The sequence below is a fragment of the Elgaria multicarinata genome, chromosome 17, assembly GCF_023053635.1.
Source record: "Elgaria multicarinata webbii isolate HBS135686 ecotype San Diego chromosome 17, rElgMul1.1.pri, whole genome shotgun sequence".
Classification (NCBI taxonomy): domain Eukaryota; kingdom Metazoa; phylum Chordata; class Lepidosauria; order Squamata; family Anguidae; genus Elgaria; species Elgaria multicarinata.
In genome coordinates this window covers 29,565,582-29,849,988 of record NC_086187.1, presented here as the reverse complement: position 1 = coordinate 29,849,988, position 284,407 = coordinate 29,565,582, and the positions used below count along the sequence as shown (strand labels likewise).

Below are 284,407 nucleotides of genomic sequence, written 5' to 3'. Positions count from 1 at the left end.
ACCCTAACCCTAACCCTAACCCTAACCCTAACCCTAACCCTAACCCTAACCCTAACCCTAACCCTAACCCTAACCCTAACCCTAACCCTAACCCTAACCCTAACCCTAACCCTAACCCTAACCCTAACCCTAACCCTAACCCTAACCCTAACCCTAACCCTAACCCTAACCCTAACCCTAACCCTAACCCTAACCCTAACCCTAACCCTAACCCTAACCCTAACCCTAACCCTAACCCTAACCCTAACCCTAACCCTAACCCTAACCCTAACCCTAACCCTAACCCTAACCCTAACCCTAACCCTAACCCTAACCCTAACCCTAACCCTAACCCTAACCCTAACCCTAACCCTAACCCTAACCCTAACCCTAACCCTAACCCTAACCCTAACCCTAACCCTAACCCTAACCCTAACCCTAACCCTAACCCTAACCCTAACCCTAACCCTAACCCTAACCCTAACCCTAACCCTAACCCTAACCCTAACCCTAACCCTAACCCTAACCCTAACCCTAACCCTAACCCTAACCCTAACCCTAACCCTAACCCTAACCCTAACCCTAACCCTAACCCTAACCCTAACCCTAACCCTAACCCTAACCCTAACCCTAACCCTAACCCTAACCCTAACCCTAACCCTAACCCTAACCCTAACCCTAACCCTAACCCTAACCCTAACCCTAACCCTAACCCTAACCCTAACCCTAACCCTAACCCTAACCCTAACCCTAACCCTAACCCTAACCCTAACCCTAACCCTAACCCTAACCCTAACCCTAACCCTAACCCTAACCCTAACCCTAACCCTAACCCTAACCCTAACCCTAACCCTAACCCTAACCCTAACCCTAACCCTAACCCTAACCCTAACCCTAACCCTAACCCTAACCCTAACCCTAACCCTAACCCTAACCCTAACCCTAACCCTAACCCTAACCCTAACCCTAACCCTAACCCTAACCCTAACCCTAACCCTAACCCTAACCCTAACCCTAACCCTAACCCTAACCCTAACCCTAACCCTAACCCTAACCCTAACCCTAACCCTAACCCTAACCCTAACCCTAACCCTAACCCTAACCCTAACCCTAACCCTAACCCTAACCCTAACCCTAACCCTAACCCTAACCCTAACCCTAACCCTAACCCTAACCCTAACCCTAACCCTAACCCTAACCCTAACCCTAACCCTAACCCTAACCCTAACCCTAACCCTAACCCTAACCCTAACCCTAACCCTAACCCTAACCCTAACCCTAACCCTAACCCTAACCCTAACCCTAACCCTAACCCTAACCCTAACCCTAACCCTAACCCTAACCCTAACCCTAACCCTAACCCTAACCCTAACCCTAACCCTAACCCTAACCCTAACCCTAACCCTAACCCTAACCCTAACCCTAACCCTAACCCTAACCCTAACCCTAACCCTAACCCTAACCCTAACCCTAACCCTAACCCTAACCCTAACCCTAACCCTAACCCTAACCCTAACCCTAACCCTAACCCTAACCCTAACCCTAACCCTAACCCTAACCCTAACCCTAACCCTAACCCTAACCCTAACCCTAACCCTAACCCTAACCCTAACCCTAACCCTAACCCTAACCCTAACCCTAACCCTAACCCTAACCCTAACCCTAACCCTAACCCTAACCCTAACCCTAACCCTAACCCTAACCCTAACCCTAACCCTAACCCTAACCCTAACCCTAACCCTAACCCTAACCCTAACCCTAACCCTAACCCTAACCCTAACCCTAACCCTAACCCTAACCCTAACCCTAACCCTAACCCTAACCCTAACCCTAACCCTAACCCTAACCCTAACCCTAACCCTAACCCTAACCCTAACCCTAACCCTAACCCTAACCCTAACCCTAACCCTAACCCTAACCCTAACCCTAACCCTAACCCTAACCCTAACCCTAACCCTAACCCTAACCCTAACCCTAACCCTAACCCTAACCCTAACCCTAACCCTAACCCTAACCCTAACCCTAACCCTAACCCTAACCCTAACCCTAACCCTAACCCTAACCCTAACCCTAACCCTAACCCTAACCCTAACCCTAACCCTAACCCTAACCCTAACCCTAACCCTAACCCTAACCCTAACCCTAACCCTAACCCTAACCCTAACCCTAACCCTAACCCTAACCCTAACCCTAACCCTAACCCTAACCCTAACCCTAACCCTAACCCTAACCCTAACCCTAACCCTAACCCTAACCCTAACCCTAACCCTAACCCTAACCCTAACCCTAACCCTAACCCTAACCCTAACCCTAACCCTAACCCTAACCCTAACCCTAACCCTAACCCTAACCCTAACCCTAACCCTAACCCTAACCCTAACCCTAACCCTAACCCTAACCCTAACCCTAACCCTAACCCTAACCCTAACCCTAACCCTAACCCTAACCCTAACCCTAACCCTAACCCTAACCCTAACCCTAACCCTAACCCTAACCCTAACCCTAACCCTAACCCTAACCCTAACCCTAACCCTAACCCTAACCCTAACCCTAACCCTAACCCTAACCCTAACCCTAACCCTAACCCTAACCCTAACCCTAACCCTAACCCTAACCCTAACCCTAACCCTAACCCTAACCCTAACCCTAACCCTAACCCTAACCCTAACCCTAACCCTAACCCTAACCCTAACCCTAACCCTAACCCTAACCCTAACCCTAACCCTAACCCTAACCCTAACCCTAACCCTAACCCTAACCCTAACCCTAACCCTAACCCTAACCCTAACCCTAACCCTAACCCTAACCCTAACCCTAACCCTAACCCTAACCCTAACCCTAACCCTAACCCTAACCCTAACCCTAACCCTAACCCTAACCCTAACCCTAACCCTAACCCTAACCCTAACCCTAACCCTAACCCTAACCCTAACCCTAACCCTAACCCTAACCCTAACCCTAACCCTAACCCTAACCCTAACCCTAACCCTAACCCTAACCCTAACCCTAACCCTAACCCTAACCCTAACCCTAACCCTAACCCTAACCCTAACCCTAACCCTAACCCTAACCCTAACCCTAACCCTAACCCTAACCCTAACCCTAACCCTAACCCTAACCCTAACCCTAACCCTAACCCTAACCCTAACCCTAACCCTAACCCTAACCCTAACCCTAACCCTAACCCTAACCCTAACCCTAACCCTAACCCTAACCCTAACCCTAACCCTAACCCTAACCCTAACCCTAACCCTAACCCTAACCCTAACCCTAACCCTAACCCTAACCCTAACCCTAACCCTAACCCTAACCCTAACCCTAACCCTAACCCTAACCCTAACCCTAACCCTAACCCTAACCCTAACCCTAACCCTAACCCTAACCCTAACCCTAACCCTAACCCTAACCCTAACCCTAACCCTAACCCTAACCCTAACCCTAACCCTAACCCTAACCCTAACCCTAACCCTAACCCTAACCCTAACCCTAACCCTAACCCTAACCCTAACCCTAACCCTAACCCTAACCCTAACCCTAACCCTAACCCTAACCCTAACCCTAACCCTAACCCTAACCCTAACCCTAACCCTAACCCTAACCCTAACCCTAACCCTAACCCTAACCCTAACCCTAACCCTAACCCTAACCCTAACCCTAACCCTAACCCTAACCCTAACCCTAACCCTAACCCTAACCCTAACCCTAACCCTAACCCTAACCCTAACCCTAACCCTAACCCTAACCCTAACCCTAACCCTAACCCTAACCCTAACCCTAACCCTAACCCTAACCCTAACCCTAACCCTAACCCTAACCCTAACCCTAACCCTAACCCTAACCCTAACCCTAACCCTAACCCTAACCCTAACCCTAACCCTAACCCTAACCCTAACCCTAACCCTAACCCTAACCCTAACCCTAACCCTAACCCTAACCCTAACCCTAACCCTAACCCTAACCCTAACCCTAACCCTAACCCTAACCCTAACCCTAACCCTAACCCTAACCCTAACCCTAACCCTAACCCTAACCCTAACCCTAACCCTAACCCTAACCCTAACCCTAACCCTAACCCTAACCCTAACCCTAACCCTAACCCTAACCCTAACCCTAACCCTAACCCTAACCCTAACCCTAACCCTAACCCTAACCCTAACCCTAACCCTAACCCTAACCCTAACCCTAACCCTAACCCTAACCCTAACCCTAACCCTAACCCTAACCCTAACCCTAACCCTAACCCTAACCCTAACCCTAACCCTAACCCTAACCCTAACCCTAACCCTAACCCTAACCCTAACCCTAACCCTAACCCTAACCCTAACCCTAACCCTAACCCTAACCCTAACCCTAACCCTAACCCTAACCCTAACCCTAACCCTAACCCTAACCCTAACCCTAACCCTAACCCTAACCCTAACCCTAACCCTAACCCTAACCCTAACCCTAACCCTAACCCTAACCCTAACCCTAACCCTAACCCTAACCCTAACCCTAACCCTAACCCTAACCCTAACCCTAACCCTAACCCTAACCCTAACCCTAACCCTAACCCTAACCCTAACCCTAACCCTAACCCTAACCCTAACCCTAACCCTAACCCTAACCCTAACCCTAACCCTAACCCTAACCCTAACCCTAACCCTAACCCTAACCCTAACCCTAACCCTAACCCTAACCCTAACCCTAACCCTAACCCTAACCCTAACCCTAACCCTAACCCTAACCCTAACCCTAACCCTAACCCTAACCCTAACCCTAACCCTAACCCTAACCCTAACCCTAACCCTAACCCTAACCCTAACCCTAACCCTAACCCTAACCCTAACCCTAACCCTAACCCTAACCCTAACCCTAACCCTAACCCTAACCCTAACCCTAACCCTAACCCTAACCCTAACCCTAACCCTAACCCTAACCCTAACCCTAACCCTAACCCTAACCCTAACCCTAACCCTAACCCTAACCCTAACCCTAACCCTAACCCTAACCCTAACCCTAACCCTAACCCTAACCCTAACCCTAACCCTAACCCTAACCCTAACCCTAACCCTAACCCTAACCCTAACCCTAACCCTAACCCTAACCCTAACCCTAACCCTAACCCTAACCCTAACCCTAACCCTAACCCTAACCCTAACCCTAACCCTAACCCTAACCCTAACCCTAACCCTAACCCTAACCCTAACCCTAACCCTAACCCTAACCCTAACCCTAACCCTAACCCTAACCCTAACCCTAACCCTAACCCTAACCCTAACCCTAACCCTAACCCTAACCCTAACCCTAACCCTAACCCTAACCCTAACCCTAACCCTAACCCTAACCCTAACCCTAACCCTAACCCTAACCCTAACCCTAACCCTAACCCTAACCCTAACCCTAACCCTAACCCTAACCCTAACCCTAACCCTAACCCTAACCCTAACCCTAACCCTAACCCTAACCCTAACCCTAACCCTAACCCTAACCCTAACCCTAACCCTAACCCTAACCCTAACCCTAACCCTAACCCTAACCCTAACCCTAACCCTAACCCTAACCCTAACCCTAACCCTAACCCTAACCCTAACCCTAACCCTAACCCTAACCCTAACCCTAACCCTAACCCTAACCCTAACCCTAACCCTAACCCTAACCCTAACCCTAACCCTAACCCTAACCCTAACCCTAACCCTAACCCTAACCCTAACCCTAACCCTAACCCTAACCCTAACCCTAACCCTAACCCTAACCCTAACCCTAACCCTAACCCTAACCCTAACCCTAACCCTAACCCTAACCCTAACCCTAACCCTAACCCTAACCCTAACCCTAACCCTAACCCTAACCCTAACCCTAACCCTAACCCTAACCCTAACCCTAACCCTAACCCTAACCCTAACCCTAACCCTAACCCTAACCCTAACCCTAACCCTAACCCTAACCCTAACCCTAACCCTAACCCTAACCCTAACCCTAACCCTAACCCTAACCCTAACCCTAACCCTAACCCTAACCCTAACCCTAACCCTAACCCTAACCCTAACCCTAACCCTAACCCTAACCCTAACCCTAACCCTAACCCTAACCCTAACCCTAACCCTAACCCTAACCCTAACCCTAACCCTAACCCTAACCCTAACCCTAACCCTAACCCTAACCCTAACCCTAACCCTAACCCTAACCCTAACCCTAACCCTAACCCTAACCCTAACCCTAACCCTAACCCTAACCCTAACCCTAACCCTAACCCTAACCCTAACCCTAACCCTAACCCTAACCCTAACCCTAACCCTAACCCTAACCCTAACCCTAACCCTAACCCTAACCCTAACCCTAACCCTAACCCTAACCCTAACCCTAACCCTAACCCTAACCCTAACCCTAACCCTAACCCTAACCCTAACCCTAACCCTAACCCTAACCCTAACCCTAACCCTAACCCTAACCCTAACCCTAACCCTAACCCTAACCCTAACCCTAACCCTAACCCTAACCCTAACCCTAACCCTAACCCTAACCCTAACCCTAACCCTAACCCTAACCCTAACCCTAACCCTAACCCTAACCCTAACCCTAACCCTAACCCTAACCCTAACCCTAACCCTAACCCTAACCCTAACCCTAACCCTAACCCTAACCCTAACCCTAACCCTAACCCTAACCCTAACCCTAACCCTAACCCTAACCCTAACCCTAACCCTAACCCTAACCCTAACCCTAACCCTAACCCTAACCCTAACCCTAACCCTAACCCTAACCCTAACCCTAACCCTAACCCTAACCCTAACCCTAACCCTAACCCTAACCCTAACCCTAACCCTAACCCTAACCCTAACCCTAACCCTAACCCTAACCCTAACCCTAACCCTAACCCTAACCCTAACCCTAACCCTAACCCTAACCCTAACCCTAACCCTAACCCTAACCCTAACCCTAACCCTAACCCTAACCCTAACCCTAACCCTAACCCTAACCCTAACCCTAACCCTAACCCTAACCCTAACCCTAACCCTAACCCTAACCCTAACCCTAACCCTAACCCTAACCCTAACCCTAACCCTAACCCTAACCCTAACCCTAACCCTAACCCTAACCCTAACCCTAACCCTAACCCTAACCCTAACCCTAACCCTAACCCTAACCCTAACCCTAACCCTAACCCTAACCCTAACCCTAACCCTAACCCTAACCCTAACCCTAACCCTAACCCTAACCCTAACCCTAACCCTAACCCTAACCCTAACCCTAACCCTAACCCTAACCCTAACCCTAACCCTAACCCTAACCCTAACCCTAACCCTAACCCTAACCCTAACCCTAACCCTAACCCTAACCCTAACCCTAACCCTAACCCTAACCCTAACCCTAACCCTAACCCTAACCCTAACCCTAACCCTAACCCTAACCCTAACCCTAACCCTAACCCTAACCCTAACCCTAACCCTAACCCTAACCCTAACCCTAACCCTAACCCTAACCCTAACCCTAACCCTAACCCTAACCCTAACCCTAACCCTAACCCTAACCCTAACCCTAACCCTAACCCTAACCCTAACCCTAACCCTAACCCTAACCCTAACCCTAACCCTAACCCTAACCCTAACCCTAACCCTAACCCTAACCCTAACCCTAACCCTAACCCTAACCCTAACCCTAACCCTAACCCTAACCCTAACCCTAACCCTAACCCTAACCCTAACCCTAACCCTAACCCTAACCCTAACCCTAACCCTAACCCTAACCCTAACCCTAACCCTAACCCTAACCCTAACCCTAACCCTAACCCTAACCCTAACCCTAACCCTAACCCTAACCCTAACCCTAACCCTAACCCTAACCCTAACCCTAACCCTAACCCTAACCCTAACCCTAACCCTAACCCTAACCCTAACCCTAACCCTAACCCTAACCCTAACCCTAACCCTAACCCTAACCCTAACCCTAACCCTAACCCTAACCCTAACCCTAACCCTAACCCTAACCCTAACCCTAACCCTAACCCTAACCCTAACCCTAACCCTAACCCTAACCCTAACCCTAACCCTAACCCTAACCCTAACCCTAACCCTAACCCTAACCCTAACCCTAACCCTAACCCTAACCCTAACCCTAACCCTAACCCTAACCCTAACCCTAACCCTAACCCTAACCCTAACCCTAACCCTAACCCTAACCCTAACCCTAACCCTAACCCTAACCCTAACCCTAACCCTAACCCTAACCCTAACCCTAACCCTAACCCTAACCCTAACCCTAACCCTAACCCTAACCCTAACCCTAACCCTAACCCTAACCCTAACCCTAACCCTAACCCTAACCCTAACCCTAACCCTAACCCTAACCCTAACCCTAACCCTAACCCTAACCCTAACCCTAACCCTAACCCTAACCCTAACCCTAACCCTAACCCTAACCCTAACCCTAACCCTAACCCTAACCCTAACCCTAACCCTAACCCTAACCCTAACCCTAACCCTAACCCTAACCCTAACCCTAACCCTAACCCTAACCCTAACCCTAACCCTAACCCTAACCCTAACCCTAACCCTAACCCTAACCCTAACCCTAACCCTAACCCTAACCCTAACCCTAACCCTAACCCTAACCCTAACCCTAACCCTAACCCTAACCCTAACCCTAACCCTAACCCTAACCCTAACCCTAACCCTAACCCTAACCCTAACCCTAACCCTAACCCTAACCCTAACCCTAACCCTAACCCTAACCCTAACCCTAACCCTAACCCTAACCCTAACCCTAACCCTAACCCTAACCCTAACCCTAACCCTAACCCTAACCCTAACCCTAACCCTAACCCTAACCCTAACCCTAACCCTAACCCTAACCCTAACCCTAACCCTAACCCTAACCCTAACCCTAACCCTAACCCTAACCCTAACCCTAACCCTAACCCTAACCCTAACCCTAACCCTAACCCTAACCCTAACCCTAACCCTAACCCTAACCCTAACCCTAACCCTAACCCTAACCCTAACCCTAACCCTAACCCTAACCCTAACCCTAACCCTAACCCTAACCCTAACCCTAACCCTAACCCTAACCCTAACCCTAACCCTAACCCTAACCCTAACCCTAACCCTAACCCTAACCCTAACCCTAACCCTAACCCTAACCCTAACCCTAACCCTAACCCTAACCCTAACCCTAACCCTAACCCTAACCCTAACCCTAACCCTAACCCTAACCCTAACCCTAACCCTAACCCTAACCCTAACCCTAACCCTAACCCTAACCCTAACCCTAACCCTAACCCTAACCCTAACCCTAACCCTAACCCTAACCCTAACCCTAACCCTAACCCTAACCCTAACCCTAACCCTAACCCTAACCCTAACCCTAACCCTAACCCTAACCCTAACCCTAACCCTAACCCTAACCCTAACCCTAACCCTAACCCTAACCCTAACCCTAACCCTAACCCTAACCCTAACCCTAACCCTAACCCTAACCCTAACCCTAACCCTAACCCTAACCCTAACCCTAACCCTAACCCTAACCCTAACCCTAACCCTAACCCTAACCCTAACCCTAACCCTAACCCTAACCCTAACCCTAACCCTAACCCTAACCCTAACCCTAACCCTAACCCTAACCCTAACCCTAACCCTAACCCTAACCCTAACCCTAACCCTAACCCTAACCCTAACCCTAACCCTAACCCTAACCCTAACCCTAACCCTAACCCTAACCCTAACCCTAACCCTAACCCTAACCCTAACCCTAACCCTAACCCTAACCCTAACCCTAACCCTAACCCTAACCCTAACCCTAACCCTAACCCTAACCCTAACCCTAACCCTAACCCTAACCCTAACCCTAACCCTAACCCTAACCCTAACCCTAACCCTAACCCTAACCCTAACCCTAACCCTAACCCTAACCCTAACCCTAACCCTAACCCTAACCCTAACCCTAACCCTAACCCTAACCCTAACCCTAACCCTAACCCTAACCCTAACCCTAACCCTAACCCTAACCCTAACCCTAACCCTAACCCTAACCCTAACCCTAACCCTAACCCTAACCCTAACCCTAACCCTAACCCTAACCCTAACCCTAACCCTAACCCTAACCCTAACCCTAACCCTAACCCTAACCCTAACCCTAACCCTAACCCTAACCCTAACCCTAACCCTAACCCTAACCCTAACCCTAACCCTAACCCTAACCCTAACCCTAACCCTAACCCTAACCCTAACCCTAACCCTAACCCTAACCCTAACCCTAACCCTAACCCTAACCCTAACCCTAACCCTAACCCTAACCCTAACCCTAACCCTAACCCTAACCCTAACCCTAACCCTAACCCTAACCCTAACCCTAACCCTAACCCTAACCCTAACCCTAACCCTAACCCTAACCCTAACCCTAACCCTAACCCTAACCCTAACCCTAACCCTAACCCTAACCCTAACCCTAACCCTAACCCTAACCCTAACCCTAACCCTAACCCTAACCCTAACCCTAACCCTAACCCTAACCCTAACCCTAACCCTAACCCTAACCCTAACCCTAACCCTAACCCTAACCCTAACCCTAACCCTAACCCTAACCCTAACCCTAACCCTAACCCTAACCCTAACCCTAACCCTAACCCTAACCCTAACCCTAACCCTAACCCTAACCCTAACCCTAACCCTAACCCTAACCCTAACCCTAACCCTAACCCTAACCCTAACCCTAACCCTAACCCTAACCCTAACCCTAACCCTAACCCTAACCCTAACCCTAACCCTAACCCTAACCCTAACCCTAACCCTAACCCTAACCCTAACCCTAACCCTAACCCTAACCCTAACCCTAACCCTAACCCTAACCCTAACCCTAACCCTAACCCTAACCCTAACCCTAACCCTAACCCTAACCCTAACCCTAACCCTAACCCTAACCCTAACCCTAACCCTAACCCTAACCCTAACCCTAACCCTAACCCTAACCCTAACCCTAACCCTAACCCTAACCCTAACCCTAACCCTAACCCTAACCCTAACCCTAACCCTAACCCTAACCCTAACCCTAACCCTAACCCTAACCCTAACCCTAACCCTAACCCTAACCCTAACCCTAACCCTAACCCTAACCCTAACCCTAACCCTAACCCTAACCCTAACCCTAAACGTTCAAAGAGCAAACGCTAAAGACTGAAAGATTTCAAAGTGCTAAACGTTCAAAGAGCAAACGCTAAAGACTGAAAGATTTCAAAGTGCTAAACGCTGAAAATAACCTGAAGTCATGGGGCTAAACGTTCAAAGAGCAAACGCTAAAGTCTAAACGTTCAAAGAGCAAACGCTAAAGACTGAAAGATTTCAAAGTGCTAAACGTTCAAAGAGCAAACGCTAAAGTCTAAAAGATTTCAAAGTGCTAAACGTTCAAAGAGCAAACGCTAAAGTCTAAAAGATTTCAAAGTGCTAAACGTTCAAAGGGCAAACGCTAAAGACTGAAAGATTTCAAAGTGCTAAACGTTCAGAGAGCAAACGCTAAAGACTGAAAGATTTCAAAGTGCTAAACGTTCAAAGAGCAAACGCTAAAGACTGAAAGATTTCAAAGTGCTAAACGTTCAGAGAGCAAACGCTAAAGACTGAAAGATTTCAAAGTGCTAAACGTTCAAAGAGCAAACGCTAAAGACTGAAAGATTTCAAAGTGCTAAACGTTCAGAGAGCAAACGCTAAAGACTGAAAGATTTCAAAGTGCTAAACGTTCAAAGAGCAAACGCTAAAGACTGAAAGATTTCAAAGTGCTAAACGTTCAAAGAGCAAACGCTAAAGACTGAAAGATTTCAAAGTGCTCAACGCTGAAAATAACCTGAAGTCAAGGGGCTAAACGTTCAGAGAGCAAACGCTAAAGACTGAAAGATTTCAAAGTGCTAAACGCTGAAAATAACCTGAAGTCATGGGGCTAAACGTTCAAAGAGCAAACGCTAAAGTCTAAAAGTTTTCAAAGTGCTAAACGTTCAGAGAGCAAACGCTAAAGACTGAAAGATTTCAAAGTGCTAAACGTTCAGAGAGCAAACGCTAAAGACTGAAAGATTTCAAAGTGCTAAACGTTCAGAGAGCAAACGCTAAAGACTGAAAGATTTCAAAGTGCTAAACGTTCAAAGAGCAAACGCTAAAGACTGAAAGATTTCAAAGTGCTAAACGTTCAAAGAGCAAACGCTAAAGACTGAAAGATTTCAAAGTGCTCAACGCTGAAAATAACCTGAAGTCAAGGGGCTAAACGTTCAGAGAGCAAACGCTAAAGACTGAAAGATTTCAAAGTGCTAAACGCTGAAAATAACCTGAAGTCATGGGGCTAAACGTTCAAAGAGCAAACGCTAAAGTCTAAAAGTTTTCAAAGTGCTAAACGTTCAGAGAGCAAACGCTAAAGACTGAAAGATTTCAAAGTGCTAAACGTTCAGAGAGCAAACGCTAAAGACTGAAAGATTTCAAAGTGCTAAACGTTCAAAGAGCAAATGCTAAAGACTGAAAGATTTCAAAGTGCTAAACGTTCAAAGAGCAAACGCTAAAGACTGAAAGATTTCAAAGTGCTAAACGTTCAGAGAGCAAACGCTAAAGACTGAAAGATTTCAAAGTGCTAAACGTTCAAAGAGCAAATGCTAAAGACTGAAAGATTTCAAAGTGCTAAACGTTCAAAGAGCAAACGCTAAAGACTGAAAGATTTCAAAGTGCTAAACGCTGAAAATAACCTGAAGTCATGGGGCTAAACGTTCAGAGAGCAAACGCTAAAGACTGAAAGATTTCAAAAGTGCAAAACGTTCAAAGAGCAAACGCTAAAGACTGAAAGATTTCAAAGTGCTCAACGCTGAAAATAACCTGAAGTCATGGGGCTAAACGTTCAAAGAGCAAACGCTAAAGACTGAAAGATTTCAAAGTGCTAAACGTTCAAAGAGCAAACGCTAAAGACTGAAAGATTTCAAAGTGCTAAACGTTCAAAGAGCAAACGCTAAAGTCTAAAAGATTTCAAAGTGCTAAACGTTCAAAGAGCAAACGCTAAAGTCTAAAAGATTTCAAAGTGCTAAACGTTCAAAGGGCAAACGCTAAAGACTGAAAGATTTCAAAGTGCTAAACGTTCAAAGAGCAAACGCTAAAGACTGAAAGATTTCAAAGTGCTAAACGTTCAAAGAGCAAACGCTAAAGTCTAAAAGTTTTCAAAGTGCTAAACGTTCAGAGAGCAAACGCTAAAGACTGAAAGATTTCAAAGTGCTAAACGCTGAAAATAACCTGAAGTCATGGGGCTAAACGTTCAGAGAGCAAACGCTAAAGACTGAAAGATTTCAAAAGTGCAAAACGTTCAAAGAGCAAACGCTAAAGACTGAAAGATTTCAAAGTGCTAAACGTTCAAAGAGCAAACGCTAAAGACTGAAAGATTTCAAAGTGCTCAACGCTGAAAATAACCTGAAGTCAAGGGGCTAAACGTTCAGAGAGCAAACGCTAAAGACTGAAAGATTTCAAAGTGCTAAACGCTGAAAATAACCTGAAGTCATGGGGCTAAACGTTCAAAGAGCAAACGCTTTAAAACTGAAAGATTTCAAAGTGCTAAACGCTGAAAATAACCTGAAGTCATGGGGCTAAACGTTCAAAGAGCAAACGCTAAAGACTGAAAGATTTCAAAAGTGCAAAACGTTCAAAGAGCAAACGCTAAAGACTGAAAGATTTCAAAGTGCTAAACGTTCAAAGAGCAAACGCTAAAGACTGAAAGATTTCAAAGTGCTAAACGTTCAGAGAGCAAACGCTAAAGTCTAAAAGTTTTCAAAGTGCTAAACGTTCAGAGAGCAAACGCTAAAGACTGAAAGATTTCAAAGTGCTAAACGTTCAAAGAGCAAACGCTAAAGACTGAAAGATTTCAAAGTGCTAAACGTTCAAAGAGCAAACGCTAAAGACTGAAAGATTTCAAAGTGCTAAACGTTCAAAGAGCAAACGCTAAAGTCTAAAAGATTTCAAAGTGCTAAACGTTCAAAGAGCAAACGCTAAAGTCTAAAAGATTTCAAAGTGCTAAACGTTCAAAGGGCAAACGCTAAAGACTGAAAGATTTCAAAGTGCTAAACGTTCAAAGAGCAAACGCTAAAGACTGAAAGATTTCAAAGTGCTAAACGTTCAAAGAGCAAACGCTAAAGTCTAAAAGATTTCAAAGTGCTCAACGCTGAAAATAACCTGAAGTCAAGGGGCTAAACGTTCAGAGAGCAAACGCTAAAGACTGAAAGATTTCAAAAGTGCAAAACGTTCAAAGAGCAAACGCTAAAGACTGAAAGATTTCAAAGTGCTAAACGTTCAAAGAGCAAACGCTAAAGACTGAAAGATTTCAAAGTGCTAAACGTTCAAAGAGCAAACGCTAAAGACTGAAAGATTTCAAAGTGCTCAACGCTGAAAATAACCTGAAGTCAAGGGGCTAAACGTTCAGAGAGCAAACGCTAAAGACTGAAAGATTTCAAAAGTGCAAAACGTTCAAAGAGCAAACGCTAAAGACTGAAAGATTTCAAAGTGCTAAACGTTCAAAGAGCAAACGCTAAAGACTGAAAGATTTCAAAGTGCTAAACGTTCAAAGAGCAAACGCTAAAGACTGAAAGATTTCAAAGTGCTCAACGCTGAAAATAACCTGAAGTCATGGGGCTAAACGTTCAAAGAGCAAACGCTAAAGACTGAAAGATTTCAAAGTGCTAAACGTTCAGAGAGCAAACGCTAAAGTCTAAAAGTTTTCAAAGTGCTAAACGTTCAGAGAGCAAACGCTAAAGACTGAAAGATTTCAAAGTGCTAAACGTTCAAAGAGCAAATGCTAAAGACTGAAAGATTTCAAAGTGCTAAACGCTGAAAATAACCTGAAGTCAAGGGGCTAAACGTTCAAAGAGCAAACGCTAAAGACTGAAAGATTTCAAAGTGCTAAACGTTCAAAGAGCAAACGCTAAAGACTGAAAGATTTCAAAGTGCTAAACGTTCAAAGAGCAAACGCTAAAGACTGAAAGATTTCAAAGTGCTAAACGTTCAGAGAGCAAACGCTAAAGTCTAAAAGTTTTCAAAGTGCTAAACGTTCAGAGAGCAAACGCTAAAGACTGAAAGATTTCAAAGTGCTAAACGTTCAAAGAGCAAACGCTAAAGACTGAAAGATTTCAAAGTGCTCAACGCTGAAAATAACCTGAAGTCAAGGGGCTAAACGTTCAAAGAGCAAACGCTAAAGACTGAAAGATTTCAAAGTGCTAAACGTTCAAAGAGCAAACGCTAAAGTCTAAAAGATTTCAAAGTGCTAAACGCTGAAAATAACCTGAAGTCATGGGGCTAAATGTTCAAAGAGCAAACGCTAAAGACTGAAAGATTTCAAAGTGCTAAACGTTCAAAGAGCAAACGCTAAAGACTGAAAGATTTCAAAGTGCTAAACGTTCAGAGAGCAAACGCTAAAGTCTAAAAGTTTTCAAAGTGCTAAACGTTCAGAGAGCAAACGCTAAAGACTGAAAGATTTCAAAGTGCTAAACGTTCAAAGAGCAAATGCTAAAGACTGAAAGATTTCAAAGTGCTAAACGCTGAAAATAACCTGAAGTCAAGGGGCTAAACGTTCAAAGAGCAAACGCTAAAGACTGAAAGATTTCAAAGTGCTAAACGTTCAAAGAGCAAACGCTAAAGACTGAAAGATTTCAAAGTGCTAAACGCTGAAAATAACCTGAAGTCATGGGGCTAAACGTTCAAAGAGCAAACGCTAAAGTCTAAAAGATTTCAAAGTGCTAAACGTTCAAAGAGCAAACGCTAAAGACTGAAAGATTTCAAAGTGCTAAACGTTCAAAGAGCAAACGCTAAAGTCTAAAAGATTTCAAAGTGCTAAACGTTCAAAGGGCAAACGCTAAAGACTGAAAGATTTCAAAGTGCTAAACGTTCAGAGAGCAAACGCTAAAGACTGAAAGATTTCAAAGTGCTAAACGTTCAAAGAGCAAACGCTAAAGACTGAAAGATTTCAAAGTGCTAAACGTTCAGAGAGCAAACGCTAAAGACTGAAAGATTTCAAAGTGCTAAACGTTCAAAGAGCAAACGCTAAAGACTGAAAGATTTCAAAGTGCTAAACGTTCAAAGAGCAAACGCTAAAGACTGAAAGATTTCAAAGTGCTCAACGCTGAAAATAACCTGAAGTCAAGGGGCTAAACGTTCAGAGAGCAAACGCTAAAGACTGAAAGATTTCAAAGTGCTAAACGCTGAAAATAACCTGAAGTCATGGGGCTAAACGTTCAAAGAGCAAACGCTTTAAAACTGAAAGATTTCAAAGTGCTAAACGTTCAAAGAGCAAACGCTAAAGACTGAAAGATTTCAAAGTGCTAAACGCTGAAAATAACCTGAAGTCATGGGGCTAAACGTTCAAAGAGCAAACTCTAAAGACTGAAAGATTTCAAAGTGCTAAACGTTCAGAGAGCAAACGCTAAAGACTGAAAGATTTCAAAGTGCTAAACGTTCAAAGAGCAAACGCTAAAGACTGAAAGATTTCAAAGTGCTAAACGTTCAAAGAGCAAACGCTAAAGTCTAAAAGATTTCAAAGTGCTCAACGCTGAAAATAACCTGAAGTCAAGGGGCTAAACGTTCAGAGAGCAAACGCTAAAGACTGAAAGATTTCAAAAGTGCAAAACGTTCAAAGAGCAAACGCTAAAGACTGAAAGATTTCAAAGTGCTAAACGTTCAAAGAGCAAACGCTAAAGACTGAAAGATTTCAAAGTGCTCAACGCTGAAAATAACCTGAAGTCAAGGGGCTAAACGTTCAAAGAGCAAACGCTAAAGACTGAAAGATTTCAAAGTGCTAAACGTTCAAAGAGCAAACGCTAAAGTCTAAAAGATTTCAACGTGCTAAACGCTGAAAATAACCTGAAGTCAAGGGGCTAAACGTTCAAAGAGCAAACGCTAAAGACTGAAAGATTTCAAAGTGCTAAACGTTCAGAGAGCAAATGCTAAAGACTGAAAGATTTCAAAGTGCTAAACGTTCAAAGAGCAAACGCTAAAGACTGAAAGATTTCAAAGTGCTAAACGTTCAAAGAGCAAACGCTAAAGTCTAAAAGATTTCAAAGTGCTCAACGCTGAAAATAACCTGAAGTCAAGGGGCTAAACGTTCAGAGAGCAAACGCTAAAGACTGAAAGATTTCAAAGTGCTAAACGTTCAAAGAGCAAACGCTAAAGTCTAAAAGATTTCAAAGTGCTCAACGCTGAAAATAACCTGAAGTCAAGGGGCTAAACGTTCAGAGAGCAAACGCTAAAGACTGAAAGATTTCAAAAGTGCAAAACGTTCAAAGAGCAAACGCTAAAGACTGAAAGATTTCAAAGTGCTAAACGTTCAAAGAGCAAACGCTAAAGACTGAAAGATTTCAAAGTGCTCAACGCTGAAAATAACCTGAAGTCAAGGGGCTAAACGTTCAAAGAGCAAACGCTAAAGACTGAAAGATTTCAAAGTGCTAAACGTTCAAAGAGCAAACGCTAAAGTCTAAAAGATTTCAACGTGCTAAACGCTGAAAATAACCTGAAGTCAAGGGGCTAAACGTTCAAAGAGCAAACGCTAAAGACTGAAAGATTTCAAAGTGCTAAACGTTCAGAGAGCAAACGCTAAAGACTGAAAGATTTCAAAGTGCTAAACGCTGAAAATAACCTGAAGTCATGGGGCTAAACGTTCAAAGAGCAAACGCTTTAAAACTGAAAGATTTCAAAGTGCTAAACGCTGAAAATAACCTGAAGTCATGGGGCTAAACGTTCAAAGAGCAAACGCTTTAAAACTGAAAGATTTCAAAGTGCTAAACGTTCAAAGAGCAAACGCTAAAGACTGAAAGATTTCAAAGTGCTAAACGCTGAAAATAACCTGAAGTCATGGGGCTAAACGTTCAAAGAGCAAACGCTAAAGACTGAAAGATTTCAAAAGTGCAAAACGTTCAAAGAGCAAACGCTAAAGACTGAAAGATTTCAAAGTGCTAAACGTTCAAAGAGCAAACGCTAAAGACTGAAAGATTTCAAAGTGCTAAACGTTCAAAGAGCAAACGCTAAAGACTGAAAGATTTCAAAGTGCTAAACGTTCAAAGAGCAAACGCTAAAGTCTAAAAGTTTTCAAAGTGCTAAACGTTCAGAGAGCAAACGCTAAAGACTGAAAGATTTCAAAGTGCTAAACGCTGAAAATAACCTGAAGTCATGGGGCTAAACGTTCAAAGAGCAAACGCTAAAGACTGAAAGATTTCAAAGTGCTAAACGTTCAAAGAGCAAACGCTAAAGACTGAAAGATTTCAAAGTGCTAAACGTTCAGAGAGCAAACGCTAAAGACTGAAAGATTTCAAAGTGCTAAACGTTCAAAGAGCAAATGCTAAAGACTGAAAGATTTCAAAGTGCTAAACGTTCAAAGAGCAAACGCTAAAGACTGAAAGATTTCAAAGTGCTAAACGCTGAAAATAACCTGAAGTCATGGGGCTAAACGTTCAGAGAGCAAACGCTAAAGACTGAAAGATTTCAAAGTGCTAAACGTTCAAAGAGCAAACGCTAAAGACTGAAAGATTTCAAAGTGCTAAACGTTCAGAGAGCAAACGCTAAAGACTGAAAGATTTCAAAAGTGCAAAACGTTCAAAGAGCAAACGCTAAAGACTGAAAGATTTCAAAGTGCTAAACGTTCAAAGAGCAAACGCTAAAGACTGAAAGATTTCAAAGTGCTAAACGTTCAAAGAGCAAACGCTAAAGACTGAAAGATTTCAAAGTGCTAAACGTTCAAAGAGCAAACGCTAAAGACTGAAAGATTTCAAAGTGCTAAACGCTGAAAATAACCTGAAGTCATGGGGCTAAACGTTCAGAGAGCAAACGCTAAAGACTGAAAGATTTCAAAAGTGCAAAACGTTCAAAGAGCAAACGCTAAAGACTGAAAGATTTCAAAGTGCTCAACGCTGAAAATAACCTGAAGTCATGGGGCTAAACGTTCAAAGAGCAAACGCTAAAGACTGAAAGATTTCAAAGTGCTAAACGTTCAAAGAGCAAACGCTAAAGACTGAAAGATTTCAAAGTGCTAAACGTTCAGAGAGCAAACGCTAAAGACTGAAAGATTTCAAAAGTGCAAAACGTTCAAAGAGCAAACGCTAAAGACTGAAAGATTTCAAAGTGCTAAACGTTCAAAGAGCAAACGCTAAAGACTGAAAGATTTCAAAGTGCTAAACGTTCAAAGAGCAAACGCTAAAGACTGAAAGATTTCAAAAGTGCAAAACGTTCAAAGAGCAAACGCTAAAGACTGAAAGATTTCAAAGTGCTCAACGCTGAAAATAACCTGAAGTCATGGGGCTAAACGTTCAAAGAGCAAACGCTAAAGACTGAAAGATTTCAAAGTGCTAAACGTTCAGAGAGCAAACGCTAAAGACTGAAAGATTTCAAAGTGCTAAACGTTCAAAGAGCAAACGCTAAAGACTGAAAGATTTCAAAGTGCTAAACGTTCAGAGAGCAAACGCTAAAGACTGAAAGATTTCAAAAGTGCAAAACGTTCAAAGAGCAAACGCTAAAGACTGAAAGATTTCAAAGTGCTAAACGTTCAAAGAGCAAACGCTAAAGACTGAAAGATTTCAAAGTGCTAAACGTTCAAAGAGCAAACGCTAAAGACTGAAAGATTTCAAAGTGCTAAACGTTCAAAGAGCAAACGCTAAAGACTGAAAGATTTCAAAGTGCTAAACGCTGAAAATAACCTGAAGTCATGGGGCTAAACGTTCAGAGAGCAAACGCTAAAGACTGAAAGATTTCAAAAGTGCAAAACGTTCAAAGAGCAAACGCTAAAGACTGAAAGATTTCAAAGTGCTCAACGCTGAAAATAACCTGAAGTCATGGGGCTAAACGTTCAAAGAGCAAACGCTAAAGACTGAAAGATTTCAAAGTGCTAAACGTTCAAAGAGCAAACGCTAAAGACTGAAAGATTTCAAAGTGCTAAACGTTCAGAGAGCAAACGCTAAAGACTGAAAGATTTCAAAGTGCTCAACGCTGAAAATAACCTGAAGTCATGGGGCTAAACGTTCAAAGAGCAAACGCTAAAGACTGAAAGATTTCAAAGTGCTAAACGTTCAGAGAGCAAACGCTAAAGACTGAAAGATTTCAAAGTGCTAAACGTTCAAAGAGCAAACGCTAAAGACTGAAAGATTTCAAAGTGCTAAACGTTCAGAGAGCAAACGCTAAAGACTGAAAGATTTCAAAAGTGCAAAACGTTCAAAGAGCAAACGCTAAAGACTGAAAGATTTCAAAGTGCTAAACGTTCAAAGAGCAAACGCTAAAGACTGAAAGATTTCAAAGTGCTAAACGTTCAAAGAGCAAACGCTAAAGACTGAAAGATTTCAAAGTGCTAAACGTTCAAAGAGCAAACGCTAAAGACTGAAAGATTTCAAAGTGCTAAACGCTGAAAATAACCTGAAGTCATGGGGCTAAACGTTCAGAGAGCAAACGCTAAAGACTGAAAGATTTCAAAAGTGCAAAACGTTCAAAGAGCAAACGCTAAAGACTGAAAGATTTCAAAGTGCTCAACGCTGAAAATAACCTGAAGTCATGGGGCTAAACGTTCAAAGAGCAAACGCTAAAGACTGAAAGATTTCAAAGTGCTAAACGTTCAAAGAGCAAACGCTAAAGACTGAAAGATTTCAAAGTGCTAAACGTTCAGAGAGCAAACGCTAAAGACTGAAAGATTTCAAAAGTGCAAAACGTTCAAAGAGCAAACGCTAAAGACTGAAAGATTTCAAAGTGCTAAACGTTCAAAGAGCAAACGCTAAAGACTGAAAGATTTCAAAGTGCTAAACGTTCAAAGAGCAAACGCTAAAGACTGAAAGATTTCAAAAGTGCAAAACGTTCAAAGAGCAAACGCTAAAGACTGAAAGATTTCAAAGTGCTCAACGCTGAAAATAACCTGAAGTCATGGGGCTAAACGTTCAAAGAGCAAACGCTAAAGACTGAAAGATTTCAAAGTGCTAAACGTTCAAAGAGCAAACGCTAAAGACTGAAAGATTTCAAAGTGCTAAACGTTCAGAGAGCAAACGCTAAAGTCTAAAAGTTTTCAAAGTGCTAAACGTTCAGAGAGCAAACGCTAAAGTCTAAAAGATTTCAAAGTGCTAAACGTTCAAAGGGCAAACGCTAAAGACTGAAAGATTTCAAAGTGCTAAACGTTCAAAGAGCAAACGCTAAAGACTGAAAGATTTCAAAGTGCTAAACGTTCAAAGAGCAAACGCTAAAGTCTAAAAGTTTTCAAAGTGCTAAACGTTCAGAGAGCAAACGCTAAAGACTGAAAGATTTCAAAGTGCTAAACGTTCAAAGAGCAAACGCTAAAGACTGAAAGATTTCAAAGTGCTAAACGTTCAAAGAGCAAACGCTAAAGACTGAAAGATTTCAAAGTGCTAAACGTTCAAAGAGCAAACGCTAAAGACTGAAAGTTTTCAAAGTGCTAAACGTTCAAAGAGCAAACGCTAAAGACTGAAAGATTTCAAAGTGCTAAACGCTGAAAATAACCTGAAGTCATGGGGCTAAACGTTCAAAGAGCAAACGCTAAAGACTGAAAGATTTCAAAGTGCTAAACGTTCAAAGAGCAAACGCTAAAGACTGAAAGTTTTCAAAGTGCTAAACGTTCAAAGAGCAAACGCTAAAGACTGAAAGATTTCAAAGTGCTAAACGCTGAAAATAACCTGAAGTCATGGGGCTAAACGTTCAAAGAGCAAACGCTAAAGACTGAAAGATTTCATAGTGCTAAACGCTGAAAATAACCTGAAGTCAAGGGGCTAAACGTTCAAAGAGCAAACGCTAAAGACTGAAAGATTTCAAAGTGCTAAACGTTCAAAGAGCAAACGCTAAAGACTGAAAGATTTCAAAGTGCTAAACGTTCAGAGAGCAAACGCTAAAGTCTAAAAGTTTTCAAAGTGCTAAACGTTCAGAGAGCAAACGCTAAAGACTGAAAGATTTCAAAGTGCTAAACGTTCAAAGAGCAAACGCTAAAGACTGAAAGATTTCAAAGTGCTAAACGTTCAAAGAGCAAACGCTAAAGACTGAAAGATTTCAAAGTGCTAAACGTTCAGAGAGCAAACGCTAAAGACTGAAAGATTTCAAAGTGCTAAACGTTCAAAGAGCAAACGCTAAAGTCTAAAAGATTTCAAAGTGCTCAACGCTGAAAATAACCTGAAGTCAAGGGGCTAAACGTTCAGAGAGCAAACGCTAAAGACTGAAAGATTTCAAAGTGCTAAACGCTGAAAATAACCTGAAGTCATGGGGCTAAACGTTCAAAGAGCAAACGCTAAAGACTGAAAGATTTCAAAGTGCTAAACGTTCAAAGAGCAAACGCTAAAGACTGAAAGTTTTCAAAGTGCTAAACGTTCAAAGAGCAAACGCTAAAGACTGAAAGATTTCAAAGTGCTAAACGCTGAAAATAACCTGAAGTCATGGGGCTAAACGTTCAAAGAGCAAACGCTAAAGACTGAAAGATTTCATAGTGCTAAACGCTGAAAATAACCTGAAGTCAAGGGGCTAAACGTTCAAAGAGCAAACGCTAAAGACTGAAAGATTTCATAGTGCTAAACGCTGAAAATAACCTGAAGTCAAGGGGCTAAACGTTCAAAGAGCAAACGCTAAAGACTGAAAGATTTCAAAGTGCTAAACGTTCAAAGAGCAAACGCTAAAGACTGAAAGATTTCAAAGTGCTAAACGTTCAAAGAGCAAACGCTAAAGACTGAAAGATTTCAAAGTGCTAAACGTTCAAAGAGCAAACGCTAAAGACTGAAAGATTTCAAAGTGCTAAACGTTCAGAGAGCAAACGCTAAAGTCTAAAAGTTTTCAAAGTGCTAAACGTTCAGAGAGCAAACGCTAAAGACTGAAAGATTTCAAAGTGCTAAACGTTCAAAGAGCAAACGCTAAAGACTGAAAGATTTCAAAGTGCTAAACGTTCAAAGAGCAAACGCTAAAGACTGAAAGATTTCAAAGTGCTAAACGTTCAGAGAGCAAACGCTAAAGACTGAAAGATTTCAAAGTGCTAAACGTTCAAAGAGCAAACGCTAAAGTCTAAAAGATTTCAAAGTGCTCAACGCTGAAAATAACCTGAAGTCAAGGGGCTAAACGTTCAGAGAGCAAACGCTAAAGACTGAAAGATTTCAAAGTGCTAAACGCTGAAAATAACCTGAAGTCATGGGGCTAAACGTTCAAAGAGCAAACGCTAAAGACTGAAAGATTTCAAAGTGCTCAACGTTCAGAGAGCAAACGCTAAAGACTGAAAGATTTCAAAGTGCTAAACGTTCAAAGAGCAAACGCTAAAGACTGAAAGATTTCAAAGTGCTCAACGCTGAAAATAACCTGAAGTCAAGGGGCTAAACGTTCAGAGAGCAAACGCTAAAGACTGAAAGATTTCAAAGTGCTAAACGCTGAAAATAACCTGAAGTCATGGGGCTAAACGTTCAAAGAGCAAACGCTTTAAAACTGAAAGATTTCAAAGTGCTAAACGCTGAAAATAACCTGAAGTCATGGGGCTAAACGTTCAAAGAGCAAACGCTTTAAAACTGAAAGATTTCAAAGTGCTAAACGTTCAAAGAGCAAACGCTAAAGACTGAAAGATTTCAAAGTGCTAAACGCTGAAAATAACCTGAAGTCAAGGGGCTAAACGTTCAAAGAGCAAACGCTAAAGACTGAAAGATTTCAAAGTGCTAAACGTTCAAAGAGCAAACGCTAAAGACTGAAAGATTTCAAAGTGCTCAACGCTGAAAATAACCTGAAGTCAAGGGGCTAAACGTTCAGAGAGCAAACGCTAAAGTCTAAAAGTTTTCAAAGTGCTAAACGTTCAGAGAGCAAACGCTAAAGACTGAAAGATTTCAAAGTGCTAAACGCTGAAAATAACCTGAAGTCATGGGGCTAAACGTTCAAAGAGCAAACGCTTTAAAACTGAAAGATTTCAAAGTGCTAAACGCTGAAAATAACCTGAAGTCATGGGGCTAAACGTTCAAAGAGCAAACGCTTTAAAACTGAAAGATTTCAAAGTGCTAAACGTTCAAAGAGCAAACGCTAAAGACTGAAAGATTTCAAAGTGCTAAACGCTGAAAATAACCTGAAGTCAAGGGGCTAAACGTTCAAAGAGCAAACGCTAAAGACTGAAAGATTTCAAAGTGCTAAACGTTCAAAGAGCAAACGCTAAAGACTGAAAGATTTCAAAGTGCTCAACGCTGAAAATAACCTGAAGTCAAGGGGCTAAACGTTCAGAGAGCAAACGCTAAAGTCTAAAAGTTTTCAAAGTGCTAAACGTTCAGAGAGCAAACGCTAAAGACTGAAAGATTTCAAAGTGCTAAACGTTCAAAGAGCAAACGCTAAAGACTGAAAGATTTCAAAGTGCTAAACGTTCAAAGAGCAAACGCTAAAGACTGAAAGATTTCAAAGTGCTAAACGTTCAAAGAGCAAACGCTAAAGACTGAAAGTTTTCAAAGTGCTAAACGTTCAAAGAGCAAACGCTAAAGACTGAAAGATTTCAAAGTGCTAAACGCTGAAAATAACCTGAAGTCATGGGGCTAAACGTTCAAAGAGCAAACGCTAAAGACTGAAAGATTTCAAAGTGCTAAACGTTCAAAGAGCAAACGCTAAAGACTGAAAGTTTTCAAAGTGCTAAACGTTCAAAGAGCAAACGCTAAAGACTGAAAGATTTCAAAGTGCTAAACGCTGAAAATAACCTGAAGTCATGGGGCTAAACGTTCAAAGAGCAAACGCTAAAGACTGAAAGATTTCATAGTGCTAAACGCTGAAAATAACCTGAAGTCAAGGGGCTAAACGTTCAAAGAGCAAACGCTAAAGACTGAAAGATTTCAAAGTGCTAAACGTTCAAAGAGCAAACGCTAAAGACTGAAAGATTTCAAAGTGCTAAACGTTCAAAGAGCAAACGCTAAAGACTGAAAGTTTTCAAAGTGCTAAACGTTCAAAGAGCAAACGCTAAAGACTGAAAGATTTCAAAGTGCTAAACGCTGAAAATAACCTGAAGTCATGGGGCTAAACGTTCAAAGAGCAAACGCTAAAGACTGAAAGATTTCAAAGTGCTAAACGTTCAAAGAGCAAACGCTAAAGACTGAAAGTTTTCAAAGTGCTAAACGTTCAAAGAGCAAACGCTAAAGACTGAAAGATTTCAAAGTGCTAAACGCTGAAAATAACCTGAAGTCATGGGGCTAAACGTTCAAAGAGCAAACGCTAAAGACTGAAAGATTTCATAGTGCTAAACGCTGAAAATAACCTGAAGTCAAGGGGCTAAACGTTCAAAGAGCAAACGCTAAAGACTGAAAGATTTCAAAGTGCTAAACGTTCAAAGAGCAAACGCTAAAGACTGAAAGATTTCAAAGTGCTAAACGTTCAAAGAGCAAACGCTAAAGACTGAAAGATTTCAAAGTGCTAAACGTTCAAAGAGCAAACGCTAAAGACTGAAAGATTTCAAAGTGCTCAACGTTCAGAGAGCAAACGCTAAAGTCTAAAAGTTTTCAAAGTGCTAAACGTTCAAAGAGCAAACGCTAAAGACTGAAAGATTTCAAAGTGCTCAACGCTGAAAATAACCTGAAGTCATGGGGCTAAACGTTCAAAGAGCAAACGCTAAAGACTGAAAGATTTCAAAGTGCTAAACGTTCAAAGAGCAAACGCTAAAGACTGAAAGATTTCAAAGTGCTAAACGTTCAGAGAGCAAACGCTAAAGTCTAAAAGTTTTCAAAGTGCTAAACGTTCAGAGAGCAAACGCTAAAGTCTAAAAGATTTCAAAGTGCTAAACGTTCAAAGGGCAAACGCTAAAGACTGAAAGATTTCAAAGTGCTAAACGTTCAAAGAGCAAACGCTAAAGACTGAAAGATTTCAAAGTGCTAAACGTTCAAAGAGCAAACGCTAAAGACTGAAAGATTTCAAAGTGCTAAACGTTCAAAGAGCAAACGCTAAAGACTGAAAGATTTCAAAGTGCTAAACGTTCAAAGAGCAAACGCTAAAGACTGAAAGATTTCAAAGTGCTAAACGCTGAAAATAACCTGAAGTCATGGGGCTAAACGTTCAAAGAGCAAACGCTAAAGACTGAAAGATTTCAAAGTGCTAAACGCTGAAAATAACCTGAAGTCATGGGGCTAAACGTTCAAAGAGCAAACGCTAAAGACTGAAAGATTTCATAGTGCTAAACGCTGAAAATAACCTGAAGTCAAGGGGCTAAACGTTCAAAGAGCAAACGCTAAAGACTGAAAGATTTCAAAGTGCTAAACGTTCAAAGAGCAAACGCTAAAGACTGAAAGATTTCAAAGTGCTAAACGTTCAAAGAGCAAACGCTAAAGACTGAAAGATTTCAAAGTGCTAAACGTTCAAAGAGCAAACGCTAAAGACTGAAAGATTTCAAAGTGCTAAACGCTGAAAATAACCTGAAGTCATGGGGCTAAACGTTCAAAGAGCAAACGCTAAAGACTGAAAGATTTCAAAGTGCTAAACGTTCAAAGAGCAAACGCTAAAGACTGAAAGTTTTCAAAGTGCTAAACGTTCAAAGAGCAAACGCTAAAGACTGAAAGATTTCAAAGTGCTAAACGCTGAAAATAACCTGAAGTCATGGGGCTAAACGTTCAAAGAGCAAACGCTAAAGACTGAAAGATTTCATAGTGCTAAACGCTGAAAATAACCTGAAGTCAAGGGGCTAAACGTTCAAAGAGCAAACGCTAAAGACTGAAAGATTTCAAAGTGCTAAACGTTCAAAGAGCAAACGCTAAAGACTGAAAGATTTCAAAGTGCTAAACGTTCAAAGAGCAAACGCTAAAGACTGAAAGATTTCAAAGTGCTAAACGTTCAAAGAGCAAACGCTAAAGACTGAAAGATTTCAAAGTGCTAAACGTTCAGAGAGCAAACGCTAAAGACTGAAAGTTTTCAAAGTGCTAAACGTTCAAAGAGCAAACGCTAAAGACTGAAAGATTTCAAAGTGCTAAACGCTGAAAATAACCTGAAGTCATGGGGCTAAACGTTCAAAGAGCAAACGCTAAAGACTGAAAGATTTCATAGTGCTAAACGCTGAAAATAACCTGAAGTCAAGGGGCTAAACGTTCAAAGAGCAAACGCTAAAGACTGAAAGATTTCAAAGTGCTAAACGTTCAAAGAGCAAACGCTAAAGACTGAAAGATTTCAAAGTGCTAAACGTTCAAAGAGCAAACGCTAAAGACTGAAAGATTTCAAAGTGCTAAACGTTCAAAGAGCAAACGCTAAAGACTGAAAGATTTCAAAGTGCTAAACGTTCAGAGAGCAAACGCTAAAGTCTAAAAGTTTTCAAAGTGCTAAACGTTCAGAGAGCAAACGCTAAAGACTGAAAGATTTCAAAGTGCTAAACGTTCAAAGAGCAAACGCTAAAGACTGAAAGATTTCAAAGTGCTAAACGTTCAAAGAGCAAACGCTAAAGACTGAAAGATTTCAAAGTGCTAAACGTTCAGAGAGCAAACGCTAAAGACTGAAAGATTTCAAAGTGCTAAACGTTCAAAGAGCAAACGCTAAAGTCTAAAAGATTTCAAAGTGCTCAACGCTGAAAATAACCTGAAGTCAAGGGGCTAAACGTTCAGAGAGCAAACGCTAAAGACTGAAAGATTTCAAAGTGCTAAACGCTGAAAATAACCTGAAGTCATGGGGCTAAACGTTCAAAGAGCAAACGCTAAAGACTGAAAGATTTCAAAGTGCTAAACGTTCAAAGAGCAAACGCTAAAGACTGAAAGTTTTCAAAGTGCTAAACGTTCAAAGAGCAAACGCTAAAGACTGAAAGATTTCAAAGTGCTAAACGCTGAAAATAACCTGAAGTCATGGGGCTAAACGTTCAAAGAGCAAACGCTAAAGACTGAAAGATTTCAAAGTGCTAAACGTTCAAAGAGCAAACGCTAAAGACTGAAAGATTTCAAAGTGCTAAACGTTCAGAGAGCAAACGCTAAAGTCTAAAAGTTTTCAAAGTGCTAAACGTTCAGAGAGCAAACGCTAAAGACTGAAAGATTTCAAAGTGCTAAACGTTCAAAGAGCAAACGCTAAAGACTGAAAGATTTCAAAGTGCTAAACGTTCAAAGAGCAAACGCTAAAGACTGAAAGATTTCAAAGTGCTAAACGTTCAGAGAGCAAACGCTAAAGACTGAAAGATTTCAAAGTGCTAAACGTTCAAAGAGCAAACGCTAAAGTCTAAAAGATTTCAAAGTGCTCAACGCTGAAAATAACCTGAAGTCAAGGGGCTAAACGTTCAGAGAGCAAACGCTAAAGACTGAAAGATTTCAAAGTGCTCAACGCTGAAAATAACCTGAAGTCAAGGGGCTAAACGTTCAGAGAGCAAACGCTAAAGACTGAAAGATTTCAAAGTGCTAAACGCTGAAAATAACCTGAAGTCATGGGGCTAAACGTTCAAAGAGCAAACGCTAAAGACTGAAAGATTTCAAAGTGCTAAACGTTCAAAGAGCAAACGCTAAAGACTGAAAGTTTTCAAAGTGCTAAACGTTCAAAGAGCAAACGCTAAAGACTGAAAGATTTCAAAGTGCTAAACGCTGAAAATAACCTGAAGTCATGGGGCTAAACGTTCAAAGAGCAAACGCTAAAGACTGAAAGATTTCAAAGTGCTAAACGTTCAAAGAGCAAACGCTAAAGACTGAAAGATTTCAAAGTGCTAAACGTTCAAAGAGCAAACGCTAAAGACTGAAAGATTTCAAAGTGCTAAACGTTCAAAGAGCAAACGCTAAAGACTGAAAGATTTCAAAGTGCTAAACGTTCAAAGAGCAAACGCTAAAGACTGAAAGTTTTCAAAGTGCTAAACGTTCAAAGAGCAAACGCTAAAGACTGAAAGATTTCAAAGTGCTAAACGCTGAAAATAACCTGAAGTCATGGGGCTAAACGTTCAAAGAGCAAACGCTAAAGACTGAAAGATTTCATAGTGCTAAACGCTGAAAATAACCTGAAGTCAAGGGGCTAAACGTTCAAAGAGCAAACGCTAAAGACTGAAAGATTTCAAAGTGCTAAACGTTCAAAGAGCAAACGCTAAAGACTGAAAGATTTCAAAGTGCTAAACGTTCAGAGAGCAAACGCTAAAGTCTAAAAGTTTTCAAAGTGCTAAACGTTCAGAGAGCAAACGCTAAAGACTGAAAGATTTCAAAGTGCTAAACGTTCAAAGAGCAAACGCTAAAGACTGAAAGATTTCAAAGTGCTAAACGTTCAAAGAGCAAACGCTAAAGACTGAAAGATTTCAAAGTGCTAAACGTTCAGAGAGCAAACGCTAAAGACTGAAAGATTTCAAAGTGCTAAACGTTCAAAGAGCAAACGCTAAAGTCTAAAAGATTTCAAAGTGCTCAACGCTGAAAATAACCTGAAGTCAAGGGGCTAAACGTTCAGAGAGCAAACGCTAAAGACTGAAAGATTTCAAAGTGCTCAACGCTGAAAATAACCTGAAGTCAAGGGGCTAAACGTTCAGAGAGCAAACGCTAAAGACTGAAAGATTTCAAAGTGCTAAACGCTGAAAATAACCTGAAGTCATGGGGCTAAACGTTCAAAGAGCAAACGCTAAAGACTGAAAGATTTCAAAGTGCTAAACGTTCAAAGAGCAAACGCTAAAGACTGAAAGTTTTCAAAGTGCTAAACGTTCAAAGAGCAAACGCTAAAGACTGAAAGATTTCAAAGTGCTAAACGTTCAAAGAGCAAACGCTAAAGACTGAAAGATTTCAAAGTGCTAAACGCTGAAAATAACCTGAAGTCATGGGGCTAAACGTTCAAAGAGCAAACGCTAAAGACTGAAAGATTTCAAAGTGCTAAACGTTCAAAGAGCAAACGCTAAAGACTGAAAGTTTTCAAAGTGCTAAACGTTCAAAGAGCAAACGCTAAAGACTGAAAGATTTCAAAGTGCTAAACGCTGAAAATAACCTGAAGTCATGGGGCTAAACGTTCAAAGAGCAAACGCTAAAGACTGAAAGATTTCATAGTGCTAAACGCTGAAAATAACCTGAAGTCAAGGGGCTAAACGTTCAAAGAGCAAACGCTAAAGACTGAAAGATTTCAAAGTGCTAAACGTTCAAAGAGCAAACGCTAAAGACTGAAAGATTTCAAAGTGCTAAACGTTCAAAGAGCAAACGCTAAAGACTGAAAGATTTCAAAGTGCTAAACGTTCAAAGAGCAAACGCTAAAGACTGAAAGATTTCAAAGTGCTAAACGTTCAAAGAGCAAACGCTAAAGACTGAAAGATTTCAAAGTGCTAAACGTTCAGAGAGCAAACGCTAAAGTCTAAAAGTTTTCAAAGTGCTAAACGTTCAGAGAGCAAACGCTAAAGACTGAAAGATTTCAAAGTGCTAAACGTTCAAAGAGCAAACGCTAAACACTGAAAGATTTCAAAGTGCTAAACGTTCAAAGAGCAAACGCTAAAGACTGAAAGATTTCAAAGTGCTAAACGTTCAGAGAGCAAACGCTAAAGACTGAAAGATTTCAAAGTGCTAAACGTTCAAAGAGCAAACGCTAAAGTCTAAAAGATTTCAAAGTGCTCAACGCTGAAAATAACCTGAAGTCAAGGGGCTAAACGTTCAGAGAGCAAACGCTAAAGACTGAAAGATTTCAAAGTGCTAAACGCTGAAAATAACCTGAAGTCATGGGGCTAAACGTTCAAAGAGCAAACGCTAAAGACTGAAAGATTTCAAAGTGCTAAACGTTCAAAGAGCAAACGCTAAAGACTGAAAGTTTTCAAAGTGCTAAACGTTCAAAGAGCAAACGCTAAAGACTGAAAGATTTCAAAGTGCTAAACGCTGAAAATAACCTGAAGTCATGGGGCTAAACGTTCAAAGAGCAAACGCTAAAGACTGAAAGATTTCATAGTGCTAAACGCTGAAAATAACCTGAAGTCAAGGGGCTAAACGTTCAAAGAGCAAACGCTAAAGACTGAAAGATTTCAAAGTGCTAAACGTTCAAAGAGCAAACGCTAAAGACTGAAAGATTTCAAAGTGCTAAACGTTCAGAGAGCAAACGCTAAAGTCTAAAAGTTTTCAAAGTGCTAAACGTTCAGAGAGCAAACGCTAAAGACTGAAAGATTTCAAAGTGCTAAACGTTCAAAGAGCAAACGCTAAAGACTGAAAGATTTCAAAGTGCTAAACGTTCAAAGAGCAAACGCTAAAGACTGAAAGATTTCAAAGTGCTAAACGTTCAAAGAGCAAACGCTAAAGACTGAAAGATTTCAAAGTGCTAAACGTTCAAAGAGCAAACGCTAAAGACTGAAAGATTTCAAAGTGCTAAACGTTCAAAGAGCAAACGCTAAAGTCTAAAAGATTTCAAAGTGCTCAACGCTGAAAATAACCTGAAGTCAAGGGGCTAAACGTTCAGAGAGCAAACGCTAAAGACTGAAAGATTTCAAAGTGCTCAACGCTGAAAATAACCTGAAGTCAAGGGGCTAAACGTTCAGAGAGCAAACGCTAAAGACTGAAAGATTTCAAAGTGCTAAACGCTGAAAATAACCTGAAGTCATGGGGCTAAACGTTCAAAGAGCAAACGCTAAAGACTGAAAGATTTCAAAGTGCTAAACGTTCAAAGAGCAAACGCTAAAGACTGAAAGTTTTCAAAGTGCTAAACGTTCAAAGAGCAAACGCTAAAGACTGAAAGATTTCAAAGTGCTAAACGCTGAAAATAACCTGAAGTCATGGGGCTAAACGTTCAAAGAGCAAACGCTAAAGACTGAAAGATTTCATAGTGCTAAACGCTGAAAATAACCTGAAGTCAAGGGGCTAAACGTTCAAAGAGCAAACGCTAAAGACTGAAAGATTTCAAAGTGCTAAACGTTCAAAGAGCAAACGCTAAAGACTGAAAGATTTCAAAGTGCTAAACGTTCAAAGAGCAAACGCTAAAGACTGAAAGTTTTCAAAGTGCTAAACGTTCAAAGAGCAAACGCTAAAGACTGAAAGATTTCAAAGTGCTAAACGCTGAAAATAACCTGAAGTCATGGGGCTAAACGTTCAAAGAGCAAACGCTAAAGACTGAAAGATTTCATAGTGCTAAACGCTGAAAATAACCTGAAGTCAAGGGGCTAAACGTTCAAAGAGCAAACGCTAAAGACTGAAAGATTTCAAAGTGCTAAACGTTCAAAGAGCAAACGCTAAAGACTGAAAGATTTCAAAGTGCTAAACGTTCAGAGAGCAAACGCTAAAGTCTAAAAGTTTTCAAAGTGCTAAACGTTCAGAGAGCAAACGCTAAAGACTGAAAGATTTCAAAGTGCTAAACGTTCAAAGAGCAAACGCTAAAGACTGAAAGATTTCAAAGTGCTAAACGTTCAAAGAGCAAACGCTAAAGACTGAAAGATTTCAAAGTGCTAAACGTTCAGAGAGCAAACGCTAAAGACTGAAAGATTTCAAAGTGCTAAACGTTCAAAGAGCAAACGCTAAAGTCTAAAAGATTTCAAAGTGCTCAACGCTGAAAATAACCTGAAGTCAAGGGGCTAAACGTTCAGAGAGCAAACGCTAAAGACTGAAAGATTTCAAAGTGCTCAACGCTGAAAATAACCTGAAGTCAAGGGGCTAAACGTTCAGAGAGCAAACGCTAAAGACTGAAAGATTTCAAAGTGCTAAACGTTCAAAGAGCAAACGCTAAAGACTGAAAGTTTTCAAAGTGCTAAACGTTCAAAGAGCAAACGCTAAAGACTGAAAGATTTCAAAGTGCTAAACGCTGAAAATAACCTGAAGTCATGGGGCTAAACGTTCAAAGAGCAAACGCTAAAGACTGAAAGATTTCATAGTGCTAAACGCTGAAAATAACCTGAAGTCAAGGGGCTAAACGTTCAAAGAGCAAACGCTAAAGACTGAAAGATTTCAAAGTGCTAAACGTTCAAAGAGCAAACGCTAAAGACTGAAAGATTTCAAAGTGCTAAACGTTCAAAGAGCAAACGCTAAAGACTGAAAGATTTCAAAGTGCTAAACGTTCAAAGAGCAAACGCTAAAGACTGAAAGATTTCAAAGTGCTAAACGTTCAAAGAGCAAACGCTAAAGACTGAAAGATTTCAAAGTGCTAAACGTTCAGAGAGCAAACGCTAAAGTCTAAAAGTTTTCAAAGTGCTAAACGTTCAGAGAGCAAACGCTAAAGACTGAAAGATTTCAAAGTGCTAAACGTTCAAAGAGCAAACGCTAAAGACTGAAAGATTTCAAAGTGCTAAACGTTCAAAGAGCAAACGCTAAAGACTGAAAGATTTCAAAGTGCTAAACGTTCAGAGAGCAAACGCTAAAGACTGAAAGATTTCAAAGTGCTAAACGTTCAAAGAGCAAACGCTAAAGACTGAAAGTTTTCAAAGTGCTAAACGCTGAAAATAACCTGAAGTCAAGGGGCTAAACGTTCAAAGAGCAAACGCTAAAGACTGAAAGATTTCAAAGTGCTCAACGTTCAAAGAGCAAACGCTAAAGACTGAAAGATTTCAAAGTGCTCAACGTTCAGAGAGCAAACGCTAAAGACTGAAAGATTTCAAAGTGCTAAACGTTCAAAGAGCAAACGCTAAAGACTGAAAGATTTCAAAGTGCTCAACGCTGAAAATAACCTGAAGTCAAGGGGCTAAACGTTCAGAGAGCAAACGCTAAAGACTGAAAGATTTCAAAGTGCTAAACGCTGAAAATAACCTGAAGTCATGGGGCTAAACGTTCAAAGAGCAAACGCTTTAAAACTGAAAGATTTCAAAGTGCTAAACGCTGAAAATAACCTGAAGTCATGGGGCTAAACGTTCAAAGAGCAAACGCTTTAAAACTGAAAGATTTCAAAGTGCTAAACGTTCAAAGAGCAAACGCTAAAGACTGAAAGATTTCAAAGTGCTAAACGCTGAAAATAACCTGAAGTCAAGGGGCTAAACGTTCAAAGAGCAAACGCTAAAGACTGAAAGATTTCAAAGTGCTCAACGCTGAAAATAACCTGAAGTCAAGGGGCTAAACGTTCAGAGAGCAAACGCTAAAGACTGAAAGATTTCAAAGTGCTAAACGCTGAAAATAACCTGAAGTCATGGGGCTAAACGTTCAAAGAGCAAACGCTTTAAAACTGAAAGATTTCAAAGTGCTAAACGCTGAAAATAACCTGAAGTCATGGGGCTAAACGTTCAAAGAGCAAACGCTAAAGACTGAAAGATTTCAAAGTGCTCAACGTTCAAAGAGCAAACGCTAAAGACTGAAAGATTTCAAAGTGCTCAACGTTCAGAGAGCAAACGCTAAAGACTGAAAGATTTCAAAGTGCTAAACGTTCAAAGAGCAAACGCTAAAGACTGAAAGATTTCAAAGTGCTCAACGCTGAAAATAACCTGAAGTCAAGGGGCTAAACGTTCAGAGAGCAAACGCTAAAGACTGAAAGATTTCAAAGTGCTAAACGCTGAAAATAACCTGAAGTCATGGGGCTAAACGTTCAAAGAGCAAACGCTTTAAAACTGAAAGATTTCAAAGTGCTAAACGTTCAAAGAGCAAACGCTAAAGACTGAAAGATTTCAAAGTGCTAAACGCTGAAAATAACCTGAAGTCATGGGGCTAAACGTTCAAAGAGCAAACGCTAAAGACTGAAAGATTTCAAAGTGCTAAACGTTCAAAGAGCAAACGCTAAAGTCTAAAAGTTTTCAAAGTGCTAAACGTTCAGAGAGCAAACGCTAAAGACTGAAAGATTTCAAAGTGCTAAACGCTGAAAATAACCTGAAGTCATGGGGCTAAACGTTCAAAGAGCAAACGCTTTAAAACTGAAAGATTTCAAAGTGCTAAACGTTCAAAGAGCAAACGCTAAAGTCTAAAAGATTTCAAAGTGCTAAACGTTCAAAGAGCAAACGCTAAAGTCTAAAAGATTTCAAAGTGCTAAACGTTCAAAGAGCAAACGCTAAAGTCTAAAAGATTTCAAAGTGCTAAACGTTCAAAGGGCAAACGCTAAAGACTGAAAGATTTCAAAGTGCTAAACGCTGAAAATAACCTGAAGTCAAGGGGCTAAACGTTCAAAGAGCAAACGCTAAAGACTGAAAGATTTCAAAGTGCTAAACGCTGAAAATAACCTGAAGTCAAGGGGCTAAACGTTCAAAGAGCAAACGCTAAAGACTGAAAGATTTCAAAGTGCTAAACGTTCAAAGAGCAAACGCTAAAGACTGAAAGATTTCAAAGTGCTAAACGTTCAGAGAGCAAACGCTAAAGTCTAAAAGTTTTCAAAGTGCTAAACGTTCAGAGAGCAAACGCTAAAGACTGAAAGATTTCAAAGTGCTAAACGTTCAAAGAGCAAACGCTAAAGACTGAAAGATTTCAAAGTGCTCAACGCTGAAAATAACCTGAAGTCAAGGGGCTAAACGTTCAAAGAGCAAACGCTAAAGTCTAAAAGATTTCAAAGTGCTAAACGCTGAAAATAACCTGAAGTCATGGGGCTAAACGTTCAAAGAGCAAACGCTAAAGACTGAAAGATTTCAAAGTGCTAAACGTTCAAAGAGCAAACGCTAAAGACTGAAAGATTTCAAAGTGCTAAACGTTCAGAGAGCAAACGCTAAAGTCTAAAAGTTTTCAAAGTGCTAAACGTTCAGAGAGCAAACGCTAAAGACTGAAAGATTTCAAAGTGCTAAACGTTCAGAGAGCAAACGCTAAAGACTGAAAGATTTCAAAGTGCTAAACGTTCAAAGAGCAAACGCTAAAGACTGAAAGATTTCAAAGTGCTAAACGTTCAAAGAGCAAACGCTAAAGACTGAAAGATTTCAAAGTGCTCAACGCTGAAAATAACCTGAAGTCAAGGGGCTAAACGTTCAGAGAGCAAACGCTAAAGACTGAAAGATTTCAAAGTGCTAAACGCTGAAAATAACCTGAAGTCATGGGGCTAAACGTTCAAAGAGCAAACGCTTTAAAACTGAAAGATTTCAAAGTGCTAAACGCTGAAAATAACCTGAAGTCATGGGGCTAAACGTTCAAAGAGCAAACGCTTTAAAACTGAAAGATTTCAAAGTGCTAAACGTTCAAAGAGCAAACGCTAAAGACTGAAAGATTTCAAAGTGCTAAACGCTGAAAATAACCTGAAGTCATGGGGCTAAACGTTCAAAGAGCAAACGCTAAAGACTGAAAGATTTCAAAAGTGCAAAACGTTCAAAGAGCAAACGCTAAAGACTGAAAGATTTCAAAGTGCTAAACGTTCAAAGAGCAAACGCTAAAGTCTAAAAGATTTCAACGTGCTAAACGCTGAAAATAACCTGAAGTCAAGGGGCTAAACGTTCAAAGAGCAAACTCTAAAGACTGAAAGATTTCAAAGTGCTAAACGTTCAGAGAGCAAACGCTAAAGACTGAAAGATTTCAAAGTGCTAAACGTTCAAAGAGCAAACGCTAAAGACTGAAAGATTTCAAAGTGCTAAACGTTCAAAGAGCAAACGCTAAAGTCTAAAAGATTTCAAAGTGCTCAACGCTGAAAATAACCTGAAGTCAAGGGGCTAAACGTTCAGAGAGCAAACGCTAAAGACTGAAAGATTTCAAAAGTGCAAAACGTTCAAAGAGCAAACGCTAAAGACTGAAAGATTTCAAAGTGCTAAACGTTCAAAGAGCAAACGCTAAAGACTGAAAGATTTCAAAGTGCTCAACGCTGAAAATAACCTGAAGTCAAGGGGCTAAACGTTCAAAGAGCAAACGCTAAAGACTGAAAGATTTCAAAGTGCTAAACGTTCAAAGAGCAAACGCTAAAGTCTAAAAGATTTCAACGTGCTAAACGCTGAAAATAACCTGAAGTCAAGGGGCTAAACGTTCAAAGAGCAAACGCTAAAGACTGAAAGATTTCAAAGTGCTAAACGTTCAGAGAGCAAACGCTAAAGACTGAAAGATTTCAAAGTGCTAAACGTTCAAAGAGCAAACGCTAAAGACTGAAAGATTTCAAAGTGCTAAACGTTCAAAGAGCAAACGCTAAAGTCTAAAAGATTTCAAAGTGCTCAACGCTGAAAATAACCTGAAGTCAAGGGGCTAAACGTTCAGAGAGCAAACGCTAAAGACTGAAAGATTTCAAAGTGCTAAACGCTGAAAATAACCTGAAGTCATGGGGCTAAACGTTCAAAGAGCAAACGCTTTAAAACTGAAAGATTTCAAAGTGCTAAACGCTGAAAATAACCTGAAGTCATGGGGCTAAACGTTCAAAGAGCAAACGCTTTAAAACTGAAAGATTTCAAAGTGCTAAACGTTCAAAGAGCAAACGCTAAAGACTGAAAGATTTCAAAGTGCTAAACGCTGAAAATAACCTGAAGTCATGGGGCTAAACGTTCAAAGAGCAAACGCTAAAGTCTAAACGTTCAAAGAGCAAACGCTAAAGACTGAAAGATTTCAAAGTGCTAAACGTTCAAAGAGCAAACGCTAAAGTCTAAAAGATTTCAAAGTGCTAAACGTTCAAAGGGCAAACGCTAAAGACTGAAAGATTTCAAAGTGCTAAACGTTCAGAGAGCAAACGCTAAAGACTGAAAGATTTCAAAGTGCTAAACGTTCAAAGAGCAAACGCTAAAGACTGAAAGATTTCAAAGTGCTAAACGTTCAGAGAGCAAACGCTAAAGACTGAAAGATTTCAAAGTGCTAAACGTTCAAAGAGCAAACGCTAAAGACTGAAAGATTTCAAAGTGCTAAACGTTCAAAGAGCAAACGCTAAAGACTGAAAGATTTCAAAGTGCTAAACGTTCAAAGAGCAAACGCTAAAGACTGAAAGATTTCAAAGTGCTAAACGTTCAAAGAGCAAACGCTAAAGACTGAAAGATTTCAAAGTGCTCAACGCTGAAAATAACCTGAAGTCAAGGGGCTAAACGTTCAGAGAGCAAACGCTAAAGACTGAAAGATTTCAAAGTGCTAAACGTTCAAAGAGCAAACGCTAAAGACTGAAAGATTTCAAAGTGCTAAACGTTCAAAGAGCAAACGCTAAAGACTGAAAGATTTCAAAGTGCTAAACGTTCAAAGAGCAAACGCTAAAGACTGAAAGATTTCAAAGTGCTCAACGCTGAAAATAACCTGAAGTCAAGGGGCTAAACGTTCAGAGAGCAAACGCTAAAGACTGAAAGATTTCAAAGTGCTAAACGCTGAAAATAACCTGAAGTCATGGGGCTAAACGTTCAAAGAGCAAACGCTTTAAAACTGAAAGATTTCAAAGTGCTAAACGCTGAAAATAACCTGAAGTCATGGGGCTAAACGTTCAAAGAGCAAACGCTAAAGTCTAAAAGATTTCAAAGTGCTAAACGTTCAAAGAGCAAACGCTAAAGTCTAAAAGATTTCAAAGTGCTAAACGTTCAAAGAGCAAACGCTAAAGACTGAAAGATTTCAAAGTGCTCAACGCTGAAAATAACCTGAAGTCAAAGTGCTAAACGTTCAAAGAGCAAACGCTAAAGACTGAAAGATTTCAAAGTGCTAAACGTTCAGAGAGCAAACGCTAAAGACTGAAAGATTTCAAAGTGCTCAACGCTGAAAATAACCTGAAGTCAAAGTGCTAAACGTTCAAAGAGCAAACGCTAAAGACTGAAAGATTTCAAAGTGCTAAACGTTCAGAGAGCAAACGCTAAAGACTGAAAGATTTCAAAGTGCTAAACGTTCAAAGAGCAAACGCTAAAGACTGAAAGATTTCAAAGTGCTAAACGTTCAGAGAGCAAACGCTAAAGACTGAAAGATTTCAAAGTGCTAAACGTTCAAAGAGCAAACGCTTTAAAACTGAAAGATTTCAAAGTGCTAAACGCTGAAAATAACCTGAAGTCATGGGGCTAAACGTTCAAAGAGCAAACGCTTTAAAACTGAAAGATTTCAAAGTGCTAAACGCTGAAAATAACCTGAAGTCATGGGGCTAAACGTTCAAAGAGCAAACGCTAAAGTCTAAAAGATTTCAAAGTGCTAAACGTTCAAAGAGCAAACGCTAAAGTCTAAAAGATTTCAAAGTGCTAAACGTTCAAAGAGCAAACGCTAAAGACTGAAAGATTTCAAAGTGCTCAACGCTGAAAATAACCTGAAGTCAAAGTGCTAAACGTTCAAAGAGCAAACGCTAAAGACTGAAAGATTTCAAAGTGCTAAACGTTCAGAGAGCAAACGCTAAAGACTGAAAGATTTCAAAGTGCTCAACGCTGAAAATAACCTGAAGTCAAAGTGCTAAACGTTCAAAGAGCAAACGCTAAAGACTGAAAGATTTCAAAGTGCTAAACGTTCAGAGAGCAAACGCTAAAGACTGAAAGATTTCAAAGTGCTAAACGTTCAAAGAGCAAACGCTAAAGACTGAAAGATTTCAAAGTGCTAAACGTTCAGAGAGCAAACGCTAAAGACTGAAAGATTTCAAAGTGCTAAACGTTCAAAGAGCAAACGCTTTAAAACTGAAAGATTTCAAAGTGCTAAACGCTGAAAATAACCTGAAGTCATGGGGCTAAACGTTCAAAGAGCAAACGCTTTAAAACTGAAAGATTTCAAAGTGCTAAACGTTCAAAGAGCAAACGCTAAAGACTGAAAGATTTCAAAGTGCTAAACGCTGAAAATAACCTGAAGTCATGGGGCTAAACGTTCAAAGAGCAAACGCTAAAGACTGAAAGATTTCAAAAGTGCAAAACGTTCAAAGAGCAAACGCTAAAGACTGAAAGATTTCAAAGTGCTAAACGTTCAAAGAGCAAACGCTAAAGTCTAAAAGATTTCAACGTGCTAAACGCTGAAAATAACCTGAAGTCAAGGGGCTAAACGTTCAAAGAGCAAACTCTAAAGACTGAAAGATTTCAAAGTGCTAAACGTTCAGAGAGCAAACGCTAAAGACTGAAAGATTTCAAAGTGCTAAACGTTCAAAGAGCAAACGCTAAAGACTGAAAGATTTCAAAGTGCTAAACGTTCAAAGAGCAAACGCTAAAGTCTAAAAGATTTCAAAGTGCTCAACGCTGAAAATAACCTGAAGTCAAGGGGCTAAACGTTCAGAGAGCAAACGCTAAAGACTGAAAGATTTCAAAAGTGCAAAACGTTCAAAGAGCAAACGCTAAAGACTGAAAGATTTCAAAGTGCTAAACGTTCAAAGAGCAAACGCTAAAGACTGAAAGATTTCAAAGTGCTCAACGCTGAAAATAACCTGAAGTCAAGGGGCTAAACGTTCAAAGAGCAAACGCTAAAGACTGAAAGATTTCAAAGTGCTAAACGTTCAAAGAGCAAACGCTAAAGTCTAAAAGATTTCAACGTGCTAAACGCTGAAAATAACCTGAAGTCAAGGGGCTAAACGTTCAAAGAGCAAACGCTAAAGACTGAAAGATTTCAAAGTGCTAAACGTTCAGAGAGCAAACGCTAAAGACTGAAAGATTTCAAAGTGCTAAACGTTCAAAGAGCAAACGCTAAAGACTGAAAGATTTCAAAGTGCTAAACGTTCAAAGAGCAAACGCTAAAGTCTAAAAGATTTCAAAGTGCTCAACGCTGAAAATAACCTGAAGTCAAGGGGCTAAACGTTCAGAGAGCAAACGCTAAAGACTGAAAGATTTCAAAGTGCTAAACGCTGAAAATAACCTGAAGTCATGGGGCTAAACGTTCAAAGAGCAAACGCTTTAAAACTGAAAGATTTCAAAGTGCTAAACGCTGAAAATAACCTGAAGTCATGGGGCTAAACGTTCAAAGAGCAAACGCTTTAAAACTGAAAGATTTCAAAGTGCTAAACGTTCAAAGAGCAAACGCTAAAGACTGAAAGATTTCAAAGTGCTAAACGCTGAAAATAACCTGAAGTCATGGGGCTAAACGTTCAAAGAGCAAACGCTAAAGTCTAAACGTTCAAAGAGCAAACGCTAAAGACTGAAAGATTTCAAAGTGCTAAACGTTCAAAGAGCAAACGCTAAAGTCTAAAAGATTTCAAAGTGCTAAACGTTCAAAGGGCAAACGCTAAAGACTGAAAGATTTCAAAGTGCTAAACGTTCAGAGAGCAAACGCTAAAGACTGAAAGATTTCAAAGTGCTAAACGTTCAAAGAGCAAACGCTAAAGACTGAAAGATTTCAAAGTGCTAAACGTTCAGAGAGCAAACGCTAAAGACTGAAAGATTTCAAAGTGCTAAACGTTCAAAGAGCAAACGCTAAAGACTGAAAGATTTCAAAGTGCTAAACGTTCAAAGAGCAAACGCTAAAGACTGAAAGATTTCAAAGTGCTAAACGTTCAAAGAGCAAACGCTAAAGACTGAAAGATTTCAAAGTGCTAAACGTTCAAAGAGCAAACGCTAAAGACTGAAAGATTTCAAAGTGCTCAACGCTGAAAATAACCTGAAGTCAAGGGGCTAAACGTTCAGAGAGCAAACGCTAAAGACTGAAAGATTTCAAAGTGCTAAACGTTCAAAGAGCAAACGCTAAAGACTGAAAGATTTCAAAGTGCTAAACGTTCAAAGAGCAAACGCTAAAGACTGAAAGATTTCAAAGTGCTAAACGTTCAAAGAGCAAACGCTAAAGACTGAAAGATTTCAAAGTGCTCAACGCTGAAAATAACCTGAAGTCAAGGGGCTAAACGTTCAGAGAGCAAACGCTAAAGACTGAAAGATTTCAAAGTGCTAAACGCTGAAAATAACCTGAAGTCATGGGGCTAAACGTTCAAAGAGCAAACGCTTTAAAACTGAAAGATTTCAAAGTGCTAAACGCTGAAAATAACCTGAAGTCATGGGGCTAAACGTTCAAAGAGCAAACGCTAAAGTCTAAAAGATTTCAAAGTGCTAAACGTTCAAAGAGCAAACGCTAAAGTCTAAAAGATTTCAAAGTGCTAAACGTTCAAAGAGCAAACGCTAAAGACTGAAAGATTTCAAAGTGCTCAACGCTGAAAATAACCTGAAGTCAAAGTGCTAAACGTTCAAAGAGCAAACGCTAAAGACTGAAAGATTTCAAAGTGCTAAACGCTGAAAATAACCTGAAGTCATGGGGCTAAACGTTCAGAGAGCAAACGCTAAAGACTGAAAGATTTCAAAAGTGCAAAACGTTCAAAGAGCAAACGCTAAAGACTGAAAGATTTCAAAGTGCTAAACGTTCAAAGAGCAAACGCTAAAGTCTAAAAGATTTCAAAGTGCTAAACGTTCAGAGAGCAAACGCTAAAGACTGAAAGATTTCAAAGTGCTAAACGTTCAAAGAGCAAACGCTAAAGACTGAAAGATTTCAAAGTGCTAAACGTTCAGAGAGCAAACGCTAAAGACTGAAAGATTTCAAAGTGCTAAACGTTCAAAGAGCAAACGCTAAAGACTGAAAGATTTCAAAGTGCTAAACGTTCAGAGAGCAAACGCTAAAGACTGAAAGATTTCAAAGTGCTAAACGTTCAAAGAGCAAACGCTAAAGACTGAAAGATTTCAAAGTGCTAAACGTTCAAAGAGCAAACGCTAAAGACTGAAAGATTTCAAAGTGCTCAACGCTGAAAATAACCTGAAGTCAAGGGGCTAAACGTTCAGAGAGCAAACGCTAAAGACTGAAAGATTTCAAAGTGCTAAACGCTGAAAATAACCTGAAGTCATGGGGCTAAACGTTCAAAGAGCAAACGCTTTAAAACTGAAAGATTTCAAAGTGCTAAACGCTGAAAATAACCTGAAGTCATGGGGCTAAACGTTCAAAGAGCAAACGCTTTAAAACTGAAAGATTTCAAAGTGCTAAACGTTCAAAGAGCAAACGCTAAAGACTGAAAGATTTCAAAGTGCTAAACGCTGAAAATAACCTGAAGTCATGGGGCTAAACGTTCAAAGAGCAAACGCTAAAGACTGAAAGATTTCAAAAGTGCAAAACGTTCAAAGAGCAAACGCTAAAGACTGAAAGATTTCAAAGTGCTAAACGTTCAAAGAGCAAACGCTAAAGTCTAAAAGATTTCAACGTGCTAAACGCTGAAAATAACCTGAAGTCAAGGGGCTAAACGTTCAAAGAGCAAACTCTAAAGACTGAAAGATTTCAAAGTGCTAAACGTTCAGAGAGCAAACGCTAAAGACTGAAAGATTTCAAAGTGCTAAACGTTCAAAGAGCAAACGCTAAAGACTGAAAGATTTCAAAGTGCTAAACGTTCAAAGAGCAAACGCTAAAGACTGAAAGATTTCAAAGTGCTCAACGCTGAAAATAACCTGAAGTCAAGGGGCTAAACGTTCAAAGAGCAAACGCTAAAGACTGAAAGATTTCAAAGTGCTAAACGTTCAAAGAGCAAACGCTAAAGTCTAAAAGATTTCAACGTGCTAAACGCTGAAAATAACCTGAAGTCAAGGGGCTAAACGTTCAAAGAGCAAACGCTAAAGACTGAAAGATTTCAAAGTGCTAAACGTTCAGAGAGCAAACGCTAAAGACTGAAAGATTTCAAAGTGCTAAACGTTCAAAGAGCAAACGCTAAAGACTGAAAGATTTCAAAGTGCTAAACGTTCAAAGAGCAAACGCTAAAGTCTAAAAGATTTCAAAGTGCTCAACGCTGAAAATAACCTGAAGTCAAGGGGCTAAACGTTCAGAGAGCAAACGCTAAAGACTGAAAGATTTCAAAGTGCTAAACGCTGAAAATAACCTGAAGTCATGGGGCTAAACGTTCAAAGAGCAAACGCTTTAAAACTGAAAGATTTCAAAGTGCTAAACGCTGAAAATAACCTGAAGTCATGGGGCTAAACGTTCAAAGAGCAAACGCTTTAAAACTGAAAGATTTCAAAGTGCTAAACGTTCAAAGAGCAAACGCTAAAGACTGAAAGATTTCAAAGTGCTAAACGCTGAAAATAACCTGAAGTCATGGGGCTAAACGTTCAAAGAGCAAACGCTAAAGTCTAAACGTTCAAAGAGCAAACGCTAAAGACTGAAAGATTTCAAAGTGCTAAACGTTCAAAGAGCAAACGCTAAAGTCTAAAAGATTTCAAAGTGCTAAACGTTCAAAGGGCAAACGCTAAAGACTGAAAGATTTCAAAGTGCTAAACGTTCAGAGAGCAAACGCTAAAGACTGAAAGATTTCAAAGTGCTAAACGTTCAAAGAGCAAACGCTAAAGACTGAAAGATTTCAAAGTGCTAAACGTTCAGAGAGCAAACGCTAAAGACTGAAAGATTTCAAAGTGCTAAACGTTCAAAGAGCAAACGCTAAAGACTGAAAGATTTCAAAGTGCTAAACGTTCAAAGAGCAAACGCTAAAGACTGAAAGATTTCAAAGTGCTAAACGTTCAAAGAGCAAACGCTAAAGACTGAAAGATTTCAAAGTGCTAAACGTTCAAAGAGCAAACGCTAAAGACTGAAAGATTTCAAAGTGCTCAACGCTGAAAATAACCTGAAGTCAAGGGGCTAAACGTTCAGAGAGCAAACGCTAAAGACTGAAAGATTTCAAAGTGCTAAACGTTCAAAGAGCAAACGCTAAAGACTGAAAGATTTCAAAGTGCTAAACGTTCAAAGAGCAAACGCTAAAGACTGAAAGATTTCAAAGTGCTAAACGTTCAAAGAGCAAACGCTAAAGACTGAAAGATTTCAAAGTGCTCAACGCTGAAAATAACCTGAAGTCAAGGGGCTAAACGTTCAGAGAGCAAACGCTAAAGACTGAAAGATTTCAAAGTGCTAAACGCTGAAAATAACCTGAAGTCATGGGGCTAAACGTTCAAAGAGCAAACGCTAAAGTCTAAAAGATTTCAAAGTGCTAAACGTTCAAAGAGCAAACGCTAAAGTCTAAAAGATTTCAAAGTGCTAAACGTTCAAAGAGCAAACGCTAAAGACTGAAAGATTTCAAAGTGCTCAACGCTGAAAATAACCTGAAGTCAAAGTGCTAAACGTTCAAAGAGCAAACGCTAAAGACTGAAAGATTTCAAAGTGCTAAACGCTGAAAATAACCTGAAGTCATGGGGCTAAACGTTCAGAGAGCAAACGCTAAAGACTGAAAGATTTCAAAAGTGCAAAACGTTCAAAGAGCAAACGCTAAAGACTGAAAGATTTCAAAGTGCTAAACGTTCAAAGAGCAAACGCTAAAGTCTAAAAGATTTCAAAGTGCTAAACGTTCAGAGAGCAAACGCTAAAGACTGAAAGATTTCAAAGTGCTAAACGTTCAAAGAGCAAACGCTAAAGACTGAAAGATTTCAAAGTGCTAAACGTTCAGAGAGCAAACGCTAAAGACTGAAAGATTTCAAAGTGCTAAACGTTCAAAGGGCAAACGCTAAAGACTGAAAGATTTCAAAGTGCTAAACGCTGAAAATAACCTGAAGTCATGGGGCTAAACGTTCAAAGAGCAAACGCTAAAGACTGAAAGATTTCAAAGTGCTAAACGTTCAAAGAGCAAACGCTAAAGTCTAAAAGATTTCAAAGTGCTAAACGTTCAAAGAGCAAACGCTAAAGTCTAAAAGATTTCAAAGTGCTAAACGTTCAAAGAGCAAACGCTAAAGTCTAAAAGATTTCAAAGTGCTAAACGTTCAAAGGGCAAACGCTAAAGACTGAAAGATTTCAAAGTGCTAAACGTTCAAAGAGCAAACGCTAAAGACTGAAAGATTTCAAAGTGCTAAACGCTGAAAATAACCTGAAGTCATGGGGCTAAACGTTCAAAGAGCAAACGCTAAAGACTGAAAGATTTCAAAGTGCTAAACGTTCAAAGAGCAAACGCTAAAGACTGAAAGATTTCAAAGTGCTAAACGCTGAAAATAACCTGAAGTCATGGGGCTAAACGTTCAAAGAGCAAACGCTAAAGACTGAAAGATTTCAAAAGTGCAAAACGTTCAAAGAGCAAACGCTAAAGACTGAAAGATTTCAAAGTGCTAAACGTTCAAAGAGCAAACGCTAAAGACTGAAAGATTACAAAGTGCTCAACGCTGAAAATAACCTGAAGTCAAGGGGCTAAACGTTCAGAGAGCAAACGCTAAAGACTGAAAGATTTCAAAGTGCTAAACGCTGAAAATAACCTGAAGTCATGGGGCTAAACGTTCAAAGAGCAAACGCTTTAAAACTGAAAGATTTCAAAGTGCTAAACGCTGAAAATAACCTGAAGTCATGGGGCTAAACGTTCAAAGAGCAAACGCTTTAAAACTGAAAGATTTAAAAGTGCTAAACGCTGAAAATAACCTGAAGTCATGGGGCTAAACGTTCAAAGAGCAAACGCTAAAGACTGAAAGATTTCAAAGTGCTAAACGTTCAAAGAGCAAACGCTAAAGTCTAAAAGATTTCAAAGTGCTAAACGTTCAGAGAGCAAACGCTAAAGACTGAAAGATTTCAAAGTGCTAAACGTTCAAAGAGCAAACGCTAAAGACTGAAAGATTTCAAAGTGCTAAACGTTCAAAGAGCAAACGCTAAAGACTGAAAGATTTCAAAGTGCTAAACGCTGAAAATAACCTGAAGTCATGGGGCTAAACGTTCAGAGAGCAAACGCTAAAGACTGAAAGATTTCAAAAGTGCAAAACGTTCAAAGAGCAAACGCTAAAGACTGAAAGATTTCAAAGTGCTCAACGTTCAAAGAGCAAACGCTAAAGACTGAAAGATTTCAAAGTGCTAAACGTTCAAAGAGCAAACGCTAAAGACTGAAAGATTTCAAAGTGCTAAACGTTCAAAGAGCAAACGCTAAAGACTGAAAGATTTCAAAGTGCTCAACGCTGAAAATAACCTGAAGTCAAGGGGCTAAACGTTCAGAGAGCAAACGCTAAAGACTGAAAGATTTCAAAGTGCTAAACGCTGAAAATAACCTGAAGTCATGGGGCTAAACGTTCAAAGAGCAAACGCTTTAAAACTGAAAGATTTCAAAGTGCTAAACGTTCAAAGAGCAAACGCTAAAGACTGAAAGATTTCAAAGTGCTAAACGCTGAAAATAACCTGAAGTCATGGGGCTAAACGTTCAAAGAGCAAACGCTAAAGTCTAAAAGATTTCAAAGTGCTAAACGTTCAAAGAGCAAACGCTAAAGACTGAAAGATTTCAAAGTGCTAAACGTTCAAAGAGCAAACGCTAAAGTCTAAAAGATTTCAAAGTGCTAAACGTTCAAAGGGCAAACGCTAAAGACTGAAAGATTTCAAAGTGCTAAACGTTCAGAGAGCAAACGCTAAAGACTGAAAGATTTCAAAGTGCTAAACGTTCAAAGAGCAAACGCTAAAGACTGAAAGATTTCAAAGTGCTAAACGTTCAGAGAGCAAACGCTAAAGACTGAAAGATTTCAAAGTGCTAAACGTTCAAAGAGCAAACGCTAAAGACTGAAAGATTTCAAAGTGCTAAACGTTCAAAGAGCAAACGCTAAAGACTGAAAGATTTCAAAGTGCTCAACGCTGAAAATAACCTGAAGTCAAGGGGCTAAACGTTCAAAGAGCAAACGCTTTAAAACTGAAAGATTTCAAAGTGCTAAACGCTGAAAATAACCTGAAGTCATGGGGCTAAACGTTCAAAGAGCAAACGCTAAAGTCTAAAAGATTTCAAAGTGCTAAACGTTCAAAGAGCAAACGCTAAAGTCTAAAAGATTTCAAAGTGCTAAACGTTCAAAGAGCAAACGCTAAAGACTGAAAGATTTCAAAGTGCTCAACGCTGAAAATAACCTGAAGTCAAGGGGCTAAACGTTCAGAGAGCAAACGCTAAAGACTGAAAGATTTCAAAGTGCTAAACGCTGAAAATAACCTGAAGTCATGGGGCTAAACGTTCAAAGAGCAAACGCTAAAGACTGAAAGATTTCAAAGTGCTAAACGTTCAAAGAGCAAACGCTAAAGTCTAAAAGATTTCAAAGTGCTAAACGTTCAAAGAGCAAACGCTAAAGTCTAAAAGATTTCAAAGTGCTAAACGTTCAAAGAGCAAACGCTAAAGTCTAAAAGATTTCAAAGTGCTAAACGTTCAAAGGGCAAACGCTAAAGACTGAAAGATTTCAAAGTGCTAAACGTTCAGAGAGCAAACGCTAAAGACTGAAAGATTTCAAAGTGCTAAACGCTGAAAATAACCTGAAGTCATGGGGCTAAACGTTCAAAGAGCAAACGCTAAAGACTGAAAGATTTCAAAGTGCTAAACGTTCAAAGAGCAAACGCTAAAGTCTAAAAGATTTCAAAGTGCTAAACGTTCAAAGAGCAAACGCTAAAGTCTAAAAGATTTCAAAGTGCTAAACGTTCAAAGAGCAAACGCTAAAGTCTAAAAGATTTCAAAGTGCTAAACGTTCAAAGGGCAAACGCTAAAGACTGAAAGATTTCAAAGTGCTAAACGTTCAAAGAGCAAACGCTAAAGACTGAAAGATTTCAAAGTGCTAAACGCTGAAAATAACCTGAAGTCATGGGGCTAAACGTTCAAAGAGCAAACGCTAAAGACTGAAAGATTTCAAAGTGCTAAACGTTCAAAGAGCAAACGCTAAAGACTGAAAGATTTCAAAGTGCTAAACGCTGAAAATAACCTGAAGTCATGGGGCTAAACGTTCAAAGAGCAAACGCTAAAGACTGAAAGATTTCAAAAGTGCAAAACGTTCAAAGAGCAAACGCTAAAGACTGAAAGATTTCAAAGTGCTAAACGTTCAAAGAGCAAACGCTAAAGACTGAAAGATTACAAAGTGCTCAACGCTGAAAATAACCTGAAGTCAAGGGGCTAAACGTTCAGAGAGCAAACGCTAAAGACTGAAAGATTTCAAAGTGCTAAACGCTGAAAATAACCTGAAGTCATGGGGCTAAACGTTCAAAGAGCAAACGCTTTAAAACTGAAAGATTTCAAAGTGCTAAACGCTGAAAATAACCTGAAGTCATGGGGCTAAACGTTCAAAGAGCAAACGCTTTAAAACTGAAAGATTTAAAAGTGCTAAACGCTGAAAATAACCTGAAGTCATGGGGCTAAACGTTCAAAGAGCAAACGCTAAAGACTGAAAGATTTCAAAGTGCTAAACGTTCAAAGAGCAAACGCTAAAGTCTAAAAGATTTCAAAGTGCTAAACGTTCAGAGAGCAAACGCTAAAGACTGAAAGATTTCAAAGTGCTAAACGTTCAAAGAGCAAACGCTAAAGACTGAAAGATTTCAAAGTGCTAAACGTTCAAAGAGCAAACGCTAAAGACTGAAAGATTTCAAAGTGCTAAACGCTGAAAATAACCTGAAGTCATGGGGCTAAACGTTCAGAGAGCAAACGCTAAAGACTGAAAGATTTCAAAAGTGCAAAACGTTCAAAGAGCAAACGCTAAAGACTGAAAGATTTCAAAGTGCTCAACGCTGAAAATAACCTGAAGTCATGGGGCTAAACGTTCAAAGAGCAAACGCTAAAGACTGAAAGATTTCAAAGTGCTAAACGTTCAAAGAGCAAACGCTAAAGACTGAAAGATTTCAAAGTGCTAAACGTTCAGAGAGCAAACGCTAAAGACTGAAAGATTTCAAAAGTGCAAAACGTTCAAAGAGCAAACGCTAAAGACTGAAAGATTTCAAAGTGCTAAACGTTCAGAGAGCAAACGCTAAAGACTGAAAGATTTCAAAGTGCTCAACGCTGAAAATAACCTGAAGTCATGGGGCTAAACGTTCAAAGAGCAAACGCTAAAGACTGAAAGATTTCAAAGTGCTAAACGTTCAAAGAGCAAACGCTAAAGACTGAAAGATTTCAAAGTGCTAAACGTTCAGAGAGCAAACGCTAAAGACTGAAAGATTTCAAAGTGCTAAACGTTCAAAGAGCAAATGCTAAAGACTGAAAGATTTCAAAGTGCTAAACGTTCAAAGAGCAAACGCTAAAGACTGAAAGATTTCAAAGTGCTAAACGCTGAAAATAACCTGAAGTCATGGGGCTAAACGTTCAGAGAGCAAACGCTAAAGACTGAAAGATTTCAAAAGTGCAAAACGTTCAAAGAGCAAACGCTAAAGACTGAAAGATTTCAAAGTGCTCAACGCTGAAAATAACCTGAAGTCATGGGGCTAAACGTTCAAAGAGCAAACGCTAAAGACTGAAAGATTTCAAAGTGCTAAACGTTCAAAGAGCAAACGCTAAAGACTGAAAGATTTCAAAGTGCTAAACGTTCAAAGAGCAAACGCTAAAGTCTAAAAGATTTCAAAGTGCTAAACGTTCAAAGAGCAAACGCTAAAGTCTAAAAGATTTCAAAGTGCTAAACGTTCAAAGAGCAAACGCTAAAGACTGAAAGATTTCAAAGTGCTAAACGTTCAAAGAGCAAACGCTAAAGTCTAAAAGTTTTCAAAGTGCTAAACGTTCAGAGAGCAAACGCTAAAGACTGAAAGATTTCAAAGTGCTAAACGCTGAAAATAACCTGAAGTCATGGGGCTAAACGTTCAAAGAGCAAACGCTAAAGACTGAAAGATTTCAAAGTGCTAAACGTTCAGAGAGCAAACGCTAAAGACTGAAAGATTTCAAAGTGCTAAACGTTCAAAGAGCAAATGCTAAAGACTGAAAGATTTCAAAGTGCTAAACGTTCAAAGAGCAAACGCTAAAGACTGAAAGATTTCAAAGTGCTAAACGCTGAAAATAACCTGAAGTCATGGGGCTAAACGTTCAGAGAGCAAACGCTAAAGACTGAAAGATTTCAAAAGTGCAAAACGTTCAAAGAGCAAACGCTAAAGACTGAAAGATTTCAAAGTGCTCAACGCTGAAAATAACCTGAAGTCATGGGGCTAAACGTTCAAAGAGCAAACGCTAAAGACTGAAAGATTTCAAAGTGCTAAACGTTCAAAGAGCAAACGCTAAAGACTGAAAGATTTCAAAGTGCTAAACGTTCAAAGAGCAAATGCTAAAGACTGAAAGATTTCAAAGTGCTAAACGTTCAAAGAGCAAACGCTAAAGACTGAAAGATTTCAAAGTGCTAAACGCTGAAAATAACCTGAAGTCATGGGGCTAAACGTTCAAAGAGCAAACGCTAAAGACTGAAAGATTTCAAAAGTGCAAAACGTTCAAAGAGCAAACGCTAAAGACTGAAAGATTTCAAAGTGCTAAACGTTCAAAGAGCAAACGCTAAAGACTGAAAGATTTCAAAGTGCTAAACGTTCAAAGAGCAAACGCTAAAGACTGAAAGATTTCAAAGTGCTAAACGTTCAAAGAGCAAACGCTAAAGTCTAAAAGTTTTCAAAGTGCTAAACGTTCAGAGAGCAAACGCTAAAGACTGAAAGATTTCAAAGTGCTAAACGCTGAAAATAACCTGAAGTCATGGGGCTAAACGTTCAAAGAGCAAACGCTAAAGACTGAAAGATTTCAAAGTGCTAAACGTTCAAAGAGCAAACGCTAAAGACTGAAAGATTTCAAAGTGCTAAACGCTGAAAATAACCTGAAGTCATGGGGCTAAACGTTCAGAGAGCAAACGCTAAAGACTGAAAGATTTCAAAAGTGCAAAACGTTCAAAGAGCAAACGCTAAAGACTGAAAGATTTCAAAGTGCTCAACGCTGAAAATAACCTGAAGTCATGGGGCTAAACGTTCAAAGAGCAAACGCTAAAGACTGAAAGATTTCAAAGTGCTAAACGTTCAAAGAGCAAACGCTAAAGACTGAAAGATTTCAAAGTGCTAAACGTTCAGAGAGCAAACGCTAAAGACTGAAAGATTTCAAAAGTGCAAAACGTTCAAAGAGCAAACGCTAAAGACTGAAAGATTTCAAAGTGCTAAACGTTCAAAGAGCAAACGCTAAAGACTGAAAGATTTCAAAGTGCTAAACGTTCAAAGAGCAAACGCTAAAGACTGAAAGATTTCAAAGTGCTAAACGTTCAAAGAGCAAACGCTAAAGACTGAAAGATTTCAAAGTGCTAAACGTTCAAAGAGCAAACGCTAAAGACTGAAAGATTTCAAAGTGCTAAACGTTCAAAGAGCAAACGCTAAAGACTGAAAGATTTCAAAGTGCTAAACGTTCAAAGAGCAAACGCTAAAGACTGAAAGATTTCAAAGTGCTAAACGCTGAAAATAACCTGAAGTCATGGGGCTAAACGTTCAGAGAGCAAACGCTAAAGACTGAAAGATTTCAAAAGTGCAAAACGTTCAAAGAGCAAACGCTAAAGACTGAAAGATTTCAAAGTGCTCAACGCTGAAAATAACCTGAAGTCATGGGGCTAAACGTTCAAAGAGCAAACGCTAAAGACTGAAAGATTTCAAAGTGCTAAACGTTCAAAGAGCAAACGCTAAAGACTGAAAGATTTCAAAGTGCTAAACGTTCAGAGAGCAAACGCTAAAGACTGAAAGATTTCAAAAGTGCAAAACGTTCAAAGAGCAAACGCTAAAGACTGAAAGATTTCAAAGTGCTAAACGTTCAAAGAGCAAACGCTAAAGACTGAAAGATTTCAAAGTGCTAAACGTTCAAAGAGCAAACGCTAAAGACTGAAAGATTTCAAAAGTGCAAAACGTTCAAAGAGCAAACGCTAAAGACTGAAAGATTTCAAAGTGCTCAACGCTGAAAATAACCTGAAGTCATGGGGCTAAACGTTCAAAGAGCAAACGCTAAAGACTGAAAGATTTCAAAGTGCTAAACGTTCAAAGAGCAAACGCTAAAGACTGAAAGATTTCAAAGTGCTAAACGTTCAAAGAGCAAACGCTAAAGACTGAAAGATTTCAAAGTGCTAAACGTTCAGAGAGCAAACGCTAAAGTCTAAAAGTTTTCAAAGTGCTAAACGTTCAGAGAGCAAACGCTAAAGACTGAAAGATTTCAAAGTGCTAAACGTTCAAAGAGCAAACGCTAAAGACTGAAAGATTTCAAAGTGCTAAACGTTCAAAGAGCAAACGCTAAAGACTGAAAGATTTCAAAGTGCTAAACGTTCAGAGAGCAAACGCTAAAGACTGAAAGATTTCAAAGTGCTAAACGTTCAAAGAGCAAACGCTAAAGTCTAAAAGATTTCAAAGTGCTCAACGCTGAAAATAACCTGAAGTCAAGGGGCTAAACGTTCAGAGAGCAAACGCTAAAGACTGAAAGATTTCAAAGTGCTAAACGCTGAAAATAACCTGAAGTCATGGGGCTAAACGTTCAAAGAGCAAACGCTAAAGACTGAAAGATTTCAAAGTGCTAAACGTTCAGAGAGCAAACGCTAAAGACTGAAAGATTTCAAAGTGCTAAACGTTCAAAGAGCAAACGCTAAAGTCTAAAAGATTTCAAAGTGCTCAACGCTGAAAATAACCTGAAGTCAAGGGGCTAAACGTTCAGAGAGCAAACGCTAAAGACTGAAAGATTTCAAAGTGCTAAACGCTGAAAATAACCTGAAGTCATGGGGCTAAACGTTCAAAGAGCAAACGCTAAAGACTGAAAGATTTCAAAGTGCTCAACGTTCAAAGAGCAAACGCTAAAGACTGAAAGATTTCAAAGTGCTCAACGTTCAGAGAGCAAACGCTAAAGACTGAAAGATTTCAAAGTGCTAAACGTTCAAAGAGCAAACGCTAAAGACTGAAAGATTTCAAAGTGCTCAACGCTGAAAATAACCTGAAGTCAAGGGGCTAAACGTTCAGAGAGCAAACGCTAAAGACTGAAAGATTTCAAAGTGCTAAACGCTGAAAATAACCTGAAGTCATGGGGCTAAACGTTCAAAGAGCAAACGCTTTAAAACTGAAAGATTTCAAAGTGCTAAACGCTGAAAATAACCTGAAGTCATGGGGCTAAACGTTCAAAGAGCAAACGCTTTAAAACTGAAAGATTTCAAAGTGCTAAACGTTCAAAGAGCAAACGCTAAAGACTGAAAGATTTCAAAGTGCTAAACGCTGAAAATAACCTGAAGTCAAGGGGCTAAACGTTCAAAGAGCAAACGCTAAAGACTGAAAGATTTCAAAGTGCTAAACGTTCAAAGAGCAAACGCTAAAGACTGAAAGATTTCAAAGTGCTCAACGCTGAAAATAACCTGAAGTCAAGGGGCTAAACGTTCAGAGAGCAAACGCTAAAGTCTAAAAGTTTTCAAAGTGCTAAACGTTCAGAGAGCAAACGCTAAAGACTGAAAGATTTCAAAGTGCTAAACGTTCAAAGAGCAAACGCTAAAGACTGAAAGATTTCAAAGTGCTAAACGTTCAAAGAGCAAACGCTAAAGACTGAAAGATTTCAAAGTGCTAAACGTTCAAAGAGCAAACGCTAAAGACTGAAAGTTTTCAAAGTGCTAAACGTTCAAAGAGCAAACGCTAAAGACTGAAAGATTTCAAAGTGCTAAACGCTGAAAATAACCTGAAGTCATGGGGCTAAACGTTCAAAGAGCAAACGCTAAAGACTGAAAGATTTCAAAGTGCTAAACGTTCAAAGAGCAAACGCTAAAGACTGAAAGTTTTCAAAGTGCTAAACGTTCAAAGAGCAAACGCTAAAGACTGAAAGATTTCAAAGTGCTAAACGCTGAAAATAACCTGAAGTCATGGGGCTAAACGTTCAAAGAGCAAACGCTAAAGACTGAAAGATTTCATAGTGCTAAACGCTGAAAATAACCTGAAGTCAAGGGGCTAAACGTTCAAAGAGCAAACGCTAAAGACTGAAAGATTTCAAAGTGCTAAACGTTCAAAGAGCAAACGCTAAAGACTGAAAGATTTCAAAGTGCTAAACGTTCAAAGAGCAAACGCTAAAGACTGAAAGTTTTCAAAGTGCTAAACGTTCAAAGAGCAAACGCTAAAGACTGAAAGATTTCAAAGTGCTAAACGCTGAAAATAACCTGAAGTCATGGGGCTAAACGTTCAAAGAGCAAACGCTAAAGACTGAAAGATTTCAAAGTGCTAAACGTTCAAAGAGCAAACGCTAAAGACTGAAAGTTTTCAAAGTGCTAAACGTTCAAAGAGCAAACGCTAAAGACTGAAAGATTTCAAAGTGCTAAACGCTGAAAATAACCTGAAGTCATGGGGCTAAACGTTCAAAGAGCAAACGCTAAAGACTGAAAGATTTCATAGTGCTAAACGCTGAAAATAACCTGAAGTCAAGGGGCTAAACGTTCAAAGAGCAAACGCTAAAGACTGAAAGATTTCAAAGTGCTAAACGTTCAAAGAGCAAACGCTAAAGACTGAAAGATTTCAAAGTGCTAAACGTTCAAAGAGCAAACGCTAAAGACTGAAAGATTTCAAAGTGCTAAACGTTCAAAGAGCAAACGCTAAAGACTGAAAGATTTCAAAGTGCTAAACGTTCAGAGAGCAAACGCTAAAGTCTAAAAGTTTTCAAAGTGCTAAACGTTCAGAGAGCAAACGCTAAAGACTGAAAGATTTCAAAGTGCTAAACGTTCAAAGAGCAAACGCTAAAGACTGAAAGATTTCAAAGTGCTAAACGTTCAAAGAGCAAACGCTAAAGACTGAAAGATTTCAAAGTGCTAAACGTTCAGAGAGCAAACGCTAAAGACTGAAAGATTTCAAAGTGCTAAACGTTCAAAGAGCAAACGCTAAAGTCTAAAAGATTTCAAAGTGCTCAACGCTGAAAATAACCTGAAGTCAAGGGGCTAAACGTTCAGAGAGCAAACGCTAAAGACTGAAAGATTTCAAAGTGCTAAACGCTGAAAATAACCTGAAGTCATGGGGCTAAACGTTCAAAGAGCAAACGCTAAAGACTGAAAGATTTCAAAGTGCTCAACGTTCAGAGAGCAAACGCTAAAGACTGAAAGATTTCAAAGTGCTAAACGTTCAAAGAGCAAACGCTAAAGACTGAAAGATTTCAAAGTGCTAAACGTTCAAAGAGCAAACACTAAAGACTGAAAGATTTCAAAAGTGCAAAACGTTCAAAGAGCAAACGCTAAAGACTGAAAGATTTCAAAGTGCTCAACGCTGAAAATAACCTGAAGTCATGGGGCTAAACGTTCAAAGAGCAAACGCTAAAGACTGAAAGATTTCAAAGTGCTAAACGTTCAAAGAGCAAACGCTAAAGACTGAAAGATTTCAAAGTGCTAAACGTTCAGAGAGCAAACGCTAAAGTCTAAAAGTTTTCAAAGTGCTAAACGTTCAGAGAGCAAACGCTAAAGTCTAAAAGATTTCAAAGTGCTAAACGTTCAAAGGGCAAACGCTAAAGACTGAAAGATTTCAAAGTGCTAAACGTTCAAAGAGCAAACGCTAAAGACTGAAAGATTTCAAAGTGCTAAACGTTCAAAGAGCAAACGCTAAAGTCTAAAAGTTTTCAAAGTGCTAAACGTTCAGAGAGCAAACGCTAAAGACTGAAAGATTTCAAAGTGCTAAACGTTCAAAGAGCAAACGCTAAAGACTGAAAGATTTCAAAGTGCTAAACGTTCAAAGAGCAAACGCTAAAGACTGAAAGATTTCAAAGTGCTAAACGTTCAAAGAGCAAACGCTAAAGACTGAAAGTTTTCAAAGTGCTAAACGTTCAGAGAGCAAACGCTAAAGACTGAAAGATTTCAAAGTGCTAAACGCTGAAAATAACCTGAAGTCATGGGGCTAAACGTTCAAAGAGCAAACGCTAAAGACTGAAAGATTTCAAAGTGCTAAACGTTCAAAGAGCAAACGCTAAAGACTGAAAGTTTTCAAAGTGCTAAACGTTCAAAGAGCAAACGCTAAAGACTGAAAGATTTCAAAGTGCTAAACGCTGAAAATAACCTGAAGTCATGGGGCTAAACGTTCAAAGAGCAAACGCTAAAGACTGAAAGATTTCATAGTGCTAAACGCTGAAAATAACCTGAAGTCAAGGGGCTAAACGTTCAAAGAGCAAACGCTAAAGACTGAAAGATTTCAAAGTGCTAAACGTTCAAAGAGCAAACGCTAAAGACTGAAAGATTTCAAAGTGCTAAACGTTCAAAGAGCAAACGCTAAAGACTGAAAGATTTCAAAGTGCTAAACGTTCAAAGAGCAAACGCTAAAGACTGAAAGATTTCAAAGTGCTAAACGTTCAGAGAGCAAACGCTAAAGTCTAAAAGTTTTCAAAGTGCTAAACGTTCAGAGAGCAAACGCTAAAGACTGAAAGATTTCAAAGTGCTAAACGTTCAAAGAGCAAACGCTAAAGACTGAAAGATTTCAAAGTGCTAAACGTTCAAAGAGCAAACGCTAAAGACTGAAAGATTTCAAAGTGCTAAACGTTCAGAGAGCAAACGCTAAAGACTGAAAGATTTCAAAGTGCTAAACGTTCAAAGAGCAAACGCTAAAGTCTAAAAGATTTCAAAGTGCTCAACGCTGAAAATAACCTGAAGTCAAGGGGCTAAACGTTCAGAGAGCAAACGCTAAAGACTGAAAGATTTCAAAGTGCTAAACGCTGAAAATAACCTGAAGTCATGGGGCTAAACGTTCAAAGAGCAAACGCTAAAGACTGAAAGATTTCAAAGTGCTCAACGTTCAAAGAGCAAACGCTAAAGACTGAAAGATTTCAAAGTGCTCAACGTTAAGAGAGCAAACGCTAAAGACTGAAAGATTTCAAAGTGCTAAACGTTCAAAGAGCAAACGCTAAAGACTGAAAGATTTCAAAGTGCTCAACGCTGAAAATAACCTGAAGTCAAGGGGCTAAACGTTCAGAGAGCAAACGCTTTAAAACTGAAAGATTTCAAAGTGCTAAACGCTGAAAATAACCTGAAGTCATGGGGCTAAACGTTCAAAGAGCAAACGCTTTAAAACTGAAAGATTTCAAAGTGCTAAACGTTCAAAGAGCAAACGCTAAAGACTGAAAGATTTCAAAGTGCTAAACGCTGAAAATAACCTGAAGTCAAGGGGCTAAACGTTCAAAGAGCAAACGCTAAAGACTGAAAGATTTCAAAGTGCTAAACGTTCAAAGAGCAAACGCTAAAGACTGAAAGATTTCAAAGTGCTCAACGCTGAAAATAACCTGAAGTCAAGGGGCTAAACGTTCAGAGAGCAAACGCTAAAGTCTAAAAGTTTTCAAAGTGCTAAACGTTCAGAGAGCAAACGCTAAAGACTGAAAGATTTCAAAGTGCTAAACGTTCAAAGAGCAAACGCTAAAGACTGAAAGATTTCAAAGTGCTAAACGTTCAAAGAGCAAACGCTAAAGACTGAAAGATTTCAAAGTGCTAAACGTTCAAAGAGCAAACGCTAAAGACTGAAAGTTTTCAAAGTGCTAAACGTTCAAAGAGCAAACGCTAAAGACTGAAAGATTTCAAAGTGCTAAACGCTGAAAATAACCTGAAGTCATGGGGCTAAACGTTCAAAGAGCAAACGCTAAAGACTGAAAGATTTCAAAGTGCTAAACGTTCAAAGAGCAAACGCTAAAGACTGAAAGTTTTCAAAGTGCTAAACGTTCAAAGAGCAAACGCTAAAGACTGAAAGATTTCAAAGTGCTAAACGCTGAAAATAACCTGAAGTCATGGGGCTAAACGTTCAAAGAGCAAACGCTAAAGACTGAAAGATTTCATAGTGCTAAACGCTGAAAATAACCTGAAGTCAAGGGGCTAAACGTTCAAAGAGCAAACGCTAAAGACTGAAAGATTTCAAAGTGCTAAACGTTCAAAGAGCAAACGCTAAAGACTGAAAGATTTCAAAGTGCTAAACGTTCAAAGAGCAAACGCTAAAGACTGAAAGTTTTCAAAGTGCTAAACGTTCAAAGAGCAAACGCTAAAGACTGAAAGATTTCAAAGTGCTAAACGCTGAAAATAACCTGAAGTCATGGGGCTAAACGTTCAAAGAGCAAACGCTAAAGACTGAAAGATTTCAAAGTGCTAAACGTTCAAAGAGCAAACGCTAAAGACTGAAAGTTTTCAAAGTGCTAAACGTTCAAAGAGCAAACGCTAAAGACTGAAAGATTTCAAAGTGCTAAACGCTGAAAATAACCTGAAGTCATGGGGCTAAACGTTCAAAGAGCAAACGCTAAAGACTGAAAGATTTCATAGTGCTAAACGCTGAAAATAACCTGAAGTCAAGGGGCTAAACGTTCAAAGAGCAAACGCTAAAGACTGAAAGATTTCAAAGTGCTAAACGTTCAAAGAGCAAACGCTAAAGACTGAAAGATTTCAAAGTGCTAAACGTTCAAAGAGCAAACGCTAAAGACTGAAAGATTTCAAAGTGCTAAACGTTCAAAGAGCAAACGCTAAAGACTGAAAGATTTCAAAGTGCTAAACGTTCAGAGAGCAAACGCTAAAGTCTAAAAGTTTTCAAAGTGCTAAACGTTCAGAGAGCAAACGCTAAAGACTGAAAGATTTCAAAGTGCTAAACGTTCAAAGAGCAAACGCTAAAGACTGAAAGATTTCAAAGTGCTAAACGTTCAAAGAGCAAACGCTAAAGACTGAAAGATTTCAAAGTGCTAAACGTTCAGAGAGCAAACGCTAAAGACTGAAAGATTTCAAAGTGCTAAACGTTCAAAGAGCAAACGCTAAAGTCTAAAAGATTTCAAAGTGCTCAACGCTGAAAATAACCTGAAGTCAAGGGGCTAAACGTTCAGAGAGCAAACGCTAAAGACTGAAAGATTTCAAAGTGCTAAACGCTGAAAATAACCTGAAGTCAAGGGGCTAAACGTTCAAAGAGCAAACGCTAAAGACTGAAAGATTTCAAAGTGCTAAACGTTCAAAGAGCAAACGCTAAAGACTGAAAGATTTCAAAGTGCTAAACGTTCAAAGAGCAAACGCTAAAGACTGAAAGATTTCAAAGTGCTAAACGTTCAAAGAGCAAACGCTAAAGACTGAAAGATTTCAAAGTGCTAAACGTTCAGAGAGCAAACGCTAAAGTCTAAAAGTTTTCAAAGTGCTAAACGTTCAGAGAGCAAACGCTAAAGACTGAAAGATTTCAAAGTGCTAAACGTTCAAAGAGCAAACGCTAAAGACTGAAAGATTTCAAAGTGCTAAACGTTCAAAGAGCAAACGCTAAAGACTGAAAGATTTCAAAGTGCTAAACGTTCAGAGAGCAAACGCTAAAGACTGAAAGATTTCAAAGTGCTAAACGTTCAAAGAGCAAACGCTAAAGTCTAAAAGATTTCAAAGTGCTCAACGCTGAAAATAACCTGAAGTCAAGGGGCTAAACGTTCAGAGAGCAAACGCTAAAGACTGAAAGATTTCAAAGTGCTAAACGCTGAAAATAACCTGAAGTCATGGGGCTAAACGTTCAAAGAGCAAACGCTAAAGACTGAAAGATTTCAAAGTGCTCAACGTTCAAAGAGCAAACGCTAAAGACTGAAAGATTTCAAAGTGCTCAACGTTCAGAGAGCAAACGCTAAAGACTGAAAGATTTCAAAGTGCTAAACGTTCAAAGAGCAAACGCTAAAGACTGAAAGATTTCAAAGTGCTCAACGCTGAAAATAACCTGAAGTCAAGGGGCTAAACGTTCAGAGAGCAAACGCTAAAGACTGAAAGATTTCAAAGTGCTAAACGCTGAAAATAACCTGAAGTCATGGGGCTAAACGTTCAAAGAGCAAACGCTTTAAAACTGAAAGATTTCAAAGTGCTAAACGCTGAAAATAACCTGAAGTCATGGGGCTAAACGTTCAAAGAGCAAACGCTTTAAAACTGAAAGATTTCAAAGTGCTAAACGTTCAAAGAGCAAACGCTAAAGACTGAAAGATTTCAAAGTGCTAAACGCTGAAAATAACCTGAAGTCAAGGGGCTAAACGTTCAAAGAGCAAACGCTAAAGACTGAAAGATTTCAAAGTGCTCAACGCTGAAAATAACCTGAAGTCAAGGGGCTAAACGTTCAGAGAGCAAACGCTAAAGACTGAAAGATTTCAAAGTGCTAAACGCTGAAAATAACCTGAAGTCATGGGGCTAAACGTTCAAAGAGCAAACGCTTTAAAACTGAAAGATTTCAAAGTGCTAAACGCTGAAAATAACCTGAAGTCATGGGGCTAAACGTTCAAAGAGCAAACGCTTTAAAACTGAAAGATTTCAAAGTGCTAAACGTTCAAAGAGCAAACGCTAAAGACTGAAAGATTTCAAAGTGCTAAACGCTGAAAATAACCTGAAGTCATGGGGCTAAACGTTCAAAGAGCAAACGCTAAAGACTGAAAGATTTCAAAAGTGCAAAACGTTCAAAGAGCAAACGCTAAAGACTGAAAGATTTCAAAGTGCTAAACGTTCAAAGAGCAAACGCTAAAGACTGAAAGATTTCAAAGTGCTCAACGCTGAAAATAACCTGAAGTCAAGGGGCTAAACGTTCAGAGAGCAAACGCTAAAGACTGAAAGATTTCAAAGTGCTAAACGCTGAAAATAACCTGAAGTCATGGGGCTAAACGTTCAAAGAGCAAACGCTTTAAAACTGAAAGATTTCAAAGTGCTAAACGCTGAAAATAACCTGAAGTCATGGGGCTAAACGTTCAAAGAGCAAACGCTAAAGACTGAAAGATTTCAAAGTGCTAAACGTTCAAAGAGCAAACGCTAAAGTCTAAAAGATTTCAAAGTGCTAAACGTTCAAAGAGCAAACGCTAAAGTCTAAAAGATTTCAAAGTGCTAAACGTTCAAAGAGCAAACGCTAAAGTCTAAAAGATTTCAAAGTGCTCAACGTTCAAAGGGCAAACGCTAAAGACTGAAAGATTTCAAAGTGCTAAACGTTCAAAGAGCAAACGCTAAAGACTGAAAGATTTCAAAGTGCTCAACGCTGAAAATAACCTGAAGTCAAGGGGCTAAACGTTCAGAGAGCAAACGCTAAAGACTGAAAGATTTCAAAGTGCTAAACGCTGAAAATAACCTGAAGTCATGGGGCTAAACGTTCAAAGAGCAAACGCTTTAAAACTGAAAGATTTCAAAGTGCTAAACGCTGAAAATAACCTGAAGTCATGGGGCTAAACGTTCAAAGAGCAAACGCTAAAGACTGAAAGATTTCAAAGTGCTAAACGTTCAAAGAGCAAACGCTAAAGTCTAAAAGATTTCAAAGTGCTAAACGTTCAAAGAGCAAACGCTAAAGTCTAAAAGATTTCAAAGTGCTAAACGTTCAAAGAGCAAACGCTAAAGTCTAAAAGATTTCAAAGTGCTAAACGTTCAAAGGGCAAACGCTAAAGACTGAAAGATTTCAAAGTGCTAAACGTTCAAAGAGCAAACGCTAAAGACTGAAAGATTTCAAAGTGCTAAACGTTCAAAGAGCAAACGCTAAAGTCTAAAAGTTTTCAAAGTGCTAAACGTTCAGAGAGCAAACGCTAAAGTCTAAAAGATTTCAAAGTGCTAAACGTTCAAAGAGCAAACGCTAAAGTCTAAAAGATTTCAAAGTGCTAAACGTTCAAAGAGCAAACGCTAAAGTCTAAAAGATTTCAAAGTGCTAAACGTTCAAAGGGCAAACGCTAAAGACTGAAAGATTTCAAAGTGCTAAACGTTCAAAGAGCAAACGCTAAAGACTGAAAGATTTCAAAGTGCTAAACGTTCAAAGAGCAAACGCTAAAGTCTAAAAGTTTTCAAAGTGCTAAACGTTCAGAGAGCAAACGCTAAAGACTGAAAGATTTCAAAGTGCTAAACGCTGAAAATAACCTGAAGTCATGGGGCTAAACGTTCAAAGAGCAAACGCTAAAGACTGAAAGATTTCAAAGTGCTAAACGTTCAAAGAGCAAACGCTAAAGACTGAAAGATTTCAAAGTGCTAAACGTTCAGAGAGCAAACGCTAAAGACTGAAAGATTTCAAAGTGCTCAACGTTAAGAGAGCAAACGCTAAAGACTGAAAGATTTCAAAGTGCTAAACGTTCAAAGAGCAAACGCTAAAGACTGAAAGATTTCAAAGTGCTCAACGCTGAAAATAACCTGAAGTCAAGGGGCTAAACGTTCAGAGAGCAAACGCTTTAAAACTGAAAGATTTCAAAGTGCTAAACGCTGAAAATAACCTGAAGTCATGGGGCTAAACGTTCAAAGAGCAAACGCTTTAAAACTGAAAGATTTCAAAGTGCTAAACGTTCAAAGAGCAAACGCTAAAGACTGAAAGATTTCAAAGTGCTAAACGCTGAAAATAACCTGAAGTCAAGGGGCTAAACGTTCAAAGAGCAAACGCTAAAGACTGAAAGATTTCAAAGTGCTAAACGTTCAAAGAGCAAACGCTAAAGACTGAAAGATTTCAAAGTGCTCAACGCTGAAAATAACCTGAAGTCAAGGGGCTAAACGTTCAGAGAGCAAACGCTAAAGTCTAAAAGTTTTCAAAGTGCTAAACGTTCAGAGAGCAAACGCTAAAGACTGAAAGATTTCAAAGTGCTAAACGTTCAAAGAGCAAACGCTAAAGACTGAAAGATTTCAAAGTGCTAAACGTTCAAAGAGCAAACGCTAAAGACTGAAAGATTTCAAAGTGCTAAACGTTCAAAGAGCAAACGCTAAAGACTGAAAGTTTTCAAAGTGCTAAACGTTCAAAGAGCAAACGCTAAAGACTGAAAGATTTCAAAGTGCTAAACGCTGAAAATAACCTGAAGTCATGGGGCTAAACGTTCAAAGAGCAAACGCTAAAGACTGAAAGATTTCAAAGTGCTAAACGTTCAAAGAGCAAACGCTAAAGACTGAAAGTTTTCAAAGTGCTAAACGTTCAAAGAGCAAACGCTAAAGACTGAAAGATTTCAAAGTGCTAAACGCTGAAAATAACCTGAAGTCATGGGGCTAAACGTTCAAAGAGCAAACGCTAAAGACTGAAAGATTTCATAGTGCTAAACGCTGAAAATAACCTGAAGTCAAGGGGCTAAACGTTCAAAGAGCAAACGCTAAAGACTGAAAGATTTCAAAGTGCTAAACGTTCAAAGAGCAAACGCTAAAGACTGAAAGATTTCAAAGTGCTAAACGTTCAAAGAGCAAACGCTAAAGACTGAAAGTTTTCAAAGTGCTAAACGTTCAAAGAGCAAACGCTAAAGACTGAAAGATTTCAAAGTGCTAAACGCTGAAAATAACCTGAAGTCATGGGGCTAAACGTTCAAAGAGCAAACGCTAAAGACTGAAAGATTTCAAAGTGCTAAACGTTCAAAGAGCAAACGCTAAAGACTGAAAGTTTTCAAAGTGCTAAACGTTCAAAGAGCAAACGCTAAAGACTGAAAGATTTCAAAGTGCTAAACGCTGAAAATAACCTGAAGTCATGGGGCTAAACGTTCAAAGAGCAAACGCTAAAGACTGAAAGATTTCATAGTGCTAAACGCTGAAAATAACCTGAAGTCAAGGGGCTAAACGTTCAAAGAGCAAACGCTAAAGACTGAAAGATTTCAAAGTGCTAAACGTTCAAAGAGCAAACGCTAAAGACTGAAAGATTTCAAAGTGCTAAACGTTCAAAGAGCAAACGCTAAAGACTGAAAGATTTCAAAGTGCTAAACGTTCAAAGAGCAAACGCTAAAGACTGAAAGATTTCAAAGTGCTAAACGTTCAGAGAGCAAACGCTAAAGTCTAAAAGTTTTCAAAGTGCTAAACGTTCAGAGAGCAAACGCTAAAGACTGAAAGATTTCAAAGTGCTAAACGTTCAAAGAGCAAACGCTAAAGACTGAAAGATTTCAAAGTGCTAAACGTTCAAAGAGCAAACGCTAAAGACTGAAAGATTTCAAAGTGCTAAACGTTCAGAGAGCAAACGCTAAAGACTGAAAGATTTCAAAGTGCTAAACGTTCAAAGAGCAAACGCTAAAGTCTAAAAGATTTCAAAGTGCTCAACGCTGAAAATAACCTGAAGTCAAGGGGCTAAACGTTCAGAGAGCAAACGCTAAAGACTGAAAGATTTCAAAGTGCTAAACGCTGAAAATAACCTGAAGTCAAGGGGCTAAACGTTCAAAGAGCAAACGCTAAAGACTGAAAGATTTCAAAGTGCTAAACGTTCAAAGAGCAAACGCTAAAGACTGAAAGATTTCAAAGTGCTAAACGTTCAAAGAGCAAACGCTAAAGACTGAAAGATTTCAAAGTGCTAAACGTTCAGAGAGCAAACGCTAAAGTCTAAAAGTTTTCAAAGTGCTAAACGTTCAGAGAGCAAACGCTAAAGACTGAAAGATTTCAAAGTGCTAAACGTTCAAAGAGCAAACGCTAAAGACTGAAAGATTTCAAAGTGCTAAACGTTCAAAGAGCAAACGCTAAAGACTGAAAGATTTCAAAGTGCTAAACGTTCAGAGAGCAAACGCTAAAGACTGAAAGATTTCAAAGTGCTAAACGTTCAAAGAGCAAACGCTAAAGTCTAAAAGATTTCAAAGTGCTCAACGCTGAAAATAACCTGAAGTCAAGGGGCTAAACGTTCAGAGAGCAAACGCTAAAGACTGAAAGATTTCAAAGTGCTAAACGCTGAAAATAACCTGAAGTCATGGGGCTAAACGTTCAAAGAGCAAACGCTAAAGACTGAAAGATTTCAAAGTGCTCAACGTTCAAAGAGCAAACGCTAAAGACTGAAAGATTTCAAAGTGCTCAACGTTCAGAGAGCAAACGCTAAAGACTGAAAGATTTCAAAGTGCTAAACGTTCAAAGAGCAAACGCTAAAGACTGAAAGATTTCAAAGTGCTCAACGCTGAAAATAACCTGAAGTCAAGGGGCTAAACGTTCAGAGAGCAAACGCTAAAGACTGAAAGATTTCAAAGTGCTAAACGCTGAAAATAACCTGAAGTCATGGGGCTAAACGTTCAAAGAGCAAACGCTTTAAAACTGAAAGATTTCAAAGTGCTAAACGCTGAAAATAACCTGAAGTCATGGGGCTAAACGTTCAAAGAGCAAACGCTTTAAAACTGAAAGATTTCAAAGTGCTAAACGTTCAAAGAGCAAACGCTAAAGACTGAAAGATTTCAAAGTGCTAAACGCTGAAAATAACCTGAAGTCAAGGGGCTAAACGTTCAAAGAGCAAACGCTAAAGACTGAAAGATTTCAAAGTGCTCAACGCTGAAAATAACCTGAAGTCAAGGGGCTAAACGTTCAGAGAGCAAACGCTAAAGACTGAAAGATTTCAAAGTGCTAAACGCTGAAAATAACCTGAAGTCATGGGGCTAAACGTTCAAAGAGCAAACGCTTTAAAACTGAAAGATTTCAAAGTGCTAAACGCTGAAAATAACCTGAAGTCATGGGGCTAAACGTTCAAAGAGCAAACGCTTTAAAACTGAAAGATTTCAAAGTGCTAAACGTTCAAAGAGCAAACGCTAAAGACTGAAAGATTTCAAAGTGCTAAACGCTGAAAATAACCTGAAGTCATGGGGCTAAACGTTCAAAGAGCAAACGCTAAAGACTGAAAGATTTCAAAAGTGCAAAACGTTCAAAGAGCAAACGCTAAAGACTGAAAGATTTCAAAGTGCTAAACGTTCAAAGAGCAAACGCTAAAGACTGAAAGATTTCAAAGTGCTCAACGCTGAAAATAACCTGAAGTCAAGGGGCTAAACGTTCAGAGAGCAAACGCTAAAGACTGAAAGATTTCAAAGTGCTAAACGCTGAAAATAACCTGAAGTCATGGGGCTAAACGTTCAAAGAGCAAACGCTTTAAAACTGAAAGATTTCAAAGTGCTAAACGCTGAAAATAACCTGAAGTCATGGGGCTAAACGTTCAAAGAGCAAACGCTAAAGACTGAAAGATTTCAAAGTGCTAAACGTTCAAAGAGCAAACGCTAAAGTCTAAAAGATTTCAAAGTGCTAAACGTTCAAAGAGCAAACGCTAAAGTCTAAAAGATTTCAAAGTGCTAAACGTTCAAAGAGCAAACGCTAAAGTCTAAAAGATTTCAAAGTGCTCAACGTTCAAAGGGCAAACGCTAAAGACTGAAAGATTTCAAAGTGCTAAACGTTCAAAGAGCAAACGCTAAAGACTGAAAGATTTCAAAGTGCTCAACGCTGAAAATAACCTGAAGTCAAGGGGCTAAACGTTCAGAGAGCAAACGCTAAAGACTGAAAGATTTCAAAGTGCTAAACGCTGAAAATAACCTGAAGTCATGGGGCTAAACGTTCAAAGAGCAAACGCTTTAAAACTGAAAGATTTCAAAGTGCTAAACGCTGAAAATAACCTGAAGTCATGGGGCTAAACGTTCAAAGAGCAAACGCTAAAGACTGAAAGATTTCAAAGTGCTAAACGTTCAAAGAGCAAACGCTAAAGTCTAAAAGATTTCAAAGTGCTAAACGTTCAAAGAGCAAACGCTAAAGTCTAAAAGATTTCAAAGTGCTAAACGTTCAAAGAGCAAACGCTAAAGTCTAAAAGATTTCAAAGTGCTAAACGTTCAAAGGGCAAACGCTAAAGACTGAAAGATTTCAAAGTGCTAAACGTTCAAAGAGCAAACGCTAAAGACTGAAAGATTTCAAAGTGCTAAACGTTCAAAGAGCAAACGCTAAAGTCTAAAAGTTTTCAAAGTGCTAAACGTTCAGAGAGCAAACGCTAAAGTCTAAAAGATTTCAAAGTGCTAAACGTTCAAAGAGCAAACGCTAAAGTCTAAAAGATTTCAAAGTGCTAAACGTTCAAAGAGCAAACGCTAAAGTCTAAAAGATTTCAAAGTGCTAAACGTTCAAAGGGCAAACGCTAAAGACTGAAAGATTTCAAAGTGCTAAACGTTCAAAGAGCAAACGCTAAAGACTGAAAGATTTCAAAGTGCTAAACGTTCAAAGAGCAAACGCTAAAGTCTAAAAGTTTTCAAAGTGCTAAACGTTCAGAGAGCAAACGCTAAAGACTGAAAGATTTCAAAGTGCTAAACGCTGAAAATAACCTGAAGTCATGGGGCTAAACGTTCAAAGAGCAAACGCTAAAGACTGAAAGATTTCAAAGTGCTAAACGTTCAAAGAGCAAACGCTAAAGACTGAAAGATTTCAAAGTGCTAAACGTTCAGAGAGCAAACGCTAAAGACTGAAAGATTTCAAAGTGCTAAACGTTCAAAGAGCAAATGCTAAAGACTGAAAGATTTCAAAGTGCTAAACGTTCAAAGAGCAAACGCTAAAGACTGAAAGATTTCAAAGTGCTAAACGCTGAAAATAACCTGAAGTCATGGGGCTAAACGTTCAGAGAGCAAACGCTAAAGACTGAAAGATTTCAAAGTGCTAAACGTTCAAAGAGCAAACGCTAAAGACTGAAAGATTTCAAAGTGCTAAACGTTCAGAGAGCAAACGCTAAAGACTGAAAGATTTCAAAGTGCTAAACGTTCAAAGAGCAAATGCTAAAGACTGAAAGATTTCAAAGTGCTAAACGTTCAAAGAGCAAACGCTAAAGACTGAAAGATTTCAAAGTGCTAAACGCTGAAAATAACCTGAAGTCATGGGGCTAAACGTTCAGAGAGCAAACGCTAAAGACTGAAAGATTTCAAAAGTGCAAAACGTTCAAAGAGCAAACGCTAAAGACTGAAAGATTTCAAAGTGCTCAACGCTGAAAATAACCTGAAGTCATGGGGCTAAACGTTCAAAGAGCAAACGCTAAAGACTGAAAGATTTCAAAGTGCTAAACGTTCAAAGAGCAAACGCTAAAGTCTAAAAGTTTTCAAAGTGCTAAACGTTCAGAGAGCAAACGCTAAAGTCTAAAAGTTTTCAAAGTGCTAAACGTTCAGAGAGCAAACGCTAAAGACTGAAAGATTTCAAAGTGCTAAACGTTCAAAGAGCAAACGCTAAAGTCTAAAAGATTTCAAAGTGCTAAACGCTGAAAATAACCTGAAGTCATGGGGCTAAACGTTCAGAGAGCAAACGCTAAAGACTGAAAGATTTCAAAAGTGCAAAACGTTCAAAGAGCAAACGCTAAAGACTGAAAGATTTCAAAGTGCTAAACGTTCAAAGAGCAAACGCTAAAGACTGAAAGATTTCAAAGTGCTAAACGCTGAAAATAACCTGAAGTCATGGGGCTAAACGTTCAAAGAGCAAACGCTAAAGACTGAAAGATTTCAAAGTGCTAAACGCTGAAAATAACCTGAAGTCATGGGGCTAAACGTTCAAAGAGCAAACGCTTTAAAACTGAAAGATTTCAAAGTGCTAAACGCTGAAAATAACCTGAAGTCATGGGGCTAAACGTTCAAAGAGCAAACGCTTTAAAACTGAAAGATTTCAAAGTGCTAAACGTTCAAAGAGCAAACGCTAAAGACTGAAAGATTTCAAAGTGCTAAACGCTGAAAATAACCTGAAGTCATGGGGCTAAACGTTCAAAGAGCAAACGCTAAAGTCTAAAAGATTTCAAAGTGCTAAACGTTCAAAGAGCAAACGCTAAAGACTGAAAGATTTCAAAGTGCTAAACGTTCAAAGAGCAAACGCTAAAGTCTAAAAGATTTCAAAGTGCTAAACGTTCAAAGAGCAAACGCTAAAGTCTAAAAGATTTCAAAGTGCTAAACGTTCAAAGGGCAAACGCTAAAGACTGAAAGATTTCAAAGTGCTAAACGTTCAGAGAGCAAACGCTAAAGACTGAAAGATTTCAAAGTGCTAAACGTTCAAAGAGCAAACGCTAAAGACTGAAAGATTTCAAAGTGCTAAACGTTCAGAGAGCAAACGCTAAAGACTGAAAGATTTCAAAGTGCTAAACGTTCAAAGAGCAAACGCTAAAGACTGAAAGATTTCAAAGTGCTAAACGTTCAAAGAGCAAACGCTAAAGACTGAAAGATTTCAAAGTGCTCAACGCTGAAAATAACCTGAAGTCAAGGGGCTAAACGTTCAGAGAGCAAACGCTAAAGACTGAAAGATTTCAAAGTGCTAAACGCTGAAAATAACCTGAAGTCATGGGGCTAAACGTTCAAAGAGCAAACGCTTTAAAACTGAAAGATTTCAAAGTGCTAAACGCTGAAAATAACCTGAAGTCATGGGGCTAAACGTTCAAAGAGCAAACGCTTTAAAACTGAAAGATTTAAAAGTGCTAAACGCTGAAAATAACCTGAAGTCATGGGGCTAAACGTTCAAAGAGCAAACGCTAAAGACTGAAAGATTTCAAAGTGCTAAACGTTCAAAGAGCAAACGCTAAAGTCTAAAAGATTTCAAAGTGCTAAACGTTCAAAGAGCAAACGCTAAAGTCTAAAAGATTTCAAAGTGCTAAACGTTCAAAGAGCAAACGCTAAAGTCTAAAAGATTTCAAAGTGCTAAACGTTCAAAGGGCAAACGCTAAAGACTGAAAGATTTCAAAGTGCTAAACGTTCAAAGAGCAAACGCTAAAGTCTAAAAGATTTCAAAGTGCTAAACGTTCAAAGGGCAAACGCTAAAGACTGAAAGATTTCAAAGTGCTAAACGTTCAGAGAGCAAACGCTAAAGACTGAAAGATTTCAAAGTGCTAAACGTTCAAAGAGCAAACGCTAAAGACTGAAAGATTTCAAAGTGCTAAACGTTCAGAGAGCAAACGCTAAAGACTGAAAGATTTCAAAGTGCTAAACGTTCAAAGAGCAAACGCTAAAGACTGAAAGATTTCAAAGTGCTAAACGTTCAAAGAGCAAACGCTAAAGACTGAAAGATTTCAAAGTGCTCAACGCTGAAAATAACCTGAAGTCAAGGGGCTAAACGTTCAGAGAGCAAACGCTAAAGACTGAAAGATTTCAAAGTGCTAAACGCTGAAAATAACCTGAAGTCATGGGGCTAAACGTTCAAAGAGCAAACGCTTTAAAACTGAAAGATTTCAAAGTGCTAAACGCTGAAAATAACCTGAAGTCATGGGGCTAAACGTTCAAAGAGCAAACGCTTTAAAACTGAAAGATTTAAAAGTGCTAAACGCTGAAAATAACCTGAAGTCATGGGGCTAAACGTTCAAAGAGCAAACGCTAAAGACTGAAAGATTTCAAAGTGCTAAACGTTCAAAGAGCAAACGCTAAAGTCTAAAAGATTTCAAAGTGCTAAACGTTCAAAGAGCAAACGCTAAAGTCTAAAAGATTTCAAAGTGCTAAACGTTCAAAGAGCAAACGCTAAAGTCTAAAAGATTTCAAAGTGCTAAACGTTCAAAGGGCAAACGCTAAAGACTGAAAGATTTCAAAGTGCTAAACGTTCAAAGAGCAAACGCTAAAGACTGAAAGATTTCAAAGTGCTAAACGTTCAAAGAGCAAACGCTAAAGTCTAAAAGTTTTCAAAGTGCTAAACGTTCAGAGAGCAAACGCTAAAGACTGAAAGATTTCAAAGTGCTAAACGCTGAAAATAACCTGAAGTCATGGGGCTAAACGTTCAAAGAGCAAACGCTAAAGACTGAAAGATTTCAAAGTGCTAAACGTTCAAAGAGCAAACGCTAAAGACTGAAAGATTTCAAAGTGCTAAACGTTCAGAGAGCAAACGCTAAAGACTGAAAGATTTCAAAGTGCTAAACGTTCAAAGAGCAAATGCTAAAGACTGAAAGATTTCAAAGTGCTAAACGTTCAAAGAGCAAACGCTAAAGACTGAAAGATTTCAAAGTGCTAAACGCTGAAAATAACCTGAAGTCATGGGGCTAAACGTTCAGAGAGCAAACGCTAAAGACTGAAAGATTTCAAAAGTGCAAAACGTTCAAAGAGCAAACGCTAAAGACTGAAAGATTTCAAAGTGCTAAACGTTCAAAGAGCAAACGCTAAAGACTGAAAGATTTCAAAGTGCTCAACGCTGAAAATAACCTGAAGTCAAGGGGCTAAACGTTCAGAGAGCAAACGCTAAAGACTGAAAGATTTCAAAGTGCTAAACGCTGAAAATAACCTGAAGTCATGGGGCTAAACGTTCAAAGAGCAAACGCTTTAAAACTGAAAGATTTCAAAGTGCTAAACGCTGAAAATAACCTGAAGTCATGGGGCTAAACGTTCAAAGAGCAAACGCTTTAAAACTGAAAGATTTCAAAGTGCTAAACGTTCAAAGAGCAAACGCTAAAGACTGAAAGATTTCAAAGTGCTAAACGCTGAAAATAACCTGAAGTCATGGGGCTAAACGTTCAAAGAGCAAACGCTAAAGACTGAAAGATTTCAAAAGTGCAAAACGTTCAAAGAGCAAACGCTAAAGACTGAAAGATTTCAAAGTGCTAAACGTTCAAAGAGCAAACGCTAAAGACTGAAAGATTTCAAAGTGCTAAACGTTCAAAGAGCAAACGCTAAAGACTGAAAGATTTCAAAGTGCTAAACGTTCAAAGAGCAAACGCTAAAGTCTAAAAGTTTTCAAAGTGCTAAACGTTCAGAGAGCAAACGCTAAAGACTGAAAGATTTCAAAGTGCTAAACGCTGAAAATAACCTGAAGTCATGGGGCTAAACGTTCAAAGAGCAAACGCTAAAGACTGAAAGATTTCAAAGTGCTAAACGTTCAAAGAGCAAACGCTAAAGACTGAAAGATTTCAAAGTGCTAAACGTTCAGAGAGCAAACGCTAAAGACTGAAAGATTTCAAAGTGCTAAACGTTCAAAGAGCAAATGCTAAAGACTGAAAGATTTCAAAGTGCTAAACGTTCAAAGAGCAAACGCTAAAGACTGAAAGATTTCAAAGTGCTAAACGCTGAAAATAACCTGAAGTCATGGGGCTAAACGTTCAGAGAGCAAACGCTAAAGACTGAAAGATTTCAAAAGTGCAAAACGTTCAAAGAGCAAACGCTAAAGACTGAAAGATTTCAAAGTGCTCAACGCTGAAAATAACCTGAAGTCATGGGGCTAAACGTTCAAAGAGCAAACGCTAAAGACTGAAAGATTTCAAAGTGCTAAACGTTCAAAGAGCAAACGCTAAAGACTGAAAGATTTCAAAGTGCTAAACGCTGAAAATAACCTGAAGTCATGGGGCTAAACGTTCAAAGAGCAAACGCTTTAAAACTGAAAGATTTCAAAGTGCTAAACGTTCAAAGAGCAAACGCTAAAGACTGAAAGATTTCAAAGTGCTAAACGCTGAAAATAACCTGAAGTCATGGGGCTAAACGTTCAAAGAGCAAACGCTAAAGTCTAAAAGATTTCAAAGTGCTAAACGTTCAAAGAGCAAACGCTAAAGACTGAAAGATTTCAAAGTGCTAAACGTTCAAAGAGCCAACGCTAAAGTCTAAAAGATTTCAAAGTGCTAAACGTTCAAAGAGCAAACGCTAAAGTCTAAAAGATTTCAAAGTGCTAAACGTTCAAAGGGCAAACGCTAAAGACTGAAAGATTTCAAAGTGCTAAACGTTCAAAGAGCAAACGCTAAAGACTGAAAGATTTCAAAGTGCTAAACGTTCAAAGAGCAAACGCTAAAGACTGAAAGATTTCAAAGTGCTAAACGTTCAAAGAGCAAACGCTAAAGACTGAAAGATTTCAAAGTGCTAAACGTTCAAAGAGCAAACGCTAAAGACTGAAAGTTTTCAAAGTGCTAAACGTTCAAAGAGCAAACGCTAAAGACTGAAAGATTTCAAAGTGCTAAACGCTGAAAATAACCTGAAGTCATGGGGCTAAACGTTCAAAGAGCAAACGCTAAAGACTGAAAGATTTCATAGTGCTAAACGCTGAAAATAACCTGAAGTCAAGGGGCTAAACGTTCAAAGAGCAAACGCTAAAGACTGAAAGATTTCAAAGTGCTAAACGTTCAAAGAGCAAACGCTAAAGACTGAAAGATTTCAAAGTGCTAAACGTTCAAAGAGCAAACGCTAAAGACTGAAAGATTTCAAAGTGCTAAACGTTCAAAGAGCAAACGCTAAAGACTGAAAGATTTCAAAGTGCTAAACGTTCAAAGAGCAAACGCTAAAGACTGAAAGATTTCAAAGTGCTAAACGTTCAGAGAGCAAACGCTAAAGTCTAAAAGTTTTCAAAGTGCTAAACGTTCAGAGAGCAAACGCTAAAGACTGAAAGATTTCAAAGTGCTAAACGTTCAAAGAGCAAACGCTAAAGACTGAAAGATTTCATAGTGCTAAACGCTGAAAATAACCTGAAGTCATGGGGCTAAACGTTCAAAGAGCAAACGCTAAAGACTGAAAGATTTCAAAGTGCTAAACGTTCAAAGAGCAAACGCTAAAGACTGAAAGATTTCAAAGTGCTAAACGCTGAAAATAACCTGAAGTCATGGGGCTAAACGTTCAGAGAGCAAACGCTAAAGACTGAAAGATTTCAAAAGTGCAAAACGTTCAAAGAGCAAACGCTAAAGACTGAAAGATTTCAAAGTGCTAAACGTTCAAAGAGCAAACGCTAAAGACTGAAAGATTTCAAAGTGCTAAACGTTCAAAGAGCAAACGCTAAAGACTGAAAGATTTCAAAGTGCTAAACGTTCAAAGAGCAAACGCTAAAGACTGAAAGATTTCAAAGTGCTAAACGTTCAGAGAGCAAACGCTAAAGTCTAAAAGTTTTCAAAGTGCTAAACGTTCAGAGAGCAAACGCTAAAGACTGAAAGATTTCATAGTGCTAAACGCTGAAAATAACCTGAAGTCAAGGGGCTAAACGTTCAAAGAGCAAACGCTAAAGACTGAAAGATTTCAAAGTGCTAAACGTTCAAAGAGCAAACGCTAAAGACTGAAAGATTTCAAAGTGCTAAACGCTGAAAATAACCTGAAGTCATGGGGCTAAACGTTCAGAGAGCAAACGCTAAAGACTGAAAGATTTCAAAAGTGCAAAACGTTCAAAGAGCAAACGCTAAAGACTGAAAGATTTCAAAGTGCTAAACGTTCAAAGAGCAAACGCTAAAGACTGAAAGATTTCAAAGTGCTAAACGTTCAAAGAGCAAACGCTAAAGACTGAAAGATTTCAAAGTGCTAAACGTTCAAAGAGCAAACGCTAAAGACTGAAAGATTTCAAAGTGCTAAACGCTGAAAATAACCTGAAGTCAAGGGGCTAAACGTTCAAAGAGCAAACGCTAAAGACTGAAAGATTTCAAAGTGCTAAACGTTCAGAGAGCAAACGCTAAAGACTGAAAGATTTCAAAAGTGCAAAACGTTCAAAGAGCAAACGCTAAAGACTGAAAGATTTCAAAGTGCTAAACGTTCAAAGAGCAAACGCTAAAGACTGAAAGATTTCAAAGTGCTCAACGCTGAAAATAACCTGAAGTCAAGGGGCTAAACGTTCAAAGAGCAAACGCTAAAGACTGAAAGATTTCAAAGTGCTAAACGCTGAAAATAACCTGAAGTCATGGGGCTAAACGTTCAAAGAGCAAACGCTTTAAAACTGAAAGATTTCAAAGTGCTAAACGCTGAAAATAACCTGAAGTCATGGGGCTAAACGTTCAAAGAGCAAACGCTTTAAAACTGAAAGATTTCAAAGTGCTAAACGCTGAAAATAACCTGAAGTCATGGGGCTAAACGTTCAAAGAGCAAACGCTTTAAAACTGAAAGATTTCAAAGTGCTAAACGCTGAAAATAACCTGAAGTCATGGGGCTAAACGTTCAGAGAGCAAACGCTAAAGACTGAAAGATTTCAAAGTGCTAAACGCTGAAAATAACCTGAAGTCATGGGGCTAAACGTTCAAAGAGCAAACGCTAAAGACTGAAAGATTTCAAAGTGCTAAACGTTCAAAGAGCAAACGCTAAAGTCTAAAAGATTTCAACGTGCTAAACGCTGAAAATAACCTGAAGTCAAGGGGCTAAACGTTCAAAGAGCAAACGCTAAAGACTGAAAGATTTCAAAGTGCTAAACGTTCAGAGAGCAAACGCTAAAGACTGAAAGATTTCAAAGTGCTAAACGTTCAAAGAGCAAACGCTAAAGACTGAAAGATTTCAAAGTGCTAAACGTTCAAAGAGCAAACGCTAAAGTCTAAAAGATTTCAAAGTGCTCAACGCTGAAAATAACCTGAAGTCAAGGGGCTAAACGTTCAGAGAGCAAACGCTAAAGACTGAAAGATTTCAAAGTGCTAAACGTTCAAAGAGCAAACGCTAAAGACTGAAAGATTTCAAAGTGCTAAACGTTCAAAGAGCAAACGCTAAAGACTGAAAGATTTCATAGTGCTAAACGCTGAAAATAACCTGAAGTCATGGGGCTAAACGTTCAAAGAGCAAACGCTAAAGACTGAAAGATTTCATAGTGCTAAACGCTGAAAATAACCTGAAGTCAAGGGGCTAAACGTTCAAAGAGCAAACGCTAAAGACTGAAAGATTTCAAAGTGCTAAACGTTCAAAGAGCAAACGCTAAAGACTGAAAGATTTCAAAGTGCTAAACGTTCAAAGAGCAAACGCTAAAGACTGAAAGATTTCAAAGTGCTAAACGTTCAAAGAGCAAACGCTAAAGACTGAAAGATTTCAAAGTGCTAAACGTTCAAAGAGCAAACGCTAAAGACTGAAAGATTTCAAAGTGCTAAACGTTCAGAGAGCAAACGCTAAAGTCTAAAAGTTTTCAAAGTGCTAAACGTTCAGAGAGCAAACGCTAAAGACTGAAAGATTTCAAAGTGCTAAACGTTCAAAGAGCAAACGCTAAAGACTGAAAGATTTCATAGTGCTAAACGCTGAAAATAACCTGAAGTCATGGGGCTAAACGTTCAAAGAGCAAACGCTAAAGACTGAAAGATTTCAAAGTGCTAAACGTTCAAAGAGCAAACGCTAAAGACTGAAAGATTTCAAAGTGCTAAACGCTGAAAATAACCTGAAGTCATGGGGCTAAACGTTCAGAGAGCAAACGCTAAAGACTGAAAGATTTCAAAAGTGCAAAACGTTCAAAGAGCAAACGCTAAAGACTGAAAGATTTCAAAGTGCTAAACGTTCAAAGAGCAAACGCTAAAGACTGAAAGATTTCAAAGTGCTAAACGTTCAAAGAGCAAACGCTAAAGACTGAAAGATTTCAAAGTGCTAAACGTTCAAAGAGCAAACGCTAAAGACTGAAAGATTTCAAAGTGCTAAACGTTCAGAGAGCAAACGCTAAAGTCTAAAAGTTTTCAAAGTGCTAAACGTTCAGAGAGCAAACGCTAAAGACTGAAAGATTTCATAGTGCTAAACGCTGAAAATAACCTGAAGTCAAGGGGCTAAACGTTCAAAGAGCAAACGCTAAAGACTGAAAGATTTCAAAGTGCTAAACGTTCAAAGAGCAAACGCTAAAGACTGAAAGATTTCAAAGTGCTAAACGCTGAAAATAACCTGAAGTCATGGGGCTAAACGTTCAGAGAGCAAACGCTAAAGACTGAAAGATTTCAAAAGTGCAAAACGTTCAAAGAGCAAACGCTAAAGACTGAAAGATTTCAAAGTGCTAAACGTTCAAAGAGCAAACGCTAAAGACTGAAAGATTTCAAAGTGCTAAACGTTCAAAGAGCAAACGCTAAAGACTGAAAGATTTCAAAGTGCTAAACGTTCAAAGAGCAAACGCTAAAGACTGAAAGATTTCAAAGTGCTAAACGCTGAAAATAACCTGAAGTCAAGGGGCTAAACGTTCAAAGAGCAAACGCTAAAGACTGAAAGATTTCAAAGTGCTAAACGTTCAGAGAGCAAACGCTAAAGACTGAAAGATTTCAAAAGTGCAAAACGTTCAAAGAGCAAACGCTAAAGACTGAAAGATTTCAAAGTGCTAAACGTTCAAAGAGCAAACGCTAAAGACTGAAAGATTTCAAAGTGCTCAACGCTGAAAATAACCTGAAGTCAAGGGGCTAAACGTTCAGAGAGCAAACGCTAAAGACTGAAAGATTTCAAAGTGCTAAACGCTGAAAATAACCTGAAGTCATGGGGCTAAACGTTCAAAGAGCAAACGCTTTAAAACTGAAAGATTTCAAAGTGCTAAACGCTGAAAATAACCTGAAGTCATGGGGCTAAACGTTCAAAGAGCAAACGCTTTAAAACTGAAAGATTTCAAAGTGCTAAACGCTGAAAATAACCTGAAGTCATGGGGCTAAACGTTCAAAGAGCAAACGCTTTAAAACTGAAAGATTTCAAAGTGCTAAACGCTGAAAATAACCTGAAGTCATGGGGCTAAACGTTCAGAGAGCAAACGCTAAAGACTGAAAGATTTCAAAGTGCTAAACGCTGAAAATAACCTGAAGTCATGGGGCTAAACGTTCAAAGAGCAAACGCTAAAGACTGAAAGATTTCAAAGTGCTAAACGTTCAAAGAGCAAACGCTAAAGTCTAAAAGATTTCAACGTGCTAAACGCTGAAAATAACCTGAAGTCAAGGGGCTAAACGTTCAAAGAGCAAACGCTAAAGACTGAAAGATTTCAAAGTGCTAAACGTTCAGAGAGCAAACGCTAAAGACTGAAAGATTTCAAAGTGCTAAACGTTCAAAGAGCAAACGCTAAAGACTGAAAGATTTCAAAGTGCTAAACGTTCAAAGAGCAAACGCTAAAGTCTAAAAGATTTCAAAGTGCTCAACGCTGAAAATAACCTGAAGTCAAGGGGCTAAACGTTCAGAGAGCAAACGCTAAAGACTGAAAGATTTCAAAGTGCTAAACGTTCAGAGAGCAAACGCTAAAGACTGAAAGATTTCAAAGTGCTAAACGTTCAAAGAGCAAACGCTAAAGACTGAAAGATTTCAAAGTGCTAAACGTTCAAAGAGCAAACGCTAAAGTCTAAAAGATTTCAAAGTGCTAAACGCTGAAAATAACCTGAAGTCATGGGGCTAAACGTTCAAAGAGCAAACGCTAAAGACTGAAAGATTTCAAAGTGCTAAACGCTGAAAATAACCTGAAGTCAAGGGGCTAAACGTTCAAAGAGCAAACGCTAAAGTCTAAAAGATTTCAAAGTGCTAAACGTTCAAAGAGCAAACGCTAAAGACTGAAAGATTTCAAAGTGCTAAACGTTCAAAGAGCAAACGCTAAAGTCTAAAAGATTTCAAAGTGCTAAACGTTCAGAGAGCAAACGCTAAAGACTGAAAGATTTCAAAGTGCTAAACGTTCAAAGAGCAAACGCTAAAGACTGAAAGATTTCAAAGTGCTAAACGCTGAAAATAACCTGAAGTCAAGGGGCTAAACGTTCAAACAGCAAACGCTAAAGACTGAAAGATTTCAAAGTGCAAAACGTTCAAAGAGCAAACGCTAAAGACTGAAAGATTTCAAACTGCTAAACGTTCAAAGAGCAAACGCTAAAGACTCAAAGATTTCAAAGTGCTAAACGCTGAAAATAACCTGAAGTCATGGGGCTAAACGTTCAAAGAGCAAACGCTAAAGACTGAAAGATTTCAAAGTGCAAAACGTTCAAAGAGCAAACGCTAAAGACTGAAAGATTTCAAAGTGCTAAACGTTCAAAGAGCAAACTCTAAAGACTGAAAGATTTCAAAGTGCTCAACGCTGAAAATAACCTGAAGTCAAGGGGCTAAACGTTCAGAGAGCAAACGCTAAAGACTGAAAGATTTCAAAGTGCTAAACGCTGAAAATAACCTGAAGTCATGGGGCTAAACGTTCAAAGAGCAAACGCTTTAAAACTGAAAGATTTCAAAGTGCTAAACGTTCAAAGAGCAAACGCTAAAGTCTAAAAGATTTCAAAGTGCTAAACGTTCAAAGAGCAAACGCTAAAGACTGAAAGATTTCAAAGTGCTAAACGTTCAAAGAGCAAACGCTAAAGTCTAAAAGATTTCAAAGTGCTAAACGTTCAAAGAGCAAACGCTAAAGATTGAAAGATTTCAAAGTGCTAAACGCTGAAAATAACCTGAAGTCATGGGGCTAAACGTTCAAAGAGCAAACGCTAAAGTCTAAAAGATTTCAAAGTGCTAAACGCTGAAAATAACCTGAAGTCAAGGGGCTAAACGTTCAAAGAGCAAACGCTAAAGTCTAAAAGATTTCAAAGTGCTAAACGCTGAAAATAACCTGAAGTCAAGGGGCTAAACGTTCAAAGAGCAAACGCTAAAGTCTAAAAGATTTCAAAGTGCTAAACGTTCAAAGAGCAAACGCTAAAGACTGAAAGATTTCAAAGTGCTAAACGTTCAAAGAGCAAACGCTAAAGACTGAAAGATTTCAAAGTGCTAAACGTTCAGAGAGCAAACGCTAAAGACTGAAAGATTTCAAAGTGCTAAACGCTGAAAATAACCTGAAGTCAAGGGGCTAAACGTTCAAAGAGCAAACGCTAAAGACTGAAAGATTTCAAAGTGCTAAACGTTCAAAGAGCAAACGCGAAAGACTGAAAGATTTCAAAGTGCTAAACGTTCAAAGAGCAAACGCTAAAGTCTAAAAGATTTCAAAGTGCTAAACGTTCAAAGAGCAAACGCTAAAGACTGAAAGATTTCAAAGTGCTAAATGTTCAAAGAGCAAACGCTAAAGTCTAAAAGATTTCAAAGTGCTAAACGCTGAAAATAACCTGAAGTCATGGGGCTAAACGTTCAAAGAGCAAACGCTAAAGACTGAAAGATTTCAAAGTGCTAAACGCTGAAAATAACCTGAAGTCATGGGGCTAAACGTTCAAAGAGCAAACGCTAAAGACTGAAAGATTTCAAAGTGCTAAACGTTCAAAGAGCAAACGCTAAAGTCTAAAAGATTTCAAAGTGCTAAACGTTCAAAGAGCAAACGCTAAAGACTGAAAGATTTCAAAGTGCTCAACGTTCAAAGAGCAAACGCTAAAGACTGAAAGATTTCAAAGTGCTCAACGTTCAGAGAGCAAACGCTAAAGACTGAAAGATTTCAAAGTGCTAAACGCTGAAAATAACCTGAAGTCATGGGGCTAAACGTTCAAAGAGCAAACGCTAAAGACTGAAAGATTTCAAAGTGCTAAACGTTCAAAGAGCAAACGCTAAAGACTGAGAGATTTCAAAGTGCTAAACGTTCAAAGAGCAAACGCTAAAGTCTAAAAGATTTCAAAGTGCTAAACGTTCAAAGAGCAAACGCTAAAGACTGAAAGATTTCAAAGTGCTAAACGTTCAAAGAGCAAACGCTAAAGACTGAAAGATTTCAAAGTGCTAAACGCTGAAAATAACCTGAAGTCATGGGGCTAAACGTTCAAAGAGCAAACGCTAAAGACTGAAAGATTTCAAAGTGCTAAACGCTGAAAATAACCTGAAGTCATGGGGCTAAACGTTCAAAGAGCAAACGCTAAAGACTGAAAGATTTCAAAGTGCTAAACGCTGAAAATAACCTGAAGTCAAGGGGCTAAACGTTCAAAGAGCAAACGCTAAAGACTGAAAGATTTCAAAGTGCTAAACGTTCAAAGAGCAAACGCTAAAGTCTAAAAGATTTCAAAGTGCTAAACGTTCAAAGAGCAAACGCTAAAGACTGAAAGATTTCAAAGTGCTCAACGTTCAAAGAGCAAACGCTAAAGACTGAAAGATTTCAAAGTGCTCAACGTTCAAAGAGCAAACGCTAAAGACTGAAAGATTTCAAAGTGCTCAACGTTCAAAGAGCAAACGCTAAAGACTGAAAGATTTCAAAGTGCTCAACGTTCAGAGAGCAAACGCTAAAGACTGAAAGATTTCAAAGTGCTAAACGCTGAAAATAACCTGAAGTCATGGGGCTAAACGTTCAAAGAGCAAACGCTAAAGACTGAAAGATTTCAAAGTGCTAAACGTTCAAAGAGCAAACGCTAAAGAATGAAAGATTTCAAAGTGCTAAACGCTGAAAATAACCTGAAGTCATGGGGCTAAACGTTCAAAGAGCAAACGCTAAAGACTGAAAGATTTCAAAGTGCTAAACGTTCAAAGAGCAAACGCTAAAGACTGAAAGATTTCAAAGTGCTAAACGTTCAAAGAGCAAACGCTAAAGTCTAAAAGATTTCAAAGTGCTAAACGTTCAAAGAGCAAACGCTAAAGACTGAAAGATTTCAAAGTGCTAAACGTTCAAAGAGCAAACACTAAAGACTGAAAGATTTCAAAGTGCTCAACGTTCAGAGAGCAAACGCTAAAGACTGAAAGATTTCAAAGTGCTCAACGTTCAGAGAGCAAACGCTAAAGACTGAAAGATTTCAAAGTGCTAAACGTTCAAAGAGCAAACGCTAAAGACTGAAAGATTTCAAAGTGCTAAACGTTCAGAGAGCAAACGCTAAAGACTGAAAGATTTCAAAGTGCTAAACGTTCAAAGAGCAAACGCTAAAGACTGAAAGATTTCAAAGTGCTAAACGCTGAAAATAACCTGAAGTCAAGGGGCTCAACGTTCAGAGAGCAAACGCTAAAGACTGAAAGATTTCAAAGTGCTCAACGTTCAAAGAGCAAACGCTAAAGACTGAAAGATTTCAGAGTGCTCAACGTTCAGAGAGCAAACGCTAAAGACTGAAAGATTTCAAAGTGCTAAACGTTCAAAGAGCAAACGCTAAAGACTGAAAGATTTCAAAGTGCTAAACGTTCAAAGAGCAAACGCTAAAGACTGAAAGATTTCAAAGTGCTAAACGTTCAGAGAGCAAACGCTAAAGACTGAAAGATTTCAAAGTGCTAAACGCTGAAAATAACCTGAAGTCATGGGGCTAAACGTTCAAAGAGCAAACGCTTTAAAACTGAAAGATTTCAAAGTGCTAAACGCTGAAAATAACCTGAAGTCATGGGGCTAAACGTTCAAAGAGCAAACGCTAAAGACTGATCAAAGAGCAAACGCTAAAGACTGAAAGATTTCAAAGTGCTCAACGTTCAGAGAGCAAACGCTAAAGACTGAAAGATTTCAAAGTGCTCAACGTTCAGAGAGCAAACGCTAAAGACTGAAAGATTTCAAAGTGCTAAACGTTCAAAGAGCAAACGCTAAAGACTGAAAGATTTCAAAGTGCTAAACGCTGAAAATAACCTGAAGTCATGGGGCTAAACGTTCAAAGAGCAAACGCTAAAGACTGAAAGATTTCAAAGTGCTAAACGTTCAAAGAGCAAACGCTAAAGATTGAAAGATTTCAAAGTGCTAAACGCTGAAAATAACCTGAAGTCAAGGGGCTAAACGTTCAAAGACCAAACGCTAAAGACTGAAAGATTTCAAAGTGCTAAACGCTGAAAATAACCTGAAGTCATGGGGCTAAACGTTCAAAGAGCAAACGCTAAAGACTGAAAGATTTCAAAGTGCTAAACGTTCAAAGAGCAAACGCTAAAGACTGAAAGATTTCAAAGTGCTAAACGTTCAAAGAGCAAACGCTAAAGACTGAAAGATTTCAAAGTGCTAAACGTTCAAAGAGCAAACGCTAAAGACTGAAAGATTTCAAAGTGCTAAACGCTGAAAATAACCTGAAGTCATGGGGCTAAACGTTCAAAGAGCAAACGCTTTAAAACTGAAAGATTTCAAAGTGCTAAACGCTGAAAATAACCTGAAGTCAAGGGGCTAAACGTTCAAAGAGCAAACGCTAAAGACTGAAAGATTTCAAAGTGCTAAACGTTCAAAGAGCAAACGCTAAAGACTGAAAGATTTCAAAGTGCTAAACATTCAAAGAGCAAACGCTAAAGTCTAAAAGATTTCAAAGTGCTAAACGCTGAAAATAACCTGAAGTCATGGGGCTAAACGTTCAAAGAGCAAACGCTAAAGACTGAAAGATTTCAAAGTGCTAAACGTTCAAAGAGCAAACGCTAAAGACTGAAAGATTTCAAAGTGCTAAACGTTCAGAGAGCAAACGCTAAAGACTGAAAGATTTCAAAGTGCTAAACGTTCAAAGAGCAAACGCTAAAGACTGAAAGATTTCAAAGTGCTAAACGTTCAAAGAGCAAACGCTAAAGACTGAAAGATTTCAAAGTGCTAAACGCTGAAAATAACCTGAAGTCAAGGGGCTAAACGTTCAAAGAGCAAACGCTAAAGACTGAAAGATTTCAAAGTGCTAAACGTTCAGAGAGCAAACGCTAAAGACTGAAAGATTTCAAAGTGCTAAACGTTCAAAGAGCAAACGCTAAAGACTGAAAGATTTCAAAGTGCTAAACGCTGAAAATAACCTGAAGTCAAGGGGCTAAACGTTCAAAGAGCAAACGCTAAAGACTGAAAGATTTCAAAGTGCTCAACGTTCAAAGAGCAAACGCTAAAGACTGAAAGATTTCAAAGTGCTCAACGTTCAAAGAGCAAACGCTAAAGACTGAAAGATTTCAAAGTGCTAAACGTTCAGAGAGCAAACGCTGAAGACTGAAAGATTTCAAAGTGCTAAACGTTCAAAGAGCAAACGCTAAAGACTGAAAGATTTCAAAGTGCTAAACGTTCAAAGAGCAAACGCGAAAGACTGAAAGATTTCAAAGTGCTAAACGTTCAGAGAGCAAACGCTAAAGACTGAAAGATTTCAAAGTGCTAAACGTTCAAAGAGCAAACGCTAAAGTCTAAAAGATTTCAAAGTGCTAAACGCTGAAAATAACCTGAAGTCATGGGGCTAAACGTTCAAAGAGCAAACGCTTTAAAACTGAAAGATTTCAAAGTGCTAAACGCTGAAAATAACCTGAAGTCATGGGGCTAAACGTTCAAAGAGCAAACGCTAAAGACTGAAAGATTTCAAAGTGCTAAACGTTCAAAGAGCAAACGCGAAAGACTGAAAGATTTCAAAGTGCTCAACGTTCAGAGAGCAAACGCTAAAGACTGAAAGATTTCAAAGTGCTCAACGTTCAGAGAGCAAACGCTAAAGACTGAAAGATTTCAAAGTGCTAAACGCTGAAAATAACCTGAAGTCAAGGGGCTAAACGTTCAAAGAGCAAACGCTAAAGACTGAAAGATTTCAAAGTGCTCAACGTTCAGAGAGCAAACGCTAAAGACTGAAAGATTTCAAAGTGCTAAACGTTCAAAGAGCAAACGCTAAAGACTGAAAGATTTCAAAGTGCTAAACGCTGAAAATAACCTGAAGTCATGGGGCTAAACGTTCAAAGAGCAAACGCTAAAGACTGAAAGATTTCAAAGTGCTAAACGTTCAAATAGCAAACGCTAAAGACTGAAAGATTTCAAAGTGCTAAACGTTCAAAGAGCAAACGCTAAAGTCTAAAAGATTTCAAAGTGCTAAACGTTCAAAGAGCAAACGCTAAAGACTGAAAGATTTCAAAGTGCTAAACGTTCAAAGAGCAAACGCTAAAGACTGAAAGATTTCAAAGTGCTAAACGTTCAAAGAGCAAACGCTAAAGACTGAAAGATTTCAAAGTGCTCAACGTTCAGAGAGCAAACGCTAAAGACTGAAAGATTTCAAAGTGCTAAACGTTCAAAGAGCAAACGCGAAAGACTGAAAGATTTCAAAGTGCTAAACGTTCAGAGAGCAAACGCTAAAGACTGAAAGATTTCAAAGTGCTAAACGTTCAAAGAGCAAACGCTAAAGTCTAAAAGATTTCAAAGTGCTAAACGCTGAAAATAACCTGAAGTCATGGGGCTAAACGTTCAAAGAGCAAACGCTAAAGACTGAAAGATTTCAAAGTGCTAAACGTTCAAAGAGCAAACGCTAAAGTCTAAAAGATTTCAAAGTGCTAAACGCTGAAAATAACCTGAAGTCAAGGGGCTAAACGTTCAAAGAGCAAACGCTAAAGTCTAAAAGATTTCAAAGTGCTAAACGTTCAAAGAGCAAACGCTAAAGTCTAAAAGATTTCAAAGTGCTAAACGCTGAAAATAACCTGAAGTCAAGGGGCTAAACGTTCAAAGGGCTAACGCTAAAGACTAAAAGATTTCAAAGTGCTAAACGTTCAAAGAGCAAACGCTAAAGTCTAAAAGATTTCAAAGTGCTAAACGCTGAAAATAACCTGAAGTCAAGGGGCTAAACGTTCAAAGGGCTAACGCTAAAGACTAAAAGATTTCAAAGTGCTAAACGTTCAAAGAGCAAACGCTAAAGTCTAAAAGATTTCAAAGTGCTAAACGCTGAAAATAACCTGAAGTCAAGGGGCTAAACGTTCAAAGGGCTAACGCTAAAGACTGAAAGATTTCAAAGTGCTCAACGTTCAGAGAGCAAACGCTAAAGACTGAAAGATTTCAAAGTGCTAAACGCTGAAAATAACCTGAAGTCAAGGGGCTAAACGTTCAAAGAGCAAACGCTAAAGACTGAAAGATTTCAAAGTGCTCAACGTTCAGAGAGCAAACGCTAAAGACTGAAAGATTTCAAAGTGCTAAACGTTCAAAGAGCAAACGCTAAAGACTGAAAGATTTCAAAGTGCTAAACGCTGAAAATAACCTGAAGTCATGGGGCTAAACGTTCAAAGAGCAAACGCTAAAGACTGAAAGATTTCAAAGTGCTAAACGTTCAAATAGCAAACGCTAAAGACTGAAAGATTTCAAAGTGCTAAACGTTCAAAGAGCAAACGCTAAAGTCTAAAAGATTTCAAAGTGCTAAACGTTCAAAGAGCAAACGCTAAAGACTGAAAGATTTCAAAGTGCTAAACGTTCAAAGAGCAAACGCTAAAGACTGAAAGATTTCAAAGTGCTAAACGTTCAAAGAGCAAACGCTAAAGACTGAAAGATTTCAAAGTGCTAAACGTTCAGAGAGCAAACGCTAAAGACTGAAAGATTTCAAAGTGCTAAACGTTCAAAGAGCAAACGCTAAAGTCTAAAAGATTTCAAAGTGCTAAACGTTCAAAGAGCAAACGCTAAAGACTGAAAGATTTCAAAGTGCTAAACGTTCAAAGAGCAAACGCTAAAGACTGAAAGATTTCAAAGTGCTAAACGTTCAAAGAGCAAACGCTAAAGACTGAAAGATTTCAAAGTGCTAAACGTTCAGAGAGCAAACGCTAAAGACTGAAAGATTTCAAAGTGCTAAACGTTCAAAGAGCAAACGCTAAAGTCTAAAAGATTTCAAAGTGCTAAACGCTGAAAATAACCTGAAGTCATGGGGCTAAACGTTCAAAGAGCAAACGCTAAAGACTGAAAGATTTCAAAGTGCTAAACGTTCAAAGAGCAAACGCTAAAGTCTAAAAGATTTCAAAGTGCTAAACGCTGAAAATAACCTGAAGTCAAGGGGCTAAACGTTCAAAGAGCAAACGCTAAAGTCTAAAAGATTTCAAAGTGCTAAACGTTCAAAGAGCAAACGCTAAAGTCTAAAAGATTTCAAAGTGCTAAACGCTGAAAATAACCTGAAGTCAAGGGGCTAAACGTTCAAAGGGCTAACGCTAAAGACTAAAAGATTTCAAAGTGCTAAACGTTCAAAGAGCAAACGCTAAAGTCTAAAAGATTTCAAAGTGCTAAACGCTGAAAATAACCTGAAGTCAAGGGGCTAAACGTTCAAAGGGCTAACGCTAAAGACTAAAAGATTTCAAAGTGCTAAACGTTCAAAGAGCAAACGCTAAAGTCTAAAAGATTTCAAAGTGCTAAACGCTGAAAATAACCTGAAGTCAAGGGGCTAAACGTTCAAAGAGCAAACGCTATAAACTTTGAGAAGTCAGAGAGCTAACGTTAAAAATTTCTACTTTTTCAACTATTTTATCGTTTTCTACAAAGAACAAAGCACAGAAAAAGAGAGGAAAACCAAAGAAAAGAGAATATTACAAAACATCACATACTTAATAGTAGTATACACTACATCTAATAAAAACACATATACAAAATATATGTGGCCATTTTCCATTTGAGGCAATCTTCATGTCGGACGTATCGGCTGTCAATTACTTCCCTTTACCCAGCCCACCGGTTATAAACACCACAAAGAGATACGTCATTCTTTTGCAACTCTTATATATACTCTATCAGGTTTCCAGTCCAGTACAAATGAGGTTGTTGATTTTTTCTTACTAACGCCGTAAGTTTCGCCATCTCCGCCAACTCCAAAACCTTGAGCAGGCATTCCTCCGTTGATATTTGTGTATTTTTCCAGTATTGCGCGTATAGTAGTCTGGCAGCTGTTATATACAGAAACTAAAGTCCTCCTTTTTCAAAAAATTGATCATCCATAAGTCCCAGCAGAAATGCTTCTGGTTTCATTTGTGTATTTATCTTTTTTTTAAATTGAATTTTTAAGTGCATCAGAGTCCAGAAGGATTTTGCCTTTTTACATGACCACTTCTGGTAAAAGGTTCATTCTTCTTCTTCACATTTCCGACAGTCTCCCAGACAGCCCCTGTACATTTTTGCTATTTTTGAGCGAGACATATACCGTCTATACATCATCTTATAAAAATTCTCCTTAAGTCTAGTACTTAACATATATTTTAAACCTTTTAGCCACATATTTTTCCAAAGTTTTGATCCCACTTTATCATACATTCCCTTGTTTGTTCATTCGCTGTCTGAAGCTTCAACAATAGCTTATATACCATGGAGGTAACACATTCATCATTAGTACTTAGTGCTTCCTCAAACATTGATTTTGTATCCTCAAATCCACGTTTTTATGTCTTTCTCAAACTGCTCCATAATCTGTGGGTAAGAAAACCACTGACCTATCTGGCCCTCCTTTAACAGCTGTTCTCTTCCTTTTATTTTTAATTCCCCTTTAGACATCTCCAATATGTTGCTATACTTTAGCCATTTGTGCCCACTAGATAGTTCTCTTCTATGAACGGCCTCCTGAACTGATACCCACATTGGTGTGTTCTGACAAATTCTCAACGTTTATTCCATACTCTTAAAATTGAACGCCTGACAAAGTGATTATTGAAATCCACGTTGACCTTATCTTTCTCATACCACAGGTACCCATGCCACCCAAACCTTTATTCATGGCCTTCAAACTCCAATAGCCGTCTATTCTCCAACAGAACCCACTCTTTCATCCAAACCAAGCAACAAGCAAAGAAATACAATTTCAGATCCGGTAATCTCAGATCTCCTCTTTCTTTGGCATCCTGCAGTATTTTAAGTTTAACCCTAGGCTTTTCCCCTTGCTGTATGAATCTAGATATCTCTCTCTGCCATTGCTTGAACGGTACATCCCTATTACAATAGGTACTGTCTGAAATAAAAATAACCTTCTTGGCAGTACATTCACTTTTATTTTTTATTTATTTTTTTATTTTTTTTATTTTAAAACACACAAAATAAACATCTTACAGAAAAGAAACAACACAACATACTACATACATTTTGAATAAATGTTGAATACATATAAAAGATAAATATTAACCATAACCTATCCTATCATTACATATATAATCATACTAAACATACTCACCAATGATCTTCTTACTGCCAAGTCTAAAGGCCATTATTCCGTTCTTATTCTCCTTGATTTAACTGCAGCCTTTGACACGGTTGATCACGATCTTCTCTTAGATTCCCTCCATGACCTTGGACTCTGTGGCTCTGTCTATAACTGGTTCGCCTCCTATCTAGAGGGTCGCTCTTTCAGCGCGTCGGCTAACGGCACCTCGTCCTCCTCTTTTCCCCTTTCAGTAGGGGTTCCGCAAGGCTCGGTGCTTGGCCCGTTGTTGTTTTCTTTATACATGCTGCCCTTGGGTAAGGTTATTCAATCTCATGGCCTCCAATATCACCTGTATGCCGATGATACACAATTATATCTCTCATCTCCGGAACTTTCTCCTGATGTTCACGATCGTATCTCGGCATGTCTTTCAGATATCTCAGCCTGGCTGCTTCACCGTCGTTTGCAACTTAATATGGGAAAAACTGAACTGCTTGTTTTTCCTCCTAAACCTTCTCCTCACCTCTCATTCTCTCTTACTGTCAACGATGTCACGCTTACTCCGGTCAAGGAAGCTCGTAGTCTTGGCTTTATATTTGATTCCTCGCTCTCCTTTATTCCTCATATCGAGGCAGTAGCGAAATCCTGTCGTTTCTTCCTGTATAATATTGCCAGGATTCGACCATTTTTGTCTGTCTCTTCTGCCAAGACTCTCGTTCACGCACTGGTTATCTATCGGTTGGACTACCGCAACCTTCTTCTCTCTGGCCTTCCTTCGCCTCACATCAGTCCGCTGGTCTCTGTCCACCACTCTGCCGCTAAGATCATCTTCTTGGCCTGCCGCTCTGACCATGTCACTCCACTTCTGAAATCTCTTCATTGGCTTCCAATTCACTCCAGAATCCAATATAAACTTCTCCTGTTGACCTTCAAAGCTTTTCACGGTCTAGCTCCTGCCTATCTCTCCTCTCTCATCTCACACTATTGCCCCGCTCATGCTCTCCGCTCCTCTGATGCCATGCTTCTCGCCTGCCCAAGAACCTCTACTTGCCTTACTCGGCTTCGTCCTTTTTCTTCTTCTGCCCCTTACGCCTGGAATGCTCTTCCAAAACACTTGAGAACTACAAACTCAATCACAGCTTTTAAAACTCAGCTAAAAACTTTTCTGTTCCCTATAGCTTTTAAATATTGAGTTTGTTCTGACTCTATACTGTTTAGCTTCACCAGTGCCTGTTTACACTTCCCTGTGCCTGTTTGCATTCTCTTTCCCTCCTTATTGTTTACTACAACTTTATTAGATTGTAAGCCTATGCGGCAGGGTCTTGCTATTTACTGTGTAATCTGTACAGCACCATGTATATTGATGGTGCTATATAAATTAATAATAATAATAATAATAATAATAATAATAATAATAATAATAATAATAATATAAGTGCACCCTCCACCTCGGGATCTATTCCTGCTTCCAAAATCTCATACTTTCTTCCGCTGGCAGTTTCCCACTTCCCTTAGTAAACACAAATATTAGGAACTGTTTCCAGATTCCTTCAAACTCATTTATTTTAGTTATGCCTTTCCTCCACTTAATATTACAAGTCAATTTATCATTAATAGCTATATCCCAAACTTCTCTATACCACTCTTCAATAGAATATTCCCCCTGAATCTTCCAGTTCCTAGCTATCATCAATCGTGCTGCAGTCAGCAAACTCGATATCAATTCTTTAATTTCTTTTCCACATTTTAAATCTTCAAATAGTGACAGTAATGCAATCTTTGGTGTTTGTTCTATTTTCATTCCCACTATTTCTTCAATTTCCAAAAACACCATCTTCCATAATCTTTGTACATATTTGCATTCCCATCACATATGTAAATACGTTCCTTTTTCCCCACAACCTCTCCAACAATTTGCTGAATGCTGCTCATTTATCTTATTCAATCTAATCGGGGTTAGGTGCCACCTCCACAAAATTTTGAAGTAATTCTCTTTTATTCTCACTGACATACTTCTCAACACTCTGTGTTTCCACAGTCCCTCCCAGCTCTGTCGCCCTATTTGTATCTTCAAATCTGTCTCCCATACCATTTTCCCTGAGCTATCCCTTAACTCCTTTTCTAACAGTATTTTATATATTTCGCTCATTAACCCTTTTAAGACTATACTTCCTCCTTTTCCTTTTTCCTTATTTACTATTAACTCTTCAAACCGTCATTTCTCTACAAACTCTATTATCTTTAATCCACTTTTTATTCCATTGTTCTAATTGCCCATACTCTAACCAAGATAATTTTTTCTCCTTTAACAAATCTTCCATATCTTCTCTTGTATTTATATCTCTTAACCAATCCTTTAATTTCAATTTATTTTTCTCTTTTAATATTTTGCTTAATCTACCCTTCAGTTCCTCTGGGAAATTTTTAAACATTATTACCGGTGATAAGGGAGAGTTGCTCGGGAGCAACTTCCCTTTAAATTTACTCCAAATTTTCCATTGAGACCTCAGGAGTGGATTATCTCTACTTTCAACCCACTTTCTCCCTCCTTCCTTAAAAAAGACATTTTCCAAACTCATCTCTACATTACTTGTAGTTTTATCCTCCATCCAATCTAAATCTCCTACTCCTATAATTGCTTCTACAATATGTCTTAATCTATTTGCTACATAGTATAATTTTATATTTGGGAGACCCAATCCTCCTTTTTTTTTGGCTTAAATACCATTTATTCTTATTTACTCTTGCTTTCTTTTCTCCGTTACAATATTTATTAATAATATTTTGCCAACTTTTTATCTCAATTTCTGAAATTTTTATAGGTAACATCCTAAACACAAAATTAATTTTAGCTAAGATCTTCATTTTTATTAATGCTATTCTTCCAAACCAAGATAGATTTAATCTTTTATATTTTTCCAATTTTTCTAATACCACTTTCTTTAACCTCATTAAGTTCTCCTTTTCTAAATTATCTAGGTTTTTCGTAATTTTAATTCCCAAATATTTAATCTCCTCCTTAACTCTCATTTCTATTCCCTTATACTCCCATTCCTTTTCTTCCTTCTTAGTATAATTAAACAAAATCATCTCTGATTTGGACCAATTTATTCTTAACCCTGTAGCTTCTTCAAATTCTCTCAATTGAGATTTAATTCTATCCATTTTTCTTATTGGGTTCTTAATGCTCAATAGGGTATCATCCGCAAACATATTCAATTTTATTCCCCTTACCTCTCCAATTCCTTCTATCTCTCCATCATCTCTTAATGCATTCGCCAATACTTCCATAACCATTACAAACAGGACCTGCGAGAGCGGACATCCTTCTCTTGTACCTCTGGCTAGTCGTATCTTTTCAGTGAGTCCATCGTTTACCACCACTACAGCTGTATTTTGGGAATATAACTGTTCTATTATAGTTTTAAATTTATTTCCAAATCCCATTTTATCTACAATATTCTTTAATGCCTGCCAGCTCACACAATCAAAAGCCTTAAAAATATCCAATGCCAAAATTCCTGCCTTGATATTTGATTTTTTTCATTGCATGTATTGCGTTTAAAACTCTTCCCACTAAACTATGCATCTGCCTTCCTGCCACAAATCCACATTGATCTTCTCCTATATATTCTGATATAAATTTATTTAACCGTTTAGCCAAAATAGATGAAAAAATTTTAGCATCCTGATTTATTAATGAAATAGGTCTATATGAATCAGGGATAGTCAAGTCTTTATCTGGTTTGGGAATTAATATTATCAATGAATGTTCCCATGATTCTGGTATCTTCTCTCCTATTAATATAGCGTTCTAAAGTTTCACTAATTTCGGAACTAAAAACTCCTTAAAAACTTTATAATATTCTGATCCTAGACCATCTGCTCCCAGTGATTTACCCACTTTCAAATTATCAATTACATCTTCAACTTCTCTTTGAGTTATTACCTTCTCCATTTGCTCTTTATGTATTATTTTTATTCCCTTCTTTATATACCTTCCAATATATTCCTCCAACTTTTCTTTTTGAGTTTCTTTACCCTCATATAATTCCTGATAAAATTTCTGAAAATTTTTTATTTTATCCTTCATTGTATAACAATAATTCCCTTGATTATCCTTCAATGCTTCTATCCCGTTTCTCCCTTTTTCCTTTTGTGTGAGTCTGGCAAGCAATCTAGAATTCCTATTGCTATTTTCAAAATACTCCCTTTTCATATATATTAAATTTTTTTGGACCTCCTCTAAATTTAAATTTTCGAATTGTTTCTTCTTAGCTTGTATTTCTACTAATTTATATTTATTTTTGGCCGTGCCAATGTTCTTCCTCCAAACTTCTAATTTCTGTCTCAAACTTCTCCTGCTCTGCATGTTGTCTTTTTAAACTGCACATTTCCCCAAACAAATTCCTCTTACTACAGCCTTCATGGTGTCCCAAACGACTGACCCAGCTGTTCCTCCCTTTTCATTAATTTCCCATGACTCTGACAATTCCTTCTGAATTTTTTCTACCACTTTATTATATTTCAATATTTTTGTGTTCAATTTCCATCTATATGCCTCTGTATAATTCTTCTCAATTGCAAATTCTAAACTTAACAATGCGTGATCAGTTACCTTTATTACCCCCATTTCCATTTTACAAATCTTAGTTGCAAAATCTTTTGAGACAAATATATGATCTATCCTGGAGTATGTATGATGAACTGGGGAATAATATGAAAACCCAGGCTTAACCCCATTAAGTAAACGCCAAGAATCCACATAATCATTCTCTTTTACTAATTTATTCAATATAGTGATATCATTTCTCTTTTCAACATTAGTGGGGTTTGACCTGTCCCATCTATTATCCATAACCATATTAAAATCCCCAGCTAAGATAACATACCCCTCCTTAAATTCTTCTATTTCTTTAAATAATTTTATAAAAAACTCTCTATGTCTCTCATTTGGGGCATAAACATTAATCAATGTTATACCTTTCCTTCAATTTTACCTTTTATCATAAGATATCTACCACTATCATCCTTTTTTGTAGCTTCTAATATAAAACCACTTTTTTAAAAATCAAAGTGGCCACTCCATTTTTTTTGAAGTCCCCAATGACTTTTCATAATAAACTAGCCACTTTAATTTAATCATATTTGCGTTCTCGAACCCTTGATGTATTTCTTGCATCATTATTATGTCAGATCCTTCTTTATTAAACATTTGTTCTATTCTCCTCCTTTTCACGACTGCCCCCAAACCTTTAACATTGAGTGTTGATACTTTTATTTTTTTATCCATATTCACCCTTTTGGAGTCTCTTCCGATCCCTTGTGCTCTGAAACTCAAATTCACATACATAAAAACACAAACACCATAACATAACCCTCAATCCCCTTACTCTAACCCCTACCATCCCCCCTTCCCCCTCCCCTCCCCCCACCTCTTCCCCCCCCAAATCCCCGTAAGTCTAATATTCCAGCCATCTACTTTAGGGGGGAGGGGGGGAGGCAGTGCTGCGCCTGGCCGGCAAGGTCTCTATGCTTAACCTTTCTATCTACAATTATCTCATAGTACAGTTAACAATTCTATTACGCCCCAGCCTCATCTCCCCCCCCACCTGTTCCAATCACGCTTGCTTCCTCATACAGACCCAAGCTCTTCAATAACTCCTTACCCTGATCCAGAGAGGTTACTCTGTGCTCCCCCTTTCCATATGTAAATCTTAGAAAAACAGGATAACCCCACGAATATGTGATTTTTTTCTTCACTAATATTTCAGTTATTGGCTCAACACTGCGCCTCCAATTCAATGTATGTTGACAAAGATCATTATAAATTTGCACTGATTTGCCTTTATACTGTAACTGGGCCATAGATCTCAGTTTCTTCATGATTTGCTCTTTTTTATAATAATTACCAAATTTCACCAAGATATCTCTAGTAGCCCCTTTGTAGTTTTGCCCCCCCCCTCTATGGACTCGATCAATTTCAGATTCTTCAATTTGCAGATCAGGCATCAACTCTTTAAACCAATTCAAAATTATTTCTCTCAAGTTTTCTCCTTGTGTTTGAATTAAATGTTTTATGTGAAGTGATGAACGACGATTTTGATCTTCTAAGGCTATCAGCCGTAATTTGTGGGCTTGGAACTGCACATTAGTCGATTTTTCAAAAGCCTCTTGTTTCTTCTGGGTCAGGTCTGCTCCCGCCTCCAAATCCTTTATAGCTTTATCGTTCTGCGAAATTTTATCAGCTAACACATGCATCTGTTGTTTAAAGTTTTCCGTTTGCTGATCCATTTTTTTTTTAAATGATTGTGTTGTTTTCTGCAATAACAGTTTTGATTTCAGCTAAGGTGGCTGGCTGACTGCCAGCTGCTTTTCCACCTTCAGCCATTTTTCCTCAGTTGCTGAGTCTGTGCTTCCCTGTTCTTCTTCGGAAACTAACTCTTCCAGATGGGGGAGGTTATGGTTACTGGGTCATTTTTTTGACCACTTAACTTTTGCAATTTCTTTTTTAATCCTTCTTTTTATATTCGACAGAGGTCATAAATCTCCTCCTTAACTCCCGGCTTCCCTTCTTAGCAGTTTATTATATCTTCTGTGTGTTTTCCACTACTTAATCACTCTTTCTTCTCTGGGGGGGAGGCATTACACCACATGTCAAAACAGCATTCACTGGGGGAGACCGAAACAAGCCATAAACACAGTCCCGAAAGTCCCGGCAACACCAAACTTCGTCTCCCCACCGAACGCTGCAATCGCTCCCCTCCCCCCCTTAATCACAATTTAGCACACCATCCATCGATCAAACTGCGCCTGAGTTGCTTTTCTCTTTATAGAGCCAGTTTTTACAGCTCTTCTCCGCTTTCAATAAAAAGTGAGATGTGCCATAAATCAAGTCCTCGTCTCTAACAAAAACAAACCATTAACTGCTATAACTAGCAGTCGGTTTCGATTTCCACAGAGACGCTCCACAGAAACGTTCCAACAATCTCACTTAAAATCCTTTCAACTTTACTCCATTATCAGCAACTTAAACACTTAATATTTATAGTCCTTTTCCATCATGTTGCTTTGAGATTTATGCCCTTTTAAAAAGAGATAATTGATTTTCCCGGCAAGGCCGGTTGGAGAATTAAAAAATCCTTACCAGCTTCATGGCTGCCAAGCTCCGCCCCCAGTACATTCACTTTTATCGTGGCAATTCTTCCCAAAAGCGACAGTCGAACCTTATCCCATTTTGCCAGGTCATTTTTAACATCATTCCAAACTTTAACATAATTATTGTGGAATAACATAGTTCATATTTGTCAAAACAACTCCCAAATATTTTACCTTCTCCATTTTGAAACCTGTCTTCTCTGTCAATTTTCTTTGTTCTTGTGTTTCCATGTCAAAGCCCTAATGCTTAAAACTTCTAGAAATCAAACACTGTGACACCACAGTGCACGTGCGTAAAGAGAGGTCAGTGTTCACGCCAGACCCATCTCAACAATCACTCCTTTTACTTTGCCCTCTCTTTTTTTTTTTAAGGTGGATACATTGTAACTATTCCAGCAGTGGGAGGAACACGGCATTTATGACTTGACAGATTTGTTCATCCGAAAACACTTGAAACCTCAATTACCAAATTAAAAAATACAAAATTTAATTGCTAATGTACCAATTGCAAAACCAAACGTAAGTACATCCTAATATGCAATTTTAAAACTTTATACAACACAATCGAATTGACACAGAAGGTTTTACTTCAGCCGTATATAGATTATTAATGTACATACAATTTTGTACAATGGAGAGAATTCTTCAGATATGGCAAAAAGGCGCAGAAACCACAATTGACTAAGGGAAAGGGGCGAAATTGCACCTAGGAGCCCCCAATGAAATGCAGCTCTGTAGAGAGTAAGGAAAATGCAATTAAGGTGCTTCATAGGTGGTATCTTGCTCCAAGGAAACTGTTCTGATTTTCTAAAATTTCTGCAGGAAGTGTAACCAATAGGCCCTTTTTTCCACACGTGATGTTTGTGTGTGACAATCGAATTTGGCATAAGGTGTTCAAGAAGGCTGCTTTAATCACGGATCACATGATCCCTCTCTCCCCGATGGGGGGCTTACAACTGTGACAATGGAATCTTAAACACACAACGGGCACACAAAGATGTACAAAAAGGAGGCAATTGCAGAACCGCTCAGTGGGCTTATCGCATATCACGGTGAATCAACCACCACAGTCACATCGTCTTTTATGGAAAGGTTTATTGGGTTAACAGAGTCTAAACTGATAAAGAGATCTGACAACCAACACAAACGTATGTAAGGAGGATCAAGGTGCACAGATGTTCTTACTCTTTTCACACATTGCTAAGTTAGTGAAAGTATCCTTAAACTTGAAAAGCTAAAAAAAATATTTATTTCAAAACTAAAACCAGAGAAAGCAACAAAAAGAATAAGCAAACTCTTGAAATTGACCAAATGCAGCCTTCCCTAATCTTCAGTGCAATTCTTATGAAATTGGAAATAAGTGAACAAAGCTACTTGCTTGGACACACGCACACACCCCAACAAAGGAAGGCTTCAGCAAGATTCCCAGCAATTCAGATAAACACTGTCCATAACAACAAATCCTAAGCTAATGAGCAAAACCTTTCTGGAGTTCTGTGATAAGGAGACCTGTTGGAATGCGGAGAACCAGTGCAATAGGGTCATCTCTAGAAATAAACCCTATAGGAAGGTCAGGGGAGGGGTGTACCGGGGGGTGGGCGTTGTTGTTCTGTACATCACAATGTCAGACGCGCCATGCTGGATCAGACCAAGGGTCCAGCTGATCCAGTTAATCATGGGGTAATTTGTAGTCACCCATTATTGTAACACTCCCTCATTTGGAGGCCTCTCTGATTTTGTTTTCCATCTCAAGGTCACTCTGAGCCTTCTGGTCTGGGAGATGACAGCATCTTCCAACCACTAGCTTGGATTGGAGACTGATATTGTCACCCACCACACTTCTGGGGAAGAATCTGCCAGTTTTAAGTGTTGTAATCTGCTTGACGCTACGCCCTCTTTGATGCCGAGGAGAGCAAAATGCCAACCCAATATGAGACTGCTGTAAAATAGCAAAATCCATTTTAAGCATTATTAGGGGAGGAATCAAAAATAAGAATGCCAGTGTCATACTGTGCTTATACAAATCTATGGTGCAATCACACTTAGAATACTGTGTACAGTTGTCGTCACCACACCTAAAGAGTAAATATTGTAGAGCTGAAAAAAAATACAGAAACGACAACTAAAATGATCAAATTGCTGAAGCATCTCTCCTATGAGGGAAGGATGCAACAGCTGGGATTCTTCAACTTAGGAAAAAAGAAGAAAGGTGAGAGGAGACAAGCTACCTACCCGGCTTTCTTCAGCACAGGCATTGGGAGAGCTTTCCAAAAATTCATAGTGTCCAATTACATACAGTAGATATTGGAAACAGTTGCCACGACACAGGCTCTGAACACCAGACCCGGCCGAGGCTACTCCCTGCTCAAGCCAAGCACCACCACTTGGTACGTCTGAGGCAAGGGAGAAAGCCCACCTTCCTCCAAACTATGTGGAGAAAGGGGTTTAAAATGGAGAATGGATTTAATATATATAATATAATGCGCTGTGAGTTATATCTGCTTAGGTGAATGATTGTCAGAGTGGGTATTAAATGTGTAAACTTAAGATGATAAACGCCAAACAGACACGTGGGATTTTTGTGGTAGTTTTAAAACAAACAATCAAAATTTATTTTTAAAATTCATAAGCTTTGTTTCAAATAACAACATTTAAAAAACTTTTTGGAACCTTCCATACAAGCCTGTCACTCTCACATTCGCGCTTTCCTTTTTCTCACACAATCACTCTTGAACTTTCTTTATTATCAATATTGATTAATATACTTCCACTACGTGCACACCACACTCTAAAGACACCACTCACGACACTGACCCTCAAATTTCCCAGAATTTAAGTACCATAAACACAGAGAGCAGTAAAGACTCTAAGAGTACCTAATAAGTCTCCCTGGAAAGGTTTCCTGAAAAGAACAAGAACAAGAACAAGAACTCTCCATCCCCTCCGTCCTTCCCTTATATATCGCTCCTCCCCCCTCCCAAGACATTCTAACTCCGCCCACTCAGGCCAACATTCTACAAACCACAGACTTACAAACTGCAGACATACATTTGGAATTGACTTGTGGGGTGTAACGCCACAACAGTGCTCTTTCGAATACCTTCACCCAAGCCACTCAAGCTTTACAAGATTCAAATCAGCACTTTGAATTGACCCCATCCATCCACCAGCAGCCAGCTTCAGTGTGATCGCATTGGCCGGGGCTACTTACTGACCTAGCTGCCCTGTTGAGACCAGATAAACTTCTCTCTCCTGTGGAAATGCAACCCTGGGTTTAGTCACCCAAAGGGTCTCCCTGTGCCAGGTGAAGGATGGGTTCGTGTGACCCTGTGGACTCTCTTGGACCTCTGATGCTATCCTTCTGGGAAGGCTGTCTTGAAGTTGCATATTGCAACGGTTCCACTCCTGCCTAGAATGCTTCTTAGACAAAGTCACAGCATGGGTCACAGCACGGAGACTGCCCTTGCCGCAGTCTTTGACGATCTTCTTTTAGCAATGGACAAAGGTCATCTGTCCATCCTGCTGTTATTGGACCTTTCAGCGGCTTTCGACACAGCGGATCATGAATTGTTGATTAGACGGTTGAACATCCAGGTGGGACTGGAGGGCCTGCCTCTTGCCTGGTTCCAGTCCTACTTGGATGGAAGGGCTCAGGTGGTTACCGTGGGCACCTGTACATCTACCCCCACAGCCCTCCCCTGTGGAGTTCCACAGGGTTCCATCCTCTCACCTTTCATGTATAATGTATATGTGAGGCCGCTGGCGCCCATGGGCTGAGGTACCATATGGATGCTGATGATACACCCAGCTTTACATCTCGGTGGGGTCTGACCTCGGCGAGGCAGCTGCTACTCTGTCTTGGTGCCTGGCTGACATCTGTAACTGGATGTCTAGGAGTAAACTAAAGCTTAACCCAGAGAAGACTGAGTTGATGGTGATTGGCCGAGGTCAGCGGCTGGCAGATTTGAGGCAGGAGCTCGTAGATCTGCCTATTTCAGGAATCCGACCAAGGATTGTGACTGAGGCGTGGGACCTGCGTGTTATTCTTGACCAATTCCGAACTATGTCTTCCCAGATGGGGGCCGTGGTTTGGACTTGATTTTATCATCTACATGTGCTCCGCCAAGTTTGCCCCTTTCTGTCAGGGGCTGATCTTACCACCGCAGTCCAGGCCCTGGTTCTTTCCAGACTGGACTATTGCAACCCGTTGTATACAGCAAATCCAACACCTACAAAATGCAGCAGCCAAGTTGGTCAAGGGGCTCCCAAAGTGGTCTTCTATCACTTTGGTGCTTCAAGAGCTCCATTGGCTGCCGGTGGCTGCTAGGGTGCGGTACAAGGTCTAGTTGACCATGTATAAAGCCCTACATTGCTTGGGTCCTGGATGCCTGAGCCTCGTCTTTCTCCTGTGTCTCACCATTGGCAGACTCGCTCTCAGGAGCAGGGTGTCCTGACGGTCCCCCGCTACAAATTGGAATGTGCGGGGGCCAGGGCTTTTTCAGTGGCTGGCCCCCAGTTATGGAATAATGTGCCACTGGAGATTAGACAGGCTCCCACTCTCAATTGCTTCAAATGCCTTTGTAAGGCGTTTTTATTTTCACAAGAGCTTGGGGAGGGGGTGGTTTAAATTGGTGTTGAGGGCTTTTAATGGTTTGAGGGTGAGGGTTTTAATGGAATTGTTGTATATGTTATTGTAAAGTGCCTCGATGCCAGAAATGGTGAGGCGGCACTATAAAAATGCTTTGAAATAAATACGAAGTGGGCGTAGGGGAGAATGGATCTCTCCTAGGGCACTATTTGACCCCCGCTTTTCAACAGCTACATGAAACCTCCGGGGGACATACTCCAGAGGAGCAGGCTGAGGCAGCAAGCAGGACACCTCGCTTCGCCTCTCCTTCTCAGCTCAAAGAGCTGAGGCCGTGGAAGCTCTGAGCCAGCGCCTGGGCAGGAGAGTGGGCTGGATGAGGGCCCAGAAACCAAGAGTCAAGCCAGACGAGACACAAGTGCTATTTGTGGGTGGTTCATGGATCCAGTTAAGTGACAGTCACCCTGTTCTAGAAGTGGGGTGACAGGCTTCCTTAAGGGTGAAGTCTGCCATGTGGAGATGACGGCGGATCCGTTCTCGTCTGCAGAGGCACAGGCTCCCTTGGGGGCTGAGAGCACCACCTGATCAAGGAATCCTTTTTACTTGGTAGTTATTTTAATTATTATTAGACACTTAGTGATTTTCTCTCCTGCAGCTTTTAGTTTAGTATGTTTAGTTCAAATGCTTGAATCTTGGCTGGTTTTATTCTGCCTTACTTTTATTCTGTTTTAATGTCTATTTAAAATGTTTTGTACAGCACCTGAAGAACTTTGGGATGGGGGATTAAAAGTGCCATAAAAAGAAAGGAAAAAAACTAAAAATGAAATGCAAAGGGAAATCAAAGAAACTGTGACCCCCGTTGAAACCCACATGATGAAAAGCTACTCTGAGCCACTGAGGGAGCCTCTGCCTCTATAGACGACTGTGGAACCGTGACCATCCCCACCACAGACGTCACCCTGTAGGAAGTCTGTAACTCCCCCCTTTCCAGAACAGGGTGAATGTCACTAAGCCCGAATGATGACCCACCTGCAAACAGTACGTCTGTTCTGTCTGGATTGAATCTGAGTTCCTTGGCCCTCATCCAGTCCATTCTCCTGCCCGTGTGCCGGTTCAGAACTTCCACTGCCTCAACCCTATGAGCTGAGAAGGAGAGGCACTGGTGAGGCCTCAGCCCATGGCCCCGGTTAACGTCTCCTAGCGGTTTGATGTAGATGTTAGGAAGAATTGGGTTCAAATACAGCCCTAAGGCACCCTGTAGAAAGACCGCCATAGGTCAGAGACATCATCCCCTAACAACAACACCTTCAGTATTCTAGGCAAGAGCAGAAGCCTCGCAACACACGACTTCCCACCCCAACTCAAGAGAGCCTTCCTAGACTGATAGCATAAGAGGACCAAGAGAGTCCACGGGGTTGCAGGTCCCCTATCCTTGAGACAGGGACACCAGCAGGGTTGCACGCCCCCCATCCCTCTCTTGGCACAGATCAACCCAAGAATGACCCCCCCTTCTCTAAAACAGGAACAGATGTCTCATGCCTATAACCCCCATGGAGCTGGCTCCCATAAAGCTGGAAAGATTAAGGCATTTCTAATTCTCAATCGTTTTCTACAATTACACATGTTCGTACAGGCAATAATCCCATATGACGAGCTGTCTGCTTCCTGCAGTTTCCGCCGGAAAGAGAGACCGTCGTCTTACTGGTGGTGAAACGGTGCCATCCATGAGAAAGGCGAGTTGTTGCAGCTTCTCGTAGATCTGGGGTGGAGGACATCAGGCCTGCAGGATCTGCTTTTCTTCCTAGAAGAACACTGAGAACCACCAACCAGGACAAGTTGTTCAAACTCCTAATGCTTAAAACTTCTCAAAGTCAAAGTCCTAACCCTGAGGCCCCTGCACCTTGCTCAGACCAAGCATTAAAGATTATAAAGCCGTTCCAAATTCTCAGGCTTTTTCTACAATCACATGCACACACTAATCCATTCAGAAATTCAGTAAAAGGTTGAACTAACCTATCGACCAATAGTAGACTCACACGGAGGGGTGGCGTTGAGACAACATTCCTCTTCACAATCCGGAACGTTAACGCCACGACAGTCCTCAGCGACGCAAAGTGTCCTGGGCCAGCCATGATCCTTCTGGACTTTGCCTTCCAACAAAATGAGGGAAGGTATTGAACGGCACTTCATAGAATCATAGAATCATAGAATTGTAGAGTTGGAAGGGGCCTATGAGGCCATCGAGTCCAACCCCCTGCTCAATGCAGGAATCCACCCTAAAACATCCCTGACAGATGGTTGTCTATCTTGAAGGTATCTAGGTTGGAAGAGCCCACCACCTCCCTAGGTCATGGGTTCCACTGTCGTACTGCTCTAACAGTCAGGAAGTTTTTCCTGATGTCCAGCCGGAATCTGGCTTCCTTTAACTTGAGCCCGTTATTCCGTGTCCTGCACTCTGGGAGGATCGAGAAGAGATCCTGGCCCTCCTCTGTGTGACAGCCTTTCAAGGACATGAAGAGTGCTTCATCATCATCATCATCTGTGACAATTACATTAAAGCGTCAATGAGTGTAGTGTCCCTTCATGAGAGAAGCGCTTGGTGATAGCACAACTGTGTGAGCATTTCTAGGTTAATTAACATCTGCAGTGGGATTTTTATAATGCCTACACACACACACACACACACACCATTATCCCTATTTAAGCCAAAGTTGATATAAACAAACTTCCTGATCGGTTGTAACTCAGTTTCACTCCGAAGTCTCCATTTGAAGTTCTTTTGTCCAAGAACGGCCATTTGCAGGTGAACAACGGAGTGTCCTCAGATCATGAAAACGTTCTCTCACTGATTTGTGAATATTTGTTTTCCATTATTCTGCAACTGCATACTGCCTTTGCCTTTGCTTTTCTCTGGAACTCCCTGTGCCTGGGTTTTGGCTTGCCTGTGCCTAACCTCGAGTTTGTTTTTCTCTGGGTCTGGACTTTGGATTAGACCCTTTCCTTTGGAACTGACCCTGGCTAAAATCTCTAGAGCTCTCTCAAGACACACAAGGATAGTATTTAGTCATTTCCATTCTGAAACGAATGCATGCCAGACACTATCTGACTTCTGAAACCATCCACTCCACTGGACTCTCTAAGATGGAACCTTCTGACCACCACGGCATGCCCTCAAAGTTAGCGGAGCTTGTGGAAGAGTAGAAGCAATCCCAGTCACCGATGGCGAAGGGCAAGAGAGCACAGGAGGTGAAAGAACAGAGGCCAAAGAGTGTGGAAGTGCAGGAGAAGCTAGAGCAACTTTAAGGGCATGTCATTGACATGGCAGGCTACCGAAAGGGGGACATGTGCGAACTCCTGGGGGGTGTCGATGCTTGAATTCATGGGAGCTGGATTATCAACACTTGTTACTTTTTCTGCATGGCTCTTGGTAACCTGAAATCGCTCCACACACACACACTGCCGGATGTTCTAGAACACCTCCCCCAAAAGTCATGACTTAGCTTTTGCAGGCGCTCTGAGAAGCCCTCGTCTTCCTGCAATCCTGGCCGAAAAGGGAGACAATGTCATCCATGAGAAAGACAAGGTGCTGCAGCATCTCGTAGATCTGGGGTGGAGGATATCAGGCTCGCAGGATCTGCTTTCCTTTCTAGAACAAACCTGTGAAACACCACCCAGGACAAGTTGCAAAACAGAAGTGCAGGAAATTCACACTAACCCTAAAAACTTCTAGAAGTCAAAGTGCTAGTTGTTTAAACTCCTAAAGCTTAAAGTCTTGAAGTCGAAGTCCAAATGCTTAACTTCCAGAAGTCCAAGAACTAACGTTAAAAACTTCCAGAAGTAAAAGTGCTAAATGTCCAAAGAGCTAACGCTAAAACTTCGAGAACTCAAAGAGCTAACGCTTAAAACTTCTAAAAGTCAAACTGCTAAATGTTCAAAGCCATAACGCTAAAACTTCTAGTAGTCAAAGTCCTAACCCTGTGGCCCCTGCACCTTGCACAGACCAAGCATCAAATATTATGAAGGCATTTCAATTCCTTGGGCTTTTAATACAATCACATGCATACACTAATCCATTCACAAATTCAGTAAAAAGTTTAACAAACCTATTGGCCAAATTTAGACTCAGTATCTGACTTCTGAAACCATCCAGTCCACTGGCCTCTCTACGACGGAACCCTCTGTCCCCCACGGCATGCCCTCAAAGTTAGCGGAGCTTGTGGAAGCGTGGCACCAATCTCAGTCACCGATAGCAAAGAGGAAGAAACCCCCATGGGTGCAAGAACAGAACGCAAGGAGTGTGGAAGTGCAGGAGAAGCGAAAGCAACTTTACGGGCATGTCATTGACACGGCAGGCTATGGAAAGGGGGACATGAGTGAGTTCACTCATTACATTTCATGCATGTCCTTCAGTAGACCAAAAGGCCTACACACACACAGCCAGATGTTCTAGAGCACCTCCCTAAAATGTCATCACTTAGCTTTTATAGTTCTTCTGAGGAGCTGCCCACCTCCTGCAGCCTCGGCCAGGAAAAGAGGCCTTAGATTTATCCCTGGTTGAAAAGCACCGCCCAGAAGAAAGAGGAGTTGTTGAAACATCTCGTAGATCTCGGGTCGGTGGACTTCATGACAGCAGAAACAGCTTCTTTTCCTGGAAGAAACCTGGGACCCCCCACTCAGAGGCAGGAGCAAAGTACACGTACACTAAGGAAAGGGGAGCAGGGCTTCCCCGAGCACATCCTCTGCCCAGGAACCAGTTGAGATCGACATCACAACTGAGCCCATACATCCACCAGCAGCCAGCTTCATTGGCCAATGGCTGGCAGAGTGTGATGGCATCGGCCAGGGCTACTTACTGACCTAGCTTCCCTGTTGAGGGCAGCTTCTCTATCATGTGGAAACACAGCCGTGGGTTTACTCACCCGATGGGTCGCCCTGTGCCAGAAGAAGGATGGGTTTGTGTGACCCTGTGGACTCTCTTGGCAGTTTTCAAGCTATCCTTCTGGGAAGACTGTCTAAAGTTGGGATGTGAAGTGGCATTTTGCAAAGCTTCCACTCCTGCCTAGAATGCCCCTTAGACCAAGAGGGGGTAGGGGAGAAGGGATCTGCCTTACAGCGGTATTTGACCCCCCTTGCTATTCAACATCTACATGAAACCACCAGGAGAGGATCTGCAGAGGCACGGGATGAGGCATCACCCATGACACCTAGCTTCACCTCTCCTCCTCAGCTCATAGAGGTGAGCCAGTAGAAGAGTGGGCTGGATGAGGGCCAATAACCCAGGAATCAAGCCAGAGGAGATGCAAGTGTTGTTTGTGGGTGGTTCATGGATCCGGTTAAGTGACACTTGCCCTGTTCTGGAAGGGGGGATGACAGGCTTCCTAAAGCATGAGGTCTGCCGTTTGGGGATGAGGATGGATCCATCCTCATCTGCAGAGGCACAGGCTCCCTCGGGGGCTGAGAGCACCACCTGTTCAAGGAATCCTTTTTACTTCTTAGAAGTAGTAAGTTTAACTCTTATTAAACACTTTGCGATTTTCTCTCCTGCTGCTTTTAGTTTAGTATATTTAGTTCAAGTGTTTGAATCTTGGCCAGCTTTATTCTGCCTTACTTTTATTCTGTTTTAATGTCTATTTAAAATGTTTGGTACACCATCTGGGGGGATCAGAAGTGCCGTAAAACAAAAGAAAAAGAAAAAACAGAACCAAAACAAATACAACTAAAATCCAAAGGGAAATAAAAAAACCTGTGACCCCCGTTGAAACCCACATGATGAAAAGCCACTCTGAGCCACTGAGGGAGCCTGTGCCTCTACGGACGACGGTGGAACCGTGACCATCCCCACCACAGACGTCACCCTTTAGGAAGTGTGTAAACCCGCCCCCACCAGAACAGGGTGAACGTCACTAAGCCGGAATGATGACCCACCAGGAAACACTACCTCTATTCTGTCTGATTTGAACCTGAGTTTATTGGCCCTCGGTTAACGTCTCCTGGCGGTTTGATGTAGATGTTGAGAAGAATGGGAGTCAAATACAATGCTGCAGCACCCTGCAGCAAGACTTCCGTAGGACAGAGCCATCATCCCCTAACACCTCAGTATTCTAGGCGAGAGCAGAAGCCTCGCAACACACGACTTCCCACCCCCACTCAAGACAGCCTTCCCAGATGGAGAGCATAAGAGGACCAAGGGAGTCCACGGGGTTGCAGGTCCCCTATCCTTCTGCCGGCAAAGAGAGGGGACGCCACCCCCCAACCTTCTCTTCATGCCGGTTGACCCAGGAGTGACCCCCTCATGCTTATGACCCCCGTGGAGCTGGATCAGGTAACGCTTCAAAGATTATTAGGGCATTTCTAATTCTCAGTTTGTTCACTACAATTACAGGGGTCCATACAGGCAATAATCCATTCACACATACAGTTTAAGGTGAACCAATCTTCTGGCCAAAAGTAGACTCATACGGACAGATGACATTGAAATGACGTTTGCCGTCATGATCTAGAACACGAACACCAGGACCGTCCCCAGCAACATGTAGGGGTGTGGCCAGTCGTTCTCCTTCTAGAACGTCCCCCTGGGGGCGGAAAAGGCAGGAACTTATTTAACGATCCATCACAGCGAGACACGCAAGAATAACTTTTTGTCTGTTACATATCCAAACAAAACACCTGACAACAGTACTTGCCTGACTAAAGACATCCCCCCCTTCCCCCGTGCCTGCCTTAACCAGCTTCTCAGAGATAAAATCCTCCCCACCCCATGGCATGCCTTTAAAGTTAGCGGAGGTAGCGGCAGCAATCCCAGTCACCGGTGGCAAAAGGGAAGAGAGCCGAAGGGGTGCAAGAACAGAACCCAAGGAGTGTGGAAGTGCAGGAGAAGCTAGAACAACTTTACGGGCATGTCATTGACACGGCAGCCTACCCAAAGAGAGGCTGTGTGAATTCACAGGCGTACCATGTGCAAATTCATGAATGTGTGTAACCTACCCTCCTTAACTGTTTTGCCTAGCCCTCTGCTGCCTAAAAATCCCTGCACCCAAGCTTATCTTGACCTTGCATGGCACCACAAACCATAAAAATAACTTAGCTTTTTACTCGATCTGACGACCTGTCCGCCTCCTGCTGTGTCAGCTAGAAAGGCAGACCGTAGCCTTACTGCTGGTTAAACACTGCCGTCCATGAGAAAGGTGAGTTGTTGCAGCTTCTCATAGATCTGGGTTGGAGAACATCAGGCCTGCAGGATCCGCTTTCCTTCCGAGAAGAATCCTGAAAACCACCACCCAGGACAAGTTGCAAAACAGAAGTGCAGGAAATTCACACTAACCCTAAAAAGTTCTAGACACCAAAGCCCTAACACTTAAAACTTCTAGAAGTCAAGATGCTAAAGGTTCAAAGTCCTAATGCTAAAAACTTCTAGAAGTCAAGGTGCTAAAGGTTAAAAGCGCCAACACTTAAAAGTTCTAGAAGTGAAAGTGCTTAATGTCCAAAGTCCTAAAGCTTAAAACTTCTGGAAGAGAATGGGATAAATGTTCAACATCATAATGCTTAAAACTTCTCAAAGTCAAAGTCCTAACCCTGAGGACCCTGCACCTTGCTCAGACCAAGCATTGAAGATCATGAAGCCGTTCCTAATTCTCAGGATTTTTCTACAATCACATGCACACACTAATCCATTCACAAATTCAGTAAAACGTTTAACTAACCTATCGACCAATAGTAGACTCACACGGAGGGGTAGCGTTGAGACATCATTACTCTTCACAATCCGGAATGTTAATGCCAGGACAGTCCTCAGCGACGCAAAGTGCCCTGGGCCAGCCATGATCCTTCTGGACTTTGCCTTCCAACAAAATGAGGGAACGTATTGAATGGCACTGCAAGACACACAAGGATAACCCCCACGGGTGCAAGAACAGAACCCAAGAAGTGTGGAAGGGCAGGAGAAGCTAAAGCAACTTTAAGGGCATGTCATTGACACGGCAGGCTATGGAAAGGGGGACATGAGTGAATTCACTCATTACCTTTCATGCATGTCCCTCAGTAGTCCAAAAGCCCTACACACTCAGCACCTGATGTTCTACAGCACCTCCCCAAAATGTCATGACTTAGCTCTTGTAGTCGTTCTGAGAAGCTGCCCGCCTCCTGCACCTTGTCCGGGAAGGGAGGCCTTAGATTTATCCCTGGTTGAAAAGCACCGCCCAGAAGAAAGAGGAGTTGTTGAAACATCTCGTAGATCTCGGGTCGGTGGACTTCATGACAGCAGAAACAGCTTCTTTTCCTGGAAGAAACCTGGGACACTCAGAGCAAGGGGCAAACTAGACATACACTAAGGAAAGGGGAGCAGGGCTTCCCCGAGCACATCCTCTGCCCAGGAACCAGTTGAGATCGACATCACAACTGAGCCCATCCATCCACCAGCAGCCAGCTTCATTGGCCAATGGCTGGCAGAGTGTGATGGCATCAGCCAGGGCTACTTACTGACCTAGCTGCCCTGTTGAGGGCAGCTTCTCTATCATGTGGAAACGCAGCCGTGGGTTTACTCACCCGATGGGTCGCCCTGTGCCAGAAGAAGGATGGGTTTGTGTGACCCTGTGGACTCTCTTGGCCCTCTTGGCAGTTTTCAAGCTATCCTTCTGGGAAGGCTGTCTGAAGTTGGGATGTGAAGTGGCATTTTGCAACGCTTCCACTCCTGCCTAGAATGCCCCTTAGACCAAGAGGGGGTAGGGGAGAAGGGATCTGCCTTACAGCGGTATTTGACCCCCCTTGCTATTCAACATCTACATGAAACCACCAGGAGAGGATCTGCAGAGGCACGGGATGAGGCATCACCCATGACACCTAGCTTCACCTCTCCTCCTCAGCTCATAGAGGTGAGCCAGTAGAAGAGTGGGCTGGATGAGGGCCAATAACCCAGGAATCAAGCCAGACGAGATGCAAGTGTTGTTTGTGGGTGGTTCATGGGTCCGGTTAAGTGACACTTGCCCTGTTCTGGAAGGGGGGATGACAGGCTTCCTAAAGGATGAGGTCTGCCGTTTGGGGATGAGGATGGATCCATCCTCATCTGCAGAGGCACAGGCTCCCTCGGGGGCTGAGAGCACCACCTGTTCAAGGAATCCTTTTTACTTCTTAGAAGTAGTAAGTTTAACTCTTATTAAACACTTTGCGATTTTCTCTCCTGCTGCTTTTAGTTTAGTATATTTAGTTCAAGTGTTTGAATCTTGGCCAGCTTTATTCTGCCTTACTTTTATTCTGTTTTAATGTCTATTTAAAATGTTTGGTACACCATCTGGGGGGATCAGAAGTGCCGTAAAACAAAAGAAAAAGAAAAAACAGAACCAAAACAAATACAACTAAAATCCAAAGGGAAATAAAAAAACCTGTGACCCCCGTTGAAACCCACATGATGAAAAGCCACTCTGAGCCACTGAGGGAGCCTGTGCCTCTACGGACAACGGTGGAACCGTGACCATCCCCACCACAGACGTCACCCTTTAGGAAGTGTGTAAACCCACCCCCACCAGAACAGGGTGAATGTCAGTAAGCCGGAATGATGACCCACCAGGAAACACTGCCTCTATTCTGTCTGATTTGAATCTGAGTTTATTGGCCCTCATCCAGTCCATTCTCCTCCCCCTGTGCTGGTTCAGAGCTCCGACTGCCTCACCTCTATGAGTTGAAAAGGAGAGGCATTTGTGAGGGCTCAGCCCGCGCCCCCAGTTAACGTCTCCTGGCGGTTTCATGTAGATGTTAAGAAGAATGGGAGTCAAATACAATGCTGCAGCACCCTGTAGCAAGACTTCCCTAGGACAGAGCCATCATCCCCTAACACCTCAGTATTCTAGGCGAGAGCAGAAGCCTCGCAACACACGACTTCCCACCCCCACTCAAGACAGCCTTCCCAGATGGAGAGCATAAGAGGACCAAGGGAGTCCACGGGGTTGCAGGTCCCCTATCCTTCTGCCGGCAAAGAGAGGGGACGCCACCCCCCAACCTTCTCTTCATGCCGGTTGACCCAGGAGTGACCCCCTCCTCTAAAACAGAAACAGATGTCTCATGCTTATGACCCCCGTGGAGCTGGATCAGATAACGCTTCAAAGATTATTAGGGCATTTCTAATTCTCAGTTGTTCACTACAATTACAGGGGCCCGTACAGGCAATAATCCATTCACACATACAGTTTAAGGTGAACCAATCTTCTGGCCCAAAGTAGACTCATACGGACAGATGACATTGAAATGACGTTTGCCGTCATGATCTAGAACACGAACACCAGGACCGTCCCCAGCAACATGTAGGGGCGTGGCCAGTCGTGTTCCTTCTAGAACGTCCCCCTGGGGGCGGAAAAGGCAGGAACTTATTTAACGATCCATCACAGCGAGACACGCAAGAATAACTTTTTGTCTGTTACATATCCAAACAAAACACCTGACAAACAGTACTTGCCTGACTAAAGACATCCCACCCTTCCCCCGTGCCTGCCTTAACCAGCTTCTCAGAGATAAAATCCTCCTCACCCCATGGCATGCCTTTAAAGTTAGCGGAGGTAGTGGCAGCAATCCCAGGCACCGGTGGCGAAGGGGAAGAGAACAGAAGGGGTGCAAGAACAGAACCCAAGGAGTGTGGAAGTGCAGGAGAAGCTAGAGCAACTTTACAGGCATGTCATTGACATGGCAGCCTACCAAAAGAGAGGCTGTGTGAATTCACAGGCGTATCGTGTGCAAATTCATGAGTGTATGTAATCTACCCTCCTTAACTTTTTTGCCTAACCCTTGGTGGTTTCAAAATCCCTCCGCCCACACTGAGCTCGACCTTGTATGGCACCGCACTCCGGAAAAAACGACTTAGCTGATTTAATAGATTGATGACCTGTCCGCCTCCTGCAGTCCCAGCAGGAAAGGGAGACCGTCGTCTTACTGCTGGTGAAACGCTGCCGTCCATGAGAAAGACAAGGTGTTGCAGCTACTCGTAGATCTAGGGTGGAGGACATCAGGCCTGCAGGATCCGCTTTCCTTCCGAGAAGAACCCTGTGAACCACCACCCAGGACAAGTTGCAAAATAGACATGCAGGAAAGTCACACTACGAATGTGACGTCCCTGCAGCTGGCTCAGACCAAGCATCAGAGGTTATGAAGGCGTTTCTATTTCTCAGGCTTTTTCTACAATCACATGCATGCAATAATCCATTCACGAATTCAGTAAAACAAACCTTTTCACCAAAAATGGACTCGCATGGATGGGTGGTGTGGAGACGGCATTCCTCATCATGATCTGGAACATAAACGCCAGGACAATTCTCAGCAACGCAGACCTGGGCCAGCCGTGATCTTTCTGGACTTTGCCTTCCAACAAAACAAGAGGAAGGTATTGAATGGCACTGCAAACCACACAAGGATACTATTTTGTTATTTCCATGCTCAAACGAATGCATGCCAAACAGTATTTCACTTCTGAAACCATCCACCCATCTCGCAGTCCACTGGCCTAAGGTGGAACCCTCTGCCCCCCACGGCACGCCCTTAAAGTTAGTGGAGCTGGTGGAATCATGGCAGCAATCCCAGTCACCGGTGGCTAATGGGAAGAGAGCCCAAGGGGTGCAAGAACAGAACACAAGGAGTGTGGAAGTGCAGAAGATAGAGGCACTTTAAGGGCATGTCGTTGACACAGCAGGCTACCGAAAGGGGGACCTGAGTGAATTCACAGGGATATGATACTTGCATTCATGAGTTTGATATCTACACTCATTACCCATGGTAACCTGAAATCCCTCTACACACACACACGCACACACTGCCAGACGTTCTAGAGCACCTCCCCCAAAAGTCATGACTTAGCTTTTGTAGGCGCTCTGAGAAGCCCTCTGCTTCCTGCAATCCTGGCCGAAAAGGGAGACAATGTCGTCCATGAGAAAGACAAGGTGTGCAGCATCTCGTAGATCTCAGCCCCTGGAGTTCAGCTTCTCCAGGATTGGCTTTGAATCCTACAAAAACCCTGTGACCCACCACTCAGAGCCCAGGGCTAAATACGAATCATAGAATAGCAGAGTTGGAAGGGGCCTACAAGGCCATTGAGTCCAACCCCCTGCTCAATGCAGGAATCCACCCTAAAGCATCCACTAGCCCCCTGAAGCCAGCTCAGATCAAGCATCGAAGCTCATGAATGCAAGTTAATTACTCAGCCTTTGGCTACAACTAGAGGTGTCACCCAATACAGTAACTGACAAATCCAATATGTGTTTTAAAAAAACCTTTTGGCTGGAACCAAACTCACAGGGATGAGTGGTGTTGAAAAGTCATTGCCTTCCGTGATCACGAACGCAAACACCTCTACGGTCCTCAGCAAGGCATTGGGGCGTGGGCCAGTCGGGATCCTTCTGGAACTTCCCCTCCAAAAGAAGTGGGAAGAAGTTGCTGAACGACACATCACAGCAAGCATTCAAAGCTTGTGATGTACCTGAACCCAGGCCGGAGAGTATTGCCCTTCGTAAAGCCAACCAACCACCCCTTACTGAACCAGCCTCATTCTCCCCGCCCCACGGCTGGCCTTTGAAATTAGTGGAGCTTGTGGAAGAGATTCCAGTCACCAGCGGAGAAGGGTAAAAGAGCCCAAGGGGTGCAAGAAAACAATCCATGGAGTGCGGGAGAAGCGAGAGCCACTTTCAGGGCCTGCCATTGACACAGCAGGCTACTGAAAAAGGTGCCGTGTGAATTTGATCTTCCAGTTCATGAGCTAACAAGATCAATGCCCAGTACATTTTCATGCATAGCCTACGGTTGCCTAACATCCCTGCTCACCCATCAACTGATGTGGTCTAGCACCCACACACAAAAAAACACAGAACTTAGCTGTTGCTGTCACTCTGAGAGGCTGCCCACCTCCTGCAGCCTCGGCTGGAAAGGGAGGCCTTAGATTTATCGCTGATCGAACAGGGCCATCCAGGAGAAAGGGGAGTTGTTGAAACATCATGTAGATCTTGGGTCAGTGGACTTCAGGATGGCAGAATTGGCTTCCTTTCCTGGAAGAAACCTGGGACACTCAGAGCAAGGGGCAAACTAGACATACACTAAGGAAAGGGGAGCAGGGCTTCCCCGAGCACATCCTCAGCCCAGGAACCAGTTGAGATCGACATCACAACTGAGCCCATACATCCACCAGCAGCCAGCTTCATTGGCCAATGGCTGGCAGAGTGTGATGGCATCGGCCAGGGCTACTTACTGACCTAGCTGCCCTGTTGAGGGCAGCTTCTCTATCATGTGGAAACGCAGCCGTGGGTTTACTCACCCGATGGGTCGCCCTGTGCCAGAAGAAGGATGGGTTTGTGTGACCCTGTGGACTCTCTTGGCAGTTTTCAAGCTACCCTTCTGGGAAGGCTGTCTGAAGTTGGGATGTGAAGTGGCATTTTGCAACGCTTCCACTCCTGCCTAGAATGCCCCTTAGCCCAAGAGGGGGTAGGGGAGAAGGGATCTGCCTTACAGCGGTATTTGACCCCCCTTGCTATTCAACATCTACATGAAACCACCAGGAGAGGATCTGCAGAGGCACGGGATGAGGCATCACCCATGACACCTAGCTTCACCTCTCCTCCTCAGCTCATAGAGATGAGCCAGTAGAAGAGTGGGCTGGATGAGGGCCAATAACCCAGGAATCAAGCCAGACGAGATGCAAGTGTTGTTTGTGGGTGGTTCATGGATCCGGTTAAGTGACACTTGCCCTGTTCTGGAAGGGGGGATGACAGGCTTCCTAAAGGATGAGGTCTGCCGTTTGGGGATGAGGATGGATCCATCCTCATCTGCAGAGGCACAGGCTCCCTCAGGGGCTGAGAGCACCACCTGTTCAAGGAATCCTTTTTACTTCTTAGAAGTAGTAAGTTTAACTCTTATTAAACACTTTGCGATTTTCTCTCCTGCTGCTTTTAGTTTAGTATATTTAGTTCAAGTGTTTGAATCTTGGCCAGCTTTATTCTGCCTTACTTTTATTCTGTTTTAATGTCTATTTAAAATGTTTGGTACACCATCTGGGGGGATCAGAAGTGCCGTAAAACAAAAGAAAGAAAAAACAGAACCAAAACAAATACAACTAAAATACAAAGGGAAATAAAAAAAAACTGTGACCCCCGTTGAAACCCACATGATGAAAAGCCACTCTGAGCCACTGAGGGAGCCTGTGCCTCTACGGACAACGGTGGAACCGTGACCATCCCCACCACAGACGTCACCCTTTAGGAAGTGTGTAAACCCACCCCCACCAGAACAGGGTGAACGTCACTAAGCCGGAATGATGACCCACCAGCAAACACTGCCTCTATTCTGTCTGATTTGAATCAGAGTTTATTGGCCCTCATCCAGTCCATTCTCCTCCCCCTGTGCTGGTTCAGAGCTCTGACTGCCTCACCTCTATGAGCAGAAAAGGAGAGGCATTTGTGAGGGCTCAGCCCGCGCCACCAGTTAACGTCTCCTGGCGGTTTCATGTAGATGTTGAGAAGAATGGGAGTCAAATACAATGCTGCAGCACCCTGTAGCAAGACTTCCGTAGGACAGAGCCATCATCCCCTAACACCTCAGTATTCTAGGCAAGAGCAGAAGCCTCGCAACACACGACTTCCCACCCCCACTCAAGACAGCCTTCCCAGATGGAGAGCATAAGAGGACCAAGGGAGTCCACGGGGTTGTAGGTCCCCTATCCTTCTACCGGCAAAGAGACGGGGACAGCAGCAGGGTTGCACGCCACCCCCCAACCTTCTCTTCGCACCGGTCGACCCAAGAATGACCCCCCTCCTCTAAAACAGAAACAGATGTCTCATGCTTATGACCCCCGTGGAGCTGGATCAGATAACGCTTCAAAGATTATTAGGGCATTTCTAATTCTCAGTTGTTCACTACAATTACAGGGGCCCATACAGGCAATAATCCATTCACACATACAGTTTAAGGTGAACCAATCTTCTGGCCCAAAGTAGACTCATACGGACAGATGACATTGAAATGACGTTTGCCGTCATGATCTAGAACACGAACACCAGGACCGTCCCCAGCAACATGTAGGGGCGTGGCCAGTCGTTCTCCTTCTAGAACGTCCCCCCTGGGGGCGGAAAAGGCAGGAACTTATTTAACGATCCATCACAGCGAGACACGCAAGAATAACTTTTTGTCTGTTACATATCAAACAAGACACCTGACAAACAGTACTTGCCTGACTAAAGACATCCCCCCCTTCCCCCGTGCCTGCCTGAACCAGCTTCTCAGAAATAATATCCTCCTCACCCCATGGCATGCCTTTAAAGTTAGCGGAGGTAGCGGCAGCAATCCCAGGCACCGGTGGCAAAAGGGAAGAGAGCCGAAGGGGTGCAAGAACAGAACCCAAGGAGTGTGGAAGTGCAGGAGAAGCTAGAGCAACTTTACGGGCATGTCATTGACACGGCAGCCTACCAAAAGAGAGGCTGTGTGAATTCACAGGCGTACCATGTGCAAATTCATGAATGTGTGTAACCTACCCTCCTTAACTGTTTTGCCTAGCCCTCTGCTGCCTAAAAATCCCTGCACCCAAGCTTATCTTGACCTTGCATGGCACCACAAACCATAAAAATAACTTAGCTTTTTACTCGATCTGACGACCTGTCCGCCTCCTGCTGTGTCAGCTAGAAAGGCAGACCGTAGCCTTACTGCTGGTTAAACACTGCCGTCCATGAGAAAGGTGAGTTGTTGCAGCTACTCGTAGATCTGGGGTGGAGGACATCAGGCCTGCAGGATCCGCTTTCCTTCCGAGAAGAATCCTGAAAACCACCACCCAGGACAAGTTGCAAAACAGAAGTGCAGGAAATTCACACTAACCCTAAAAAGTTCTAGACACCAAAGCCCTAACACTTAAAACTTCTAGAAGTCAAGATGCTAAAGGTTCAAAGTCCTAATGCTAAAAACTTCTAGAAGTCAAGGTGCTAAAGGTTAAAAGCGCCAACACTTAAAAGTTCTAGAAGTGAAAGTGCTTAATGTCCAAAGTCCTAAAGCTTAAAACTTCTGGAAGAGAATGGGATAAATGTTCAACATCATAATGCTTAAAACTTCTCAAAGTCAAAGTCCTAACCCTGAGGCCCCTGCACCTTGCTCAGACCAAGCATTGAAGATCATAAAGCCGTTCCTAATTCTCGGGATTTTTCTACAATCACATGCACACACTAATCCATTCACAAATTCAGTAAAACGTTTAACTAACCTATCGACCAATAGTAGACTCACACGGAGGGGTGGCGTTGAGACAACATTCCTCTTCACAATCCGGAACGTTAACGCCAGGACAGTCCTCAGCGACGCAAAGTGCCCTGGGCCAGCCATGATCGTTCTGGACTTCCAACAAAATGAGGGAAGGTATTGAATGGCACTGCAAGACACACAAGGATACTATTTTGTCATTTCCATTCTGAAACAAATGCATGCCAGACAGTATCTGACTTCTGAAACCATCCACTCCACTGGACTCTCTAAGATGGAACCTTCCGACCACCACGGCATGCCCTCAAAGTTAGCGGAGCTTGTGGAAGAGCGGAAGCAATCCCAGTCACCGTTGCGAAGGGCAAGAGAGCACAGGAGGTGAAAGAACAGAACCCAAAGAGTGTGGAAGTGCAGGAGCAACTTTAAGGGCATGTCATTGACATGGCAGGCTACCGAAAGGAGGACATGTGCGAGTTCTTGGGGGGTTTGACACTTGAATTCAAGAGAGCTGGATTATCAACACTCATTACTTTTTCTGCATGGCTCTTGGTAACCTGAAATCGCTCCACACACACACTGCTGGATGTTCTAGAGCACCTCCCCCCAAAGTCATGACTTAGCTTTTGCAGGCGCTCTGAGAAGCCCTTGGCTTCCTGCCATCCTGGCCGAAAAGGGAGACCGTAGTCTTACTGCTGGTGAAACAATGCCATTCATGCGAAAGACGAGGTGTTGCGGCTTCTCGTAGATCTCGGGTGGAGGATATCAGGCTTGTAGGATCTGCTTTCCTTTCTAGAACAAACCTGGAAACACCACCCAGGACGAGTTGCAAAACAGAAGTGCAGGAAATTCACACTAACCCTAAAAACTTCTAGAAGTCAAAGCCCTACGTTTAAAACTTCTAGATGTCAAAGTGCTAAATGTTTGACGACCTAATGCTTAAAACTTCTAGAAGTCAAAGGGCTCAATATTCAAAGCCCTAACACTTAAAACTTCTAGAAGTCAAGGTGCTTAAGGTTCGAAGTCCTGACGTTTAAAACTTCTTGAAGTCAAAGTGCTAAATGTTGAAAGCCCCAACACTTAAAAGTTCTAGAAGTGAAAGTGCTAAATGTTAAAAGCCCCAACACTTAAAACTTCTGGAAGTCAAAGCCATAACACTTAAACCTCTGGAAGAGAATGGGATAAATGTTCAAACTCCTAATGCTTAAAACTTCTCGAAGTCAAAGTCCTAACCCTGAGGCCCCTGCAACTTGCTCAGACCAAGCATTAAAGATTATAAAGCCGTTCCTAATTCTCGGGATTTTTCTACAATCACATGCACACACTACTCCATTCACAAATTCAGTAAAACATTTAACTAACCTATCGACCAATAGTAGACTCACACGGATGGGTAGCGTTGAGACAACATTCCTCTTCACAATCCTGAACGTTAACGCCACAACAGTCCTCAGCGACTCAAAGTGTCCTGGGCCAGCCATGATCCTTCTGGACTTTGCCTTCCAACAAAATGAGGGAAGGTATTGAATTGCACTTCAGGACACACAAGGATAGTATTTTGTTATTTCCATTCTGAAACGAATGCATGCCAGACAGTATCTGACTTCTGAAACCATCCACTCCACTGGACTCTCTAAGATGGAACCCTCTGTCCCCCACGGCATGCCCTCAAAGTTAGCGGAGCTTGTGGAAGTGTGGCACCAATCCCAGTCACAGATAGCAAAGGGGAGGAAACCCCCACGGGTGCAAGAACAGAACCCAAGGAGTGTGGAAAGGCAGGAGAAGCTAAAGCAACTTTATGGGCATGTCATTGACACGGCAGGCTATGGAAAGGGGGACATGAGTGAATTCACTCATTACCTTTCATGCATGTCCCTCAGTAGTCCAAAAGCCCTACACACACAGCACCTGATGTTCTACAGCACCTCCCCAAAATGTCATGACTTAGCTCTTGTAGTCGTTCTGAGAAGCTGCCCGCCTCCTGCACCTTGTCCGGGAAGGGAGGCCTTAGATTTATCCCTGGTTGAAAAGCACCGCCCAGAAGAAAGAGGAGTTGTTGAAACATCTCGTAGATCTCGGGTCTGTGGACTTCATGACAGCAGAAACAGCTTCTTTTCCTGGAAGAAACCTGGGACCCCCCACTCAGAGGCAGGAGCAAAGTACACGTACACTAAGGAAAGGGGAGCAGGGCTTCCCCGAGCACATCCTCTGCCCAGGAACCAGTTGAGATCGACATCACAACTGAGCCCATCCATCCACCAGCAGCCAGCTTCATTGGCCAATGGCTGGCAGAGTGTGATGGCATCGGCCAGGGCTACTTACTGACCTAGCTGCCCTGTTGAGGGCAGCTTCTCTATCATGTGGAAACGCAGCCGTGGGTTTACTCACCCGATGGGTCGCCCTGTGCCAGAAGAAGGATGGGTTTGTGTGACCCTGTGGACTCTTTTGGCAGTTTTCAAGCTATCCTTCTGGGAAGACTGTCTAAAGTTGGGATGTGAAGTGGCATTTTGCAACGCTTCCACTCCTGCCTAGAATGCCCCTTAGACCAAGAGGGGGTAGGGGAGAAGGGATCTGCCTTACAGCGGTATTTGACCCCCCTTGCTATTCAACATCTACATGAAACCACCAGGAGAGGATCTGCAGAGGCACGGGATGAGGCATCACCCATGACACCTAGCTTCACCTCTCCTCCTCAGCTCATAGAGGTGAGCCAGTAGAAGAGTGGGCTGGATGAGGGCCAATAACCCAGGAATCAAGCCAGACGAGATGCAAGTGTTGTTTGTGGGTGGTTCATGGATCCGGTTAAGTGACACTTGCCCTGTTCTGGAAGGGGGGATGACAGGCTTCCTAAAGGATGAGGTCTGCCGTTTGGGGATGAGGATGGATCCATCCTCATCTGCAGAGGCACAGGCTCCCTCGGGGGCTGAGAGCACCACCTGTTCAAGGAATCCTTTTTACTTCTTAGAAGTAGTAAGTTTAACTCTTATTAAACACTTTGCGATTTTCTCTCTTGCTGCTTTTAGTTTAGTATATTTAGTTCAAGTGTTTGAATCTTGGCCAGCTTTATTCTGCCTTACTTTTATTCTGTTTTAAAGTCTATTTAAAATGTTTGGTACACCATCTGGGGGGATCAGAAGTGCCGTAAAACAAAAGAAAAAGAAAAAACAGAACCAAAAAAAAATACAACTAAAATACAAAGGGAAATAAAAAAACCTGTGACCCCCGTTGAAACCCACATGATGAAAAGCCACTCTGAGCCACTGAGGGAGCCTGTGCCTCTACGGACAACGGTGGAACCGTGACCATCCCCACCACAGACGTCACCCTTTAGGAAGTGTGTAAACCCACCCCCACCAGAACAGGGTGAACGTCACTAAGCCGGAATGATGACCCACCAGGAAACACTGCCTCTATTCTGTCTGATTTGAACCTGAGTTTATTGGCCCTCGGTTAACGTCTCCTGGCGGTTTGATGTAGATGTTAAGAAGAATGGGAGTCAAATACAATGCTGCAGCACCCTGTAGCAAGACTTCCCTAGGACAGAGCCATCATCCCCTAACACCTCAATATTCTAGGCGAGAGCAGAAGCCTCGCAACACACGACTTCCCACCCCCACTCAAGACAGCCTTCCCAGATGGAGAGCATAAGAGGACCAAGGGAGTCCACGGGGTTGCAGGTCCCCTATCCTTCTGCCGGCAAAGAGAGGGGACGCCACCCCCCAACCTTCTCTTCATGCCGGTTGACCCAGGAGTGACCCCCTCCTCTAAAACAGAAACAGATGTCTCATGCTTATGACCCCCGTGGAGCTGGATCAGATAACGCTTCAAAGATTATTAGGGCATTTCTAATTCTCAGTTGTTCACTACAATTACAGGGGCCCGTACAGGCAATAATCCATTCACACATACAGTTTAAGGTGAACCAATCTTCTGGCCAAAAGTAGACTCATACGGACAGATGACATTGAAATGACGTTTGCCGTCATGATCTAGAACACGAACACCAGGACCGTCCCCAGCAACATGTAGGGGCGTGGCCAGTCGTGTTCCTTCTAGAACGTCCCCCTGGGGGCGGAAAAGGCAGGAACTTATTTAACGATCCATCACAGCGAGACACGCAAGAATAACTTTTTGTCTGTTACATATCCAAACAAAACACCTGACAAACAGTACTTGCCTGACTAAAGACATCCCACCCTTCCCCCGTGCCTGCCTTAACCAGCTTCTCAGAGATAAAATCCTCCTCACCCCATGGCATGCCTTTAAAGTTAGCGGAGGTAGCGGCAGCAATCCCAGTCACCGGTGGCAAAAGGGAAGAGAGCCGAAGGGGTGCAAGAACAGAACCCAAGAAGTGTGGAAGTGCAGGAGAAGCTAGAGCAACTTTACGGGCATGTCATTGACACGGCAGCCTACCCAAAGAGAGGCTGTGTGAATTCACAGGCGTACCATGTGCAAATTCATGAATGTGTGTAACCTACCCTCCTTAACTGTTTTGCCTAGCCCTCTTTTTTTTTTTTTTTTTTTTAATTTTTATTCATTTTCAACACTATATAAACATAGATAAACATTTCCAAAATATAACTGAAACTAACACAATAAGAAAAAAAAATACATCAAATATCTGCTGCATACATATTGAATAATTGTTGAGTACAAATATCAAAAACTATTACATATGCCTTATCACACTACAACATCTTCATTCTTAACATAAATGTGCACCCCCCACCTCGGGATCATTCTTGAGTCCAAAATCTAATCATTTCTTCTGCTGGTGGTTTCCCACTTCCCTTAGTAAACACGAACACTAGGCACTGTTTCCAGATTCCTTCGAACTCATTTATTTTAGTTACGCCTTTTCTCCACTTAATATTACATGTCAGTTTATCATTAATGGCTATGTCCCATACTACTTTATACCATTCCTCAATAGAATATTCCCCTTGGATCTTCCAGTTCCTAGCTATCATCAATCGTGCTGCAACCAACAAACTCGATATCAGCTCTATAGTTCCTTTTCCACACTTTATATCTTCAAATAGTGACAGCAATGCTATTTTTGGTGTTTGTTCTATTTTCATTCCCACTATTTCTTCAATTTCTGAAAACACCATCTTCCATAATCTTTGTACATATTTGCATTGCCACCACATATGTAAATACGTTCCTTTTTCCCCACATCCTCTCCAACAATTTGCTGAATGTTGATCACTTATCTTATTCAATCTAACCGGGGTTAGGTACCACCTCCATAAAATTTTAAAATAATTCTCCTTTATTCTTACTGATAAACTTCTCAACACTCTTTGTTTCCATAGTCCCTCCCAGCTCTGTCGCCCTATTTGTATCTTCAAATCTGATTCCCAAACCATTTTCTCTGTATTCTCTCTAAACTCCTTCTCTAACAATATTTTATATATTTCACTCATTAATCCTTTTGAAACTATACTCCCTCCTTTCCCTTCCTCCTTACTTACTACTAATTCTTCAAACCTCGTCATCTTTCTGCACATTCTATTATCTTTAATCCACTTTTTATTCCATTGCTCTAATTGACCATATTCTAACCAAGATAGCTTCTTCTCCTTTGACAAATTTTCCATATCCTCTCTTGTTTTAATATCTCTTACCCAATCCTTTAATCTTATTTTATTTTTCTCTTTTAATATTTTACATAATCTACCCTTTAGATCCTCTGGGAAATTCTTTAACATTATTATCGGTGCTAAGGGAGAGTTGCTCGGAAGCAGCTTCCCTTTAAATTTACTCCAAATTTCCCATTGAGTCCTCAGGAGTGGATTATCTATACTTCCAACCCACTTTCTTCCTCCGTCTTTAAAAAAAACATTCTCCAAATTCATCTCTACCTTATTTATGGTTTTTTCTTCCATCCAATATAAATCTCCTACTCCCATAATTGCTTCTACAACATGTCTTAATCTATTTGCTACGTAGTATAATTTTATGTTTGGGAGACCCATTCCCCCCTTTTTTTGGCTTAGGTACCAATTATTTTTATTCACTCTTGCTCTCTTTTCTCCATTACAATATTTATTAATAATATTTTGCCAACTTTTTATCTCGGTTTCTGATATTTTTATAGGTAACATTCTAAATACAAAATTAATTTTAGCTAATATCTTCATTTTTATTAAGGCTATTCTTCCGAACCAAGATAAATTTAATCTTTTATATTTCTCCAATTTCTCTAATACCTCTTTCTTTAACCTCGTTAAATTTTCCTTTTCAAGATTCTCTAAATTTTTTGTAATTTTAATTCCCAAATATTTAATCTCATTCTTAACTTTCAATTCCATTCCCTTAAATTCCCAATCCTTTTCTTCCTTCTTGGTATAGTTAAACAACATCATCTCTGATTTAGACCAATTTATTTTTAACCCTGTAATTTCCTCAAATTCCCTCAACTGATATTTAATTCTTTCTAACTTTCTTAATGGATTCTTAATGGTCAATAAAGTGTCATCCGCAAACATGTTTAACTTTATTTCCCTTACCTCTCCAATTCCTTCTAACTCTTCATCCTCCCTTAGTGCCTTCGCCAAAACTTCCATAACCATTACAAACAGGACCGGCGAGAGCGGACATCCTTGTCTTGTTCCTCTGGCTAGTCGTATCTTTCAGTAAGTCCGTCATTTACCACCACTACCGCCGTATTTTGGGAATATAGCTGTTCTATTACATTTTTAAATTTATTTCCAAATCCCAATTTATCTATAATACTCTTTAGTGCCTGCCAGCTCACACAATCAAAAGCTTTAAAAATATCTAATGCCATAATACCTGCCTTAATATTTGCTTTTTTTATTACATTTATTACATTTAAAACTCTACCCACCCAAGCTTATCTTGACCTTGTATGGCACCACAAACCAGAAAAAGTAACTTAGCTTTTTACTCGATCTGACGACCTGTCCGCCTCCTGCTGTGTCAGCTAGAAAGACAGACCGTAGCCTTACTGCTGGTGAAACGCTGCCATCCATGAGAAAGACAAGGTGTTGCAGCTACTCGTAGATCTGGGGTGGAGGACATCAGGCCTGCAGGATCCGCTTTCCTTCCGAGAAGAACCCTGTGAACCACCACCCAGGACAAGTTGCAAAATAGACATGCAGGAAAGTCACACTACGAATGTGACGTCCCTGCAGCTGGCTCAGACCAAGCATCAGAGATTATGAAGGCGTTTCTATTTCTCAGGCTTTTTCTACAATCACATGCATGCAATAATCCATTCACGAATTCAGTAAAACAAACCTTTTCACCAAAAATGGACTCGCATGGATGGGTGGTGTGGAGACGGCATTCCTCATCATGATCTGGAACATAAACGCCAGGACAATTCTCAGCGACGCAGACAGACCTGGGCCAGCCGTGATCTTTCTGGACTTTGCCTTCCAACAAAACAAGAGGAAGGTATTGAATGGCACTGCAAACCACACAAGGATACTATTTTGTTATTTCCATGCTCAAACAAATGCATGCCAAACAGTATTTCACTTCTGAAACCATCCACCCATCTCGCAGTCCACTGGCCTAAGGTGGAACCCTCTGCCCCCCACGGCACGCCCTTAAAGTTAGTGGAGCTGGTGGAATCATGGCAGCAATCCCAGTCACCGGTGGCTAATGGGAAGAGAGCCCAAGGGGTGCAAGAACAGAACACAAGGAGTGTGGAAGTGCAGAAGATAGAGGCACTTTAAGGGCATGTCGTTGACACAGCAGGCTACCGAAAGGGGGACCTGAGTGAATTCACAGGGGTATGATACTTGAATTCATGAGTTTGATATCTACACTCGTTACCCTTGGTAACCTGAAATCCCTCTACACACACGCACACACTGCCAGACGTTCTAGAGCACCTCCCCCAAAAGTCATGACTTAGCTTTTGTAGGCGCTCTGAGAAGCCCTCTGCTTCCTGCTATCCTGGCCGAAAAGGGAGACAATGTCGTCCATGAGAAAGACAAGGTGTGCAGCATCTCGTAGATCTCAGCCCCTGGAGTTCAGCTTCTCCAGGATTGGCTTTGAATCCTACAAAAACCCTGTGACCCACCACTCAGAGCCCAGGGCTAAATACGAATCATAGAATAGCAGAGTTGGAAGGGGCCTACAAGGCCATCGAGTCCAACCCCCTGCTCAATGCAGGAATCCACCCTAAAGCATCCACTAGCCCCCTGAAGCCAGCTCAGATCAAGCATCGAAGCTCATGAATGCAAGTTAATTACTCAGCCTTTGGCTACAACTAGAGGTGTCACCCAATACAGTAACTGACAAATCCAATATGTGTTTTAAAAAAACCTTTTGGCTGGAACCAAACTCACAGGGATGAGTGGTGTTGAAAAGTCATTGCCTTCCGTGATCACGAACGCAAACACCTCTACGGTCCTCAGCAAGGCATTGGGGCGTGGGCCAGTCGGGATCCTTCTGGAACTTCCCCTCCAAAAGAAGTGGGAAGAAGTTGCTGAACGACACATCACAGCAAGCATTCAAAGCTTGTGATGTACCTGAACCCAGGCCGGAGAGTATTGCCCTTCGTAAAGCCAACCAACCACCCCTTACTGAACCAGCCTCATTCTCCCCGCCCCACGGCAGGCCTTTGAAATTAGCGGAGCTTGTGGAAGAGATTCCAGTCACCAGCGGAGAAGGGTAAAAGAGCCCAAGGGGTGCAAGAAAACAATCCATGGAGTGCGGGAGAAGCGAGAGCCACTTTCAGGGCCTGCCATTGACACAGCAGGCTACTGAAAAAGGTGCCGTGTGAATTTGATCTTCCAGTTCATGAGCTAACAAGATCAATGTCCAGTACATTTTCATGCATAGCCTACGGTTGCCTAACATCCCTGCTCACCCATCAACTGATGTGGTCTAGCACCCACACACACAAAAACACAGAACTTAGCTGTTGCTGTCACTCTGAGAGGCTACCCACCTCCTGCAGCCTCGGCTGGAAAGGGAGGCCTTAGATTTATCGCTGATCGAACAGGGCCATCCAGGAGAAAGGGGAGTTGTTGAAACATCATGTAGATCTTGGGTCAGTGGACTTCAGGATGGCAGAATTGGCTTCCTTTCCTGGAAGAAACCTGGGACACTCAGAGCAAGGGGCAAACTAGACATACACTAAGGAAAGGGGAGCAGGGCTTCCACGAGCACATCCTCAGCCCAGGAACCAGTTGAGATCCACATCACAACCGAGCCCATCCATCCACCAGCAGCCAGCTTCATTGGCCAACAGCTGGCAGAGTGTGATGGCATTGGCCAGGGCTACTTGCTGACCTGTTGAAACCAGATAGACTTCTCTATCACATGGAAATGCAGCCGTGGGTTTACTCACCCGATGTGCCCGGAGAAGGATGGGTTTGTGTGACCCTGTGGACTCTCTTGGACCTCTTGGCAGCTTTCAAGCTATCCTTCTGGGAAGGCTGTCTTCAGTTGGGCTGTGAAGTTGCGTGTTGCAACACTTCCACTCCTGCCTAGAATGCCTCTTAGAGAAAGTGGGGGTGGGAGAGAAGAGATCTGTCCTACAGCGGTATTTAACACACAACCCCTGTGCTTTTCAACATCTACATGAAACCACCGGGAGAGCGTCTTCAGGGGCGTGGGCTGAGGCATCACCCATGACACCTCGCTTCACCTCTCCTTCTCAGCTCATAGAGAAGAGCCAGTGGAAGCTCTGAACCAGCGCTGGATGAGGGCCCATAAACCGAGATTCAATCCACACAGCGTAGAAATACTGTTTGTGGGCAGTTCACGGTTAAGTGGCAGTCGCCCTGATCTGGAAGGGGGGTTACAGGCTTCCTAAAGGGTGAGGTCAGCCGTGTGGGGATGATGATGGATCCGTCCTCGTCTGCAGAGGCACAGGCTCCCTTGGGGGCTGAGAGCACCACCTGTTAAAGGAATCCTTTTTACTTATTAGTAGTTATTTTAATTATTATTTAACACTTAATTATTTTACTGTTTTTCTCTACCGCTGCTTTTAGTTTAGTATATTTAGTTCAATTGTTTGAATCTTGGCCTGTTTTGTTCTGTTTTAATATCTTCTTATTGTTTAAAGTATTTTGTACACTACCTGAAGACCATTCGGATGGGGGGGTGATTAAAAGTGCAGTAAAACAAAAAAGAAAAGACAAAACTAAAACAAAATACAATTAAAACACAAACGAAAACAAAAGAACTGTGACCTCTGTTGAAACGCACGTGATAAAAACCCACTCTGGGCCGCTGAGGGAGCCTGTGCCTCTATGGACGATGATGAAACCATGACCATCCCCACTATAGATGTCACCTTTTAGGAAGTTTGTAGGCCGCCACCCCACCAGAACACGGTGAATGTCACTAAGGCGGAATGATGAACCACCCGCAAACAGTATGTCTGCTTTGTCTGGATTGAATCTGAGTTTACTGGCCCTCATCCAGTCCATTCTCCTGCCCGTGTGCTGGTTCAGTGGTTCAACTGCCTCACCTCTGCAAGCTGAGAAGGAGAGGCATTGGTGAGGGCTCAGCCCCTTGCCTCTGGTTAACATCTCCCAGCAGTTTGATGTCGATGTTGAGAAAAATGGGGTCAAATACATCCCTGAGGGCCCCTGCAGCAAGACCGGCGTAGGACAGAGCCATCATCCCTAAACACCACCACCTGCAGAATTCTAGTCAGGAGCAGAAGCCTCGCAACGCACAACTTCACACCCCAACTCAAGGCAGCCTTCCCAGTCGGACAGCGTAACTGCCACCAGCGTAAGCTCCCAAGTGGTCCAAGAGAGGCCACAGCATTGCCGGTCCTGCCTCCTTCTCCAGGCAAAGAAACAGGGACAAAAGGAGGGTTGTGAGCCCCCATCCCTCGCCTGCCACAGGCCGACCCAACAGCAACCCACCCTTCACTCAAACAGGAATTTTCAAATGCATGAACTCCTTATTAGATGCACGTGTCTTGGCTAGGGATGTGCATTGCCAGGAAATCTGGTCCTTTTAAGGCTCACGGGACTTCTGAGTTGCACCCAACTCAGCTTGCTTCCATAAATCGAGCCGTGTGGTTTTATCAGGTTCAAGGGGCAGAGGGTTGGTCTTGGTCATAATTTGACCAAGTTGGAAGTTGCACACATTACACCTGCAATTTGCACATACTTGCATAATTACAGCCTTGATTCATGAAAATTGCAGAAATTACAGCTGAAATGGACATGATTTCCAGATTACAGCCATCGCACTCGCAGATTCAGAAAAACTGGAAATCTGCTCGCTGGCCCTACTTGCTGAAGGCCACGTTAGTCTAGTTCGCCTAAGGAGGAGTGGAGTCTGGGGGAGGGGTGGGGAAGGCAATGAACGTTTGTCAAACTCCACCCCCCTACATGCAAGTGACCGGTTGCCTATAACCAAGCACTGAATCTACATCTCCAGCACAGCTGCACCAGGTGGAGTTCCCAACACCTTCACTGCTTATTTAGTTATTTATTACATTTCTATACTGCCCAATAGCCGGAGCTCTCTGGGCGGTTCACAAAAATTAAAAACATTCAAAGTATAGAACAACAGTATAAAACCATAGTACAAAATACAATATAAAAGCTCAACCAGATAAAAACAGCAGCAATGCAAAATTACAAATTTAAAACACCAAGTTAAAAATTATTTATAGACTGTTAAAATGCTGGGAGAATAGAAAGGGTTATTGCTGGAGTTGAGCCCACTCACGCAGCTGTGGCAGATGAAAACCACTTTGCTTTCAAAGGGTCTTGCACACATTCCCCAGAGCACCCGTAAAGTCACAACTCACCCTCTAGCTGGGATCAATTGCAACAGGCTCTTCGCCACCCAGGAAAGCTCCAGCAGCCGGCACAGGGGAGGAGCAAAGGAAAAGGTGTCCCTCTTTGCCACTCTCTGCCCCAGTGGACAGACTCTAACCCTCCTCCGGACTGGTGCCAAACACGAAACCCTGGTCTCACGGACTGCTGTTTGGAGAGACGGAAGCCCTCTACTGAACAGCAGGCGGGGAGACTCTCAGCCTCAAAAGGACCCGGAAGGCACCCGGTGGGACACCCCTGCTCTAAACCGTGTCAGCCCTCAGTTACAGACCAGGCTGGAGCATACCTGACTCAGTGTCCCCAAAATGTAAGCTTGCTCCATCTACATACGTGAGAAATTAGATTTGGAAAGGGAGCAGGAATGACACCGGCTGAAGATGAAGCCAGAGAGGGAGCCCTCGCTGGGCAGCGCTGAAGGCACAAAGCAGCAAAGCTGCCCCAGGAAGGCTCCGCTGCCGCTTAGGGCAGGGCAGAGGCTTCTTGGCGCCTCCGAAACATTCTCCGCCTACAAGCCTCCTTTATATCCCAGCCTGCCACTGTACCCAGAAGCACAGAGCTGAAGGCGAATAAAAAGTGACACCCCCACCCTAAACTTAAGAGAAGGCACAAAGAAACACTGAAAAAGAGCAGGCTGGCAAACGCACAGCACCCGCCTTTCCCTTGGAAGCAGCTGCAGGGAGAACGCCGCAGCAGCCCCCACCCTACCCCAAGAGAAGCCCCAGCCTTCCCATCCCCCCTCCAGTACTGATGCTTTTGGGCTCCCCCCAACCACATGATAGGGAAGAGGCTACTAAGGGGGTCACTTTGAAAAGGAGGGAATAAAAAACAGCAGAACGAGACCTCCAGAGGGGAGGAGAGTGTTCCAACTAAGCCCCATTACAAGCTCTGAAAGACAGCGAGCTGCTGCAGCCCTCGTGACTCACCTCCCGAGGCAGCTCACCTTCAGCATCTCCTGGGACCAGCAACCACCTGCCAGCCCTAATTCCCTTTTTAAAGCCCTGAGCCAGCCAATCACAGAACCCTGCACACACACAGAGCGGGACCCGAGTCCCTACACACAGCACTCCGTTTGCAAAAGGGAGCTGACCGCAGCCTGCCTTTATATCTCTCCGCTGCCCTGTGATTTGGGGTGGACACACCCTCTCATCACCACCTGTTATTGCCACTCCCTAATTATTCAATGAAACTTTGGCCACGCCTCCAATTCACGGCTGGAGATGGAAGGGTTGGCATTAGCTGCCCTTCATTTTCAGCTGGGAATTGGAGGCGTGGCTTAAGTTTCATTGAATGATTGGGGGAGGAGTAACAGGTGGAGATGGGAGGGCGAGGCCAACCCAAGGAACCTATAAAGAGCAGATTCGCCTGCAGCGATAGTTTTGCTGGGTGTTTTGTGCGTGAAGTAGAATGCGAAAGCAGAGCCTGGCTGCCTCCGTGCCTGTCATGCATGCAAACAACAGTGAGTAGCTTCGTAGCCCCCTTAGCAGGATGGTTGTGTGGGTGGTGTCAGTGTTGTGCTTTTCTGGGCGTTAGTAGAATGAAATGCATGGGCTGTTCCTTCTTGCTTTGACAGCATTTTTGTTACAGGGTTGCTCATGCTGTAAGATTGCTTGAGAGTAAGTAACCCTGATTGCAGTTACCTTATTTCAGGATAATACACTGAAAGGCATTTATCATAGACATTCCTACCCAGGATTAATTCCCTCGATGTAAAATCTAGAGTGTCCATTTCCCCGGACAAGCAGACACACATTAACACTCGGGTGTCCGCACACTTGGGTCCGGTTCTTGCACCCCTTGGGCTCTCTTCCCTTTGCCAGCGGTGACTGGGATTGCTGCCACTAGCTCCGGTAACTTTAAAGGCATGCCGTGAGGCGTGGAGAATTTTGCCTCTGAGGAGCCGGTTCAGGCAGGGACGTGGAGGGGGGTTGGGGATATCTTTAGGGAGGCAACTACTGTTTGTCAGGTGTTTTGTTTGGATATGAAACTGACAAAAGGGTATTCTTGCGTGTCTCGCTGTGATGGACCGTTAAATAAGTTCCTGCCTTCCCCCCCCCCCCCCAACAGAGAAATTCTAGGAGGAACACGACTGGCTCGCGCCCCTACGTGTTGCTGAGGATGGTCCTGGCCTTTCTGTTCTAGATGATGATGAGGAACGTCATTTCAACGCCACCCGTCCGCAACCATCCGTGTGAGTCTACTTTTGCCAGAAGATTGGTAAACCTTGAACTGCATGTGTGAATGGATTATTGCCTGCATGCACATCTGGACCGCCCAGACAGCTTCGGCTAGTGGGTGGTATAACAATTTAAAAAATAAATAAATAAAATCTGTAACTGCAGAGAACAACTGAGAAGTAGAAATGCCTTAATAATCTTTGAAGCTTTATGGGAGGCAGCTCCAAGGGGGTCACAGGCATGAGTCATCTGCTCCTGCTTTAGAGAAGGGGGGGTCGCTCTTGGGTCGACCTGTGCCAAGAGAGGGATGGGGGGGGGCGTGCACCCTGCTGCTGTCCCCGTCTCTTTGCCGGCAGAAGGATAGGGGACCTGCAACCCCGTGGACTCCCTTGGTCCTCTTATGCTCTCCATCTGGGAAGGCTGTCTTGGGTGGGGGTGGGAAGTCGTGTGTTGCGAGGCTTCTGCTCTTGCCTAGAATTCTGAAGGTGGTGGTGTTGGGAGATGATGGCTCTGTCCTACGCCAGTCTTGCTACAGGGGACCTCAGGGCTCTTTTTGACCCCCATTCTTCCCAACATCTACATCAAACCGCCAGGAGACGTTAACCGGGGCCGCGGCCTGAGGCCTCACCAGTGCCTCTCCTTCTCAGCTCATAGGGTTGAGGCAGTGGAAGGTCTGAACAGGCACACGGGCAGGAGAAGGGACTGGATGAGGGCCAAGAAACTCAGATTCAATCCAGACAGAACAGACGTACTGTTTGCAGGTGGGTCATCGTTCAGGCTTAGTGACGTTCACCCTGTTCTGGAGGGGGAGGGAGTTGCACACTTCCTCAAGGGTGACGTCTGTGGTGGGGATGGTCACGGTTCCGCCGTTGTCCGTAGAGGCACAGGCTCCCTCCGTGGCTCAGAGTGGCTTTTCATCATGTGGGTTTCAACGGGGGTCACAGTTTTTTTTTATTTCCCTTTGTATTTTAGTTGTAGCTTATTTTAATTTAGTTCTAATTTTTCTTTTTATTTACTGCACTTTAACTCCCCACAAAGCCCAAAGTTGGTGTACAAAATATTTAAAAGAATAAGAAATTAAAAGAGAATACAGCTAATACAGAATAAAACCGGCCAAGAGAATGGAAATAAATTCACTAAACTAAAAGCAACAGGAGAGAAAATCACTAAGAGTCCACTAATAATTAAAATAACTACTAATCAGAAGTAAAAAGGATTCCTTGAACAGGTGGTGCTCTGAGCCCCCGAGGGAGCCTGTGCCTCTGCAGACGAGGACGGAGCCACCGTCATCTCCGCACGGCAGACCTCACTCTTTAGAAGGCCTGTAACCCGCCTTCCAGAGCAGGGCGACTGTCCCTTAACCGGATCGATGAACCGCCCACAAATAGCACTTGCGTCTCGTCTGGCTTGACTCTCGGTTCACGGGCCCTCATCCAGCCCACTCTCCTGCCCAGGCGCTGGTTCAGAGCTTCCACGGCCTCAGCTCTCTGAGCTGAGAAGGAGAGGCGAAGCGAGGTGTCCTGGTTGCTGCCTCAGCCCGCTCCCCTGGAGAACCTCTCCCGACGGTTTCATGTAGCTGTCGAAAAGCATGGGGTGAAATGGTGCCCTAGGAGAGATCCATTCTCCCCTACGCCCACTTTGTCTAAGAGGCATTCTAGGCAGGAGTGGAACCGTTGCAATACGCAACTTCAAGGCAGCCTTCCCAGAAGGACAGCATCAGAGGTCCAAGAGAGTCCACGGGGTGGCACGCCCCCCCCCCCATCCTTCTGCTGGCCCTGGTCGACCCATCGGGTGACGAAACCCAGGGCTGCGTTTCCACATGATACAGAAGTTTATCTGGTCTCAACGGGGCAGCTAGATCAGTAAGTAGCCCTGGCCAATGCCATCGCACTCTGCCAGCCGTTGGCCAATGAAGCTGATGGGCTCGGTTGTGATAGGCATCTCCACCGGTCCCGGGCCCGAGGAGGTGCTCGGGGACGCCCTGCTCCCATTTTCTTAGGGTATGTCTAGTTTGCACCTGGCTCTGAGTGTTGGGTCCCAGGTTTCTTCCAGGAAAGAAAGCCGATTCTGCAAGCCCAAAGTCCGCCGACCCGACACATGCGAGATGTTACAACAGCTCCGCTTCCTCCTGGATGGCACTGCTCCACCAGAGATAAATCCGTGGTCTCCCTTTCCGGCCCAGGCTGCAGGAGGCCGGCAGCTCCTCCGATGGACTACAAAAGCTAAGTCATGACTTCTGGGGGAGGTGCTCTAGAACATCTGGCTCCGTGTGTGCGGGGGGGGGGGCTTTTGGACTACCAAGGGCCACGCATGAAAGGCAACGAGTGTAGATACCAAAAAAGTATCATACCCCTCGTGAATTCGCTCAGGTCCCTTTCGGCAGCCTGCCGTGTCAAGGACACGCCCTCAAAGTTGCTCTAGCTTCTCCTGCACCTCCACACTCCTTGGGTTCTGTCCTTGCACCCGTGGGGGCTTCTTCCCCTTCGCCCCCGGTGACTGGGATTGCCGCCACGCTTCCACAAGCTCCGCTAACTTTGGGGGCGTGCCGCGGGGGACGGAGGGTTCCATCTTAGAGAAGCCAGTGGAGTGGATGGTTTCAGGAAACAAATACTGTGTGGCGTGCATTCGTTTGAGCATGGAAATAGTATCCTTGTGTGTCTTGCAGTGCCGTTCAAAACCTTCCCCTCGTTTTGTTGGAAGGCGAAGTCCAGAAGGATCACGGCTGGCCCAGGTCTCTCTGCGTCGCTGAGGATGGTCCTGGCGTTAATGTTCCGGATCTTGATGAGGAATGCCGTCTGCACACCACCCGTCCGTGGAAGTCTACTTTCGGCCAATCGGTTTGTTAAACATTGTACTGGATTTGTGAACGGATTATTGCACGCATGCGATTGTAGAAAAAGCCCGAGAAATAGAAACGCCTTCATAACCTTTGATGCTTGGTCTGAGCCAGCTGCAGAGGCCTCATATTCTTAGTTTCCTGCACTCCTATTTTGCAACTCGTCCTGGGTGGTGGTTCGCAGGGTTCTTCTCAGAAGGAAAGCGGATCCTGCAGGCCTGATGTTCTCCATCCCAGATCTACGAGAAGCTGCAACAATTCGGCTTTCTCACGGACGGCACCCTTTCACCAGCAGTAAGACGACGGTTTCCCTTTCCAGCTGACACAACAGGAGGCGGACAGGTCATCAGATCGAGTAAAACAGCTAAGTTACTTTTTCTGGTGTGTGGTGCCATACAAGGTCAAGCTAAGCGTGGGTGGAGGGATTTTTAGGCAGCCGAGGGGGCAGGAAAGTTAAGAGCCTAGGTTACATACGCTCTTGAATTCGCACATGGTACGCCTGTGAATTCGCACAGGTTCCTTTCGGTAGCCTACCGTATCGACGGCACGCCCTTAAAGTTGCTCTGGCTTCTCCTGCACTTCCTCACTCCTTGGGTTCCTCACTCCTTGGGTCTTGCACCACTTCGGCTCTCTTCCCCTTTGCCAGCGGTGACTGGGATTGTTGCCACGCTGCCACTAGCTCAGCTAACTTTAAAGGCATGCCGTGAGGTGGGCAGAATTTTATTTCTGAGAAGTTGGTTCAGGCAGCCACGGGGAGATATGTTTAGGGAGGCAACTACCGTTTATCAGGTGTTTTGTTTGGATATGTAACAGACAAAAAGATATTCTTGCGTGTTTCACTGTGATGGACCGTTAAATAAGTTCCTGCCTTTTTTCCCCCCACGGAGACGTTCCAGGAGGAACACGACTGCTCGCGCCCCTACGTGTTGCTGAGGATGGTCCTGGCCTTTCTGTTCTAGATGATGATGAGGAACGTCATTTCAACGCCACCCGTCCGCAACCATCCGTGTGAGTCTACGTTTGCCAGAAGATTGGTAAACCTTGAACTGCATGTGTGAATGGATTATTGCCTGCATGCACATCTGGACCGCCCAGACAGCTTCGGCTAGTGGGTGGTATAACAATTTAAAAAATAAATAAATAAAATCTGTAACTGCAGAGAACAACTGAGAAGTAGAAATGCCTTAATAATCTTTGAAGCTTTATGGGAGGCAGCTCCAAGGGGGTCACAGGCATGAGTCATCTGCTCCTGCTTTAGAGAAGGGGGGGTCGCTCTTGGGTCGACCTGTGCCAAGAGAGGGATGGGGGGGGGCGTGCACCCTGCTGCTGTCCCCGTCTCTTTGCCGGCAGAAGGATAGGGGACCTGCAACCCCGTGGACTCCCTTGGTCCTCTTATGCTCTCCATCTGGGAAGGCTGTCTTGGGTGGGGGTGGGAAGTCGTGTGTTGCGAGGCTTCTGCTCTTGCCTAGAATTCTGAAGGTGGTGGTGTTGGGAGATGATGGCTCTGTCCTACGCCAGTCTTGCTACAGGGGACCTCAGGGCTCTTTTTGACCCCCATTCTTCCCAACATCTACATCAAACCGCCAGGAGACGTTAACCGGGGCCGCGGCCTGAGGCCTCACCAGTGCCTCTCCTTCTCAGCTCATAGGGTTGAGGCAGTGGAAGGTCTGAACAGGCACACGGGCAGGAGAAGGGACTGGATGAGGGCCAAGAAACTCAGATTCAATCCAGACAGAACAGACGTACTGTTTGCAGGTGGGTCATCGTTCAGGCTTAGTGACGTTCACCCTGTTCTGGAGGGGGAGGGAGTTGCACACTTCCTCAAGGGTGACGTCTGTGGTGGGGATGGTCACGGTTCCGCCGTTGTCCGTAGAGGCACAGGCTCCCTCCGTGGCTCAGAGTGGCTTTTCATCATGTGGGTTTCAACGGGGGTCACAGGTTTTTTTTATTTCCCTTTGTATTTTAGTTGTAGCTTATTTTAATTTAGTTCTATTTTTTCTTTTTATTTACTGCACTTTAACTCCCCACAAAGCCCAAAGTTGGTGTACAAAATATTTAAAAGAATAAGAAATTAAAAGAGAATACAGCTAATACAGAATAAAACCGGCCAAGAGAATGGAAATAAATTCACTAAACTAAAAGCAACAGGAGAGAAAATCACTAAGAGTCCACTAATAATTAAAATAACTACTAATCAGAAGTAAAAAGGATTCCTTGAACAGGTGGTGCTCTGAGCCCCCGAGGGAGCCTGTGCCTCTGCAGACGAGGACGGAGCCACCGTCATCTCCGCACGGCAGACCTCACTCTTTAGAAGGCCTGTAACCCGCCTTCCAGAGCAGGGCGACTGTCCCTTAACCGGATCGATGAACCGCCCACAAATAGCACTTGCGTCTCGTCTGGCTTGACTCTCGGTTCACGGGCCCTCATCCAGCCCACTCTCCTGCCCAGGCGCTGGTTCAGAGCTTCCACGGCCTCAGCTCTCTGAGCTGAGAAGGAGAGGCGAAGCGAGGTGTCCTGGTTGCTGCCTCAGCCCGCTCCCCTGGAGAACCTCTCCCGACGGTTTCATGTAGCTGTCGAAAAGCATGGGGTGAAATGGTGCCCTAGGAGAGATCCATTCTCCCCTACGCCCACTTTGTCTAAGAGGCATTCTAGGCAGGAGTGGAACCGTTGCAATACGCAACTTCAAGGCAGCCTTCCCAGAAGGACAGCATCAGAGGTCCAAGAGAGTCCACGGGGTGGCACGCCCCCCCCCCATCCTTCTGCTGGCCCTGGTCGACCCATCGGGTGACGAAACCCAGGGCTGCGTTTCCACATGATACAGAAGTTTATCTGGTCTCAACGGGGCAGCTAGATCAGTAAGTAGCCCTGGCCAATGCCATCGCACTCTGCCAGCCGTTGGCCAATGAAGCTGATGGGCTCGGTTGTGATAGGCATCTCCACCGGTCCCGGGCCCGAGGAGGTGCTCGGGGACGCCCTGCTCCCATTTTCTTAGGGTATGTCTAGTTTGCACCTGGCTCTGAGTGTTGGGTCCCAGGTTTCTTCCAGGAAAGAAAGCCGATTCTGCAAGCCCAAAGTCCGCCGACCCGACACATGCGAGATGTTACAACAGCTCCGCTTCCTCCTGGATGGCACTGCTCCACCAGAGATAAATCCGTGGTCTCCCTTTCCGGCCCAGGCTGCAGGAGGCCGGCAGCTCCTCCGATGGACTACAAAAGCTAAGTCATGACTTCTGGGGGAGGTGCTCTAGAACATCTGGCTCCGTGTGTGCGGGGGGGGGGACTTTTGGACTACCAAGAGCCACGCATGAAAGGTAACGAGTGTAGATACCAAAAAAGTATCATACCCCTCGTGAATTCGCTCAGGTCCCTTTCGGCAGCCTGCCGTGTCAAGGACACGCCCTCAAAGTTGCTCTAGCTTCTCCTGCACTTCCACACTCCTTGGGTTCTGTCCTTGCACCCGTGGGGGCTTCTTCCCCTTCGCCCCCGGTGACTGGGATTGCCGCCACGCTTCCACAAGCTCCGCTAACTTTGAGGGCGTGCCGCGGGGGACGGAGGGTTCCATCTTAGAGAAGCCAGTGGAGTGGATGGTTTCAGGAAACAAATACTGTGTGGCGTGCATTCGTTTGAGCATGGAAATAGTATCCTTGTGTGTCTTGCAGTGCCGTTCAAAACCTTCCCCTCGTTTTGTTGGAAGGCGAAGTCCAGAAGGATCACGGCTGGCCCAGGTCTCTCTGCGTCGCTGAGGATGGTCCTGGCGTTAATGTTCCGGATCTTGATGAGGAATGCCGTCTGCACACCACCCGTCCGTGGAAGTCTACTTTCGGCCAATCGGTTTGTTAAACATTGTACTGGATTTGTGAACGGATTATTGCACGCATGCGATTGTAGAAAAAGCCCGAGAAATAGAAACGCCTTCATAACCTTTGATGCTTGGTCTGAGCCAGCTGCAGAGGCCTCATATTCTTAGTTTCCTGCACTCCTATTTTGCAACTCGTCCTGGGTGGTGGTTCGCAGGGTTCTTCTCAGAAGGAAAGCGGATCCTGCAGGCCTGATGTTCTCCATCCCAGATCTACGAGAAGCTGCAACAATTCGGCTTTCTCACGGACGGCACCCTTTCACCAGCAGTAAGACGACGGTTTCCCTTTCCAGCTGACACAACAGGAGGCGGACAGGTCATCAGATCGAGTAAAACAGCTAAGTTACTTTTTCTGGTGTGTGGTGCCATACAAGGTCAAGCTAAGCGTGGGTGGAGGGATTTTTAGGCAGCCGAGGGGGCAGGAAAGTTAAGAGCCTAGGTTACATACGCTCTTGAATTCGCACATGGTACGCCTGTGAATTCGCACAGGTTCCTTTCGGTAGCCTACCGTATCGACGGCACGCCCTTAAAGTTGCTCTGGCTTCTCCTGCACTTCCTCACTCCTTGGGTTCCTCACTCCTTGGGTCTTGCACCACTTCGGCTCTCTTCCCCTTTGCCAGCGGTGACTGGGATTGTTGCCACGCTGCCACTAGCTCAGCTAACTTTAAAGGCATGCCGTGAGGTGGGCAGAATTTTATTTCTGAGAAGTCGGTTCAGGCAGCCACGGGGAGATATGTTTAGGGAGGCAACTACCGTTTATCAGGTGTTTTGTTTGGATATGTAACAGACAAAAAGATATTCTTGCGTGTTTCACTGTGATGGACCGTTAAATAAGTTCCTGCCTTTTTTCCCCCCACGGAGACGTTCCAGGAGGAACACGACTGCTCGCGCCCCTACGTGTTGCTGAGGATGGTCCTGGCCTTTCTGTTCTAGATGATGATGAGGAACGTCATTTCAACGCCACCCGTCCGCAACCATCCGTGTGAGTCTACGTTTGCCAGAAGATTGGTAAACCTTGAACTGCATGTGTGAATGGATTATTGCCTGCATGCACATCTGGACCGCCCAGACAGCTTCGGCTAGTGGGTGGTATAACAATTTAAAAAATAAATAAATAAAATCTGTAACTGCAGAGAACAACTGAGAAGTAGAAATGCCTTAATAATCTTTGAAGCTTTATGGGAGGCAGCTCCAAGGGGGTCACAGGCATGAGTCATCTGCTCCTGCTTTAGAGAAGGGGGGGTCGCTCTTGGGTCGACCTGTGCCAAGAGAGGGATGGGGGGGGGCGTGCACCCTGCTGCTGTCCCCGTCTCTTTGCCGGCAGAAGGATAGGGGACCTGCAACCCCGTGGACTCCCTTGGTCCTCTTATGCTCTCCATCTGGGAAGGCTGTCTTGGGTGGGGGTGGGAAGTCGTGTGTTGCGAGGCTTCTGCTCTTGCCTAGAATTCTGAAGGTGGTGGTGTTGGGAGATGATGGCTCTGTCCTACGCCAGTCTTGCTACAGGGGACCTCAGGGCTCTTTTTGACCCCCATTCTTCCCAACATCTACATCAAACCGCCAGGAGACGTTAACCGGGGCCGCGGCCTGAGGCCTCACCAGTGCCTCTCCTTCTCAGCTCATAGGGTTGAGGCAGTGGAAGGTCTGAACAGGCACACGGGCAGGAGAAGGGACTGGATGAGGGCCAAGAAACTCAGATTCAATCCAGACAGAACAGACGTACTGTTTGCAGGTGGGTCATCGTTCAGGCTTAGTGACGTTCACCCTGTTCTGGAGGGGGAGGGAGTTGCACACTTCCTCAAGGGTGACGTCTGTGGTGGGGATGGTCACGGTTCCGCCGTTGTCCGTAGAGGCACAGGCTCCCTCCGTGGCTCAGAGTGGCTTTTCATCATGTGGGTTTCAACGGGGGTCACAGTTTTTTTTTATTTCCCTTTGTATTTTAGTTGTAGCTTATTTTAATTTAGTTCTAATTTTTCTTTTTATTTACTGCACTTTAACTCCCCACAAAGCCCAAAGTTGGTGTACAAAATATTTAAAAGAATAAGAAATTAAAAGAGAATACAGCTAATACAGAATAAAACCGGCCAAGAGAATGGAAATAAATTCACTAAACTAAAAGCAACAGGAGAGAAAATCACTAAGAGTCCACTAATAATTAAAATAACTACTAATCAGAAGTAAAAAGGATTCCTTGAACAGGTGGTGCTCTGAGCCCCCGAGGGAGCCTGTGCCTCTGCAGACGAGGACGGAGCCACCGTCATCTCCGCACGGCAGACCTCACTCTTTAGAAGGCCTGTAACCCGCCTTCCAGAGCAGGGCGACTGTCCCTTAACCGGATCGATGAACCGCCCACAAATAGCACTTGCGTCTCGTCTGGCTTGACTCTCGGTTCACGGGCCCTCATCCAGCCCACTCTCCTGCCCAGGCGCTGGTTCAGAGCTTCCACGGCCTCAGCTCTCTGAGCTGAGAAGGAGAGGCGAAGCGAGGTGTCCTGGTTGCTGCCTCAGCCCGCTCCCCTGGAGAACCTCTCCCGACGGTTTCATGTAGCTGTCGAAAAGCATGGGGTGAAATGGTGCCCTAGGAGAGATCCATTCTCCCCTACGCCCACTTTGTCTAAGAGGCATTCTAGGCAGGAGTGGAACCGTTGCAATACACAACTTCAAGGCAGCCTTCCCAGAAGGACAGCATCAGAGGTCCAAGAGAGTCCACGGGGTGGCACGCCCCCCCCCCCATCCTTCTGCTGGCCCTGGTCGACCCATCGGGTGACGAAACCCAGGGCTGCGTTTCCACATGATACAGAAGTTTATCTGGTCTCAACGGGGCAGCTAGATCAGTAAGTAGCCCTGGCCAATGCCATCGCACTCTGCCAGCCGTTGGCCAATGAAGCTGATGGGCTCGGTTGTGATAGGCATCTCCACCGGTCCCGGGCCCGAGGAGGTGCTCGGGGACGCCCTGCTCCCATTTTCTTAGGGTATGTCTAGTTTGCACCTGGCTCTGAGTGTTGGGTCCCAGGTTTCTTCCAGGAAAGAAAGCCGATTCTGCAAGCCCAAAGTCCGCCGACCCGACACATGCGAGATGTTACAACAGCTCCGCTTCCTCCTGGATGGCACTGCTCCACCAGAGATAAATCCGTGGTCTCCCTTTCCGGCCCAGGCTGCAGGAGGCCGGCAGCTCCTCCGATGGACTACAAAAGCTAAGTCATGACTTCTGGGGGAGGTGCTCTAGAACATCTGGCTCCGTGTGTGCGGGGGGGGGGGCTTTTGGACTACCAAGGGCCACGCATGAAAGGCAACGAGTGTAGATACCAAAAAAGTATCATACCCCTCGTGAATTCGCTCAGGTCCCTTTCGGCAGCCTGCCGTGTCAAGGACACGCCCTCAAAGTTGCTCTAGCTTCTCCTGCACCTCCACACTCCTTGGGTTCTGTCCTTGCACCCGTGGGGGCTTCTTCCCCTTCGCCCCCGGTGACTGGGATTGCCGCCACGCTTCCACAAGCTCCGCTAACTTTGGGGGCGTGCCGCGGGGGACGGAGGGTTCCATCTTAGAGAAGCCAGTGGAGTGGATGGTTTCAGGAAACAAATACTGTGTGGCGTGCATTCGTTTGAGCATGGAAATAGTATCCTTGTGTGTCTTGCAGTGCCGTTCAAAACCTTCCCCTCGTTTTGTTGGAAGGCGAAGTCCAGAAGGATCACGGCTGGCCCAGGTCTCTCTGCGTCGCTGAGGATTGTCCTGGCGTTAATGTTCCGGATCTTGATGAGGAATGCCGTCTGCACACCACCCGTCCGTGGAAGTCTACTTTCGGCCAATCGGTTTATTAAACATTGTACTGGATTTGTGAACGGATTATTGCACGCATGCGATTGTAGAAAAAGCCCGAGAAATAGAAACGCCTTCATAACCTTTGATGCTTGGTCTGAGCCAGCTGCAGAGGCCTCATATTCTTAGTTTCCTGCACTCCTATTTTGCAACTCGTCCTGGGTGGTGGTTCGCAGGGTTCTTCTCAGAAGGAAAGCGGATCCTGCAGGCCTGATGTTCTCCATCCCAGATCTACGAGAAGCTGCAACAATTCGGCTTTCTCACGGACGGCACCCTTTCACCAGCAGTAAGACGACGGTTTCCCTTTCCAGCTGACACAACAGGAGGCGGACAGGTCATCAGATCGAGTAAAACAGCTAAGTTACTTTTTCTGGTGTGTGGTGCCATACAAGGTCAAGCTAAGCGTGGGTGGAGGGATTTTTAGGCAGCCGAGGGGGCAGGAAAGTTAAGAGCCTAGGCTACATACGCTCTTGAATTCGCACATGGTACGCCTGTGAATTCGCACAGGTTCCTTTCGGTAGCCTACCGTATCGACGGCACGCCCTTAAAGTTGCTCTGGCTTCTCCTGCACTTCCTCACTCCTTGGGTTCCGTTCTTGCACCACTTCGGCTCTCTTCCCCTTTGCCAGCGGTGACTGGGATTGTTGCCACGCTGCCACTAGCTCAGCTAACTTTAAAGGCATGCCGTGAGGTGGGCAGAATTTTATTTCTGAGAAGCCGGTTCAGGCAGCCACGGGGAGATATGTTTAGGGAGGCAACTACCGTTTATCAGGTGTTTTGTTTGGATATGTAACAGACAAAAAGATATTCTTGCGTGTTTCACTGTGATGGACCGTTAAATAAGTTCCTGCCTTTTTTCCCCCCACGGAGAAGTTCCAGGAGGAACACGACTGCTCGCGCCCCTACGTGTTGCTGAGGATGGTCCTGGCCTTTCTGTTCTAGATGATGATGAGGAACGTCATTTCAACGCCACCCGTCCGCAACCATCCGTGTGAGTCTACGTTTGCCAGAAGATTGGTAAACCTTGAACTGCATGTGTGAATGGATTATTGCCTGCATGCACATCTGGACCGCCCAGACAGCTTCGGCTAGTGGGTGGTATAACAATTTAAAAAATAAATAAATAAAATCTGTAACTGCAGAGAACAACTGAGAAGTAGAAATGCCTTAATAATCTTTGAAGCTTTATGGGAGGCAGCTCCAAGGGGGTCACAGGCATGAGTCATCTGCTCCTGCTTTAGAGAAGGGGGGGTCGCTCTTGGGTCGACCTGTGCCAAGAGAGGGATGGGGGGGGCGTGCATCTTGCTGCTGTCCCCGTCTCTTTGCTGGCAGAAGGATAGGGGACCTGCAACCCCGTGGACTCCCTTGGTCCTCTTATGCTCTCCATCTGGGAAGGCTGTCTTGGGTGGGGGTGGGAAGTCGTGTGTTGCGAGGCTTCTGCTCTTGCCTAGAATTCTGAAGGTGGTGGTGTTGGGAGATGATGGCTCTGTCCTACGCCAGTCTTGCTACAGGGGACCTCAGGGCTCTTTTTGACCCCCATTCTTCCCAACATCTACATCAAACCGCCAGGAGACGTTAACCGGGGCCGCGGCCTGAGGCCTCACCAGTGCCTCTCCTTCTCAGCTCATAGGGTTGAGGCAGTGGAAGGTCTGAACAGGCACACGGGCAGGAGAAGGGACTGGATGAGGGCCAAGAAACTCAGATTCAATCCAGACAGAACAGACGTACTGTTTGCAGGTGGGTCATCGTTCAGGCTTAGTGACGTTCACCCTGTTCTGGAGGGGGAGGGAGTTGCACACTTCCTCAAGGGTGACGTCTGTGGTGGGGATGGTCACGGTTCCGCCGTTGTCCGTAGAGGCACAGGCTCCCTCCGTGGCTCAGAGTGGCTTTTCATCATGTGGGTTTCAACGGGGGTCACAGTTTTTTTTATTTCCCTTTGTATTTTAGTTGTAGCTTATTTTAATTTAGTTCTAATTTTTCTTTTTATTTACTGCACTTTAACTCCCCACAAAGCCCAAAGTTGGTGTACAAAATATTTAAAAGAATAAGAAATTAAAAGAGAATACAGCTAATACAGAATAAAACCGGCCAAGAGAATGGAAATAAATTCACTAAACTAAAAGCAACAGGAGAGAAAATCACTAAGAGTCCACTAATAATTAAAATAACTACTAATCAGAAGTAAAAAGGATTCCTTGAACAGGTGGTGCTCTGAGCCCCCGAGGGAGCCTGTGCCTCTGCAGACGAGGACGGAGCCACCGTCATCTCCGCACGGCAGACCTCACTCTTTAGAAGGCCTGTAACCCGCCTTCCAGAGCAGGGCGACTGTCCCTTAACCGGATCGATGAACCGCCCACAAATAGCACTTGCGTCTCGTCTGGCTTGACTCTCGGTTCACGGGCCCTCATCCAGCCCACTCTCCTGCCCAGGCGCTGGTTCAGAGCTTCCACGGCCTCAGCTCTCTGAGCTGAGAAGGAGAGGCGAAGCGAGGTGTCCTGGTTGCTGCCTCAGCCCGCTCCCCTGGAGAACCTCTCCCGACGGTTTCATGTAGCTGTCGAAAAGCATGGGGTGAAATGGTGCCCTAGGAGAGATCCATTCTCCCCTACGCCCACTTTGTCTAAGAGGCATTCTAGGCAGGAGTGGAACCGTTGCAATACGCAACTTCAAGGCAGCCTTCCCAGAAGGACAGCATCAGAGGTCCAAGAGAGTCCACGGGGTGGCACGCCCCCCCCCCCCATCCTTCTGCTGGCCCTGGTCGACCCATCGGGTGACGAAACCCAGGGCTGCGTTTCCACATGATACAGAAGTTTATCTGGTCTCAACGGGGCAGCTAGATCAGTAAGTAGCCCTGGCCAATGCCATCGCACTCTGCCAGCCGTTGGCCAATGAAGCTGATGGGCTCGGTTGTGATAGGCATCTCCACCGGTCCCGGGCCCGAGGAGGTGCTCGGGGACGCCCTGCTCCCATTTTCTTAGGGTATGTCTAGTTTGCACCTGGCTCTGAGTGTTGGGTCCCAGGTTTCTTCCAGGAAAGAAAGCCGATTCTGCAAGCCCAAAGTCCGCCGACCCGACACATGCGAGATGTTACAACAGCTCCGCTTCCTCCTGGATGGCACTGCTCCACCAGAGATAAATCCGTGGTCTCCCTTTCCGGCCCAGGCTGCAGGAGGCCGGCAGCTCCTCCGATGGACTACAAAAGCTAAGTCATGACTTCTGGGGGAGGTGCTCTAGAACATCTGGCTCCGTGTGTGCGGGGGGGGGGGGGGGCTTTTGGACTACCAAGGGCCACGCATGAAAGGCAACGAGTGTAGATACCAAAAAAGTATCATACCCCTCGTGAATTCGCTCAGGTCCCTTTCGGCAGCCTGCCGTGTCAAGGACACGCCCTCAAAGTTGCTCTAGCTTCTCCTGCACCTCCACACTCCTTGGGTTCTGTCCTTGCACCCGTGGGGGCTTCTTCCCCTTCGCCCCCGGTGACTGGGATTGCCGCCACGCTTCCACAAGCTCCGCTAACTTTGGGGGCGTGCCGCGGGGGACGGAGGGTTCCATCTTAGAGAAGCCAGTGGAGTGGATGGTTTCAGGAAACAAATACTGTGTGGCGTGCATTCGTTTGAGCATGGAAATAGTATCCTTGTGTGTCTTGCAGTGCCGTTCAAAACCTTCCCCTCGTTTTGTTGGAAGGCGAAGTCCAGAAGGATCACGGCTGGCCCAGGTCTCTCTGCGTCGCTGAGGATGGTCCTGGCGTTAATGTTCCGGATCTTGATGAGGAATGCCGTCTGCACACCACCCGTCCGTGGAAGTCTACTTTCGGCCAATCGGTTTGTTAAACATTGTACTGGATTTGTGAACGGATTATTGCACGCATGCGATTGTAGAAAAAGCCCGAGAAATAGAAACGCCTTCATAACCTTTGATGCTTGGTCTGAGCCAGCTGCAGAGGCCTCATATTCTTAGTTTCCTGCACTCCTATTTTGCAACTCGTCCTGGGTGGTGGTTCGCAGGGTTCTTCTCAGAAGGAAAGCGGATCCTGCAGGCCTGATGTTCTCCATCCCAGATCTACGAGAAGCTGCAACAATTCGGCTTTCTCACGGACGGCACCCTTTCACCAGCAGTAAGACGACGGTTTCCCTTTCCAGCTGACACAACAGGAGGCGGACAGGTCATCAGATCGAGTAAAACAGCTAAGTTACTTTTTCTGGTGTGTGGTGCCATACAAGGTCAAGCTAAGCGTGGGTGGAGGGATTTTTAGGCAGCCGAGGGGGCAGGAAAGTTAAGAGCCTAGGCTACATACGCTCTTGAATTCGCACATGGTACGCCTGTGAATTCGCACAGGTTCCTTTCGGTAGCCTACCGTATCGACGGCACGCCCTTAAAGTTGCTCTGGCTTCTCCTGCACTTCCTCACTCCTTGGGTTCCGTTCTTGCACCACTTCGGCTCTCTTCCCCTTTGCCAGCGGTGACTGGGATTGTTGCCACGCTGCCACTAGCTCAGCTAACTTTAAAGGCATGCCGTGAGGTGGGCAGAATTTTATTTCTGAGAAGCCGGTTCAGGCAGCCACGGGGAGATATGTTTAGGGAGGCAACTACCGTTTATCAGGTGTTTTGTTTGGATATGTAACAGACAAAAAGATATTCTTGCGTGTTTCACTGTGATGGACCGTTAAATAAGTTCCTGCCTTTTTTCCCCCCACGGAGAAGTTCCAGGAGGAACACGACTGCTCGCGCCCCTACGTGTTGCTGAGGATGGTCCTGGCCTTTCTGTTCTAGATGATGATGAGGAACGTCATTTCAACGCCACCCGTCCGCAACCATCCATGTGAGTCTACGTTTGCCAGAAGATTGGTAAACCTTGAACTGCATGTGTGAATGGATTATTGCCTGCATGCACATCTGGACCGCCCAGACAGCTTCGGCTAGTGGGTGGTATAACAATTTAAAAAATAAATAAATAAAATCTGTAACTGCAGAGAACAACTGAGAAGTAGAAATGCCTTAATAATCTTTGAAGCTTTATGGGAGGCAGCTCCAAGGGGGTCACAGGCATGAGTCATCTGCTCCTGCTTTAGAGAAGGGGGGGTCGCTCTTGGGTCGACCTGTGCCAAGAGAGGGATGGGGGGGGCGTGCACCCTGCTGCTGTCCCCGTCTCTTTGCCGGCAGAAGGATAGGGGACCTGCAACCCCGTGGACTCCCTTGGTCCTCTTATGCTCTCCATCTGGGAAGGCTGTCTTGGGTGGGGGTGGGAAGTCGTGTGTTGCGAGGCTTCTGCTCTTGCCTAGAATTCTGAAGGTGGTGGTGTTGGGAGATGATGGCTCTGTCCTACGCCAGTCTTGCTACAGGGGACCTCAGGGCTCTTTTTGACCCCCATTCTTCCCAACATCTACATCAAACCGCCAGGAGACGTTAACCGGGGCCGCGGCCTGAGGCCTCACCAGTGCCTCTCCTTCTCAGCTCATAGGGTTGAGGCAGTGGAAGGTCTGAACAGGCACACGGGCAGGAGAAGGGACTGGATGAGGGCCAAGAAACTCAGATTCAATCCAGACAGAACAGACGTACTGTTTGCAGGTGGGTCATCGTTCAGGCTTAGTGACGTTCATCCTGTTCTGGAGGGGGAGGGAGTTGCACACTTCCTCAAGGGTGACGTCTGTGGTGGGGATGGTCACGGTTCCGCCGTTGTCCGTAGAGGCACAGGCTCCCTCCGTGGCTCAGAGTGGCTTTTCATCATGTGGGTTTCAACGGGGGTCACAGTTTTTTTTTATTTCCCTTTGTGTTTTAGTTGTAGCTTATTTTAATTTAGTTCTATTTTTTCTTTTTATTTACTGCACTTTAACTCCCCACAAAGCCCAAAGTTGGTGTACAAAATATTTAAAAGAATAAGAAATTAAAAGAGAATACAGCTAATACAGAATAAAACCGGCCAAGAGAATGGAAATAAATTCACTAAACTAAAAACAACAGGAGAGAAAATCACTAAGAGTCCACTAATAATTAAAATAACTACTAATCAGAAGTAAAAAGGATTCCTTGAACAGGTGGTGCTCTGAGCCCCCGAGGGAGCCTGTGCCTCTGCAGACGAGGACGGAGCCACCGTCATCTCCGCACGGCAGACCTCACTCTTTAGAAGGCCTGTAACCCGCCTTCCAGAGCAGGGCGACTGTCCCTTAACCGGATCGATGAACCGCCCACAAATAGCACTTGCGTCTCGTCTGGCTTGACTCTCGGTTCACGGGCCCTCATCCAGCCCACTCTCCTGCCCAGGCGCTGGTTCAGAGCTTCCACGGCCTCAGCTCTCTGAGCTGAGAAGGAGAGGCGAAGCGAGGTGTCCTGGTTGCTGCCTCAGCCCGCTCCCCTGGAGAACCTCTCCCGACGGTTTCATGTAGCTGTCGAAAAGCATGGGGTGAAATGGTGCCCTAGGAGAGATCCATTCTCCCCTACGCCCACTTTGTCTAAGAGGCATTCTAGGCAGGAGTGGAACCGTTGCAATACGCAACTTCAAGGCAGCCTTCCCAGAAGAACAGCATCAGAGGTCCAAGAGAGTCCACGGGGTGGCACGCCCCCCCCATCCTTCTGCTGGCCCTGGTCGACCCATCGGGTGACGAAACCCAGGGCTGCGTTTCCACATGATACAGAAGTTTATCTGGTCTCAACGGGGCAGCTAGATCAGTAAGTAGCCCTGGCCAATGCCATCGCACTCTGCCAGCCGTTGGCCAATGAAGCTGATGGGCTCGGTTGTGATAGGCATCTCCACCGGTCCCGGGCCCGAGGAGGTGCTCGGGGACGCCCTGCTCCCATTTTCTTAGGGTATGTCTAGTTTGCACCTGGCTCTGAGTGTTGGGTCCCAGGTTTCTTCCAGGAAAGAAAGCCGATTCTGCAAGCCCAAAGTCCGCCGACCCGACACATGCGAGATGTTACAACAGCTCCGCTTCCTCCTGGATGGCACTGCTCCACCAGAGATAAATCCGTGGTCTCCCTTTCCGGCCCAGGCTGCAGGAGGCCGGCAGCTCCTCCGATGGACTACAAAAGCTAAGTCATGACTTCTGGGGGAGGTGCTCTAGAACATCTGGCTCCGTGTGTGCGGGGGGGGGGCTTTTGGACTACCAAGGGCCACGCATGAAAGGCAACGAGTGTAGATACCAAAAAAGTATCATACCCCTCGTGAATTCGCTCAGGTCCCTTTCGGCAGCCTGCCGTGTCAAGGACACGCCCTCAAAGTTGCTCTAGCTTCTCCTGCACCTCCACACTCCTTGGGTTCTGTCCTTGCACCCGTGGGGGCTTCTTCCCCTTCGCCCCCGGTGACTGGGATTGCCGCCACGCTTCCACAAGCTCCGCTAACTTTGGGGGCGTGCCGCGGGGGACGGAGGGTTCCATCTTAGAGAAGCCAGTGGAGTGGATGGTTTCAGGAAACAAATACTGTGTGGCGTGCATTCGTTTGAGCATGGAAATAGTATCCTTGTGTGTCTTGCAGTGCCGTTCAAAACCTTCCCCTCGTTTTGTTGGAAGGCGAAGTCCAGAAGGATCACGGCTGGCCCAGGTCTCTCTGCGTCGCTGAGGATGGTCCTGGCGTTAATGTTCCGGATCTTGATGAGGAATGCCGTCTGCACACCACCCGTCCGTGGAAGTCTACTTTCGGCCAATCGGTTTGTTAAACATTGTACTGAATTTGTGAACGGATTATTGCACGCATGCGATTGTAGAAAAAGCCCGAGAAATAGAAACGCCTTCATAACCTTTGATGCTTGGTCTGAGCCAGCTGCAGAGGCCTCATATTCTTAGTTTCCTGCACTCCTATTTTGCAACTCGTCCTGGGTGGTGGTTCGCAGGGTTCTTCTCAGAAAGAAAGCGGATCCTGCAGGCCTGATGTTCTCCATCCCAGATCTACGAGAAGCTGCAACAACTCGGCTTTCTCACGGACGGCACCCTTTCACCAGCAGTAAGACGACGGTTTCCCTTTCCAGCTGACACAACAGGAGGCGGACAGGTCATCAGATCGAGTAAAACAGCTAAGTTACTTTTTCTGGTGTGTGGTGCCATACAAGGTCAAGCTAAGCGTGGGTGGAGGGATTTTTAGGCAGCCGAGGGGGCAGGAAAGTTAAGAGCCTAGGCTACATACGCTCTTGAATTCGCACATGGTACGCCTGTGAATTCGCACAGGCTCCTTTCGGTAGCCTACCGTGTCGACGGCACGTCCTTAAAGTTGCTCTGGCTTCTCCTGCACTTCCTCACTCCTTGGGGTCCGTTCTTGCACCACTTCGGCTCTCTTCCCCTTTGCCAGCGGTGACTGGGATTGTTGCCACGCTGCCACTAGCCCAGCTAACTTTAAAGGCATGCCGTGAGGTGGGCAGAATTTTATTTCTGAGAAGCCGGTTCAGGCAGCCACGGGGAGATATGTTTAGGGAGGCAACTACCGTTTATCAGGTGTTTTGTTTGGATATGTAACAGACAAAAAGATATTCTTGCGTGTTTCACTGTGATGGACCGTTAAATAAGTTCCTGCCTTTCCCCCCCCCACGGAGAAGTTCCAGGAGGAAGAAGACTGCTCGTGCTCCTACGTGTTGCTGAGGACGGTCATGGCCTTTGTGTTCTGCATCATGACGAGGAACGTCATTTCAAAGCCACCCGTCTGTGTGAGTCTACTTTTGGCCAGAAGGTTGGTTGAACTTAAACTGGATGTGCGAAGGGATTATCGCCTGTACGGACACCTGTAATTGTAGAAAACAACTGAGAAGTAGAAATGCCTTAATTGATCCAGCTCCACTGGAGTCACAGGCATGTGTCATCTGTTCCTGTTTTAGAGAAGGGGGGGGGTCGCTCTTGGGTCGACCTGTGCCAAGAGAGGGATGGGGGGGGCGTGCACCCTGCTGCTGTCCCTGTCTCTTTGCCGGCAGAAGGATAGGGGACCTGCAACCCCATGGACTCTCTTGGTCCTCTTATGCTAACCATCTGGGAAGGCTGTCTTCAGTGGGGGTGAAGTTAAATAAGTTCCTGCCTTTTTTCCCCCCACAGAAGTTCTAGGAGGAACACGACTGCTCGCGCCCCTACGTGTTGCTGAGGACGGTCCTGGCCTTTGTGTTCTGGATCATGAGGAGGAACGTCATTTCAATGCCACCCATCCGCTCCCATCCGTGTGAGTCTACTTTTGGTCAGAAGATTGGTTCACCTTGAACTGCATGTGTGAATGGATTATTGCCTGCATGCACATCTGAACCGCCCAGAGAGCTTCGGCTATTGGGCGGTATAAAAATGTAATAAATAAATAAAATCTGTAACTGCAGAGAAATACCTTAATAATCTTTGAAGCTTTATGGGAGCCAGCTCCATGGGGGTTACAGGCATGAATCATCCGTTCCCGTTTTAGAGAAGGGGGGGTCACTCTTGGGACGACCTGTGCCAAGAGAGGGATGGGGGGGCGTGCAACCCTGCCGGTGTTCCCGTCTCTTTGCCGGCAGAAGGATAGGGGACCTGCAACCCCGTGGACTCTCTTGGTCCTTTTATGCTAACCATCTGGGAAGGCTGTCTTCAGTGGGGGTGGGAAGTCATGTGTTGCAAAGCTTCTGCTCTTGTCTAGAATACTGAAGGTGGTGGTGTTAAGGGATGATGGCTCTGTCCTACGCCAGTCTTGCTACAGGGGACCTCAGGGCTCTTTTTGACCCCCATTCTTCCCAACATCTACATCAAACCGCCAGGAGACGTTAACCGGGGCCGCGGCCTGAGGCCTCACCAGTGCCTCTCCTTCTCAGCTCATAGGGTTGAGGCAGTGGAAGGTCTGAACAGGCACACGGGCAGGAGAATGGACTGGATGAGGGCCAAGAAACTCAGATTCAATCCAGACAGAACAGACGTACTGTTTGCAGGTGGGTCATCGTTCAGGCTTAGTGACGTTCACCCTGTTCTGGAGGGTGGGGGAAGTTACACACTTCCTAAAGGGTGACGTCTGTAGTGGGGATGGTCACGGTTCCACCGTTGTCCGTAGAGGCACAGGCTCCCTCAGTGGCTCAGAGTGGCTTTTCATCATGTGGGTTTCAACGGGGGTCACTGTTTTTTTTATTTCCTTTTGTATTTTAGTTGTAGCTTATTTTAATTTAGTTCTAAATTTTCTTTTTAATTACTGCACTTTAACTCCCCACAAAGCCCAAAGTTGGTGTACAAAATATTTAAAAGAATAAGAAATTAAAAGAGAATACAGCTAATACAGAATAAAACCGGCCAAGACAATGGAAATAAATTCACTAAACTAAAAGCAACAGGAGAGAAAATCACTAAGAGTCCACTAATAATTAAAATAACTACTAATTAGAAGTAAAAAGGATTCCTTGAACAGGTGGTGCTCTGAGCCCCCGAGGGAGCCTGTGCCTCTGCAGACGAGGATGGATCCCCCATCACGGCACGGCAGACCTCACTCTTTAGAAGGCTGTAACCCCCCTTCCAGAACGGGGCGACGGTCACTTAATCGGATCGATGAACCGCCCGCAAATAGCAGTTGTGTCTCATCTGGGTTGACTCTCGGTTCACGGGCCCTCATCCAGCCCACTCTCCTGCCCAGGCGCTGGTTCAGAGCTTCCACGGCCTCAGCTCTCTGAGTTGACAAGGAGAGGCGAAGCGAGGTGTCCTGGTTGCTGCCTCAGCCCGCTCCCCTGGAGAACCTCTCCTGGCGGTTTCATGTAGCTGTCGAAAAGCATGGGGTGAAATGGTGCCCTAGGACAGATCCATTCTCCCCTACGCCCGCTTTGTCTAAGAGGCATTCTAGGCAGGAGTGGAACCGTTGCAATACGCAGCATCAAGGCAGCCTTCCCAGAAGGCCAGCATCAGAGGTCCAAGGGAATCCACGGGGTGGCACGCCCCCTCCTGGCCCTGGTTGACTCGTAGGGTGACAAAACCAACTTACACTGGATGTGCAAATAGATTATTGCCTGTATGGACATCTGTAACTGTAATGTATAATTAGCTATAACTATGTATAATTTTGTATAATTTCAGTATTATTTGTATCAAATAATATTGTATTCCTCATCGAAGGCCTGGGCGGGGCCTCTGTTTCAGCCACTTGTTGGTGTGGGCCTTGCTACAGGGTTTTGGAGAGTCACTGTTCTAGGAGGTTTTAGTAATAACGGAATCCAGCAAGGAAAAGACTCTGAAGTTATTGCCTGGTAGTCTAGGGGCAAGTGGCAGGCTGAGCAGGTAAGCTCACCCGTATGGTCCCTATGCCTGAGGGATACTACATGTACCCTCCTGCTACCAACTGTAACTGCTGAACTTTCCAACTAAGATTGTAGTGCCTGAATTTGCTTTACTTTTCCCCCTCCTCCTCCTCCCTCCCAATCCCCTTTCCTTTTGTGTCATGTCTTTTTAGATTGTAAGCCTGTGGGCAGGGACTGTCAAGAAATACTTTTGTAAGCCGCCATGAGAGCCTTTTTTGGCTGAATGGCGGCATAAAAATCCTTAAATAAATAAATAAATAAATATCAGTATCATTGATATAATTTATAATTATATTTTATAATTTATACAATTTGAAAATTGTAAAATACTTCAAATATTAATTTATTTTTGTTTTAATTGTACAGTAGTATGTTTTTTGAAAATAAAAAAATTCATTCCTTAAAAAAAAAATGTATTCCTAACCGTAACCCAAACCCTAACGCTTGCAGCCATTTTGGAAGGCTGTGTTTGTTTGCAGCTCCTGAGCACAGCAAGGGGAAACGGAAAAATCAACCCAAGAAACCATGTAAACCCCAAAATGAAGAAGTTATCATGCAATGAAAATCCATTCCTTGGGGAAATGCAGAATGAAGAACAACAGAAAATGGCCACCTTTGCTGAAGAGTCTGGAAACTCAACCTTTTCACACAGTTAGTCTGATTTTATTCCGCCCCTGAGTTCTGGAAGTGAGGACAACTTCAGTAAACAACAGCTAAAAGACAGGCCAGTAAAGAAACAAAACAAAAAGGATTTTGAAGAGAAACAAAATAAAGGCAAAAATGGATGAATGCCCATGCACCACAGTACAGAGAACAGCTCCAATAGTGCCCCAAAATAGTGTCCGCAACAATATAGGGATGAAGCCAGACTATAAAACACATGGTCTTCGATGTCTATATACTAATTCCCAGAGTACGGGAAACAAACAGAGCGAACTTGAACTTTTATTACACGAAGGCAAATACAACCTGATAGGTATTGTAGATATTGCTATTTACTGTTTTACTCTGTACAGCACCATGTACATTGATGGTGCTATGTAAATAAATAATAATAATAATAATAATGAAGGTTGGAGTCAATCCAACCTTCCTGCAAGGTAGGCCCCCGGACCAAATGTCCTGTCTTCCCTGGCCACCTCTCGCCCTAGCCCTCTTCCCAACCAGGACGGGCCAGAGATTCCTGGAATAAAAACACACACACTCAGCTAAGGGCCAAAACAAGTTTAATACCATTCAGCTAAAACGAACACGTAAGGTTTTGGCCAGAAGTAGCAGCAAATGGGGGAGGGGAAAAGAAGAGGAAGGGAATCAAAGGAAGGACGACAAAGGGATAATGTACAAGGAGCCAGAGCTCCATCTAAAACCTTCAAACACACAACCCAGCCCCAGCCATAAAAGCAGCTAGCCTTGTCTCAGGAAATCCAGACACTTAAAATAAAAGACCCTAGCTTACTCCAAGTAGCCGTTCCATGCTGACTTGGGTGTTCTTCCATCAAACCAGAACAGAAGCTGATCATCCCAAACAGGATACCCTTTTCATCCCCTTTTGGAATTTAGGGCCCCATGACCCCAGCTCTGCCTGGCTCCTAACAACCCTCCCCTCGTAGGGAGGGCTTCCCCCTCTTTCTCACAGCTGAACCCAATTATCCTAATGACCAGGGAGATAACTGCCAGGACACAGGCTCTGAACACCAGACCCGGCCGCGGCTACTCCCTGCTCAAGCCAAGCCCCACCGCTTGATACGCCTGAGGCAAGGGATGAAAACCACCTTCCTCCAAACTATGTGGAGAAAGGGGTTAAATGGAGAAGGATTTCCATATATAAAATAAAACAGTGAGTTATATGTGCTGAGGTGAATTATTGGCAGAGTGAGTGTTAAATGAGTAAACTTCAGATGATAAATGCCAAACAGACACATGAGATTTTTGTGGCAGTTAAAAACAAAATAATTAGAATTTATTTTTAAAAGTACACAAGCTTTGTTTCAAATAAAACATTTAAAAACCCTTTTGAAACCTTTCATCCAATCCTTTCACTCATTTACATACATGCTTTCCTTTCTCTCACACAATCACTCTTGAACTTCCTTTATTATCAGTATTGATTAATATACATCAACTATGTGTACACCACACTCCAAAGACACCACTCTCTACACTGACCCTCCAATTTCCCAGAACTTAAGTACTCTAAACACAGAGCGCTAAAGACTCTAAGAGGACCTAACAAGTCCCTCACAATCCCCTCAGTCCTTCCCTTATATATCGCTCCTCCCCCCTCCCAAGACATCCTAACTCCGCCCACTCAGGCCAACATTCTAAAAACCACAGACTTACAAACTGCAGACATTCATTTGGGAACTGACTTGTGGGGTGTAACACCACAATAACCTGCAGGTGAGAGGCCCAATCTGACCTTGGAGTCTCAGCGCCGAGAGTTCCACACTCCCACCCCCACTTCACATAACACCATAGCTACATAACACATACCAGAACAGATACAGAACAAAGAATAATACAATTAAAGACCCAGTACAGCCAGCAAGGCCCCATGTCCTTCACAGGTATAACTGAAAGTTGGTGGGATGATTCCCATGACTGGAATATAGCAACTGAAGGATATAACTTGTTCAAAAAGAACAGAAGAAATAGAAAGGGAGGTGGAGTTGCACTATATGTTAAAAATACCTATCCCTGCACAGAAATACAGGCGGATCAGACTGGGAGCCCCATTAAGAGCATCTGGATTAAAATAAATGGGGCAAGGAATAAAAAGAACATGAAAATTGGAGTCTACTACCGACCACCCAATCAAGGAGATGACGAGGATGAAACTTTTGAGAAACAAATTGCCAGTGTTTCAAGGAAGTGTGATGTACTAGTGATGGGGGACTTCAATTACCCTGATATCTGTTGGGAGACCAATAATACCAAAAGCGGCCCTTCCAAGAAATTCCTGACATGCGTGGGTGATAACTTTCTCCTACAGAAACTGGAGGAAGGAACTAGAGGATCGGCAATCCTTGACTTGATATTGACCAATAGGGATGACTTAGTGGATAAAGTGGCAGTTACGGGAACTCTGAGGGAAAGTGACCATGTCATACTTAAATTCTTGATTATAAAGGAGAAAAAAGCTGAGTGTAGCCATACACGTACTCTGGATTTTAGGAAAGCTGATTTTAATAAACTCAGAACTATGATAAGTAAGGTCCCATGGCAAGTGAGCCTAATGAGAAAAGGAGTGCAGGATGGGTGGAAGTATTTAAAAAAGGAAATTTTAAAGGCACAATTTCAAACAATTCCAACAAGGAGAAAAGATAGAAGACAACAGAGGAGACCAATGTGGCTCCACAAAAAACTTAGAGATGATCTGAAAACAAAAAGGGATACATATAGGAAGTGGAAGGAAGGCCAGGCTACAAAAGAAGAGTACAGACAGGTGGCGCAGAAGTGCCGAAATAGCGTCAGGAAGGCTAAAGCTGAGAATGAGCTGAGATTAGCGAGGGATGCTAAAAGCAATAAAAAGGCTTTCTTCAGATACGTGAGTAGTAAAAGACAGAGGAAAGAAATGGTGGTTCAACTGCTTAATGAGGATGGCAATTGATAACAGATGACAAAGAAAAGGCTGAAGTGCTCAATTCCTACTCCCAAAAGCGGGTCTATGACCCCCCCCCCTGGAAAAAGTGAAGCAGAAGTTGAGGGGGCAGGATTGCAGTTTGAGATTGATAAACAAATGGTCAAAGAACACTTAATTTCCTTGAATGAGTTCAAATCTCCAGGGACCGATGAACTGCATCCTAGAGTAACGAAGGAGCTAGCAGAAGAACTCTCAGAACCTTTGTCTATTATCTTTGCGAAATCATGGAAGACGGGTGAGGTGCCGGACGACTGGAGGAGGGCTAACGTTGTCCCTATCTTCAAAAAGGGCAAAAAGGAGGAACCTGGGAACTACAGGCCAGTCAGTCTGACATCCATCCCTGGGAAAATTCTGGAGCAGATTATAAAGAAGTCAATCTGTAAACACCTTGAAATCAATGCAGTGATTACTAGAAGCCAACATGGATTTGTCAGGAACAAATCCTGTCAGACTAATTTGATCTCATTTTTTGATCGGGTAACCTCCCTTGTGGACTGTGGGAATGCTGTGGACGTCATATATCTTGACTTCAGCAAAGCTTTCGACAAAGTACCACATGACATTCTGATTAAACTAGCTAAAAGTGGGCTAGATGGAGCAACTATTAGGTGGAGTCACAGTTGGCTAAAACATCAGACTCAAAGAGTACTTATCAATGGAACCTTCTCAAACTGGGGAGAGGCAACGAGCGGGGTACCGCAGGGATCAGTCCTCGGCCCAGTGCTTTTCAACGTTTTTATTAATGATTTGGATGAGGAGGTACAGGGAACGCTGATCAAATTTGCAGATGACACAAAATTGGGTGGGATAGCTAATACCCTGAAAGACAGAAACAAACTTCAAAGTGATCTTGATAGGCTGGAGTGCTGGGCTGAAAACAACAGAATGAAATTTAATAGGGATAAATGCCAAGTTCTACATTTAGGGAATAGAAACCAAATGCACAGTTACAAGATGGGGGTACTTGGCTCAGCAATACTACAAACGAGAATGATCTTGGAATTGTTGTAGATCGCAAGCTGAATATGAACCAACAGTGCGATACAGCTGCAAGAAAGGCAAATGCTATTTTGGGCTGCATTAATAGAAGTATAGTTTCCAAATCACGTGAGGTACTGGTTCCTCTCTATTCGGCCCGGGTTAGGCCTCATCTAGAGTATTGCGTCCAGTTCTGGGCTCCACAGTTCAAGAAGGACGCAGACAAGCTGGAGCGTGTTCAGAGGAGGGCAACCAGGATGATCAGGGGTTTGGAAACAAAGCCCTGTGAAGAGAGACTGAAAGAACTGGGCATGTTTAGCCTGGAGAAGAGAAGATGAAGGGGAGACCTGAGAGCACTCTTCAAATACTCAATTACAACTGAATACTCATATTCAGTTGTAAACCGCCCAGAGAGCTTCGGCTGGGGGCGGTATATAAATGTAATAAAATAAATAAATAATAAATAAATAAATAATACTTGAACAGTTGTCACACAGAGGAGGGCCAGGATCTCTTCTCGATCCTCCCAGAGTGCAGGACACGGGCTCAAGTTATAGGAAGTCAGATTCTGGCTGGACATCAGGAAAAACTTCCCGACTATTAGAGCAGTATGACAATGGAACCAGTTACCTAGGGAGGTTGTGGGCTCTCCCACACTAGAGGCATTCAAGAGGCAGCTGGGCAACCATCTGTCAGGGATGCTGTAGGGTGGATTCCTGCATTGAGCAGGGGGTTGGACTGATGACCTTGTAGGCCCCTTCCACCTCTACTATTCTATGATTCTATAAGGCCAAACAAAACCAGCAGTAGAATAAGCCCTGAAAGCCCCCCCGCGCCCCCCCCCCCACACCTCTATGTGCCGCTCCCCCCCCCCACACCTTTTTGCAAAAGGAGAAAAGTAAGCTCTCCGCCGGCGCCGACCCCACCGCACGTCACCCAAGCCCCTTTCCGGTTCTCAGGGTGCCGCGAGGGGGCGGCACTGCAGGGGGCTGCTCGGGCTCCGCCCCTGGCCGTCAGCTGTTGCTAAGTGGGCTGGAGCGCCGGACGCGGATTGGCCGCCGCGGCCCTACAGGAGGCGGCGCCGGCGCGGCGCGCGGCAGTGCGGGGCGCAGCGCGGATGCGAGATGGTGGCGGAGGGCGCTCCTGTTGCGGCGCACGCAGGCCCGGCTGGCGGCGGCAGGTGGGCGGCGAAGACGGCGACACCGCGGCCGCACGAGAGGCAGCGCCAGCCCGACGTGGCCGGGCGCCTTCCCCGCGGGAGCGCAACCCAGGCCGGACGCGGCTGCGGATCCCGGGTGAGCTCCGCGGGGCGAGGCGCGCGCTTCATGCCTGCCTGGGTGCGCGCGGCGGCGGCGGCGGCTGCTGCTGCCTTCGGTCGGAGGCGCCGCTGCGCCCTTCACAGGGGAGGGCAGGAGGCTGCAGCGGGTCCCCGCCCCAGGCTCGGCAGTCGGGTGCCTTTCTCGTCGCCCCCTGCCTGCCTGCCTCCCTCCCTTCCTCCGCCGCGAACAAAGGAAGAGGCCGCCGCGCCGAGCGCCTCCTGAAGCGGGAGGGGGCGGGGCGGGGCGGGGCCCCGTCGGCACCTCCTCCCCCTTGCAGCCCCCCGCCCGACCTCCGGAGGGTGGGGCGGGAGCGCACGGGACTCCCCCCTCTCCCTGCCCTGCCCTGCCCTGCCCTGCCCCTCTTTCCGTTCTTCGTTCGGAGGTAACTGGGACGGCCGGGGAAGAGGGGCGATCCTGGGGCGGCTCCTGCCCCCGCAGCCCTCGCTCCGCCATGCCCGCGCCCACGTGCCTCACGGCCGGAGGCCGCCCCTCGCTCACGTACTCGGCGGAGCGCGTGCAGCTGCAGGCGGCGGCCCTCCGCGCCTGTCCCCCCTCCCCCACCCGGCTTGTGCCTGGTAGGTCTCGGTTCCACCCACCCCCGAAAGCCAATGTGGGCGCCCAGCGGTGGCGAGCCGGACGGCGGCCTTTGTTCTGCGCGTTGCTGGCGGCCGGCGCGCCTTGCTGCCCAGATGTGGCGTGACGCACTCGGCTTGCCTCGTCCCCCCCCCCCAGCTCGGGTTGCAGTGGTGCAGCTCTGCGGGGAGGGGGCTTCAGCAGCAGACAACGGCGGCGGCTCAGACAGCCGCGGGGAAGGGACGCGGCCCCGTTCTCCAGAGGGTTGCTCTCAAATGCCTTAGGACCGAAGGAATGTGGTGAGTCTCGGGGGCGCCTGAATTTATAAAGCGTTTCAGCGCAAGGGCTTGGTGGAGGGAACCGATGTCCCAAGTGGTGGGGAGGCTTGTACGCTGTGATCCAGTTCACGCTCTTCGTAGGGGATGCGGGTCTGCGTTCCCATCTGGGCTGGTGTGGCGCACAAGCCAAGCTGTCCATTGCTGACCCCCACTGGCCCATTGACTGCCCGTCCCAGTGGCGGGGCTGGTATGAGTATCTGGTGCCCCTCTGCATCGCTGCCTGTGTGGCCAGGCGAAGGGTTTGCTCTCCGCTTTTGCCTTTGGCAGATGGGATTTGTGCAGAATGGTTAGCGCACGCTCCTGCTCTCTGTGTGCTGGGACCGCTGTGCAGTGGAGCTGCTGAGCGGCACAAAATGCCCAGAAGCTCCGGAACCAGCTCTTCTCCAATTGGGGGCCTCCTGGTGCAAATGGGATGGCGGCAGTGCATTTGCCGGAGGCCAAATGTTGACTGGCGCGTGAAACGTTTGCCATGGGGAGGGGCAGTAGGGGCCTTCTGGATGTGGCGGTGATAGAGGGCACCTGGAGGCTTCCAGAATGGCCCCTGCAGCCCTCCTGCGTGCTGTGCTGTGCCTGAGTGTGGTGTGGGTCAAACTGTCTCCATGGAGCATGGGGGGTGGCATGCGTGTCACATTGGCCCAGGGCTGTCGATGGAGCAGAAGTGAATGCCAAGCGCTGACCATCAAGAGGAAGCTGTAAATTTGTGTGTTTAAGGGTTAGGGTGATTGCATCATGACAGCCTTGTCTGGAATCCCCTGTGCCATCTCCTGGCAGTAGACGGACTCAGAACGGGGGGTCGAGGTGGTCCTCAACTAATCCAGTCACAAACCTCCCAACAGAACATGAAGAAGTGCTTGTTTGGCCAACCTGGGATGCTGCGTAGGCCCATTCACCTGGTTCCAGCATCTCAGCCTAATACGAGGGATTTATTCCCACCGCTATTGAGGCATGGGAGGACCCCCCCCCCAACTCTGCAATGTAAGGATGCCTTTACAATCAAACTGAGGCACTGAAGCAGGTAAGATGGGGGAAAGCTGTAGGTCAGGTGCACTGCCTCCCGCCCCACCTGAGGCAATCCACAGTGTGCACCTTTTCAATCTGTGGGTCTGATCTGTGGCCCACTTAGGCTGCAGCAGCAGGACTTGAGCAGGCACTGCTGAGATTAGCTAAAGCAATGGCAGGCTTCCACAGGATCCACGTGCCACAAGAGCCTCTGTGGTGCATATGCAGCCCCAAAGTGTCTGTGGCACCTTAAGGACGAGCAAATGTATTACGGCATGAGCTTAAAGTTTCCATCCTCGGTAGCATTTTTTTAAGGAGGACAGCACTGCAAAATCTACTGCAATTTCAGAAAGGGGACACTGTGATCTACTTTTCCTCAAATGTAACAAAAATGAAATAAAATTCCAGTGTAACGCCTTTACCCAACTAGGGATGTTCGGCAGACATAAGTACTGCCATTGATTTGCTCTGTGTCGGAAATGGTTTTTTGAGCTCCTGAATGTCCTGGCGACATCTGTCCCAGGTGACTTGCAAAGAGGGAGCGGCCAGTGGGCGTAGCAGCAGCCGTGTTCTGGAACGTGGGATGGGATGGGGAGAGCTGCTTCTTGAAGCCTCTGGGGCATCGAGGCATTGCTGGGAGCTGAAGGGGCTGGGAGCCAAGGTGAGGACCCCTCTGCTTGGCTGCACTTCGGGCGCCCTTGCCTGGCTGCACACTTGTGTTGCAGCGACTCCCTCGTCTGTGGGGGGAGGGGGTTGGAGTGGAGGGGCTTGGCAGGAGAACTTTCCCTGCCACAAAGTCATGGTTCCCCAACCCCACCATGCCATGCAAGGCGGCGGCACTCTGAAGCGCACTCAAGGGCTGCCTCGTCTTACAGCCGGAGGTTGCAAAGACCCATCGGCTGACCGCTCTGCCCTTGTGGAGATGTGGGAGCTGTTGTGCCTCTTTGCAGTTCTCTGAAGCAGAGCTCTCTCGCTGGGGTGCAAGGAGGACGTTGACTCTCTGGGTGGTTACAGCTCTGAGGTTTTGCTGCACTGAGATGGCGCGACCACACTCAGAATGCTGTGCACAGTTCTGTTCCCCACACCTAAAAAAGGATATTATAGAGCTGGGAAAAGTGCAGGAAAGGGCAAGTGAAATGACGAAGGGGCTGGAGCAATGGAGCATCTGCCCTAGGAGGAAAGGCTGCATCAACTGGGATTGTTTAGCTTGGAGAAAAGGAGGCTGAGGGGAGACAGGATAGAGGTGTACAAAATGATGCCTTGCGTGGAGAATGTGGAGAGGGAGACATTTTTTGCCCTGTCTCATAATACTAGAACCCAATGGGGTCATTATCCCATTGAAGCTGATTGGTGGGAGATCCAGGACAGAGAAAAGGAAGTACCATATTTCTTTGATTCTAAGACACACTTTTTCCCCCATATAAACATCTCTAAAAATGGGGTGCGTCTTAGAATCGTGAGTGCATTTATTATTTCTTAGAATCAAAGCTTTTTTTCTGTTGGTGGTACTGAAATTAGTGGGCGTCTTACAATCGAAGAAATATGGTACTTCTTCACACAGCGCATAGTTAAATTTTTCATGGTTTTAATTTTAGCGAACCGCCCAGAGAGCTTCAGCTATTGGGCAGTATAAAAATGTAATAAATAAATAAATAATGGAACTTACTACCATAAGATGTGATGGCCACCCATTTAGATGGCTTTAAAAGCGGGTTGGATAAATTCCTGGAAGCAAAGGCTATCCATGGCTACTAGCCCTGATGGTTGTGTGCTATCTCCAGTATCTGAGGCAGTAACCCTATGTGCACCAGTTGCTGGAGAACATGGGTGGGAGGGTGCTGTTGCACCATGTCCTGCTTTGTCGGTCCCTGGCTGATGGCTGTTTGGCCAATGTGTGAACAGAGATGGACCCTTGGTCTGATCCAGCATGGCTCTTCTTAAGTTCTTATGAGATGCTTTGCTCAGCCCTCCCTCGTGGAAGAGGAGGGTGCATCTTTAATCTCCCCCTCCCTTTTGCCTGGCTTTCGCCACTGCACGCAGGAGCCCCTTCTGTCTTGTACCTGCCTTTTGGACACCCTAACGGGGATTTGTAGTTAGAAAGCTATGCGCTGATTGACATCGCTGGGTCAGGGCGAGTGACTCTCGGAGGAAAGAGCCAGAGGTTGAGAATGCTACAGAGGCTGAGAGTGCCACTTGGCTGACAGATGTAGAACTGGCAAAAAGCTAGTTTTGGAAAGAGGAAGCCTCCTTTCCTACACACACTCTACTCACCTTAGTTTCACAGCAGGAATACATGGGAAACTGTCTTATGCCAGGGCAGAAACAACAGAAGCCACGTGATGTGGACTCAGACCATCTGTCTGTCCATCTCAGTATTGCTGGTGCTGATGGACAGCTGTAGCTCTCCAGGATGCCGGGCAGGAGCATGGCCAGTTCTGCCTTTGAACCTGGGGCCTTCTGCCTGCGAAGCAGGGGCTCTTCAGGAGCCTACAGCCCTCAAGCAAGTGCTGCACCTCAGTGGAGTGGCCCACAGAGGTGCAGGCTGCCATGCTGAGCTCAATGGACCAAGGGTCTGCTTGGCCTAAGGCTGCTTTCTCTTCCTAGCTGATGCCCTGTCTGCTGTACATTTGTGTTCCTGGTCACAAAGCTTTTAAGCACTGTGTCTTCTTTGTCATTCCAGGAATGAAGGTGCAGCTGGAGACTTTCTCTTCCCACTGATTGGCTGCCAGCCGCCCGGCAGCCCCTCCTTGGCCCCCTCCTCTAAAAGCTTCTTTGGGCATCAGCCATGTCCATCATGGACCACAGCCCCACCACGGGAGTGGTGACAGTCATTGTCATTCTCATTGCCATCGCGGCTCTTGGCGCTCTGATCCTGGGCTGCTGGTGTTACTTGCGCCTTCAGCGGATCAGTCAGTCTGAGGACGAAGAGAGCATCGTGGGTGAGGGAGAAACCAAGGAGCCCTTCCTCCTGGTCCAGTACTCCGCCCGAGGGCCTTGCATGGAGAGGAAAGCAAAGCTGACTTCAAACGGCACCGAGGCTCACAGCTGACTGGTAGCTTTGGCATAGAGGGCCAGGTGGCTGGAGCCAGAATGGATACTGTGAAGGAACTAGGCAGGGCTGTACCACTCCCTCCGTCACACAAACCTTGCCTGAAGACTGGGCCGTCTGTGGCTGTCCACGCACTGGGCATGACCTCCTTTGTCGCTCCAGTGCTTGCATCTCTTTTTCTGGCACACGGTCCATTGCCGGCAATGGACAAACAAGAACACGGTGGTGTGAAGAGAGACCGGTTTGGTCTGTTACTTGAATATTCCACTGAGCTGCATTGGAATGGAGCTACTGGCGTAATGTGAACTTGCACAACTGTGAATTGTGTGTACATAGGTTGTGGTGTGTGCGTGCATGTGCGTGTGTTTCTGTTCTGCGGCATATGGGAATGGAATGAATGAGCTTTTGCGTAAGCAGCACTCGGATTTAGGAGATGCATGACCGCAAATGGGATTTCTCCAAAGCCGAGCTGGGAGGGGCTAATCTTAGGCTTGCTTCTTTGGGGTGCTGGGGTGGAATTTTTGCAGCAGCCAGCAGCTTTGAGAAACGGAGCCCGGTGCTGCTTAAAAGCTCCATATTCCAGAGTTATAGTTTAATTTTGTTAATGTGTTTAAGCAGAGGGCAAAAAGGCACAGGGAGAGAAATACACGTCTGGGTGAAACTGCATCAGATAATGGCGGTGACAAGTGGGCTAGCTGCTATTTCAAGCCAAGTCAAAAGCAGCAGCCGATGATGGCTGTGCTTCAGGTTGCTGGGAGACGTGGCCATTGGTGGCAGAGCGGCTATCGTGGGCAGGAAGCAGAAACGCTTCTTCCGCTGAGCCTTCTCCTTTAAAACTGGCATTCACGTAACTAGTCCCTAACTTATCTATCAGTGCACTGGTGATAGTCCTGGGTGTCAGGACACTTGTAAGCAAGCCCTTATTCTTCAGAATCAGCTGTATAGATGTCAGTCAGTGTATTTTGTAGATAAATGCACTTGTTTTCTTAAATGACAGGGCTTCTGTAAATAACGAAACATATGGGAGGGAGTGGGAATAGAAAGTGAAGTTAGCAATGTGCTTCCTTACATCTGTCACTTTCCAGTTTTTTTGATCCTCGCCAGTTGTATTTTTGGCAAGGTTTTGTGGTGGTCTTGTATTGTTTACCCTTATTTTTCAAACAAGATATTCAGCTCCTCTTAAAATAGATTACCTGTCATTTCTCAAACTTTTTGTAAACAGTTCACTGTAAGTAGAACAAAAACTGACCTTGCCCAGTGAGCGGCAGCACAAGAACACTTCATGTTCACCTTTCTTGTCATGGTGCTGCAGCCAAGTGATGCGTGAGCAGTCTGCAAAATGGAGGGCCGCTGCTTAATGCATACAGGAGTGTCCAGCGCCAGAGGGCCCGGCGTCAGAGCCACCCCCTCCTGGAGCCCTACCCTTCCCAATGCAAGGTGCGCACCCCACCCCCCAACAGCTGCTACCTCTGTTCCTGCCTTTGGTCCAGCGGATTCCTTGCCTGCTATAGTTTTGTTGCTGCTGTTATTTTGATGTGCCCAGGCAACTTAGCACCAGAACACAGGTGTAACAAGGAGGGCAGGAAGAAGGGAAAGGGCCATAAAAGGAGCCCGTCTTGTCTAGCCATCGGCTGCTGGGGCAGCCAGGGATGGATGCAAGATTGGCTCGAGGGGAGGCCAGCGAGCCAGGACTGTCGTTATTCCCTTAGACTGGCCTCACAAGCATTTAGAATTTGTCCCTTGCTTTTGAACATCCTCTACCCTGGCCACATACTAATTTCTGGCTCTGCCGAGATTCTCACATACCTTAGGATTGGGACACGACTCCACTGCTGGCATTGGAAGAGCAAGAGGCAGGGCACGTAGTTCCGCGTCAGGATTTTACGATCACTAGGAGGAAGTGGGGTGAGGGCTGGGTGGGGAGCAGCTCAGCCATACATTCGGTTCCACTTCTTGGGGAGCAGCTGGGCTGGAAGAGCCGCCATCCGAGGCCTGAGCGAGCTGGGGCTGGTCCGAGGAGGGCAGGCTGCGCTAGGAAGACGGATGGAGTGACAACGCCACGGAAGGCAGCCAAGCTACAGCACTGTGAGCGGTCCGTTTCCCCAGCGGTGCGTTGGTGTAGAACATCCTCAGCACAGGCCCTGCACCGAGCAGCACCCAGCACTGCCCTGATCCCGCTTTTTAAGGGAGGTTTGCCTCGGCCAATCCCGTTTCCATGTCAGTCTCAGCAGACCCTCTTCTGTGGCCACGCTGTCCAGATGTCCTTGGGCTGCAAAGTTTTAGCTGGCTTTTTAAAAGTTGTCACTAGCCTCTCTGACTTCATTGTGTTACGTTATAAAGTGGTGGTTGTTTGTTTGTTTTTACCATTGTTTTTCTAAACAATGGTAAATCCCAGTATAGGCAAATGCTTAAAACAAAGAATGGAAGAGGAATCTTGCAGCATCCAAAGGTCTATCAAGCCTAGGCTTCCTGAAGCGATGGTTCTCCAGCTGTGTGGAGACAACAACTCCCTTTACCACCAGCAATTGCTATCCATGGGCATGTTTGCTGGGGATGGTGGGAGTTGTAGTCATAGAATCATAGAATAGCAGAGTTGGAAGGGGCCCACAAGGCCATGGAGTCCAACCCCCTGCTCAATGCAGGAATCCACCCTAAAGCATCCCTGACAGATGGTTGTCCAGCTGCCTCTTGAAGGCCTCTAGTGTGGGAGAGCCCACAACCTCCCTAGGTAACTGGTTCCACTGTCGTACTGCTCTAACAGTCAGGAAGTTTTTCCTGATGTCCAGCCGGAATCTGGCTTCCTTTAACTTGAGCTCGTTATTCCGTGTCCTGCACTCTGGGAGGATCGAGAAGAGATCCTGGCCCTCCTGTGTGACAACCTTTTAAGTATTTGAAGAGTGCTCTCAGGTCTCCCCTCCATCTTCTCTTCTCCAGGCTAAACACGCCCAGTTCTTTCAGTCTCTCTTCATAGGGCTTTGTTTCCAAACCCCTGATCATCCTGGTTGCCCTCCTCTGAACACGCTCCAGCTTGTCTGCATCCTTCTTGAAGTGTGGAGCCCAGAACTGGATGCAATACTCTAGACGAGGCCTAACCAGGGCCGAATAGAGAGGAACCAGTACCTCACGCGATTTGGAAGCTATACTTCTATTAATGCAGCCCAAAATAGCATTTACCTTTCTTGCAGCCGTATCGCACTGTTGGCTCATATTCAGCTTGCGATCTGCACCAACACCTCTGTCCAACACCTTTGGAGGGTGCCAGGCGCAAGAAGGCTTACCTACTCCTAGGAAGCGGCCTTATACTGAGCCAGACCCTTTGTCCACCCAGCCCAGCAGCCGTGGCTCTCCTGGGTTTTAGATGGGTCTTTCCTTGCCCTACCTGGAGATGCTGCCAGGGATTGAACCTGGGACTTCCTGCTGGCCAAGCAGATGCTCTACGCACTGAGCCACGGCCCCTCCCAAGGTCTTGGAGGCAGCTCCCAACAGCAAGGTGCTTCCAAGAAATCCCGCTACCCACAACCTGCCACTCCCAGGCAACTGGCTGTAAGCAGAACAGGTGCCTACAGCTAGCGGCCACTTCTGCACAGGTTGGCCTGATCCCTTTTTAAAGCCATCTCCATGATTGGCCAGTGCCGTGTCTTGTGACAGCTCAGTGAGGTCCTCCATCCAGAAGCATGAAACCTGTTTGGTTTGGGCTGGGGGAAGGGGAAGCCTGGATCCTGTCTGCTGCTCCAGGAGCTTTGCAAGGCCTGTTCACCTGGCCCCACAGCCGTTTGGAGAACTCCAGCGACTGAGGACCGTTGCTTTTGATTGAGCCTTTGTATGTCGTAGGCCACAGGGGATTTTGAATAATGCAATAGTCCTTGGCTGCTGGCTGCCCGCTCCAGCCTACGGAACAAGATTCAAGGATATGGGTGGGATGGGGTCCAGCTAGTCGCTCTCTGCGTTTTACTTATAAGGGTGACAGCAGACGATTCGTTAAGGAAAATTGTTAGCCAAAATGCCAATACAAACCCAAAGCTCAGGAAAGAAAAACAACAATGGGCTATAGCAATCCCTTTAATTTTTCTCCCCCACTCAGTTTTACCCAATACACACAAATGGATGCATCCCATCAATTCTGCAAATAAGACAGAAGACATTTAAAGTGACCATTTTGGATATTCCCCAGAAGTCACAAATCAAAGTTACTTTAAACGGGGTGGGGGAGGGTCCCAAAACTGAGACAGCCAAACCTGGTCCTGGCTTGTAACTATGTGGTGCGGAGGGGGGAAAGAGGGGTTTCACACTGCCACCCTTCAACCAAATTGCTTTAATTTAGGTTGAACTGATACAAAAGCTATCAAATTAGTGCAATAGTAAAGTGCAAAGAACAGTCCCTGGACTTCTGTCAGTGTCACAGGCCTCAAGCTCGGTCTATTCAGTTCATGGCTCATTATAAAAATATTCTTTGATTTTTCTTTTCTAGTCCAGCAAAAAAAAAAGGCTTTACAATGAAACGTCAATAAAACTTTGCATAAAGTCTCTTCCTGGCTGAGACTGTACGTGATCTGTGTGGGTCCACCCCCCACCTTACAGGTCCTGGGTCACAGGGGCTATTCTGTCCAGTTCTCCTTCGTGTGCTCGGAAGCAATGCGGGGGTCAATGGGGCCATTGTTGTCGTTGTCCTCAGCTGCCGCATGGAATGTGTCAGCAGCTGGCATAGCCAGGCCAGCATCCTCTTTCGGCAGGCCGACCTCCGCCTCGACCGCCGCCGCCGCCGCCCCCAGCTTTCGCTCCACGGAAGCCAGCAGGGCTCTGAGCAGGGCGTTCTCGGCCAGGAGGCTCTCGGAGGCGTCGGCCAGCTCCCGCAGCTTCTCGGCCAGGCCTCCCAGCTCCCGGGACTTCTGGTCATACAGCCCCTGCAAATGCTCCCGGTGGCTCTGCAGGGCGCCGTGCTGCTTCCGCAAGATGCGGGCCTCCTGCTGGAGCCTCTGGCCCTCCCGCCTGGCTTCCGAAAGCTGGCCTTGGGCCTGAGCCTGAGCCAGGTGCAGCGCCTGGATCTCTGCTCTCAGCCGTTCCACTTCCCTTTCCAGGTGGGAGAGGCGTCCTTGCTGGAGCGCCGCCTCTCTCCAAAGGCAGCCTTGGAGGCAGGGCTCGAAGCTGGTGGTGGTGGTGGGTGGCCGGTGTGAGTGGTGGAGGATGAATTTCAGGAGATTGGGAAGGGTGACCAGGGAATCTGCAGGGAACTTCACACTTCGGTCCTTCCTGGAAAATCAGAGAGACGGGTTAGATCTGGGTGGGGTGGGGTGGACCTGCTTTGTACACAGAAGGCCCCAGCTGCGCCCCAGGAGTCATCTCCAGGCAAAAGGAGCTCGGTGCTGATGATGCCACCTGGAGAAGAAACGGTAGGCTGCAGCACACTCTTCTCATCAGACAGCGGGAAGGAAGGCAGGAGGGGGGCCCTTTGAAATGCTTTGCTACACCCCACCCCCCAGCTGAAATGGGTGGCAAAGCGGTGAGGACCACTTGGGTCCAAGCCCTGCAGTGGCACCTTCAGTTACAAATTGGAAGCTGCAGATCCCCACCCACACCCACACCGCATCTGCAACAGGGGGGATCGCAATACCGATTTGCCTTGCAGGCTTGTCGGATTACAGCTGGATCATGCAAGAGGAGCCCCATGAACACTTGGAAGGGCTATGCAAAGCCTACGTTTTGGAAGCGAGGACCTGCCCGAGACAAGGGTTGATGCCACCGGCCAGGTCGTAGTGAATGAGATCCGCCTTCCCCAGCCTGGTGCTCTCTAGAGGTGTCAGGAGCTGTAGTCCAACACACCTGCAGGGCACCAGGCTGAGGGGGGCCACGTTTGGTGGACAAGGACGGGAGGCCCGAGAACATTTTGTGCGAGGAAACCCTGGGGCAGAGAAGGGTGTGTGTCAAGTATGCACCCCGAGACCTTTGCAAAAGGGTTCCAGCTCAGCCTTGTAATGGCGTCCACCAACAGCATGGTTCCAGCTGGCCTGCCAATGGGCTGGGAAAACAACAGCAACAGCATCCAGCTCAATTGCCTCTTGCTGCTCACTTTGTATGGGAGGGACCAGGCGAATATCACAAATGGGCCTCCACGGTCAAAGCTCAGCCTAAAACAGTGTCGCCTAAATGCCTCTGGAATGAGTTGCAGTTTCTGCTCAGCCAGTTTGCATCCCAGAAGCAGAAGGGCAAGAAATGCCGGCTCTATTTAGCAGCAGGCTGGCCTGTGCAATCTCGCTGGTGATGAAACGGCAGCTTCCCTCGCTCCGGGCCTTGCTCCTCTCCCGTGCAAAAAGCACCCGGTAGTCCCAGGGCCTGCGGTCTTAATGAGCCCAGCAGCAGGCAGGGCATTGCGTGAAGGCCTCCTAGCTGCAACTTCACGGGTCACCAAACACGAGCTTTGTCCTCCTACAGAACTAAGCCTCCCTGGCTTGGGCTGTGCACGGAAAACAGGAGCGAGAACCTAGTGCACACACACGAAACGAGCTGCGTCTACCCTAGACATGCACAATCTAAATGGTTTCATATCTGTGGAAGGGTGTCAGCGAGCCTCCTGACATATGAGGCGCCAATCCCAGGAGAAGCACTCCCAAGGAGGTGCAAGTGAGGACAAGTCGGGCAGCGATTGATGCGTTTTTTTCCTTCAAAGGCAGCAAGAGCAAAAATTAAATTAACTGGATCACAGCTGAACTTTCCAACATTTCAGTTTAATTGGGGGGGGGGGCATGAGGGGGGAGCCCTGCTAGCAGCAGGAACCAACTACAAAACAGGCCTCCAGGTGCCATTCTTGCCTACTTTCTATCTGGAACAAAGACATCATGGTGGGTTTTGATCCTGCAGATTTCACTTAGAAATCCCTCTCAAAACTCGCGACTGAGAGGCTGAGCCAGGAAGTCCCCGCCTCTGCCCTGACTACGGGCCCTCGGGCGAGTCACTAACCCTCTCAAATTCAGCCCCATCCTAGGTGGGACGGGAGAGGAAGGGGGGGGCAAGGCAGACCTCCGTTACAAGGCCACTGGTGCAGGGTGCCAGGATGCCCTGAGAATGTCAGTGAAGCAACACAGTTCCTCTGTGGCGAAGTAGGATGAGGACACTGAAAAACAAAGATGGAGCCACGTCCCCTTTTCTTCTGTCTTGCCGGGAAACTAAGACCACTGCATTGCCTATCGTAGGAATTCAAGCCCAGGGTTTGAAAACAGTCGCTCTCTGGGGGCTTGTTCTGTTTTTGTTTCCCACGGCGTGAAGGAGCAGCCAGGGAGAGCCAGACTGCGTGTGTGACCGACCGCCCAAACGGCTGCCCGCCTGACCTTTCACTGAAAGGAAAATGAGCCACCTGGGCCCACGCCCTGCAAGCCCGCCCCTCCAGGAGTGGTCCAAGGAAGGCTGCTTCGAGGCAAGGCTCCATATCATGACTTCTCTTCCACACCCAGACCCAGACGAAATATCTAGGCAAAGGGAAAGGCATTAGTTACCTATTATGAGGGAAAAACAGGATGTTGGGTAGGCAATCGGTCATGAATTCCCAGGGCAGGTCGTTCTGAGAAACATCGACCCTATTAAAAAAGCAAAACAGAGACAGATGTACAGATTCCAAAGAGCCGCAGCTCATGGTTAAGCAGATGTTTGCTTGCAAAGAGTCTCGGGCTCAGTGATCCCCAGTGTGAAATCCTGGGCAGCCGTTGCCACTCCAAGCGGACAAAGGGGGACTGTCGCTATTTTAAACAGACAGCAGTGAGCTGGATGGACCAATACTCCACGGCACAATACGAAAGCAACTTCCTGCACTGCCAAAGGTGGTCCCTAAATGTCCTTTCAAAAAGACGAGTGCTTATCAGGAGAATAGAGACGGCCATTGCGTTGGTTTATAGGGGGAAATACACAGACGCCGCCACCCCATCAGGCAGAACGGGCCGCTCTGGTTTCACAGGCCGCTGCTCGTGCGCTTCTCAGCTAAAGCCGTTACGAAGCCAGGGTGAGGATTATCATTATCATTATCATTATTATGATTTAGATTTCTATACCGCCCCATAGCCAAACTTCTGTGGGCGGTTTACAAAGATTAAAGCATCAAACATTAAAAATAAATACAAAATTTAAAACCATAGAAACATAAAAATAGACAACATACATTTAAAAACAACTTTAAACTCTCAGCTAGGCCTAAAGATAGATCTGGGGTCAATTAAACATTCAACATATGCTAGGAGAAAAGTCTTAACCAGGCACAGAAAAGAGAACAATGTTACCGCCAGGCAGGCCTCGTCCAGAAGATCATTCCATAACTGGGGGGGGGGGGGGGGGACCACTGAGAAGGCCCTGTTGCTACCCTCCAAACTCCCCTCGGAGGAGGCACCCGGAGGAGGACCTTAGATGTTGACTGTAGTGTACGGGTAGGTTCGTGTTGGGAGAGGCGTTCCGTCAGGTATTGTGATCCCAAGCTATGTAAATCTTTATAGGTTAAAACCAGCACCTTGAATCAGGCTCGGAAATGTACATTGCAAGCAGCCCAGAGTCAGTCTTATATGTTCGAACCTCCTGGTCCTTATTATTAATCTGGCTGCTGCATTTTGCACAAGCTGCAGCTTCTGAACCATCTTCAAAGGCAGCCCCACGTAAAGCGCCTTGCAGTAAACCAACTTGGAGGTTACCAGAACATAAATAACTGAAGCCAGGTTATCCCTGTCCAGATAGGGGCGCAGCTGTGTCACCAACTGAAGTTGGTAGAAGGCACGCCGTGCCATCAAGGCCACCTGAGCCCCAAGTGACAGAGATGGTTCTAGGAGAACCCCCAAGCTACGAACCTACTCCTTCGGGGGCGGGTTAGGGTTAGGGTTAACTCAGACTGTCATCACAGAAGGGTGCCATGGATGCAGGTGGCCTGTGCTCCCAGAATGGCGGTTTTCATGAACTGCACCGCCTGAGGTGTCTGGAACTGTTATTGGTCCAATGCTCAGCACCTCCACTAGCTGAGTCCACAAGCAATACAAAAGGCCCAAGAGGGGAAATTCCTGGCCTCAATGTTTTGCTCCTCCCTTTCCACCCCACAGAATGGCTTTTTAAAATAGACCACTGACAACTGAGGGCACCCTAGGGGGTGATGAAAGAAATATTCCAGCCACAGGATCAGAGGCAAGTTCTTTTTGTGTTTCCGTATTGATCTACTGTTCATCATCCCTATTCCAAAGGATGAACATTAATCGTCGCAGATGACCTGGTAAGAGAGCTGCAAATGTGAGATTCCCCAGCTGCCAAATTTGCACTCCTGCATAGGGCCACTTCTAGGCCTCTTCTTATGATGTTCACGAGCATTTTGGGCACAGATGTTACCTAGGACATACCCTAGCACTCACGTCTCAGCAACAGACGTTGCTCTGGTTAGAATTGTAATGGCTGGCAAGGGAGTCTCAAGGAGGAGGACGTTTTTAATGGGCACGATTTGTATTCCCAATCACTCTGAATGCTCAGGGACGGGGAAATGGCTCACCCCAGCTGGGACTGATGGCAAGGGTGTCCTCTCAGAGGACCCCTACCCACAGGGAGACCCAGGAGGCAGCTTCTCCGGGAGGGGAGGCTTGAGGGCTCACTGGAGCCTCTGGCAAATCGTTCTTTTCTCACGGCACCTATTACTATGCTAAAAGGTCCTCAGATAGATGTCGAAGGAATGGAAATGTTGGAAGGAGCAGAACATCCCTTGGTACATTCTTGCTCCGGTCATCCCTGGAAACCAAGGCAAGAACCAGGTCTACGAACTAAATGAAGAGGAGAAGCAACGGGACTAATTCAAGGCTTTTAAGTGAGTAGGTGAAGAGGTGGCTCTTGTTATTTTCCTTGGAAATAAGGTGGGTGAACAAGATACTCTTTGGGGGGAGGGCAGGCCGGGGGAAGAACACACATTTAATTAACTGTTGAGCAATTTCTCGAAGGGCAAAGCTTAAAATATGCATCCCTATCATCTGCCCATTGAGTCATCCTGCTTTGTGACACACACACAATCAGGGCCACAAGGGCTGCTCAGGAAATGGGAGAATCTAAACCCAACATGGAGAAAACCTTCTGCCAGCCCAGATTGTAGTTACCTTGCAGTTCAGTGAATGACCAACAGCATTTTAATATCAAGAGTGATTTTTTAGAGCAGGTGGGAGGAGGCAAAAGGATTTGAGGAGAGTGAAGGCTATGTATCAAAACTTGCCATGGCCACCGGGAGCCTACACAAGTCACGGTGCTGGACTGAAGACCCAAGCAGTCTGGACAACCACTGGAAAACTGGCCAGGAATGCTTGCCTGCTTGGCCAGATCATCTTTCCCTCAATATAAAGTGGCAATGAGCCGGGGGGGAGAGACAGACAGACAGACAGACATCCAAGCTGGCTGCTCCCCAGGCACTGCAGCCTTCCCTTAAAATAGTTTTTCTTTGGGGGTAAGTTTCTTCTGGTGCAGCTTAAAAGATGAAGCTTAACCCTCTCCTGGAAGAGCCTTGAGGATTTCGGGAGAAACCCAAGGAGTCACCTTAGACACAGCCACACATTTATATGCGCCCACTAAGACTTTTACCTTCTTCCCCTTGAACAGCAACTGCCACCCAAACCGTATCAAAAACTCCCCGTTTGGCTTCCAGCTTTCAGGATAAAAGCTGGTGTGGGTGTGTAGCGTTCTCTCTCTCTCTCTCCACACGGGCATGTTTTATTTCATGCTTGCTTTCTGTCCTAGCAGTGGCTTGGTAAATCCTCAGAGGTGGACGGACTGGCTGAGCAGGACTTCCATGGGCACAGGGCTCCCTGGCTTGGCCTAGTTCCTCATCCTTCAGACACAATCCCAGCTATAGCTACAGGTAAGCGAGAGAGCGGAAGGGGGAGACGCCTGCCTACCTTGCCACAACGAAGTGATCAGGAGGCAGAATCCGAGCAAGCTGGATGAAGAGGTGATTGAGAGACATGCAGAAGCCGCACCACGGAGCGTAATACAGCAGCAAGGTATCCTGAAAGGCGAGGGCAGTGAGGGAGAAAAGGGTTCGGGTTAGAGGCAGAGATTGCTTTCCGCTGAAACCCGCCCAGTGCTAAGGTGCTCCTGCGTCGGCCGGCAGCCGGGCCATCGTGGGGAGAGGACATGCCTGCCTTTCCACTTTTCCATCAGTCAGTGGGGGAAGTTCACTAACGTCTCTTTGTGGTTCTCCACCTGGGAACACCAGGACAGGATGGGGGCCCTGCTTCAACTCCCAAGGAGGGACTGAGAAGTTGGGAGGCAAACCCAGCCTCCCAGGGTCCCTTCAAGCTCCTATGGCTTGGAGCAGACAGGGGCAGCGAAGCGATGCCCAAGTTCCCCCGAGGATGCGGCCCTAGAGACCACGGGCACCGCTTTGCCAAGCGGCAGCTTTCTCTGCCTCCCCGCTTCCCTCAATGGTGCAGGCCGTGGGTCTGGACACGCCAGGCCAGGCCAGGGAGCTCCCCAGCTAGCACATTTGTTCTCTCCCATCACTTCCTTCTAGGCCAGGCGCAAAGCAAGCTACGGTGACTACAGAGCTACGTTTCAAGCTGCAGTTCTAAACAGACGCGCCCGCACATCCTCCGGCAGGAACTAGCTGTGAGCAGCTACAGGAAGACTCGGCATGAGAAATATTAGTTACAAACTGTGAGAGAATCCTCATCGACTCAAGAAACATTTCACTGCTTTGTAGCTGTATTCCAGGGCAGGAAACATGGGTTTACCCCCATTTCATCCATAGCCCTGTGAGGAAGGTTAGTAGCTGGCCCAAGGTTACCCAGTGACCTTCACAGCTGAGTGAGGATTCGATCCTGGGTCTGCGCAGCCTTTGCCTGACACTCTTAATCGTTGCCCAGCCCAGTGCCTCTGGGTGCCCTGACCGGACTGGCTCTCCAGATCCGATGCGGCGGCTCCCCTCTTCCGAGAGGTTTTCAGACATCACTGGGCCTGCCCGCTGCTTCCCCCTCAGGGTGCACCATACTTCGAAGATGTAAAAGGGAAAACCAGCCCCTGGGCAGCTGGGATGCGGCCCGGCCCACCCCGCCCCCGGCCAGCGCTCTGCATGCACTGCACAGGCTACCTTTTCGCTTCTCAACACCACCTGGTGAAAGGTGTGGGTGGTGATTTCCCTGACAGGTTGCGTGTGGATGTGGCTGGGTCTCCTGTCGCCAACAAGATGCCTTTTCAAGGGACTGTACAGAACACTGTAGTTTTGAATGAAGGTTTCTAAAAATGAGAGTCAACATTCAGGAGGTTATTTCAACATTCTAGGCTTCCTTCCCATGGAAGGAAGATTCAGACCTGAGAAACCGTCCTGGCCCGAATTTTGGCAGGCTTATTTCTAAGTCACATACACAAGGAAGCAGAAATATGATGCATTATCATCTGCCGTCTTCGGATGTTATCAGGGAGGCATGTAAATTTTGGGCTTCCACCAGCATGAAAATTGGTACTAGGTAAAGGGTTCAACGCCCTCAGAATCTTAAGCTTTTAAAAGAACAAAATCACAAAACTGACATTTGCAGTCCTTTCTATTGCCAAGCAAACCATGAGAGCTGACAGCTGACCAAGTGTGAAGAGGCAGAATGAGTGGAGCAGGACTGGCAGTGGTCAGGGGAGGCATGGCACACAGCACCCCCCTGTGACTTGCTGAATCCAGCACCATTTAGCACAACAGAGCGGAAGAGGCAAAACCACTGAACTGGCTTAGGGTTGACTCAGGGCACAGAATTTGGTGTAGTTTGGCACACTTCCAGTGCTGCTTTTTTAAAGCGGGGCTCTTTCTTGTGCCAACTTTCTGCAATTATGTTAAGACATTGCTGGATGGGGGGAATGCAATTGTCCATAAATGTCCAGGAGGAACGCCTGGTAAGGAAATCTCTTTCAAGCCACAATCTAGGAGATATGAGAACCAACGGGGCTCCTAAACGCTATGGATGCAGTTGGCAACATAACATTTTTGTGAACCGCCCAGAGAGCTTCAGCTATTGGGCGGCATAAAAATGTAATAAATACATTTAAAAAATGTAACGTATTAAAAAAATTCTATCTCGCCTGTCCATCCACAGATGGGATCCGCTACTTTCAGGCATCTAACAACTAAAAATTTATATAATAAAACAATGTAGTGTAACAAGACAGATTTAAAAAAGGAAGCCATTAGCGCAATATAACAGTAGCCAACATGTTGCACAGAAGAACTGACCACCAACTACTGCTCGGGCCAAAACCATGCCAGAAAGGCTACGTTTCACTTGGCATCTCAACGCCAGCAATGAGAAGGCTTTGGAGGCCTCTCAAAGCAGGGAGTGTGGCAGTCTGGGCGCCACCACCCAGAAGGCCCCTTCTTGTGTGCCAACCCAGGAGACACAGAGCACGACACACCCACCCACCCAAGTGAATCTCTTACATAATGTGTCTTATAGGCTTGTTTCAGGAATCTCTATCGCCTCCTTGCCACTGAAGAAAGCCTCCTTCAAGAGCCCGGCTGTTCTGTGAGAGCAGGACAGCCTCCACAAGAAACAGAGCCTCCACAGTGGTGTCCCCAAGATGGGCCCATCCAAGCACCTCTTCCCTGGCTTTCAGACATGGGCATAAGTCCCATCTCTTTAAGGAACTAATAGGTCATTTTTAGGCTGTTATGGCTGTTGCTGTTCCACCACTTCAATGACATTTTACGCTACTTTTCATGGGTTAACAGAGCCTAAGTAAGCGGTCTCAAACGTAGCAAGATGCTGGAAACCGCTTGGAAGCCAGGGGCCTGACGGAGCACCGACCTCCCTCGCCCTCTGCCCTTGATCTGCTATCCAACGCTCTTCCAACACAGGCAGCAACCAAAGACCCGTTGGGGCTGTAGCCTCCCAGTCACGCAATACCTCGTTCGGGGAGGCTCTCCTGCCACCAACATTACTTTCTTATAGGTGTCGGGCAAAAACATTTTTATTCATTCAGGCTTTTCAATTACTTTTCACGTTCATTTAAATAATTATGACTGTTATTTTATCTGATGCATAAGCTATTGGGTTCTTTATATTTGTATTTGTAACAAACCTTGTAAACTGCCCTGAATCATATTTTAATGAAGAGTGGGATAAAAATGTTTCAAATAAATAAAGAAAGAAGTGGCATTTCAGAAGCATCATCACTCAAACAGTGGCCCATTTTAAACCTGTAGCCCAGTTCAAGACTCTTGAATTGCAACACCACCTGCACACAGAGACTGAGTCAGTGGGGCAGGCAGGCATAGACCGTACCTAGATTCGATTTCAACAGGGCCTGGTTTTGATCCAGGATGAAGTGTGCCTCTTCCTTGAGGTCCACAATGGCAGCAAACTCCTTCACAGAAGTAGACCTTAATGCTCCCAGCCTCTCTGCATACATCCAGAAGAGATTTGAGTCCAGGAGGTAGAGATTCAAGGTCTTGTTGGTACGGCAACTCAGGCCAGTAAAGCTAGCCCCGCAGAGGGCGCTTTCTGGGAGAAGCCCGCTCCGGTCCTCAATGTGAGGAATAGAACTCCGGTGTCTCGTCCCATGGGGAGCAAGAACCACGCCCAGGGACTGGGCAGGTGTCTTTTCAGAGCTGACGAAACCCAGCAGGCCCTGGCTCACCGTCCTGCAGCATGCGGTGTAGTAACTAAAAGGGCTATAAAAACTGAGGAAGTTGCTGCATAAGGAAACTGTCTTGGACACGACTTGGAAAAAGGTCCGCTCCTTGAGGTAGAAAGAGTCCAAGGCTGCCGCAATGTCCAAGAAGCTGCAGTGCAGCCCGCGGAGACGGCTGGGCCGGGTTCCCACGGTCTGGTTGATGCACAGCTCACAGACGTTGTGGGTCCGGCTGATGGAGTGCCACTGGGGAGGAAGCACCACGGTGTGGCAGCAAGGGGGCTCAGCGAGGGGGGCGGTTTCGGCCCCAGGGCGGGAGAGGCCAGCAGCTGGTGGCTCCTCCTCCTCCTCCTCTCGCAAGTGCCCGGCGTCCAGATCCCCACGGTGGCTATGGTCACAGCTGTTGTATTCCAAAGCCAATTTGGAAATCTAGAGAGAGGAAAGAAAACCACCGGGACATTATGGGTCTCAGGACAGGGAGTTGCCCTTGGCCGACCCGTTGGTCTACGGAAGAGGCCCTGGCCAGTGCACCGGATCTGGGGCTAGATTCTAGGGTGTGTCCTCAGCAGCTTCTGATCTCCTCCACCCCCCAACCCCCGGGCCCATGTTAAGAACAAGTGCAACCCTAGTCCATGTCCCCCACAGCTGCGCCTTGAGGCATTGTGGCGGCAGACAGGCCATCTCTGCTGAGGAAACTCGTCTGCCATGAGGGATCCCTGAAAAGGTTCCAAGGAACCTCAGGATCACCCAGGATGCCGTTTGGAAGCCACGGACCATGGGGAGCCTTCACCGACATGGCGCTTTCTAGACATGTTGGACTACAGCTCTGGGCCCCTCGCTGTAATTCCACGGCTGACCTGCCATCACAGCCTTTGCAAGTCAATTACCCACCCACCCCTTCAGTCCACTCTCGCTCTCCTTTCGTTCTGCAAATGTGCCGGGGAAGGATGGTCTTTTGGCCACAGCCAGCATTTTAAAATCTCACAGCCAGAAACGGTTCGCTCATTTGAGGGAGGTGAGCCGTTCCTGTCACTTTGACAAACCTAAAACAAAGCCTCCTGCATCCCAGTTGGAGCCCAGCGGCCGCCAGCCTGAAACACCCTTTCCAAGGGAGGGACTCCCTCCACTCCGCCACACTCCGAGACCCCTTCCGTGTGTTTGATCTGGTTCCCTCCGGCTAAAGGAGGTCAGTCTCACAGCTCCTGAGAACGCTTCTCCCAGGCTGCTCCGCTCCAATTTCACAGGTTTATCCCAAATCATAGGCCAGAACGGTCCCCATCCAGGAAGGCGCAGCTTGTCCTTCGGCTGCATTCATGAAGCCCAATCACGTGCCAGAGCAAGGACTGACTTAATGGGTTCAAATCTTTCTGAGCTTTGTTCTCACTGGAAGTGGGTGTCCAGAGCTCATGCTGAGCCCCGTACATGGCCTGAAAAAGCCTGCGCACACACACACCCTGCCCCCCCCTCTTATATACGTATGTACGCACCCACAGTCATACCCTCCCCTATGTAGTTGCTTAATACGGGCTCAGGCCCCTGGTCTTCCTGGGCCAGGGCTGTCTCTTCCGACAGGCAGCAATGGCTCCCCGGGGTCTCAGGAGGAGGGACGCATCACCCCCTTCAGCTACCTGATCCCGTTCAGGGCACAGACCGAATCTCGGACCTTCTGCATTCGCAACAGGCGCTGCATCGTGGCCACTTCCCCCCACCCCACCCCCGTTACCCTCCGCATGAGCTGGGCTGTGGAGGATGCTTCCAGGCAGACCTCTCCGAGCAGCACCGCTCACCTCCTCAACGAGGGGGTGCCTCTCTGCTAACGGGTCCAAAGGGAGGAACAGGAGCAGCGCCGGCCCCTTCTTCAGCTCGTTGTTCAGCAAAAGGCTTTTCCCCCCATGGGGTCTCAGCCAGCGGACGAACGTCTCGCGGTTCTCCAGGGCCCACCTCCAGATGTTTTCGGCAGTAGAGTTCAGGGCTTCACGTGGGTAGAGCTGAAGGGAGGAGGGAGACGAGCGTTCTCCACATTCTTATCCAACATACCAGTAAAACCACTGGTTTTATCATCTAAAGTGACACAGACAACCCACGTTGGCGGTACCTGCAGGCAGCTCGGAGGGCAGCAGCACCTCCCCCATTCTTTGATGTGTGACTGACAGGCTTTTCGATGCAAAAAGCCACCAGTAAAGCCCCAGCAATGTATTCCAAGTCCTCACCGAGGAAGCAGCCCTGGGAGGACGTTTCCCCACTACAGAAAAAGGAGCTGCTGCCATTCCCAACATGGCTTTTAAAAAAGTTTTTGCAGTCTGCGACCAAGTCTTAGAATGGAAGGAGACAGAAAGGGGGACATCCCTCCCGGAGAGATTTTGCTCCCGTCGGCAACAAGAGAGAAGGGCCTTCTCAGTGGTGCCTGCATATGATGCTTTGATGTCACTTTGCTGGAAAACATGCATTAGGTACCCGCTGACATGCCATCTTCCAAGAGGCTGGGCTTATGCATCCTCTGGTCCCTCACGGTCAGAACCGGGGATGCAGCAGCTCTGCTTTGTAACACTTCTGTCAGCATGATTCACCCTCCCTACTCAGTTCAGCTTGTTTTTTATGCCTGTGTTTTAGCCAGAAGGATAACGGTGAAAGGGCAGGAGGCTAAGAAGCACATGCTACTCAAGAAGTTCGCAGAAATGTCTAACATGGGGGTTTGCTCTTCTAAAACTGAGTGGAAACGAAGAAAAACCAGCACCATCTTCCTGATGGTTCATTAAAATATTTGGCTCGCAAAGAGAAAGCTGTTTAGATGGCTCTGCATACACAGGAAGGCTGGCCGTGTCCACTGTGACATAAGCAGGCTCGTGTCCTTTCTTAGATGTGCTCTCTTGCACGCACTGGCTTTAGGCACTGCTCATTGCTCTGAGTCCCAGAGCGCCTGCCCGCAAACACAACAGCACACAACAACATCTGGGCCTGACCGCTTTGGAACGTGACAGCAAATTCTGGGGCTGGAGAGCTGTCGGGACTGAAGCCTCTCTCTGGGCCGCCTGAAAGCCTTGCCTCCTCAGCCCAGAGGCTTCCTGTTATGCCTGTCGTACTGAGCGATGGGCACCCGTTGCCTTGCCACACAGGTCGCAAAGGTGTGCCCACGTGAGAGAGCACTACTCACAAGAGATGCGTTGACATGTCTATGCAAGTAGAGGCTGCCTGAGTGGGTCAGTGGGATCTCCTCTGCAACCAGCTTGTCTGTGATCACTCCGAAGTGGATGGTTCCAAGGTAATCTGGAAGAGCATATGAGAAGCGTTAAGGGAAAGAAACCGTCCGAGCTGCCGTTACAATACAGAGAAGCCAACGCAAGCGGTGTAGCTGGAAAAGGACTCTGGGAAATAAGTGCATGAGCTGCCGGTTCATACAGGAAATGTGAGCAATACCATTATCTTAATCCATCTTTGCCACATGCGGATGTAATGTTTTAGAATGAAATTCAGTCTCTATTTGCATTTTAAAAAGGAAGAAAGAAGATACAGCAGGAACTGTGCTGAGAAACACATGGGCACTCTCGTAAAAATGAAATTATAATCCTTTGATGTAAGAAAGCCGGAGAAGAGTCAGAAGCAGCACTTCGGACCTTAATCATAAGCAAGAATATGCTTTCCTGAGCTGGAGTTTTTACCCTCCACCTTCCCATCCAGTTCTTGGAGGAGGATCTATGAAACTGTCAAAAATGAAAAATTTTGTAAAAATTAGTAACTTAGGCAAAACAAGAGGCACCAAAGTAGGTGATACCAGATAAGGGCTCTTGGCCAAGTACAGGGCTAAATTAATAGACGCTAATAAGGCTGCACACGGTTCTGGCATTGCTCTACGAAGTGCCGTAAGCACGGAGGGAACCACCGCAACAGCGTGGAGGACAGAATCCTGGGCCTCACCAGCTCTCCAGCACACAGCTGGAAAGCGAGAAGATGACAGGCACAATGAAAAGGCTGCCTGTCAAAGCACTGTGGAAATCTGCCATGAAAACATCCACACCACAGCCAAACCATCTTGGGCCCAAGGGACAGGTCACGTTCAAAAACGAAGAAGAGAGTCCGGGTCGCCCTATTTCCTTCGCTCAAACGGCAGGAATCTATTCACATTTGATCTAATGAGAAGTGGCAGTTCAACCCTGAGCTCGACTGTGTGGAGCAGGACTGACGGTGGTTCTTCCCTGGAGGCGCATCCGCTCAAGCCGCTGCTGCCCGGTGTTCAGCTCTGCAAGGGCCCCCTTTTCCCTTCCTTCCCAGAGCCTCGGGATGTCCTGGCTGGATCACGCCAAGCCCCGGACAATCCCATGTCTCGGAGGGCTCACAAGCAGAGCGGGAAGAAGCCGTGGCTCCGTGGCGGGGCACCCGCTTGGCGCCAGGGAGGGCTGGGAAAGAGTCCTCCCTGAGGTCCCGGAGACCCACTGCCAGCCAGGCAGTAGACAGCGCCGAGCTGGACGGACCGGGGCCGGGCTCAGTGGAAGACAGCTTCCTGGTTCCTATTCAAATAAGCCCTTTAGTCAGAAGCACAGGGACTAGAATCTTGCTTTGATTTTAGGGAAAGGGCCACACTTGAGTGGTAGAGCCCCTGCTTCACAAGGGAAAGGTTCAGTCATGGGCCGGAGAAAGACCCCTCCTGCAGCCCTGCCAACCAGGGGCCTCCTGAGGCATTGGACTGCTGCTCCCATCAGCCACAGCCACCATGGCCATCCACCAGGTCTAACCCTTTGAAGAAGAGCCTTGCTGGATCAGACTAAAAGTCCACCCGGCCCGGCCCGTGGCTTCCAGCGTCACCTGTTGCCCGGACATTCTCAAAGTGGGCCGGAAGCCAGCAGCCCTGCCTAGGTCTGTCCCCAGCACCTGATGTAGACTCCAGTCCATGAAAGCTTTCGGCCAGAGTAAACAGGCCCATCTTTCAATCCACCACAAAACTCAAATATGGAATCTTCTTTCCTTCCTGTCCTTCCCACCCACTTTACTTTGATATCCATTCCCACACGACTGGGAAATGGAGCTCCTGGAAGCAGAACACACGATGCAAGAACATGACCGGCAAATGGCCAGACGCCGCATCCCCCTGAAACGCCCAGCCCAACTCTGCCTCGGTAGACGTTTACGGTCGCTTCACCTGCCAAGAGCAAGCGGCTTTAACCTGCTACAAGCACACAGTACAAAGCGGGTGGGCTCACGTTTCACTCTCCCCAACCAGGGCAGGCCTCTATAATTAATGAAGCAATCTGAGAGTTTTGGCAACGACAGAGGAATTGAAGAAACCGTTGTTTACTTTCTAGAAGATTAACTCTGTGGAGGCACAGGGGACCCATGCACACACGCTCCAGGAAGCCTGACATCACTTTGCTACGTTGGCACGTGAAGAGACAACAGCTCTGAGAGTGTGGACAGTGAGGCATCAGCCCCAATTCGTGTGTCTGGAGCAACGAGGCCAAGGCGCGGGAGTCTCTTCTGCTGCTGCCCCTCAGGGCAGGCTGTTCAGGTCCCCTGAGAAGGGTGCAGCAGATCTCCAATCAATGGGGCAGCCTCTGGGCTGCCTCTGGCTGGCTGGCTAGAAACGCTTCTTCTGAATCAAGCCTGGGGCTTTGCCTGAGCAACATCCAGAGTCCGCATGGCTCATGGTGGTAGTAATAATAATAATAATAATAATAATAATAATAATAATAATAATAATGTATTTTATAATATTTATACTGTATAGTATTTATACTGTATAGTATTTATACAGTATATATTTGTACTGTATTTTGTATTTGTGGTTTTAACCTGTTGATTGTTTTATGATGGTTTTAATTTTTGTGAACCGCCCAGACAGCTTCGGCTATTGGGCAGTATAAAAATGTAATAAATAAATAAATAAATAAATACATCATCATCATCATCATCCATCAACAGGCTCATTCTCCAGGAGTTTGCCTAACCCACTTCACAGCTTTCCTGTTAAAGCCTTCGGGTCCCAGTGAAAAATAATAAAAATTATAAAAATTATTTCTTACCCGCCTCTCCCTCTGGATTGAGGCGGGGTACAACACAAATAGAAAACACCATAAAATACATATAATTGATTAAAAACATATAAAACTAATACATTATTAAAAAGCAGCACATCATAATAACAATATGTTCTGCTGCAGCCCAGACCTTTATGGCTTTCCAGCCACCCGGGCTCCGCCTCTTCCACCCCACCCCACCCACGCTCCCTCTCCCTCTCCCTTCCTGATGCTGAAGGCCTTCCTCGCCTGTGGGCTTCCCATTGGGGCCGCTGGCTGGCGGGCCTCCATGGGAAGAGAATGCCGGACGAGATGGGCCTTTGGTCTGATCTGTTGACAGTAGGAGGGGGAGACCAAGAACTTGTGGTTTAAGCAATGGCCAAAGTTTAGCAATACTGCCTGTATTTATTTATTTACGACATTGATAGGCCACCTGTCCGGGCCTAGCTTGAGCGCTGCAGTGGGCCCCGTAGCCAGGGTGTAGCCGGGAACTCCAACCAGTCTCCTGTCCCTGCACCCCCATTTCACCCCGATTTCTCACACGCTTCAATTCAAAGCTTGGGCTTCACTTTGCTCCCTACCTGAGACAGCTCAGCCAGTGGTGTTGTGGGGGGCCCTGAGGGCCACAGAAGGTGAAGCAGCCAGATTTGATCGATGGCTGCCACCCCCCAGGAGGGCCTTCTGCACAAGCCCCCAAGAGGGAGCAAGAGCTGTGCAGCCGCTGTGCTGCTCCACCCACAGAACAACTTCTCTGGAGTATTGAGGGAGCGAGGAGGAGCTGCCATTTGGATTTTTCCATGTTGGGGCTCAGGCAGCCCTTCTTTTAACTTCTGCATTTTGCTATGGATGCTTGCTGGGTTTTGGCAGAGAACAAAATCTGACGGGAAATTTCGTCAGCATTTCTGGCCGAGAGCTCCCACCGAGACGTCTCGTGAAATATTTAGCCCATTTTGAGCAAGAAGCAAAGTCAATTTTCCACAGGTGCACGTGATCAGTAACGGCATCATGCCAAGGCGGATCCGGCCCTGTTGAAAGTCAGTAAGTTTTGCAAACAATGGAAGGCGAATCTTAGCCGTAATTATCTTGCCATTCCCATAATTTTGACAAATTACACAAGGTTAACATTTGGTCAAGGCTTGTGTTATTTCACCATCCACGAACCAAAGAAAACTTGGCTCAAGGAGCACTCATAATAACATCAGAACCCTGCTGGATTAGAACAAAGGCCCAGTGTCCACCATTCTGTTCCCACAGGCTACAGATAGATGGGCATCGTTAAAGCGGAGTTTGTGGGGCCATGTTACGATATGGAGAGGACAAATGCTCACCTCCTTGCAAATGGACAAATACGTGGACATTTGGTCTGCTTCTGCTGAAGCTTATGCACAATCTTCTGCCTTTTGTAGAACGTTGTACTTAATGGAATACTGAAATTTTTATGCAGGCAATTTTTTGTTTTCGTTTTTTTCTCTTTTCTTTGTTTCCCCATAATTTGTTTTTGTTGATGTTGTTTTAAAACTACAATAAAAAAATAATTTTAAAAAACCTGCCTCTGACACCAGAGATAGCATATAGCCATCCTGACTAGTAGCTATAATAGCTGTATCCTCCACGGTTTGTTTCAGACCCTTTATAGCCATCCAGGTGCATCTTTTGGTAGCAAATTCCATAGTTTACCTCCACACTGCGTAAAGAAGTCTGCCCTGGGCCTCGTACTACTCAGTTTCATGGGATGGCCGCACTGGGTTCCAGTCTGAGGGGAGAGGCCTGTCCACTGCCTTCACACCAGGCACAATTTTCCAGAATCCCTTGCTCCTTTTTTCTAAGCTCAAAGTCCCCAAATATCATAACTTTTATGATACTCAAAGGTGCCTCGTGCTCTATGTGAGTAATGCTTTGACTTACCTTTATTTAATGAATGCAATGCTGAAGTAAAGAATGTCAGATAACCAGGGGGTTGGGGTGAAGTATTGAACTCAAAATATCCCAAGACTCCAGGCTGCAAAAAACACAAGAACATATTAAGGGCACTGCAATTACTCATAATTTAGTGGGGGGGGAACCTTCCCAACAGTCCTGTGGGCTAGAAGTACCATCAACATTTCCATCATGTACGTGCTTCCAAAGAGAGAACCAAGGCACAGAAGCTGGACTTCATCCAGGCAACTACAAACCAGGATTCCCTTCCAAGAAACAAAGGGAAAACTCCTGGCTGGTGACCAGCTGGGGCAAGCAAAGTCAGAAGCTCATCCTGTTTGCATTCCCCTCCCTCACCCTAAGTTCAAAGTCAACGCCTCAATTCTACCCAAGGTCTGAGCCTTCCCCTGGCTTGGACTACTTGACGAGGGTGGGGGAGCAGCGCTCAGAGGCCGAGGCCCTGCTTTCCATCTAGACAGTCCCATGTTCGATCCCTGACCACTGCAGGCAGGGTTGGGAAAAGCTCCTGTCTGAGACCCTCAGCAGCAGCATGTGCAATACTGAGCTAGACAGAACAGTGGCCTGATTTCCTATGTCCCCAAGAAGAATTTAGTTAAAACATTTCTACCCCGCCTTCCAGATAAAGCACACCTAAAGGTGGCTTACAAGTTAAGAACAGTAAATTTTATACATCAGCTCCTGATGAGGGCAGAAGCCAAACCATTTATCTTAAAAATATTTTCACATACTCTGTCATTAGTCTCTCTCTCTCGACAAAAGAATAAGAACATCACAGATAAGCAGCTAAAACCACCAAAACAACCATTTTCCTCATTTGCAACGGCTTGGGTAAGTGAAAAGATCTTTCACCCAGGGCCTCAAGCCCATGAGCTCTGGGGCCAGGCCAGGCTTCCTGGGGAGAGCACTCCATAAGCGGGGCTGCAGCACAGCCGAAAAGTGCCTCCATCCATGCAGCAGCGCTTAAGACGCTTGCCAGACGCACCACCTCAATGAGTGGGCTTCCCGCAGAGGCCAGGCGTGCAGGCAGTGCATACTGCTGCATGTGAAAGGGGTATGAAGAAAGGAGTCTCTGGCTCTTTCTGCACCTAAGGGTTATCCCAGGAAAATGGAGGGATCGTCCCTGCCTGCTCCTGGGACCCCATGCGTGTCATTTGGATGCACAGGAACGATCCAGGGATGATCCTGGAGGAAAAGGCAGGTGTAGAAATGGCCTCTCTCTCTCTCCCTCCCTCCCTCTCTTCCCCAAAGGCAAGATAACAAGGGGAGTGGGGGTGGGTGGGGGAAACCAGCCCACACTGGCATCCCTCTCTCTCACTCAGCCATATAAAGCCTTGTACCAATATTAGGCTTTGGGGGTGGGTGGGTTCAGAACTAGTCAGTGAGAGGAAAGCCCACTCAGATGAGGAAGCAGCCACCTGAGAGGCCAAGAGGCGACGCGGTGGCCTTTGTAGCCCGCGTTCAGTTTCACATAAAGGAATGGTTCTGGGGCAAAGTCCTTGTGCTCAAAACAACATGAATTCTGCCTGGAGGATTAAAAAAAAAAACCATCACCGGACACCAGCATGCCAACGGGAGATTCCCTGCTGAAGTTGCCACACAGGAAGGTGGCGCCATATTTTGTGCATGCCGGTTTTCCTTTAGGCATCCCGTACCGGGTGTTCCCATATTTTCAACCGGTGTTGGTGACTAGGATCAGAGAGCTGAAACTGGACTGAAAAAGGCAACGGGAACACACTCCAGTTGTTCGGCTCTGCTGATTGGAGCGGCTTCTGCGTGTGGAGACCAAGAGGAGCAGCCTTCAAGAATCTCCTGGCGGCTCCACACTCCATTGCAGAACACCACGGGGACATCTGAGAGCAGCCGCCTGGCTTCCCAAACGGCGCCGAGGGCACAGGGCGGCAAGTGTACGTCTCAGCGCTGCTGCTGTTGCCACCACTGCAGCTGCAACCGTCTTCAGAATTTGACCAGGCGGAAAACAGGATCGTCCAACTAGGAACGCCACTGGCCAGCCTCTCCTTTCAAAAACATTCTGTCAGAGAATGCAGAGGTCCCAGGACCCCAGGAAGAAAGCACCCTCATTCTTTGGGGCAAGCGGTAAGATCATGCTTGAACGAAATGCGAACCCTGAACTCACAGTCTAGGAGCCTCGAACGGTGAGACCAGAGGGAAGCAGCGGCACATTACCTCATAATTGGAGAGGAACTGTTGCAGTTTTGATCGAGACGAGATGTACAGCAAGGGAGTCATCACTCGGCGAACAAATTTTTCAATGTAAATGGCATTCATTGGGCCTTTGTATTCGATGGGCCCAAAGCTAATATTAAAGAAAAAGAAAAAGAAAAAACACTGCATTAAAAGTTTGAAAATTAAAATGCATTAAAATGCAATCACCAAGCTATCAAAAACAGACCTTGAGCTGGCAAAGGCTAAAGCGGCCTGACAAAGAATGTTTGGAACAGAAATGTTAAATGCATCTGAATTACTGCCTAGAAGAGGGGAGGCCCCCACTTTTCGCCTGGGAGCCAGACTGCCCCCTGAGCCAAGCCCAGTGGGGGCCAGATGGCGCCCCAAAGCCCATCCCCCTCCCAAGAGAGCACTGGTGATGCGACGCCCACTTCTTCCTCCCTGCACAGGGAAGACAGGGCTCCGGTCCTCTCTCTGCCAGTGCCGGCCAAACCAAGAGGTTCCTTCCCACGCAGCTCATGGGCCGATCACGGGAAGAGACTGGTCCAGGACTGGCAGAAGCCGGCAGCTGCGAGTCCTGGCTCAAGGGAGCAAGGGAAGTGCCATGTGATTTCCGCTTTCTGACGGAGGATGAGCTGTGCAAAGGGAAATCCCTTTCTTATGTCGGTGGCACGGGCAGAAAGTCTTTGAGCCCGCCTTGGAGAGAAGAAAGGGGCCCCCAGGTCTGCTACAGCCCAGAGCCAGGCCAACCCTCCTGCGGTTGTCCACTCCTCCGCTCAGCTGACCAGAGACAAGGTCACCTGAAGCACCATGGAGGCTGCGGATGAACAGCAGCGCTCAGTGGCGTAAGGCAGTCTCAAATTATGGCTTTGCTTGGGGCACCTCCTGCCTGACATACGTTTGTGGTGGGTAAAGCCAGAGAATCAGGCAGCCCGAGAGGCCCCTTCACCCCAAGCCTATCCCAAGCCCTTGCTCTTTCCTTGCTTCTGTGAGCACTTGGTTCTAACAAACATGTTACGGCCGTTCTGTGACGCTTTTCATCATAGCCCCAAGTGGCCGTTCCATTTAGCCCTTCTGCAAAGAGTCTTAATGATTGCAGACATCAAGTTAAGCAGCTTGAATTCTCCCCTGGCACCCGGGCCCTGTTTCAGGGCATTCTGTACTGGACAGATGGTGCATTCGGTCACCACAAAGACAGTTGCAGGTGCATGTCATAAAGGGTTAGCACCGCACCCCAACTCTACTCTGAAATGTGGGACTTTGGAGGACAGTGAAAAAATGCAAACAGGGAGGCAGGACAGATGGAACAGCCACAGTCAACCTTCTGGCTGCCTCGACAGATCCCAAACCTCCGCTGTCCTTACGTCAGCTCCCACTCCAGCTACAGCAACCACGCAGCCGTTGGCATCAAGACGCAACATGAAGCAACTCACCCAGGTTACCAGTTTTGCAAGATCATCAAATCTGAAAACCTGGCAGTGTTGATAATGCAGATAATGGCAATTTAAATACATTTTGGCTTGTTCCTGCATTAAAGGTCTGAATTTCAAAGCCCAACATCCCTCTAATTAACCTTCTTGGTTTCCCAAAATCTTCCCTTTTGGAATCAAAACACCTCAGCTGCTTACTTACTGCTGGTTTTATTACACACACACACGTCACCCCAATCCTCTGTCTTGTAATTAACAGAAATGTATCATATCGTTTGCCACTATATTAGGAAAGCCTCCACGTGATGGAATTGTGAACGAGAAGCCATCATTCCGTCATCACGAATGTCTGGTCATGTGCCATGCAGTAGATCATCGTATTTCATTGAGCAAGAACCAAAATTGCCAAATTAAGACACTGCACAACCTTCACATGAAACCCAAAATGACATAACTCATTTCTACACCTCCAGGAAGCTGGCAAATAAGAACATTCACAGAGGTTCAGGAGGTTACATAATTCTACTCTTAACAAGAAACAAAACTCCCTTAATCTCAGTAGATTATTTCCTTAAGAAATTAAGAAAGGAGCGGAGAGTATTGGGTCAAAGGAGCTAAATGTGCCTAGCAGAAGAGACTGTCCCCAAGAGCCAAAGGCCCACGTAATTCCTCAGCATGAAACAAGTGGTGACTGAACTGACCACGTTCTGTAACGAAGCGTGGTTCAGTTCTCCCAAGGCCAGCTGGCTGGCCACATCTAACATATGCAGCCTTTCAAACAGCAGCTCTGCCTATCTGTGGCAAAAGGCATTAGCAAAAGTCTCACCTCCGATGGTACAAATATATCACAGGAAAGTAAAAGAAATGCTTCTGCTTCCTGCATTTCCCTTGGTTCCACCAGCAGTTGATTGCCACAAACAAAACCTGCAGGGGGGAAAATCACAGATGTTTGCCATGAACCGCACTCCACTTCGGGAGCCATGCACACTGCACAGCCACCTTTGGGACCAGGGGAGGCGTTGAGAAGCTGCAAGAAGGACCGGCGTAACCCCTGAGAAACCCCTTCCAGCCACAGGGCAAGAGCCCTTCCCAGCTCCAGGCCTTGTGGGGCTGGGGAGAGGAGTGGCTGCTCTGGGAGCCGCCAGCTGGCTTAGAGGGTTTCATTTCATTTATTACATTTCTACACTGTCCGATAGCCAAAGCACTCTGGGCAGTTCACAAGGCGGAGAAGGCACCAATCAAGCTACAATTCCCAAACCTGGATTTGGGATATTGACTTCCATTTCGGTTGTTGTAAAAAAAGGCTGTTTCCCCCCCACTCATCAAACAACTACACAGGTTTTTGGTATACAAAACAAATGCCCAACAGATCACTATATTGGTCAACCTACCATCCATTTTCACAGGTACATATGGGAAATACCCATTTATTTAAAATATATCTATGCCACCTTTCCAAACAGTCAAGGCAGCAGACAGCATAGGTTCAAACTACTTGCAGCTGTATCAAAATATGTTTAAAAGCAGCAAGGAAACCACCAAACGTGGCTAACTGGGGCGCCTTGAGGCCCTCCTCTATCACACCTGTTCTAAAGCACCTGCACTGGCTCCCCCTCCGCTACCAGGCGAGGCGCAAGGTGTTCATAAGGAGAGAGATATAGCCCCTTATGTAATTCAGGATCAGGTTTTCTCTAGGAATGTCTCCCTCTATGCCAACTTCCCAGATAGTTTCCGCTAAGAGATATTTTTAAACATGTTCAGTGTTACATAAATCTATTTTAAAAATAAACCAATAAACAAACCCCCAGCCTTCAGTCAAGGACCAGTTATCCGTGCCACGCCTACAGAGAGCTGGTTGCCGGAGATGGGCCTTCTGTGCCGAGGCACCCACCTGCGGAAGGGTCTTCCCTCTGAAGTGCATCCGGCAGCCTCAGCAGTGGTGCATTTCAGGGGTTTGCTGAGGACACACCCGCACGCTCTGGGCTTCCCCCGGCCATCCGCTGTCTTTGTACACAGCCTCATGATACTAGCGCTTTTGTTTGTGTGTGGATATTTTTGCTTGTTTGTTTTGTTTGATTTTATTGTTTTTTAAGCTACTTTGGGATTTGTTTCAAATGAGAAGCAGGAATATTAATATGGTTAATAATAAATAACAATAAATAAATTTATTCCAGAGAGATAAAAAGAAGGACGTCTTCATACAGCGTATAGTTAAGCTCTGGAACTCGCTACCACAAGATGTGATGATGGCCACCAATTTGGATAGCTTTAAAAGGGGGTTGGATTAATTCCCGGAGGAGAAGGCGATCCATGGCTACTGGTCCTGAGAGCTATGTGCTACCTCCAGTAGCAGAGGCAGTGGGCCTGTGTGCTCCAGTGGCTGGGGAACATGGGTGGCCATGCCTCTGCTGTGACTCTGGAGGAGGTCAGAGTGGGTTTGCCATAGTGGCCTCACTCCAGAGATAGAAGTCAGAATACGTCCCTGACCCTTTTTCTCCGCAGCTTCACCGGAAAGCCCAGGGGTGGGTGAGCAGCGGCAGTGTACATACAGCGCAGTGCCACCGCACACCCACCCCAGGGCGTTCAGTGCATTTAGATAGCGCCCTGCCGAGGGAGGCCACGCCATAACATGGAAGTGGCCCAAGAAAAGGACATCTATCCCTGGGAAAATTTTGGAGCATATTATAAAGATGTCAGTCTGTAAGCATCTTGAAAACAATGCAGTGATTACTAGAAGCCAACATGGATTTGTCAAGAACAAATCCTGTCAGACTAATCTGATCTCATTTTTTGATCGGGTAACCTCCCTTGTGGACTGCAGGAATGCTGTGGACGTCATATATCTTGACTTCAGCAAAGCTTCTGACAAAGTGCCCCATGATATTCCAATTAACAAACTAGCTAAAAGTGGGCTAGATGGAGCAACTATTAGGTGGATTCACAGTCAGCTACAGAATCGGGACTCAAAGAGTGCTTATCAATGGAACCTTCTCAAACTGGGAGGAAGTAACGAGTAGGGTACCACAGGGCTCAGTCATTTTTATTAATGATTTGGATGAGGATGTGCAGGGAATGCTTATCAAATTTGCAGATGACACAAAATTGGGTGGGATAGCTAACACCCTGATAGGCTGGAATGCTGGGCTGAAAACAACAGAATGAAATTTAATAGGGATAAATGCTAAGTTCTACATCTAGGAAAAAGAAACCAAATGCACAGTTACAAGATGGGGGTACTTGGCTCAGCAATACTACAAACGAGAAGGATCTTGGAATTGTTGTAGATCACAAGCTGAATATGAGCCAACAGTGTGATGTGGCTGCAAAAAAAAGCAAATACTATTTTGGGCTGTATTAATAGAAGTATAGCTTCCAAATCGCATGAGATACTGGTTCCCCTCTATTCGGCCTTGGTTAGGCCTCATCTTGAAAATTGCATCCAGTTCTGGGCACCGCACTTCAAGAAGGATGCAGACAAGCTGGAGCATGTTCAGAGGAGGGCAACCAGGATGATCAGGGGTCTGGAAACAAAGCCCTATGAGGAGAGACTGAAAGAACTGGGCATGTTTAGCCTGGAGAAGGGAAGATTGAGGCAAGACAGGATAGCACTCCTCAAATACTTAAAAGGTTGTCACGCAGAGGAGGGCCAGGATCTCTTCTCAATCATCCCAGACTGCAGGACACGGAATAATGGACTCAAGTTACAGGAAGCCAGATTCCGGCTGGACATCAGGAAAAACTTCCTGACTGTTAGAGCACACTAGAGGCATTCAAGAGGCAGCTGGACAGCCATCTGTCAGGGATGCTTTAGGGTTGGTTCCTGCACTGAGCGGGGGTTGGACTCAATGGCCTTATAGGCTCCTTCCAACTCTACTATTCTATGATTCTAAGTCACTGCAATTATTGCTGCAATTTCCTGAATTGAGGGAACTTGAAATAGGGCCTGCGACAGTGACCACAACAAGCAGGCAGCAGCTAAACAAGAAAATAAGTCCTCTATGAAGGTATTATATACAGAGCAGCCGTTAGTTCTCTCTTACTGAATAGCATAACAAGAAACATTTCAAGCTGCCAAAAAAAACCCAATCCAATGGAATGGAATAGAGAGAACTAGAAAAACCTTTGCAAAGATTTAAGAATTTTCCATTACTACTGCCACTAATGTATTGTAAGGATCCAAAAAGCTTTTGTGCATGAGGAAGAGTATTTCCAGAGGCAGGCAGCCCCTCACTCCTTCTGAATTGATGCACAGGAGGATCCCCCAATCTTTGAGGATGGCTTGAAGGGAGGAGTGGGGAGCTGCTGGCAGAAGTAGGCGACTGAGAAGGATCCTATGTGCACACCTGCATCTTCAGGTTCTCCTGGCCACTACCATTATTATTACTAGTATCCAAAGCACTTCCATGCATAAGGAGGAGGAGGATTTCAAAGGCAGACCTTCACATATCCTGGAATACAGCACAGGAGGATCCCCAAACTTTTGGGGACAGTTTTAGAAGAGGGGTGTGGAGCTCCTGACTGCTATCATCATCATCATCATCACCATCATCATCATCATCATCAATATCATCATCTTCACCACCACCAAAGTCCTCTGCGGATCGCACCCCAAAGGTTCCCCAAGGCAAAAGCCTTTTGTAAAGAGGAAAACAGGTTGAAGCCAGGGCTGCCCTCTTGCCCACACCACATTACCTGGTCTGCCAGACTGGCTGCCACTTTCTCAATCTCTTCCCTCGCTGCCACGGACTGTCCACACCAAGGAGCATAGAAGAAGAACAGCGTGACTTCTGAATCTTGGCGGATGTCCTCTGCACGATCCAGCTGCCCAAGGAACAGATCGTGGATTGGAGACGACGAAGAGAAGAAGCTGACCGGAGGCTTCGCTGGCATCGTCACATCTTTTGCACGGCTGGGAGGGGGTTGGGGTAGGGGTGGGGGTTGAGAGACAGACATTTGTCAGGTGTCACGAACTCTACGAATTACACCTGCCTTCCCTTGGTCTTTGCTTTCCCAGCTGAAACTAGAATAAGGGAGTACAGGACTTATGGAAAACCTTATGGAAACTGATCCACAACCCATCCCAAGAAGACCCCTGCTGGTCCGGCATCCACTTCCCCACAGGGGCCAATCCGATGCTTTGCAGGGAAGCCCACACGCACGACATGGGGGCCATAGCCCTCTTCCGCAGTTGTTTGCCTGCAGCTGGGGTTCAGAGGCATGCTGCTTCTGACCGTGTAGCAGTTGGCCGTCAGGACTAGTAGCCACTGGTAGCCTTCTCCTCCAGGAATTTGTCTAATCACCTTTTAAAGCCATCCACTCTGGAGGCACCCACCACACATCTTGTGGCAATGAATGGCAAAGGCAAGTTATGCGCCATGTGAAGGAGGACTTCCTTTTGCCTGCCCGTCCCATTCAACTCAAGTGTCATCTACTTGATTGCCCTTCCTTACACCTTGCTTGTGGACTTCCCAGAAATGGGATGCTTAACTAGATAAAGGGGTGTTCTTGCAAGGTACACACAAATTCATCCAAAGATGAAGGGCAGAGCAACAATCCCATGACACAACCTCAGTCTCCCCCCACCCCCGTTAGCTGAAAGAGCAACGTACAGCTGCGTTTCTCTACCTGTTTATTTCAGCCTGTTACAACAGCCCGATAGCTCAGTTTGCATAACTACAATTAGAAACTCATTATCATAACACTTAATTATTGTTAATCACCTGTTCTACAGTATTAGATTTATATGGACTGTATTTCTATTCATTACCATCCTTTTATTGTTAGCTGGTGTCAAAGAAGATCTTTCAAAGCACTCTGCTATTTAAAAACTTTTCTGTACAGAACCACATTTATATTCCTTGGCTGAAAATATGATTCATGGAAGGATGTGGCCCCTGAAACTAGAGCTGCCACCATTTTTACCTCTAGCCAACAGCCATGACAAACCCCAGCCCCCGTCACTTTCTTGCACACCTAAAACCAAACATTACATGGCAGTAAACTATACGTGGCAGTAAACTATACCTGCCACTACACACATATTTCTTGCTGCAGCCAACAGCAGATTCCTGGTAAAGTTCCTCTGTATTTAGTGTTTTAAAACTGTGTATTGTACACCATCTGTTGACTGAAAGGCAGTGCAGAACACTTTAATCAGTCAATCAATAATATATGTATTTGCAAACATGTCTTTGTTGCATTCGGACATTTTATTTATGCACGCACATATAAATCATTTTGCAAGTACACCTTAAAAGTCTCCTAATGACCATTCACAATACTTCTTATAGATATTACATAACATTGGGGACAAGATGGTGTCCTGTGGTACTCCAGAGTTCGGCTGCCACGAGGCTGAAGTGCAGCCACCCAATGCTATTCTCTGGAACTGACCCCACAGGTAGGAGTTGAGCCACTGTTAAACAGTGCCTTCAACTCCCAGAGACAGTCCAGAAGGATATCATGGTCAACATGCCATTTTGGTGGCAACATACCATAAGGTAGATTCCTGCATTGAGCAGGGGATTGGACTCGATGGCCTTATAGACCCCTTCCAACTCTACTATTCTATGATTCTAGCATTCTGCTGGAGGAGGATGGGACTTGTAGTCCAACACATCTGGAGGGCAACAGGTTGGGGAAGGCTGGTCTGACTCATAACAACATACGTATAAGAGGACTGTGTCAGGCTGGAGCAAAGGCCGATCCAATCCAGCACTCTGTTTCTTGCAGTGGCCAAGCAGGTGTCTCCAGATGTCTCCAGGAAGCCCACAAGGAGGACATGAGGCCAATAGCCAAGCGGAAACCTTTGCCTAAATGAGCCAGCCACCATTGGAGGTTTCAAGCCACCTTGATTAGAGTGGCAGACTGTCAAAAAAGAGCGTACCGCGCAGAAGGGGGTAGCCTGAAAGACCCAACCAAGAGTGCAAAAATGCAGGTAGCAGCAAATTACTCAGTAACGATTCAGTGTTGAAATCATCTGGTTGGTTTCTCTTGCCGACAGAATGTTGTACTCTCAATCTGTTGGCCACAGAAACCACCTTAACTCTGACCCAACAAGGCTGTTATTGTATTCATATAAAGCAGCCTGAGACACAGGTGCTGGGGCTAAGGAGCAGGACAGGGCTGTCGCCCTCATGCTCTGCTCATGGCTTTCACTCTGGCCCCTGCTAGAACCAGGGGGGACAGACTGGATGGCCTCACCTCAGTCCAATCATCCAGCAATGCTCTTCTTCCATTGTCCAGGGAGCTTGCTGGTGGTTGTTCCTGGTACAAGGGCCAGGGAGACGGTCCAGACACCCCTCTCCCCAAACTGTCCTGCAACCCACCCATAAGACATCTGCCCCAATCTCATGTTAATTAATCAGAAGAAACTACTGCTCCTCTACCACCACCGCCCACCTCGAAAGTCATGGGAGGAAAAAAGCCTGGCAGGGAAACTAATGTTGGATGGATTTATTTGTTTTTAATTGTTAATTGTTGAATTCAAGGTGCTGGTTTTGACCTATAAAGCTTTACACGGATTGGGACCACAATACATGACATAACGCCTCTCCCGACGTGAATATACCCGGTCACTGCGTTCAACATCTAAGGTCCTCCTCTGGGTGCCTACTCTGAGAGAGGCTTGGAGTGTAGCAACGAGGGACAGGGCCTTTTCGGTGGTGGCTCCCAGACTGTGGAATGATCTCCCTGACGAGGCTTGCCTGGCGCCAATGCTGCTATCTTTCCACCGCCAGGTTAAGACTTTCCTCTTTGCCCAGGCATATGGCGGCACATCTTAATCACCCACATGTTTAGTTTTTAACGGTTTTTAATGCTTTATGTGTGTATGTTCTGTGTTTTAGAATTGTAACTTTTGTATACTCGTTTTTATCTTAATTTTAGAATTTCTGTAAACCGCCCAGAGAGCCCTGGCTATGGGGGCGGTATATAAGTGTAATAAATAAATAAATAAATAAATTGTAAGGATTTATAATACTTTATTCATGTCTACTCAGAAGTAATTCCTACTGGGTTCCATGGGCCTTACTCCCAGGAAAAGGGACAATCCTATTCCTGGGCAGAAAAAAGTCCTACAAATCCCAGCATCCTCCAGCCATGCTAAACATGCACAGGATAGCAGCCTGATATTAAATGGTTGCTCAGCACCTTGGAGGTTTGCGACGCGATCCCACGCGCGTTTCCTCTGAGGTGAGGCCTACTGCATTCAGTGGGACTTCCTCGCAGAGACGTGTGCACAGGATCGCCGCCTTCGTTTCTCTGGGCTGCCCTACGGCGACATACCTGGGGGCTAAGCCATTCCACTTGCCCTTTTAGTCCGGCCAACAGCCAAAGCTCTCTGGGCGGCTACAAAGAAACAGCCACGAACTCAGCCGGATGAAGCCCTCTTGATTCTGGGCCCCCGCTGATTCAGAGGCACCGGGGGAGGTGGGAGGGCACGGGGGTCTGCATGGGGGGGGGGGAAGCGTGCGGGTCGCGGCCTCCCCATCCTGTTTCAGGCGTGGGGGGCCCGGCGGGAGCCCCTCCCCCCTCCTCAGGTGAGCCTCGTTTCCTAGCCCGAGCGGGTCTTACCTGCAGGTGACTTTGAGGGCGATGAGGAAGGCGCAGCCCAGCACCACCGCGGCGCCGCACAGCACCTCGAGCCGCCGGGCCATGCGGGAAGCGCCCAGCCGGCCTGACTGCTGCTGCTGCTGCTGCTGCTGCTGAGGCGGCGGCGGCGGCGAGGCCTGAGGCGGCGCGGAGGAGGGCGAGTGGCAGCCGGGGCCTCCGCATGCCGACATCCCCTCCCTCCCTGCCGGCCTGGCCGCCCTAGGCGGGGCCGAGTGAGCCCCTCACGCGCGCACACGTCGCCTCTCGGACGGCCGCCGCCGCCGCGGCGAACCGGGCGCCGCCACGTCTCCCCGCCCAGCCGGCCTGATGACGAGGCCGAGCAGCGCCAGGCCCCGTCGAGCCCAGCGCGCCCGCCCGCCGGCCCGCCCGCGGCCGCCTCACCCCACCCCTCAGGCCCCCTCGCGCGCGGAAAGGCGGCTGAGCGCGGGCCCGTGGCGAGGCGAGGCGAGGCGAGGCGATGGCGGCGCGATGACTGCTGAGGAAGCCGCCGGGATCCCGCCTCGGGCGGCGGCGCTTGAGCGCTTCGAGCGGACGGGGCGGGCGGCGGCTGAGCGGGTCAAGCGGAGCCTCCGTCCCTCGGAGGGCGCTTGGCGGGGCGGGTGGGTTGGGAGAGGGCCGGGGGCGGCCTTGGGCTCGACGGGCCCGTGCTTTCCGTGTAGGACTATTCTGACATCTGGCCGTTTCCCCTTCTGCAAGGAGCCCAAGATGGCTTCCGTGGGCCCCTTCGGCCTGCCTGCCTTGGGAAGACCGGTCTTGACAGGCGGGTAGGAAATACGGTAGTGGTAGTAGTAGTGGTAGTATATTACTACTTACATTTACATCCCACTTTCCGCCTACAAGGGCCCAAGGTGGTTTACGTGGGCCTCCTCGCCATCCTATCTTCACAATAACCCTGTGAGGTAGATTAGGCCGAGACTGAGTGGCGACTTGAACCCAGGTCTCCTGCCTCCCAGTCCCAAGCACGACACCACGCCGGCTCTTCGTCTTCCAGGCCCACGGAGTTCACCGTCACAAGATACGGGGCTTCAAATGGCTTTAAAGAGGGGGATGTTTATCGATTGGTTGATTCCAAAGCCTTTTTATCCCACCCTTCGGCCAAGAAGGGCTCCATAGAGCAGCTTCCATAGATCGGAAATGGCAAGATGGCCCCTGCCTACACGCCCACTCTAAGTGGCAAGACACAAAAGGAATGCAGATCGGGAAGGATGAGGAAAACAGCAAATTCAGGCAATGGATTCTGAGTGGCAAAGTGCAGCAGGAGGCTGTGGCTTGAAGCACAGTGGCCAGGCTGCTCGGATGGCCTCAGCAGTGGAAGTTGCCAGCAGAAAGTTGGAGGGCAGGGGGCTCAGCTGCAGGTAAATCCAGCCAGGATGGAGGGGGGTTATTTATTATTAGCATTTATCTACTGGCTTATCTACTAAAAAGCCATCAAGGTGGTGTACCACAATTTTAAATAAACCATCTAACATCAAAAACAGCCCGGATGTCTAATTTTTGTGAACCGCCCAGAGAGCTTCGGCTATTGGGCGATATAGAAATGAAATAAATAAAAACTGCTTTCTCCCTTCTGATGGCATCCAGGAGGCCGTAGGCTCGTTGGTGGAGGGAAAAAAACCAACAGCTAGATTGAGCCCACCCACCCCCATGTTCAAACTGGGCTGTTGTGTGCAGCCATTATTCTTAAAAGGGTGAGGCTTTAGGAATTGTAAGAACAGGTGTCTGCAGCAGGGATGCATAACTCCACACCAAATCACAGACTGCCCCCCATTTACTTTATGACTCAGGAGCATTCCCTAGAAAGCCCCCCCCCCCCCCCGGTACAATCCCTCCACTCAAGAAGAAGAATGGGCTGTTGTGGCTCATGCTGCCGCCGCCGCCGCATCTAGCCTTGCTCTCTTGCTGCGACTGAACGGTGTGATATGGGGGGGGGGGGGGGAAGCTGCTCCCATTCCACTCCAGTTCTGCACACAGTGAGGCTCCCCCTCAAGAAAGTGTCTCTTGCTTTGGAATGCCCAACCTTATAGATTTTGCTCTAGAGCCTATATTAGTGATGCTCCAGGAGCCTGAAGATATGTTTAGGAAAAGTATTTATGTAAAGTTATCTTTATTACAGGCAATATTGGTCCATACAATACACAATACTGACATACAAGTGGAATCTTTCAAATCGTCATTTAAACAGCAAAGACCAAGAAACAGAATTTTTAACTACTTGATTTTCAAAAAAAAGTAATACATGTCTCTCTTTCAAGATCCTTTTCAGTAAGTTATATTGAAACATACAAATAGAGAAAAATACCCCATTCAACATATATTGTGGTTAAATGGTTATTTTGCTTAAAATCTTTTTAATAAGAAAATCCTTTTATTAAGCAACCTACATAGAGATAAATAGCAAACTTGTTTTAAACAAATCCTCTCCATTAAAACATCTGAAGAATTTCATCCATCATTTTCTTCCGAGCCCGAGACCTCTGTTTGAAGAAGCTTACCTTTAAAAGTTTTCAGCTGAAGGACCGACGTTAGGGGCTTCCTAGGCATCACAAGCCCCCACCCCCACCCTCCGGTTATTTTCCAACGTTCTTCTGTCCAACAGAAGGTGAATAAGCACGTTAAGACTTCAGGCTTGAGTTTTTATTACTACTCCACCATTCTGTTTCATGAGAGCACAGACAGACCTGCCAACTCCCCTCCCCCCTACACATCTACTACATTTGGTTCTTCAGGAGGAACAATACAGGCCAATAAAAGCAGAAAATCTGCAGCTTCTGTCACATGCTTTTGATTATTGTCAAATTCTGATTTTATGCTTCCATCTGGCAACACAAATGCATTGTTATAGCGTTAGTTTAAATCTTTAAACAAAAAACTATATTTTCCAAAGTCATTATCATTTGGAGCAATCAAGTGATCTTTCCTGGCTTTGCTGAACTTCATTCTTAGAACGTGTCTCCGTTCCTCCCATTCACGGAGCTCAGCAGGTCCATGTGCAAATTTACAGTTGTTTCCCTCAACACAAGTACCAGCCATATATCTATTTAAAGCAAAGCAAAGCGGTAGTGAGTAACATACCCTACAAACACAGTGCTGGCCTAAATTCCTTTGCTTCCTGAAGCAACTGCAGTTCTCCGCCCACCCTAACCCCACCCCAAATGCTAGGGCCAACACTTTAAGAAGTCTCAGCATTTTCAAATATCCATTTCTACCGTTGTAAATGCTGTAACCTGGTGCAGCCTGCTTTACCCCACTGCAAGTTTGGGCTAGCCCTGCCCAAAGATGTAACTGAAAGGGATGGATGGGCGTGTGTTCAATGGCTCTCGACTGCTGAGAAACTCCGCTTACCGCTATGCATAAAACGTCTCTTCTGCTGCACTGCTGAAAAGGGACAGTGCAAAACCAGGCAGCCTAGATACTAGCAAAGTAATAAAGGCGGGGGTGGTACTGCTAGTAGCACACAAACTGACCCTTATGCAGGGAAAAGGGAAGGACTTGTTAGGTTATGGTTTTTCTAAAGGCCATAACCTTTAGAAAAGCCATAACCAAACAAGTGACGGAGCACGTCCCCCAGTAGCAAAGGGGATGTGCTCCGCTTCTGAAGCACTAAAGCACAATACTGACTTCTTAAAGGACACAAGATGCAAAGCTGGAGGAGGAGGTGGTGTTGCTCACCTCCACAAGCAGTGTCCAACAGGGGCCACTGACACATGTTCAGCCACATGCGAATTGCAACAATAGAGGGGGAAGAACACCCACACACACACGAGGTACAAGATATAGTCATTAGAAATAATGGGACCCCTCAAGGCTCATCTTCTGTGAGGAAGCAGTTAAGACAGTGTGCCATGAAAGGAATTACCTGTCATTCACCTACTGTGCTGAAAAGTGGAAGCTGGATCTGCAGCAGAGGCAGGGAACTTGAGCCACCTCACCATGGACTAGGCTGGCTAAGCCTGAAGGGCAAGACATCTGGAGGGCCGCAAGTTGCCCACCTCTGAGCTACAGGAATCTCAACTTGAAACTGGCCAGATATGCAGATAGAGGTGTCAAAAGAATACCTACCTATCACAAAGGCTGAAACAGCCCGTTGGGAAACGATGCTGCCAGCGGTTTTGGTCATCCTCTGTATGGAATACTTTCTCTTTATGCTTTTCTGAGGAGATGTGGCCTTGCCATTGCTTCTCGCTGTTGCAGTTCTTCCCACACATCCAGCAATGGAAGTCCACCTGGTTCACACACACAACCATCAATTAGCCATTCCAAAAGGACATGCAGTATGCAAATCTGGTTAATTTGAATAATTTATGCAGACCTCTCCCTCAGCCTGACTCATGGAAGTTTGGAAGTGAGGTGATGATGGCGGCAGCAAAGGAACAGGGATTGTCCCATTGAGCGCTTCTTAGTTCTGTTCTCTGCTAGCCCCAGTCAAGGTGGTACTGATGGAAAGGGCGGGGGGTGGGAGGAGTGTATTATCTGAACAAGCATGGCGACACACGCTTGAACTTGGCACAAGCACCTGTAATGGGACGGGGATGACTTCTCAACACCAAATCAAACATGCAAGAGGCCAATGGTCGGAAATCACCAGCAATGTCACCAGCTTATTGTTCAAAACTGAAGACCCTCCCACAGCCTTCAGTGGGAACTCTCCCCATGCCTCTGAGCTGCTGCTAACAGGAGCATGATCAAGGAGTGCACATTTCAGCAACAACAATGCTGGTAGTGAAAGTGTATTATTTGGCTGGAGTCCCTTTAAAAAATGGAAACAAAAGAGTGCAGAAGTCAAAAGGGTCAATGGACTATGCTGGGTCAATTAACTAAGCTCAATAGAATAACAGAAGTTAGAGGCGAAGCATGACGGGGCTAAGAAAATCCAGAGCACGGCCCATTATCAGCAGGCCTCGCACAGAAATTCACGAAAGGACCCAGATAATGGCAGAGCTGTGCTCTTGGCACGACGCCCACTCATGGCGGAGCAGGAGCAGGGCCTGGACTGCCTTGGCGGCACCCTCATCTCAGAATGTTGGCCTCCGCCATTTGAGACCCCTGCCCTGATCAGGAAAAGCTCACTTGTGTCTGACCGGTTGCTTCTGTTTTCTGGGACCAAGACCCGCTGCAACACTCGACTGGCACAGAGAAAGATGCCAGAGGCCGAGACAACAACTTACTGTAACTTCAGCATAATCTGTTGGCATGTGAATTTGCTTCCCGTTTTCTTTGTTGGCTTGAGCAGCCGGCTCCTCCCCCTTTTCGGGCTTTTGGCTCTTCAGCCACATTTCATACAACTGCTCCATGTCTTGAACTAAACGAGAACAAAAATTCAAATAAGTTTGCAGCAATTAAGATATGAGTGAGTGGAACAGGCAAATATAAACTTATAAATACATAGTGATATCACTAAAGGAACGAGGTCCAGGCATGCAAACATACATTATCACTCGTCGTCAAGGCAACATGGGGGACTCAAAACCTGGAGGAGAAAGGAATGGGGAATGCATGGTACGTTGTTCTTTGAATGAAAGGTGCCGGCGACCGCTGCAGCCTGCCAGCTGCCCTATGCTATCCCACCCCGTTTTGCTATCCTCAAACATGGCTTACGCGGGAGTTCTGTTAGGCAGAGAGTGGCCCATTCATGCACAGAAGATTTCAATTCTATGTCCAAGTGAACTAAACCAATGCAAAAATGACTTTCTGTAAATGTTTTAAGATACAGCAAAGACCTGGTGTTTGGGATTCAAGCAGTGCCATCTGTGCAGGACTTCAATGACTCTGCTACTTGCTTAGACAAACACACACAAACACAGAGCATGGAATCTCTATGACAATGCTTTGAGTTTATGCAATGAGTAACTGCAACAAGAACTTGAGAATCGCAGCTTTCTCTACCCTTAAAAAAAAGATTCTAGCCCTCATTGGTATACAAGTGTGCCTGGCTGTATCAAAGGCTGGAGACCAGAGAAGGAGAAGGATCCACACCGAGATCGCAGGATGTCATCACTAAGCAGAACCTTAGTGCAGTCCCACTCAGATGAATCAGCAAATCACCTCTCTCGAGGGCATGTCCTTTTATTCTCTGTTCTTTTGATCCAATAACCTGTTCCAAGTCCACAATGCCATGTTTTAAGAACCACCTAAATCAGGGCATGAAAATGGTTTTCCTTGGCACTGAATTAGGGGTTGATTTTAAGACTGCTTTAAGCATGCCTGAAAAGTACTCTATAAAGTACAGATGGACAGGAGGGGAAAGAGGTCAGAATGCCAACAGATTTCACAGCGTGTTTTTATGCACCCTTTTAGCATACTTACTGCTGTTCTCCTTCATGTAAGTCCACATTTCTCGTTCTTCATGACTGTGAGCAAAGGAGCAGTTCCCGACATACTGACATTTCTTGCCCGATGCAATATGATTGCACAACTAGATAGGAAGAGAAAGAGGCTCAAGTTCAGGTAAGCAGCATTCTATACAAGGGAGTACTTGAAGGCTAACTCTCTCTTACACCAGTGGCACAAGTTGTACAAGATGATCTGGGTGCCTGGAGGGGGAGACATGGCGCTTGGGTTTGGTGGATGGAGCCCAGCCCATCCACTGATTTTAGAGGATGAGCGCAACGTCTGGTGGCCGCCTAACTGGACTTGTAGTCATGGCTGCATTCTGCCAGCCCATGTGAATGACAGCCAGCATGATGCAGGGGCTAGCGCTTTTGGGAGGCCTGGGGTCCACTGCTCACTGGGATGGCTGGGGGACAACCATTCACCTCACCAATCTCACTCCTGGCACCTTGGACCTTAGCCTCAGTCCCTTGGAGGAAAGACAGGGTGCAGGTGCCAATGTAACAATCTCCATTCCTCTAGATGGCAAATTATTTGTACACACCTCCAAGCGCAGCCATTTTTTTAATGCTCACAGTTGTAAAGCATTTAAAATAAAATTGGAACATCAAATCTTCCCATAAGCTTGGGAAAAAACAAATTCACTGCTATGTCGCCTGTCCTAAATAAAGTTAATGCTAAAACCAATTTGGGAACACCAACACAAAAGCAAATCTTGATTTTAAAGATATGCTCACATCAAATTGCAAAGGCACTTGCTTCTTTGCCGGAAGTGGGCGAATTGTATTCCACTTCTTGCGCTCATTTGACATTACCAGCATCACCCGGCGATCCTTGGTCCACCTGAAAAGGACAGCGCCACTCAAAGAAATAACTGTTTCAACATGGCTGCACATCACGGCTGCATCAGAAGGAACCTCACATCAATACAGACCCAAGCAATTCCTATAATACATGCCTTGTTTTCATCAAGCATTGCACAACCCAGGAGGGTTGGAATAGCTCACAACGTGCCAAGGGACGCAAACCAGCTCAAGGCACTTTTTGACAGGCAAAAACAGAGTCTGCATTAAGATGCTAAAGGACATTTCTAAGCTCACGGCTGTAGAGAAAACACAGAAGATGTGATGCAATGCTGAGGAGGGGGCCAGGGAGAGAAAAAAGCCACTGGCAGGCCTTACACCATTAACACTCCGCTTCTATATGAGGTTTGTTTGAAGAACCACTTTGAAGGATAGCGGAGGGACCATAGCTGAGTGGACAAGCCCTGCTTTTACATGCAGAAGTTCCCAGGTTCAAGCCTCAGCACCCCCAGATTAAGAAAGGGTCAGGTCGCAGGGAAATGCTCTTGCCATCGCCCATCAGAGTTGTAGACAACACAAGGCAATTAGCCTGTATGCCAAGTCGTCTGGTCTGCCATAAGGCAGCCTCCTATGCTCCAGAGCTGCTAACCCACATTTTGTCATGAAGCAGCCACAAAAACAGTGAAACACCAATTTAGTTAGGGTGGAGAGGAAGGGCACCACCATAACAGGAAACCACTGATCCCTGGCAAAGAAAGGTACTTGAAACACACTGGTGTCCTAGAGAGGAGCTGGGCAAATTGTATGCCATTTGAACCAATGGCTTTTCAAATGTCACGGCTGCATTTATTGTCACTAAAGGACCAGAAGGCAAACAGAGCAGCGCTTTGGTGTTAGTTACACGAGTCTGGAAGACTCCCATCTGGCTAGAAGGGTATTACTGTCAAGATTTGTAACAAATAAAAACATTGCCTGAAGCCCCACAGGGCATCGTTCGCAACCCTGGCAGGCAAAGAGCCAGGGGCATTCCAGCACGCGTCCGGACACAGCATCTTTGAGTGGCAGAAGAGAAGCCACGTGACTTACGGGTGCCTGGCTTTTGCACTGCAGTACTTCTTGTTTCTGTCCGGCTCGCTCACTTGGCCATGTCTCCAGCACTGAGCACAGACAAACTTCATTTTCATATTCAGAAATCCATGTTTTACTTGGTTGCTAAGAATCTTAAATGATAAAACAAAAGACAAGACAGTTTAGGTTTGCAAAAATAGCTCCACAGACCATAAATAACCATGAAGAAAGTAGACCTCTTCTCTCATATGAACCTGCCAGAAACTTAAGTTCTGCTTCAGAGATTATTTTCCAGATCCCGTCACCAGGAGAGATGAGATCAGGTGGGCGGCACTGGCAAAATGGCTTTCTCAGTGGGACACCCACGTATGGAATGCCCACCCACCAGGCGACACGGACGCTCTTATCACTTCAGCAACAAGTCTTTAAGATGTTTTCACTCTGTGAGGCTTTCGGCAGTTGATTTTTTATTTATTTATTTTTGCTGCTTTACTAGTTTTATTGTTTATCCTGCTATAATATTTCAAATTTTTTTAAATTTATTTTAGTTCTTTTAATCACTCTGCTTGCTGTTTTTTCAATACATTGTTACTGTCCGTTTATCAGCTGCTTTAATTTTTTTAAATAAAAGAGCAGCATAGAAATATTTTATGAAAATAAAAAGATAGCAGTATAATACCATCCACACATTTGCACGACACAGCAGTCCACCATCGGTTATTTTACTTCTGGTGAAGCTGTGGCACGTGGACGTGCAGTTTTGCATATCATATCCAATCCCTGCTTGGGCCTTGTAGTGTCGTGCAAATCCAGCATCACACACACACTCGCATTTATATAACCCTCGCATAGCACACACTGGGCTCACATGACCATGACAATGCCGGGGTCGGATTTGCAAAGTGGTGCCCGTGGGCACCATGACTCACCATGGATTAAATAACCCAAAACAAGCCACACTGTGTCATCCGACTAGGCCATCTGTTAAGTAATGTATTTGAATCTCAATGGGAGATGTGCTGTGATCACTTCCTTTAAAGTTGCTGATGTAAATTCCTTCTTACCTCAAAATGTGAATAATTCTACAATGAGGCTCCAAAATACAGCTCAGTTTGAAAGCTCAGAACCCTTCTGGGTTCCCATGATGCATTGCTAGTCACTCCTGAAACTAAGGGAGCTTCGAATGTGGCTGGCAATGCAGCATAGACACCAACTGCTAACATGTAATAAACCCCACTGATTATCGAAGAAGCCACTGAAAGCATCCATTTAAAAATGAACCTGCTGACACATAGGGAGTTGCAAGCTTGAAGGTCAAAATGAAATGCTTCCAAAGAGCTACATTTCTATTTTCTCCTTGAAACACCACCCATCTTTGCACAAGACATGGAAATCTTGCAAGCTTAGAAGGGGTGTGTATGTCTTAAGGCCCAAACAAGGATTCCGCCATAGATTACCTGCCTGTATCTCTCCATCAACAGTGTGCCTGTTCACCTGTGGCCTCCTAGTAGAGGCCTAACAGATGTATGTGGAAGAGCATGGACTCAGAACTCCAGTGCTTTTTGATCAACAGTAGGGAAGAAGTTCCGCAGCCCCAAAGCGGTGTTTCATGGGTAATGTGAGCTGCACAAAGGGCAGCAGCAGTCAGTCCTTGGTGCCTCAGGTCATCTTAGAAACCATCCTCTTTCCCTCTGCTGAAGGACTCTGGGGATTGATGGCTTTTGGGGCAACGCAACTCCTAGTCCATCGTTTTGCCAAGGAACCTGCCAAATATTGGGCGAGAGGATCGGCTGCCTACTCCCAGTGGCACGAGCTCTCCTGGTGCCTTTTGTAAAGGGTCAGCGGGGCCAGCAGCGGGGCCCGAGGGCTTCTGCGTGCAAAGCAGGAACTTGAACCCTGAGCAGCCATCTCTCCCGTTCCTTTGCGCGCCAGTGCACCAGGTGCTTCGTGAGGCCATCTGAGGAAAGTACCTGTGCTCCATGTGCATTAGACTCCATATTCTGCCAATATTTTTTTGATTCTTGAACAATAGCCTCATGAGAAATACCTGTGGTGAGGGAGACATGCATCTTAGGCAATTGTGATGTTGCTAACCTTTGCACAAGCACGAATTTGCCCTCCAAGACTGTGGTTTCATGATCATTTCAATAGTGGATATAAAAATTAAAAATAAAACATGTCTAAGTATAAAGAACTTGCCAAACTAGATGCACAGAACAATCCTATGCATATTTACTCAGAAGTAAATCCCACTCTTTCCAAAGAGGCGTGTTCCCAGGTACATAGGATTGCAGCCCACAAACACCAAAAGGAAAACCACTAAAACACAGTGCAAAGTTTTGCTCTTGTTAAAGAGCAATTGTGTTTCCCAAACATACAATTACGGCACAATCCTATACATGTTTATAGAGAGAAAAGGGTGCCACAACTCCCAGTGTTCCCCAGTAAGCCATGCTGACTGGAGCATACTGGGAGTTGTAGCACTTTTTCCTCTCTCTAAACATGCACAGGAGAGCACCCTTCAGGGATGCAGATTACCATTTTCGCTGTCATGAAAACACGACATATTTCACAGCACATAGGTGTCTGAGCACGAAGCCCCCGCCCTAGGGCTCCAGAGTTTAAGAAAGCCTGGGACCATTCTGAGAGGGAAAAATGTACTCCCTGCCCAAAAATGCATCGAGGCGTTTTTGTAGTACAGCTTCACCTGGTCTTGCATTAGATCTTACCGGTCTTATTCTGCATCATCCATACTTGGAGCTCTACAAGACTGTGAGCATAGAAACACTCATCATCCCGTGAACAGCCGTAGCGAACTTCATGCCGGCACAGATCCAGCTGACACTGAGGATGAAAAGGTCGAATCTTGGAATACTTCACTGTCGTTTCTCGCAAAATGTGGACAAGGCACCTATTTGTTTCATTTAAAAGATCAAATGTGAGTCAAAGGAAGATTTTGAAAAGTTGCTTCAAACATTTGCATTTAAACAAAAAATGACTACAAGCCCCAATCAGTAGAAACAGCTTTACATATCCCCTTTAAAATAGCAGATTACTGTCAGCATTCTGTTGTCTTATTCCAAAACTGTTCTTTCAAACTTATCACCTTATCCAAACTGAATTTCACATAATCAGTTTTAAACTAAATATTTTAAACATTTACACATTAATCTGTTTTAAAGTACTTCACACACACACACACACACACCACTTTCTTTAAAGCAACCAATAGAACATTTGTCTATTGCAGAGATGGGGGAGAGGGCAGTGGAGACTGAGCAGATAATTGCTCGCCCAAGGCCACCTGGTGAGTTTTTGGAAGGAGAAATATTCCAGCTGAGGACTTCCTGATTTGTAGCTCAATTTTAGCCACTGCACTACTCCAGTTCTACAATATAGCTATTGAACTCTGTGTTGTTTAGGGGTTAAATAATCCAGAGTTAACTCATGGTTTGGTGGCTCTGAGTTGTTTAGGAAAGCGACAGACCCGCAGGACTCAATGTACCCACTCACTACCGTGTGGTCACAACTAATGATGCGTTAAGCAACCCATAGTTAGTCGGCACATGTGAAACTGAACAGAATTAAACAGCTAGGAAAACAATCAAATTTGACACACACGAACAGAGGTTTTAAACAGCGCCCATGTTGTGATATTCCTACATAAGGAAATGCAGCAGGCCAATAACGGCTACTGAATAGACCCATGTGACTCATTGGCCATTTCACAGAATGTTTAAAAGGCTCATTTATACATCTTGACATCTGTCTTGCTGCTATAGCTAAAACAAACTATTTATGAAAGGAGGAAGTCACACAATTTATTTACTAGGTAATGAGAACTAGAACACACACACTTTATATATCAAAACAGTCTCTAAAATCCAAGACGGACGAGGCTTTTGAACATACTTGTTATCTTCAAAATCATGCATAGCAGGGTGAGAACAGGAAGATGAGTTATCCTTATTCCTTTTGCTTATTATTCTGGGTTTATGCTCAAAACATTTCTGAAATACAAAACCAAAGCACTTTAGAATAGGAACAGAATCTACTCTTATATTGTTATCACTCTCTCTAACAGCAAGCTCAAGTCGTGAGTACCGACAGGACTGGCGTGAAAAAGGGCCCACTGAGAAGGAAGAGGGGGGAGGTCGGGGCACCCTCGGGGTAGTGGGGGTGGGGGTCAGGCAGCCTGCTGGAGCGACACAGCATCCCGGAGGAGGCTGGCTGGCATGCTGAACTCCTGCTCAGACGTGAGTATGCGGCGTGTTTTGTGGCAAGTCCAACTTTAATAGCGAACTTGGATAGTTGAGTGCCTCTCAGTTTGAAACAGGAGCTCTTAAAACGTGGTAGGAGGCTTCTACATACTTGGCGGACTCTCCTGGCTATGTAGAAGTAGATTTGTAAATTGAAAGCAACTTTCAAAACAAAAGCTGCCTGTCAGAACGTGGATGGCACAAGGATGATGGTAGGAGGTTGCACTCGATAGCCTTTTAGGCCCCTTCCAACGCTACTATTCTATGATTCTAAAAGGGTATACACACAATCCAGACATCTGGCAGCTTGTCCACAGGGTCTTACCAGTGACGTCTATGGCTGGGATCAGCTAAGACACAGAACGTTTGTGTGTCAGTTGAAAACAAAGCAAAAACAAAATGGAGAGGAAAATGGACAGCTCAAGCCTCTCAGGGGAAAACAGTAACCCTGGAAAGGTGCACATGTCCTGTTCCCCCTCCCCCTCCCCACTAGACAGCTATAAAATACTCAGTGTTGGGACTGGCAGCCCACTATCACTCTACGGCACAGCAGCAGGGGGCCTCTGGCCATGTCACGCCCCCCCCCTCCTCCTCCTCCTCCTCCTCCCCCCTTACAAGGCCTGAGCAGGACCGTTAAGAGACGTTGGCGCCGTCCCAGGTGGCCTGGAGCCAGGGGCAGGAGCTGCTTGGAGAGAGGGATACACAGCACCACAGTGTATCAATCCTCATGAGAAATTCTACCTAATGAAAGAGAGGCCGTGCGGTCTAAGCCAGGATGTCATCCCCAACCAGCAATCTAATTATTTCAGGAAGTTCACCAGGCAGGACTGCTCAAGCAGCTGCTCTCAATTTCTCTACTGCATTCTGCTCTTGTTCTGCTTCACAAAGAGAGTTTGAGATAAACACCTCACAAAGAAACATGAACAGTCCGTGATGCTCTTGAAGCAGTCGGGACACCGTCAAGCTGATCTCTCCGTTGCCTTCAAAGAGCGCTTCGCGACTGAATGCCCCTTTCCGCTCCAAAGTCCACACATCGATCTCCTCTTGGCAATAGGCAAAGGTACAGTGGCCAGAATATCGACACTCCTCTCCAGCAGCAACATCTGGAATGCAGGAGGACATCCGGAAGTGAGTGGGGAAACGCCCCGGCCCCTTTCGCTGCCCTCTTGCTCCCAGCTGCGCAGCCTTTGTTTCCGTGGCCGCTAGGCAGCAGGGGTGAATGTGATACGGAGGCGATGGCGCTGATCCCTACCAACAAACCCACTCTACTGATTTATCACATTTCTATACTGCCCAAACGGTCAAACCTCTCCAGCAGTTTCCATCTCTGCCAGGCACCGGCCTTTTCTAAAGCGAAGGGCTCTTAAGGGCCCAGCCAGGCTCCCAGGCCGCCCCAAAGCCCCTGGCATTACGGAAAGGGGATACCCTGCTGCTGGGGGATGCGTAGCTCTCCACCTCCTGTGAGGGTGGCAGCTAAGCTCAGAGGGAACCAGGGGGCGGAGTGGCAGGAGATGCCCGTGGCCCTGCTCTCGAAGGAGCGCCGAGTCCCCGCAAGCCTTGCCCTCGCGACGCCACCACCGGACGACGGTGACAAGGAGGGGAAATGGGTTCCTGCATTTCTTGGCCTGCCCAAGGGCCCCGCGCCTGCCCAGTTTTTATCAATTTCAGGAGTGGGGGTAAAGTTCTCGCCAAGTGGCTGGATGCTGCTCCTAACTTCCCGCCACCACCCCGATCACAGACATAAACAAGCTCAAAAGCATGTCAGCTCTCCTGAGAGATTAACCCAAGGCATGTGCCCAATCAGAATGCCTGCGGACAGCCTGCTAGCTCTCCCCACAGTCCCCACCTGAGAAATGGGACTAGCCCACCGTTCCACAGGGGTAGTTGCAAGAATGAAGAAGGAAACAGCACTACCCAGCCTGAGTCTTGAGGAAATCATGGGCTAGCAAAGCATGAACAGGAATGCGTACATTCCAGAGTGAAAATCCTTACCTTTACATATATAATATGGCCCCACATACTGCGTTTTTGTTGGCCTCGGCCTTATTTTTTTCCATGATTTATCTTCAGAGTTCTTTATTCTACCTATTAGGGTATCCTTCTTACACATATGCTCTAGATTGGGATGGTAAGTATAATCCAGTAATTTTGGATCTGTAAAAAATCGGGAGGAGGTCAAAAAGCTGGCTTTATCTTCCCCCGTCTGCCATCAACCGTAGAACTGTATTCTTACGACAAATAGGCAAGTGTCCAACCTCAGCCTTTAATCCACATTCATACACCTGAAGAACTAATTGAACAGCTGTGCTTTTTGCACAGCCCCCTGTTCATTTCAACAGGGTTCCTGCAGCAGAGGTTTCCACAGCCTAGGCTGGACTGCATCCTAAAGCAGAATTGTTATTTTGACCAGAGAGGAAACTCAAGTCTTGTGTAGTTGTCAGTTTCCTAAGGGAGAATCAGTTCTGCAGCTACCAGTTTAAGATCTCATGTTCAACGATAAATTTTGCAATACTCCAATACTGATTTTTCCAATTGTCCATAGCACACTGAGAATATGGAAAATCTCCCAATATAACGCCACACCATGATCCGGTGCTATAGGAAGGAGCAGCCAGGGAGACTCGGGCTTCTATACTCCCTCCTTCCCTTGAGCTGTGCAATTCTCTCCCTCCTTTCCTGGTTGCCTCAACCAGGTGATTTTAATGGAAAGCAACTTTCAAGCTTCCATCAACCCCCAAAACGGTATGCAATACACCCTGGAGTTATATCAGACGTGATGGTCTAAAATAGTATTAGCTAGGTGGAACAATCAGAAGATGTTCCAGGAATATATCTGGTGGGGTCAGTCTTTAGAAGCTGATCTCAGAACTTGCAGCCAAGTGGAACTCCCTGACACTGAAATCAAGCTTTATTGTTTATAAGATGCTTATTGTACACGCAAAGACAAACACACCAGTGGTTCACAGGAGGAGGAGGGGAGGGGGCAGAGTCCTTAGGCACCAAGAGCAGATTACAGAGGTTTGGGCGACTGCCTTTTCCAAACTGGTTATAAGATTGACATGGATTGGCTTAATTCATTTAAACCAAAGTTAGATTATTTATATGGAAGACGAAAAATAACAATATAATAAATATAATTTAATTCACCATGACCAAAGTAAATTGCAGCAAAGAAGGTGACTTTTTTCAGCATCTCCAAGGGACAGAGTGGTGACATTCTCTTGCCCACTCAGCCTGTCCTTTAAGGATGCTTTTGTGAACCAAATGAGCCATAAAAGCACAAGCTAAAACAAAGAAAGGCAGCAGGAACTGTGACTGCGGCACCTTTTCCACCTGCCAATTATGTTGATCCCTCTTCTGTTGGAGAGAGGCAGGGGGGTGCATCTGGAACACTGCTAGGGGCTGCTGCCATTTAGCTTCCACCTCCCAAGTTACATCCCCCAATTTCCCTGCCGCGCTCCCTCGGCTCCTTACCCTTTTTGATAAAGCACGACTGGCAGGCCTGCCTTAGCTCATGGGTGCCTTCCAGAGGGTTTCTGGCAACTACAAAAGATGCCGTTGACACAGGCAGATTAGCAGGCCCACTGCCAAACGTGCCAGAATAGTCATTTCGAGCTGGGCTGGAAATGCCAATGTAGTTCTCGGACCCAAACAAACTCGCAGGCCCATTCATCTGAGGGAAGAAGAGGAGCTGGTCACCTCATTAGCACTGCTCACTGCAATTTCGTCCTGCCCTTCCTCCAAGGAGATCAGGACAGTGTATGTGGCTGCCCCCTGCCTCACTTTATCCTCACAACAATCCTGCAAGGCAGGTCAGACTGAGAGACAGTGGCTGACCCAGGGCCATCCAGCAGCCTTCAAGGCCAAGTGAACTTGGGTCCTGGCCCATTTCAAAATGTATCTTGAGATTATGTTTCAAACCAAAACCACGGAACATTTTAATAACAAGAGAACAAACAAACCTAAAATTTAAGAGGACCCGAATCAGAGCTGCAATACATTTGTAAAGGAAAATTTGCACAGGTACTCACTAGTCGAAGAGGAGAATTACTGTTTAATGCTGAGGTGACATCTCTAGAAATAGAACTGGATATATCTATTGGGATTAAGAACACCGCGAGTTAGTTTGATACACATTTCGCATATGAGCAGAGTGAAAGATGAGCAAGAAACACTTCATCTCTGCAGGAGCCCTACCACCCGGGCACAGGGATTTTGCAAACCACTATGACGCAATGGGGTGGTGAACTATGGGGTGACCATATTAGATGCACGAACCACCATGCCAGCTGCTGGGAGTGAGGAGGATCCCCCCACCTCTCAGCCCATATAAGGATGGGCACTGTTTCTAGAGAGGAGCACATGTGCTGCAGGAGTCTGAAGCCATCTGGGCATATGGGAGTGGGAAGAAAGAAAAGATCCCCACTGGTCAAGGGGCAGCGTCCCCCGCCTCTTCCTTGCAAGCCACTGCCTTTTAACTCCTTATCTAAAATGGAGAGGAGGGACACTTTGATTCACAGGCTTCACCTATCAGGATTTTCCCTTTACAACTGGTCTTACCTCTTTTAGAATCACTGATTGAGAAAGTACTTAAAGAGGAACAAAAGTTGTCCAGGGCAGAAACCAAGGGCTGGGAATACATTTCAGAAAAAGAGGCTGCAGGAACAAATCCAGCCCCGACCGACAACGTCCCAAGCAAAGGGGCAGAAAAAGGTAAGCTGGGCGCGATGGTAGCGGTTGGGATGGTTCCTCGGACAATTGTACTTGGCTAGGAAAAGAAGGGAAAGAATTTATACTAAATGCAACCAAGTGATTCCTCACTTCCAGTGACCTGGGTGTGTGTTTGCTCATAGACTACTTAACAAAAGCATTTACTAAAGCAGTTTACAATATAAAGATGTAATCACAAGTACAATAAAATACAAAAATAGTAAAAGGTCTTTTTCAGCATATCCCAAAGTGGTGGATGTTTTAAGCCTTCTGAACTGAATGACTTTTGGAGCTGGTCTACGCACACGCTTGCTTTCAATGTGGGATCAGCACCTGCCAGCTGCCACTGCTGGAGAGTTTGCTATGGGTCTGGCTCCAACTTGACGACGATGTGGCTGGGGAGGGCTCACAACTCCGTGGCTGAACACCTACTTTGCATGCAAAAGGTCCCAGGTTCAATCCCCAGATAAAAGGATAAAGAAGCAGGTGCCAGGGAAGAGCCTTCTCTGCCCAAGACACAGCCAATCGGAGCAGAAAGCACTGGACTAGACAGACCAGAGCACAAGGAAGACTCCTACTGTCAGACGCTAGAACCCATGGTCCAATTAAGATGCCCCCAGGTCTAATCCCTGGCATCACCAGTTAAAAGGTCCCAAGTACCAGGCTGGTGGGAAATCTGAGCCCCTGGAGAGCTGCAGCCAATCAGCCAAAACATGGGTGTCTCTCATGGCGGCCCGGGGATCTCTGTGGTGAAACTGACATGCTCCAAGAGTCCATGTTAGGAGCCTTCCAAGTACAGACCATGGAATGCTGGTAAGACTAAGATTCCCAGCTGAGGGGTCCTCATATTGCAAACATGTAGGAATGTGATTCCATAAAGGCCAACAGCATCAACAGAACTGCATAGGTGGCAATAAGCCCCAGGTACACCAGTTGCTGGGGGAGATGGGCGGAAGGGTGTCATTGCATCGTGTCTTGCTCGTGGGCCCCTGGTCAACAACAGAGTGCTGGACGAGATCCAGCCTCAGGGCTCTTCTGATGTTCTTTGCAATCCGTCGCCTCTGTGCAATAAGTTTCCAAGCACAAATGCATCCAAGTATAAAGCAGCCTTAAAACGCAGCGAGGCCAATGGCTCAGGATGACTAATTTCTACAGCAGAACTCTTGACCCACTGACCCACTTCTAGCCTTGCGCCCTCCGGCTTTTTACACATCCACGGAAAACTGGTTCCTGAGGAACAACTGTGGCAGAAACAAAAAGCGCCGCAGGAGACACCGGGAAGGCAGGACCACAACAGCCAGCCATGGATAATCCCACAGATTTCGTACCAAGCAAAAAGGAAGGTGGCTTACCATTACACTTCCACCAGGATCAGAAACTGCTGAATCCAGTAATTCATCTAGTTCATCTCCAAGAATATCATCTCCATCCCCACAGTCTAAACAGCCATCGGGTATACTAGCGAAAGACCCTCCATTGGCCAGGGAAGCAGCAGAGAGAGAACTCTTCTCCATTGGAAGAGTGATCAGAGATGCCATTGGTAATGGAGGCAGGTCACTGGTCAGCTCAGGAGCAAAACTGGGAGGGGCGGAGGAGGGAGAAAGAACCTTTTCCTTCCAACTGGGAAAATCTGAAACAGATTTTGATGTGTCTCAGAAAAGGGATTCTCAGAGACTGAGGCCAATCTCCCAAGGGCAGCCCCCCCGTCCCCCCAAACCCGCCGAGTGTCACACAGTGTGATCCAGGGACTCCATGCCAGCCCGCCTTCAGCCCTCTCCCCACTCTGTGTACCCATCATCAGGGTTCAAAGAAAATGGGTCACCAGGAAACATCAAAGGCACGCAGAACATAACATGGCCAGATTCTTCTCAATCCTTTCTCCATAGCTACAAAGAAGTCCCTTCATACCGGAACACAGACCTTTCACCAGAGCAGGTAGGCCCTGGCCTCATGGCGCAAGAGCGCCTAGGCCACAATGCGCCATTCATGAGATCACAGGACAAGCAGCTGAGATTCTATTCAGGTCCAAGCATCAAAGGCCTCCTGTCAGCAGCCAGGCCCTGCTTATTCCCAAGGCCAGCCTGCTGCCATTACAGAATGCCCAGGAAGGGCACACATTTACGCTCTCCCCACCACCACCACCAGAAAGGAGGCGAGGCCCACCAGATGTGGATCAGGTAGCTGGTTTCACAGAAAAGTTGGGCAGCAAGTGTTTAGAGAAAAACTCGGACACTCAAAGCAGCACATGCTGAACAATGCGGGGAGCACTGACAGGGAACACCCAGGCCCAGCGGCCTCCCGCTTTACCAGGCGTGTTCTTGAGGAGGCCAAGCCAAGCCTCTCTCAGACACTCCTCATGAACACAAGCAAGCTGCTGCTGCCCACATGGAAGCGAACGTCAGCGACACCTATCGTCTGGGCAGGGACAAATGGATTCCCTCTCACAGTGGGAACACATGGAAATCCACGGGAGGATGGAAAAGCAGGTGAGAATGCAGACACTCTTAAGGCGACCTACATAAAAATTAATCTGACAATGAAAAATAGTGGAATAGCTGTTTTTCATAACTTGCCCCATTAATTCCAGGAAGCCTCACCTGATTCAATATCTTCTATAGAAGTATTTGAACTCTGCAAGCAAGCAAAATATCTGTCACCAGGAAGTTTGCACAGCAAATGCCTCAGGCAGACATTTTTCATTCAAGATGGATGCCATTAAAAGGTTTAATAAACATTGGAAGCCCAGGCCAAACATTACAGAAATTCAAACCCAACAATTCTCATGTTATTTTGTAGCCTCAATTATTATGTAAGAATCCTGGCTTACAATTCCCTAGCAAGACCTGCACATGGACTATTAAAAACCAACAAAGCCACATTATTCTAAATGTTTAAACCAAATAAAACCTTGTAGCACCCAAATACTTCCAAGACTACATCTTATCTTGTACTATGAGTCACAGCTTCACTTTACTGACAGGAAAACAAACTCCATCAAAAGAATTCAGTTCACACACAAGTGACACAAAACCTTACCTTACTTGATACTTCTGCAGAAACAGAGTTTGGGGGAGGCTGCAATTAAACATATCATCATAAATAATATAGAATATAGAAGAGAGCTTCCAAAAGCAATGTATAAAAGTACTTCTACTTACTTTTGCCCTGACGTAGGCTTTCCTTATTTTTAATCCAAGTTTCTGTGCAAGTTCTTGAGTTAATTTTATCACACTTTCATCCTATATTAAAAAAAGGCAACCTGATCTAAGGGACTTCTGTGAATCAAGTTCTCAGGATTTCCACACCACAGCATAACACATAAATACTCTGTTACCCCTAGCGTTGTCTCAGGATGCGGCCCACAGACCCAAGCTGTCAGAGGATGCTGCAGGGGTAGAAGGGTTGGGTGCATGTGCCAAGTGGTAGCTCACAACTTGCACATGATGCAGCACATCACGTGTAGAACGGATTATCCAACACGCCTACCACATGACCTCAACGGTGGATATATGAACAATATAACACTATTTCTTAATACGACAACACTCAGCAAAAAATATTCTCCTGCGCATTATTCCCACAGTACACATAGGTGAAGAGGACTGAACAACCCTAATTTGCCACCCTGATCTGCTTACTTGCGGCACTGCGAGGGAACATTTAGCGACAGCGTCGTACGCCTCCTTGTATCTTCCCAGTTCTTTTAAGGCTTTGGACTTCCGGTAGAGAGCTCTAAAATTGTTTTCATTCAGGTTTAAAACTATCCCACAATCTTCTAGAACTCTATCATGCAATCCCTGTACCAACAAACAAACAAACAAACATCTCAAACATTTCATTGCTGGATTCTAGGGCAGGAGAAAGGCAATGGCGGCAAAGAACACTTCACATACTGCAGACTAACTTCCAGATGGGGAGGGCGAACATGTGGCCGACTAGGGACGGGACAACAGACAACAGCTCAGTTCAGACAACACGTTGGTCAATGCAGTGCGAGAACTCCACCCAACGGTTGAGTTTTTAGGGGGGACTGCCCACACAATGTATTCTAACTCCACCATCGTGTGAATGTGTGCTACCGTTGAGTTGAGTAAAAGTCAACTTGACATTTGATTGACAGTTCCTCTGCCCTCTCTCCTCCCCTGGTCCTCCCGATGGTATCCCATCAGCCACTGCTGTGGGGGAGATCCCAGCGGCTCTCCTAGAGTGGCACTTGCTCCTTTCGCCATTCTTGCTAGAGAACTGTGTAGCCAATAGGAAAACGCAACTCAACGCATCGGAAAACTCCACAGAGTGGTGGTCGAGGAACTGTCCTCTGCGCAGTGTGAATATTCTGCATGGACTGTTTTCCAATAAAGCTCCACCGCTGCGAGAAGTTTTTTTCGCCAACAATACATTTCTCAACAGTGGTGTAAAAACTCCACCTTGGAATCCTAAAACCACCATTGACTAACGTGTTTCCTGAACTGAGCCATTCTGAACCTTTGCAAGCTCACATGATCCCATAAACATAGAAATCTACTGTTATTTATTAATGGGAAACCTGGAGCTATCACTCTCCAACACTTAGCAGAAGAAGCAAGGATCTGACCGCTCTCCTCAGGATCAAATCTACGTTCCTCTGTAGGGTCTTAGATTAGCATATCTGCACCCTAACCTACTCATTTAAACCTTCAAGCTGTATCTCAGCAGGAGAGGCGGGACAGCAGAGCCTGCCACTTAGCTTCGCCTCTCAATGCCGCCTCCCCTCCGCGGCCATTATAACATCCCTGCACCTTTATGAAGAAGGTGGTACTCAAATCTGCATTCTGCCCCCACCCAGCCCCAGCCCTTTTGTAACATCTATCTTGGCCTGTAAGTCTGCAGAGGCTGGGTTGTTGCTTGTAATTTGGCATTGCGCCTTTTAAACAAGGAGTCTCTCAGATGCCTTTTCTGGGCCAAGCTTTGCACATCTAGTGCCCCGTTTTGCTCAAGGCCATCAGAAAAGGGACAGAGTGCAACGAGCATTTCAAATCCCCATCTGATCACCAACCTGCACTCCCATTACCAACTTAGGCCAATTCTGGAGCGTGCATTAAAATGCCAATGCTCTGCGTGCCGTATCTTTTCCATTCATGAAGGCAATGTTTGGCAACTAAAAGCCCCGAGCCAAATCCAGCCCCTCCAGAAGTGCCACCATCCCTCAATTTCTAACTAGAGGCAAAAGAAGCATCTGTGCCAACACAGAATGTATGGCGCCACACAAGGAGTTTTAAACTGGGTCTTGGATCAACTTTGGCTGACCGTTTGATGGATTGTTTTTAGATATAGGTTGTCTCTGTATTATCTGTTTACAGGGTTTTATGTAAATGCCATTCTTTTTGTACTCTGTATAATGGGTTTTAATTTTTGTGAACCGCCCAGAGGCTACGGGGAGGTATAGAATTGTAATAAATGAAGGAATGAGCACAACTGGCTGGCAGGCTGCTCCGTCAGGAGCCCTCCTGCCGTCCCTACCTTCTCAGAGTGGAAATCCAGCTCTTGATCAAGCCTTGGAAGTCTCCCCCCACCCCACCTTAACGAAGCACATACCTTCTTTGAATAACAAGCTATCCGATTAACGTGCAGTTTCTCTAGTATTTCATCAGAAATGTGGATTCCTTCAGAACTGGCATAATCAGCTATGTTTAAAGCTTCCGAATAGTGGTTCAGCGATCCTTCCCAATCACTTTCTCGGTACGCATCATTCCCCTCATTAAACAGATTTTTAACAAGCTCCCAGATGAATATCTGGAACACAAATTCTTGGTTAAGTGCTTACAAGCAGACTCGTACATACAAAATACATCGGTCATAGTCTAAAAATGCCCACCTGCCTCGCTGTACACACCGCCAACTGGGGGCCAGCTGTTAACTGGCTCTTTCTGATAGAACCACTACAGAAGTCCTTAGAAACGATGACACCACAGAAGCAGTAAATGAGAAGAGCAGCAGAACTTGCTCGGACTCCTTGTCTCTGCCGCAGGCTTGGCCAAGGCAACATGCAGCTCTGGGGGCAGGAAGAGCAATACACCCACCCTGGCCCAACATACTGCCGACTGCCTTTCTGCCTCTCAGCAAGAGGTACTTTGCTCTTTTCACCAGACTGTTCTGGATTACAGCTCTCACAGGGAGCCAGACAAGTGTAACACACAGAGAGGAGCTACCTCTCATCCAGTGGGAACCATGTTCCCTCTTACTGTCTCAGTACTGGCTAGCCATCGCCAAGCCTCAACAGAGAGTGCTTGCTTACAGGACCAAATAACTTAAGAATACAAGACCCAAGGAACTAGATGTCCCTGCCTACTGCAGAGCCCCCTATGCCTCTGGAAGAGAAGTTCATAAAGGGTGTTGTTACCTCATATTGCTCTTGAGTCCCCGGGTAGGGTAGAGTAGACCTGGGAGGGGGGGGATCAAAAAGACAAGAGAGTCAGATCTTACTCAGACCTTGTTCAAAAAAGATATACATCCAAGAGACTTGCAAGATGTGGATGGGACTAGAAGGACAAAAATGCCTTTTACAGTCTCAAAGGTAATGAGACGGCTTTGCCTCCAGAAGCCTCTGTGCAACCCAAGCCCTCTCTCAAACCAGCTCCCTGCAAACTGACAGAATGGGTTCTAGCCCCTGAAACCTTAAGTCTTAATGTATTATTGGCCTCTGACAGGTCAGAACAGAAAACTCTGGGCTGTTGCTTTTTCTGGATGCAGCAGCCTAACATCACAAGACCTCTGGAATTCCCTGGAATTCAAATCACATAAGTGCTTGACAGTCTCCAGGGCCCCAGCAGCCTCTGTTAAAGATGCACCTTTTTAAATGCAGTATCTGCCTTAGACACTTCAGTCTGGAGAGTTCTATGTAACTCAAAAACTCCACAGAATTTATTCAGCCTGGTGAATACATAGCGGCTAAGAGCATGAGCTATGCGCCAGGAAATACTCCTTGCAAATCTCACCTCAGCCATGTGCTCCTTCAGTGGCCTAAAGTGAGACACTATCTCTTGACAGCAGTGTTCACCTACAAAAATAGCAGCCTGCCTTGCAGAGCTGTTGAAAGAACTACTAAGAAAATGTAAATCGGGCATTCGAAATACACTAGGTACATGTTAAGCATTTCATGTTAAAAAAAGCATATTCTAAAATAGTTTAAGGGGGAGAGGCTAAAAGAAGCCAATATGTAGGACTGAGTTGTCAAATCCCAAGATCTGAACTCTCAATTTTTATCCTTACCATTCATTTACTGAACCTTTCAAGTATTATTTGTGCCTTCATATTGCTAGACTTGTTTTTTCAACCACTTAACGTGAACCCATGGTTTATTTAACCCACCAAAGGTTTGTCTGGCAACAACTGAACAAACCATGCTATCAATGGCTACTAGTCCTGATGGCTATGTGCTATCTCCAGTATGCGAGGCAATAAACCTATATACATCAGTTGTTGGGGAACATGGGCAGTTGGGTGCTGTTGCACCTGTGTCCTTCTTGTGGGTTCCTGGTCAACAGCTTGTTGGCCACTGTGAGTGTTAGACTAGATGGACCCTCAGTCTGATCCAGCCTCAGGGCTCTTCTTCTGTTCTACTCATGGTTTGTTTCTCAGTCACTGGATTGTTTGTTTCCCTCCTCCTTTCCCTGCACCCCAAATGCCTTTGCAGTAAAATGGCGTGGGTTTATACTACTCTTGCCACCAACTCTGCAGCCAGCAAAATAACCCACTGTTCTGGGTTCGCGTAACTTTTGTAAACTGCCCAGAGAGCTTCAGCTTGGGGCGGTATATAGATGTAATAAATAAATAAATAAACTATAACCCATGGTTTATAAAACCCAGAGTTTGCAACCCAAGAACAAACTCTGGGTTCTCTTTCTGGGTTGTCTATGGTCAATAAACCATAGTTTGTTAGTGCAGTTGTGTTCAAACATCAAGATAACCCAGAATTCAACAAACCATACCATGGGTTAGCAGTATGTGTAAACTAGGCCACAGACTGCAAACTTCCTGTTTTATTAAAAGACAGCAGTCACTGCAATCTAACCAAAGCCTGCAGACCATACTGGGGTGTTGGAGGGAGGACACCAGCACAGCCTATATGGCAGCCTGTTGTCCAAGGACATGATCTTCCTTCACGTACAGCAGCAAACAGCATGGCCCATCATGGAATAATTCACCTGCTTGTGACAAGATGGTCGTTCAATCACCTCCATTTCAGGGCTATTCCAACCAGATGCTTATAGCAGTGTGAGGTGGGAAAGGTTTTATGAAAAAATGTCCACTGCTATATTTATTTCCCAGTTTTAGAATGCATTGTAACTGAATAGTAACTGAATGAATATATTTCAACTCAAATTGGGAAACTGGAATGGATGCAACACCTGTCAAATCTAAAATCAAAATTGTTACTCACTCTTTTCAGGTGATTATTCCTAAAAAGCACCTGTATTTATGGGCACAGCTCATCAGGCATGCAAAATTAGTATGATAACAATTTTTCATAGCTTCATTTTGGATTAATGTCTAAATAATGTAAGGGAAGTCTTAAAATACTTTAAAACATTTCAATAAAAATATCTTCCAAGTAATGTTTTGAATTTGTTTGAATGCAACATTTAAACCACACTAACAATGCAAGCCTATGCATGTCACAGGCTGTTTGTTGGGTCAGCTCCAGAGGAGACTAAGCAACCATGTCTCTCAAGCAAAGAAGCTACCCAGCAATGGGCCAGGGCCTTTAATGCTGCTGCCAGCAGGAACTGCACTGGACCAGGACCCCTGCAAGGAAGACTCTCCTGCAATTGCAGAGGGAACTCTCTTTGTGCCTCAATATTTCTATTTCTTTACACCCACCTTGTATTTTGCTCTTCACAGAAACACATTTTTTTCAGAATGAAAAGGTAACTGAAACAAGATAAAGCCTAGAGGGCATTGTTGAGCCTGGACAAGCAAAGACTGTGCCATCCTACACTGGTTTGTTCAGTGGGGCCTACTCCACAATAAGTGTGCATAGGATTGCAGCCTAAATAGCATTATCCTCAAAGAATCAGACTGGAGCATTACTGTGGACCTATGTTTATTTTGAAAGACAAAGCTGGCTAATCCTTTAGACACACAACAGTATAACATCATGTTTTAAACCAGCTCTATCTGCCAGCAAAAACCCCTCACACACAAGTGTCCAGTCACCAAGAGCCTTACTGTATAAACTGCAACCCTTTCTTAATCTCCTGCAGTCTGGTGCTTCTATCCACAGAAACATTGGACATGTTATCATGAACACCCACTTCTTCAGTATGCAGTTTCTGAAATAGAAGTAAGAGTCAGTAGACAAGCAATTAGAAGCAATTTATAAAAGAGAAGAACAATGTTATCTATGAAAAGGACAGGCTATGAGTTGGTTCAGATGTAATGCTAAACCACAGTTCAGTGTGACAGGAATGAGCCAAGTCTTTCCCTGGACTTGAGTGCTCCCCTGCTCCCACCTGTGAAACTATGAGGAGCTCAGCTTTCGCTTTTGTTTTTCATGAACTGCAATTTGCCTTGTTATCTGAACCTGGACAGACTGTGGTTACTCTTGACTATGCTTAATGGAAAGAAGTGAACTTCAAATCATAGTTTATGAACCTAGCTTGCTTACACTAGCCATAGTTAAGATTATCCACAGTTTAGACGTCATACAACACACTAAACTGTGGTTATTTTAAAACAAGTGGAAATTTGCAATCTCCTCCTTGCAGCTGCATTAGAGGAGATGTGGGATGGGGGGAGAGCATGAGCTGGTGAAGAGGCTAGGCTAGTTCTTGTAACTCTAAATTATAGTTTAATGTTATGTTCAAATGCAGCCTGTGCCTTCACTTTCTAGACAGCAAAATATGGAAAAGCAGGGGAAAATGTGCCTGTTTCACAGGCTAAAGGAAGTTTTAAAAAGGATTTATATGTAACAAAGAACACCACAGCCATGTATTAAATTACCAGATACAAATTAACTCAGGGTTTCTTTAAAATAAAATTAAAAATCAAGCTGTTGAAAACATCTGCAATTATACATCTCTGGTCAGCGTAATGATTCTGACTTCAAGCTAAGGGTTAGAGCTGGCTAACAATACAAATAGCCCTGCATCGGTTCCAAATGAATTCCCACTTCTACAGAATGGGAGAGACTTTTATAGAGACATCAGTTTCAACTGATTACATTAACAAGGATTCAACTCCCAGAAACCCTGTACCTACTCTTCTGCAAACATCACAAGAATTCCTGGAGGTGCACTGGAATTCCATTCTTCATGAAAATAAACAAGGCAGCAGCAAAGACCAAATCCACGGCCACACTGACGGCTAGAAGCCCCTGTATGGAACTCTTGTGTTTGCAATGTGCCTTGCAACTCTTAAGACACGCCACATCCAGAACTACAAAGCCAGAAATCACAAAATAAAGCAGCATAAGACGCATTTTTTAAAAAAATCAGAGAATGACAGGAACCAGGTGCACATTGAGAAGAGTCACTTCTTATTCATATGAATGAAAGAAGATTCATGGCCTTAAACCCATGAAGTGGAGTCCAATCTGGATTAGAACCACAGCATGCAGGGAAGAGAGTTAACCCTTCCCTTTGACAAGCCTCCAAAAATCATACACATCTCAAGCACAGGAAATAGCAATAGTAAAAGAACTTCCATCGGCACCAATGAGAGTTTGTTTTTTACTATGCCAGTTTGCTGTACCAGGAGGCATCACAGCAAGCAATGCATTTAATGTAAAGTGTAGCTAAAGGCCCTTGGAGAAATACTGCATACACTGGCCAACAATCAAGAGAAAGAAACTATGTTTAATCCAGGAGAAAGTTTTGATATATTGGCAATTAGTTGTTACCAAATTAGTGTCAGAGAGGAACAAGGACAAAGCATATTTTACCCCTCTGAAGCTATATATTGGGGTCAACAGAGAGTGAAGGTTAACTATCCAAAATGTCAGTCTTTCCAGCCATCTTCTCTTAACCTCTCACACTTCCAAGATGTAAACTAAGAATTTAATGAGTTAGGTAAACAGCAGCTAAAAACCACTTCATGCTCAGGCTCACAAACAAAAAGTAATAGCGCAATATGCTTGTTAACTGTTAAATGCCACAAAATTCTTCATTGCTTTAGCTAGAAACAAATCAGTTCCAACTATAGCAGCATGAAATTGAAACCATTACTGGACAGATGTGAACAACACCATAATCCAAGCTTTTCATGCAAATTATCAGACAATCATGATTTTCAGGTGACTACATTCACCTGAAAGGACCACCACCCCAAAAGGCAAAATAAGCCAGCTGACGCATGCAGGATTTCACACACACACACACACCAGTACAATGATTTCAAAGCTTACTAGAGTGTTCCAGATAATGAGCCTACCTCAAGGTATTGAAAGATGCTACTACATAAGCCACCCACTTTCATTTTATTTCTTCTATTTCTATACCACCCAATAGTTAAAGCTCCCTGAGTGGTTTACAAAGATATTTCTGAACCAGGAAAAAATTGGGGAAATCACAGGTCTACCTCCGCACATAATCAGTTTTACTGGAGAATGTTCAAAATAAAAATGAACTGAAAGAAGTCACCCAATGAGCAAAGTATAGAATCTATTTGTTGATAGCCTTGCTTTGAAGGGTAGCCACTTCTAATATATTTCAATTTCAGTATTGCTTCCTGTAACTCAACATGCTTTTGTCATTAATCCAGAAAAGGTGGAACACACTGGTCTACTTTTATTTACTGAAAGTGTTAATAAAGTGAAATAAAAGTAATGTGATAACTTAAAGACTGGCAGACTTTTTACGACAGAAGGTGTCGTGTTCTAGAGCCAACTTCTATACCTATAAAGAACATGCCTGACGAAGTGGACACCGGCCCTGTCAGTCTCCAAGGTGCACCACAAGAGTTTCGGTTGTTCTTATCTCAGGCTTCTCCAACCTGGTGCCCTCCAGATGTTTGGGACTACAACTTCCAGCACCCCTGACCATGGGGCCATGCAGGCTGGGTCTGATGGGAACTGAAATCCAAACACATGGAAGACAACCAGGTTGGGGAAACGCTGTCCTTATCTTGTATGCTTTGAGCTTTGTGCAGGAGAGTCACAGGCCTCTCATACGTGACTTTTTCTACCCCTCGACATCCAGGTCTGAAGACAAACAGATCCTCTCTGCCTCCAGATCTGACAACCGAAAGCTTCTGCCCCAATTCATCGAGGCCGCCTTCAGAGCAACACAAGGCTCTTGGACTTGTTTTACTGCTGGGGTCGAGGAGTTCAAGCCCTCCCTCCACTCTTTCTGTAGCTGCAGGTTTTCTCATCAGCCGCCCCGGAACCCGCCTTGCGCCCGCCGGTCCTCTTCCTCGAACGGCAGGCGGCGGAGGCTGCCCCGCAACAGGCGCTCCGTGACCGCCCAGGCCCGTCTGGGGCGGAGGACCTGGCTGCCTCCGGTGGGGCGGGGCCCGGCCTCACCTGCTCCCTCTGGCCGGAGGCCGCGTCGCTTCTGCTGAGGAGAAAAGGGAAGAGGAGGAGATGGCAGCGCGGTCGAGGCGCGTCGCGACGAGGCAGGCCCCTCTTCGCTCTGGTGCTCTCTGCCTCCCTCCGCTTCCTTCCGGTTTGTGTCCCTTTCCGGGCCAGGCCTCTGGCTCCTCTAGCCGCAGCTCCCCTGCCGCTCGGAGGCCGTCTAGCGGCGCCACAATGGAGAAGCCTCCTCAGCCGCGGCTTCCACGGATTGGCCGAAGCGGGAAGAGACGACGGCCCCAATAGGAGGCGGGCTTCGGACGCCGTTTTCATCCCACGGAAAATATCCCTCCTTCCCATTGGCTGAGGATAAGAAAGCTCGCCACCCTTCTTCTCCTCCTCCCACCATCCCTTTGCCATTGGTCGCGCGCACGATGCGCTTCCGTCATTGGCCGCCCTTCAAAGCGTTTGCGTTGCTGATAGGACAGGCGGCTTCAGCCTTGACGTATCGTTCTCTAGAAGCCCCGCCTCCCTAAACAGAGCAGCGCCGAGTTCCTCAGGAAAGGCGGGTGACCCCGGGAGGGATGTCGACGGCGGCCTTTCACGGGGACCTTTGGCAGCGGCAGCCGGCGTACGCCGTACTTTCTCGCTCGACATACGGCCGGGGGAACAGCGTGAGGGAACTGTGAGAGGAAGGTGGGCGAGGAGAGAGGGTGCCTAGTATGTAGTGCGCATGCGGCCGGCCTCACGTGACTTTCCCCTCAGCAACCGAGAGGGTGACGAAGTGCGCTTGCGCGTGGCCTCCAGGTACAGGCTCGAAGGCTGTTTGGCTGTCACGGGCCTTCGCCCGCGGCGTCATCCTGAAGCGCCAAAAGGCCCCCGGCCATGTCGCTTTCCCCGCTGGCGATTCTGCTGGGCGTCGCTGCCTGCGCCTGGTGCCTGGACAACGGCCTGCTGGCGACGCCGCCCATGGGCTGGGTGCCCTGGGAGCGCTTCAGGTGCAACACGGACTGCACCACCGACCCGGAGAACTGCATCAGGTGGGTCGGCGGGACGCGGCGCGGGGGCCCCCGGGGCTGCTCCGCGGTGGGGAGGGAGCCAGTCTGGGGAATGATGGAAAGGGGGGGAGGAGGAGAACGAAGTTTCGGGGGGGGGGTAGCATGTTTTAACAATGTATACTATGTTTTTAATCAGTAATTTATGTATTTTATACTTAATGTTAATAATAAATTGATTTCTTACCTGCCTCTCCATTTTGATCGAGGCGGGTAAGAAATTATTATTATTATTATTATTATTATTATTATTATTATTATTATCCTACATTTTATATTTTTCGACTGTTATTATTTTGTGTGTGTGTGTGTGTGTGCACGTGTGTCTGTTTATCTGTATTAATGCGCGAGCCGTCCTGAAAGCTTTTTGTGATAGGGCAGCATATAAATAAAATTATTAACAAAAGGAACAAAAAGTTTTGCTACTCACAGTATCCCCTAGCCAGTTTGTTTGGAATCCAGAGAACAGCCCTGCAGGTCTGGTACAATCCTCCCCTCTCCAAGGGTATTTTACCTCCTCATCCTCTCCATGTTTTAAGGACTCTTGGAGCATTCCTTTTAGGGCATTCCTCAGGGCAGCCCCAAGAGCTTGGACCCCACAAAATATTTGCCCCAAGGGTAGCATTCCACTGAAGCTCGTTATTTATAGCCTTCGAAATACAGAAATTAATCCACTGCCAAACATGAAAACCCTTGGCTTCAAAAGTGTTGTGTACTGTAGTTGCTCCAGCTTTCTCTGGGAGACGAATGAGGCAAAGTGCTAGGCAATTTACAGCGCTTTATTGCAAGCAATAAACACTTCTGTAACACAAACTAGGCACCCTCTGTGAAACTCCCCCTTAGACAAAAACTATGCAAACTAAGCAAGACAATTATCCATTCAAAGAAAAGAAAAAGCTTTTCAAATGTCCGTAACTTCAAGGTGGTTGATGCATGAACAATTTCTCATGCAATCTGTCCAACTGTCTCTTTGCCGCTAACCTCGCTGAATGTTTTCATTTCCTGTAATTCCTAGCATCAAGTAAGGTTTCTGAATGCTCACCCCCGGAAGTTAACTCCCTGTCCACTGAAAGCATAGAATTCGGCCTTGAAGAGATAGTCTCTAGAGGGGGCAGATTCTCAGCTGAAGCCCTCGCCTGTGTGAACCTCTTCCCCCACTAGCTCTAACTGCCTAGTGTCTGGCTCGGCGTCTTCTGAGTCTGAATCTGTTTCTGATTTATTACCTGCATCACCTGCTCCCAATACAGGAGCAGTAAGGCTACACATGACATCAAGCGCTGTTGTAATTTGCTGCAAGTTTAATTGGCACCTTGCTTGTCCCAATGCTAAGAAAGTCTTCTGAAACTCCTATTTATCAGGAATCATAGAATCATAAAATAGTAGAGTTGGAAGGGGCCTACAAGGCCATTGAGTCCAACCCCCTGCTCATTGCAGGAATCCACCCTAAAGCATCCCTGAAGCCATCTATCAAAAAGCTGCACTTTGTCAAATTCCAGTCAATGCTCACACAGAATATCAAAGGGCAGTTTTCCGCCACAGCTAGAACATTTCAGGTTTCAAGTGTAGCATTCCATCTGGGATCCTGTCAGTGTGTGACATTGTTATTCTTTTGAATGAACTATATTTAACTTTAATTAGTCGTTTAACGTAGCTAGCAGTAATAAAAAACAGCTTATCTCTGCAAGTGGGCCATTTAACTCTTTATTAACAGTGAAAACTTGATCAAGGCTATGGCAGACAGGCTGGCTAGTGATGGGTGGAAGAAACTTGGCTATGAGTATGTCAACCTGGACGATTGCTGGGCAGCAGAGAAAAGAGATGCTCAGGGCAGGCTCCAGGCAAACCCGGGAAGGTTCCCCAGTGGCATTAAAGCTCTCGCTGATTACGTAAGTTCATCGAAATGCATTGCCCTGAACACCCAAGTTTTCTCTGAAAGCTTTCAGATTTAGAAGCTGTGAGAAAAAGTTAACTAAGATTAGCTAGATTTGAATGGAAGTGTAAGCCAAGGGTGCACAATTCCAAATAGCCCTCAGTTGTTTTGATCAATTCTAGGAAGCAGTAAAGTGTTTTAGTCACATATTTCATTTCAAGATATTTGTAGACCAACAAAACAATTCACTTGGAGTGGAGGAGCAAGTTGTATCAATATTTTCTCTCTCTTTCAACACACACACACACACACCTAGTCTACAGATTAAAAGAAGAGAATTTCCCCCCTTTAGAACTGTTTTTTCTCATACTCGAATTAATAATTCTGTTAAAATCTGCATATGCCATTGGTCCACCTCGCGCAGTACTGTCTTTCCTAATTGGTAGATGTCCATCAGGCCCTGGAGCAGGAGACCTTCCCAGCCTTTGCTGCCCAAGATTCTTTCGCCAGAGGCAAGGTCAGCGCTTGCTGAAGGCCCACATTTTAAGATCATCTACAGGGGCTCTTCTCCGTGAGCCCCTGCCAAAGGAAGTGAGGCAGGTGGCTACTAGGAGGAGGGCTTTCTCTGCTGTGGCACCCCGGTTGTGGAATGAGCTCCCCAGAGAGGTCCACATGGCGCCTACACTGTACTCCTTTCGTCGCCAGCTGAAGACCTTTTTATTCACTCAGTATTTTAACACTTAATTTTAACTTAAATTATACTGTTTTAACTCTGTATTTTAACCTTATATCAATTTTGCTGCGTGGTTTTATCCTGGTTGTGCTTTTTATATTGTATTTTGTATTTGTGTTTTTTAACTTGTTGATTGTTTTATGATGGTTTTAATTTTTGTGAACCGTCCAGAGAGCTTCGGCTATTGGGCGGTATAAAAATGTAATAAATAAATAAATAAATAAAATAAAAATTTTAGCAGGGGGACATGATGAGCCCCTCTTCTTCACCACTGCAGTCTGGTTGTTCACCTGCCTCTCGCTCTGGCCCAGACAATGGTGGGGAGAGCAGGAGGAGATGCCACAGCAGGCGTGTTCACTGGCTGTCTGCCTGGCAAACAAGCAGATGCTAGCAGTGATGAGGAAATAGAGCAGTAGCAGGTGACAATGGCAGTGAAAAGATACGTTCGCTGAGGGAGGGAGCCCATGAAGAGTCCTGCCCGAGGGCCACTAAAAACTATTTGTTTTATTTATTACATTTTTATACTGCCCAATAACCGAAGCTCTCTGGGTGGTTCACAAAAATTAAAACCATAATAAAATACATTTGTGTCTAAAAACACAAATACAAAATACAGTATAAAAAGCACAACCAGAATAAAACCACGCAGCAGAAATTGATATAAGATTAAAATACAGAGCTAGAACAGTAAAATTTAAATTTAAGTTAAAATTAAGTGTTAAAATAATGAGAGACTAAAAAGGTCTTCAGCTGGCAACGAAAGGAGTACAGTGTAGGCGCCAGGCGGACCTCTCTGGGGAGGTCATTCCACAGCCGGGGTGCCACAGCAGAGAAAGCCCTCCTCCTAGTAGCCACCTGCCTCACTTCCTTTGGCAGGGGCTCACGCAGAAGGACCCCTGTGGATGATCTTAAGGTCTGGGCAGGTACATATGGGAGGAGGCGTTCCTTCAAATAACCTGGCCCCAAACCGTTTAGGGCTTTGAATGTTAATACTACCACTTGAATCGGACCCGGACCTGGCCAATGAAGTTGTAAAAGGACTGGCGTAATGTGGTCTTGCCGGCCAGTCCCTATTAGTAAACGGGCTGCCCTGTTTTGTACCAGCTGAAGTTTCTGGACCGTTTTCAAAGGCAGCCCCACATTACATTACAGTAATCCAAACGAGAGGTTATCAGAGCATGGATAACTGTAGCTAGGCTATCTCTGTCCAGATAATGGCATAGTTGGTATATCAACCTAAGCTCATAAAAGGTGCTCTTTGCCACTGAGTTCACCTGTGCCTCAAGTGACAGTTCTGGATCCAAGAGCACCCCCAAACTACGGACCAGATCCTTTAGGGAGAGTGCAACCCCGTCCAGGACAGGGCAAACATCACCTCGCCGGACAGATGAACCATCCGCTAACAGTACCTCCGTCTTGTCTGGATTGAGTCTCAGGTTATTAGCCCTCATCCAGTCCATTACCATGCCCAGGCACTGGTTCAGAACAGCCACTGCCTCACCTGGGTTTGATGAAAAGGAAAGGTAGAGCTGGGTATCATCCACATATTGATGACACCTCAGTCCACATCTCCAGATAACCTCCCCCAGCGGCTTCATGTATATGTTAAACAGCATAGGGGATAAAATAGAGCCCTGTGGAACCCCATGGTTTAGGAGCCTTGGCACAGAGCAATAATCCCCCAGCACCACCTTCTGGAATCAGCCATCCAAGTAGGAGCGGAACCACTGCAACGCAGTACCTCCAACTCCCAGCTCAGACAACCTATCCAGAAGGATACCATGGTTGATGGTTTCGAAAGCCACTGAGAGGTCCAGGAGAACCAACAGGGTCGCACTCCCCCTGTCTCTCTCCCAGCAAAGGTCATCCCACAGGGTGACCAAGGCAGTTTTCGTTCCAAAAACAGGCCTGAAACCCGATTGAAATGGATCTAAATAATCCGTTTCATTCAAGAGTGCCTGGAGTTGCCCTGCACCTTGCCCAGGAAGGGGATGTTCACCGGCCTACAGTTTTTAACATCTTCCCGGTCCAGGTTTGGGTTTTTCAGGAGTGGTCTAATAACCGCCTCTTTTATTTATTTATTTATTTTATTTATTTATTACATTTTTATACCGCCCAATAGCCGAAGCTCTCTGGGCGGTTCACAAAAAGAGACTGGCACCACTCCCTCTCTCAAGGAGGCATTTACAACCTCCTGGACCCAGCCAGCGATCCCCTCCTTATTTGATGTAATAAGCCATGAAGGGCAAAGGTCAAGCACACAGGTGGTTGACCGGACTTGGCCAAGCACCTTGTCCACATCCTCGGGCCTCAATAACTGAAATCATCCAATAAAACTGGCCCAGACGGCGCTCTGAACGCCTCTATTAGTGGAACTGCATTAAGTGTGGTGTCCAACTCAAGACGAATCTGAGCGACTTTATCTTCAAAGTGCCGTGCAAACTCATCACAGCATGCTACCGAGGGTTCACGCCCTGGCCCAGAGTGTAACAGGCCACGAACCACCCGGAAAAGCTCTGCCGGACGACACTGAGAAGATGCAGTGCTGGTGGAAAAGAACTGTCTCTTTGCCACCCTCACCGCCACAGAGTAGGCTCGATAGTGAGCTCTAACCCGTGTTCGATCAGTCCCAGCACAAGTTTTCCTCCACCTGCATTCTAGCCGTCTCCCCTCTTGCTTCATTGCCCTCAGCTCAGGTGTATACCAAGGAGCTGACCGGGCTCTGCTCAGAGGGAGAGGATGCTTGGGCGTGATCGTGTCAACCGCCCAAGTCATCTCTGCATTCCACAGAGCAATCTGGGCTTCGACAGGAGCACCAGCCATATCAGCAGGAAAATCCCCCAGAACCCTCTGGAATCCATCGGAGTCCATTAGCCTCCGGGGGCAGACCATTTTAAAAGGCTCCCCACCCTTGCAGAGGGGAAGGGCCGCCGAGAGTCTAAACCTCAATAGGAAGTGATCCGACCATGACAAGGGGGTGGATGTCAGTTCCCCCACTTCCAGATCACCATCCTCCTGTCCAGTCGAGAAAACCGGATCAAGTGTGTGTCCTTTTGCATGCGTTGGGCCAGTGACATGTTGAGACAGCCCCATGATTGTCATGGCAGCCATGAAGTCCTGAGCCTCTCCGGATACAGCAGCCTTGGCATGGAAGTTGAGATCCCCCAGAACCACCATCCTGGGGGTCCTCAACACCAGGTCCGAGACAACCTTCGTCAGCTCAGGCAGGGAGTCTGTGGGGACGGTACACCAACAGAATCCCTAATCTGTCTCAAGTACCCAGTACAAACACTCAAGACCAGCACTCGAATGAACAGGAAGCCTAGAGAGGGAGATTTTATTTCTATAGACTACGGCATTCCCCCCCTCCCCAGCACTCGAGTCTGTGCTGGTGCTGCACTGAGTACCCAGGAGGGCAGAGCTGGGTGAGAGTAACAACCGCCCCCCAGCTCACCCACCCAGGTCTCAGTGATGCACACCAGGTCAGCCCCCTCATCCACAATCAAATCATGGATGAGGGAGATTTTATTCTGGACTGAGCTGGCATTCAGCAGCAGCACTACCAGACCCAGGATCAAGCTGATAAGGCCGCCAGGAACTATCTGGTTGGGGGAAGAACCAGAAGAGGGGATAGCTGTAAGGAATCTAGCCCCTCTTCTCCTTATCTGGCCTGTTCCTCCCCCAGCACCATACCTCCCCCTACCCATGACCACAGTTATGCGGGCATCCCCATATCCCCCAGAGCTCCCCAGGCACATATTAAACATTGATTAAAAAATGTTTTTTACAAATTGCTGCTGGTTGGCTGATTGGTGATCTTCAAACAGGCACATGCAGTACGATGGCTCCTCTGTGCGACGCAAAGTGCAGTTCCAAGTGCGCACTCAGCGGCGCCGAAGCGCTGCCTCTGGCAGGCTGGAGTTGTACCTGTAGAGTAAGGCGGAGCACCTGGTCAGCTGACGTTCAACAGGTGAGGGGAGAGACTGCAGAGAACAGGGCCCCTGCAGCCTCAGTTCTTCTTCCCCCACACCAACCAAACACACCCCACCTCAAACTAGGAGCCGGCACTGGACCAGGGGCATGTGCAAAGCATGTGCTGTGCCTCTGAGCCTGCCTCTGCCTCATTTCTCTCTGTGCCCAGGTGCATTCGAAAGGCTTGAAATTCGGCATCTACAGTGACATGGGCAACGCAACCTGCGAGGGCTACCCTGGGACAACCCTGGAGACCGTTGAGACGGATGCCAAGACCTTCGCAGAGTGGGGGGTCGACATGCTGAAGCTGGACGGCTGCTTTTCCAATTCCTCCTTCAAGGCAGTAGGTTTGTGCCTTGCAAGCAGTCGAGAGGGTGGCTTGGCGGGGCTTTTCGGTTGAGCCACCGGCACCTGGATTTTCCATTTAAGACAAGCCTCTGCAGCAAAGGCAGCAGATGCGTTAAATAGTTCTGTTTTTCAGTCCTTTGTTTTGATCACCTGCAAATAATTCTTACGGGCATTTTTGGATAAACCTGTAGCTTGATGCTATGTGGGAAAAGATGAACTCAGGTCTATTGAAATCATCATTGTTGTTATTGTTATATTTATTTGTATCCCACCTTTAAAAAATTAAAACACATACAGTTAAAACCTGTAAATAGAAATATACAAAGGTTAGAAATATAATTAAGTACGTTTCAACATTAAAACACATAGCAGTTGGCTGAGGCAAGCCCGTATAGTAGTGGTGAGCAGCTTGTGGCCCTCCAGATGTTTGACCTACAGTTCTCATCAGCCCCAGCCAGTCTAGACAATGATGAAGGGTCATGAGAGTGGCAGGCCAAAAGATCTGGAGGGCCACAGGTTGCCCACAAGATGTTAAAAAGATCTGCTTTGGCTGATGTCTCAAACAGTTTCTTATCTTCCCTTCTGTCCCATTCCTGCTGCCACAGATGAGGCCCAGGTACATGGCAGAGTTTATGTCCGCATCCTTCAATTCAGCAGGCTGCCCATGACAGCAGCTGCCTTGCAGTCTCCACTTGGGGGAGCCAGGTCCTGATCCCAGCATGCATTAGGGGTCCTAGAGGTGGGGTGTTCCTCATCCAAGGAGGTCCCATCCAACTCGGGCTCCAAGAGTTGGCAGGTCCCGGAAACTTCAGAATAGGAATCTGTTTGTTTATTGTTATTCTTGCTGTTTATATCCAGCTTTCCTTCCACGGAGACATGTTCCTCCTATTGTCTTTTTCCTCACAACAACCCTGTGAGGTAGGTTAGACTGAGAGTCAGTGACTGGCCCAAAGTCACCCTGTGAGCTTTGTGGGTGAATAGCAACTTGAACCCGGGTCTCCCCAGTCCTGGTCCAACATTTTAACCACTACACCACCCTGGCTCTGGAGTGATTTCAGTCACTACATTCTAGTGGTTTAAGAGAGGGTGGTGGTTCTGGTAAGCATAAAAGTGAGCCTGCTGCTAAGTCCGCATGTGCCCCTTGTCTAGGCTATCCAAAGATGAGCGCGGCGTTGAACAAAACAGGACGGCCAATTGCTTTCTCCTGCAGCTGGCCAGCCTATGAAGGGGGCCTGCCCCCAAAGGTAATTTCAGAACCCATTTCCACGCCTCTGCTCTTAACCTGGGACAGGCAATATTCTGGAGCCCGTTTGATTAATGGCTATCATTTTCTCAGGTAGCCCTTCTAGAATTGCACCTTGAACTCTATTATTTATTTATTTATTAAAGGGCAATATGGCTTCCATGGCTGTAAATTGAAGAAGAAATGTTTCAAAATGTGGTTCGTGTGTGTGTATGTGTGTGTGTGTGTGTGTGTGTGTGTGAGAGAGAGAGAGAGAGAGAGAGAGAGAGAGAGAGAGAGAGAGAGAGAGAGAACGACCCCTGGTCAGCAATTAGTTCTGCCAATCAGGAGAAAAAAATGTATGGGAACGAGCCAAGGCTCTCTCCCAGCCCAGAGTGTCCAGCCCACAAGTCGTCTTGCCACACCCAAAGATCCTTCATTTCCCTCTTTTCATTGTGGGGGTTGGTGACAGCCTCCAGGGGGCTGGATTGGGCCCCATAGTTGTCCGTTGTAATATCTGCATCTTTTTTGCAAGTGTGTAAAAAGGTCAGTTCCATGACCGAAGCATCACCTATTCTTGTTTTTATCAGGTGAATTATACTTTACTTGGCAAAATATGCAACTTGTGGAGAAATTATGTTGATATTGACGACTCCTGGGACACCCTCTTGCACATCATTGAGTGGTACGGAGATCATCAGGATACGTTGCAACCTGTGGCTGGGCCGGGCAGGTGGAATGACCCCGACATGGTAAATCAGCCTCTTCTCATGAGACCGTTCCATCCGGTCCCAATTCAGATTCCAAAAGAAAAGCTGAGTGCAATATTAGGATTGTGGGCCGTTGCTTGAAGGGAATGTGCAAGAAAGGGGAGTGATACTGGATCACAGAGATGAGGAGGAGTAAGTCTCCAAAGGTTCTGTGGGAAACTCTCTGTGCAAGAACAGAAACCAGACAGAAGGAGAGCAGCCTCTGACAAAAGGCGTGCTCTCTTTTTGGAGGTTCTATTCTGGCTGGAGAGTTTCTGCTAGAGGGATTCTAGCAGAACTGAACAGCGTTCACAATCCGTCTACACAATAATCCACTTCTTGTGTTCCCAAGATTCCTTCATTTCAGCAGTTTAATTTAGAGTGCAGGGATCTTTTTGTTTCCGCTATTGTTAAACAATGGGAGTCAGAAATACATGGCAATCGACTTCAGATTGTGCCAAGATCTACTGGCAGATCCAAAACCACCTTCTGCCCACCCTCTGCTCTAAAACACTACAATTTTTCCAGTTAAGTAACTTGGCAAACAAAATGTAGTGTTTCTTCATGCAAGACATAAATTCATATATGGAATTGGTAGATTAATTGTGAAGCATTGATGGCTTGTAAAGCAGCTTAGTCCAACTCACGGCAGCAGAGGAGAGGGGTCTTCCAAAGGCCGACAGCCATGTGGCAGATCACAGCCTTGCCGTGCTCCTGAGCTTCCCGAGGCACCTAGGCAGCTACTTTGGAAACTGCACGGTTGCCTGGCACAGCCTCCCACAAGCTGGGGCCCTCCAGGAGTGTTGCATACCTGGCTGAGGGATTCTAGGAGTTGTAGTCAGACACATGTGGAGGGCACCAGCTTGCAAGGGCTGGAGTAGAAGGACGTCTGTCTGATCCATCTGCACAGTTCTCCTGGTAACTGTGATGCACCCTGGGAAAAGGTCTGACTTGAGACTGTGAGAAGGGATGGAGAATAGCAGGGACAACCCAGGGCACCTCTGGCGACCTGCATGCTCAAAAGGGACCACTAGAGGGGGCTCCTCTTCCAGAGTTTGCCTTTAATCAACACAGGCTGTGACAATGCCAGGGGATGATGGGATTTCTGTCCCCCACATCCAAAGGGCTCTAGGCTGGAGAGGCTGTATTGCCATTTCCTTTGCTTCCCGGAGCTGCCTGTGAACCTGCAGTTGACCCTTTTGTTTCTGTGTGGGTCTTCTCTTAGAAGTGGTGCCGAAAGGCTCCCCTGAGCCACGTGATGCCTTGTCTCTTTTCAGCTGATCATTGGTGACTTTGGCCTGAGTCAGGAGCAGTCTAAAGTGCAGGTGGCGATGTGGGCTGTCCTGGCTGCCCCGTTCTTCATGTCCTGTAACTTACGGACCATCTCGGATGAGGCCAAGGACATATTGCAGAATCCGCTGCTGATCTACATCAACCAAGATTCTCTAGGAGTTCCAGGCAAGCGTATTTCAAAGGTGTGTTTGCAGGGTCGTTGAAACGAGGGCTTGAGCATAACGTTGGTGTGAATCATCCATGCAATTAGGCGGCAGATAAACACAGGAAGCTGCCTTTTTAATTTTATTTTATTGAAGGTTTTTTATCTATTCCACAGCCAGAAAGTCTCCCAGAACAGCTTACAGACAATCAGTTAAACAAGTTGGCCCCTGCTTGCACTCTGAACAGGCACGACACATGTTGAGAGAGAGACGTGGGGAGGGAAGAGGAAGGTACTAAATAGCCTTTCAGCACAGCTGGTGGGTTGGTCCCATTCTCCCTTTCCTCTCCCTCTATACAGTCTGCTGCAATGGCTGCTGGTGGTGCCAGTTGAGGGAGGGCGGCCTCCATGGAGGTGGTCTTTCAACAGGGCCCCTTGGAGCAGCCCTGCATCCCCTCTATTGTATGGGCTCCTCTTGACCAGCGCTTCCAGCTCTGATTGGCAGCAGCAGCCTGCTGCAGACTTCCTCGCAGGCAGCAAATTGCGTGCCGCCACAGGACTTTTGGCTGGTCTTATCTCAGCCTTCTCCAAGCTGGTGCCCTCCAGATGTTTTCAACTAACTCCACTCAGCCCCAGCCGGTATCATCAATGGTGGGGAATCATTGAATAGTAGAGTTGGAAGGGGCCTATAAACACAGGAATGCTGGGAGTCTTCCTCCAAAACATCTGGAGGGCACCAGGTTAGGGAAGGTATTGAACCTGGGATCTTCTATAAGCTCCAGCATTGAAATATGGCTGCAGCTGGGCTTGCTGGCATCACTGTTCTTTACGGTGTGGGACTAATCGGTCTGCCCCAACACCTTGTCCAAGATAAGGCCGCTTGTCTCCCTTGCGGCTTCTATGGAAGGAAGAGGAAATGCCCCTTCTCAGACTCCACCTCTCAGTGCAGCCTGTGGCTTGACCCCATGTTCGCTTGCTCACATTGACCCCTTGTTGGCCTTTTCTGCAGCTGTGCCTCCCCACTGGGAACTAAGACGTTGGCTGTCCACGGGCACAGCTGAGAGTGATGGGAGGGGCAGGAACAGGCAGAGGGCCACTTGGGGAGGCTCACTGACAGCTGTGCATAAGGAACAGGGCATGTGGCAGCTTCTGAGTGGGCAGAAGCTCTCTGGATTCTGCGGAAAATCAGGAAACTCCAAATGGGACGTGGCGTGAGAGCGCAAACCTCACTGTGCCGGAGTCATTAAGAGTTCTTCAGGCAAAGCCCTCGTTGCTTGGCATGTAGCAGCGGCCAGCTGACTTGGGGGCAGTAAAACGAACCGGCTGTGTGCCAGGATCCAAAGGCCACGTTAGGCTTTGAGTGTGAATCTTCCTGAGCCTCCTTTGCCAGCTCCTTGGGTGCCAGCAACAGACTTCCGAATGCTTCCTGATTCCTAGCCCTGCCCTTAAGTCTGTATCTACCCTTGATCATGCACATCCCTTGTTCCTTGGAGAGTTGAGCGGTATTGCAACATGGCCTCTGCCCCCCTGTTCATTCCAGGCTATTCGTTCGTTTACACACCTCCTCGATCATTAATACTGAGACAGCTACACCCTCCGCCTCCAGATATCCGGTCGTTTGTCCATCCAATGCCAAACGGATGGGGATCACGCCCTGTTTCCTCATGGGGCTCCAGCTGTTTGGGATATTTGCATCAGCACATGGAGCTTAGCACGGCTGTTGACACCAGTCACGGCTGGTGACACTTTGGGCAAAGGCTTGTCTAATTGCGGAGTCTGTTGAGCAGAGCAGGAGGATCATTAGGCAGAGTATCGGATCTAATCGCTCTGTTTGCAGGCGGCGGCTGCTCTCGCTCTCTGCCGCACCCCAGCTGAGGTTGTGCAGGTTGCTGAGTCTGTGGCCACAGCAAGAACAGTGCTAACTGCTGGAAAGAAAGAGACCTATCATCCCCCAGACCCCATGCTCATTCATAACTCCGCAGTGGTCAAGAACCAACTAACGCCCAGGATGAACCAGCCGTTTGCCAAGGAGTTCAGACAGTTACCTCTCCTGTTTTATTTTTTGGTTTCTATATTGCCCAAAAGCCGAAGCTCTTTGGGCAGTTCACAACAATTATAACCAGAAAATACATCATAAAATATAGAAGTTGAAAACTTTTGTGTAAAATAAAAGTTAAAAACAGAATAAAACCTACCAGCAATGCAGAGATCTAAAACACAGCAGCAATTTTAAAACAACAGAAACAAAAAACTAAATTGCTTGAGAAAATGAAAAGATCTTCACCGTAAAGAACACAAAGTAGGTGCCAGGCAAGCCTTTCTGGGAAGCTCATTCCACAAACAGGGTGCCACAGCAGAAAAGGCCCTTTTCTTGGTAGCCACCCTCCTCACTTCCTTTGGTGGGGCCTCCCAGAGAAGGACCAGCCAGGATGAACTTAGGGTCCGGGCAGGTATATATGGGAGGAGACCATCTTTCAAGCAACCTGGTCCCAAGCCCATTAGGGCTTTGAGTGTTAATACCAGTACATTGAATATGGCCTGGAAATGGACTGGCACCCAGTGCAGATGGAAAAATACTGGCATAATATTATCATGTTGTTTTGTTCCTGTTAATAATGTTGTTGACCTATTTTGGACCAGCTGAAGTTTCTGGACAGTTTTCAAAGGCAGACCAACATATAATGGATTGTAGTAATCCAGATGAGAGATTATCAGAGTGTGGATAACTGTAGCTGCTAGACAGATGTCTGGCCAGAGAAGGGTGCAGTCGCTAGATCAGCCGTATGCTGGTAAAAGGTGCTCCTTGCCACTGAGTCCTACTGTGTCTCAAGTGACAGTTCTGGACCCAGGAGCACCCCTAAGCTGTGAACCTGATCCTTTCGGGGGAGTGCAACTCCCCTCCAAAACTGCTGGGCAGATGAACCACCCACCAACAGCACCTCTGTCTTGCCTGGATTGAGTCTCGGTTTATGGGCCCTGATCCAGCACCTCGAAGTATTCCTTCATTTCTACGCTTGCTAGCTCTCAAATGCCAGTTCTAGGAATTCTGCTCTTCAGTCCAGGTCAACATTTCTTCTGGATACTGTCTGTGAATGGATTAATGTCCATGTTATTGTGAGGGACTTGCCTCTTCTCCAGTGGGCTCAGCCAGGGACTCTGTCTTGGCCAAGGAACCCAACAAATGGGCCAAAGCCAAATGGAAATGGAGCCAGCGAGCCGGAGGTGAGGGACCAGCTGGGAGACTTTAGGAGGCCTGCCCACAGGGCGCATCCCTGCAGAGGCCCTCGGCCACTGATCCGACCCACCCAGCAGGAGCAGACGGAAGGGTGGCGAAGGGATGCATCTTCGGGCCCCTTCACCTTGACCCAGCAGTCAAGGGCTGGAGCAGAATAGCTCTCTTGTCTCCTGTATGTAGTGTTGATGCAGCAACTTCTAAATAATGGCAATGCGATGGTAATAGCGGCCGATAAATATTTATTAAGTGCCTAAATGGCTATGTGCTGTATAGCAGTCATTTAAGATTAACCATGTGAGATTAGCTGTTCGGTTGCTTAAAGTATTTCTATCCTGCTCGTCAGCCAAAAGGGCTCCCAGAGTGGCTTACGTGTAGTCGCTAAGACAAAACGGTCCCTGCCCCACAGGCATACAATCCAAAAGACAAGGAAAAAGATGGGGCGGGACAACATTTTGCTTGGAGGCCTACAATCTTATCTCAGCAGATGCAGGAGGAAAAGGAAGACTGGGTGGGAAGGGTACAGGTAGCAGAGGCTGAGTGGCGTTAGGAAGAGCATGAGAGGAGACGGCTTGAGTTGGCTGTTTCCTTTCTCTAAGCCCGTGGTGTGAATTGCACGAGGGAGGGATTTCCAGTAGCTGGGTGCTGCTGTGGAAAATGGATGCTTGTGAGAAAAGACCACCATGCCTGGTTTCCCAGCAGAGAGCTAAACATCCATAACCCCCCTGCTCTGCATGTCTGCCCGACAGAGCCGCTACTTCGAAGTGTGGAAGAGGCCTCTTGTCAACGGCCAGTATGCGATCTCTGTGATGAACAACGGTACCGATGGGACGCCGAGGCCTTTTGCAACTACGCTGGGACGCCTGAGTGTCTCGGACTGCAGGGAAGGCTACAAGATCTATGATGTGCTGGGCAAGCTCTTCATGGGAGAGTATAAGCTCAACGAGACGATTAGTAGCAAGGTTACCCCAACCGGCGTGGTCCTGCTCTTTCTCAAGCCTCTGTGCTAACCCTCCAGCTCGTCAGGGGAATGCCACGCTCCAAGTGTTGCAAAAAGTGGAGCCGAGGCTGGCGTTCAGCACAAGCTGCTGCTGCTGCTTCCTCTGGCTTGCAGAGAAGTTTGGTATCAGGCTTGGGGTATAAACTGAATTCCGAAAGAACTGTTTCTCCCCACCCCACCCCAAATCTCTCTTCTGTTTGCTTTGGGGCTACTTAAAACTTGCCCCCGGAAGGTCTGTATCTAGATAGACAGAAGAGCATTTTCAGATCCTCCAAAGAAGAAGCCTTCCTGGCAATCCCCTTTTTGAACGAGAGAAATGCAAAGGAAAGAGGGCCCGGTTGCCCCTGCAACACGGAGGGTTTCCACCAAAGCACAGCGGTTGCACGCAGCAAGATGGCCTTGTGTGCGCTTGTTGCACATGACAGGGTTGCACTTTTCCCCAGACGAGCAATCATTGCGTAGCAAAGTTGTCACACATGAAGCAGCCCTTATAGGCCGCAGGGGCAGCTTTGCAGCTATTTGTGCAATCCTCCCTCTTTCTTATTAGGATGGTCCAGGAACCCATTGCTGTCTGGCAGAAGTATCCTGTTGTGGGATGCTCAGGTCTTCAGTGCCTCCCACCAATCAGTGGAGTTGTACCAGTTTAAATGGTGGCCCTCTTGTAAGTCTTTCCAAAGGCTGGCCTGGCTGCTTGTCTTCCTCACAATCAGATCCCCAGATCCACACTGCTGAATGAGAGAAGGGGCCTTGGTATCTTCCCTCTACTGGGGAAAGGATGTCTTAGGCGCACCTGGGATGGTACCTGATATTGGCCAGCCAAGGGACGCTTCCTGACACCTGCTGGTTTTCTTCTGTCTGGTGGGAGAAAGCCTCTTCCGCTGCCACAGCCCTGACAGCAGTGTTTTCCCCTGAAGGCTGCCTTCCGCCAGCACCTTTTCCACACACCTCCTCCCCTCTACTTCAGTTGGTCACGATTAGTCTGGGAGTGAATCTGTCCAATTCTTTGGGTCAATAGAGCAAACAAAATGTTCATAAAACAAAGTTTTGTGCACTTCTAATTTGAAAAGCAATCAGTTGCACGTTAATGAACTGTACTGAATAAACATGGCGTATTATTATTATTTTATTTTGCAATTGGAGCTTGTGTGCCTGTATTGAAATGTATGCCAAAAAAACCACCAAAACCCAACAATTGTACGGAGAGATGGGACATGGAGTCGCACCACAGTCCCCAACCAATGTGTCCTTTGTGGGGCGAAATGAGAGTGGGGTGAAAGTGCAGTTTTACCTCTGTGCAGTTGTGACTATGGGGCTTGGATGTAGGTGTCAGAGGCAGCCCTACCGGGGTGGGGGTGGGGGTGGGGTGGACAGGCTTTGGCTGCCCTGAAGGGGTGGAGCCACGCAGATCTGTCTCCCTGGGAATTCTTCCTTCGCAAGTCCTGTTCATGAATTTTGTGGGAGCCCTGACAGCCCTTGCGGAGTTTCCGTTTCTTTCAGTGGGGCTTTGTGAAGAAGAACCTCCCCGTGTGCTGTGCTCTTGTGTTGATTAATGGAGGCGGCAAGTGCCTCAGTCCTGGTGAGATCCTGGGAATGCACAATGACTCACCTGTCTCCTGGGGATGGGTGTCCCCGGAGGCTCAATGCGGCCACAGCCGGCCCGCCTGTTACTGAATGCCATATGGCACACGGTATACTATCAATCAATCTAAGTTTATGGTACAGTGACAGACCCATCAAAACACAGCATACAGGTATGGAGGAGCAATGGAAGGTTATTAACGTCCCCAGGAAGTGCTGTTGCCATGCAAATTCAGCTTATTTGCAGAGTGTTTAGCAGGGAGTTAAAACATTTTCTGCCTCAAAACTAAAGCAGAACTACAAAATACTGAGATAATTTGGCACTTTTTAAGTGGCTTCCACGAATTCAGAACACAAACTCCGTCTCAGCACCAGAATGAGACACTGCTCACATCCACAAGAACTTGATGTTAATCTTAATCCCTAAGGATGAGCTTCTCACAGGTGTGGCCTCAAGGGCCAATTGAGCTTTGGCAGGTGGGCACAGGACGCAGGGTCTTTTTGGGTCTGGTGGCGACATGCTGGCATTCTCCCTGTAAGGAGAATGCCAGTGTGTTACCAGGTGTAACTTTATCACCAGGTGAAACTGTGACTCCTTCAAGAGTTCGTTGGGAGAAGCTGAAGCAAGGGAGTGTTTACTCTGGTGAGCTGAATCTCCTTCCCAGGCATTCTCCGTTCTGAATGCTCTTTGCATTGTAGTGTTCCATTACGTTGTTTTTTAAAAAATGTAGTTTTGATTGGTTTTGTATTTCTATGCTGTTTGCCCCTTTGAATTTCTCAACCAAAGAAAAATGGCAAGAAATGTTAAGCCATTTTATAGATCTTTCAGCTCCAAGTTCCATATACTCAACTCTCATTTTTAAGTGGATAAGAATCCCTGCTTCGTGGTGTATCTAGAGGGGCCTTGATAGCCACAGTTTTCAAATTCTGTTTTGAGGCTTCTCAAGGGTGCTTCAAAGAGAAGATCAGCCATGACGAAGAAGCTTCCCTGTTTCACAGCTTGTCTGTTGCAACCAACTTTCGCCTGCCATGTGCAGCTGCATACAGACACTGGATGTGTTTTAAGGCACACTGTCAGCCGATCCAAAGCCATGGGGAGACCTAGCAGGCCTGGCCAGTGCCTCACGTGGACAGAACATGTCCCCCAATCCTTTGTGGCGCATGAGTCCCACAGCAGGAGAGGCCAATGTGAAAAACACTGTTTCAAAGAAAATCTTATGAAGGTTGTGCTGGATTAAGTAGCAATGAGCACGCATAGGAGAATTGTCCTTTTAGTCTATGTCTTCTGGTTAACTGTCCTAAGAGTCTAAAATTACAAGTTGTCATGTCACAATGAACCCGGTAGGGTGATAATTGAGTGATTAACTTAATAGCGAGGAGCCTAAACTCTGTTTAGAGTCAGAAATTATGATTAATATCTTGATGATCGTCAGAACCATAATTTGAAAAACACTATAATTAAGCTAAAGAAGTTACAAGTCTGCTGAGCTTAAATGTGTTGGATGCTTGAATCCACCGCTGGTCCCCAGTATGTGCTCATTAATGGTTCTGTGTCAGTCTGGAAGGAAGTTTAAGTGGAGTGCCACGGAGCTCAGCCCTGTGCCATCCACACCTTGGATGAGGGCCTGGAGGAGATGCTTGGCAGCTCTGCAGATGACGTGAAGCTGGGTGGGATGGCTAATGCCGTAGAAGACAGAATTAACATATAAAAGGATCTAGTCAGGCTAGACTACTGTGCAGACATTAATAAGCTGAAATTAATAAGACTCTGCAGCTCTATGTTTTCTCATTATTTTCCTCTTGTGATCTTAAGCTTTGGTCTGATTCACCCACACATTCCCTTGGACACTGTCTGGATCTTGTTCTCACTCGGAATTGCTCTGTCTTGGACTTTTCTGCTGCTGACTTTCCTTTGTCAGATCATTATCTAGTTTCTTTCATGATTACTCATAGTCCTCCTTCACATCTGTTTCTCACTCTTGTCATGATTTGCAATCTATCAATTATGAGGCTTTTTCTCAATCTCCAGCCTCTCTTCCTTCTGTCTTTTCTGCCGTCTCCTTGGACTCAGCTATCTCTTTCTTGGAATTCCTCTTTATCCTCAACTCTTGATAATCTTGCTCTATCTAAGAATCGGATAGTTCGTCCTTCTCAACCCCAACCGTGGCTCAACTCTTTCATCTGCTACCTTTGTTCTTGTACCCGGGCAGCTGAACGCCTTTGGCGTAGGACCAGGGTGGATTTGTCCATTACAAATTTGTTCTCTCTTCTTTCTCTTCTGCTATTCCCTTGGCTAAACAGCAGTATTACTCACTGCTGATCCAATCAAACGCATCCTCAGCGGCTCTGTGTCCTTTGATTCTCTTCTGAAGCCTAATCCACCATCTCTCCCCGCCTCTCTGTCTGCTAACAACTTTGCCTCTTTTTTCAATGCTAAAATCCAAACTATTCGCTCTGATCTGGCCAGCTCTGCCCCTCTTCCAGTTCCTGTCCCTCATTTGTCAGTTCCTCCTGCAAATTTCTCTGCGTTCCCTTTGGTCTCAGCTGATGAACTGTCTAGAATACTGCGCTCTTCGAAGCCTTCCACTTGTTCTCTTGATCCGATTCCTTCTCGGGTCTTTATTAATCTTATTCCTGCTATCCTCCCTTCCTTGCTTCATATTATTATTTTTTCTTTGTCCTCTGGTTCATTTCCTTCTGCTTTTAAACATGCTGCAGTCTCTCCTGTTCTCAAAAAACCTACTCTTGATGTGCTTTCTCTTTCTAATTACCATCCTGTCTCTTTGTTGCCTTTTGAGGCAGTAGCTAAATCCTGTCATTTTTTCCTATATAATATTGCCAGGATTCGATCATTTTTGTCTGCCAAGACTCTTGTTCATGCATTGGTTATTTCTCGGTTGGACTACTGTAACCTTCTTCTGACTGGCCTTCCTTCTTCTCACATCAGTTCATTGGTTTCTGTTCATCACTCTGCTGCTAAGATCAACTTCTTGGCTCGCCGCTCTGACCATGTTACTCCACTTCTGAAATCTCTTCATTGGCTTCCAGTTCACCTCAGAGTCCAATATAAACTTCTCCTGTTGACCTACAAAGCTTTTCACAGTCTAGCTCCTTCCTATCTTTCCTCTCTCATCTCACGCTATTGCCCCACTCGTGCTCTTCGCTCCCCAGATGCCATGTTTCTTACCTGCCCAAGGGTCTCTACTTCTCTTGCTGGGCTTCATCCATTTTCTTCCGCTGCCCCTTATGCCTGGAATTCTCTTCCAGAACATTTGTGAACTACAAGTTCAGTCACAGTTTTTAAAGCTCAGCTAAAAACTTTTCTTTTTTCTAAAGCTTTTAGAACTTGATTTTAATCTTACTTTTATACTGTTAGTTTTACTCTACCCTGTGCTTGTTTGGTGCATTCTCTTCCCCTTATTGTTTTATTATGATTCTATTAGAATGTAAGCCTATGCGGCAGGGTTTTGCTATTTTATCGTTTTACTCTGTACAGCACCATGTACACTGATGGTGCTATATAAATAAATAATAATAGTAATAATAATGAAATTCAGGAGAGATAAATGTAAAAGCCCTGCATTTAGGTACCAAAACAAATCAAAAGCACAAGTACGGGACCATACATGTGAACAGTACCTAGGTGGCTTAGTGAGTCACAAGCTGAACCGCCCAGAGAGCTCCAGCTATTGGGCGGTATAGAAATGTAATAAATAAATAAATAAATAAATAAACAAATGCAGTGATGACGCAGCTGCTTTAAACGCTAACGCGGTCTTAAGAGCAGCAGCATGTCCAGGGCATAGAGTCCAGGGCACAGAACAGAGCACACCCACCCCGCTCTGTTCTGTGGTGGGGAGGCTCGCACCTGGACTCCTGTGTTCCATTCCAGGCATCACATTGTAAAAAGGACATTGAGCAGCTGGAGCTTGTCCAGAGGAGGGTGAACAGGCAGGAGAGGGGTCTGGAAACCAAGTCGCGTGAGGAAGGGTTGAAAGGGCTGGGTAGGTCTAGCCTGGAGAAGAGCAGATCAAGGGGAGACAAATACCTGAAGGGCATCATGCAGAAGGTGGAGCAGAGTCCTCCTCAGTTTCTCCTGGGCTCAGAACTAGAACCGCTGAGTGGAAATTGCAGGAATGCAGATCTTGGTTGAACATGGTTGAAACTCTTGTTTTATTAATATTTCTGTGATTGGTGGTAAGACTTTAATTGCTTAGATCAGTGGTTCCCAAAGTGGGCGGTACCACCCCCTTGGGGGCAGTGGGATTGCATAGGGGGGTGTTAAGAGGCAAGGGAGCAGCAGGGGGCACTAAGGGTAGACTTTTCCAAGAAGCGCCTCTCCAGAAGGTCTTAAAACCCAGGGACATTTTTATGGGAGAAGGTAGTTTGGTCCCAAGCCATATAGGGGAAGAATCCACACATGTGTTAATACCGTTTAAGAAGAGTCCTTTTAACGGTGAATTGAAATGTTTCAAAAGCACCAAAATGCTAATGAAGAGACATACCCTGCTTGGTGTGCCCCGCCACGCTGGCTGCAAGACAGAGGCGCTTGCTCTCTTTTCCCTCCCTCCCTCCCTCGGCAAGCCTGCGGCGGGTGCTTCCCATCTAAAGGTGCCAATTGAGCTACAAAATAACATTGAGCTGAAGCCAAAGTTTAAGACATCGTACCAGGAGTTTTGGTTACAGAAGGAAATTTCTGATCGCTATCCTGAATTATGGAGAGTGGTTCAGAAGCTCCTGGTTGAATTTCCAACGTCATATTTGGTGGAATGTGGGTTTAGTGTGGTCTGCCTACTTCTCTCCAAGCAAAGAAATTGACTCTGGATTACTAAACGTGGTGATATAAGACTCATGTTAAGTGACTTTAAACCAGACATTGGGCAACTGGTATCACTTCATCAAGCCCATCCATCACATTAGGAATTTCCGGAATATTATTATTTATTTATTTATTTATTTATTTATTACATTTCTATACCGCCCAATAGCCGGAGCTCTCTGGGCGGTTCACAAAAATTGAACCCTAGTTACTAAGTGTGATATATAATATTCTTGCTAAATGACTATCAGACTTTGAAAAGATGATATCACTGGATCAAGTTCATCAATTATGTTTAATTGAAAAAACTAAAAAAATGTAATTGGATTTTGAATAAATATTCAATTAATTGTTACTGTTTTGAATTTTATTGTTATTATCTTCCTTAGTGGGTCATTGAAAACTGCTATTCTGAAAAATGATTTTTATAGTGTAGGGTAGGGGACACTGGGCATGAGTTTGTGGAACAAAGGGGGGCGGTTACCTGAAAAAGTTTGGGAACCACTGGCTTAGATGTTCCATGTGATGGGTAGTATTAGTATTGGATAAACTGTGCAGTTGGATGTTCTGTGCTGTTAGGATTGTAAATACGCCCATGAACGTTCCTGGCACATAGAATTTTCTTACTACTCTGTCCCACACCTACGTTAGTTGCATCAGCAACTGAAAAGAAACAAGAACCAATATTTTGCAATCTTACTGATGTTGTTCTTTCTGGTTGGCTGAAAGTGATCCCCATTCTCATAATAGGCTGTTTTGAAAAACAGGTATGACAAAGTGAGTTTGTATCTGTTGGGGACACTCTGCTCTTCCCACCTGTGCTTTGGCTAAGATTGACAAAGTTATCATTTACATTCAAGAAATAGGCACCATATCTTTGACCAGACCTCTCCATGGACTCACCGTGGGATAAATTAAGATGAGTTCCAATCACCCCAGTTCCTATAAAATACCCTTGCTGCAGGATTTTGAGATAAGGGGTGGTTACGCCACCGTGAGATCTTATTGATATAGGGCGGGATATAAATGTTTTAAACAAATAAATAAACAATACAATCTTCACCATCTGTATTCTTAAGGAAGTCCCATTTACAGTACAAACCAATACATGTCTGCTTAGAAGTAAATTTTATTTATTTATTTATTTATTGCATTGTTATACCGCCCAATAGCCGAAGCTCTCTGGACGGTTCACAAAATCCAATTGAATTAAATGGACTGCTCCCAGATAAGTGCTTACAGGATTGAAGCCTTACTATCTAATAAGTGAGGGATCTAGGGAATCCTGTCTCAGGCAGGGCTGGGTGATCCTTAAGGCTCTTCAGGGTCTATGAGTCAAAAAAAAAAAACCTAAAGAGTGAAATGGGATTATTAAAGAAGAGAAGAGCTATTTGACTTTGCATCCAGCCTACTGCAATGACAAAATTTGCCACAGAACAAGAGGCAGGAGCCACTATGAGCGACATGTTTCAACATGATGTTGCAGCGACTGAGCCAACTGACGAAAGGCACCATCAGCCAAAAGCATTATCCGTGAGAGCACTTCAGCCTGAGTGGGACAGTCCCACAAGGCCACAGTGTCATGTGCAAGCAGCACAGAAGTGGATGTGGGATGGAGAGAAAAACCTCGCTGTGGGACATTCCATTGGCTGCTAACCCACCCCACCCCACCCACAGACACACCTAGCTTTGGACAAAACCAAGATCGATTGAGACTCCCGCACTGGAGAAAAGCAGCACAGAGCCTTCAGGGGGGGAAATAATTTTAAAATTTAAGTGATTCTTCTGTGCTTACGACCCCTTTCGCTTCCTACAGGACAGGGCACCATGGCATGGTGGGAAAGCAGCGGAGAATGTGACCCCTTTATCATTGTTTATTTTAAATATTGATCTACACTCAAGGGGGTTCGCATTGAAGCAATCGCAATATATCAAGAAAACAATCCCTAAATTCCCAGCTTACAACCCTCCTAGAGCGGAAGATCTTTCAACCTCTTTTTAAAAGCTATCAATGGTGTGCAGTAATGGACTATTCAGAACCTTGGAGCTCCCACCGTAAAGGCTCTACTCCTAGCTCACCACCTGCTGCTGCAACGATGGCATGTAGAACAGGGCATTTCTTAAACTTTAACCTGTGCAGTTTCTCTGATCGCTGAAATTTAAACTTGTTTGAAGCTGTTTGAATTATTATTTTTTATTATTGTGTGCGTTTTTACATTTATATACTGCCCCACAGCCAAAGCTCTCCGAGTGTCCAACATCTCCAAAATAAACCGTGGGCACTGCACTGTGAGGGAGAGGGGGAGAGCATTCGTGGTTACAGACCCCAGGTTCCTCTAGAAGAGTCAGGGTTTCCTGCTTTGGGGCTCTAACTGGAAAAGGCAAGAAAAGAAGTTGCTTTATACCAGGTCAGCCTATTTCTCCATGTAGCCCAGGATGATCTCGTCCGTCTTGCTCCCTGATTGCTTCATCTTGAGATGCCTGAGAATGAACCCCAGCCTTCTCCATGCAAAGCAGGCACGTGGCCCCTAGTTACAGCCCTGCCCACACCCATCTTGGTGGCATTCTGGTGTGCACCTTGGTCCTGAATGCACTTTCCATGCTGTTTTAACCCCCAGATTTTAGCAACCAGACACACATACCAAATTTCAAGGAAAAGGCGTTAGGAAAACCGCCCAGGTTGAGCTAGCTGGTGGCCAAGATCCCTTACTGATGTGCAAGGAGGCAATTGCGTCATGCCACGTTCCTGTACAAGGCTGAGAGTGGATCACACCCAGCCCACGACTGCCGCTTTTGCCCATTGCCACAGCCTCCGGAACGTGCCAATATGCTGCAGGGGAAATGGCAGAAAGGCCTGAGTAGCTATTTGCAGTGCTGTAGCCACACAAACGCTTCAGTTGAAAAAAGATCCTGCTTCATCAGATGGGTCGTCTTCTCCAGAGCTAAATAACTAAGGAGGCCACGGGGCCAGCAGCAGCAGCGACTGGGCCCGAGAAGGTCTGCAGGAACGAGGACATGGCTGTAAATACTTCCGAGCCAATTGGCAGCCAAAAGTATTTTACCTGGCAACATTAGCGTGCTCATTACAAGCATTCCTCTTACGCAAGGCTCCGGACTGCCCAGACGTACGGTGCAAGTCCCATCGTCTCTGAAACTCAAGGTAACAAATTATAGCCAAAAGCTATAATTAATTCGATATTCATGCTGCCATCTCCGGGAAATACAGAGAAATAACACTGGGGGGAAAACCTGGAAAAAGTTTCAATGTCCCGGTTGATGCTCATGCAGTTGAGCGGGTGGAGTCCTGGGCTTGGGCCTTGATCCAAATTCCTGCTCATCCACAGGATTGCTGGGCAGCAGAGACAATCTCTCTTCCTGGTGCTCCATTTTCCCATCTGTGAAATTAGAATAACAATGGCCTACCTCGCAGGGCTGTTTTGACAATACGCCAGTGTCGCAGAACTCTGAAGAATTATGCATAGATGGTTGCAGAATAGTTGTACTTAAATTTATAGGTCACAGAGCAGTGGTGAAAGGCATTTCGTGGAGGGTGAGGATATCTGGCTACTAGTCGTGATGGCTAAAGATTCTCTCCAGTATCGGAAGCAGTACGCCTCAGTGTGCCGTTGCTGGGGGGCACAAGCAGGGGCATTGCTCTCATGCCCTACTTGTGGGGCACATTTGGGGAGCTGCTTTGGCCACCGTGTGAGCAGAGCGCTGAACTAGATGGACCCTGGGTCTGATCCAGCCTCAGGCCTCTTCTGATACTCTTGTGAGGTGCTTTGCAAAAAGAAGATCCCTCGTCAGGGAAGTATTTAGCTAGATAATTTTATATGCCGCCCTTGAAGAAAAGCAACATACCCAGCCTGGTGCTACAGAAACTGGGTCAGAGGCAGTCTGCCCACATACACCAGTTGCTGGGGAACGTGGGCGGGAGGGCGCTGCTGCACTCATGTCCTGCTTGTGGGTTGCCCATTGGGGCATCTGGTTGGCCACAATATGAACAGAATGCTGGGTGAGGTGGACCCTTGATCTGATTCAGCAGGGATCTTCTTATGTTCTGATGGATCAAGACCAATGCAAACCCCAGCCGTGGGTCCTGGCATTGCACATGGGTGCCATGGGTCTGGGCAAGAGCCCCTAGGACTGAGGGGGGACAGTTAGGGGAAGAAGAAGGAAGCCCCGGTTGGCTGCTAACATCAGGCCACCTACACGGCCCAAGAGGATGACTGCAGGGGAGGCTTGTGTGGCTAAGGCAATGAGAACAGGGCCCCAGCCTGGATTTGGGGCTCTCGGGGGCCATGAAAAGTAGTGGGGGGACGGAGAGCTCTCTCTGCCCCTTCGGCAACCAAGGGGTTCTTGGCCTCCTGACCCAAGGGGCAGAGAGTGGAGATTCCTGCTGGATGGGACAGTTGCCACACAGGGCCGGATCTCTACTCGATCATCCTAAAGTGCAGGACACAGAATAATGGGCTCAAGTGACAGGAAGCCAGATTCCGACTGGACAGCAGGAAAAATGTCCTGACTGTTAGAGCAGTACAACAATGGAACCAATTACCCAGGGAAGTGGTGGGCTCTCCCACACTAAAGGCCTTCAAGAGGCAGCTGGACAACCATCTGTCAGGGATGCTTGGAGGTAGATTCCTGTATTGAGCAGGGGGTTGGACTCTGTGACCTTAGAGGCCCCTTCCAACTCTTCAATCCCATGGCTCTGTGACCCACTTACCAAAGAAGAAGGGACAAGGCAGGATGGATGACAAGGAAACCAATTACAGTTGGCAGGATGGGACCATCGCCTTCCCCACCCCCTCCATGTTTCAGACTATATATGATTATTCCTCAGTACACTTTCTAACCAACTCTCTGACCCTGAATACTAAGCGACACTTTGTTATCCATAAAGGGAAGAGCTCCTGTACAAGTATGTTCAACGTGTCCTCCTTTACAGGGGACAGTCCAGAGGCCACCTGCTTTTGTGAAGGTGGCCTCTGTTTGAAGGTGGCCAATTCCTGTTCAGGTCCACTTTAAAGGTAAGGAGGGATCAGGACTTTTGCCCATCAGTAGTTAGCACTGAACAGCACAGAGTGTTCGCTCCATGTTCTGGAGGGCCCCTGGGCAAGACCCCCTCCACAGGACCCAGCCTCTGGGAGCTGGCCTTCTCACTGCCAGGGTCCCCAGCTGTTCCTGGCCGCCCCCCTCCTCATTGCCACCGCTTGCTGGCTTGGCAGGCAGGCGGGCCATGGCATTTGCTGCTGCTCCTGCCCACCAGTACCACTGCATGGGCCAGAGCAAGAGTCAGGGGAACAAGTCCGGTGGGGGGGGGGGGGATTGTGCTGCCGGTAAATCAATAAACGAAGCCATGTGAGATCAAAGACACGGGCCCCTTGCTGTGCCTTCTGGAACAGAGCAGAGAATCCTTAGGTGTTCACCTTGGAGCTGCCAGGGTGAGCACCACAGCAGCATGGCATGGTTCCATGGGCCCTCTGAGCTTTAAGAACAACAGTACCACATGTCAAATGTGTGGCAATGCAGGAAGGGACCAAATCCTGCCTCCCTCTCAAACTGCTTTGGCAACTCTATCAAGAGCTTTCCTTCCCTCTGGATCATAGCAGGCCAAGCACTGCTCCTGCCAGTTCAACCAATTCATTTGTTTAATTGGCCTGAGAAAGACATGTCACTCCTGACGAAAGAGCTGATCCAGGAATCAGCACACTGATGCACAGGAGAAATGTTACCGGGGGTAGGGGGGAGCAAATCAAGTCCCCACCATCTAACATTCGGCAGAAGTGACGCCAGGAAAACTACAGGAAAGGGGCATCATACAGTTAGGGCCATAAGAGCTTCAGCTATGGGGCGGTATATAAATGTAATAAATAAAATATAAGGATTATGTAATAATTACCACTGTGCCAGTAAGCTGTTTAAATTCACAGTGACCAGCTCCATTTGCCCACTGGTAATAATCTTACCAGTCAACAGAGAGCAAAACAAGAGAGAATGGTGGTGGAGTCCTGATAGATTGTGCCTCATCTAGGTTTGTATTATTATTATTATTATTATTATTATTTATTTATATAGCACCATCAATGTACATGGTACATGTACATGGTACATGGTGCACATGGTGTATGTATGTGTGAGGGGTGTGTGTGTGTGAATAACACTTTTAGGATGTTCCACTATGTCGTAAACTCCCTGCAAATAGAAAACCATGGCAGGCAAAGTGCTGGGCTGCAGCCTTTCCAACTGATGTTCTACTTGCTGCGGCTTCCGTGAGCAGGTGATTTCCCAAGTGCAGCTGGAAGTGGGGCAGGCTATTCTAGCTACATATGCCTGTTCTGCTCCCGATGAAGGTTCAGCCATGATTTCAGACCTCGCATTTGTCAGACTCCCGGAAGACACACGTTTACGTCCATGTAGTACACAGCTGTGTTCGCCAGAGCTGGTAGGTGGCAACGGAGCAGAGGAGGATGACTACAGAGAGGCTTTGTCCAGACTCGGCAGTTAGGAGGAAAGGGGCCAGACTGGGAATTAGGCAGGCTTCCCCAAAGTGGGGCCCTCCAGATGTGTCAGACTGCAACTCCCGTGCTGGCTGGGAATGATGGGAGTTGCAATCCAGTGCATCTGGAAGGCCCCGGTTTGTGGAACGCTGGACTAGGGGTCCAGCCTGTTTGGGATAAGAACCTAAGAAGAGCTGTGCTGGATCAGACCGAGGGTCCATCTAGGCCAGCATAATTCTGTTCTGCCAGTGGCCAAGCGGCTGCCCCAACAGGAACCCACAAGCGGAGCAGGCATGCTGCCGCAGAACCCTCCCAGCCAAGTTCCCGAGCAACTGGGGCACATGGGCATCCCGCCTCTTACAGTGGAATTCACATAGAGCCAACAGGTCTAGTAGCCATGGGTAGCTTTATTCTCCTCCAGGAATTTGTCTAACACCCTTTCAAGGCCATCCAAATTCATGGCCATCCTGTGGAAGCCCCTAAGCCTGTCTCCCAGGTTTTCCGAAACCATCCATTCACACGGCGCACCCTATCCTCGTTCCTCAGCATCGCCCCATAACACTTCTTGCTGCTGTTGTAGTAATAGCAGAGGGTCATGGAGTTCTTGGCACCAGCTGAGTTTAGTTTTGGATCTGGGCCGTCCTAGTCAGACTGTTTGAATTCTACCAGCCAAACAGATATATGTGGGGGTGAGGGGTGGAGGAGGAGGCTTCAGTCTTAGGTGCCAATTTGACAGGCAGCAGAAACGTCGCTTTTATGGGGCAGAAAAATAGTCCTGCATACTCTTCCCCATGACGGAGAGCTGCCTGCAGCCACACAAAGGGTGTACGTGTCACACACTTCTCACACAGTGAGAAGAAGCGAGAATAAAGGTTTGTACGTACGTGTCAAAAACCCGCAGCCAGCAGAATCAAACTTCCCGGTGAGTGACCTACCTACCAGAGTGAGCTTAGCATGGTGGGCGGAGCAGGCCTGGTGCGTTTTCAGGGCTGTGCTTTTAGGACGCCATCGGCGCCGGCGCCGCCTTCTTCCCCATAAAGACACCTTCCTGGCAAAGGGGTCTGAAGCACCAGCAGCCAGAAGGCCTTGTGCAATTAGGCCAACTTTTATTTCTTAATGGATTTTCCACAGTAATAAAACATAATGGAAGAAGCGGTAGGAAAGCAAGATTATGCACGGATCCTGAGGTCACATGAAAAGGCGCCTCTGGAAGCACCTCCCCAAAATATTTGCTAGGACACTGTCCTATGCATGTGTACGGTGGGGGGGAGGGGAGGCCTATAACTCCCAGCATTCCCCAGCCATTTTTCTGCCTACACATGCATAGCATTGTGCCACCCAGGAGGAAAGGCCAAACAGCTGCACGAGGGAACACTTCTAATGGGAAGCGCCAAGAGCCCCCAATTGGAAGCACCCTGGGCCCAAACCCCCGCCCAGCCCTGAAGCTCATTGGGAGGCCTTGGGCTAGTCACCATCTCCCAGGCTCGCCCACCTCACAGGGCTGTTGTGAGGATCACGCCTTCTAAAGAGGAGCCTATCAACTGTCTTGGGATTTAAAATGCAGTGTCCGTGGGCGGTGGGGGAAGCACGTGGGAACGCTCCCCTCCGAAAACGGCGCTGTGCCCCCCAATGTTTTGCAGAGTAGAGGCGGGGGGAGGACATTCAGCCAATCGCCAATCGGTTCTGCCGCGCCGGGCCAACTGCCCACGCACTCCCCCCCCACACACATGTTAGAGCAGAACCCCATTTTCATGGAAGATATAGTCTTCCATAGCTTTGAAGATTCACTGCCTGAGTTGAAAAGCTCAAGTCCTTGTACAAATAGTTTTGCCAACCGTTTTGCCAAGATGAGAGAAAGAAAAAGTATGTTGTTAAAAGTGGATAAGAGAAATGTCTGAGAGAGAGCGAGAGAGAGAGAGCGAAGGCTGTGCAGAAGAGATAGTTTGAAAGACTTTTAAAAAGGTTGTTTTGGTTGTTTTGCAAAGAAGTTGATTTGAAGTGAAGTTGATTTGAAGAAGAGTAAAGTATGTGAATAGCAGAGGTGAAGAAGATGAGAAGTTGAAACGTAGTGAAAAAGGAAAGTGTTTGAAGGTTAGTGTACGTGGCATGGTTTTTGACCAGAAGGAAAAGGGGGGTGAAGAAGCCCTGCCTTGAAAAAGTTAGTGAATGGACAATCTTGCATCCTCTGCTGATGAAGATTGGAAATACTGAATTGCTTTAAAAGGGGGGAAAATGTTAGCAGAACCACCTCCATTTTTAACAGGAAACTGTAAAATCTCCATTGCACTCCAAGCAAAATGTCAAAATGCCCTGTATGAGAATGTCTCCTTGTGTGCGTCCTTGCATCCTTGATTACTAATATAAACAAGAGTCCTGGCTCCAGCTGTCTGTGTTGAAGTTAACTCTCTGTAACTTACTGTCAGGCCAAAGGTATTGTTTACAGGACTGTTTAGCATAATTAGCTATGCCTCAGTGTTATGTTCTGATTGGTTAATGCTGCTACTGGGCCCTGCCCCTTGAAAGCTTTAATACTGTACCATATTCCCTATGTCTTTTGTCTGATTGCTCCCTTTGAAGAGACCAGGCCTTGATTACTAATCAATAAAGCGCTTTTGAACCCTCTGTCGTTGGAATGGTGGAGTCGTGCTTAAGGGCTGTTTGGATCTCGTCCTTGGGTGAAAAGAACATTGATCTAACACACACACACACTATGGAAGCACCGGGGTGCAGCCCCGCGACGCCCTCCGCAGCTGCGCACTCCTGCCGCGAGCGCTCCGCCTTCCCGGCACGCCGGCCGCCCCGTCGGGCGCGTGCCGTTGGGGCGCGAGCAGTCGCGTGGGCGGGGGAGGAGACGGGCATGAAGAGGTGGGGAGGAGGCGGCCGCCGCGGCGCTCCCGGGCCAGTCGTGCAGCGGCCGCCGCGGCAGGACGGACGGACGGACGGACGGCGCGCCGCAACCAGCCCGGCCTGACGCGCGCTCGCGCACTGCTGCTGCCGCCGATGGGCGCGACGGGGCGGCGACCGTCGCTGCTGTTGCTGCTGCTCTTGCTGCTGCTGCTGCGGACGGGTGAGCGAGCGAGCGAGCGAGGGAGGAGAGAGCGCGCAGCCCCGAGGCGCTCCCTCCTCGGCCGGGGCCGCCGGGCTCCTTGCGACGGCGCCGCGGCAGCCAGCGAGTCCTGCAGGCAGAGGCGGGCTGGCCCCGTCGCCGTCCCAGCGAGCCCCGTGCAGTCCTCGGGTGAGAGAGAAAGCAGCCCTGGCACCTCCAGCGCAGCGGCTGCCGGGGAGCCGGGCATGGGGTGGCCCTCGGGGCCCCAACCAGGCTGCCTGGGGGCAGGCGAGGCGCCCCGCGCCCTGCAGCCGCCCTCCGCTTCCCGCCCGGGCAGCCCCGAGGGCGAGGGAGCGGGGGTCGTCCCCGTCTACCCTGGGTAGCCCCTCTGCGTCCTTCTCGACGCCGGGCTCCCGAGCGCGCTTCTGGGGCCCCTCCACCTCCGCCCGGGGTCGCTGCGCAGCTGCTCCGTGCGCCGCTCCTGAATGTGGTAAACCGAGGCACGGGAGAAGCGCCGGGAAAGCCACGCGGGGCCACGGGCAGGCGCCGCCGTCTGGGCCCCCAGGCGCTTCCGCGAAGGAGGCAGGCCGCGCCCCGTCCTGGAGCCCCCGGGCAGGGGCTTCTGCCCCTCGCTAGCCACGGCCTTGGCGGCGGTCCCGCCTTCCTGCTTGGCGGGACGGGCTTTCTTTCTGGCAAAGGCAGAAGCGGCGGGAAAGCAGGGAGGGCGGCGAGCTGGAGCTGGTCGTCTGGACACCCTCACGCACCGACCCACCCACCCACCGGAATGCCAAGCCAGAGGCGGGAGGATGAAGCCGCCCCGACATCCGGGAAGGGGGGCGGAGGGGCAGGAGCTGCCCCGGGGGGTGGGGGGTTCAGCCCTCCCCCTGCGAAGGCCCGCGGCTTTCCCTGCAAGGGGGGGCGGGTAGGTTCTCCGGTAAGAGCGGTGCCAGAAGAAGCACGAGGAGGGTTCGCAGGTAGGAGCCCTCTGTCACGTGTTGGAAGGGAACGGGAAGCTCATAAGTGCTTAACTTGGGCAGGATCGGTCCGTTGCCTATCGAGCCCTGGCTTTGCCACGGCCTCAGCAGTGGCAGCTCTCTCGCCTGCCCGGCCCTCAGCGATTTTCCTGGAGACCTTTCCAAATTGGGCGGGGTGGGGTGGGGGCTCTCATGGGCCCCAGGAACAGGCAGCCCTGGGACACATTCTGCTGTGCACTGGAGCTGCACAGGTGCTCTGCCACTGAGCCACGGCCTTTCCTGACAAAAAAGGGCACAATGCGTATAACGTTTGCGCGTGCCGATTATACGTGTAGGTGCAAATCCAGAACTAAGAGCTCTAATGCATCTTACCGTGACCGGATGACCTGGCTGCTCTCCAGGTGCTGAGGAGGCCGCACCCCCTCCCCCTGCTGAGGCTCCTTGGGCTTTGGTCCTCTTTAAACAGGCCTTCCCTTCGAACAGAGCGCCCGGCTCTAGCAGCCCGACCAAGGAGGCCAGCAACACCCAGCCCTCCGCCACTCTGCTGCTCCTCAGATGGGCTGGCGGCCTAAGGCGAGGCGTAGGCAGCCCTTTGGGGCCGAGAGCACCTTTGGCAATTTGAAAAACTATCCTGGGCACCACCACAAAATGGCTCCCAGGGGAGGCGTGGCAGAGCACAAGTCACAGGTCCAAGAGAGCCCGAAAACACTAAACAACTCATTGGATCCTGGTTTTCATCACCAACAGAACCCTATTTCACTCTTTGAAGGGGAGGGGGAAGGGGCCCTTGGCAGGTGCCGGGACAGCTATCCAGGCAGGGGGAGGGGCATGAGCAGCCAACCACATTGCCTCCCCCCCCTCCCATGGTTTTAGGGCTCAACTCATGGTGCAGCGTCCGGGGCTGGGCCACACAGCTGCTCACGGAGTCCTCGCAGCCGGTATCTCCACAACCACAACAGAGAGGCTCTTGCTGGCGCCATGCTGCCGCAAGTCAGGGCAGATTGGAATCCACCAGGCACTGGAGCCTTGGGAGGGAGAGGCTCTTCCCCCAGACTTGCCCTCTAATCTCTGGTGCATGCAGCCGCCACCTCAGCTGGGTGGTTGGTGGCTTGGCTTCCTTCTTATTTATCCAGAGGTCTATACTTAGCAAACAGGCACAGAGGGGGGAAAGGCTGAGGCAGTCCAGGAAGAGGAGGAGGAGCAGTGTCTGAAATGGCGCCCATGCCGACGCTTATGATCCGCCAGGCCCTGAATTGGCTCAGACAGCAACCTGGGCCTCGGCAACTGCCTTGACCCAGGCAAAGAAAGCCCGTAGGTGCGCTGTGGGAGTGCTATGCTTTCTCTTTGAACCACCACCGCCTGCCACATCGCAATTGCAAAGGCCATGGTGTGGGGCTGCTCCTTGAGGAACACACGTTGGAATCCCCGTTGAGCACCTGGGAATCAAGAAGCAGCTCCCTTTGGATCCTGGCTGCTGAGTGGGAGTGAGGGAGAGTTCACCCAGCAATGAATTTGCCCTGGTCGGTCCTCTGCAAATCTTAAGGCTTCCGGGCAATTCTGGAATCAGAGAATCCCGCCCTGATGGCCCTTCCGCATCGGTCCACATTGAGTCATGCCAGTTCTGGTGGCTACCTTGGCAGGCGAGAGGGCGTGCCCCTGTACTCTACACTCGGATCTCTTTCTGAATAAGTCAGATTTAAAAGTAAATACCACGCAGGGAAAGCAAATGAGGCACGCCTTCCCCTGGGAGGTTCTCCTCACCCTCTGAGAGCAGCGGGAGCCGCTTTCATAGAGGAGGACTCCATCGAGTCTGCAGTTTCCTCTCAGCAGGCCCTGAGGGTCGACCCTGGCCTGTCTTGGGTGACTCCGTGCCAAATCCACAGTGCCACGCATCACTTGGCTACTGGCCGTCACACAGCCGGGAATGGGGTCCGCTAAACAGCATCGTATTGGCAGTGACATGAGGGAATGGGACACGTCTATCCAAGGCATTGGGTCTGTGGCGGACCCTTTGCACACAGGCAAGCCCCGCCCCCCTGCCCCCCTTTGAGGCTGCCGGCATCGGCAGGTCACACTTGAGCACGTGTGAATTGGCCCTTTGTTTGATCAAGGAGATATTCGCTGCTTGCTCTGATGGCCAGGAGGCAACCTGTTTGGTTTATTTATTTATTTATTGCATTTACATTCCGCCCCATAGCCGAAGCTCTCTGGGCAGTTTACAAAAGTTAAAAACAGTAAACATTAAAAACAAATATACAAAATGTAAAAACATAAGAAGCATAAAAACAACAGTATCCTTGTAAAAACAGCTATTCTGGGGTAAGTTAGAAACAAACAAACTCAGCCCATGTTGTTAACTGCCTGGGAGAAGAGAACGGTCTTATCCTGGCGCCGAAAAGATAACAATGTTGGCGCCAGGCGAGCCTCGTCGGGGAGAAGAGGCGAGTAAAGGGAGACCTGAGAGAAGTGGGCTGAATTATGCTTGGTGTTGAGAAAGTGGACAGGGAGAATCACGTCTCCCTCTATATCTTCTCTCTTCTTCATACTAGAACCTAGCAGAGGAATCTCACGAAGCTGGATAGTGGGAGATTCAGGACAGATAAAAGGAAGGACTTCTTCACACAGCGCATGATTAAACTATGGAATTCGCTACCAAAGGATGTGGTGATGGCCACCAATTTGGATGGCTTTAAAAGGGGGTTGGATAAATACCTGCAGAAGGAGAAGGCGGCTATCAATGGCTACTAGTCCTGAAGGCTACATGCTACCTCCGGTATCAGAGGCAGTGTACACTAGTGGCTGGGGAACGTGGGTGGGAAGGTGCTGTTGCACTCGTGCCCTGCTTGTGGATTTTCCGTGGGCAGCTGGTTGGCCACTGCGTGAACAGAGTGTTGGACTAGATGGGCCCTTGCTCTCATCCAGCAGGGTTCTTGCATTGTTAGCTATGTAAGTGCAAATGTGATCCTTAAATATATAGGTACAGAAGTGAATTCTTAGGCACGTATGCATGGGGATTAAGAAGACCAGCTCTTACTCCTAACCATCAGGACGCAAACCCCAGTCTGGCCACTGGGAATGCTATGGAAGGGGCTTTGCAGATGTGTCCAGTGCCATTTTAGGGAAATGAGGTTTAAGGAAGAGATGTCCAGAAATTCACTTGACCTGAATTCAGGCAAGCCTGCACCGGCTGTTTTCGCAAGCATTGGAAGAGAGACTGCACCTTTCCCAATACAGTTGGGGCGATCCCCTCCCCACTTTAAACCAGCTGAAAGTGGCTTAGCCCAGAGCCCATTCGGGCATGGCTCCCACTCCCTGGGCCAAAGTCACACCCCCTTTGGTCTGTGATAAAGCAGTTCCCTTGCACACGCAGCTCCACAGCTGCTTTGTTGACAAAGCCATGCCTTGCCGACACGTCTGTCCAGTGCTGGGCGTGTCTCGGGAGAGCGTTGCACTCAGCAGCGGGGAGGAGGACCTCGGAGCCACTGGCCAACCCAGGCCCGGCCTTCTACTGCCCTGCGCCCTTGCCGCTGCCCCCTTCGCCTCCAGGAATGTGGGAGCCCCCAGCACCAGCCCGGGAGCCCAGGCAAGGCTACTGAAGGGAGAGGAAGAGGACCCTCTGGGGGGCCTGCAGCAGCTTCCTTGCCCGGGGCGGGGCGGGGCGGGGGGGCACTCCCGTCAGTCATCCACCACTTGATTCCGTGCAGGTCAACCAAGCCTGGTCCCTGGGAAGGCGGGGACTTGGCAGAAGCTGCCTTCTGGGGTGGGGAAGTCTGGGGGTCTGTCCATGGGGTTCGATCTGCAGCAGCCCCCATCCACACAAGTGCGGCGTCCCTTGAGGTCACCAAGGGATGGAGGCAGATGTGTGGAAGAGGCCCTGCACAGGTCTCTGCATAGCTTCCAGCCGCCCCCAGCGCCTGAAGGGAGAGGAAAGGCGGGAGGGGAGCAAGAGGCAGAGAAAGAAGAGAAATGGTGCAGGTGGCTTTGGGTGCCGCAGGTTAGTCTGCTAACCATGGGGTGACGCTGCCACCTGGCAAATGAGGATTGAGGAACAGAAAATGGAAAAAATGCTCCCTGTTCAATGACCTTTGGGGGCAGTTTCACCCGGCTTGAAAATGAGTTGGGGTCATTGCTTTATTTCTTGATGAATCTCCTCCTCCTCCTCCTCCTTCCCCAGTTTCAGGGCAGCTTCCCCAACCTGGTGCCTTCCAGATCTTGGGATTTCAACTCCCATCAGCTCTAGCCAGCATGGCCAATGGTCAGGAGTGCTGGGAGTTGTAATCCCAAACACCTGGAGGGCACCAGGTTGGGGGAGGCTGGCTATGGGGGAGGCTGGTGGCTGAGGGCCAGGTGTCTTGGACGTGCCCCCAGGGAGCGCACCACCACCCTTGCGCCTGACAGTCCTTCTCAGGACATCCTGCAGAGGCCCCCGCAGGGTCCCAGAGACTTCGCTACCCTCCCTGCTTTTCCCCCCTGTAGCCGTGGAAGGAAACGCTCCTGTGCGGAACCGAAGAAACCTCCTCCAGCTGGCCGGGGCCATCCTGTGCACCACGCGGCGCTCCCCGCTGGCCTACGTGCGCTACGGCTGCTACTGCGGCTTGGGAGGGAGCGGCTGGCCCAGGGACCCAGCCGACTGGTAAGAGAGCCTCCTCGTGAGTCAGCTGAGGGGCGGCGCCCTCTCCCCACACACACACACCCCTCCAGGAGATCCTGATACTGCTGCTAAAATATGCTCCTCAAAATGTAGGCTTTCACATCTGCTTGCTGTAGTTTAAGCCTTTGAAAACAGTACCTCAGTTGCTTCCGGTGGTGGTGCAGAGGGAGACGGCGACGTTGATGGCCGTGCTCAGAGCATAGCTGGGATTTTTGTGGCCGCCGTCTCTGGCTGCTCCACTTGCCCACAAGACCGAGGCGGCTCTTTGCCAGGGTGTGTTTTGCCCCAAATCTGGACTGTGATCTAGGCTAGCGGGCTAGTGCCCTGGGTTGTTTCCTCAAGGCGTGGTGCAGGGAAACTAGAAATCAGCTCTTCCTCACATTAAGGCGCTCCTTGGCTGCTCTCCTGGACGGGAGCGTGACCTCTGCACGCCCTCGGGAGGCTGTTTGCCACGCTGGCTGACGGCACGCACCACCGTGGCCTGCACCGGCTTCACCACTGTTTCATGTGACTTTTGCCGCCTCCTTCCGTCTGAAGCTTTGGAATAAATTAAACTGGCTTAGTGTCTCCATTGATCACGACGTCTCGTACAGTGAGATTGAAACATGCAGTTTGAGGCAAGGTAGTATTTGCAAGTTAGTAGAGAAAAGCGATAATATAAGACTTCCTATGTATCAGTTTTTACAGTTGAGAAACTGGATTCAAAGATGAAATTAAGCTCAAAGAACTACTAATAGACCATTTTAGATTTATTATCTAATAATAGATATAATAGAGAAAAAGAATATATAATGATGAATATAATCTTATGTTGAATTTAAAAAGATATCCCGGACAGAATATGGGATTACATATGGGTATGTGAATGACACCAAATGTATCTGTAGGACGTCGTCATTGTAGATGTCAGGAAACAGGTACGTTGCACGGTTGCTAGAATTGTTCAATGATTCTAAAATTCTGGTTATAATGAAGAAAAATGAAAGAGGCTTATAGCAATAGGGAGCCCAACTAGACTCTAATAATCCTGCTGTCTTATTTGGAAAGAAATTAGATCAGAATCAGATAATGAATTACTTTATTATCTATTAATGGCAGCAAGAATACTGGTAGCTCAGCAATGGAAGAAACTAGAAGCATTGAAGATGATTAGGGAGGAAATTAAAATGAAGGGCTTTAATTAAACGTTTTGATGCATTGGAAAAAGGATAGGGAAAGACAATGCGAAGGTGCAATTGCTTAGACATTTTATTTAGATATTAGGGCAAATACCCTATTTTAGGAACATTAAAGGCATGACCCACCCTAGGGTCCCAGGACCCTCCCCTGCAGACGTCCTGCTCTCGCAAACGTACCTGCGGCGGGCAGGGAGACCTTTGCTGTCCTTGCTGCTCCCGACGCCCATCGCGGTTCCAGGGGCAGATTGGGGGAGGCTGGGGCTGTGGGGGCAAAAGCCCTCCCGGTTCCTCTGCCGTGGCCCTGGCACCCCAGCAGGGCAGCTACCCCAGTCTGGAACAGGCATGCATGTGCTCCCCCCTCTTAGGGCCAACAGGAGGGGAAAGGGCCAGAGAAAGAAATGCCCTGGAAGAAGAAGACGCGGCTCCTGAGCCTTGGATTTTGCCAACGCTGGCCGTTAAACACTTAATGAATAATTGGAAGGGTTATAGAAAGACTAGCTTAATGCAGATTAAGTCTCTTATTTATTTAAAGAAATTTTACCCCAGCGTTAAGCCAAAAAGGGGTCCCAGAGCAGCTTACAAATTTAAGCAGCACGAGTCCCCACCCATAGGCTTATGACGACACACAAAGAATAATTGAAGGGGAGGGAGGAGGAGAAAAAACTAGTCCAGGCACCAGTTCTTAAAGTTACTGTTCTTGTTGACCTGGGTTGAGATGCAACCTGTTCAGGAATAGGGTGCTGTTACACAGCCGCTGAGGGACTGCCAAAGGAAGTTCTGAAAGGGGTAATTTCTTTAACTGAAGAAATTACGTGAAAATGCATGTTTCATTGGAATTATATACATATAATTGTTTATAAAAAGGAATAAAATAATCAACCCTTAAAATTCCATCCACTCTTCCTTGCCCCCAAATCAAATGGCAGCTGTACATCACATTATGCAGTTCTTTAGAACATTGATTCTTGCATGAAATTTTCCAGCGCAAGCAGCCCCACTCAAGGGGATGGGGGTGCGCCCAAGTCTCCATCTGTGCTGTTAACCGTCTGTGAATTCTGATCAGGCTCCTGTAGGTGGATCATGTCTTGCTGATAAATGATGGAGTTATTACTGGTGTCGTAAATTAGGCTGTGAAAGGACTCTCTTATTAAAATCAGTTTGCTCCCTGTGAAAAATCCAGCTATATATACTGGCCAAAATCCAACAGTTTTTCAGCCCAATTTGTTTACGGCAGAAGAGTGTGAATTCTTCTCCTCTAGTGCTTTTAAGGAGCAAAGCATCTGAATCTCAACAGCAGCCATCTCGGCCAATTGTATTGTAAACCAGGGCTCGGCGCGATTCCCTCTTTCCACGGATCCAGCAACTGAGCCCAAGTGCTGTTTGCCAAAAGCAAACTCGGTTGACACGTTGAATGTCCACCGAGTTTGAACTTGATGGACACGTTGGCACTTAAAGTAAGAATTGCCTAGGACAAAAACGGCGGCTGGATCTTGGGCGCGGGGCAATGTTCCCTGATGCAGTTAAGACTGCAGCTCTGGCCTGCCCCACGATCAGTGTCACGACGGCCACTGTAGCCCAACCTCTAACAAGCACCATGCTAGGGAAGGAGGCGTTGGGGCGCCTGGCCATTGCTGCAGGCCTCTGGGGGCAGAGGGCCTGGTCTGGGAACCAAAAGGAGGAGTGCTCCCTCGGGCCATTTCACCGCTGGGCACTGCCACGCTGTGCTCTGGCCCCCTGGGTGCTGGGGAACCCACCAAGCCTTTCTCTTCTGGCACTGCCAGGTGCTGCTTTCAGCATGACTGCTGCTACGGGAAAGCCGAGGAGGAGCAGGGCTGTGCCCCCAAGACGGAGAGCTACAAGTGGGAGTGCGAAGAGGACGAAGCCAAGTGTGGTGAGTGCACCCTCCCCAAGGGGCCTGGCCGAGCGCCAGCACCCGACAACACCCCACCCACCCCCGGCTTGCTCTTTTGCCCACTTGAGAGTCAGTCAGACTTGGCTTACGCTCGACCTTGGGAGCAAGAGAAAAGAGGGGCCTTTTAAAACTGCCTGATGGTTACGACCCGGGTGGGTGGGGTGGGGTTGCTGGCCTTTGTGGGTCGCTGGGCACGTTTACAGACATTCACTGTGGGCACTGTTACAAAACATGGTGGCCAGACGGCCACTTGCTCACTCGCAGCTGTCCCGTCCAGTCCTAAAATGAAGGCTAAAAGGACCCAAGCACAAGACAGACATGTGCTCTGAGCTCCAGAGCATAAAACCGCTCTTTTGAAACACTTCGCTCTGCAACATGCCAACTGGGCCTCCCAGCAAAAAAGCTTTTTAGATTAAAAAAAAAAAATCCCAAGAAAAGAAAGAAAATCCAGGAAGAGAAGGACGCATGGGGGGCACCAGAAGCTGGTGCCCACTGGCTGCATCCGCACCCAGCGGATGTGGCCGCTCCGTTACTCTCCTGCCATTTCAGGCCAGAGAAGTCTGTGCAGCAGACCGCTTTAAATGAGCCTCCCCCAACCCTGGCCCCACATGCACTGGACTACAACATCCAGCAATCCACTGGGCGCTGAAAATGAGCGGCTTGAAAGTTAACTACTGCCGATTGTCTTGTCTTTTTTTTGCAGACGATGAAGACAGTTGCCAAAAGACCATTTGCGAATGTGACCGCGAAGCAGCCAAGTGCCTGGCCTCCGCCCCCTACAATGCCACCTACCTCTTCTGGCCGGAAAATTCGTGCGGAAAGGGCAGCCCCCAGTGCGAAGACGATTGAGACGGACCGGCACACCGGCCAGCCTTCGTGGAGCGGGCCGTGCGCTTCCTAAAGCAGGGGTAGGCCACGCATGACCCACCCACATGGCCTCGTCAGTGGCCCCTGCCACACCTGCAGGGGCAAAGGAAAGCTAGCGGTTCCCCCCCCCCCCCCCGAAATTCAGCACAGATTCAGAAGTGCCAAACGGAGCTTGTTTTCAGGCTAAATGTGGCCCTTTCCTCCCATCCCAGTAGCATTTTGCTGCTGAACTTTGGCGGCAAACTATCCATTTCTTTTGCTGCTCTGGCTGGTGCGGTAGTGGGATTGTGGTCCCCAGGGGAGTCCAAGTCTGGAAATCGGCCCCCAGACTGCTCAAAGTTGCCCACCTCCGTACATCTCTCTTCTTAAAAAAGAAGCGAAATGGCTATAGATTTTTCCCAGGTGGTGAGACTGGGTGTTGTCTAAGTACGTGCTCCAGCTTTCCAGTTAAGTTCAGCCAGTCTTAACACAACACAGAACATTAAGGACTCTCCCCAGATGTCCAGACATCTGAGCGAACTCCAGCCATTAGAACACAACACGCACACACCTTTGGTGCCTCGCATTTCAATTCAGCAAGTGAGCCACTATTTCTCAACACAGAGCCCAAGTGTTTTCCAGAAAGTCCTCCTTTTGCCCTCCTCGCCTGGTAATGTATTGGTCATGGCCCTTCTTCTGTACATGGTGGAGTACAGTCCACTGGGAATGTGGTTTAGAATCACATTCACTGTGGATGCTGATTGTAATGTGTGTGTTTTTTTTTTAAAAAAAAAGCATTAGCAAGAGTAATTCACCCCATAGCGTTGCAAGGGAAGACACAAGATAGAACTACCGAATAAAAGTGTAACAAGATTGAGCTTATATCAACATGATCTTGTCTCCTGGAAGTTTACCAACAGCTAGACTTGACCTAAGGAGACATACCAAATCCCCACTCAGCCATGAAGCTCACTGGGTGACATGTAGCCAGTCGCGGTTGTTCAGCCTAGCCTACCTCACAGGGCTGTTAAGAGGAGTAGAGTGTACGATAAAGAAATGTAATACTACAAGTAATAAATATTACAAAACAAATCTTTGTTTAATTCTTAGAAATGTTCATATGCAAATCTAAAGATCAAAGTAATATAAATGCAGCGTCACGGTTCATTTATAAGGACGCTGCATTTAAAACAAAGCTAATCTTGGTTTTGGCATACATTTAACCAATGGCAACAGAGGTGGCATTTTAGGTCTATACAAAAAACACCATTTCACAGTCAGCATTTACATGCAAGGGCATCTTTTTAAAAATTGATTGTGGTTGACAAGCAGACCTAGAAAGTTCATACAGCAGCAGAAATATCTCCCAAGTCAAAAGGACAAAAAGAAAAAAGAAAGACCACAGCGGTGGGGGAAGAGGAGGAGGGAGGGAGCTGAGTCAGCGTTGAAACAAGTATCTGTTTAGGATAGAATCGAACTGCTTGAATACTGAACTCATTTCACAACACAGAACTGGAGAAAGAGCTTGACCGTGTGGCATTTTTGAGGGGTTTCTTCTACTGCTCTCCTCAAGACTGAAAATGGCAGGCGGAGCTGATGCTTCCATTACGCCCCCCCCCCAAAAAACCCCAAACCCGACGTCCTGACCCTCTCCCACCGCTTAACAGCCCTCGCTGCTTAAAAAAAGGAAGGGGGGGCTTGCCACAAAACAGATGTGCTGTTAATTTAACAGACGACAAGAAGATCAGCATGAGTTTATCACAGTAAAAAGAAAGTTGCCTTTCTGCTAGATGGCTCAGGATGTCACGCGCCACTGGGCCGCCCCCAGAGCAGCCCATCAGAGCACTTGGGTTTCCAAGCGACGCACCTCCTTCACCACAAGGTCAATGTTTATAATTGGGTTAAAGTACAGAGCCCAGTAGAAGAGGCAGTTGCAAGCAAACTGAGGAATAACAGGCCAGAAAACGGCCATCAGGAATCCCTGGGTTGAAACCTTCCAGAAATGGCTCCACATCCGGTGAGGAATTGTTCTGAAGGAGGAGGAGAAAGAGAGCAGATGAGATGCGTTCCTGAACGCCCTTGGACTTGATCTGGGATGACTCTTTAGGCCTCTTGCAGATACTGGAGCCAAAACATCCTTGCAACACACCACAGATCAGGGCGGGCCAGCGTGACGGCCCACCCACAGAGGACGGCCTTTCACCTATTAAATGAGAGTTTTGAGCCGGCTCAAAAAGGGAACTAAGAAGAGATGGAGGGAACACAAAACGAAACAGGGATGAAACGCGGGTCGTTCACGGGAGCCAAATTCTTTCAACGGGCAGCTATTTGCCAGGGACCCGGTGCGCCGTATTCTTTGTTGCACTGTAATTTGCACAGTCTCACAAATGACACTTCTGTCACACCTCAGAGACTTCCTCTTGTCTCCAACAAAATTTTGCCTCCCTGAGCTGGTGTGTATGTCACATATGGGGAAATGGAAAAGCAGCCATTGTTACGCTGAATGTGACTTCTGCACTTTTAGCAACAAAACACAAATCGTGGGGAGGGAAGCTTTTTTAAAAAACTACCACCACTGACTAGCCGGGACGTCCGGGCTTTTTTTGCCCTTTTCTTTTACACCACTGCCAACAGGCTCGCCTGACTGCTCCTCATGCTGAGACCCAGAAGGGCACTTACTTGAGCTGCCTCCTCGACCACAGCCTCCAGAAGGAGAAGAGCTCCAGCACAGAGAGCAGCATGGCATTAACTATGATGAACCGGGATGTCCAGTAATGCACCTCAAGCCAGTCCCAAGCAAACTCCGCAACCAGCTGGTAAGGGAGGAAAGAGTATTTCACGAAGAATTCTCGCCACTGCTTCCAAGTGGGCTCCTTCAGGTCCTGCGGAGACAGAATTCGCTGTTGAGAAAGGAAACAAACCACCTTGCATTCAAATGTGGCAACCGGAACCTTCCGCTTGCTACCAAAAGGCCCGAAATGTATCACCCAGTTTTTCTTGAAAAGTGAAATAGAAGCCTGCTGTGCAAGTCGTTGGAGTGCACGTGCGCGCACACACACACACACACACACACACACACAGATTCTCATTCAGAACAGAAGGAGAGTGTACAATTTTAACCGAAAACTAAGCCATTGCACACTAGGCTGGAAAATATGCCCCATCCCCACCTTGCCTGTGCCAAAAAATAATAATCCAGGCACCAGTTCAACCAGGCTCTTAGCCTGTCGATGCTCACATCCAGCCATTGAGCATTTCCTCAGCTCTATACAGGACTTGGCGTTCAAAATCTAATTCTGTAGTTCTTGGGAATTATTTTTTTTCTGTCTCAGAGTTTACAAGAAGCAATTCTGGCAGTGTCCAGATAAGAATTTTTGCCTTTTTCAGAAAATGATTAATAATTTTTGCTCAGGACCAGCAAGTGCCTCAACAGGTGAACACATAAAAAATGCACTGTGTGCTTTTTGCATGCAATTCGCGTCTCTGCCTTCTGCCAAGCCTGGGGAGCGCTCCAACACAGTCCACAAAGCGCACGGTCAAGACCGCTTAAATGCCATGTGCAGCTACTGAGTCAGGACAGTGACATAAACTGTGCGTTGCAATGTGAAGCCGTAAACAGACACACACTCACGGATGAACATCAACACCCAAAGCTCAGGCCAGCCATAGCTCTTTAGGAATCACAACACAACTCCCAGATTCTACGCCTAGTTCGCCAGGAACAGGAGTTGAGGCGGTAACCCTGTTTCTGGACCGGACCACTCAATGTGGCAAATGGCCGTTCGCCTGAAGGAGTGCTGGTCTCTCTACATTCCCTAAAGAAAAGCTCTCCCTGACAGGCTAGCTTTCCATTTGTGGAGAATCTGGAGGAGGAATCCCTGGAGGAGGATTCAGCCATGCGAGCCTGAAGGGATATATGTCAGAAACCTGTTTTATAGGCTACGTTCAGTTTCAGTGACTTAAGACAGCATAAAACAACATACAAAGTAGCACATTCTGACAGCTTTACTTGGTCTTCTGCTTGTGAGAATGGGGGAGCCAGTGATTTTCAGCCTCCCAGCGGTGTGCCGTCATCCCAAACCCCCTTCTGGGGGCTTGCATGTCCCAAGACACATGTCCTTGCGTCTGGCTCTGGACACTTACTAGCAGTTTAGCAATAATGTCCTCAAACTCCTCCTCCTGAACAGGACAGATGGTGTGGATAAAGGGGAGAAAGACATCCGTGTAATCAAACAGGTACAGGTACAGCAGCGTGAGCCGAGGGGAGCTCTTCAAGGCATACAGCAGGAACAGTGCCTTGCCGGGATGCACAGCCTGAAACGCAACGAGAACACGGAGCGTGAAACAAGACAGAAAGGAAGGGGTCAGCAGGCAAAACAGCTCCCATTGGGAAAGTGTTGCTTCATCTCTTCACCCCTTCATTTCTTGCCAGTGATGCGGCTCCCTTGGCATCCATCATAAGATGCAGAGCACCGTATGACATGCAAGTCAGATGAGCCCCACGTGACTGAGAGGCAAGCTCTGTTTTCCTTTTGGTGCTTCAGACATGAGGCAGCTGGTTTGGGGTGTCATTCTGAACAGCAGAATGACAGAACAAAGAGAGAGCGGGAGAGAGAGATCTGGCCACCGCCAGGCACAACATCTCGCACAAGGCCCTCTGAAACGAATGTGCCTTTTTGGGCCGTATAAATGGGTCTTGCTGTGGTGAATTCCCAGTGGAGGGGGCATTTCACATCACTCACTCGCCTTGTATTCCCAAAGGTTCTGGGGTGGCTTAATGCCCAGTGCTTTCACGCGCTCCAGCTCCATCAGAATGGCTTTTCTGTGGCTACTGTTCTCCACGTGGTAAGGAGCCTTTGCAAAATCCTCATCAGTTAGCATTAAAAGGAGCCTGCAAGATAAACCACTGCTGTTACAGAGAAAAGCCCCCTGCTGCTCCCAGCCAACACTGGGCCACCAAGTCTAGGGAGCACCATCGAAGTAAGACCACTGACAACTAGGCTTAAGGTGGATGCTGGTACCAGACGCAAAGCGTGCCTGCCTACGCTAAAAGACACCTAACGGGTCTAGAACTATCGGACAAACTATAAATTGAAACTTACTTTGAACACAAACACTTTTGCCCCAATGTTCACATCACCTGAGGGACACAAAACCTTTGATAAGGCACTCCAGAAAATGACTCCCACCCCCGAACACGCGCACACACACACACGCACACTCTGTCTCTCATAGCTTCGCATCACCCATTGGATCTTCCTCACCTTCCATTAACTCTCTCAAGTAAAAAACTCTCTTTGTAGAGAGAAGTCCAAGGTCCCAGTTGGCCCAGCCAGTGTATCACCTCCTCAGCCGTCCATTTGGCAACAGGTCTGTGGACAAGGAGATCGTCTTCCGACTCCCGGCTGCTCCAGTGATAGCCAAGCAAAACCACCTGGAAGGCATACAAGAGCGTGCCTGAAGGGAGCAAGCACCTGCCCTGCTTAATAAGAGGGCCAGGCAGCGAGCGCCGTGGTGGGCCAGAGGGCAGTTCTGGGCTGGGGCCCACAAAATGGGTTCGAGAGCCTGACAGCCAAAGCCTCACAGAAGGATGACCTCATCTAATAACACAATCCAGAGTATAGGTGACGGGAAAACACTGCACAGCGGAATGTGCCGTGTGAACACACTGAGCATGCAAGTGAGCAACACAAGCGTCATCCAGACGGCCAGCTAACCTTGCCCTCCTCTCTTGGTGCCCTTCCCCAACAGAGACGTGCTCCAGGGACACGGGCCTGCAAGAGAGAACCGGCCGTCTCCCCGCGAGGCCCCCATCTCCAGCCCAGGCATCTCAGCTAGTGCAACCACAAGGAGGGAGAGACTGACGAAATCAGCTCAGGCGGTCGGCAGCCTCTACAAGCATTGTGTGATCTTTCCTGCTCTTGGGAATAAGGTAGAAGAAGGCCAGAACATGTCCTTTGAAGGCCCAAGATTCTCATAAGGGGCCTGTGAATTCAAGGGGCTGTGTCTTGTAGTGGTTTCAGTACTGGACTGGGGAGAGCCAGGTTCTAGTCCTCCTTCGGCCATGAAGCTCACTGGGTGACATTGGGCCAGTCACTGCCTCTCCACTAACCTACCTCACAGGGTTGCTGAGAGGACAAAATGGAAAGCGGGGAGGATCATGTACACTACCTTGGGCTCTTTGGAGGAAATGCAGAATATAACAAACAAGCGAATGCATTAATTAAGCCTGCTGAGAATGGAACTCTCGTCAAATTCTTCAGAGACAACTCCCCCCCTCCCCAGCCACCCTTTATGCAATGCCAGCACAGCCCCTTTTGAAGGGGACTTCAAAGGGGAGCACGTACCGCTACACACGTTAAAGCCGTCAGAACTCCAGAGAAAAAGCCTCCTCCCCGAGGATTCACTCTCCCTACATGTGGAGCTGTAGGCGTCTGGTCACTCCCATATTTCTGAAAGGCAGCGAGGCTGTGGGACGCGTCACTGCTTTGATGGATATCCTCTTTCCGCTGTTCAATAGCATCTGGGAAGAGCTTTTCGATGGCGTCCCTAAAAAGGCAAGAGCTGCTTTATAAGATTTCTTGGAGTGGATCACAACCGGCAAGGCTAGAGAAGGGCAACCCCTGCCTGGAGGAGCACGTTCTCATTTCCAGCAAGAAAGACAGGCGAGTGTAAGGGGAGAGGAAGGCGCACGCACCCTGAGCTCCTTGGACCCTAAGGAGAGGTGACATACAGTCAATCAATACTATAAACCATTGTGTTGGCTTATCCGGGCTACCTACAACAATCCTTTAGAACAGTGGTTCTCAACCTTCCTAATGCCGCGACCCTTTAATACAGTTCCTCATGTTGTGGTGACCCCCAACCATAAAATTATTTTTGTTCTTCTCTACACGATCCATTGTCATGGGATGGTTTGCTAATGAAAATAATACATAATAGCTTTAATAATACAAAAGATGATACCTGACATGGTTCAGTCAATACAGTTTCCTAAGACCATCGGAAATATGTGTTTTCCGATGGTCTTAGGCGACCCCTGTGAAAGGGTCATTCGACCCCCAAAGGGGTCCCGACCCACAGGTTGAGAACCGCTGCTTTAGAGCCAGTGGAGGCAACCAGGCTACTTCTGTAGTGCTCTTTCTAACCCAAGGAACACTATCGCAACACAGGCATGCCAAAATGAACAGTGAAGGGCATCTAGGGGCAACAGGCCCTATGCATGTTTAGACAGAAAAACAAGCCCTGCCCTAGCATTCCCCAGTCAGCCATGCTGGGGAGAACTGGGAGTTGCAGGAGTTTTTCTGCCTAAATGCGTATGGGATCACGCCCTAAAGGATTTAAGTGATAGGATAATGCATACAGAAATTCCAGGACCGACAGCTCTAATTAAGCAAAGAGAACAAAACAATGCATCCCAAACACTGTGTGAGGATCACACACTTCATAGGTGCATAGAACACACTCACCTGAGGAGAATGTTAACTTTGGGGAACCCTTCCCATTTCCCCCTGCATTCTGGACACTCGTTTTTCTTGGAGGACGTCCACCACAACGCTAGGCAATGTCTACAGAAGCTATGCCCACAGTTCAAAGTGGTGGGATCGACAAGAATATCATAGCAGCAGTGGCAAGAGAATTCCCCCGCCGATATCTGCCGGTTGATCCCAGGAGAAGCCGCAGGCTGAGTGTCCAGTCTCTTCGTTGGCTCTTTTACACCCTCCTCCATATTCTCCACGTGCTTGAAGGAGCCGGAGCAAAATCTCCGCGTTCCTAACTCCTGCAGCACATTAGCAACTTTGGGAGACATGAAAGGAGATGATTCACTTTCTTCTTTGTGACAATGCAAGGTAGGCAGAAACATCATGGTGCCTTCAGCAATATGGAACTACCAAAGTGAATGTTGCCATCACAAAAATAATGCAGTCAGACCAGGCACCGGTTTGATATTTGGAATCCCCCAATGGAATAATATAACATGAACTAGATCCTTAACCAGTATATAACCTTACATTAAAAACAGAGCAGAAAAAATCTATTGAATAAAGGGCTTTAGAGAAACAAAATTTAGGAGGGACCCGATATGTTTTATGTATGTAGAACATTTCTAGCAAGCATGTCAATTGACAAGGTCTTATCTCAGACATTAGACAGCCCCAACTTCACCATGCACAAACAATGTCCGGTGAATACTGCTTTGCCTGACATTTGGCTTTTCGAGGGTGCTAGCAAGGCAGTCCAGTTTAAACCGCCATTTTCAGCATTAACCTCTGCCAACATTAAAGCAGCCTGTGTGTTTTCCCCTACCAATATAAACAACCCTGTTACATACCTGCGGGCGATTCCACACCTCACACTTCTCTGGTCCAGCCAAGGAAAGTGTCATTGGTTCTAAAGAAAATTATAAAGCAAGGCATTTACACTAAAGCAATCCAACGGTCCAAGAAGAACGCTCCAACTTGCAAATAGCATAGATCCACCAGCTTACAGAGGACATCAAGCAACTTTTGACTAAAACTTTGTAAAATTAAAACTTAATAAAAATGCAATCAAAAACAAATGCTTCTATCTCTATCCTCCTACATGAATGGATCCTAATATCCCCTTAGAAGGCAAAATAAAAACATCAGACCCCCAAATACTGATGCTTACTAAAACAAAACAAAAAACCCTGTTTTTTCCCCTTTCGTGGGTTTTCTAAGGAACATGGAAAGAATATTTTAATGGCTTGTTTTCTAACCCTGGGGCAGAGAAGGTGCTTCGATTTCCACACCCACAGGACGTCTAATCCACGTGCCCTGTTTGCCAACGGCCACCTGGTTTTAATGAATGCAGCCAGGGCTAAAAGTGAGGCAAAGGCAAAAGCAGGGCCCTTCGGCGGGGAGCCACGGAGGCGGGCCTCGGCCCCGGGGCTTCTTGGCCTTCAGGCAGACCAGGCGGCAGCCAATGAAGCCTCCATGCTCAGGGGCAGTCTCTCTGAGCCCCATCGCTGGGGGGCGGGGAGGCGCCGCGGCAGGGAGCCTGCGTCGCCCTCCCCGGAGAAGCCTTGCCCAGGAAGATGGGAGTGGTACTCCAGGACGCCGAGAGGCCCCAGGCAGAGCAGGGGGCGCCCCCCCCATCCATCTCTCCCTCCCTCCCTCCCAGCCGTGTGGGGGGCGGGGGCTCCATGGCTCCCTGACAGCTTCGCGGGGGTGGGGGCGTTACCAACAACAATTCCTACTCCCCCCCCCAGCAGCCACTGACAGCAGGAGGAGGAGGAGGAGGAGCTCCCCTTCCTTTCCCTCCCCCTCCCCCCCTCACCGGACAGCGGCGGCATCTCCGTCGCCTCAGCTGAGCCCCGCCGGCACCCACTTCCGAGCGCGCCTGCGTACTAGCGGCCTCCGCTGTCATCTCACCCCGCCCTTAGGCGTGAGGAAACGAATGCGCACGCGCAATTACCGAGGGGGAGGGGAGTCAAAGTCCCGAGCGACGCTTCCGGTGGCCGCTTCGAACCCCGAGAATTCCATTTCCCTTCCGAAGGAGAACCATCGAGTTCGGAGGATAGAGCGGTTCTGTAATGCTCCTATTTCGCCCTTTAAAAGGGAAACCGGAAGCGAGGCTTGCTTGAAACCCCTTGCTTTCAGTGCCCCCATGCTCTGTGGGGTGAAGGGGGCGGAGAAGCAGGGGCGGCGATCTCGACGTGGATGGTGGCCAAAGACGCCTACGGCAGCAAAACGGTCCCCTCGTCAGCACGGACGAGTCCTAGACCGGCCACATCCGGGGAACGGCTTCCTTTGGACGCCATCTTCAAAGTGGGCAAAGCCGGAAGCCTCGTCGAAGCCAAGGCGAGGTGCCAGGACTTTAGGAGAGCCCGGTGATTGGGGCGCGTCTTCCCTCACTCCACCCCCTCCCGCGGCGACAACAACCCTGCCGTGTAGCCCGGTCTTATTTGTCTATCTCTCACGGCTTGGCTCCCGGTTTAGTCAGACTGGGAGAGATAGACAAATAAGACGGGAGCCATCGGAACCAGCGGGAGTCGTGGCTAACTCGCCCCACTGATTTCGATGGGTCTGCGCTAAGTTTGCCTTTCGCCTTTCTTTCCTGCCCAGCGGCAGCGTGCGAGGGGGCCTCCCGCGCCCCTCTCCGGGCCATCCCCTCAGCCCCCTGGCAGTGAGGTGGCCTAGGCCCAAGGGGGAGACCCTGACCCTGGCCAGCCAAGGAGGGCTGTGGCTGAGTGGCCCTCTTGGGCCAGGGTTGCACCTACTCGCAAGTAACTTACTCCCTAGCTAACTCTCAAGTGCGTTGCTGCAATGCGTGTTACGTTGGGCTGCCTTTGAAGCTCGCTCATAAGCTCCGGTTGGTGCAAACTGCCGGGATGCTGATGGACACACCTCTTCTACAGCACTGACATCGGTTAGCAGTTTGTTTCTGGGCTGATTTTAAAGTGCTGGTAATTACCTTTAAAACCTTGGATCAGGTTACCTAACTGACCAGCTGCAGCCAGACCACCCTATCCACGTGCTTAGGTCATTGTTGGGGGTTTGGCTCAGGTGCCCACCAGCCGGAACAGCCAGATGGGCAAGTAAAAGAGTGAGGGCTTGCTCGGTGGTGGCCCCGCCATTTTGGAATTCCCTTCCTGCTTCTTTGCATATTACAACTTCAGTATAAGCCTCTAAGGACGTTTTTCAAATGCTGGCCTTCCCGGAGTACTGTTTTTATGTTTTTTTTAAATTTTGTATACTTTTAATGTTTACTATTTTTAATTGTTGTAAACCACCCAGAGAGCTTCGGCTGTGGGGCGGTATATAAATGTAATAAATAAATAAATTTCCACATTTTGCTTTCAGCAAACTCAAATGCAGTTCAGTTTTCTCAGTTTGGGGAGAGCTGTTTTTGTATATTTATTTGTGCGTATGTCCAGTCTCTTTATTGTTTGAAAGGCACTCTGTGAGGGTATATCTCTGAAAAGTAGGATATAAAGGTATTGAATGAATTAATACATAAATAAATATATCACTCTGGCAAGTCTTTGTCCATCTGTTAGTGAGGGAAAGGCCTGGGGGCTAAAAAAGGGGTTATAATAACCTTGCAGTGTAGTCCAGGCTTGGTGTCACTTTGCCGAGGGAACAGAAACCCTCTGGAACTTCCTCCCTTGTGTGGTTCGGGAGGCAGGAACTGGCCAGCTTTGAACACGCGTTGGTTTACTCAGGCTTTCCCTGACCTGTAAGGTGCTGAGGCCCTGCTTCGTTTTACTGTTGCCTTTACTGTAATAACCTTAAATGACATTATTTTGGATGCCACGGATGTGCCTTGTTTTCCTCTTTAGCGAGATTTGCCATTACAGGGTGGGTGGGCGGGCAGGGGAGCAGTTGCAGGGGAAGCTTTGCTCCATGGCTTAGTTGCCTGGGTGGCTAGAGGACGAGGGAGCCTCAGCCTTGCCCTTCCTCACAAACAAAACTGGAATTGAATTTTACCTGCGCAGTGCCATTGTTGCTGGAGCATTTGCCTGTGGTCGAGTCATAGGCCACCCATCGACTGGTGAGCCGTTCCTAATTTCAGGGTGTGCTGGAAAAAGCCCCAGAGCCCTGCCAGGCCATCCCTCCCCCCCCCCCCGCCTCCACTCTCTCCCTCCCGCAGCCTCGCTGTTACGTGGCTGGCGACAGCTTCTGAACTAAACTTGGCTTCTTGGGAATGCCAGAGAAGTCTGTGGATCTCATCTATTCTGAGAACTACCCAAGGTCTCTTTTTAGCTAGCTGGGAGGAACCTGAGTGTTTGCGAGCAAAGGGAGAATCGCAGCCCCTCACTCACAAAGGCCAGAGAGTCAGCGGGCCGCCTCTGAGCCAGACCCGGGACCAACTCCTCCTAAGCCACTGTCCTGCAGCGTGACCCGAAAGGTCTGTGCAGCTCTCAGGATGGTGGGGACCCAGCGAATGCTGGCCATCTGCCTGATTCTTGCCGCGCTCTGTCTCCAGGGCCTCCTGCTGCAGCAGCCCGGGACGGGGGAGCAGAGGAAGCCCTTCTTTGAACGGCTGAGACGGCTGGAGGAGCAGGTGAGCCCTGGGTGCCGGTTGCTCTTGCCCTGAGAGTTGCCCAGAAGGAAAGCCCGGCCGGTGGGGCCCGTAGGGGGCGCCTCTCTCTCTCTCTCTCTCTGTAGATTGATCCGTGAGAACGGCCGTCTGTCTGTGGGAGACCTATAGGCAGGGCTCTTTTCCTGGACTCTGGGTGAGAGTTGGTTAACAAATGACTGAGCAGCGGGATAAAAATGCTTCAGATAAATAACACTGGTTACTACAAACTGCCTCACCACTTTAAATTGAAAGTATTCTTAGGACAAGCCCTAAACTGAACATTTATTATCAGAAGGAACAAAACAAGCAGGACATTAGTAAGTCATAACTGCACTGACGAATGTTTTCCAGTTAACACTATAAATAAACTGCGGTCCTTGTTGTGAAGAAGCCACTTCCTAAATATAGTTGGGTTCACTCATCAGCTCCAAGGAGGTTGCTGGTGGGGAAACCATCCCAGTCCAAAGATCTGTGTGCATTCCCAAGTGCACAGCGTCAAGGGCCGTTGCTGTCCCCGTCATTCCAGAGGGAGAAGCAGATCCACACGCACAGAAGGAATTTGAATGGAATGCGGGGTGGGGAGGCTTCCTCCCCATTGGCATGGATGATCCGTCAGTCACACTGAAAGTCCCTCCCCCACTGCCTCCAAGGAGCTGAGGATAGCATGCAGGGCCTCCATTTTTATCCCCACAACAGCCTTGTGAGGTGGGCCAAGTTGAGAGAGAGGGACCCAGTGAACCTTGTGGCAGAGCAGGGGTTTGAACCCCAGGGCCTCCCAGTTCAACACTTTAACCCCGCCTCCTCCAATCTTGTGCCCTATAAATGCGTTAGACTACATCTCCCATCATTCCCAGCAAGCAGACCCAATGGCTCTGATTCTAATCTTGAATTATATGATTTCAGTGGTGGAAGTCGCTTTAGGGGGGGCAGTTTGAAAACCAAAAGGTGGGGGGTGTAGAAAGAAAGTATGACGGACAGACGGACGGATACCCTACCTGGTCCCACCAGCTGCTCTAATAGGAAGCCCACCAGAGAGGAGGGTCTCAGCACCCATGTTCCCCAGCAACTGCTGTACATAGGCATAGAGGCATCAGAACTAGGATCGCCTTCTCCGCCAAGGATATGCCCATTCCTTGCTTAAGGCCATCCACTACAAATTGGTGGCTTCAACTCCCATCAGCTCCAGCCAGCATGGCCAAGGATCAGAAATTCTGGGATTTGTGGTCCAAAATACCTGGAGGTCCCAGTTGCATTCACAAAGTTCATCCATGCTATTATAAGTGGAGAAGGGGGTGGGGAGGCAGAGGATTCAGGGCACGTTTTGGCCTCATGTCAGGGGCCACGCCAGTCCACATAATCCCCAGGGGACGAGGAGGAGGGCAGCATTTCTGGTGCCTATCCTTCCCTGCTGCACGTCTTCGTTGAATGCCTAACTGGACTTTTGTTTTTCCCACGGTTTCCCAGTTCCGCCGGTTCCAGGAGGTCACCCTCCTGCGCCTCCAGGAGATTGCAAGGAATTACAACGTCTCCTACAACATCGATGCCACGTTTGCCCACCTGCAGAGCAAGCAGGACGGCCTGGAGGCTACTGCCAACGAGAGCCACGCAGCCACACAGGATGAGCTCAGCCGCCTGAAGGCCTGGGTGAAGAAACTGCAGAACAAAACCAAGAAGCACGGCTCGAGGATCGTGGCCCTGGAGGAATCCTCCAGAGAGAGAGACCGGGAGAGCGCAGCTGTGGCGCAGCGCCAGAGTGCGCTGCTGTCCGACCTAACCCAAGATGCCGCGAGCCAGAAGGAGGTCAGCCAGGCGGAGCGCGCCAGCCAGGCCAGACTGCAGGCGGCCCTGGAGGGCGTACAGAATGCCCTGAAAAGCCAGGGGAGCAAGCTGGAGCAGCTGGAGCAGCAGCTGAAGAGGTCTGCCCGGAATGAGGTCCTCTTGCCCAGCTCTCTGGCTGCAGCCGGCCTCCTCAGCCGGCCAGCCCAGGAGAAGGAGCCGGCAGCGGCCGGCGGGCAGAGCCCAACCCTGAAGAAGCTTCATGCCAAACGCCGCCAGTGGAAGAAGCTGCAGCAGGAGAGCAGCCGCCTTGTGGCCCAGTCTCAGGGGAGAGGGCGGCAGAGCGGACCCCCGCCGGCTCAGGCGCTTCCCCTGCCAGAGCCAGAACTGGAGCCATCCTCTCTGCCGGAGCCGCAGGCACTCCAGCAGCCCAGTCCTGGTGCCGACAAGCCCTCTGACGAGCGGGGGCAGCCAGAGGCGCCCCGGCAGCCGGGGACAAGTACGTATCCATGGCACCATCCTGTCAGCCGGCCCTACCATTCAGCAAAGTGAGGAGGTTGCCACAGGCAGGGCATGCTGGGAGGCAGCGGCAAGGGGTTCCGGCCGCCTCCAGTCCAAACACAGCCCAGGAGTTAGTCCAGCTGTTGGCGTCACGCCAGTGTCAATGGTGGCGTGAAGGGGGCGTGGAATTCCCTGGCCACCCTGGGTCTTGAGAACTGTCCCCCACCTGCCCCCACCGCAACACCTTCCCTCCTGCGTAGCTGGGTGGGGGAGCACCTGCTTTGCATGCAGAGGCAGACCCCCTACTCCCAGTATCTCCCATTCCAAAGGCCAGGTAGCCAGCAGGCACTGGGAAAGAAGGTGTTTCCCCACTTGAGCCATTGCTGCCAGCCGGGCGGGGGACGGGACAGGACGGGACACACTCTACTGGGCTGAATGGACCAAAGGCTGAGCAGGGAGAGGGCAGCTTGTTCCGAAAATCAGGGTCCCCCCTTCCACCAGCCCCTTTTTGCCAGAACCCTTCATTTGTTCACTCCCTTTTGGAGGGGGCAGCACAGAAATCTAGAAACCTGACAGCGAGGCAGGCACCTGGTCCCACTGGCTCTGGATGAGCTCCCTGGGTGGCTGCGGGGCTCCTGGTCGCAGGCCGAGGCGGGCCTCTCCGGCCTCGTTGGCTGAGCTTTTCCTAGGGCATAACATCTGCAGGAGTGTTGGAAGCTGCCTTCCGCGGAGCCAGACCGTTGGGCCCTGGAACTCAGCATTGCCTCCTTCATCGGGGGGGGGGGCGTTTTCAGTCCACGGGGGCAACCGCTGGGTAGGCAGGGTTAGGGTTGCGCAGCGTGGCAACCAGGGCTGCGTTTCGCTGCATTTTATGTATTTTGAAGTATGAACACGTCCGTATATTTGGCCTGACAAGACCAAGAAGATGGCCAGGCCCTTGAGAACCGGTGCAGCCCAGGCTGGCTGGGCGCCATGGCAAATGGCGCACAGCACAGGCGCCGCGGAGTGATGTTCTCTGCTCCCCACGGTGCAAGTCAGCTGTGCATCTGACGCAGGCGTTCGCGTCACGGCCCTCTCTCTCGCTTCCTCTCTCCTCCCCAGTCTGCAACGTGGGCTCCATGCTGGTTTTCCCAAACGCTACCACCGCGAGCTTTGCCACCTTCGAGCCGGGCCTTCGCACCGGGCTGCTGGAACTGAGCGTCTGCAGCTGGGTGAGCGCCAGCGCCAGCTACCTGGGCACCATCCTGTCTTACGCCACCGAGGACAACGACAACAAGCTGGTGCTGCATGGCCGGGACGCCGCACCCCGCAACGCTGTGCACTTTGTCATCGGCGACCCCGCCTTCCGGGAGCTGCCGGTGGGGCGGATCCTGGACGGCCGGTGGCACCACCTCTGCGTCATCTGGTCCTCCCTTCAGGGGCGTTACTGGTTCTACGTCGACCGCCGGCTGGCCTCCATGGGCTCCAAGTTCCAGAAGGGCTACGAGATCCCCCCTGGTGGGTCTCTGGTCCTGGGTCAGGAGCAAGACACGCCCGGTGGGGGGTTCGAGCCCTCCGAATCTTTTGTGGGGCTCCTGGCCGGCTTTGCCATGTGGGATCGTGCACTGTCCCCTGGGGAGGTCTCGGGCATCGCCATTGGGAAAGGCCTGCCCCGAGGGGCCCTCCTCACTCTGGCGGATGTCTCTGCTCTCCACGGCTCTGTGCGGAGGGTGAACTGCACCTGCCTCGAATACTGCCTGTAATTCTCCCCTGCTGAACGGCCACACCAGGCAGCCTGTAATCCCAACAGCCTAGGATACGCCCTGGGGACTTGTCTCCTGGGAAATAATATGGCAAAAAGGTCCGGCTGAAGGACGATGTGGCCACCTGAACGGCAGCTGGCCTCCCCGCCCCCCGCCCCCTGCCCATGCCGCTCCCAGCTGCACGTTCAGAAGCCGGCATTAAAAACGACGAGCATCAAGCAAGCCGAGGTCTCAGTCCGTCTGTTGCAGAGCCACTCAGCCAACAGCGGGACGGCAGAGACCTCAGCTGCACTGCTGCCCACCGCCCTCCACTCAGCGTGCAGCGAAAGCTGCGAGGCTCACGTCTGCGCTCTTTCCCTGCCCTAGGTGA

General features: G+C 46.1%; 7 protein-coding genes across 9 annotated transcripts; 4 read left to right on the top strand and 3 right to left on the bottom strand.

Annotated features, from left to right (window-relative positions):
• The first annotated feature begins 157,348 nt into the window (after positions 1-157,348).
• On the top strand, positions 157,349-163,624 carry SNN (stannin). Its single transcript, XM_063143565.1, has 2 exons — positions 157,349-157,454; positions 162,069-163,624. Exon 2 carries the CDS (start codon positions 162,174-162,176, stop codon positions 162,435-162,437), a length of 264 nt encoding a protein of 87 aa, XP_062999635.1. The 5' UTR covers positions 157,349-157,454; positions 162,069-162,173; the 3' UTR covers positions 162,438-163,624.
• Positions 163,625-166,483: 2,859 nt separating this feature from the next.
• TXNDC11 (thioredoxin domain containing 11) lies at positions 166,484-197,284 on the bottom strand. Of its 2 annotated transcripts, XM_063143563.1 has the most exons (12): positions 197,161-197,284; positions 193,279-193,495; positions 189,413-189,510; positions 187,157-187,286; positions 184,940-185,033; positions 180,181-180,293; positions 178,817-179,017; positions 176,681-177,458; positions 174,508-174,653; positions 173,315-173,424; positions 169,922-170,002; positions 166,484-167,684 (listed from the first exon to the last, which is right to left on the bottom strand). In XM_063143563.1, exons 1-12 carry the CDS (start codon positions 197,241-197,243, stop codon positions 167,033-167,035), a joined length of 2,703 nt encoding a protein of 900 aa, XP_062999633.1. In that variant the 5' UTR covers positions 197,244-197,284; the 3' UTR covers positions 166,484-167,032. The 2 variants fall into 2 exon arrangements, with proteins under 2 accessions (XP_062999633.1, XP_062999634.1); XM_063143564.1 differs by lacking the exons at positions 187,157-187,286; positions 193,279-193,495; positions 197,161-197,284 and having other exon boundaries at positions 189,413-189,469.
• A 2,002-nt stretch (positions 197,285-199,286) lies between these two features.
• ZC3H7A (zinc finger CCCH-type containing 7A) lies at positions 199,287-227,024 on the bottom strand. Of its 2 annotated transcripts, XM_063143560.1 has the most exons (23): positions 226,863-227,024; positions 223,571-223,674; positions 220,743-220,782; positions 219,938-220,135; positions 218,005-218,163; positions 217,525-217,605; positions 217,403-217,441; positions 216,964-216,997; positions 215,719-215,996; positions 214,217-214,424; positions 213,688-213,752; positions 213,131-213,329; positions 211,649-211,810; positions 210,563-210,759; positions 209,310-209,407; positions 208,127-208,308; positions 207,368-207,444; positions 205,416-205,549; positions 204,264-204,369; positions 203,503-203,611; positions 202,365-202,498; positions 201,259-201,422; positions 199,287-200,233 (listed from the first exon to the last, which is right to left on the bottom strand). In XM_063143560.1, the coding sequence occupies exons 2-23, from the start codon at positions 223,636-223,638 to the stop codon at positions 200,044-200,046; spliced, it is 2,922 nt and encodes a 973-aa protein (XP_062999630.1). In that variant the 5' UTR covers positions 223,639-223,674; positions 226,863-227,024; the 3' UTR covers positions 199,287-200,043. The 2 variants fall into 2 exon arrangements, with proteins under 2 accessions (XP_062999630.1, XP_062999631.1); XM_063143561.1 differs by lacking the exon at positions 217,403-217,441.
• A 387-nt stretch (positions 227,025-227,411) lies between these two features.
• On the top strand, positions 227,412-243,592 carry LOC134410368 (alpha-N-acetylgalactosaminidase-like). The gene is made up of 7 exons (XM_063143598.1): positions 227,412-227,890; positions 229,617-229,791; positions 234,650-234,827; positions 235,978-236,072; positions 236,641-236,802; positions 238,077-238,274; positions 242,216-243,592. Exons 1-7 carry the CDS (start codon positions 227,736-227,738, stop codon positions 242,474-242,476), a joined length of 1,224 nt encoding a protein of 407 aa, XP_062999668.1. The 5' UTR covers positions 227,412-227,735; the 3' UTR covers positions 242,477-243,592.
• A 19,089-nt stretch (positions 243,593-262,681) lies between these two features.
• PLA2G10 (phospholipase A2 group X) lies at positions 262,682-269,062 on the top strand. Its single transcript, XM_063143147.1, has 4 exons — positions 262,682-263,057; positions 263,860-264,016; positions 266,994-267,103; positions 267,828-269,062. The coding sequence occupies exons 1-4, from the start codon at positions 262,682-262,684 to the stop codon at positions 267,971-267,973; spliced, it is 789 nt and encodes a 262-aa protein (XP_062999217.1). The 3' UTR covers positions 267,974-269,062.
• Positions 269,045-277,354, bottom strand: BFAR (bifunctional apoptosis regulator). The gene is made up of 9 exons (XM_063143352.1): positions 277,271-277,354; positions 276,303-276,361; positions 275,440-275,767; positions 274,318-274,519; positions 273,235-273,404; positions 272,717-272,861; positions 272,114-272,284; positions 270,650-270,852; positions 269,045-270,000 (listed from the first exon to the last, which is right to left on the bottom strand). The coding sequence occupies exons 3-9, from the start codon at positions 275,697-275,699 to the stop codon at positions 269,808-269,810; spliced, it is 1,344 nt and encodes a 447-aa protein (XP_062999422.1). The 5' UTR covers positions 275,700-275,767; positions 276,303-276,361; positions 277,271-277,354; the 3' UTR covers positions 269,045-269,807.
• A 2,360-nt stretch (positions 277,355-279,714) lies between these two features.
• Positions 279,715-284,127, top strand: PTX4 (pentraxin 4). The gene is made up of 3 exons (XM_063143103.1): positions 279,715-280,000; positions 281,483-282,293; positions 283,397-284,127. The coding sequence occupies exons 1-3, from the start codon at positions 279,863-279,865 to the stop codon at positions 284,035-284,037; spliced, it is 1,590 nt and encodes a 529-aa protein (XP_062999173.1). The 5' UTR covers positions 279,715-279,862; the 3' UTR covers positions 284,038-284,127.
• Positions 284,128-284,407: the final 280 nt, after the last annotated feature.

Excerpts from the sequence above, each read along its gene's own strand:
- BFAR (XM_063143352.1), bottom strand. The coding sequence starts at position 275,699 with ATGGAGGAGGGTGTAAAAGAGCCAACGAAGAGACTGGACACTCAGCCT. Across the intron at positions 273,405-274,317 it reads CGGCTTTAACGTGTGTAGCG|GTGGTTTTGCTTGGCTATCA; the intron begins GTACGTGCTCCC and ends TATGCCTTCCAG. Across the intron at positions 270,853-272,113 it reads ACATTATTGCTAAACTGCTA|GACCTGAAGGAGCCCACTTG; the intron begins GTAAGTGTCCAG and ends CTGTCTCCGCAG.
- PLA2G10 (XM_063143147.1), top strand. The coding sequence starts at position 262,682 with ATGGCTCCCACTCCCTGGGCCAAAGTCACACCCCCTTTGGTCTGTGAT. Across the intron at positions 264,017-266,993 it reads CCCAGGGACCCAGCCGACTG|GTGCTGCTTTCAGCATGACT; the intron begins GTAAGAGAGCCT and ends TGGCACTGCCAG. Across the intron at positions 267,104-267,827 it reads AGAGGACGAAGCCAAGTGTG|ACGATGAAGACAGTTGCCAA; the intron begins GTGAGTGCACCC and ends TTTTTTTTGCAG.
- SNN (XM_063143565.1), top strand. The coding sequence starts at position 162,174 with ATGTCCATCATGGACCACAGCCCCACCACGGGAGTGGTGACAGTCATT.
- PTX4 (XM_063143103.1), top strand. The coding sequence starts at position 279,863 with ATGGTGGGGACCCAGCGAATGCTGGCCATCTGCCTGATTCTTGCCGCG. Across the intron at positions 280,001-281,482 it reads TGAGACGGCTGGAGGAGCAG|TTCCGCCGGTTCCAGGAGGT; the intron begins GTGAGCCCTGGG and ends ACGGTTTCCCAG. Across the intron at positions 282,294-283,396 it reads GCCCCGGCAGCCGGGGACAA|TCTGCAACGTGGGCTCCATG; the intron begins GTACGTATCCAT and ends TCTCCTCCCCAG.
- LOC134410368 (XM_063143598.1), top strand. The coding sequence starts at position 227,736 with ATGTCGCTTTCCCCGCTGGCGATTCTGCTGGGCGTCGCTGCCTGCGCC. Across the intron at positions 227,891-229,616 it reads GACCCGGAGAACTGCATCAG|TGAAAACTTGATCAAGGCTA; the intron begins GTGGGTCGGCGG and ends CTTTATTAACAG. Across the intron at positions 238,275-242,215 it reads CAGGCAAGCGTATTTCAAAG|AGCCGCTACTTCGAAGTGTG; the intron begins GTGTGTTTGCAG and ends TCTGCCCGACAG.
- TXNDC11 (XM_063143563.1), bottom strand. The coding sequence starts at position 197,243 with ATGGCCCGGCGGCTCGAGGTGCTGTGCGGCGCCGCGGTGGTGCTGGGC. Across the intron at positions 189,511-193,278 it reads CAGCCAGTCTGGCAGACCAG|GTTTTGTTTGTGGCAATCAA; the intron begins GTAATGTGGTGT and ends TCCCCCCTGCAG. Across the intron at positions 180,294-184,939 it reads ATTGCATTCATTAAATAAAG|ATTACCTTGGAACCATCCAC; the intron begins GTAAGTCAAAGC and ends ATGCTCTTCCAG.
- ZC3H7A (XM_063143560.1), bottom strand. The coding sequence starts at position 223,638 with ATGTCCAATGTTTCTGTGGATAGAAGCACCAGACTGCAGGAGATTAAG. Across the intron at positions 218,164-219,937 it reads TAGCTTGTTATTCAAAGAAG|GGATTGCATGATAGAGTTCT; the intron begins GTATGTGCTTCG and ends TTGTTGGTACAG. Across the intron at positions 204,370-205,415 it reads AGTGCAAAAGCCAGGCACCC|GTGGACCAAGGATCGCCGGG; the intron begins GTAAGTCACGTG and ends TGTCCTTTTCAG.